Genomic DNA, 258111 nt, shown 5'->3' with positions numbered 1-258111 from the left:
CTTTATATGCATGTGTGCACGTGTATGTTTGTGCTTGAATTCATTATCTTGTGATGCTCTGGCATTTCAAACCGCCACCAAGCCACCAAGCCGAGATTCCGTTGTTCCGGTTTGTCCTGTGCGGCAGGGGCATGTGCACCGGGGCAGATGTTTTATATTAACCGCACGCGTGTTGTCGGCGTTTCAATATGCGATGTGTGCATTGTGTGTGTGCCCTCCATTTGGCGTACTTATAACCTCATGTATGTTTTTATTGTTGGTATTTTGTTTTACTTTTATTATGCATTGCTTTATTTGATTGCACTGAATGTATTGAATATCCTGATCCTGCGACTAAGGTTAAAGACGGCCGAAGTGGTGCTGATTTCAAAGTGGTTGCTGATGAAGGAAAAGAGTTTGCTCTTCCGAGTGGAACTTTGATTCCTAGTTTAACGTATTATAGACGTTTCGTTGAATCCAAATAGATTTCGATCTAAATTTAAATTGACTACAAATTGATGGCCGGTTTTGGGGTACATTTTTCTTTTATTCAAACTTTAATTACGATCTGCTGAGGAAGTGTCCTTTTTCTTCGTTACCAGTTACAATATAAAAAATTTGGAGTTATTTTAGCTACCTCTAGATGAATGAATCGATCCATCTAATTTCTAAAGAGTTAGGGTTATCCAGGTGTCAGCAAGCCTCCAAATAGTTTAAGGAATCCTGCTCAAGTAATACGGATTTGACAGCCCTTGGCTAAATAAATTGCTATATCACTGCACACTTTTTCAAATAAAACGAGAAAATACGTTAACTTCATTGACACCGACGCTATAATACCCTTCGCAAATACAAAAGATTCTATACAAGAACTTGACTTATATCGGTTAGTTTATATTGCAGCAATATGCTATAGTGATACAATGTGAACAATATGTTCGGAGATTGTAGAGATGCCTTGAACAATCTATACCACATTTCGTGAAGATAACTTGACAAATTGAAAAGTTTTAGGGTCACATATGGTAGAAGTAAGATGATCTTATGATCTCCCTTTGCCAATTTAATGAAGTTAGAATGGTTTGTATATGCATTGTATTAAGACTCAGACCTTCCTGATAAATATCCACGCAATTATTGTATGACCCACCAGATACGATGTCTAAGAGAGACTTTAATGTTTAATATATAAAATAAAGATTTTATAAAAAATTTCCGAAATATACTCGATTATTTTATAAGAATATTAAATAATCAAAGAACGTATGTGCAGCTTTCGGTATATGTGTGTATAAGAATATTTACAATCATCACATTATACGGTTCCGCATTTCAATTTGCTTGCAACACCCCCTCATGCTAAACAGCAATATGTTCCTCGATGCATATGCTGCATTTGCTCGAGGATTACTGAGGAAACTGCAGTGTATCACTTACTAAAAGCAACAACAAAACAGCAGATGATGCAAACAATCAAATTGGTAATTGTGCAACAGCACGTGCCTCAGCGCTTTCCTGGCTCAGTTCCGCTATCACTTTCTCATCCGCATAATCGGCCACTTGTATACTTCGTTTAACCTTGCCCAGTGCGCGTAAACGGGATCGTAACAGCTTACAAACATGAAAACATAGCTCTTTGTCAACTCGAGTGCCGAGCTCGAGAACGCATTTATGGCGTTGATAAGGATGAAGCGTCTTAAGCATGCATTCCAAGACAATGCAGCACACAGCACACAACAAACAGGCTATGAGTACCCACACACATACACAACACATGCGAGTGTGCATCCAAGCGAAGCTTAGAGCAAGTGTGCATAAGTGGTTGTGGCTCAGTGCAAGCGATGTGGCAGAGCTCACAGCTGCCGGTTGCATACCACCGCGTTACCGAGTATGTGTATGTATGTGTGGATGTGCGAGGATGGCAGCGTCAACGCCGAAATGCGTTGCTTTAAATGCAATTAAACGCCCGCTTTAATTCAAAGGATTTCGACAGCGGGAGCAAATTGGATCAATATGGGTACATTCTTATTTGCATGCACATCTACACATGTAAGTGTGTGTGTGTATGTGAATGGCTCTGTAACTCTAGTGTGTGCCGGTGTTGCCACTTAGCGCAAGCTGCTACTCTTTACACATGCCGGATGTGTCGGCAACACCGACTGCTACCGCGCTATCTGCACACTGCATCACATCTTCGACGTAATCTCCATCGTCAGTAGCAAGCAAACAGCGCGCTTTGCAATGCGCTCTCTCCGGATGGTATCAGATTGCAGCCTTTGTTTGATCTGGTGCTCGTGTCGCGCATTTCAGCTGCTAATATCAGTGGTTTATTTGCATGTTTGCGATCAAAATATGAATATTTGTTGTGTTCTGTTTGTTTTCTTTGCTACACAGCTCTGGCTTGGGTTCGGGTTTTGTTCTTATTTTTGTGGGTTTCATGATATCTCAGTTTAAGGCTGCTTTAATTGTTTGCATATTAAAATAACCTTAATGGCGCGTGCCACAAGATATGATTACAGCGAGAAATTTGTTCTCGATGAAAATATATACATACATACATATATAAGGTAATTGTTTATTTCGCGTATCTAAAAGACAAAATATTACTAAGCAATAATTTCAAAGTTAACCAAAACTATAAATGTATAGTTTCCTATATTATTGTCTTGTATGTCGCATAGTCTAAATGTAGGCACCGTTTAGTTTTCGAGTTTTGAGTGTCTGTAAAACATTGCCTACATTTGAATGTTTACAATAACACGTGACATTTTTTTGTCACCTTGTAAATTTCATGCATTTACTGATCACCAAACTGAATCTAGTCATCAACTTAACCCAGGATTTTTACATGCATCAATATTACAGCAGAGCACTTGCTTATTGTATCAAATTTTCAGCTGCTCGTGAAGGCATAACGCCCACCACGACACTACCGCTGTGCACGCCTCACCAATTTGGCAATAAAATTGTAAACATCTTGCTATGTCGCGCCTTCAAATCAAGATCGCTTTATTTGCCAATATTGCAGCTTTTCACTAAAGAAAGACATCCAGAAGTAAGTGAGTAGCTAAATTTCACCAGATACGATATGTGCACAAACCCGAACTCGACAGAAACTGCTTACCAGCTGTATTTATCCATCTACTCATATGACTACCCGCCCCACAAATACGAGCTGTGCATATTCTCGACTACTTATGGCGCAATCCTTCGCCGATTGCCACATGAAGACATAGAACAAAATTGAAGAATGTTGGCACGTTCTACGGTAGAAAGAAAAACCAATAAACACATTTGAACGCGTAGAATAATAAGCATACCCGTTCGCTATTTGTTACACTCGTGCCCAACGAGAGGGGAGGGTAGAAAATCCATTTGAAATAAAAACGGAATGATTTGGTAATGCGAGAGATGCATATACATATACGGATGTACATCAGCAGCAGTGATCAAAGTGATAAAATGGTGATGATATGTTCAAAATAAGAAGGTTCCGCAGAGATGGAAATATGCGTGTTGTTGAACTCGCATGTGTGTATATCTGAGTGGGCATGCTTATCGGCTGGCAAAGGTGCATTTTGTGATATCGTCCTGCTGGTAAGCTAGCATCTTCACAATAAGTGGCAATCCACGTAACAGCAGGTGTTTTTGGAAATGTTTTGATTCTTCTTCAAACATATATGTATAAGTCAAAATAAGGAAGGGAACTATATATATATTAAAAGAACGTTTTATAAATTTGATAAAAGAAGATTTATTTTGGTTAGTGAAAATTAGAACCCGCTATTTTTTTTATTTTATTAATAATTTATTTAATCACCCTTATACTAGTATTTTAATGTAGCATATCATTGGTCAACGTATGTACAAATATGTGTGTCTTCTTAAAATAGTGGAACTTAATAACAGTAGTTAGTAATTCTAATATTTCATTTCTAGAAGTAATTTCATAAAATATACCTATAAAATTTTTTTCTGCACCTTTTCAAGTTTATTTTGGAAATTAAAAGACTTCTCAAAGCATTTTGCTCTTTTAAAATATTTTATGTAAATTTATGGGAATCCTAATTACATTTGATACAACCAAAACCCAACCAGAAGGACCCACAGTGCAATAACTCGCACTTAAAGTGTACAATTCTCACACGCTGTCCGCTAAGCATTATTAAATAATAGACTATTATTATATCTGACAGTTTAATTATTTGTTTTGACGCGTGAACTGAACTTTCTTATGGGTATAAATACGATGTGGAGACACATATCTGAATCAAAAGCTTGTTATTATCGAAATTCCTATTTTATCACGGACGAGAAATGACTGTTAAACACATCAGACCTACCGCATCCTTTGCAAAGCTCATGAAGATGGCACGCTTTATTTCCAGTTTAGTCGGCGCCGATGTCTCCACGGAGAATTATCGTGTCAACATCATCACTATTATTGTGATAATCTGCATTATTATTTACTTTATCTTCACCGCAACCACAGTGGCCAGTGTCTTTTCGGAGAACTGGACATATTTGCTAGAGGCATCGTGTATGGTGGGTAGCGTGTTGCAAGGCATCACTAAACTCATTTCGGGAATAATCCGCACCAAAACCGTCTCCGACATGCGCTTGGAATTGGAAGAGCTTTATCGTACATATGAGTCCAAGGGAAAGACATATTGTAAGGTAATGAATAAGTGTTGCGACCGCGTGTGGCAGCTAATAAAATTGGTGGGACATATTTACGCTGCTTCAATTTTTGGAATTCTGCTGCTTACAACCGTTATGGTGCTCGCTACAAATCAGAAAATATATGTTATGCAATTCTTCATACCCGGCGTGGACGTTGAGACGTCTTTTGGTTATCTCTTCACAACCGCTGTGCATACAGTGGTTTTTCTAGCTGGTGCTTTTGGCCTCTTTGCTGGTGATTTATTTTTTCTGATTTATCTGGGACAACCCGAGTTGTTTCGCGACATTTTGATATTAAAAGTCAAGGAGCTTAACGAAGCGGCCGCCGAAAAGGACAATAAAACTGAAAGTTTATTGATTAGTATTATTGAGTGGCAACAATACTACACGGAGTAAGAATGATTTTAGTATCTGCAGAATCTAAAACACTAGTCATATTGTATATGTAAATATTGCAATTACAGTTACAATGAACGTTGTAATGAGATATTCTATTACATAATAACAATGCAAATTCTGACTTCGGGCGTGTCGATTATCTGCACTATGTACATCATACTTATGGGCGATTGGCCGGGGGCGTATTTGTACATTTTGATAGCAATTTGTGGACTTTACCTGTACTGCATTATTGGCACCAACATACAAACATGTGTAAGTAACAATAGAAAATTCAATAACATATAAATTAATAAAAGCAAGAAAACTAATTAAAGATTACTTAATTTTTTTTTCCAATTCAAAGAACACCGCGTTCTTTGAGGAACTTTACAACATAAACTGGTACGAATTGGATTTGAAAGGGCAAAAAATGATGATACTAGTTTTAATGAAATCACAAAATCCAAGCGAGATCAAAATTGGAGGCGTCTTGCCGCTCTCCGTTCAAACTGCACTTCAAGTAACTTTGAACTCGGAATTTCCAAATGGAAATATTTTTTTATATATATTTGATTAATTTCAGATAACAAAAACAATTTATGGCATTTTCACAATGATGTTGGGATTTCTAGAAGAAGAACAATGAAGATCACAATCTCCAAAATCATTCGAATCTCAGAATATATTGACGAGTAGGCTACGCTTTATTTCGATTGATTGTAGTTCTTATCCACATTACGTGCTTCTCAGAGCTTATTTGGATAAATTATTAAAAAATAAAAATCAAAATCTATTTCACCATCGGTTCTGTTCTCAATTAGTTCTTACGACCAGATCAGATACTTTCAAAAGTATTGCCTACATATCGGCGTGCAGTACGTAATTTCAATCAATTTCAATAATATGAATCATACATAAAGTTAGGATATAATTTGAATCTTTCATGTTCGGAAGAATAATCACATTTTCCATTTAATTTCAGCGGATGCTTTCTAAATTGTGCGTCAAATAAAACTTTAAAATCTGCAAGTCGAATTAACCTTATTTAATAATAAAAATTATATTTTATGAAGACATGTTTTTTATTCCGATCGGTCAGTTGTAATAGCAGCTATATGAAACAGTGATACGATCTGAACAATTTGTTTGGAGATTGTAAGATACCTTGTCAGATATAAAAGTTTTCCAAACAAGAACTTGAGTTTGATCGATCAGTTTGTATGGCAGCTATATCCTATAGAGCTCCGATAACGGCGGTTCTAACAAGTAAGTAGCTTATATTATAAAATTGGAAAGAAAAAAACGCGTGCAAAATTTCAGATGGATATCTTAAAAACTGAGGTACTAGTTCAGGTATATACTGACGGAGAGACGTACGACAAACTTTGTGGCAAACTTAATATACCATGCTCAGGGTATAAAAATAAAAAACTGAATATAAAATGTAGATTATTTATTTATATGCAAAGCGTTACAGAGCAATTTTCTAAATATGTCAATACTAATTAAGCGAGTGCTTTGTTTTGAGTCCAGAACGTTTTGACATTTCAAAAATATTAGCGAAGCTACTGAGCAAAGAAAAATGAAAACTTTCCTAATATTTTTACTGATTCTCTTCCAAAAAGCCGAGCATCATTGTAAATATCCCATAAATCGTTTTGGTTATCTGAAAATAAGTAATACAATAATAAATTATCATTCCCATCATTCCCCACCCATTGAAAACAGAGGTACTCGTTATAACCTGAAGTGCAGTTTGTACGGAGAGTGGTAGGAAACCACCGATTTTAATCTCGCTTGGATTTTGTGCCTTCATTAAAATAGGTATAATCATCTTCTGGTTTTTCACCTCCAAATCGTAAAAATTTATATTCCAAAGCTCTTGGCAAAATGAGGTATTCTGTGGAAATATAGTAGATAAATTGATAAATTTGGATAATACTAATAATTTCTCAACAATTTCGGATCAATCGCTTACACAAGTTTGAATTTTTGTACCCATTATGCAATATAGATAGAGACCGCTAAAGGCGACTAGAATATATAGGTATGCTCCAGGCCAGTCACCTAGTAGAATAATGTAGAGCGTGCATATAATTGAGATGCCCGAAGTGACTATTTGCATGCTGTTTATATAATAAAAAATACGATTACAACGCAGATTGTAGCTAGAAAAAGTTAAGAAATTAGATTACGAAAGTTCATTGAATTACACAACACCCACTCCGTATAGTATTGATGCCACTCAATAATTTCGATTAGCAGACGGTCGGCTGTACTGCACTTTTCAGCAGCAGCCTCATTAAGCGACTTCACTTTCAACGCCAACAGATCAAGAAACAACATCGACTGTCCTAAAAAGAGCAAGAAGAATAGATCGCCAGCGAAGAGACCGAAAGCACCAAAAAGAAAACACAGAGTATGCAGGGCCAATGTAATCAGATAGCCCATTTGTGTGTCTACATCAATGCCAGGTATTAAGAAGTGCATTAAAAAAACTTTTTCGGTAGATGCAAAGATCAAAACGATGGTAATCAATATAATTCCTCCTCCAGCTACAAGATACACTTGTCCCACCAATTTTATGACTCGCCACACACGTTCACAAGATTTATTTAGCGCATCAGAATAGTCGTCGCCCTTCACTTCATATTCACTATAAAGATTTTCCAACTCTATGCGAGTGTCACAGATTTCTTTGGCGAAAACAAAAGCCGAAATGAGTTTAGTGATGCCCTGCAACACGCTGCCTACCATACACGACGCTTCCAGCAAGTAAGTCCAGTTTTCCGAGAAAACACTGGCCACTGTGGTCCCGGTGAAGATGAAGTAACTCACAATGCAGATTATCAAAGTAATGGTGATAATGTTGACTCGATAATTCTCATCGGAGACATCAGCACCGACCAAACCGGAAATTAAATGGAAAAACTTTATAATCTTTGCAAACGATTCGGTTGGGCGGACTCTTTTAGTAGCCATTTTGCTGTGCGTAGAAAAAATTTTATAACGCTAGAAAACTAATCGCACATGCAAAGAATTGCGTTACCTGTATTTATACTCGTTTGATTGCAATGGGTACTTGGACATCAAAATAAGCAATTAAATTGTCACAATCACTAATTGGCACAGTAGTTCTGTTTGTAAGTTGAGACTAAAGAACTATCTAGTAATCACTTATGTCAATTTAGTCTATATTTAAAGGAAAGAAATTTGGTTAAAGATTAATAAGGACTTTTGACCGCGTTTCATTTAAACTTCATTTACAACAAAAAAATCCGAAGCTGTTACAGTATAACATAGCTTAACATTCAACAAAACATTCCCTATAAGAACTTGATTTCGATCGGTAGTTTGCTGGCAGCTGTATGCTATCTATATGCGATCCGATCTGAACAATTTCTTCGAAAATAGAATCATTGACTTAAATAATAATCCAAGCCAAATTTTGTGAAAATATTTCGTAAACTGAAGAAGTTTTCCATACACGCACTTGATTCCGATCGTTCAGTTTGTATGGCAACTATATGCTCCGATATCGGCGGTAGATGGACAGCTATTTGGGAAGAAAATAACATGTGCAAAATTTCAGATCGATATTTCAACTGAGAAACAAGTTTGCGTATGCCATATACAGACAGACGGACATGGCTAAATCGACTCAGCTCGTCATGTTGATTATTTATATATTTATATATCTTTGACGTTTCGCTTTTTGTGTTACAAACATCGTGGCAAACTTAATACAGCGTCTGTCAATAGGGATGACGTGATTTTTACAGCTCGTGGCGGCCATGTTTGTTTACGAATTTGAGTCAAACTTTGTCAGTGTCAGTGTGTTCAGTAAGATTTGCTATTTCATCATGTCACGTTTCAGGTTGGTAGAACACTTTGAAATTATTCAAGTTTATTACGCAAATTTTCGAAAAATCATACTTTCAGATAAGGCCCTATTCTCGCTTAATGGCTTCGTCAACAAACAAAATTGTCGCTATATGTCGAGTCAAATCCTCGTGTGGTTCAGAAAACGCAATTGCATCTCCATAAATTTACCGTTTCGTACGGAATGTAGTATGACGGCATCATCGCCCCTTATTTTTTTCGAAATGAGGAAGGAAATGCCGTTACCATCAAAATTGCGAGCATTATAACGTGTTATTGAAATTATCTGCATGACAGACCCTTTTTTGACCAAATTTTAGTGTTGTTGGTAGACCCTTTATACCCTATTCAGTTTCATGGTTTTCAACTGTCTCTCTAAAAGAGCATTTTTTTTGTGTGCAATATTTTTCACTAATTGAATTGAAATTAAATGTTAGTCCATTACGCCAGTGACAGTACTATACATCTAATCAAAATCTTAAAAGTTGTTGTATGTTGTATAATACAATTTTAACTCAGCCTTTAATGAAGCATTCCCATTTCAGAGCGTAATTTTCAGCATATATTCATTTATTCTAATTAGTGCTGATATTAAATATGTGAATATAACTAAAATCATTAATATTAATTGTCCAAATTTTCCACTTAACAATTTGAAAGCAAATGGATATAAGTGGGTTGCGGAAAACTTGAGCGTTTCAAGCGATTTAGCTACGAAAATATTAGATAACCCAATTAACGAATTTAACCCCCATTTTCAACATCCGGGCGCTTGTCAATCAGTCGTCTGAAGATGTTAATGAATTGCATGAATATATTGTATATTTGTAGACATGTGAACTCATAAGTATGCTTACTATTTATTCAAATTCGATTTCTTATGTGATTGTTGTTGCCACAACTAAATGACTTCATTTGAAACCATACTTGAGAACGATTGAGGACCATTGGATAGCAATATTGAAAATTTGACATCTTTGATTTCACCAAGGAAATTGAAATTTGATATTAATAAATCATGCTCGCAAGAACATGAGACACACGAATCATATTGATTGCTATGAATTTTATGTAAATAAGTATGCATATACCATGCGATTATTTCATGTATAGAAAAATACAAAGAAATTAGTACTTGCTTTAAGCAAACCAACCTTTTTATCCGCCATATCGCTGCTTCTAGCGTCTACATAGTCTAGTTTCAGGCGCTATCACAGGCAGGTGTAAATTTGCGTGCTAATTGCTTATACTTTATTCCAAATTCTTGGCATTTGCATAGTGTTTGCTCTGCATCGATTGACCCAATTTGCTCACACCTCATTTCCTGTACTTGGTACTTCCGTTCTAATTTCGTAAATATTTTCTAAATATTTGTATTTGTATATGTGTACAGATTATTGTACTACAATAATTTCTGTTCTTATAACTTGGCGTTTTTGTACAATATTAGAAGTAAGCTCAACATAAAATGAAAATTCTAAAAATTGTAAAACAATCCTTGAATAATTTTAGTGTATATATTATGAATAATGAAATTATAATAATTGTTAAAAAAATATTACACGCGTACAATATTGCACACAAATGACTTCAAAGGTAACAATAATGAACACAATATTCAAATCGATTGTATTCAAATGTGGCTTATATATTAAAAAAAATTTAAATTAGACAAGGCACTTAAATTTTAAATGGAACCAACGGTAGAAAAATTACTCGAACTTAGTTTTCACCAATTAAAAAGTGAAAGTAAGGAAGAATAATTTCTTCCTCCTCAGCAGGCTCCGTATAGTATAGAAGAGTCCTTAAAACAAGTTCAAGAGAAAAAGGTGATCATGTGGTATACCAAAGATTCCAGCTTGAAAGTACTGCAACGTAAGAATCGAAAAACCTAATACACTTCAATCCACTGCAGATAGTTCATTTGACTACTTTCTGAGAGTTTAGTGCCAAGGTAAACTCGAAGATTTTTAAGAAGACTGAGAGCATACACCATTGCTTAAAACACTATAAAACATTAAACATTTTACATAAATTCATGCATCAAATATTCAAGTATAGCTGCGATTTCACTCATAAATGCATTCTATTTCGACCTTCAAAAGATCCGCTCTACATTATTTTATATTTGAAAAGATTTCCGGTTCATAGGAGCAGAATGAAGAGCAAAAGAAAAATACTGATTTTACCTTCAATAAAGAGGACAAAGAATTAATACTTAATATTTCATAGGGGAACCCCTAACGATTAGGGGAACCCAGCGATTATTACAACACATTGTCTCTCCATTGAATATGACTCAAGCCATTGCAGAAAAATATAATGAAAGTCTAAATAAGTTAGCACATTTCTTAGAATCTTGTCCGTATGCTTTAAACCCTATGTAAGTATTTTTTAATATTGTTTGGTCGTTCAACTGACAACTCTGTTCAAAATATGAAGCATAATATATCTGTACTAAATTTGAATGGATCCAACGGCTTTAAACACTAGAGAAAATGTATTCCGCAATTATTCCAATTATCAGCTCATAACAAATCAGTTAGTCAATTTCTAAAAATTGCCTTTAAATCAGTTCTGTGTACATATAATACAAACATACAAGTATATACAATATTATTGTACGTGTGTATGTAGGTGAGTTTTTCAAAATCAAAAATTAAATGTTTATTAAGAGGCTTGCCCGAGCACTCAAATGTGTTGTGTATGAAAGAACACATATAAACATATGTATATTTACTTTATAGCTATATATATGGAGCACTATTGTTTGAATAAATAGACAGTCACAAATAGGAGACCAACAAAAGATGAATGATATTTACATTATTGCATGTATGTTATAATAGATATTCATTTATTTACGAAAAATATTTTCAAACTAAATTACGAATTCAAGTTGCACTCAATTATAACTGTTTTCGAGAAAAATTAAAAATAAAGAATACCCAAATTTCCTAATTTCATGCATTTGGGAAAGTTAATAATCAAGAAAATACGCAAACAGGTAAAATGTAAAAAAAAATCTAAAAAAAAAATTTAAAATTTACAAAAATAGTCCAAAATATTCCTACCTCTGGGCAATTATATTCAATAATTTATTTGGTGACGTCAGTTGATTTTTATTCAAAAAAAATTACAAATACGTAAAAAGGCATTCCGATTTTAAACAAAAAATCACAAATTCATTCAAATTCAACGGAAGCTTTGTCTGAATAAAATTTTAACAAAATACCAAAGAAACAGATGCTAGAACCAAGGAGGGGAATTTTTGCTTCAAACATATAAGTTATGCAAAATTTAGATATTTTTGTGTTCAACTCATACATACGCAAAAAATGAGTACTCGTAAACCTGTACGCATATGGGAATTCGTTAGTTGTTCAAAAAAAAAATATATATATGATTTCAGTATTTGAAAATTAAATTTTCTTTTGATTTTTGAGAGTTAATAGCAATTCTTTAAATAAAATATGATTTCAATATTAAATTTACTAATAAATGACCCAAACTTTTTTATTATCAAAACTTTCTACTGAGAATTCTCTCTCTCTATTTACCCAGAAGCAACTGAAATTTATGTATCTAATCAATTCAAATCAAATTCATTCACAAGAAATTAAAACTCACGTGTGTTGGAATTCATTAACATGAAGAGACGTACATATGTTTATGCATAATACAAATACAATTCAATAAATTTATTTAAATGAAATCAAGTATTTAACACACAATCACTTGAATTTGAATACATTGCACTTGAGTGTGTCTTACTCACAGTGGCAATTTACGATTGAAAAAATATGTTACGCCATTCTAGGGCTTCATACGCAGTCAGTGCTTGCAACGAGTTAGTCTGTGTTAGTTCCAAGAAGTCGTGTCAAAGTTTTTATTCTATTTTATTTAGGCGTCAATTGCCAACACCCAACCCGCATCGCGCAAGCACCGACTAACATTTGTTCAATAAAGCACCAACATGTAAATCTTAAATCAGATTTGCACCGATTTGCAGCGAATTCTACATGCACACAATTGTAGCCTACTTAAGGGCGCTTCAAACAAGAATACCCCTCAGCACTGTGGTATGTGGCCCAGCAGAAAACGAAATTTTCAGGCAATGGTTTACGAAACAATTTCGAATTTGTAAAAGTCATTCTAGCAGCGACCGTCACCCAGCGAGTATAAAAAAAATCGGCATTTCAAATCTTAATTTATTTAATATTCTGTCATCCAAATTTTACAGCTACATTTTAATATTATTTAATATATACTAAAGATAATAAATTGAAATAAAAATTCTATATGTTCTTTAATGTGAATTTTTCTCGTAGGGATGGCTTATAGGGTTCGTGTGCTAAGCTTAAATATTGAACGCTTGTGTTTAAAGCGAAAGCGTGCCAAGCAAACATGGTGTGGCATTTTTCCTTTTCCGTTGTACTTTGTTAACTGCATGCAATTTTTATTTTTCGCAATTCTTTGTTGTTATAGGCGTCACCTTTGACACCTTTTTGAACGCGAAATGTTAAGTTTTACAAGCGGATTCACCTATTTATTTGCGTATAAGCACACATACCGACAAACATTTACTAATTTACTTCATGTAATTAGATCTTCCACTGAAGTGAATACTCATATGAAGTAATTGTAAAATGATTACCACATATACATATATGTAAGTAGTAAGTAATAGCTTCGAGACTTTGGAATTCGATTGCCATAAACCCTAAAAGTACAATGAACTTACAAAAACCAAAAGAAGTATATATAATATAAAGAGAGTGTTCTGCAAGCTGCCTTTTGCAACTTTGACGAAATTTTATGATAAATCTCGGCACAAAGAAGTTCATGGAAGAGGGTCACAAAAGCAGCATTGTTCAAAAAAGTAATGATATGTTTTCGTATGTATGGAAAATATAGAAAACAAGACCCCGCAGTAAACAAAGTGTCAGTAAATTGTGGATTCCAATTTGGGTCTTGGTTACTTTATAAATTCAAGATTCTCTTCGAGCTACGGCAAGAAAAAAAGTTCAACAGTTATACCATAAGTAAGTAGCTAATATGTACGTAGAGGCTAAACACTTTAATAGATTTCTTCAACTCATATTTACACACACAGAAAAAAAATGTGCGGGGTTTTCGCGGATTGTCTGAGTTTCTAGGGAATGACATATATTTATGTACAATAAAAAGCAGTAAGAAGGGCATAAATTCGGAGGAAACTCAAAGTTGTATACTTGCACAATAAAGATATATATCAAAAGCAGGGTTGCAAATATTGCATTAAAAAAATAATATTTGCAAAAGTATACTTACTTCAATCGTATAATGATCCTGATAAAAAAACAAGCATGGCAACGCGTTTAATCCAATTTTCCACACACTTGTTATAAGCCTTGGCTGAAATGGCCCTCCGTGCCTTCGGCGAATTTTAGGTTTTTTCGGTTTAATGTTCATATACCCACGTCTCGTCACCAGTACTGATACATTGGTTGACTCAGCTACTTGTCAAGCAACCCCAATCCGACGTTGTTTGGCAAACATTAACCACAATGTGTTGAGTCATAAGAGATTTTAAGATCCTCTGCTATCTCTCTGATGTCAACACGACGATTTTCAAGAACTGTTTCTTTAACTTTTCCGATTTAACGACAATAAATTAAAGAAGGTGGATGGACGACTCGCGTCGGGCAAGTTTTCTATGACTCCACGACCGTCATTAATGGTTTGTGCCACTGCAACATAACTCGCCCCACAAACTTCGTAAACGAACCAAACACACACTAATTGACATCTGGAGATCAAACTTCACGTGAACATAAAAAAAAGTTTTAAGTTGTTTAAAATATTTCCTAAGTTTTCTTTCAAAAAAAATCCGCAAAAATCACCTTTTTTAGGCGGTTTTAAACCCAAACTATATCGCATAGTTCCAGATGCCTTCCCTTAAGGTTCATTCCGCTCAGTGTACAACATACATGTATATGCTTGTTAAAGAATATTTATGCACATATATTTAAGTTTATTGCCTTATTACATTTCTTGGATTCACAAATCATTTACGTGCACGTTTAACGATGCGCTTACAAAACTTTTAATGCATTTGAAATTTTCAACCACAATAGAGTTCTTAATTAAATGACACTAGCGTGAAGTTATTCTGCTCCTCAACGCCCAGAGGCGCACTCATCAACCTAACCGAACGCCATGGCGAACATAATCGACAGCATATACGGGTATCTAACAGCGCCTGGTGATCTATCCAGTAAGTAGTTACTCATGCGAGAACACATGTCCATATACATTACATAAGAAAAGAGATAATATTTTGAAATTCTCTGCAGCAGGCAACCGCTTCCTGCCCTTCCATGGCGCCTTGCTGCCATATCTGCTAACCACCATTTTCTATATGTTATTCGTATTTAAAATCGGACCGTTCTTTATGAAAAATCGTCAGCCGTATAACCTGACTTCCGTGCTACGATACTACAATATTGGTCAAATCATTTACAATGCCGTGGTTTCATGCATGGTGGGTGAAATTCCACATTTATTCTAAACAATTACATACAATATTTGTGTACTTTGTATTTTAGGCCTTCTACTTGTATGTAATAAAGAGTCCGCTGGCCCTCACTTGCATCACCATATTGCCCAAGGATCATCCACTAAAGAATATTGAAGGACTCGTTAGCGCCTTGTATGTGATCAATAAATTCATCGATTACTTTGACACAATATTCTTTGTGCTCCGCAAGAGCTACAAGCAAATCACATTTCTGCACGTTTATCATCATATCATGATATCATCCCTGGGTTTGCTCTACCTTAGGTATTTGGGTGGAGGTGGGCACGCAGCCACGGTTGGTATTTTGAATTCCTTTGTGCACGTGGTAATGTACGCATATTATCTGGCGAGTGCGACACATCCGGAAATGAAGAACTCACTGTGGTGGAAGATATATGTGACCAAACTGCAGCTCATCCAATTCGTGGTGTTATTCGTTCACCAAATGTGGCCCTTGGTGGTGCAAACGGATTGCGAGTATCCAAAGCTTCTTTTGGTGTGTTCATGTTTACAAGCTCTATTCATGATTTACCTTTTTAGTAGCTTTTATGTTAGAACGTACATCAGAAGCCCGAAAAAGGAAACGGGTGTAGTGGAAGAAGCTAAAAAACGATAAATTTAAGAGATTTTTTAATTAATAGTAAAAATGATATTAGCATGATAGCTGATATTTAGCAAACTACTCCTTAAAGTCTTTAAATTTAGGGAATAAGATGAAAACAAATTGTGTGCTACGTTTATAATACCTTTCGATATAAATTATTATTAAGGGATCTAAAACTCTTCTGGGTGGAATAGAATCAAAATAAAATATTAAAAACTACCTATCTGGCTATAAAAATGGAATAATAAATACTTACATCTTTCTGAGTTTACAACTAGGCCCTGAGACTATGAGTATACTTATTCTATTTGAATGACGGTTTGTCTTAGAGGGTTGTTGGGGTATAAAAAGAGAAGCGAACTATATATTTTTCAGTAAGATAACTGGGCATATATTCTCTTTGTTATTTGACGATTACTTTGTGGAATTTTCAATAAGGACAAATGTAAACGGATGCTCTAAGCAGTTATTTTATTGCTATGAGTAATTGAAACCATATTTCAACTATATTGGTTTTGTGTACGGACAGAAACGCCATCACTTTCTCATCAATATACACACATCGAAGAAGAATTAATTAGTTTAAGAGAATTTTGCAGGCTGGAATTGCGAAGATTCTGCGCCAAAAACGAACAAATGAACTATTTGTCTAATGGCTTTAGTGGTAGCCAAACTTCCAGAAAATCTGAGTATTTTACGAGTTTTACTTTTACTTGTGCAGAATTAATATAATTTTCAAAAAAAAATATTTTACATACATATGAGTAAGTATATACATATGTAAGTATGTTAGTGCGAATATTGTTATCAGTTATAATTTTATTAAAAGCGAATACAAAAAAAAATTCAATTCAAATGTTCATGTGAACAAAATTGTGTAATGAAATACTTTAATGCAATTGCCACCGAAACCAAAAACAAATAGACAAAAATTAAGTATTCCTCTGGCACTTTGAACTTAATTAAAATCAGTGAATTAAAATTATGTACAATTTAGTGCGACACAAATCGCGCACTTCTAATGTCGAAAAGAAACTGAAGCGCAACAGTATGCCAAAGTGAGTGAACGAGCTTCGTAGTCGGCGAAGATCAACATGATGGATTTTCTGGAAAGTGTCTATGTCCTGGTAACAAGTCCTAGCCCCAATAAGGAAGGTGAGAATGTGAATGTGTTGAATAAAATTGTAGACTACCGAGTGGAAGTGCTTGATGATTTCATACTTATTAATTTTTCATAATTTATCAATAGGCTACAAATATCTACCCTACCATGGCGCCCTTCTGCCAGTTATCCTCGTCGAGATCGCATACGTTTCATTTGTTTTCAGAATAGGACCATGGTTTATGAAAAATCGAGAACCCTACAAGTTGACGAGCGTGTTGCGTTACTACAACATAATGCAGATACTTTTCAATGCTTTCATGGCGGTTTGTGTAAGTCTATGAGTAACATTAATTGGACCGAAAAGGTTTGAACTTCAACTGACGACACATCTACGGTTTGACTATTTCAGGGCAGCTACTTGTACTTCTACAAGAAAATCATGCCCTTTGGTTGCATAACCGCGTTATCTTCGGAGCATCCGCTCAAGTCGATAGAAATGCTGGCCAGTTTTGCTTATTTAATCAACAAGTTCCTCGATCTTTTTGATACAATATTCTTTGTGCTGCGAAAAAGCTATAAGCAAGTGACCTTTCTCCATGTCTATCATCACATCTTGATGACCAGCATATCATTTATTTATATACAAATTATGGGCAGTGGTGGACATGCTGCCATCACCGGCATCATGAACTCCATTGTGCATGTGATAATGTACGGTTACTACTTTGTGAGTGCCTCCAGTCCCAATGTGAAAAACTCGCTGTGGTGGAAAAAGTATATTACGCAAATACAAATTGTACAGTTTGTTTTGGCATTAATTCACAATTTGTGGCCACTAATTGTCGATACGAACTGTGCTGTGCCGAAAATATTCTGTGTGTTCTCTGTGATACAAGCCGTAATGATGATTTACCTCTTCGGTAGTTTCTATAAGAAAAGTTATTTGGATGCGAAGAAGAAAGTTCAGAAGAGTAAGTAATCTAGAAGGATACTATTATCTACATATATATGTGTACTCGTTACTTGAGTGCAGTCGATTCCTTGTATTTGTACTTATCATTTCGTAAATTATGTATAAATATATTTATACTCAATTATGAGTGAGCAATTTTGTAAAATACATTTACGATTCAAATATTACAAAGAAAAGATGTGTGAGTTTTTATTTTTCTCGAAAAATGTCCATATATTTACACTGCAATATCACCATTGATTTGATTTCGTTTAAAGTGATTCCCTTAAAAATATCATATGGGAAACGGTAGTTTTGTTTTATGAGGTTTCTTACCCGATTTTGTATGATTTTGCCACGCTAATTCCAAAATTCTAGTCAGTTTTTCTCTAGCAGCTCTAGTTTTCGAAATATGAACATATTACATTTTTAGTTAAAAATACTATAATTTTAGAATTAAAAAAATATATTGCTATTAACATGAAAAAAACTTTCTTTTATGTGCTTTTCTTGCATGAGTAGAAACATCAATCTTGTTTTGAATGCTCTAGCAGTAATCAACCATCATATTTGTGTTCCAACGACCCTGCTATCGTTCTTCCATAGTGTAAATATCCTAATGAAAGCGTTCTCCTTGTTATTCGCTTAAGTCGCCTAAATTTTCTGGGAAGCGATCTAAATCGTCCGTCCTCCCTCCCCCTAATAGGTTTTATGTAAATATATCCTAAACCACTAGAGCTGTAATAACCAAATTCGCTTAGGACAAATCCTTTATGAGCCCTACCTACAGTGCGAAAACGGAATATAACCCCGCTATCTCCCCATATAACGATTTTATTAAAAACTACTGAAACCGCCTACTTACCTCCCATATAACACAATTTTAAATTCCATCTGATTTTTATATTTTCCAGGATACAAATCAAGAACCAATCAATAAATCCCGAGAAAACTTTTCACAAATAGTGCCCTCAGGATATTTCATTTTACGCCCAAAAATTGTCGAAATGGGACCATAACTTTTAAAGAACCCAGACGCCAAATATATGGACCCCAGTGCATATGGCTGCCTTTTTGCCGAACATATCGGTCAACCTGTGAAACATATTACTTAAATTCGGAGAAAATGTAAAAGTAATTGCAGTTGACTTTATACCACATAGGTATATCGGCCAAAGTGTTAGTTATTTTAATGAAATTGAGAAAACGTGGTTTACTAACCACTGTGCCTAAAAGGGATAAAAAAAGGGGCGAAAACAGGATTTTGAAACATTGGCTGACTATATACGCCTATATTTATATACCATGCAAGTTGCATGAGTATAAAATATTCGGTTACACCCGAACTTAGCACTTACATACTTGTTAATTTTAATATTTATCTGGGGGCGGTGCTTTGCCCTTTAAGCCCTGTAACTTATTATTTTAATCGAATGAAATTCAAAACTATTTGATTTACCGGATATTAGAAAGTTGCAGTTGATTATGTCAGAGTTCCACCAAATTGTATAAAGTTTGACAAGTAAAATTTGACAGTTCGCTTTAGCATTAACTGAACGGAAAGGGTTCCAGTGTTGCAAAACCATGATTTCGAATCAAATTCGAATTTTACAGGGTGTCACATTTACATAGGGCCACTTTTATTTTTTAGATGGTAAAAATCGCCATACAAATGTTCGCGTCGTAAACCAGCAGCTGCCAAACACACACTAATTGACATTTAGAGATCCAACTTTACTCAAAGTTCATTAAGCATTGCAGCAATCGAAACAAAAACTTCATCGACTTAGTTTCTGCGCGCAGTCGGTTCAAATTTGACCAAACCCAAAACTCTTCGTTTCGAAAATGTTTCATAATTCCAAAAATTGCGGGCTTTCAGTATTTTTTTAAATAAAGCTGACTTAAGCGTACGTCGAGTACATAAAGTAAAGCTTCTCAGTTATCGATTAAATGTTCTTACGATATTCAGTTTAAATACTTACAAAATCTGACTAAGTACTCACGAATACAACTTCAGCCATCGCCTGCCTCAGAAATAGCACATTTAATTATATGCCCCTCCAACTTTAAATAGACCGACTACAGCCGGTAAGTACAAACATGCATATCGCATATGTTTAAACTAGTTGTTATGTATATAAGTTCAGTCAAGAGCTGAACCCAAGAGGTGTCTGATTTAAATTTTCTTTTTGTGGTTTTCCTTATGCAACTCCCAGCAAATATACCACACATTTGTGGGGTAAAGTCTCATCTGTTACATAAATTACAGAATTATGTAATAAGGCGGTTCATTTTGCTTATAATATTGGGGGTTTCAAAACATTGAGTACTGGGAATTTTAGTATTCGTAGTACATGTACATGGTTGGCGAGGTTCAGGTTTAATGAACGAAACTAGAGCAGAAGGTAAAGATTAAAAAAAAGACATTCCTATGAATTCCTGTATATTTATTGGTAAATTTAGCCTCATGAGAGTTTAATAATTATCTGACAAGGGCTGGATATTATGATTTAAAAATTGTCAATGTTTCACATAATAATGTTTCAGCAGAAAGCTTTCAGTCTCGTTTCCAGGTAAACTACGTTGTAGTCTCTTTTAAACCTCTAAATTAAAAACTTTGTAACGGTTTTATTTTGTCATAGCAGTGGAAGTTCGCTTGTGATTTTAGTAAACATAATAAAATAAAATAAAAAAGTTATATAATTAGACGAGAAATAAATCGATTACCATCGTACATTTATTTAAAACAGTCTTGTTAGCAATTCGAAGTCATTTATTATATGTTGAATTAAACAAAAAATAATAACACAAGAAAACACGTTACCTACGGCTGGACCGAAGCTGTAATACCCTTCACAAGTGCATTTTTTAAAGCATAAAAGGGTATAAAAAGACCTGATCTTGATTTTGATATCAGTTTATATGACAGCAATATGCTATAGTGATCCGATCTGAACAATTTCTTTGAAGATTGCATTAGGCTATAATCCATGTCAAATTTCATGAAGATACCTAGTCAAATTAAAAAGTTTTCTATACATGCACTTGATTCAGATCGTTCAGTTTATGGCAGGCAGCTATACGCTATAGTGATCCAATATCGGCGGTTCCTATAAATGAGCAGCTTCTTCATGAGAAAAGAAATACAAATGTGAGGATTAAAAAAGTTCGAGCTCAAATTGCGATGACAGCGGAACTTTTGCTGATGACAAATGCTCGCAGTTAGCTTAAACTTGAGACTGCGGCACAGTCCCCGAGTTGAATAAACCTTTTCATAAACGAGTATGCATTCGTTACGAATTTACCGACAACAACGTCATGAAGATCGTATCAGAATTGTAAAGGCGCTCGTGAACTGAAGAGTATTTTAGTGAGGTTTTAGAGTACGATCGCATAGGCGTTGGTGTATACTACTTGTATTCCAAATTCTATGCGGGGTGTGTCAATATTACCAAACCTACGTGTAAATACGCTCTTTGACTGGTCATAATTTAAGGAAGTATTAAGAAGGACTCAAGTTAAATTTATGTATACCTAAGGATACTTGTAAAAGGTATAAGATTTTCAGATCTTGAATCTATAGACTTGTATGCATACCGTATACGTAAGCAATCACGCACTCGCTCTAGCCAATGATAATGATATTTTAATTAATGATAATACTTTGTAAAGAAAATGTGAAGCTTGCTTTCGATTCATTTTAAAACAAAGGAAGCAATATGCTAACGGTTTTATTCACAACCAGCGCTCGAGCGGGAACGTTGTGTACAACGCGAATTTGTTTAAAACAAAACGATGTTGGGCACACTTTACGATTTTCTCACAAAGCCCACTGAAGTGAAGGAGGGTTAGTATAACTGTACTATAACTCTAACAAGTTTTAATAAACATATTAAAAAGTCCTGTTTTCCATTTTTTATTTGAAAAAAAAAAAATCGCAGCTTATGACTACCTGCCATTTCATGGTGCCATTTTGCCGATTATAATTGTGAATGTCTTCTTTGTCGTGTTCGCCTTCCGACTTGGACCATGGCTGATGCGAAACCGCGAGCCTTTCAATCTCAAGCGCGTTCTTATAGCATATAATGTATGTCAAATTATATATAACGGAATAATGACGATTCTGGTGAGTATCAAACACAGCCCATATAATCCTCTTTAAATAATTGGATAATCGTCCAAATCTCTCTACGTTTTTTTGGTCAAACAGGGTGTAATCTTACTATCGGAGTATATTGCAGACTTTGGTGGAATATCCTGCATCCGGCATTGGGGTATCGATCACCCGATGAAAAAATTTGAAATATTTTGCGGACTATTATACCTCAGCAACAAGTTTATCGATTATTTGGAAACGTTGTTTTTCATACTGCGGAAAAGCTATAAACAAGTAACGGTCCTGCACGTCTACCACCACATAATGATGACGACCTTCATATACCTCCACACAGTTTCGCAAGGTCTCGGCGGCCATGGAAGCACAATTGCCATACTCAACGCATTCGTCCACGTCGTAATGTATGTTTATTATCTGCTGAGCTCCATCGATCCGGAACGCAAGAAATCGTTGTGGTGGAAAAAGTATATCACACAAATGCAGCTGGCACAATTCGTAGTTGACTTCATCCATCAAAGTTGGCCACTAGTGGTAATGCGTGACTGTCCCGTTTCTAAGATTTGGCAAATCATAGCGGTGACACAGGCAGTGGTTATGATGTGGATGTTTGGCAACTTTTACTATAAGACCTACATTAGAAAGCCGAAGGACAAGAAGGAGACTGGAAAGCAATCATGAATGCGTTGTCCCAACTGGGTCAAACTCAGATGTTGGTTTACCGACACTACAATGCCTTGTAATTATTGGATTTTTTGTGATATTGCAATTAATTATATTTTTAAAAGAAATTATTAAAATTTTATAGAGAAGATTAAGGTGTTCCAAATCCTTGCCACATACTTAAATGTCAGTATCTAGCTCTGTACAAAATCTCTCGAAGTCAGCTGGACGTTGTTCGCTTCTACGTCGGTACTAGGATATTGTCTTCTACGGTCTAGTTCACTTGATTCGCGGAAATAATTTTTATGAAAGAAAAACTTGATTACAACAACTCTATTACTATAAAGTTGTACACATATCGAAATATTATTTTAGTTAACGGTATTTCGTAAAAAGCACAGTTATTGTAATCAGCAATTTTTATCATAAGAAAACCGGTCTGTTTGTATAGAGCAAGAAGCCTGTGCTAAACCATTTAGTTTCGCTATTACATATTTGTTTATATGTATGTGTGTGTGTATATTCATCTACACATTTCAAATAAGTTACGTGTGTATATGCATAAATATATATATATATATTTATCTAAATTAATGCGCGCTAGCAGCGACGTGGCAAACTAAAATTAGCATTTAATATCATTTAAATAAAACAACAACGACACCAAAAGCCGATACTCAACAAATAGAAAAAGATTTGCACACAAAAAGCGCACAGGCGAAACCCCAATATGTAGGTGCTAAAATTTTATAGATTTGCTGAAAATGCAAAACCACGATTCGGACATAAACAATAAACCCACTCGCGTACACACACGCCACAACCAAACGCTAGACGTCAGACAAATGGGAAGAACACTTTTGGAGGTGTTAATGACGTCAGTGAAGAAAATTTCTGCTCAATGAAAATGCTGCAAAGCTGAAGCCATTACACAACATGGATACGCAAATAACTTAAGTGATCACAGACTAAATTTAAGATCATTAATGACGCCATGACCGCTTTACACACACACAACCTTATATACATACATAAGTACATATGAGTGTATCTATTGTATGTTTGTAAATATAAGAAAATGCACTCAACACTTTTGCTGAGCGTGGGAAACGCGCAAAGCTAGACCAGAGTCACGTTCTTCTTCGTTTAATTGCACACCCACATACATACATACATACATAAAAGTAAACTTCATGCGCAATACTGCATAGAAATAAAAGTGATGTTTGAATTTAGTACGCTAGCGAAACCAAAAGTCAAAAGATCAACCACGTCATTTTTCGAAGACATCTTACAATTTCCCTTCCTGCCGGCAAGCGAACACCTGCCCACGTGTGCGTGAATTGATTTTATTGTGTTTATTTTGCGCGTAAATTCATCAACACAAATGTTCTTCCCCAAAACCATGCTGTAGTCCAATAAACCGAAGCTGAAAAATTTTTTCATTTATTTTCCTATTCATTTCTTAATATATATGTATGCGAAATACAATAACCTATTATATTCGTTTTTTTGTACACACATACATACCAATGCATATGACTTTTGATAAGTAGTGTTACTCATACGCCGCGTATGCTTGTGGTTCTATTTATTTTAAATGCCAATAATACATGTATAATCTGTTTGATATTATTTACATTTAACGTATGAACGATGCGGACAAGATATCTAAATAAACACACACATATATCTACATACAAATTTTGTATAGTATTATATTGTATGTACAAATGTATACATAATAATCTAATTTAGCTTACTGGGTGTATGAATCAATTTGTGGATGAATTTTTCGGCACTTAATTAAATATATATTATATTTATTTATATATGCCCATACGTTTGTTTATGTGTGCTTAATTGACCTGCCTTCGTTTTGCTTTATTGCACACGGTTGTGCGTAAATTTAAACTAATACATGTGCACAATTCTGACTTTAGTTATATGCATGTATGCAAATTTGTTTTTGTATTTGAGGCTTTTGAAAAAACGTATACTTAATTTGCTATGGGTGTCTTCCATTACATTTGGATTATTTTGGGCGTTAATTTCGCTTTCATAAAATTTGAAATTGAATTTGGTTGAGTTGATTAATACGAGCATATTTTGGCTCCATAAAAGTATATACTACACCTAATATTTGTAACAAAATAAAAATGAATTAGCACTTGCCTTAAACCAGGTTTCCAAATGGGTAACAAAAGCATATACACTCTTTATAAGACAACTAAACTAATATTTTAGCTTATACTATTTATTCTTTATAATTATTTATAAATGCAACAAATCGTGGATGTAAAAGAGAGAAATCAAAAAAATATTTCAAAATTTAAATTTGTTTATTCCAAACAATTGATACCCGCACTGCATTATCGACACATGAACTCAAAGATTCACAATAAATTTTACTACAGCAATATTTAAAACAAAATATATCTCAATTCGTATAGAAATATTTTCCATGTGTATCAGCTCAATTGGTTTCATATTTCAGACCTTAATTAAAGTTTAATAATTATTAGTAAAATTTGATATCATATTTTTCACACTTTTTCCTCAACACCAGAGAACGTATATTATATGATATACGTATATTATATGATATACGTTCTCTGTCAACACCATTTTATCGTAAGCTAACTAAACACATCCAACAAAAATTGACATTCTCTGTTAAAACTCACTACATTGCAAGAAAAATAGAACACTATTGCTACATTGTTTATTCCGGCAAGCAGGTGTGAATAAAACTAGTTTAAAATCGCCAATCAAGTAGGAATATCATAAAAAAATGGCTACGAAAGTTTCATCAAGCAATAATAAAGTCTTCCAAGCGGTAAGTAGCGCATGCAAGTCACTATTAACTGCAAATACAATAAAAACTAACCTCACCCTGGAGCCGGACACAGTATTGGTCAGATTACTCACGTTTTTATTGAATGTTTTTTTGATTTTACAGGACGATGTTCACATCTCGTTTGAAGACCAACAGAAAATCAATCGTTTTGCTAAGCATAATGCTCGAATGGATGATCTCAAAATGGAATTGGACATGAAAAAGAACGATTTAAAGAGTGTCGAGGAGGCGCTGGATGAAATCGAGCTTTTCGACGAAGACGAAGAAATACCATTCTTGTTTGGTGAAGTTTTTCTTACACACAAATTAACAAAAACACAGGTATAAATAATATAAATATTTGAAAAATTTATAAATTAACTAAAAAATATGTATACCTTATTAGGAATTATTGGCTGAGGTTAAAGAACAAACATTAAAAGAAATTGCGGCAATTGAAGTGAAAGCAAATGAGATCAAAGCCGAAATGAATGAACTAAAATCACATCTATATCAACGTTTTGGCAGCAATATATCGTTGGAGAGCGAGGATTAGCTTGTGTAAAATTGTAACAGTCAATAATTATTAAGGCATTGATATTGATTCACATAATGTCGAACTTATTATTCGCCATAAAATAATACAATATCAAAATTAAATTAAATATTTACAACATAAACCTATTCAGTCTGACTGCCAAAAATGAACATGAGATTGTCGCTAGCATTTTCCAGGCAAGCGGCCTAAAAATATACATGTTTAATATATTATATAAACATATGATATAAAAAATGGGGATACCTCCAAGAAATATGTGTCAAAAGGTGCCTTGTAATGTTTCCAATTTGTTAATGCATTTATGTTGCGATTGCTTCTTTGTGTTTCCAATGTCAAGTTCTGTAAAAAAAATTCCTTTTTTTGCAAAACTAAAATTTCACGATTGTATACACTACTACCTCTCCATCACCATTGCAATTGCAATTTAAATTTTCGTGAGTTTGACATATCGAATAATCTTCTTGCAAACAGAACAAATTCGACAGATCCTCAGCTGAAAACTTCATGCTATCTTCATTATTCTTTGCAATATTTTGTATTACACAATCACCCAGGGATAACTTCGCTGTCTGCCTTTGAAATATTTTCTCTTCAATACAACCAGCTGTTACCAGTCGATAGATGTGTACATCCCTGGTCTGACCATCACGCCATATACGTGATATTGCTTGTGCATCAATAGCGGGATTCCAGTCATTATCGAAAAGTATTAACCTTGATGCGCCTATCAAATTGAGACCAACGCCACCAGCTTTTGCGCTAAGTAAAAACACTAGAGAGTCATCTGAATCGCTGTTGAACTTTTCGACATTATCATTCCTTTCTCCTACACTGGTGGAACCATCAAACCGTAAGCATTTTATATTCAGAAAATCACATAAACCTTGTAGCATGTTTAGCGTTTTGGTATGATTTGAAACTAGCACACACTTTTCTCCATTTTGTATTGCTGAGGCAATAAGGAAATGTTGCACCAGGTCTAATTTCGACGAATCGAAGGGTCCCATTTCCGTACAATCTGGCAAACAGCGCTCTAAAGTGCGAGTCAGTAGATTCGGTGTTTTTGTACGTGCGACCAAGGAAGGATGGTTGCAAATCTTTTTCAAAACGGTAATTATTTGCAATGGGGTTAAATCTTTCAAAATTGTTTCCTTACGTTGTGTATATAGATGAAGAGCTTTTTGCAACAAGAATTGTTGAAGTTCCGATGGTTGAACGAAGCAAATGTACTCATACTTTCTCGGCAAGTATTGCCCATTCACGTTTTGTAATCGTCGAAGCATAAACGTCTCAGAGATCTGTATAAGCTCCCTGGTGCGTTCAGCAGCTAAATTCCTTACATCCGTAGAAGCTTCAGGGCTTTGGCTCTGTTGCAAAGGAATCTCGAAATGCAAATGAAATTCTTCATAATTGCCAAATATGCCTGGATTAACAAATTCTACTAGTGAGTAGAATTCGCGCAAATCGTTTTGCACGGGTGTTCCAGTTATTATTACTCGACGTGGAATATTCAGCTCACGAAGGGCAGCTACTACTTTAGTTGATTCATTTTTCAATCGATGACCTTCATCGCAAACTAGCATGTCGAATTTTAAGGACTGGAATTCAGCAACATTTGCAAGCAGAAATTCATAAGAAGCAATTACAAATGGAACATGTTGTTGCTTAGAATAAGAACACAACTTTTGCTTTCCTCCTACTACATAAGCATACATACGTTCACATTTCAACCATTTATTCACTTCGTTTTCCCAATTACGTGTCAGACTACTGGGAGTGGCAATAAGAACTCGATGTAATTCTCTTTCACCGCCATAAGGTCCTCCTTTTAATAATGTGTGCGCAAGTGTTAGGCATTGCAGAGTTTTTCCCAACCCCATTTCATCGGCAAGAATGCATCCACGATATTTTGGATTGTAAAAACCCATAACGCATTTATAAAGAAATGATACGCCATCTTTTTGATGTGGGCGTAAAAGTTGGGCTAGTCTGTATGAGACTTCCACCGGATGAATGGGTAGATTTGCAGGATTTAAATCACCAATATAATTTTCAGGAGGAGAAGGTAAAATGAAGCCGTTGGTTTTTGTGATCCGCCTGTTTTCACGTTTTGTGAATATATTTGTTTTGTCTTCGTTTAATTTTTGGGGATGATTGTTGGTCGCCACTTCTAATATCTCAATTTCCTTATCTTCTATCAACAATATGGATCCTGGCACCAAATCAGACAAGTTAACGTTTTCCTCTATACCCAACTCCTGCCCTTTTTCATCTTTTAGTACACCTCTCTTGACATGAGAATCAACATCAAATACTCCATCTCCATTCCAGATCTTATTTTTCTTAGTGGTTTTTTCGCGCCAAACGACATTAAATGATAACTTCCTAGTCACAGCTAACTTATTATCTTGAACGTTATTAGTTTGATTGATTTTATCATTTAATATATCATTCTTCAGATTGCATGGGGTTTGGAATAGTGTAGATATCTTCAACATTTTGCTCGCTTCCTTACTTTGCACTTTCTCCTCAGAATTCCAACGATCCTCAGCATATTGTTTTTTTATAGCAAAGTATTGGTCACCATCGGTTATTTGTTCCAGCAATTCAATCTCTTTGCCTCCTACAATCATTTGATATCCTTCTTCCAAATTATCATTTTCAAACTTTGTATTAGTACCCATATACCTCCCGGTGCTATCCTTAAGAACAGCCCGGGGGGGGTTCAGTTGAACTTCTAGTAAACCATCTCCGTCCCATGTTTTATGCTTCTTTTTCGTTATTTCGCGCCAGACCACATTGAAAATAATTTTGGAATTATTCTCTTTGGTTGTTCGCTCTTCGAATTGAGTGCTTCTATTCCTCGATGTGCCCCAACTTTCTTCATTCAGAGAGGTCGAACTTATTTCATCATCTCCGTGCTCATCTTTTTCAAATAGTTTATCAATTTTTCTACGTTTTTCGATTTCCCGCACTTTTAGCATTGAAGGTGCACAAGACCTCCTCATTTTAAAATTTAACAAGAAAGGAAATTGAACTTAAACAATGTAATATTTTGAACCAAAAAATAAAAGTTATGCATCCACCTGGAGAAGAATAGTTTTCAAAAAGTGCATACGAAAGTATATAAACAAAAACACCATAGACCCAAATGGTAAAAAGATCCCTTGCCAGACTTTAGCATTGATCAGTCGAACTCTAAAATCTAAAAATGATATAAGAATGAGAATAAAAATTCTACTTGGTATTAATTATATATACTCAGAAAAAGGTTAATTTTATAACATATGGTTACATATTTTACGAACAAAAACAAATTCAAATACATTTAATACTATTGGTCTTATGGGTTGAATTATGTCGAATAGGAACTCAGTGTTATAATTAACAGTTGTAAAGGGAATTTGGCAACCCTACACGTGTTTTTATCTGTATTTCTTATGCCTTTTTACCCACTTATTTACTATTCTATTGCCCTCAGTGAAGCCAAGTTAAACACCTAGCCGAGAGGTTGCGTTGGATTTTTTAAATTTTCACTAAAATTAAAGCTAATCTACATTAAAATGGTGAGTTTTAAATTCAGGTAGTGTGTGATAGATCTATTACTCAAAAATTATAAATTTCAGACCGAAGAAGTCAGTCCAAAAGCATTCCCACTTGCTGATGCTCAACTCACAGCGAAAATTATGAACTTGTTGCAGCAAGCCCTAAACTATAATCAACTACGCAAGGGAGCCAACGAAGCCACCAAGACCCTTAATCGGGGACTTTCCGATATTATTGTAATGGCTGCTGACACAGAACCAATCGAAATACTTTTGCATTTACCCTTATTGTGTGAAGATAAGAATGTCCCCTACGTGTTTGTACGTTCTAAGCAGGCATTGGGACGTGCGTGTGGCGTATCCAGACCAATTGTAGCGTGCTCGGTTACTACAAATGATGGCTCACAGCTAAAATCGCAGATCCAATCAATTCAACATGAAATTGAAAGACTCCTAGTTTAATGTGATAAACTATGTATTCAAGTTAAGATGTATAAATAAAATATATTTTGTGAATTAAAAATAACTCTCATAAAATGAATTGGGTCGGCTTTACTATACCGTCCCAGGCTTTTGGAGATAAAATGGGTATGGGCGGATAGAGGAGATCCTCCAGATCAAGAATATATATAACTTATAGTTTTCGAGATATTTACGTTTAAAGTTGAAAATTTTAACTATTTAAAGTACGTATATTTTCGATTTAAAATGAATGAAATGAACTTATATTTTTCCCTTTTATATCCCCTAACACTTCACTAATTCGTATATATATATTACTACCAAGAAAATGTTAATAGTATTAGTTAATTAAAATTTGTGAAAAGTAATCATAATCGTTTAGAAATTATTTAGAATAACAACTAACGCTTTATATCGATATATATATTACACACTTTTATCGTCAACGAGTTTGTAATCATAAAAGTTGTCGCTAATCTTAGAGAACATTGGCAGCCCTATTGAATTAAAAAAATTTTCCCGCTAGAGGTCGTTCGATATTGTCATTGTATGTTTCTTTTTACCTATTCTTCGCAAAGAAAAGACGACGTTTAAGCTTTGTCAGCACGTTATTTGTACGTCAATCTATCGTGAAACATTTGAAAATATTCTCCAAACAGCGATAAACTTACTTTCAGAATGGCGCAATTCGATTTAACAAGAATTAATTGTCAATTTTTGGACAGGCATCTTACTTTCCCACTGTTGGAATTCTTGTGCGGAAAGGAGGTTAGAAAAATTTCGTTCGCTTCGTTGTCATTTTCTGTATATGTTTTGAAATATATAATATTTCTTATTTTTATTATAGATATATAATCAACAAGAATTGTTGGAATACATCCTCGATACGGTCAACAAAACTAACATGATCGATTATACAATGGACACACGTAAACGTTTGAACCTAAGTCAAGAAATGCCGGAAGAGTTGGTGCAACGCAAAGCTGAGGTGCTGGCTACACTGAAGCAATTGCAAAATGAAGTAGCACCTATTATGAAAGCTACCGACATTCTTAAGAATGGTGAGAGCATGAAAGACTCCAAAACTTTTGTTAATGCTCTGCAAAAGGACTACAACTTTAAGGTGGAACATTTGGAAAGTGCATACAAGCTGGCTAAATATTTGTATGAGTGCGGTAACTACCAAGAATCGACATCCTACTTATATTTCTGCTTGATTGTGATGTCGCCAAACGATAAGGTATATTGTTATACGAAAATTTATGAATACGGCTGTAAAATATTAAATTTGTATGTGTTTATTTATAGAACTACCTAAATGTATTATGGGGAAAATTGGCAGCCGAAATTTTGACCTTAAATTGGAACACAGCATTGGAAGATTTGACTCGTTTGCGCGACTACATCGACAATGCCAATTTTACTACAATACAAGCACTTCAACAGCGGACTTGGCTGATCCATTGGTCAGTGTTGGTATTCTTCAATCATCCCAAAGGTCGCGACCTTATTATTGACATGTTCCTGTATAAGCCTTTATATTTGAATGCTATACAAACAATGTGCCCACACATTATGCGCTATTTGGCTACTGCTGTCATCATTAATCGTACACGTCGCAACGCACTTAAAGACCTCATCAAGGTGATCCAGCAAGAATCATACACCTACCGTGACCCTATAACAGAGTTTCTTGAATGTCTTTATGTGAACTTTGATTTTGAAGGTGCTCGTTTAAAACTGCACGAATGTCAAACAGTGATTTTAAATGACTTCTTCATTGTTGCCTGTTTGAGTGAATTCGTCGAGGACGCTCGTCTAATGATCTTCGAAACTTTCTGCCGTATTCATCAGTGCATCACGATTAGTATGCTTGCTGACAAGTTGAACATGAAACCTAGCGAAGCTGAATGTTGGATTGTTAACTTAATTCGCAATGCTCGTTTGAATGCAAAAATTGACTCAAAATTAGGACACGTTGTTATGGGCACTCAACCTCTGAGTCCCTACCAGCAACTGGTAGAAAAAATTGACTCATTGTCTATGCGTTCAGAACATTTGGCTGGATTAATCGAGCGTAAAAGTAAGCAAAAGAACCCCGAATCGACCGATTCATGGAAATATTATTGAATATAATCGAATCAAAGTATAACACAAACGAATTACAATTACAAACTAAGAGGTTGGATTTGCTTGCTAGTGTTCAGAAGGAGTAATATTTAATACAGCATAGAAAATGTATAATATAAATTTTTGTATAAACTACGTAAAAACCAAAAAGGCTAGAATAAAACAACATCTATTATTCGGGCTGCAAACTAAGGTGTTCTTTTTTTTTAATTCTCCAAAATGGCTACAAATATCTTGTGTAGGCATTTACATCAAATCTTAAGCTTTTTTCCTTTTTATATAAATACAAGTTTTGCAGTATTTTATTTTAATTAATATTAATATTAAGACAAGACAAACATCAATTTAGATAATTCTATTTACTCTCACAAAGTTTGTGCCATAGATAGCAACAAGTTTTTGAAAGCAAGTCGATTGTATTGTACCACTGGTTAAACAAATGCATACCTTACAACTAAAATTCAATTGCACTGTTCTCACATACATATAAAAGCATTTCATTGGAATTTTTAAACAGAAATTGTATTATTTTAATTCTATACTAAATCAAAACTAAAGAGAATAGCAAATTGTGTCTTAAATCGACGGAGCATGTATATTCCGCACAGTTTCAATATCCACGTCTAACTCTTCTACCGCATCAACCTTAAGGTCATCCAACAGGTAGGTGTGACCCACATCCTCCTTATGTCATACAATGAATTGCTATCTTGACTTTTTGGCACCGCCACCACTCTTTCCCTTTTTAACAACCAACCAGCTTCGTGTGGGCAAACTTTGCAAATAGTTTATCCAACGCCGCACACACAACAACCACACAATACCATATATTATACATATAATCGATTCAATGTAGTAGCCATCGAAGACAATTTTACATTCACCACCAGCGGCCTCGCATTCCTAATTAAACAACATTTATTAATAATGGCACATAAATATACTTCAAATAGACTTACAGATTTTTGAGTCTTTGTCAGACAACTATTTTGTGCTGCCACTTCTGGGTCGACATGGGTACATTCTTGCCATGTTAGTACATCCACCAACCACAAAACTACAGTGTTTGGCCAGTTTCCTCCCAGATTCGACAGTGTGTTGAGGAATGTCATGTATGTACCACCTACTGCAGGATCGGAAATTTTCGCGAAAAATGCCATTACAGCTACAAACATGCAGTAGAGGAACACCTGGTACAAAGCGTAATTAACAATTAAGAGCACATAGTAGTAGATGGGTACATAACCGTTCGAAATCATAAAAGGTGTGCAATAAGTAATGATGGCCGCTAATGTACTAAAGACAATTCGATACGGTATGGCTTTCACATATATATCCATGGGGCGTGGTCCGTGTGTATAACGGCTGACAATTAGTGGCAACACTATTTGCAATGGGATTATGGGCACAACCAACAGTGCCAACTTCTCTTTTGGCACGCCAGCATCGATTAATTTTAATGATGTGACTGCATCACAGGCAGCAAAAGTAACTTTGACGGTTAACAAAATGGCGGCTAAAATTTGTATGGGGCGCATGCGTACCATGTCGTAGAGAATCTTGTAGCTCTCGCGTAGGTTCAACTCGTGTTCATCGGTGTAACGTGCCGCCGTATGTGCATCTTGTACATCATTCTCCTTTTTAAAGATCGCTACCAAAGTTGTCACTACCATGAAACAAATGCCCCAGAACCATAAAAAATCTGGCAATATTACAAGACCTTTATCCAACGGTTCTGTGCGTAGATAGTTGTTGCAAAAGTCTTTTGATTCCAGCGCTATAAAGACCACATAGCCCAGAAAGTAACCAGCGGTTTGGCCAACACTATTACATGTCGACGCATAACCAACGTTGCATCGCTTCAACATAGTAAGCGCCCAACCATCAACAGCAATATCTTGAGTAGCGGCCAAAAAGTTAAGTAAGAAAAACAGCATGGTTAAGAATGGTACATTGGGATCAGCCCCATTACCACCTAACCATCGTTCTATTTGCCATGATAGAAAAAGCATAAAAATACCAATTAGATATTGCGATGGAACCAACCATGATTTTCGTCTGCCAAATCGGCGAACGTAGATGGAATCAACAATTGGCGCCCATAAAAGTTTCATACTAAACGGCCAATAAGCGAAGGAAAATTCGGCTTGCTGTTTATAACTAGCTCCACGATTCTGTAAAAGCATGGGAACGGCAGCAATCAGACCTAATGGTATACCTTGCATTACGTAGAGGAAGAAAAGTATGGCAATATTGCCGCGATCGCCGCGTATATCTGTTTTCTCATGGAATTCATCGTTTACATTCGATGGACAGTCCGACGGAGGCGTCTCGACCAACAATTGCTGCTTGTCATTGTCATCAGACGACATCCCATTCGTTTCCTGTCGGCGACGCACAGTCATATTTCTAAAAGTACGATTATTGTGATTAAAATTGTTAACACTTCTAATAACCTGCAATATTTACATTAATATTTTTTGAAATCGATCACAGCGACACGTCAGTAACTTTCTGCCTCTTTTACATGTATGCCCACTCTACAATGCATAGATTATAGGTTGGTGCATTTGTACTGCGTGTCAGTATTTATTCAATTGAAATTTACATAAAATTATTACAAGTTTTCATTATATGTAACTTAAACACACAAATATCGTCCGTCTATTCTTTGCGAAAATCTTTTCGGGATGTAACTCACAAAAATTTATAAATGTTAATATACCAAATCAATCTAAAACCGGAGTGACAACAAAAAAGACCAAACCACAATTTACCAACAAATAATTTTATTCTTGTTTGTTTCGTACTCAAAATAGGGTCGCCATTATCATAAGATTAGGAATGTTGCAATTCATAACCGATTACTTTGCAAAAACATATGCTTATTTATAACCAAGTGTGGGTACATATTTGGCCGAAATATAGATATTGTAACTTTTGTCCAAAATAATTATTGCATTAGCATAAATATGGAATTTCATATAGCACCTATATATGATACCTCGAAGTCACAATGGGGAATTTCTTACAGAAAAAAAGAGTAAGCTCTCAGTAGATATTTAGGTACGGTAACTCTAGCCGACAGCTGTTGTGCGGTCAGTTCAATCAATTATTTGTTTGCGCATTTGTTGCTAAATTATATTGTTAGCATGATATAAAGGTGTATATTTGTGCAAAATTAATCATTTAATTACCATGGTGTTATCTAAAATCATATCGGAGAGCGCTGCATTATCTGCTGTAAAATAGTAAGAGATACTGTGATGAGTACTTGTCTTCCTAAATACATACAAATATACATACTTACAAACGAAATAAATAGAATTTGAAGGGTTTACTCGAAATACTCGTGATCAATATAACGCCAAAGATGACGTCGTGCTAAACCGGTCGACAAAGGAAACAGGAGTTGCATGCATTATTTACTCTACGCAGGCTAAAAAAATAACAATACTAATTAAGGTCGCTTCATGGCCATTTAATGCACTTTAGATTGAATATGCTGATAGTTAACGTTTGTTGCACGCAAAATGGTTCCGGGTCAACATGAAAAGCGCTTATTACTGCCGCAAAGGAGTCATCACAATCGCGAAATCACTGATATCTATTCCTCTGCTGAATTTGAATCCGCAGAGGTTGGTAATAGTGAAATGGATTGCAGTGATGAAGACCTTGAGTATAAGAGGACATTGCAGCAGTATTATGCGAAGCACGAGTTTTCTTTCATTCAAATAATGATGTCGGGATTGCGTTGGCGAAAACGTGCTGTAATACGTATATTATGTTGTACAATGGTATTGCTTTTAATGTTAATGTCATTTTACATGCCGCTTATTCCGAACATGCAAACACGACATAGTAAGTACTAGAGTATATTACAAATAAACTACAAAATATCACTAAAGTCCATAATATTAATATTTGTAAGATAAAATTATTTTATAATTACTTATTTTTTATATTTATTTCAGCTGCACTACCGGATTGGGACTTCAATACGTCTAGAAATTTAGCTGATTATGTGCTGCCTGACAACAAAACAGTGATTTTAGAACCTCAGCTTGGGTGTCAAAATAAGTTGTTTCTGCTTGTTGTAGTTTGTTCAAGTATGCAGAACTTTGCCATAAGGTTTGATATATGCAAAATATATATATATAAATATACTCACATGCATAAATATATATTAATAAAAAAAATTACAATTCCAGACAAGTCATTCGTGAAACATGGGGCAACACATCACGCTTCAATATTGGCATGTTTACGAAACTACATAAGCGTTTTGAAGGTCAATACTTGCAACCGTCACCAGAACGCCTACATTACTATAGCAAATTCCTAAATCTATCAACAAATGTAAGTTCACTTAGTTTAATGTTAAAAATAATGGAATATTTTGACTATGTCCATTTTTTCGATTATTTGAAAATCACAGAACACATATACTATTCCTGATGTGATACCGATGAAAGTTTATTTTATGTTGGGTCGCAGTGCTGATTTGTCAAATGAAACATCATCACTTGTACGCTCAGAGTCCGAACAATACGGCGATATTATACAAGAGAATTTCATCGATACATATAACAATCTGACCCTCAAATCAGTGTTTGCTCTAAAATGGATGATTCAACGTTGCGCACAACATTCAGCATTTTTTATGAAAGTAGATGATGATACTTTCTTGAATGTGCCAAATCTGTTGCACTATCTACTAGGTGGCACTCTTCCGCTCTACAACGATACTTTGGATTTGTATGACACACACACCTACCATGTATTATCACCACGAAATCGCTTCAAGAGTACAAGAAATTACCTGGGAGGACATTTGTTTTGTTCCTCACGACCAGTTTCGCTGGTTAGCAATAAATGGTATATGCCATATTATATGTTTCCGGGCGATAAATATCCAAAGTACTTGAGTGGCTCCGCGTATGTTATGTCTGCGGACGTGGTACCACGATTATACCAAGCCGCTTTCAATACCACCTTCATACACATCGAAGATGTCTACTTAACAGGCATATGCGCTGAAAAAATTCACCTGCCCCGTCATCACAATGCACTATTTAGTTATACACGTGCCAGGGACTGGTGCAGTTTTCGTGGAAGCATCACACAACATGAAGTGAAAGATGAGAGTATGTTGGATGCATATTTATATGTGACCAATACGAGCTTGTATTGCGCACCTCCTGCTAAATATATGAATAAGCGCTTACATAAGCAAATCGGCTGTGTTTGAGTATATGAAAAATGAGACTGTCATTGCGAATGTTATATTATGTTTTTGGTATATTTCGATTATTGTCATATTTTAATACTCTTTAGTTATCTTTATTTTGTTTTTTGTTTTGTTTTCACATATGCACCACCGTTAAGAATGTGCTTCGCATTAGATTAAGTTGAAGAAAAAGTGCGCAACTATATACACATGTATTTATATATAAGGAGTTATTATATTTAAGTATTTAAAAGCTACATATTATTTTAAAGATATTTTAAATTTGCTCTTAAACGTATTATATGAAATCTGCTACAAAACCATTTCGCACAAGTTAAGAAAGTAAGCAAACAAATAGTACACACAAGAGCAAAATCAGTTTATTATTTTAAGTATTTATACATGTATGTGTGCATGTATCTAAACTAACCTATGCATGTCTCATTACACGATTAGGCTTAATGATAACACCTTGACATTATTTCAAATTCCATGTAACTGATAACATTTATGAAAAAGTTTTCACTAAAGGTTATCAAACTATTCCTATGGATTAAGCGAAAGTCTGTCATTGCTTAACAGTTGGAAACTGAAAGTTCTATTCATAAAATACGAAATTATAAATGCATGGAAACATATCTTGATAAAAAGTGTATTATGTCGACTTGGTATAATTTCGTTGCCGTCGTTTTACATTTATAGTTTGTGAATTCACCGAATTCGATCTGTATATTTGATATTAAACTAATATTATTAACTAAATATGTTAACGAGATTCACTGGCCAGATATGTATGTATATACTTATATATAATTATATACAATTGAAAAACAAAAACAAATTCGGATTGATTGATTTGTAGTCCATTTTAAAATAATAATTGTGATTTTCCAGCCATCTATAGAGTTGAATTAAGCGATACTCTATAAAGTACTTAAAAAACTAAAATTAGAAACACAAGTAGACGACTATATATTTCTAAATATTATAATAAGCGGTTCTCATTAAGCGATTTAATATACCGTAATTAAAAAGTCTCACAATATCGATGATTTAAATTTACCGATTTCTTTATATATTGTTTTTAAATATTATGCGCAAACAAATACTGACGACACTATGTTCCGTGTATCACACCCTATGGGCCTTAAGGCCTGCAAAGGTCTCAAGATGGCTCCATCCATTGCATGTGTTGCACCTAATGGAAATCGGATCGAGTCTTTTGGCGCAAACGCAACAGAAATATTCCTTAATGCTAAGGTTAGACGCCATGCCAGCACGGGTCAGGAGGATGCGAAGCAACCCTGTTGCTAGGAGTTGCGCCACTGACGACAATGAAAAAACGCAAATCAATTACGTAGAACCGGCTGTCTTGGAAATTGCCCTAAATTGTCCAAAAGCTTTTTCATAATAATTGCTCAATAAACGTTTCTCCATACATATCTACAGTTTAAACCGCCATTTTTGAGCACGAACGTCGTTTCGCTAAGCTTCCAGGCCACATGTTGTTATACTAACTCAATTTTTGCGCCGTTATGCTCCTGACATTTAAAACTGTTTATAAACAATTTCATTTCGAAAGACTTTTTTCACATTCTATTGTTAGTAAATATTTTTAAAATATTTAGTGCACATCCATTTAAAAATAATACTAATTTCTCAAAAGCTAGAATATTCTATAACTCACTGTTTGTTTAAGTTGTAAAATTTAATAATTACGTAAGTGAAAGTATTATACACAATTAAGTAACTGTATGTTTCTTTGTAATTTCACAAGTAAATAGTCTAGATATCTACATATTATATTTATTAATATGTACATGGGTAAACGAAATAATTCACATAAATATTGCCATACTTTTCAATGCAACTGTGCCAATCAGCATTGTTTAATATTCTCTTATAATTATATATTTACACTCAATATACTAAACATTTGAAATATGCGTTTTTGTTAAAAATTATTTAAAATAGATTTGTTAAATAAAACACCAGAAGACGCTGGATATTATTTCTTTTAATTAAGATGATATTATGGTAGACTAGCTAAAACGAATGTTAGTGTAATCCTTCTCGTAAATAAAATATTAGTTACCAACAGAGGTGAGGTGTTCAGTCCAATCAAATATAGGCACGGAGCGAACTTGGTTTTTATTTATAAAGCTTATTAAATGATAATTCTAAAAAAATATGTTTATAAGAAAGCTCACATGAAAAAACCCATTTTAATTATTATAGCTTTTAGATTCTTGCTAGAGAGGCAAGAGGAACTAAAGGTGTTTAAGACGTTTTAACCGAAGTGGGTACTTTAGGCAAGCCAAACTCGTCAGTTTCAATTCCACTCTGTAAACATATTTTATATAAAATTCTTCTTCATTGTATAAATCTTTATACATACTTTACTGCCGGGTATAATACTATCGGCACCCGGTTCTTTATCAGGTGCTGATGGTGCTTTCACCATGTCATCCAAGTAGCTGGTATCATCATCGAGTGCTATTTCATCGCCTAGAGCATCCAATTCAGATTGCAGTTCATCATCGTCAACTTCTGGCATGCCATATGTACGTCCTAAAGCTTCTTGTACCTCGTCTGCTTGTTCTAGCATATCGGCCATATCGTCTTGGATATCCTTTAATGTCACATTCAAAAATATTTGTGGTGAAATAATTATGCTCGTGCATACCAAGTCGTACTCACCTCAATTTGGTCGATATTGACTTTCTTGAATTCCTTCTGCATTTGTTTGACACCATCCTTCATTGCAGATACAGTAGCATGTGTGTCTTTTAGCGATTGTGCAGCATAATTTGCCTGCTCCATATTGAATGACTGATTACGTAGTGCTTCAACTTGCTGTTCATAACTAGAATTAAAATCACTGTGAATGCAAATGTTTTTTATAACTTATCAGAGGTTTTACGCCTTTTTTTGTTTCAGCACACGCATAGCTCGCTGCTTTACAGAGTTTTTAGCCGGTCCTTCGCGCATTTTCGACATTTGTTCGCGATATTTACGCAATTCATTATCCAGCTTTGTCACCTTCTCCTCGATGGAACTCGCACGAGAATCAACCTTCAAAGGATAAGTTCCATAATAATAAATACTTGTTTTGAAACAACAAATGCTTTTGTTTTGCACTGTGAAAACTTACCCCGGCGATGCAGTCGTTTAGATTTGGTGCTGGCTCCTTGGGCTTGCCTTTTCCGAACAGTCGATTCATTGTAATATTTGTTTTTAATTTAACTATAATATAGTGTTACTACAACTGTTCGAAATTAATCCAAATAAATTGTTTTTAGTAAATATTTCAGCTGATGACTAATCCTTATATTGAATGGTGACAGTTCAATATGCAATGGTACTCAAAGTGTTGGTGCTTACAAATAAATAATGGCATTGCCATTTCAGTAATAAAGTTTTTATAAATTATAAAGTTTGTTTCTAATATTTTGCAAAAATTATTAGCGTATGTGTTTAAATTAAAAACAGATATATTTTTCAAATAAATATATCAAGTACTTTCACAAGGAGCACTTAAAACATATGAGCATATACCTAAATACTAGTATATGTATGAACATACTGCAATATTTGACAGAACTGGAAACCGCTTTAATATCTACCTATTTGGACACCAGGGAATTAATGCAAAGGGTGTAAAGTTAAAACTAAATTTCCACTACCCAAATAAAGTGGATGTAGCTGTGAATTTATGTAATCCAAGAAGTGATCTATTGTTACGCTTTTAGAGGATGGTGGCTCAAGACACCACTGACCTACCCTAGTATATACATATCGACACAAAGATCGGAATTCTCAATAAATTTCCAGTAGGCAGCTAAAAATACGTACACATGCCCCTTATATTTTGCTTTGCTTTTGTTTCTTTTTTTTTATGTGGAAATGGATCACATAAAATTATAAGTTAAACGATGAGGGCGTCGCTCAAACACTTTGATCTGTCAAGATACTTACATATTGTATGTTCCTGACAAATGGCTTGGTAGCAAATTCCTTTCTAGAGCCATACAAGTATGTTCGCGGTTATGCAGCATTCCAGTATGCAAATAAAAAAATGCATGCCAATTAAAATTTTTCGATAAGATTGCCGCACAAATTTGCGTGCCATATGATTGCATTTGCTTTTTGGAAGTTAATTTACAGTGTGTTTGAGAGATCACATCACTTTGGCTATTTTAAATGGATTTATTTGAATAGTTTGTTAGCTCAATGTAATTAAATTTTTAATTAAAAATAAATATATGCGCGTGATATATGACGAATCGAATTAAGTCTGAGGTTAGAGGCTGATGGGACACCGTAAACAACTCCGAGCGCACTAGTTGTATGTCTCAATCAAAACGGTGATCCCAGTGGGATATTCTATTAATATTATAGTATTTAAATTATATATACTTAAGTACGCAAGCAAAATAACCAAACTTTAAATATCCATTTTGAAGAAGTGATGCACAAGGCATTTGTTGGGATACTGCGAATATTCGTAGGTACTTATTCTGTTTGTGCACATGTATGTTAATTTTTATATGCGCATACATACATATATGCACATTCATATTAAACAGTTCTTCGGTTGCTCGATTAATTTTCAACTTTGAGTAAACTGTGTTTGAAATAATGGATTTGTTGATGACGGAATCGGTTGATGGCTAATGGCATCACATGACACTTAAAAGTTGGCCAAAGGCTGCTTACATTTCCCATTCAATTCAGAAAACAATAGAAATGTTTGTATGTCAGATGCTTTTTTTCAGATTGTGAAGATTTCTGAATGCCCGCCTAAAAAGAAAAGTCTGAAGATATATGGTATACAAGTATGTATGCCTGCAGTGTCTGACACTCGATAAAAGTTATGTTTTTCATTAATACATAATTCACACTTTCATTGATTTCAGTATTTATTTCACCCCCTATGGGCATAGATAAATTGTGCTCTGTTGAGAGATGAATATTTCTTTTCACTCGTGCTGCTGTAATATGATTTTGATTAATTTACGTTGGCATAAACATACTTTTGTTGAGCAAAAGTTCCTCATAAAAGCGTAACCTTAAAATTTATGTATAGGTATAAATATTCCTATTAAGTGAAATTTTTGATTCGGTGAAACTGAAAAATATTAATTTTAAGCATTTTGGATAATTAATGTTTTAATTACAACATTGAGACTGCCCAATAACATAGTTATTTCTAAAATAGTGCAATAATATGAATTCAATTAATATGAATTCAATTCAAAATCATATACATATGTACATACATGTATATACTGTCAGCAATATCTATTAGGCAGCTGATTCAGTAATTTTATCCGAGTGTAATTTCCCTAATAACTCTGACACTACCAACAACTTCTTGAGACTAATATTTTATAGTTAGAACAAATAAACCAACAAAACAATATGGATCAGATGGGTTAAGAGCCCAAAAGTAGGCTTCAAACTTACGACACACCGACTAGCGGCCATTTACCATAAAACTGATAGCATTTACTTTCTGTAACCAGCAAATACATCTATTACATATGTACTTATATACATAATTGTAATGTCTGAATTTTCGGTAGCCGGCAAACTGCTATAGACAACGTCTGGTACTTCCTCATAAATAGTGAACTGCAGTTAATCTTTTAAATAGTTACTGTCAAACTGAAAAGAGTGATCGATCACATTTCCTATGAGCTGAACAAACACATTCATACACAATACATACATATGTACATACGCATAGGCATGGGTGTGGCTGAGTAACGGAAGAACTGTATAGGGCACGATTTGGGAACAAGACGGGGGTTGGACTTAATGCAGATGCTTATGTTGTATGTGTAGGCCATAAAATGAAATTCCAATTTGCCTTTTAAAATCCACTCAATGTGTGCACTTAAACAAATATGCAGTATGCCACATTTATTTCAAGGAGTAAATTGTTGCTTTCCTCATGCATGTGCCCGTCGTTTGTGTGTGTGTGTGCATGTATTTAGGCTTACATTGATGAACAGAAGTTGTAATGAAAAAGTGCTCCCTGCTGTGTACTCGCGTGACTTGTTGAAATACGATGAGCATACTCGTACATATGTACATATTTGTATATTCGGTAGGTGCACGCACGCATATGAGACACGTACGTATGTATGTGTGCAACATCCCTTGACAATGGCAATTCCAATATTTTTATTTTTTACTTTGAAATGGGTGTACAGATGTCGGTGCGTCCAATTCATGCGGTTGGAATGACTTGTCCGATGTGCACACCAGCGCCGTTGCCTCGGTGGTTGAGTATTTGACATGTGGGATTATTTTCCACAAAATTAATGCGACTTTCGAAACGCACTCGATTATGCTGAAAGTGCGTGTGCAACGGTTGGTCCTAACACCCTAACTTGAGTAGCATATTTTTGTTTTTGATCATCACCGTCTGCTGTCCCGTTTGTAAGTTACTCCGAATAAGCAAGACATGCGTGCTTATAATCATCTCGTGCCGCATCTCTCTTTTACGGGCGTCCTTGTCGTGTCGAGCGTGTTGCCAACCCCAAAAGACAATCAATATCCCTACGACACCGTCCACACATCCGCATTGTTTGCACTTTGGGCTGCGTCATTTGGCGCGTGCACGGGGCAAGGGTGTGCGCAAGCGTAGCATTGCATGGTGGCGGGTTTATCAAAATTATATTTTTTTACGATAATTTTCAAGTTAATGAATATTTGTGATGTCAACAACAAGTTAGTCAACAAAAGTCGCATGCTACAAAATATAAAATTTTAATTGTAATTTAAGTTTTTCATACTTGTATGATGTACGCGTTAGACTTACGGCAATCATGTGTCATATTTTTCGTAAAATATGTTCTTTTTTATAAAACCGTCATAAAAGTGTCATTTAAACAGTATATTGGGTGATTTTATTGACACTATAAAAGTTTATACAGACCATAAATAAGTGTCGCGGCATGAAATCGTTAGACCAAAATTGATTTTGCAAGTATTACTGCTTAAATTAATTTTTGTTGTATTGAATTGCTTGAGGCTCTTCAAATTAAAAAATAGAAAAAAATCTCTTAAACTATATATGTATTAAATATGAGCGCGACGGAGCAGTAGAGCGCGTTCTCAAGTGTACAAAGTGTTAAAATATCCTAAGGCCAGCGTCTGTCTTTGAAGTGGCCGTATGCCTAAAATCTAACGGGGATAACAACACTTTTTGTTATTTTTAGATTTCAATGGATGACATCGACTACTACTGGGGTTAATCTGCGGTTTCCCTTTTTTACTTGCATTTTAACCGTGTCGCCCTATTCACTCCAAAGTCATTCATGTCAATCACCATTTTTAATTATTCAGCAATGGCACTGCAGGCTGCCCGAAAGCTCACTGTCAAGCATTTGTCCGCTGTTAGCCGCTGGCAAATTTGGTAGATGTGCAAACAGTCACATATGCACGAATTAATCACATTTGAGTAATTCGACCAGGCAATGGTGTCGGTACTGCGTAGAGGATATTTAGTAGAAGAAGTGAGGTGCAAAAATACAAATGCATTTTGGTGTATTTTTATATTAAAAAAAGAATTGCATGGTCTTATTTTTGCTGTTTTTTCGTGCTTATTTGAGCGTATTTCAAAAGAAATTTCTTTTATTTTTAAAACAAATTCCCTTGCCTAGAACAAAATTGTATAACTAAGTAAACACTTAATTCGGTTTGAAAATAATGTTTTTTTGTAATTTTTTACACGATTTTATTCCATTTAGTACGATTAATAACTTTTTGTGTTTACATTTTATTGTCAGATTTAATTTTTGCGAAATACATTCATATCACAAATTAGAGAGCATTTTTGTGGAAGCAGGTTTACGGGTCAGAGCAATTGTAAATAACACAAATTTAGGGAAATGAACAATGTCTTTTTTACACGTTTTTTCTAAAACCAATCTACCGTTTAAAAACAGATATAGTTCTATAACATATATTTATAAAGACAACACACTGTCTTCTTCTTTTACATCACATACTTATGCTCCGAAGATACTACCCTACAAAGTTATTAATTACATCTAAACAAAGCAACACAATTTTATGTAAGGAAGTGACAGACATGGGTCCAATGCGATTTAAGGCCCGATATCAACATGTCTTTTTAAGCGTTAAAAGATATTGAGCAGACGTAGTGGTGATTTTAAGTTGGGCAACATGCCACACTTACATATTTCATGTTCATTGGCTTCCGTTTGCTGCTGCTTCCATTAATTTCAATACGCTTCCTTTTGTTTACTTTTGACAATTATCTCAGTTTTAACTCCGACTTATAAGTAAAAAAAACAAACCTTTTGCCTTCACATATTCAACATTGCACACTGCATATTTTAAAATTCTGAAAAATAATGCAAACATTTTCGAAACGTGACACATTGACAACTTTAGCAGATTTTATACTGAAAAAGATATCCGACCATATAGATATGCGCATATATTTAATATGAATGCATGTCATTTGACCATGAGTTTAAATTTGTAGCATGTCCTTTAGCACGTCCAGCGTCACGCTTATATTTCTGCATATTGCTGCTACTTGTTCTCTTACTCGTTCTTACAGGTAAGCCCCCTGTAGTGCGTGAGAATATTTCGTGTCCAGCAATTGTCAAGCCTAATTACGTTTGTTATTTGAATGCATTTCACATGCTCCGCGACTATTAAGGGTTTCCATATTTGCTATTGTTTTGGTGCACTCAAAAATACTGTACCACCCAAACGTTTAGGAAATCGCCTCACTTGTTGATAATGTTGGGTTCTTCAGGTCCGATCAAAATGTTAACTCTCTAATGACTGTACGTTGAAGGCGCTTGCGTTTACTATATTACAGGCGAGTTTCGCTGCCTTTAATTATGTTGAAAACGGGTCCTGGAGCTCGATTCAAAGAGTTGTGTTGTAACACCAGAATGGCGCTATGCTTTGGAATCGCTTCATAGAAATATTTTACCTATGGGAAAGTGTCCATTGACACTAGTCAAAGCTAATGAGAGAATGTTTTGACCCTCTAACAAGACGGTTGACTTCTGCTTGAAGATAAAGGATGATTTGTTCGTCCCTATAACTAAGGCACAAGTCTATATATGCAACCAATCTAGGTTTAAACTAATGAAAAATACATATTAGCATAGAACGTCAGGCGTTGGGCGTGCTTATTCTTAAATAAACATTATTCTTCTTCGGGTTTCTCCATGAGACATCATAGTAGAACATATACACCAGTTGATGTATAGATTTTAATTTCTGGCTTAATTAACATAACAATTTAACTTACGTATAGTTAAGTTTTAGGTGAAGAGAAAATAAATTAGAAAATGTGCGTGCTTCTTGCCTTTTAGACTAATTAAAATGGACAATTTATCATAAGGATTTTAAGAGGTGAGTACCTCCGCCATCTATGTTTGGGCAAATATGCACTAAAAAGAACAACAGAGCCAGATTTTTTTATGAACAAATTATTAAAATGAAAATTACTAATCTTTGCTCGCGATATTATCGTTCACATGTTTAAAAATAGTATTCACTCAAGTCGCTTGGCTATGAAATGATGTGACGCATCTTCTTTTTGTTCTAAAATTGTTGACGGGTTTTTCATAAATATATACGTACATACAAATGTAAAAATATTCTCAAAGTTTCGTGTGACCAAATTAGAGGCACTTCTTCTACTTATTTCATCATGAAAGATTTGACTTCCTCAATTCATCAAATAAATATAGATTAACTAATGAGTTACAGAGGTTGTGTGGCAATAAATAAAAACTGACTTTTGTATCGCCGAAAGTGATCAATTAAAACAAATTACTACAGTTTTATTATTGGATATTTGTAGGTATGTTTGCGCCATATAAGGGAGTATTGATAACAAATATCCGAAATCAATTAAGAGGCCAACAAGCTATGTTGCTCAAGAGAAAACTACCACTAACAACAATGGTGTGACAGTTCAATGACTCTGGTGACCGGAACGTAGAAAATAAAGTATACGTATTAGGGCAGTCCTCAATTGTAGGAAACAGTCTTTATTGAAGCGTCCCTAAATGTCAATACCTACTGCACTTAAAATTAAAGGTATGACTTGTAAAGTGTGATTAATATTTGTGAAGACAAAGAAATTAATATTTGTTTAAGTCATCTCAGGATAATCTGAAATTTGACAACAGTGCATTGGTAGAAATTTTTATGTACCATTACTAATTGGTGGGGGGGAAGACTGATAAAAAGTGTGTTGAGGACCACTCTAATAGACACATCTATAAATACAAAATAACTTTAATTGGGTTTTTCTTAAACATCTACCATTAAATCAATAATAAAAAAGACCCTACAGAGCAATAGAAACCCTTCACACCATATACTCTGCATACATAGCCACATTTCTAAATATATTTGTAAGAGCCTGAATACTACAACACCAATGAGGCAATATTGACAGACAACGACACCAAATTCGTCAGCTGACAATCAAATTTAATTTGTTACGCTTAATTGAAATAAACAAACAAATAAGTGACCGAGGGCAATCATTGCACATTGTTGACTAATTGTAAGAATATTTAGAAATATTTCACTTCTTGAATGCAATAGAAAAGAGAGGAGACAGCGAAAACTATTGCGCGTAGGCATTCAAGCAAAATATTAGATTAGATTCAACAAATGATTTTTGAAATACATTATTTTAGTACAAAATAACGTTTTTAACTCTACACTAACTGAACAAAAAACGGTTTAAATTATACCAACGGGAGCAAATTAACTTACTACTTACTTACAGGGTTACACTGCCGAAATAACAACCCTTAGCCGACAGAAATCCGAGTTAATTCCGGTAACGAAGAACCGGCTATTGTGGGAATGTGGCAAGCCCTACAATCCCACTCATCTAACACCCCTCCAATATGATCCGACCTCGCCGAAACAGCACCTTTCCTGGGCCTCCCGTTAGACTATTTCGCTGTCAAATATCTCGCGCTTTGCCAGCGAAACAGGGTCTAGATAACGGCTGCAACAACAACCACAGCGGGAACAAATCAAAATTTTTATCTGCTGTCTCAACAGTCGTGTTTATGGCACGCATTCGAAATGAAGCATAATTTATATCCACTCTGTTATCGGATATTAATAGTTAGTATAATTGGAAGAATTCAGAGCTTACAAAAATTGAAAAGAAAATAACAAAAATATTAAGGGAATAATCAAAGGGACAATATCTTTGACACCTCGACTTAGCGCTCTCGTCACTTTCACTGCTGTGTGGTTTGATAGGTTCTTGGTGAACTTAAGCCAATTCCCTTGGTAAGATTAGAACATGTTTTTTTTTCGCTACGACCACTTATCACTTTTTCTTGCTCAGACTTTCAATTTAAAGAAGCCCACGGCTCCATGCAATAAAAAGAATCTTCAAATACTTATGCGTCGGTGTCTTTGTGTGTGGCCGCGTACGTGTACATGTACCATAAATGTATGTGATTGAGCCTGCGATATTAGCTTAGAAAAGCAGTGGTGTAGTTGCAATCACAAAAAGGGATTTATATAATTTGCTTGCTATGCACAATTTGGTGTGATCATGAGTAAAAAAAATACCTTCTGGGAAAGTATAAACCAAAATAAATTGATTTGTATATGATGTATGTTGAGCAACAGATAGTAAAGAATTTCTGAGTGGTTGGAAATTATTGCAGAGCAATCAAAGTAAATCTCTGAATCTAAAGAATATTTAGACAAGTTACAAATGACTAACGAACCTAAAACCTACTTATTCTTTTGTACTAGAAAATCAATATTCAGAATTTAAAATCTGTAAATACTCTTCTTAAAAATGTGCCTAATTAATTTGTGGTTTTATGCTCAAAGAACACATGAACCCACTGCACGTCACTGTTCCCAACTGTTAAACTTGTATCTATCGTCTCTCATGGACATAAATGTTCTTCCAATTCCAATCGAAGGGAAGAAGTAACGCCGAGAAGACTGGTGGGAGCGCATAAGGCAAACAGATATGCTTCGTTTAAATTGAATAATGTGTTTTTAAGTGACGTTTAGACGCATTCTTCTCTAAATTGAACAATTGTTCATAATTCTTACTCAACGGGCACATAATATCGCCAGTAGTTTCATTTTTTCTTCCACTTCTTCTATACATATGTATGTATGTATGGTATGCATATACTTGGTATGTGCTTCAGCTTCTCAAACTTCAACGGCTTGAATTCAGGGAATGCATTCATTGAATTCGTTTTCGTTCTGTGGCAATTTCCATCAACTCAAGTCTTAAGTCGCGAACAGGCATAGGCGTACACACATACATACAGTCCGGTCGTTTTATCGGTACGGCTCTATGTTTCATTGCAATGCGTTCATGCGTAATTCTCCACTGAAATTGGAAACCTCATTGGGAGGATAGCTTAAATGCACGAAACTGCGCAGCAGATCATCAAGCGCAGATTAGCGCATTCCATGGCTTATTTGTAGACGCACATACACACACAAACCCACACGCATCTATTTACGTTGCATATAGTCTAACAATAGGCGTTGCAAGTTATTTTGTAAATGTTTTGCATTGCAGCATATCTTGAGTGATCTCAGTCTACGGATTTTACGAGTTCAACAATCTCGCAATTGAAGATTTTCTTATTGATAAATAAGAAAATAAAAGAACTCGCACTTTCGCATAAATATAAATAAATGCCGTTTACGGTACGTTGTAGGCAGCAAGAACCCCGCATATATATATTTACTTATACATAAGTATATACAACTGTGTAATGGACAATAGCAGCATGCGATGCGCTCAGATCGTTTCAATTGACTCGGATGTGGGTTGGGTGTAAAACGCTTGCAGTGCAAGTGAAGTGTTGCGCGCTTGTTTATACTTTATCTGTTGACAGTTGATTTCCTGCAGAACCATTGCCACAAATTGGACCTGTTTTTCATAATTAACATATATACATACAAACGTATTTATGACAGGCATTTTTGTGCTGGTGTTAAGATGCCGCCGAGCGGATGATCCTCATCAAGAGTTCAACACTCACTTGAGGTTAGTACAGCTAGGCCACGCATCACAAACAATATACTAAAATACCAACATTCTTATGCACTCATAACGTTTATAAAGACTCAAAAAGTCTACAGTGTGTTTGAAAATTTTCGGTAAATAGAAGCCTGCGCTGCACAAAATCGAATAATATACTTATATGAATACTACAAAAATAACGTTGCAAGAACAACGAATTTCTTTTACAAAATTTGAAGAATATTCATAATTTAGTGGTATAGGTCCAAGTACACAGAAGGTGAGAATTTCTTTAAGCTCTAGTTTGGTAAGCGTACTAAGCTAAATTGTCCCCAGCTTTAATACTTCCTCCAAATATGCCGAAATCCGTATAAGAAATGTTTTTTATTAAAGATGTAAGTTTGTTATTATCAACTTGAAGTGAAGTTGTTTTGAGTAAAGTATTTTAAATGCAGAGGAGACTTTTCCAAGCTCTAAAACTATAAGCTTTGGTAAAATGTTTTCATTTTTTGAGATTTCTATAACTACCAGCATGATATCACGTAAATCAATTTATTAATAAATGAAATAATTTAGAAAAATTGCAAAAATATTATATAGAAACATTAGTAGATATAGTCCAGGTCACCTCAAATAATTTCAAGAATCTGGACAGCTTTTATCGCATATAAATAATGGTTCTTCTTGTTACATAGAGCTGACGGTTATAAGCTCGAAAGTATAGCATATACATACATATTTAAATATATTTATATATATACCATATATGTATATATATTTTAAATTTTAATTAAATATACTTTTTAATATGAGTAACATAAGCAAAACAACAACCCTATCGTTATGTGTGAATATATGTATAGTATAATATATTTCTATATATGTACGTCTCCCTTTGGGTTTGCTTGCAGTTGTGGGGTGTACGGAGTATCGAAAAATATTTTTCTAATACTTAACGAAAAATTTCGCGGTAAACCCGAAGTGTGTTGTAGCCTCATGAACAAAAACAATAAAATCAACGCGGCTATCTAATGAATGCACAATCTCTTATTGTGTCAGATAATGCCGTTACCACACATATATATTCCTAATATGCATACACATATGTATGTGCATAAATACAACATACAGATCTCCTAGGGGAACTTTTGGTTGGTGTCGAGTTTATGCTCTCAACCGCATTTTGTTTCGTTCACTCCAGGGTGTTGGAACGCTGTAAATATACAAATTTACACTTTACAAACTTTTCGCTACGAATTCGCTTTCATTTCGAGCATACATATGTACAATGTGTTGTTCAACACCGACGATGACGTCAGCTTCACGACCTCAAAGGAATTTTAAGGTATAGATTGGAAAAACATACATACATATATAACTGGCACATGTTTTTCTGTACGCGGTCACATAATTGGTTGAGCTTATCTTTCCATTTGTGGGATCCGTCTTGACGTTATCTAACACACGAAAGATCCACCTAATTTCAAGCCATTAATGTATTTTCATGCGACACGTTTTAATGATAGAAATACGCTTGGAAGTTTGTCTTTGTTGTCCAAGGGCCAACTGATAATTGGAAACAGAAATCGGGTAACCCAAGGCAACCGTCAATTCAATGGAAATGCTTACAAACCTTATAATATTATTAACCTAATGAGAATTTCAGTTCCATCGGCTATACAGATTTATTAAGTTCATCACAAATATTATGGGGCAAAATTACTCATCGTACATACTCCTGTTATTAGAACTTTTTTCCCTCATCCCCATTTTCCTCAATCCCCCATTTACAAAAGTAACTATTCAACTCCCCGAAATGTCACACTAATAAGTTACTTCTTCGCATGAATGAACGAGGAAGTGGTGGAATTCTCTTTATGCAAACATTAAAGCTGAATATCTTTCGTCACATCAAATCTATTCGATTTTATAGTTTTTCTGGCCTTTATATGTGCAGACAGGGAAGCAGACAAAAACAAGGAAATTAACCAAAAATTCGTCATAGAATGCAGTAATATATCTAAACATATACATACATGCATACATTCTTAAATACATATGTATATGTAGTTTTGCAAGAATTTGGGAAAACTGTATGATATTTGAATGACTCATTCGCATCTCCATACATTAGTATATATGCGGGCAAACACAGTTTTTCTCCAAATATTAGCACGAAACTTTAATTATTAAATTCTAGTTTAGTTAGTGTAAGTACTGTTACCTTTTTTGTATTTTAAAATAGTTTTTTATTACACATTTTATTATTTAATTTCACATTTAAAGAGTTACTCATGCAAAAAACAATAATTGTTCCGTTATATTCACCAATACTGTACTTGCATTTTGTAAATTAAAATCTCCATTTGTGTCGTCCTGTCTGCTCGTCCAATTATTCGTCTAATGGTTGCAACCTAGTGTCTTGTTTGCGGAAAAAATGAATCTCAGCATACAACTTTATGTTCTTTAATGATCTCTCCTTTGCCAGAATTTTCTTTATCTCAGGGACATTGGGGATAGTTTGCCCTCCACACGGTATATACCATAAATCCGAGTCTGAGATATTTTGATTTAATTATAAGATTTTGATGATTGGAGTTCTGTGTGATTGCTATAGATATAACGACATATATGCATCTCGCCCGTTGAACAACGACGTTGGTGGCGTCAATTGGACTCACTGTATCGTAATTTTTATACACATGAGTATAACTAAAATTCTACCCAAGTTAATTCAATGAGCAGTGGTGGGAAGCTAGATTTAAAGTTGCCGATGTGGAATGCGCGAGGATGCATTCACAAAAGTGTGTCAACGTGGCACTCCCTTCATGAAACAACATTGCCTTGTAACTGAGTAATCCACCCACCAACACTTAAAACCCAACCCTAGCTCAGGACGCAGCGTAGCACATGACAACCATACATCTTTCAACTTACAAAACATGCTACTTTATGGTGAAGTTATGAGGAGTTGGAGCTCTTGTGTGGATTGCGGTCGTGAATTTGAATGAATGGATGGGCGATTGTTTTCGTTGGGTGCTAACCGACACGCAGCACTTGTCGAATTTTCGCGCATGTTCTGCTTGACGGCTGACTGGCTTGGCTAGTTGCACGCATTGCGTACGCCGAGCAGTTTGGTGGCTGGGTGGTAGGGTGCATGGGCATTTTGCTACCCCTTCTTAGATTCGGTCAAATAGTAAGTGCTTTTGAGCGTTGAGTCACCATATTCAGACCGCATTTTACCCATACTGCTCTGCACCACACCCCGGAAAATATTTTGCAATCTGATACGATTGTTTACAATTCTGTTTATGGGGCGATTTTAATTTTTGTAAATACCGCTTCCGTTTATTGGATATGTTTAATGGTTGTATTGGCTTTAGCGCCATTGTGCATGTAGATACACACACATGCATGCATATGTATATAATACATTGTCTGGATTGTTTTGGCGATTGTATACAAGTTTATAGGTCCACAAATTATTGGTTACTGGCTGTAGGCCATCGGCAGTCAGTCCTAGATATACATACATTCATATGTTTGTACAAACATACTCTTACATTCAACCATCATCAGATAAAGCTTCATTTGTAATTGGCGTTTAATTCAGATTTAATTGTTTTATCGAGTAAATGGACTAATATTCAAAATAACAAGGGAATCAAAAATTTTTAAAAGTGAATAACCAATTATTAAAGTGCAACCAATTCAACAACAAATTAAATTAAATTAAACTCCTCTTAAAAACAAAAATCACAAAAAATTTGGACACAACCCTTTAAGTTTATAGAGAACATTTAAATTATTCTAATGCTACATATTATCGACCATACTGAGGGTTCGAAAGCTTCAAATTGCGATAAAGTGTGTTAGTTAAGACAACGTTTTTGTATAAGCTGGATCCAGAAGAGAAAAGAGTAACTTCCTCAATTTAAATGTTTCCGAAAAACACGAATAATCGGATCAAAAACGAAATAATTTCACTAGACAGTTTTTACATAAATTGAGCTAGTGTCGGTCTAGTATGTTTGTTAATGAAATCTGATTAAGAAAATCATCTTGTAAAAATAATGTTTATTTTCTTAAGGGCATATTTATTCCCTTCCGTTTAGATGTTATTACTGATAAGTGATAACATCGAGATTTGAATGCGGTAAACTGCGTACATACATACATACATATGTGAATGATACATGCGAATAAATATAATATGTAAGTTTTAAATGATGAAAGGTAGGATTTATATAATTACTATTGCAATATATTAAGTTTATAGTATATTATGATAGTATGACATATATATAGTATACATATCGCATGTATGAATATATATGAAAGTATATTATATTATCAAACATAAGAAATATATAAAAAGTAGGTCTTATTTGCACATTGAACATAAATATTACTTTGAAAATTACATAATTTAATTAGAATGTTATCATTATCTTGTGTTTATAAAAATTCGAAAATTACATACAATACAAATATTCATATCAATATATATGATTGCATATAATAAACATATAAAGATATAAGCAGAGAGTGTTATTGAATATTATCACTGTTAAAATTTCTCCTTCCGAGCTAGCTGTGGTGAAACACGCTCAGCGATTTTATTTTGTTTTTTGACAATTCACACGCTTGTCCGTAGTTGGACCTTCTCTATGATATACGTTAACTGCAATAAACACAAAACGGAAAAGCGAAAGCAAAACAGAAGCAGAGAAGGTCTAAAAAAAATTCAACGTTCTCTGACAGAAGCACCATTTTGTATGCAAACAAGAAATAGCCGCTCAAGAGAGCAGAAGAATATGAAAAAAACTCCCTAATTGAGAACCACGGTTCTCACGAGTGACATTCCATTCCAATATTTTAATGAGTGGTTTTAGTCAGAGATGCATTTTTTACACCTAAAAAGAAAGGAAAGATACAAAGTGAGTGGATTGGCATCCATTTACAACAATTTTAACAACACATCCTTGCCGTATATTCGTTTTTGTTGCAAAACATTTCTCAAAGGCATTCTCTTCACTTAAATTTCTCTCTCACGTGGGAACTTCGTTTCCACTCACATTTGCGACGCCAGCATGTAGTGATGGTCAGCGCCGCAGTTGCCGCTTGTTCACGGCGCAGTTTTGAGTGAATTGTACTCGTGAGTGGTCATAAAAATAATTTCAAGCGAAAATTTTCGATAAATTATAAAATTAAATAATTCTTTATCAATATCAGGCAGTAAAGATACGAATTGGGCAAAAGTATTTGCCTACGAACGGTATACAATAAAAACGCAGCGAAGATTAGCATTAATTTTGTGTCATTTATGAGGAAGTGCGAATAGCAAAACCGACTTCGATTGAAATCCGTTTGCGTTGAGAAACGAATCGCAAGTTTGCTAGTGTGTTGCTAAATTTTTTTTTATTAAAATTAACACCTAACTACAAGCACAGCAGCAGCTGGTAGTGCACAAACCTTAACTACAATTAAGGTAAAGAATAATATAGTGAGTTCAGAAGTGTAGTGTTTTTGTGAATCAAGTGGAAAACAATGCAAAGTTTACAGCGAAACGTAGATAATTTCAAAGATGAAAACAAATAGGAGTGAATCGTATATAATAATGTTATTTACAAATGCAAAGTTAATGTAAAGTGTAAGCTGATAAATTTAACAAAGTGCGAATGAAGCCAAGTGAAAGTGGAAAATTGTGATTTAGCATTGTTAAAAGTAGTGGTGAAGTTGAAAAGAAGCAACAATTGAAAAGGCTAAACTAAAAGATTTGTAACACAAAAAATACGACGTTGTAAAATTGCGGAAACATTTTCGTTCGTCGTCAAATTTTTTAAGTGATGCAGTTTGTATAACCAAAAACCAAAAAAAAACTAAGATTTTGGCGCAAAAAGTGGACGTTCAAGGTTTTTCATAATAGTAGCAGCAAACAAGGTGAGTTTGAATACAACTGTGAAGCAAAGTAAAGAATATAGTAGCAACGCCTACTCGTTGAAATTTCAGGTAGCTACACCTAAAAAAATCTCAGCGTGCAAGATGACAAGCTGTGTACAAAGTAAATAGATAAAATGATGAAAGAGCCTGAGGAGTCTGCTTTGTATAGCTTACGCGGTTAGCAAAACGTGCTACTTTTGTGCAGCTGCGTTTCGGTCATAGCCAGAGCCAGTTTGTGCTGAGCTGAAAAAGGGCGTTTTTTGCAATACATCCCCATTTTGTTTGTTATTCTACTCTGTTTGTGATTTTTTCTTTTGCAATTTCCACGGTAATTCTCGTTTGACTACAATCCTGTAGTTTTTGCCACTCTTCTTCAATAAACTTCCAATTGAGAATAATCTCATTTCCAGTTGCTCAAATTGTAATTGTTGAGATGCGATTTTGTTTCAGCTCAATATTTTATTCATCAGCATGCTTGGACTATAATTTGTTAAACTGCTTTTTATTTATAGAGCAAAACAGCATATATCATATCATAACCCATTCCAGCAATTTGAGATTTTGATATTCTTCTGACGTTTGGTTATGATGTGAAAAAACAGAGAACAAAAAATTTTAATTTTTAAATTGTTGGGAAATCATGTTTATATATATTTATTTAATACATTCTTGCTTTCTAAAAGTGTTACAAAAGTTTTGCACAAAACTGCACATTAACATCTTTTTACATACCTATGTATGTGTGTAAGTACTTAATATTTAAATAAATAGCGCGCTTCGTTTGCCAGCATTCGATTTTCACATTTTTAATCGCACTAGGCAATGATTTTTCTCCAACACTTTCTCCTCAGCTTGTGATGCCACCAGATTTGCCGTTTTGGTCCGGTTACACCAAAATTGATATTCTCATTTGCAATTGGTAGCTTGATTGGTAGACAAAAAGTTTTGGTATGCAATATTTTATACCAGATGTATTCACAATGAAAGTTAGTCTTAAGATTTGCTAACTTAAAGAAAAATTTATGTTATTGCTTGTTATTCATACTAACTGATAAATAGTCATGAGTGGAAACCATGTGCATGGAGGATCTAGCGATAATTGAAACTGTAAATTCAAGATGGATAGAAAAATTTGATATTTGATCGCATTCATGCATTAAATGAAATAAAAAGATGCTTCATGGTTAAGTAAATATTTTAGTTTTACTTTAAATATGTATTTTTTAATATATACTCCTCAACTGTTTTACGTTTGAGTATAACAACGAAATACCTAGAACTTCCGTAGTAAGCAAAAACTATTAAACGTTTGCAACATGTCAATTAACAAATTTACAATTTTTGTAGTGAATATTCGATTTACTTGTAGAAAAGGAAGGGTGTGCATTAGGTGTAGCTAAATTTGAATGATCTCTAAGGTTTATTTGTATCTAAATATTTTTCCAAACGTGAAATAAAAGCTAATGTTCTGATATTGAAAAAAATTGGTATTTTTGCATTAGATTTGGTATGTGTTTTGATACCCAAAGAATTTCTTATGTGGCAACACTGGCTGCCACACAGAAAATGCCAGCGTTGCGCCAAAGCAAATATAAACAACTGCCACAATTCATTCGAATTAAATGCACAAAAACAATAACAAAACGAATGAAGCGAATATGTGGCAAAAAGAAAGCTACACAAAATAATTAAATGAAACAAAGCGTAAATTGCTTAAATACGCCAATGAAAAACAAACATTTGTTGCAAAAGTTTCGTCGAAATCAATATATTTTTTGTATGGATGACCAACACATAAATACATACTATACACAAGAAAAAATAATAAAAGCTTTTTCTTTTAATTTGTCGATTTTTGTGTTGATCTAACCACCAAGACACAAATAACTTCGTAAAGTACAATCGGTCAGTCTTTCAGTCAATCGGTGAATGAACGAATCGTACATTTCCACAAGTGTTTAAGTATAGTAAGTGTAGTTTTTGTTGTTCTTTTATTAGCTGCGCTTTTGTGACTGCTTATCAGCTTGAACTGATGCCCTTCCACTCATCAACACTTGTGCGAATTTCTTGTTTTATTCAAACTATATTTTATATAAACTCGGCTGAGTCATCTGTATTAAAACACTTATTTTATAATTTTTATGTAGTATATATGTATTGTAAATCAGTATTTATAGATCTTTCATATAAATATATTTATATATGTTTTAAAATAAAAATGTAAAGCAGTCAACGCTTTAAACTTCTTTTGTGAATTTTTCTTTTGATATACACAGAATTTAGAAATAATAATTTAAATAAGTAAAGTAGAGAGTTATAAAGTAGCTGAGATCCAGGGCTGAAACTGTATTTTCGCATGAACAAGCTTATCAAGTACAGTAGCTGTTCAGAGATCGCTTAAAACTTGTAGGGTCTTTTTTTTATATAGAAAAGCGTCAATTCAAGATATATGAAAAGCAAGCAAGAACATCAAATTATATACATATATACACATAGTATATAATTATTTACATATGTACAAACCAGGGCGAATAATATTTTTATACTTTTATTTAAGAATTTGAGTATTTTGATTGGTTTGATACACAGACTATCTTTAAAAATCATTAAATTGTGGCTAAAACAGTGATATTTACATACCTATACCGATATACAATGTATATGCATATGTGTGCAAGTATGTTTATAAATACATACATATGTGCACATAAATTGGTTTCGATTGGACGTAATTTGTTTTTATTTATTTCCACATATAAACATACTTTCATTGGAACACACTGAAGTGTCGCATTGGCTTGCCACAAAGCGTAAGACGCACTGAGGCAATAAATTATTCAGTGAATGTTGATTGCAGCAAACTACTGGGACCGTTGGCCAACACCAAAATTTATATTAATTACTTTGACTAATAAAATCTGAAAATAAGCAAAGCTGGCTAAAATTAAAAATTAAAAATTGCTATTATTGGGATATTAACTTTTATGTTATGCAACAAATTGATAGCATTTAAAAATCTATCAAAAAAGCAAAACAAAACAAAGCTGAAATCATTGTCAAAATAGTAATAGTAATAATGTAAGAATTTGTAAGGCTAGCATTGACAAATACTGGAAATCAAAATTATTAATGAATGATATAAATTTGTATGTGTTTATGTACCTGTGTGTGTTTAGTATGACATATTTTTATGTTGTCGAATGCTTTTATGCATTATTTTGGTTTTCAGTTCATTCGCTTTGCCGCTACCATTGTCCCCTGTTGGAAGAAAAGCTCATCAGTTCCACTTCATCGACGCCAAGTGATCGCTGCAACGGCAAAGCAGCCGCAGACATGCTTACATATGTCCAAACATATATGTAAATATATAGCAGATATATAGCACCAGATTTGGTTGTATGTACAAGCAAAAGCTATTACTGAATGGAAAAATATCTGTGTTCTACAGCGAAAAGTCGTTGAACTCTTTCAAGAACAAGCGAGTAGAGCGTACCGCTAGCTGGCTAAATAGCGACTGCAGCAACAACTCGGCAGCAAGAGACTGCTGTTTGCAGACATGACCGAAGCAATGGCGAAAGAAAACCCGTTCCGCTTCATTCCGTTTCACGTCAGCAAAAGCAATCAAAACAATAGTCGGTGTTACAACAGAAACAACAACATTAGCAACATTAAGTAAATGAATAAAAATATACGAAATTGCTATTGTTGTTGTCGTGGCTACCTTAGCTGATGTTGGCGGCGCAGCAACTTTTCATTTTCATTGCTCTATGAATGATCAAATTAATGGTCGGTCGCTTGGGGCTGACGTTGGCGGGCGGGTGACGCAAACGGTGGATTTCGTTTGTGCGGTCCGCTGTGGGGCCCAATCGCATAGGAAGTTGTTCGTTTGTGGGTATGTGAGTGCTTGTTGTTATTTTTGTTGATACGTAACGCTTGTAAACTACAATTAAGGTGCACGTGTTATGCGGACTTTCCGGTAATTTTTGGCAGTCTCGGAATTCACATTTACCGTTTCTCTTTATAACACCCAATACGAGGAAGTTATAAGCAGGTAATGAGCTCTGTTGAAAACAAGAAACATCAACGCAAGCGTTTGAAATGTTTGAAAATTCCAAATGCTTCTTCCGACTCCATTTATAACAATTATTATTATAGAAATAGTTTGGCAACCATAACTTTGGCAGGCTTAAGCGGTCTCTGGTTTGGCTATTTTAATTGACGGTGTGCGTTTTGAGTTTTCATACAGTAAGCGGAAAGGTTTATGTTGTAAAGAAATCACAAAAAATTTACCATATTACAATGTATTTTTCTTATGAAACTATCGGGAAAGATATAGAGATGTTTAAAAAAAAATGATTTCTCATAACTCTAATAAATACCTAAGGGACTTTCAAAATTTTATTGCTCGCTATTGTTTGAAAACAATTATTAAAATTTGCAGAATTCTTAAACCCTCAAAAATGCTAATGATGCTCTACTCCACAATGCAATGATGCCCAACGTTTTAATTATTTATTTCTTTGTTAATAATTAAAGATGTTGCTTAACCATCATAAACTTAAAATTAATTTTTTCTGAAATTCTTATTTACTTTTAAAGGTCCATTAAAGTTATGGGGGCATAGTTGTTGTTATTTTCTTACAAAAGCTTTTGATAAATTCCTGAAATTTTAACCCGGCGATTTCCGGTTCGAGTACAAACAGTTATTAATAATCGAATTGCGCTTCGAGCTTTACGATTTTTTATTGAACAATATCAGGTAGCTTGACATTTTCCGGTAAATCACAGTTTTTACACCTTAGTGCCGATTTTCTTTTTAATACTAACTAATTTCTCTTTCAATGTACAGACAAATGTCTGCTTTTTGCAAATAAAATTACTTATATGTTTTGATTTGAATATTACATTGTGTACAAGTACATATATGTTGCCATATTTCCATTTCTGTTGACAGTTGGCTGTGCTTCATTGTCAAACGCTACGCCTTCTGCAAGCCCCCCTTTGCACATATCGAATTTATTTTCAGCTCTCAGCTTTTCGTCACTCGTTTCTTCTCTCCCCCACCATTTTAACAGCTTCAATAAGCGTATTTAAATTCAACACGTTTTGCGCGTCTGTCTCACTTATGTATGTTTGTATAATCCTCTTCAGGTGTTGTCCTCACCCAGCCAGCGTTACTTTCACTTTTTCTTCTCCATTTTCGTTTTGTTTTGTTCGCCCAATGCGAATTTCCGGTGCTCAACGGCTTTGCTGAGGTGCGTACGTTTCAACGGATCTCAACCAAACAAGTTATGATGGAAACCCCCAAACACTTGGTTAAAAAATTTGCGAAAAAGGTGATATTTGAAAGATGTTTTATTTTTGTTTTTATTTAAGCCAGCGGTGTACAAACCGATTTGCAAATTTTTAATGATTTTCAGTTAATGTGTTTGTACCTTTGTTTGTATGCTTTTCACTCTCTCTCGTATTTCCTGCTTCAAAACTATAGATTCCGGCAAGTGTCGATTTTATAAACATGAACCCATTAGTTATTAGGATTTAAGTTTTTATTGATATGAACAGGGCGTAAATGATATACTCGAAATAAAAGCCTTTGGGCAGAAAAAATCCGGTTCAATTCCGGTAACGTAGAACCGGCTGTAGAAGAAAATGAAACCCTATGATTATTGTGAACTGGAAGTTATATCTGACGTACGTTTTTAGAGAGTGTATCAGAAGATGTCTTTAGTAATGAATATATTTATAATGGAAATTTATGTTTATATCTGTAAATCCAAATGTTGATGCAATAATGAAGTAAATACAAAATGTCTGATTGATTCCTTCCATTAAAGCATTTAATTTATTTATGAATTAATTTATTAAAACACAATATATGTACCTTCATGCAGGATGATAATCCATTTTGCACGCAGTTATTTTAGATAAGTATGTTCGCGTCAAACTTAAATTAACCTTGAACAGTTAAACATATACTAGGGTATTCACACACCAGCTTTGTTGACTCGTTAGTCGTTATTCGGTAGTTTCTTACGAGATAAAGCAAAAAGTATGTTCACAGTAAAGTGTTTTAACGCAGTATCAACTAACGATTTACCAGATCAACATGTTCGTTCTGAATATCCCTACTATATTTATGCATATTCCAACGTTGTACATACTACACATACCCATGTACAACTTGTTAATTCCAAAAACTATGCTTTATTTCGTTATGAGTGCAATTTCGTTCAGTGGCTGCTGAAAAAACAGTGCGGACAGGTTACTTTTAAGTGATGACATCACGAATACTTAAAGCACAAAAGGCGTAAAGATAATAAAACCCAAGAAGTCAGAAAGAACAATATTTGCACAACGAAATAAAAACAAAACAACAGTGCCAAGAGCAAACAGAAAATTGGCGAACATAATAAATTAAGCTGTGTTACATATACATATAAGTACAAATTAAGGCACGGTAAACAAAATTTGGTGAATAACTGTGCTTGTGGCTTAATTAACACATATTTAAATCATATCTCTAAAATAATTTTGAAACTGCCTTATTTATTATTTTATTTTAATTCTACTACTCAATTTTATTTTCGAAATAGTGTGCATGTTTGCGAGTAGTAGCCAAGAAAGTACAGATTTCGATCTAAACGCTTCCGACAGTTTTATTTAATTTAAATTTTATTTATTTATTTTTTTATTTTGTATCAGCAAACGCCCATGCAAAGTACAAAGAAAACACGTTCATGAGCACTAACAGAAACAACAACTAAAAGCTACGAATACACAAGTAGTTCGTGCGAAATTGTACAAACCCGAAAACAAGACTCGCTCGGTCACTTAACATTCTACAATCGTACGGCTTACAGCTCCTCAAGCGAGCACTTCTCCGGTGCACACGTACCGATGGAGGCAGGAGACGTTGTCGAATACCTTCAAAACGTGTTATGAAATTCTCGCAAAACACGATCGTGCTGCGGTTTTACACATTTGTTTTTTGATTTGTTGTGGTTTTTATTCTTCTTTACTTTTTTCTTTTCCATGCATCGTACATAAATGTTATTTCAAGCGTTTGTTGTGAGACAGGCGTCGGCGGCGGCAAACAGCTGGTTGGTTGGGTAGCTGCTCGATGCCGCGACCCTGTACACTTACTCTGATGTCGTGTAAAAGGTGTATATATGTATATATTTCATACTGCTCTCAAACTTACTTAAAATATAGTTAACTTAAATAAATAGAATAATTGATGTGTTAAAAATTAAGTTGCTAGCCGAAACGGGCACCTTTTCGTATCGTACTCGAGAAATTTAGGAAATGCCCTCTCTGCGATGCAACCAATCGAGTTGTCAACAATCAATTTGAGTTGTTAATTATAGAACTGCAATTATTCTCTCCTAACTGGTAGGAGTACCAACTAATGCAAATAAGAACTCGACAAGTGCTTAGAAAACCTGCGCTAGGCATATAGGCACAAGCGAACTGCTATAAATGGCTTTAAAATTTCCGTTGCTAATTTGTTTAGCTATTTTTTGACTTGACTTTCAAACTCAATGTTACTTTTTTGGCAGTGCAGTTGCAGTTCCCGCACGCTCATAACCTTCCGCTTGTTTTTCGACCCTTAAGTTATTTGTTTGTTTGCTTTGCCGTGGCGTCGAGTCGCTTCGAAGCGTTTACTCAAAAACACAAAAAAAAAGTCATATAAACATACTTATACATATTTATACTAAGTACATATACGTATATACATATATGCATAGCTGACTTTGACACAGGAGACGCACACATAGCTTCTTTGGCTGTATGTGTTCCGCCTTTATTTATTGTTATTAATATTATTCTCCGACATTTGTTTCCTTTTTTGCGCCTCATTTGCTGCTTGTACTGCCACATTCCACACAAAATGCTCGTTTTCGTTTCGCTTTACGGTTTTTAATTTGCATTTATTAATTTTTATCTTTGGTATTTGTAACTCATTTTGTCGCAGTCTGTGCGTTAGTGTTGTTTTGGTTTTTGCTTCTTTTTTTATCTTTTTTTAGTTTTTCAAATTTTTTACAAAAGCAAAGCGGAAGCAGCGTGACGTAATACATACTTCTTCCCCCCATGAGCCCATGTTTATGTGTATGTGTCTGTGTAAAAATGCAACGATTTGAGTTTTGTTTGAAGTTATTAAGCATTTATCATAAGCAACAAGCACAACACAAAGCATCCATTAATGACCCTCTGCATTCCAACCGAAAGTTGTTGGGGCTAGTAAAAGCCAGTATGCGTGAGCATATGTATATGTCTAACAGTCTATTTTATTTAAAACACTGCACAAGTATGTGAAAAAAATAGACGGTTGGCCATGGAGACTCGTACTTGAGACTATTTCTGCAACTTTGAAGGGAAAGTAGGTGAGAAATACCGTCAACATTATTATAACAAGATATCTTTATAAACATATTTGTATGCAAGATTTAAATACCTAATTAGTTAAATGTAAAGCATTGTAATTTGAAATACAACTTTAAACGAGTTTTTCTCAAAACTGCTTTTATGAAGTCGGTAGTCAAAATTTCTCGATAACCGATAACTTATAAACCGATCGACTTGAAATTTTGCATACATCTTTTAAACATGTTTCACTACTGCTTGAACGAAGGTTTTTTTTCATCATTTACAATTCAGTTAAGAGGGTAATACGTTTAGTGCTAAAGTGCATTTGATTTGTGAAAAACCTTTTTTTATTTTTCAAGTTTTTTTTTTTAATTCTTCGTTCAAGCAGAACTAAACTACCTAACAAAAAATTTTTTTTGGTATTTTGATTTCAAATAAAAGTTACCTAAGTTACAGTGACTACCGTGAAAACCCTTTTCTGACGCTGCTGTTAGTTAAGGCGCTGTTAAAGACTGAATTTACTAATTTTTAAATGCAATTTTTTAAAGCTAATTTTTGTATATAATAACATTACATATATATATACGTGTAACAAAAAAAAAATCTTCTAATGTTGTAGCTTAAATAAGAAAAATCTAGAAAAACGATTTTTTTTCTAAGTTACAAGACCCATGCAATCTATTAAAAAAAACGACTTCATCCGTTCTTTTAAAATTTTTACGGTATGTTTATAAATATTTTAAGAATACACAGTAAAAATTTTGTAGAAAAATATTAAAATTTTTTTGAGTTATACGCGATCTTCTGCTGCGCTAAAGAAGTGTCCTCCACTGTTGCAATAATTCTATACTACAAATATTGTGCTTATAATGATACGGTCGAAAAAAAATCAAAATGGTGATGTCTTAAAAATAAGTTAAATTTTACCCAAAATTTAGGTCTTTTTGGACTGTCCAAATTTTTGATCAAATCAGAACAGAAAAAGTAGTAGCTTGTAATATGGGAAACTATGTAGATACAGAGCGTGCAGAAAAAATGTATAGGAATCGGATCATTTGTCTCTGAGTAATCTCTTAAGCACATTTGAGAAATGTAGTTTTGAGTAAAACGCCTGCAAAAGATAAACTGATGGGAGCTGATTGAAGTGAGCGGCTACACATTAAATCCTGTAACTCCAAAAATACTTGAAATTCTCTTTTAAAGGGTACAACCTATCAAAATATGAAAAAAATGTTTTTTTTTCGTTTAGTTTCACAGAAGCTGTAATCAAAACTTGATAGCTAATACTTAAAAGCATTCTTAGCTAAACTTTACTTCGAAAGTACTATTATTTAACGGAACCGAAAAAATTATTCTCAGTGCAGTAAGTGACATAAAATCACTCAGTCTAAACTGACGGCCAGGCAATAAGTGCTTAATGTGCGCGCACACATGATATTAATGTGTTATGCATTAAGCTATGCGAAAACGTTAATGCGTACATATGTATGTATGTATATAGTTAGTTGAGCACACAGTTATAGGCGGCGATGTTAGAGTTCAGCTGCGTGACGGTGGAGAAGCTAGAAGCCGTCGCGTCTGGCGGCAGCTGACAACCGAATTGTGTCGTCGTCCACAGTTTATATTGCGTTGTTGTTGTTGTTGTTGAGGAAACAACTGGAGTTGGAGCGTTGACAATGCAGCTGGCAGACGAACGCTCCCTCACTGCGGCATCTGACCGAATTGTAGGCCAACTGACGGGCTGACTGACTAACTGCTTTGCTTGCTAGCAGTCTAGCATCGTATGCCTACCATATACATATTTGCCTTGAAGGCATTTTGCTTGTGGATTTTCATAATTTTCAATAAAATAAAGAAATTTGTGTCAACCGGAATGTGGCGGAGCCAACTGGCAGCCGCGTTCACACGTACATATGTATGGATTCATTCAATATTTAAGCGTTTCTCGTCTTTGTATGCGCTATTATGAATTCGTTGGTTTGTCGGTGCGCCCAAGAATTTGTCCCATTTCCCACGCCTAGCGGGAAAGCAATGAAAACGTCTGTTGTTTGTCAGCAAAGCGGGAAAGCGTGCAGCTGTGCTGAGAAGGGCGCTGGTTCCTGGGCTGTGACGGTTTCACTTGTAGCCCTTTTTTACACGCCTGCGTTCCTTTCTTCCCACTCAAGCACTTGCGCCCACTTCATTCCCTCATTTCTGGCAACTTTACACAATTTTCCTCTGTTCCATTCCAATCCTGTCGCTGTCTCTGCTGCTGCTCCACTTACTTATGCAAATTATGTTATGCGGTGCTATGTAAAAAGAAGAGGATTAATGAAAATTTTACAAGCTCAACAGAAAATTACGATGCCGCACAAGATGTTGTCGGCTGCTCCAAGATGTTGTCGGTTCAACTGCCAGTTTTTTGTTGCTGCTGTGCGTTAGTGCACGACCCACAAATCAAATTATCATACTTGTAAATTCATACATATACAGGGGCGTGAGTACAAGTGTAACATCAGGTTGCTTATTAGCAGATGGTCGATCTTTGTATGTTATCTTTTGCAAATTTGAAGCGACCTGAATTTAGAATATTTTACTGCTTCTCCTACTTGGCTATTCGCTGGAAGTGTAAAAGTTAAAATATTTATGTGTTTGCAAATAAAGTTTTTATCGCCATTTCTGCTCCAACTCCGCGTTCTTTAGTGTGCCGGTTGCCGAAGGCTTTTGCCGGTTTTTGGCTCCAAATTTGTATAGCCATGTTCTCTTAACATTATAAGTTGCAAGTTGGCAAGTTGCTTAATAAGTAAATTGTTGCCGGTTTTTGTCACCGTGTAGTATTCTAAATTCATTTAAATGATTTTGGAACGTCTAGCTTTTATGGTTGAAACTTTTATGGACAAAGACTGAAATCACACTTTCAATCAAGTAATTGACATTTCAGGCATTTGCCTTAAAAGTGCTGACGAATATTCATTTATTTCAGCGAAAACATTTTATTTTACATGAAGTTAAGAATATAGTTTCTGTGAGAAGGACGCGTGTTTTTTTTTTAATCCCTGAACAGGGTATAATAAGTTTGCCAGAATGTTTGTAAAACCCAAAAGGAAACGTCCGAAACCCTATAAAATATTTATCTAAATGATCAGCATGATTAGTTAAGTCGATTTAGCCAGGTCCGTCTGTCTGTTTGTCTGTGTATACGCGAACAAGTCCCTCATTTTTCAAGTTATCGATCTGGAATTTTGCACACGGCTTTTTCTCCACATGAAGCTGCTCATTTGTCGGAATCGCCGAAATCGGACCACTACAGCATATAGCTGTCATACAAACTGAACGATCGAAATAAAGTGCTTGTATGAAAAGCTCTATCATTCGGCAACATATCCACCAAATTTGGCATGTATTATTGTTAACGACAACGGTACAGCCTACGAACAAATTGTTCAGATCGGATCACTATAGCATATAGCTGCCATACGAACTGAACAAACGCTGTCAAGTCCTTGTATGGCAATATTTTGTATTTGACGAGATATCTTTGCGAAATTTAGTATAGTTTGTTTTCTATAACAAATCTACGAACTGTACGATCCAAATCAAGTTGCTGTATGGAAACATCGTTATTTGCGAAGGGTATTCCCGCTTCGTTGCAACCAAAGTTAACATTTTTTATTTATTTTTATTTTAAACATCAATACGATTAAGTCATTCTGCTCACAGACCATAAGATCTCTTATTTTGGTTATTCGTGAATTACTTCAAGGGACGAACAGTGAAATATACATATGTATGTATATGTAGGATAAAATATGTTTCGCCAAAGAATTTTGACTATAAAATATGTAGATCATTCTGCGGAATGTTCTGGACCAAAGTCAATGGTTTCTATTTCTTTCTATATTATTTTTTGGAAATGCTTGTCAAAGATCGTGAATAATTTCGATACTACTGCCTGAGGGACGCTTAAAACTACAGATAGAGCATAGGCAAACTTTTATTTTCGAAAAATTTCTGCTATTGCTATCGTTTATAATAAGCTCCCAATTGTTTATAGCTGTAATCTACATTTAAATTGTTTTTACACCATTAAACCTTCAGTATGAGGAAAAACAATCCCCAATATTTACATCCCCAGCAAACATTTTTCGTACTAAAACTTTCTTCGAAATTGCTGAATTTATTAACATTTAAACATAATTTCGTTACTGTTAATGTTTTTTTTTATTAACTGTATGCATACTCTTTTCTTCTACTTCCAGGTATTTTGAATTTGAAAGATTGGACGTAATGTTTACTTATTGATGAAAAGGTATGAAGGGGGATATTTTAGTGTACACATTTTCCAAGTTGTGCGCAAGTATTGTAATTGCATGGAATTGTGTCTAGCAGATGTCAGACTGATTGCTATTGCAGCAAGTATGCTCGTTTTGTTTATGTAAATTTGAAAATTGTAGCATTCAAATAGTTAATTTATCGATTGAAGGCAAAGATTTTAATGTGTATTATTTAAGTCGAAAAATTGGCTTTGAATCGCTTTGACGCGCGGCAGATGTGGAAGTGCGCCTGATTTCTGGTTACACACATTATATGGCCAGCTGCTCTCGATTATTTACAAGTATAGTATATATGAATAAATTTAATATTGGTTGTTTTGAAAATATCTGCCACAAATCGATCTAATAATAACAAACTCATAGATTAATCTTGTCCCTCTCAACTGACGCCCAAGAGGCTAAAATGGCAAAGATCAATTATTATATTATGCGAGGCAATTCAGCATCAGCGAATGCGAAAACAGGCATTCGAGTGTACTGCCTTCGGGAACATTTTACGTGAAGAAGCGATTTTGAATTTTGCTCTGAGTTGCTTTTACGATCGTCGCTTTGCTACTTTGCCCACTTGCTATCGCTGCGACCTACTGTTACTCAGTTCCAACTCAACAAATATTAATTTCCAGTTGCTAATTTAGCGCCGATAAACTGGCAGCGATATATATAAATAAATTATTTATATACGTACTTTTATACATATTTATATATTGTATGTGTGTTGGTTCAAATATTCAAAAAGCATGTGAAAAGAAGTGTGTAAAGGTAACAACAATAACAAAAAGTTAAACCAGAAACAAAATCAAATGTTATGCGGAATGCCAAAAAGCGAAATACTTACATAGATGCATAAATACTGAATTTTTTTTGCAAACACGCAGCAATCACCTAAAAAATCAAGACACACACTCGTATATTATTTTGTTGTCGTCACCATTTTTGTTTGAATGTTTGCTATTTTGTATTTAATTTATTTTTAGCAATCTGGTTAACGTTTTTTCGTTATTGCTTTTGCTGTTGTTGTCTTGTGAACTAGTTAACGTTTCCAGCATTCAAAATGAAGCACAATTAAAATGTTGACTTGCTTTTTATTGCTTAAATATTATTTTCAACTGCACTTTTGTTTGTATATCTATTTTTTCCTGCCGTTTTTGTACAGCAAGTTGTTATGCGATTTGGTTTGCCACTTTTGTTTTGGCATTTGTGCCAAACGTCAAACTCGTTTTCATTTTTTACTAACTCTATAATATCATTTAATGTTTTTGAAAAGTTGACGCAACTGCCTGGCTATTCGCACATATACACACAGGCACACACACACATGTACGAGTATGTGCATCTACGCAACTACCGTTTGAGGTAATAGCTCGTGGTTAGCGGTGTTTATGCTGATTGCGAATTGTTGGTTGTGAATTTTTGATACGAAACCACAAAGTGAATGGTTCGAAACATGTTTGCATGCATATTTTATGGCGAAGAGCGAGTCGTTGCCTCTGTCTTGGTTGTTTTATGGCTTCGCTTACTTTTTGCAACCAATAAACATATATATTTATCTGGAGCAGTTTAACACGGAAAAACGTAGGTTGGGATTACGAGAATGTCAAACGTTTCATTTCTGTTTTGCTACGTAAAACTTCAAATTTGGTGTGAACTTGTGATTTTTTTGTAAGGATTTTGGCAGAAAGACAAAAAAAATCGTAAAATTAATTGGGAAATAATATGCCTCTTTAAGGAATTGTTAACTATTTTATATAAGCGAACTTTTGGCAAATCATATAAATATAGAAAGTTAGTTTGGATAAAAATTGGAACAATTTGGAAGGAAAGATTTAATATTCTGGTACCGACCACTTGAAATAAGACAAATTTGCTTAACTTAAACTAAGTAAAATCAATATTCACAATAAAAATCCTTATAATAATAACAATGAATTTTTAATTTAGTACGGAACATTGATGTTAATATTCCCAATTTATGCCTATCATCTTTTGATTCAGTGGCAAATTGGCTTTTAAAGAAATATATTTAAAAAATATCAACGACCGATTTATTTGTTTGCACATTATCATATAGATTCATACATATTTACTCGTACATATGTATGCAACAACCCTCCACTTAGGTGTTTCTTTGTCTTCGCTCGTGATAACAAAATGTACTAGTTATTTTTAAAATACTACCTCATCGTTGAAAACACCAGACATTTAAAAGAGCCAATGACAATTTAATATAACTTGATGAATCCACAATAAGGGCATCGTTGCCAGATGCTTAGGTTCTTAAGCATACATGATTAAACTGCAAGAATACTCACATAAATACATTTAGTCTTTAATTTACTCTCCTCATAAATAAGAATTTATTTTAATGCATCATGACTTTGATGCGTGAAACCCCTTTCGGCACAGTGTTTGTTGCCTTTTCATTTGCACAATCACATATGAGGTGGAACACCATATACTTTTCTATATACCATACAGTGGATTAAATAAAAATAAAATAGAATATACTGAAAGCGAGATTTGTCACGATCTATATGCAATTGAGGGTGAAATAAGTCACTTAAAGAGAAGTGAAAAAGCACATATAAAGACCTGTACGCTATTGCAGATTTGGAAGAAAAGTAAAATGTAACCTTATTGTAGTTAAATATAAATATAATTGTTTTGTGATATCGATATTTATTCTAGTTAATAGTATTAAAACTATTTTTTTACTATCTTTACAATTTTTAAATAATTATTTTAACTTTAAATAACCGTTAATTAATTTTACAAAAATTTCGACAACGCCGTTTTTCGTATTTGTTTTCTCATAATAACATAAATACTTTACTCAGTTTGTGGAAGTGTACTTGAATTTATCCTCTCGACGAACTCACCTGCCAGTTTAATGATCCAATATTTAACAGACACACTAGAAAATCCTTGAAATGCTAATAAAGTTTAGATTTTGTTTATCTTATTTATTTTAAATGCTTTATATATATATATATATATGATCAAATTTGACCCGGACTGACAAAAACAAAATTTTCACATATTTAACAAATCTCTTCGCCAATACAAACATGCCATGGCTTAATCCACTTTTTCATACACTTGTCATAAGCTTGGGGAGAATGGACTTCAGTGCCTTCAGCGAATTTTGGTGTTTTCGAATTTTTGGATCGCCATTCGCCAATTTTTGGACAGTTTCGATGTTATATATATTCACCCACGACTCCTCACCAGTAATTATGCGTTTGAAGATGGTAGAGTCTTCAGTTAGGTTGTCAAGCATACCTTTGCGACCGATACCCAAAACATGATGGTTGCTCGATCCATAAGAGATGCTATTTTTCTAAAGCCAATATGATGGCAATTTTCAGGCACTGTTTCTTCAACTTTTTCGATTTTAAGGATAAACTTTTCGACTCTTAAATAAACACACACTAATTGATTTATGGAGATCAAACTTCACACGAACATCAAAATTGTTATATCAATCTAAGAAAAAAATCCGGGTCAAATTTGATATGTATTTATATATTCGGGAGAACTAATACTATTCCAAAGATAAGTTCACTTATTGCTTTAATCGATCTTGCAATTCCCAAGTCAAAAAGTCAACGCTCTTTAGGAATAACTACAGCCACAGAGAGTCATGAGAAATCCATTATATTTTAATAATTTTATATATTTTCTTTGAATTTTTCGAAAACTCACAAATTCTTTCAGTGTATTAATTCATTTATAATTCTTCGCAAAAGTCTTAGTATAACTATAAAAATTTAAATATTAAAAAAAAACACAGCAATGATTCGCAATCGTAGAAAACCGCAAGGTCGAAAACGCGCAGGCAATCGCCGAAAAGTGTGTAGCAAACGAAGTCGCGAACGCCGAAGAATCGAACGCGAACAGGAGAAATTGCGCAAAATGTCATTAAAATTTGGCAAAACGATTGCTCCGAACTTTGGGCGTGCTTTTGAAAATAGCAAACGTCAACTCACGCGACATCCGTATTTGAATTATTTGCGACACTTCAAAAGCAAGCATCCACGTTACGGGTTCACGCGTATCTTGCGTGAAGGCGCCAAATCGTGGAAACGTCTGGCACCCGAAGAAAAGGCAAGCTACACTCAAAAGGTATCAAAGGGCAATGCAGAGCTGTAAATCTGTTTTACAATTTGTCCGAAAAGTTTTCCCTAGAATTTTTACATGCAGTTATTTTTTCCATCTCTCACGCCTAGGAGGTGCTAAAATCGATACGTGATAAAGAGAAGTTACAGCGCGATTTAAAATTATTACCAACCAGTTCTTTACAGTTCGACTATTGTCCCCAATCGCTTAGTACCAAACGCAATATTGAACGAAAGTTGCGCAATCGTCAAAAGATACCGCGACCTGATCAAGGAAGGGGAGAGCGAAAACCTGTTAGACCAAATATATGGTGGAATTTTTAATGAGCTCAACAAAATGAATTGAGTTGCAACTAATCGTTGTAATTTTCTTTTGAAATATATTAATTACATACATTCTGTGCATATGTTTCGTAAAGATTTTATTGTACTTTAAGATGTGTGTACCTATTGTGCTGAATTGCTATTGCGTATGTATTTGTACGTAAAACGAAGTATACAAATAAATACCGTAAACATTTAGAATCTCTATTTCAAGTTGGTGGTCGAACAAAAAATGATCTCATTTAAAATTAGCTCGATAAAAGCCTCAAAGATAAAAATAAAATTTTCACCGAGTTGTCACCAGAATACAACCAGCAATTCAAGAAAATTTATAATACAAACTATGTTTAACTTTAAGATATATCTTTTAAATACGTTTTTTTTTATCAGTTGCTTTGTTATTCGTTTAAACTGTATCTCTCTTATAGCCGTTCACCAGTACATTTCTTTAATGATGTATATACAATTTCAAAAATTCTGGCGTTGCAATAAACATTCCGATACATTGAATGTGAACAAATAAATAACTTATAATAATAAAATCGCAATTTTTATTTTTATTTCTCGTCGACGTTTTTACGTACATATGTATCTGATTGCTCGCAAGCTCACAGAAATTTGCATTCGATTGACAGTCGTCAATTGACATTTTGTGCGTGTTGGCATTCAACGAACGAAAACGACGTCAACGCATCTATTGCTTCACGATATCGTTTTACTATCGGGTGTCGTAAACGATGTTATTAGTGCCATTTACATACATATATGGTTTGTTATCGAATTCCATTCAAATGCAATGAACTCGCCGACAAAATATTTGCTGAAAACGCAAAGTAGCAGAGCCAAAATCAAGCACTCCAAACCGAAAGCAAAACAATGCCAGGTAAATTTTCTTTTAACAGACAGTTAATCGACTTTAATTTACATTTGCTCATATCTTCCCATATTCAAAGCAGTGCCATTTACGCAATAATGTATTTACGCCGTATACGAGGCGAGATATATACAATTGTATGTATCTGAGTCTAGACGATGTTTTGTAGCGTTTACGTCGCTGAGCTTGCGTTAGAAAATTAGCATACACAATAAAAGTTAGGTTAAAAAAAACATTACTTTAAAATATTTGAAAAAAAGGATCTACAAAGCACAACAGAAATGAATCGAAAAGTTTATGTATATATAATATAATAATGACTGAACTAATAAGATTTGATCCATTAACCATGTTAAAACAAGTCTGACAACAAAAATAGTAAACACAAACGAAGAAATTAATTAGAAATGATGCGATTCATGTCTTGAACATATGTATATACAAGTATATACTTTTCGACAGTAACTTACTACAAGTATACCTATGCATAAATGCTGAATTATTTCTAGAATTATTTTTCTGATGCATATTTGAATCATTGTTGCTAGTGCTAATACATGAAATGTTTTTGGAACGAGCTAAATTATAGACATTTTGAAACTAAATACATACAAATACAAAATTATAGTTGGCAAGCGTTCGAAATTTTATTTAATTTTTCAATTTTAATATTTTGAGACTTATTTACGAAAACAATCGCATGGCTGCAGGCTTATCAGGAGCACGCGCCACTCCGTGTGTTCTGAGGTTTAACCCCGCTTTTATTATTAATTGATTACACAGAAACAACAAACAGTCGTCGGTGTTAGATATTTTAATTTTTTTGAGAACGTGCACTCATCTATAAAAGTATACGCCAATCGTTAGACTCCCCGTTAAGCAAAGCTCCGATTTGCTCAGTACTGTGCAAAGTCCAAGAGTTGATTGTTTCCAGCTAATATTACTGAATTACATATAAGAATTAAACATAGGGCTTGCATTACAATATATATGTGTATGTATGTATGTATGTATGTATGCATGTAAGTATGCATATTATTCTGTCTCACGTTTTGCCTTTTGTGGTTATCGTTATATCATCTTTAATTAAGAAAGTCAGTTTACACTCTTATATGTGTACACATATGTATTAATGCACATATGGTGTTCGTTAATTCCTAATGTGCATATACACATTCGATCACACTTTACATAAGTAGGTAGCTTTAACCATTTTTGCAAACCCAACCACAACTTACAATATGTAAAATGGAAACCACAGCAAGTAGCTCATGTAAGCATTTACAACTGGTTATACAAGTATGTATGTATTTACATATATTTACATACATATGTGTTCAATGGCGCTCATTTCAACCAAAACATTCAATCAAAATTCTTAAAGCGATACACGTAAAAAAATGACAGCTGTCAATTGAAATACTACAAAACATTTAGCAAAGCAGAGTGCAAAACCAATTAAATTAACATCGGTATTTAAATTAGTAAAAATTATAAAATATCGTTTATAAATTCTAACAAAATTAAAACAAGAGAATAAAAGAAATAATAAAAATTTAGTATATTAGATACAAAACAAAATATATTAAGCTTTTAATGTTTTTTTAAATCATAGACATATGTTTATGTGTGGGTGTATGCATTAATTCGTGCGGTTTTTTTACGAAAATTAAGACTTTATTGTGAAAATATTGTTATACATACAGACATGGCTAAATCGGCTCAGCTCGTCATGCTGATCATTTACATATGTATATACCAATGTATATTTTTTATGGGGTCTTCGACGTATCTTTCTGGAGGTACACATTTAGAAGCTAAATAACAACAACATAATATTGCTACAAAAATGTTATATTTTTTATTAAATATTAAGCATATAACTATATTACCATTTTTAATTTCACGCCCAATCTTTAAACCTAGACAATGTTAATAATTGTTTACTAATTATGAATATACTGTTATAGATTCCCTCAATAAAGGAAACAATCCAATTATGCGTATTCTACTGCTCCTATAAATGTTCCGGTAATGCGACGTTATAGCATCAAAAACTTTACTTTTCGTTTAAGTCTAGACTTCCGCAGCATAACATTTGCGTCGCACAGAATTTTTCCGATTTTCATCACACAGTCGCAATGTCATTCATGCAGTTCGCTTTCGAAAACGCTGCGCTACGCTCTGCATCGTCGAGGTCGATGGCGCATTTGCTTTACATATGCGATACATCAGCACAGCTGTCCGCCCTCGCTACCTCCGCTTGTTGTGATAAGCTTTTAGTTATTTTTAATTCAATTTATAGAGTGTAATAATAAATTTTAAAATGTATTCGTGATAGAGCCGTCTGGCCGCATCGCAGCTGACATTCGCATCACCCACACCCCACTGCAGCACTTCACAGCATTTGGGTGTCCATATACATGTGCACCGCTCATTGCTCACGATTTAGATTAAATTATATACATATATGTATATGATGTTTATGTTTATACTGCGCCCGCCTTTCTTCCATCTCGTCATGCAAATGTGATTTCCGGACCAAATCTGTGCTGCATTTCGTATCCACTTATGTATTTAATGCTTTCGGGAGATTGGCTTTCATGCACAGTAGATCTTTTGTTCACTACGTTCTTGTTGGTGTTTTTTTTATTTCTCATCCTCTGATTTTCTATAATAAATTTTATATGCGCTCATATTGTTAAGAATAAACATTCAGATTGGCTTTTTATTTTTGTAATATGCATTTTTATTCATCGCATTCTCTTCCGTTCCGTTGCAATTGCAGCACACTCATGAATATTAAGGCATTAAAAGCGTTACACAGTATTTTTGTATCTCTATGCTTTTGTACTCTGATTTCCGCATAAATCCTCAAATACGTAAAATATGCTGATAAAAATTCCTCTTTCGAAATTTTATGTGTGTGTGTTGCTCTCATATTTGCATGGATGAATAAACGCGCAAAAAATGCTTTATGTTTGTTTGTTGTTGCTCAATGCTTAAACTCATCCATTCCTACGGCCGAACGCTTAGATTTCATTACCTTCATATATAGGTATGTAGTTCCGCATTTGTGAGAATACATTTTTTATGATTACACACTTTTTGTCACTCAAACTTTAGAGTCTTCTTATAGTAGTCCTTGCGGGAAGAGCTGTTAAGGTTAATTGTTTGTTTAGATGAAATACAACTCGAGATCACGAATAAGTTCAGAATAATTCATATTTAATTCATTAAGTTCTCTAGCCTCAAATTTTTTAACGCGCTGAAGAGAGAATCAATCATTCCTTTCGGCAACTGCCATTGTTCTTATAGTAATTGCAAAGTTTTACTTTTCTACAAAAAATTTTAATCTTCGAATTGGTTTTGAGTGATATCAAACGCAGCTGACATTCGCATCACCCACACCCCACTGTCGCGCAAATAACTGATCGAGGTTCGAATTGATCAAGTTGAGTCGATTCTAAATATTAATTAATAGGTATTTGATATAAAAACCTGGATTGCCTGGGTTGTTTTAAGTATACCTTATTGTAAGGTACTACGATCATTTTTTGTTCCTAGTGAACTTTTGTCGGGCTTAGTTTGTTAGTGAGCTTCTTTCAAGACTACCTATAAAATTTATCGATAACCATAAAACGAGTACACTTGTAATGTCTGCGTGTCTGTAAAGTAAAATGTCACATGTTCTAGTATATTTGTCCACTATTTTAACACGACGTAAAATGTCTTGTCGTAAATGTGTCACCGCCAGCAAAGACAGACCTCCAATAAACAACAAAAATACAAATAATAAATAAATGAAGAAATTAAAACGTCTAAACCAAAAGTAAGTGAAACAACATGGCGACAAACGTACCGTTGTCAGTGGTCTTACGTTTGTTCCGATGACTTGTTAGCTCGTTGCCAATTCAATATACATACTATGTCTGTGTGTGTATACATTGCTCTGTTACGTGCTGTTCGTTGCATGCAATTGATATGTCAACATGTTGTTGCAATACGTGAATATCCGTTGCTACGAATGTTGTCTCTGCCATTTTTGCTGTCGTTTTTCGTAGTGATTTATGCATGGTGCTACAAGTGCTGCCTCGAATACCAGCATAACATAGCTTGCAGTAATTTCTAACAACACAAAGTTGTGGAGAAAATTAAAAGTAAAATAAGTAATAAATAATATTATTTTGCGTGATTGTTACATGCAACATAAGCGTGTTGTACGAATTTTGTTTCTAGGTGTTCGTCGCAGTCGGCTGTATTGCCGGCTTTGTCAGTGTTGTTTGTACATATGTACAATATATGGGAGTTGCTTATTTGGTTAGGTGCTTAATGTTTATTAAATATCTTGTTTTGAGATTTTGCTCAGAAATACTCCGCTCCTTTCACTAGTCACCTTTTGATAAGCGACCGATTTCTTTGGTTTAGAGTCTCTAACGGCTCAAATTTTAATAACATTGTTTTTTGACCGAAATGTTTTTCATTTTATGATAATTTCGAAAATATTCTTATACAATTTATAATTACCAGTACATAATCGTTAATTAAAATGTTACTTTTTAATTAACCAAACATTAAAATTTATATTTTTGCTTTTTTTTTCTCATCTTCAAAGTTTGGTTGATTGCCTCTTTGCCGTAAACTTCAAATATTAATTACGTTAAGACACGATCGCTCACTTACAAATATTTCCATGAGTTGATCGAAAAACAAAACATCTATATAATAACAGTTCACTAACTGAATAATGGTACATATTTTTAGCTTTGGTGTGTGTATGTACGATTATATGCATTTTTTCATTATTTCTTTTGCATTTTCATATAATTTTGTAAATAAGTGGCTTTAATTTACTTTTATTTAATGAGCTAAACATTGTTGTGCTTCAATGCGCTTTTTTAATCTAGGCATCTTTATAAGTACTGCTTTTTAACAATTTTTTTTTTAATTGTAGGCATTTATAAAAGCATTTTTATGTTTATTTTCTTATTTCATGTTTTTGAATTTATTATTTGTTTATTTTCTAACAAAACAAAACTTGTTGAATTTCAGCAATACTTTATGTTTCGGCCTTTCTGTAGCTATTTTAACTCTGAAATGAAATTTCGTTAAGTGTTTTTCATTTGCTAATTAATCGAATTTATGCCTCACACCATATCCGTAAGTCGATTTTATTATTTTTTTCAATATTTGCTTTGAATTTTCATGATTTGCCTACGCAATAATTATCCGTTTAATGGCTATTTCGTTTAAATGATTTGAGTGTATCGAATTTTTATAAATAAAAGCGTGAAATGAATGCAACAAAAAAATATTCAATTATGTATGCTTGTCGAAATAGTCTCTATTAAGCGTAATGCACTATATTTATCGATAATTATCGATTTAACTTAGGTGCTGTGCTATAATCGTACAAGCCCATAAAGGAACCTGTTGACAGTTCAGTTTTCAAAAAATGTTAAATTGACATCACCCATCTGTGGAACATATATAACATGTCATAACGGTTTAACAGGTGTTTGGTTAAACATTCTGTTTCCTAGAATATATATTTCTTTAATTCAAACAGTTTAAAAAACGAGATATCGATCTAGTATATTCGTAAAAATAAATATGTATAGTTATAAAATCTGACAAAAATTAAGCGTCATATTATAGGACCCTTAAGAATATACATTCACGTCGAATACAGTCTTATCCAACGCTGCTCAGAAGCTTCCTCTCGAGCGTCATGATAAGGTTGGGACAAACTCCAAAAGCTCAAGCTATAATTATATATTAACGAACTAAATAATAACATAATTTCGGACTCCCTCGCCCTCTGCAGCTTCAACATTTTAAAAATCATGAGACGGTTAACAGAAATTGAATTCAGCGTCATACATATGTACATACATAGGTCAACACTGCCTCCATTGTCTCGTGATAGCGCTTATTGTAGAAACGCTACTATGATAGATGCCCAAGATATCCAATTGCTTGAAGCGAACGAATTCCGACTGCCGCGTTGATTAACTACCTTCACACATACATACCATACATTAATATTTCGTATGCTTCTTCGTCATCAGCTTTGCTCACTCGTGTCAACCGAACCTACATAACCTACACGCATGTTCCGTTTGATCTTAAGGGCCAACCATTTCACTTAATCACAAGCAACTAATACATATAAAAAAAGTTAATGCATACTTATACCCACAAATGCACCTACTGATTAAGTTTAATAATAAACGAATGGAAAGTGAGTAAATTATACAATGTTGTCCATCAACAATGCCGTATACTCCCTCCTTAATGTTACTTGTTGTTGTTCGTCACACTCCTCGGCGCACTCTTTCGTTGATTGTCGTCGCTGCTCTGCAGAGCTTGACTTTTGTTGAAAATTGTTTTGTTGTTGTGTGAAACGTTTGTAAAGAAATATTTTTCATGCTGCAGCTGCTGCATTAAATAATCTCCCTGTGCATTTACTAAACGACTGTCCATCAAATAGTCGCACCGAAACGGAAAATAATGCGTGGTACTTACATACATATATATCACATGTACTTTTAATGGATCGCCACTCTTTGCTGGTATGTTGTACATTCATCCAAAGTTGAATGTCATGTTGAAGTAACCCATTGAGTGTAGTGTGCGTCCGTCCCTCGTGTCTGTCTATCTATCGAAGAGCCATCCATTTGACGCATGGCGATTGGCTGCAGTTTATGGCAACATTTATCACATATATCACACACTCATGCTCATTAATATTATAGATATTTTTCATTGGAAGCGCATGTCTTGAGCTTTACCCTGCTTGCAACATTCACGCTGCTAGACAGACAGTTCAATAGACGCACAATTAAGCAGGGACATTTAACAAACAAGTTGCTTTGTAAATTTTCTCTCTTATTCTTTTTTTTTTTTTTTGTAATTAAAATATTTTCCTTATTTGCTCAGTTTCTTTGAATATGCTCACTTCCATTTGTTTGCGTCATAATGTATGCTCTTACATATCGGTTATATATGAGCGATTTTTCACTCCCACTCGAGTGTAAAGTGTTTTTTTAAATAGACTTGTTGCAGTCTCCCTTCTGTTGATCGTACATTGATCGCTACTGTGTCTTCGGCTTGACGCTGTATCTAAGTATGGTCTTGAGTTTAACACTTTGTGTGGAATTTGGTGGCCTCTTTTTATGGTGTTAGAATATATACATGTGTATATAGCTATTCATTTACATATTTTTGTTGTAAAATAGTCCAAACGCCAAGAAACTTCATTAATTTACCCAAATTCCATGAAATAACCAATATGTTGTTATTGTTTGTAGTTATTCTTATGAAGTCTTAATTATTTTCGCCTCTTTCACGCAAGTAGTCTTAGATATTCTCAAGACTTTTGTAAAATTTACTTTGCGAATTCTCCTGGCTTCAATTACTTTAACATTGGGTCATATTAAGCAAAAACAAATGCATATGTAGGCTTGTAAGGTGGCTTTAAGAGAATTCTTTACAGCTTTAATAGGCGGAAAAGCATTTCAATGGCATTTCTCGGTTAATTACAACTGGAATGCAAAAAAAAGTGTGAATAAATAAATAAATGCATTTTCTTCAATTGAGTCATAAACGAGACTCTTACATCAATAATAAAAAAATAATATTATTAAAATATATTATATTGTATATAGATTTTTTAAGAACTGCACTTTTCCCAATTAGAGGAAACATATGTTTGTAAAATACCCATATTTTATAACAAACTTGCGTTGTTAAATCTTTGGAATCTGCAAAAGCGTAGGTGAGGAGCGTCTTCATTCCTTTCGATGAGTTTATGCTACCAATTATAACCATTTATGCGTAGATGCTGCTTCCGACTTAACGTCTGCTCAATAGTAAGCTTATAGCGGCGTCTTCACTGAAAAAAAAACAATAATCTCTCAGTTAGTTTGAGCTAAAAATAACCGTAACAACTCATACGAACCACAATATGCACACTGACACATACACACTTCCACTTTCTGACGTCATTTGCAAGTGTTTATTTATTTCGAAAATAGTCGGAGCCCACAGAATTGAGCATATTTAGCGTACGGCTAATTAGTTAAATTGCCTGGAATGGCATGCTGGCTACACAAGGGCTTGTTGTTCTTGTGAATACAAAAACAAAATATATGGGCAATGGAAAAAAGAGAAAATAAGTGATTTGCTTAAGCGCCTACATTCACATGCATATATATATGTAGGTATATTTACAATCAGTCATCCGTGCAAGTTCATAAATATTTTTGCAAAATTATACATTTTTGCGCATACAACTGTTTGACTGTCTATGTGTATGTCGTAAATGGCATAACATATGTATGTGTGTAAAAAATTCCAATTATGTATGCATACTAATATTTACATGATAATGCCGAACACAATAGCTGCTATAGTTTGGTTTGTGCAACAAAGACTACTGCTTGTGCTATATATGAGAGCTGCATATCGCCTGCGATCTAGCCCAGGCGTAAATCGAATTGGTCCGCGTTTGACATTTGCAGCTATCATTCTTATAAAAACTGGATTTTAGTTGTTGAAAAGCGGTAAAATCGATGATTTTTTACTTACACTTTTATAATAAATCTGCACCACAAAATTTCGCTTTCGTCTCTAAAATGCTGGTATTTAGTACTAACATGTATTTATACGCTAAATACGGAGTTTGTAATACCCAGAAAGAAATTTCGGAGACCCTATAAAATATATATATATGAATGATCAGTGTGACGACCGGAGTCGATTTGTATACGCACACTAGTCCCTCAGTTTTTAAGACATCGTTTCGCCATCGACATCGCAACCGCTAATATCGGACCACTACAGCATATCATACAAACTGAACGATCAAAATCAAGTCCTTGCATGGAAAATTAATATGACGAAATATCTTCACGAAATTTGACACAGATTATTGTCCAAGACAACGCGACAATCTCTGAACATATTGTGCAGATCGGACCTCTATAGCATATAGCTGCCATACAAACTGACCGATCAAATCCAGTTTCTTGCGTGGAAACATTTTTATTTGTAAAGGTAGTATAGTGCAACTGAAGTTAACGATTTTTTTCGTTTTGTTTTTAAATTTTTATGTATACACATACATATGTATGTACATACATGCTTCATGTTGGTCTTCATACTTTTACTGCTAGGTTTGTGCCCACTTTCCCGAATGGTTTGTGCTTGTTTTCCATGAATATGTGTGCTGTTGCAGTGAAAATTACGAAACTATTTTGAATTGCATGAATTAAAATGCGTTTAAGTGTCAGAAAGGGGCATATTTAATACGATAAAAGTAAAAAAAATCTGCATAAATAGAGATAACAGCGTTATATATTGCAATATTGTTTGTTGGAAGTGTTAAAAATTTTAAGACGTGGTGCATATTGCCGATCATTTGTACAAGATAATTTTATTCATATCTCCTATAACACTATAGCTACACTAACCAAAATCACTTAAGCACCACTACCGACACTGTAAAAATGGATAAAATCGGGTGATAATCCCGCCCACTCCCCATTTAACGGTTCTGTTAAAAACTACAAAAAGCACGATAAATCAAAAAAAAAAATACGTCATGGACATTAAATTTTACAGCTATCATGATACAAGAGGCATTTATAGGAGCCGGGGTCAAAATTGTTCGATGGGGATATTTTCGGGGAAAACCCATATCTCAGGACCTATACGACCAATTCCGACCAAATTTGTTATGTAATATTATCTTGACACTAATTGTTTACAAAAAGTAAAATCTTTAAATTCTATTTAATGGATGTTATTTTCCTCAAGTATTAACGTCATTCCATAATTTAATGATATAATGTACCCACATGAAGTTACATTTATCATGAAATAAAGCAATATTAGCGTTAATAGTATCGTTATAAAATTCTAACCTTAAAATAAAAGTGACAAATTGTAATTGACTCAAATTTCAATAATAATACATAACAAATTGAAATAATATCCAAATGCGAGTAAAGTGCACATTTAATGCAATTATATCTTAGGTTACTGACATATGAACTACTTCAATTTTTTCGTTCCTTACGATAGAGGTGTTCTCCAAAAAACATCATTTAAGCCACCTAAAAATCTAAAACAATGGAAGTCATTCTCCGCAAATTCAAAACTCCAGAATTTCGATTTAATTTATTTTCGTCACATATGTAGTATGTGTACTTGTATGTTAGTATCCACAAAGTTTCGCTTTCCAGATAGAATTATTTTGATAACGGTGAAAAAATGTTCCAAGTTCTTATTATTTGCAATTTTTTAAAGAAATCCAAATGGAATTCTTCCACTTTAATACATATATATGCCTGTGTGTAATACTGTTATTAAATTTTTTGCTCACATTTCTGAGTTGTATGGCTGTCAGCGAGAAAAATGGTGTTGATTGCATGGCATTTTCTACGCTATTATGTTGCCAAGCTATACTTATGCACACACATCCCATACATACGAGCATATGAATTTATGTTCAACAACCATGATTCAAAGGTTTTTCTTTTTAAATAAAAAATGGATAAATAATAAACAAACAATGCTTGCTGGGCTAGCGGGGGAGTGGCAGTGTTGGAGGGCGATGAGAAACGCTACTGGCGGAAACATTACATTACAACTTAATTAAATATAATAAGTGGACGTATATTTGTATGACTAGTTGTGCCACAGCTACAAAGCATGTCGAATATGGTGACAATTTGTTGTTATTGTTTTTTATATATGTATGTACATATGTGCGTTTTTTTTCAATTTTCCGTTCTATTCTTTTCGTTGTTGCAACAAATACTTCCGTTCTGCTTTCCAAATTTGTGAGCTGAAACGTTGGGAAACGTTTAATAAAGTTGACAAAACAAAATTGTATTGTTCAATAATTTGATTGAAACCCATAATTAATAAATAATAATTGCAAGATCGCTGAGGAATTCCAATCGAAATGCTAGATTAAATCGCAAAACTACAAGCGAGTGTAAAAAAAGACTTTTAGTACTCAGCAAGTGCTGCTCATAATATTAATTAGGTTCTTGGCATATTTGATTTCGTTTTTTATTTGCATTATTCTGCAGATTTGTTTGATATACTTAACTGAATTTGCTGTTATATAAATTACTAAATGAATCTTATCGAAAGTGCTACGATAACAAGAGCCGATAAGTGAATACTATTTTGAGTACAAATTCATTTACACATACACATAAGTACATTTGAATATTATACAAGCTGCAGAAAATATCCAAATATCAGTTCAATTAGCCCAAGTGTTGTAGATAAGGAAGTGTACAAACATGCTCTAGCTTCAATCGACAGCTTGTAGACACCCAGTGAGCGGTGATAATTTTATAATACAAGTGGTTTGTAAATATATGATTTTTAAAATTTACATAAAACGCTGTGCAAAGTAGGGAGAACCTCCAACAACCGATCATTGAGTGTGTGTCTCTATGCAAACTAGTAAAACATCTTTTTATTGCTTGTAGTGTACTTTTATCTAATCTCAGCTTGTTCAATTCTCTTTATCTGCTTATCGTAGATCGTGGTCTCTATGACGTCTGTAAATTTTATTCGCTTAGAGTTCCCAGTTCCCACTTGATTGTTTTAACCGTTTGAGGAGCGGGACAGGTGTCGCATACGCTGCTGTTGTGCGGCGCCAATGACTGTCTCAACTCGTAATTATTTTTTACTCCTCTCATAACCTAATACTCGTACACCTTTATTATCCCGTTCCTAATCTAAAATAAACTTTCGAACACGAACTCGTGAGTTGCAGTTATCAACGACAATGTGCATAAGTGTGTGTGTATATGCCCATATAAATTATTTATTTTCTGGTTTGTTTAACATTTCGTTGTTTCAAGTTCATACAACAGTCGTAGGTAATATTACAATAGTTTCACGAAACGAAACTATTACTTTTAAGCGAATCACGATCTCATTGCGATCTATTATTGTGAATTTCTGCATAGAACTATTGCAGGAATACGAAATTGACAGGAATGAACTCAAATTAGGAATGTTATCAAGTTATCACAATGTTAATTATTTCTAAGAAAAGAGTAAGTAAAAACAACAGCAGATCTATTAGCTGTTTTAATCCCTCATAACTAAGTCGTAGGCTTTTTAAAAACCTTAAGGGTTTATATTTATTTTAAATATGTTGGAGTCGAAAAGTAGCTTCAACCACTCGTTGAGGAGTGTCTGACCTCACTATCGATTTATTATCAGACTCGGCTAGGTGCCTGGTTATACTAGAATCGCTAGAAACTGCAAAGCCGATGAGCACGCAAAAGAGGGCACCGTGTCTCGTTTTGCCGATTTTGAGTGTATTTTCGTTCAATACTTAACCTTAAGTTAACCTTGTCCTGAAATTGAACAGTATTGTTGTCAAAGGCCCGTCTTTCATACAGCGCTAGATCCTCATCAATAACTTCAATAAAAAACCTTCTCCACCATATTCCATTCTATATCACAAATCTCACCCTTATACTATGCCGTACGGTGTTGTTCACCACAGTAAGTACACTTGTTTACCAGTGATGCTAACAGTTATTTATACATAACTATCTACTTACATATTTATCTGCAGTAATAATAATAATAATAATAAGCGGAAAACTTTGCGGCAAGTGTTTCGTTTCTCTCTCTCGCCACACTCTTCTTCCTAAGTCAAGTACACTGGCACTTGAACAGCAATGCCGCAGTGCTGTGGAATAAAGAAAATGTGTGAAAAATAATAATTGAATTAATTACAGGCAGCGAATTGCAAAATTTCTTAATGAGCAAAAATAATAGAAAAACAAGAACACTTGAATAAATAGTAGCAAAAAAGGAAAATATCAGAAAAAGTAAAAAAAAAACAAGTAAGGAAGGGCTAAGTTCGGATGTAACCGAACATTTTATACTCTCGCAAAGTCAAATGGTATACTCGTTTGAGATTTCTTTGTGGATTGACTGATATTTTCGGTAGAAGGTCAACTATAGGCACTGGGGTCCACATATTTAGTACTTAGGGGCTTGAACAGTTTTGGTTCAATTTAGAAAATTTTTGGTCACAAGGTGGCATACTTTAAACGTATTATTCACGCAAAGTTTTACGCCGATATAATCATTGTTGCTTGATTTGCATAGTGGAAAGTGAAAGAATCAAGTGGTATTTAAAATGGTGTCATATGGAAAATAGGCGTGGTTGTAATCCGATTTCGCCCATTTTCGCACTATGACATAGAAACATGAAAAGAACGTTATGCACCGAATTTGGTTGAAATCGGTTAAGCAGATCTCAAGATATGGGTTTTCACCTAAAAGTGGGCTGTGCCACGCCCACTGTCTAATTTTGAACGCGGTTCCTATAAAGTCATCTTATACCATCTCAGAGATAAAATTTAATGTCTCTGGCGTGTTTAGTGCTTGATTTATCGCGCTTTTAGTAGTTTTTAACAGTACCGTTATATGGGGAGTGGGGGGAGTTGCCACCCGATTTCAACTATTTTCACACCGTCAATAGAAGTGCTAAAAACATTTGCTTCCAGTGAATTTTGTTATTATAGCATTAGCGGTTTAGGAGATATGCACATTAAACCTATTAGAGGCGGGACCACGCCCACTTTTTAAAAAAAAATTTTAACTGCAGATGCCCCTCCCTAATGTGATCCTGTGTACCAAATAACAGTCTTGTATCTTATTGCGGAGCTTAGTTATGGCAAGTTATTTGTTTTTGATTAATGGCGTTTTGTGGGCGTGGCAGTGGTCCGATTACGCCCATCTGCAATACCAACCGTCTCACGGTACCATGAAACATGTCTACCAAGTTTCATAAAGATATCTCAATTTTTACTCAAGTTAGAGCTTGCACGGACGGACGGACAGACGGACAGACGGACGGACGGACAGACAGTCACCCGGATTTCAACTCGTCTCTTCATCCTGGTCATTTATATATATATAACCCTATATCTAACTCGATTAATTTTAGGTGATACAAACAACCGTTAGGTGAACAAAACTATTATACTCTGTAGCAATAGGTTGCGAGAGTATAAAAAGAGTTGAAGTCAATGTATTTATACAATTGCTCATAGTTTGTAGCGCAGAGCCAACAGAAAAAGTGTTGATAATTTAGTGACTAAGAATATATTAATTGTGAATAAAGCGAGGAGACAAAATTATAAAACTATTACAATCTGCATAGAAAATTCCAATTATTTCACAGCATTCGTGAGTAGAATTGTCGGCAATATTTATCAACGTATGAAGGTATACATGCACTCGCTCACATAATTTGCTAAATAAGATCTTAAGTACCAGCGCAAATTTGATGCCTGACAGTGTGGCTCCAAAGTAGCGTGCAATTTGATATAATTGCGGAAATTACTTGTTATGCTCAAATTGCTAATGAGATGTGATGAGAGTTATGCGACGAGTGTGCGGGAGAGAGGTTATGTGCTGCGAAGCGCTGATGGTGGCACAAAAAATTAGCAACCAAGTTCCTTTAGCGCGTGGAATTCTCGAGGCAGAATGATGAGAAATTGGTGGTACAAGGAGTTATTAATAAAATAGTACTACCATGAAATTTTTTGGTTCAAAATTGCGACTTATAAAACATGCTAAATTGTATTTCTTACTCAAAATTTATTTTAGAATATAAATTTGAGTTTCAATTACATTAATTTATTATTTATGTATATATGTATGTATATACATACCTTACGTACATACATAAGTATAACAATATATTTTCTTATAGATAAAACTCTTATACTGCACATGACTTTCATACTGCCAATTAATCTTTCATCGAAACAGTATTCGGTTTTGTTTTTTTTTTGTTGTTATCCATTTATTATCTACCACTTACCTTTGCATTCCTCGATCGTTGCGATCTTCCAAACTGATCACTGTAATTAGCATTTTTTGTTGATGTTTACTTTGTGCATATTTTTCGTTCTGAATGCAAGAAAAAATGATCGCGACCTAGAGATTTGAAGTTAATCGTTAACAACTGAAATTTCGTTGCCTAGGTCATTGCTTTATATTTCGTTTTTTATACTTCATTTGTTTTCTATTTTGATTTTTGAGCTTTTATTGTTTGTTTCAAGTTAATCGATTTAATGATATATGTGTATATGTTATATATCTATTTTTCGACTTTTGAAATGCTGTTAATTGTATATTTAAATTCTTTTATATGCTATTTTAAAAATGTTATGTATTTTTTAAAATTTCTGATGAGTTTGTTTAGTTATGCGCTAACGGTGTATGTTTTGGGTTTACTTCATATTTCTAAAGCATTTGTCATTGTTGATATCTCTTTTGTTGCAGAGCATAAACACATGCTCCCCTCAATTTTATATGATTGTAAGCCTTTGGAATTTTTTTCTAAATGCAGAAAATGAAGGCACAAGGTAATAGACTAAATAAATTGTTTTTCCCCATACAAATTTGATTTTGTTAAATTTTTTACATATCATCAGTGATTGGAAATTTTAAAATTTTCTGTTTATTTTAATTGTTTTGACTTAACTCCGCAAATAAAAAAATAAGGTTAAAAGTTAAGTAAGCAGAAATGTTGTACTTGTATATAGTTAAAAATAGCTATAAATTTATCTATTCATATGTTATTTTGCTTTCTCTTAGTATCATTTAAGTGCTATCAGTTTATTTGCAGACTTTGTTTATGTTTCTATAATAAATTTGTATGTTGTTGTTTCATCACGCATAAACAAGTTCATTTAATCTGAGTTTACACAAAATTAAGTAAACAAGCAGTTCTAATATTACTCATACGCCCCATGAAACCATAGAAAAGGCCATTAAAGCTACATATGTATGTGTGAATGGAAAACAATTTTTGACCACCCTAGGATCATGTTCAGACAATCAAAAAATACGCATTTAAGAAATTATGGAAAAGCTTTCAACCCATTAAAACATTTTTGTTAAAAACATATTTTTATATTTATAATATTTAAATATAAAAAACCATTCATTATCGTTTCTATCCTCAAAACTGTATCGCATTCGAAAAAACAAAAAATTTCACTTAAACGTTAAGCTGCTTAATAATTTTTTATATGTATATGTATATTTGAGTATGTAATTGCATATGTACATACATATATCTATATATACGTTTGTCTTATCATCGCTGCTCTAGTTTGACTGCATTTCAACTGATGTTTTCCGCGTCTACACTTAGCCCCGGCGAACAATTGATTAACCGCACGCGCTGTTATCGTTGTCGCTGTCATTACTCGTCATTTTCTTTCACCAATCTCGATTTTTCCATAAACATACACTTCACACATACAAGCACGCACATTTGCTGCATTCAAAACAAAATTTTTTATTTCTCCTGTGTCACTTCAGCCAGTAATAGCTCGCCTTCCTCTATGATTTCTAACTGAGACCCATAACATACCAGACATAGTACATATGTATATAATATATATAATATATATTCGTACATGATTATATAGGTGCATTCGAATTAGATTTTCTTTGGCTTGCGGAAAAATCGTACGCGAATCGTCGATCCATACAGCTTACCCACTTTATTGCAGCAAAAGTTTCAAATTCCTCAATGTGTCTGTCAAAGGCGCACATTTGTGGATGTAAGTACACAGCTATGTGTTTGCAATAGTTGAGCTTGCTCAGTAATTTCCACTTTCAGTTAAATCATGTTATCTATCTTTATGCCATGCCATCTCGTCGCTTTCCTGCATACATACCACTCTACTTACTTTTACTCTGTGCATATTTTTCAACTGTTGTTGTTAACGCCTTTTACTCTTCGAAGCTTTATTTATTTATGGTTAACTGGGAAGTTTGCACGCGCCGCTTGCTTGTGCTCCACTACAAGTAGGATTTCTCCATATAAACTCCAGCGAGATAAATTTCACTGTTCATAATAAAGAATCATGTTTTATGCGTCAAATAGATACATATATTAACGTATTTTATGGGCAAACGAGTGCAAGTTTAATTTTATTATTTATCTGCATTCAAAATGACTTTTATTTATTAAAAAATGGGAAAAATTAACAAAATTAAAACTGTCATTATTGCGTGTTCGGGTCAATCTATATCACGTAATGGTGACAAAAATCTATTTTTTCCGGTTAATGAAAATTATGATATTTTAATGTTCTATTTTTATACCCAGAGCAGGGTATATTATTAACACTCACAAGAAAGCATCATGATCAGCCTGACGAACTGCGTCGATTTAGCCTGTCCGTCTGTCTGCGAACAAGTCTCTCAATTTTTGAGATATCGATCTGAAATTTTGTACACGTCCTTTTCTCCCCAAGATACTGCTCATTGTCGGAACGTCCGATATGGGACCACTATAGCATATAGCTGCCATAGAAACTGACCAATCAACATCAAGTCCTTGTAAGGAAGCTTTTGTATTTGTGAAGGGTGTTAAAGTTTCGATACAACCGAAGTTAACGTTTTTTCTTGTTTAATTATCCAAACGAATAGCCTTAGCAATCTGCTTTTTAAATGCGTCATCAAGCGTCATCAAAATTTTAAGATTTATTCATGCATATTTTAAGAATACACACTAAAACTTATTTGGTATATAGAAATGTCCTCCACTCCACTATTGAATTTTTTTGATTTGCTGATTGAACTGTGCGGAACTCACTCAAAAACTATTTGAGATACCGTTTTAAAATTTTTGTATGCTAGTTTTAAAGGTATAACCTAGCGCAAAATAAAAAATAATAAATTTTGTTTGTTTTAATTTCACACTAGGTGTACCCCTTAAATCGGTAATTAATAGAAGCTCTTAGAAATCAAAACTGACGTAAGATAAATTATTAGTTAATAAAACCTAAAAATTATTTTTATTTTTTTATTATTAATATTATTACTCTAGTTATTAATATTCGATTATTATTTTCAAAATAGTTTTCCTTACACATACAGCGTGATTTTTCATCATATCAATCAGCTCCTTTTAAAAACACATGCTTTGAAATCAGTTGACTAAACGCTCTTATATCAATGACAGTTTTGCAAACAGTAACTGCTATCAACGACCGTACAGCTGTCAATCTAGTTTTGACAGTCGGTATATATTTGATATTTAATTAAAAGCACGCATTTTTAACGGTATGTTCAAACTTTCAATTTACGAAAGTACGCTTAGCATTTTTTTTTACAAATATTAATAGTGTTGCTTAATAAAACCGGATTGAAAATAAATAATATATTATATTATACTATAATATTAAGTTGATTAACTTAAAATCATTATACAAAATTAAAGTCTGTATAAAATATTGAAAATAACTGACACATCAATTATTTTCTTAATTAATACATTTTATTTCCTGAAATTTAAATATTATTTATGTATTTTTTAAATTAAAATGTTTGCCAAAAACTGGTTTAATAAGTGTTTGTATGCCTCGACGCTGTTGAAATTAAATTGCATTATCCTTTATGTGAACGAATCCTGACTTTACGCTTATATATGTATATCCTCAAGCATATACATATATAAAAATGTACATGCTGCAGTCAAAATTACGCCGATAATGTCAATTAATTTGTGCCATATCAGCGTATGGAGACGTCATCTGCCGTTGCGCGTGAAACGAATTCAGGATTTAAAACATGCTTTTTTACTGGTTGAGATCTTCATGTTTCGCCAATATTAAATGCAACAACAACTATATATTGCCAATGAATCAAGCGCTTGTCGATCCGCTGCATTTGCACATGAGTTGAGTGTATAATTGACTCTCCATGGTTGGCGGCAGGAAACGTAAACAATTTACTCTCGACTATATACATAAGTACACCGATTATAATTGCCGTGAATTTACAGCCATAATTAATTTATGCCAATGTTGTGAAAAATCAATTCGCATGCACTTACCCAGAACATCGCGTTTGCCATTCATCATTGTTTTCCTGGCGCATTAAACGTTGTCTCTGCAACATAAGTACGCCTGTCATGCTTTTATGTCGTTTTGCGTTTCGCACTTCTCCAATATTTCCGTGAAACTTTCGCGTTCGTTTTGTTCGTACCTCCTCGTTTATAAAACGCTTGGCTTTCCGTATAATATTAAGCAATCACATACGCGTATTATATTGTATCCTTTTACCCATGGATACGTATATGTCCTGTGAGCGGTTCATTTTTCAATTTAACCTCTTAACTGCTTTTATTTTTCTTCGAATACGTATTATGTACAGTTTATCTTGCTTTCGGACTATTTTATGCACACGTTTATGAGTTGTTAGAGAAAAGGCACAGATTCTTGATGGGATTATATCCACTTGCGAGGCAGAAAAAACGGATTTTTTGTGAAGTCTTTTTTGAAGAGGCATTTTATTTAAAAATTAAATAAAAATGTGCGTTTACAGAATTTCGTGTACTTTATTAATCGGCGATTCATTTATAAAAATTTTGGAAATACTTGTTACCGTAGCCGATCTCTAGGGGCACCACATACAGAAAGATGCTTGGCGGTGAGCAAGAGTTTTCTGCTCAAAGTTACCTGAAAGCAAAACACCAAAAAAATGTATTATTATTTTTATAGCTGAATATAGGTAATGATCGTCCTCACCAACTGCAGACAGTATTTCGCGAAAAATGAATTTAAAGTTTTCGGAACCATTTGCACTCTGTTGAAAATTCTTACCATATCAAAAACTACTTGGCTGATCAACTTCAAATTTTCAGAGAAAAATTTTAAAATTCACAAGTGTATATAACCCCTTAAGGTCCAAATGAGTGTTTATAAAATCTTTTTGAGAAAAATTAAATTTAAATTAAATTTATATAATTTGGACTATCACATAATTAAATTTTACCATCATTTTGTGTAGTGTCAATAGGCATCATCTGGACTTATTTATATGTATATTACTTCTTTCATTTCATTTAATTTTTCATTTTGTTTATTTTATATACTAATTTAATGAGCTATCTGATGATTATTTATCATTTCCGTTGTCATGGAAATTTATCTGAGTGTATAACATCTATTTTTTTATACTCTCGCAACTTGTTTTGCATTACTTTTTGCTCTGCTTTCAGTGCTAACGACAATATAATATTCTTAACTTATTTCGCAACTTAATACTCTACGCAGTCTCTGTCACTGTCATCTGCACTCCCCGCCCGCTGAGCTGCTGCTGTGCGCCCTCAATCATAACGCCGTGTTGTTTCTCTTGTTTATTTTGCGGTTAGCGGCTTGCGATACCCCACTCATTTTCTTACCACGCACGAATCATATATTTCACATTCATTATGCAACCACAACCGCATGTAAGCACACACACACACACACACACAAGTTTGTTATTCAAAAAAGTCTTGCGTCGTTAGTCGCTGGCTTTTACAGAGACAATGCGCGATTTAGGTTTGAATTGAAAGCGAAACAAGTAAATATGGGTGCGAAAAAAGAAAGGAAGTAGCACATGGAAAAAAGAAGAAAGCAACAATAATATACTTGAAGAAAATGAATGAATTTGTTGTTAGCAGTTGACTTTCCATTGAAATTTCATGAAAGTGCGTACATTTTAGATGGAAATAGAAATGAATTGCATTGACGCAGGTCGGAAAATGCACTCGAGTGTTAAAGAAAACAACACACAGTGCGGCCGTAGAAACGAAGGAGACGTGCAAGATACCAGAGATAGAGAGAGAGAGAGTCGAGGGCGGTGGCTGCAGACTTTCTGGTTGCATTTTCCAAGTAAAAGCATAAATCAACGTTTGCGCGTTTCGCAATAGAAAATGCATTTGGAAAATTCGACGTAATACACCGTTAGTCTTTGAAGTGTGTTTGTTGTTCCGCAATTGCTTTCGCTACAAGAGACTTGCAAGCGTTGCGGTGGTTTGTAGAAATGCTGTTTCTTAGATACACTATTGAGAAATATTTGGGGCAAAGGGAAATAATGAACATGCTATTCTCCAAAAAGAAACAAGTTGAGTTACCCGCATTTAGGATCATATACTTGATTTCAATTTAAATAGACTGCTTTAAATTGATGGTGAACATCTTTTTTACAATCTGAACAGATTTTTCCACAAAGTTTGTAACATCCAGAACGTTGGGTACTCTATAAATAATATATTCATAAATGATCAGTGTGACCAGTCATGTCCGCCTGTCTGTAAATATGCGAAGTGGTCCCTCAGTTTTTGAGTTATCGATCTGAAATTTTGAACACGTCCTATTCTACCGAAGAAGTTGCTCACTTGTCGAAACTACAGATAACGAACAAGTGTATCATATAGCTGCTATAAAAACTGATCAATCAAAATTAAGTACTTGTATAGTAAACTTTTTTATTTGACAAGATATCTTCATGAAAATTAGCATAGACTTACTATTTTATTTGTAAAGGGTATTAAAGCTTCGGTTCAACCGAAGTTAACCATTTTTTTTTTGTTTTCATTTATCATTTCAATTTATACACATTCAGGCTAAAAAGTGTTAGACTTTATGTGTCAAGTTTTTTCACGTGCTGTTAAGGAATCTCTGATATTAATATGACATTTTACGATGAACTGGCAACACTGTCCATAGAGATACTATATTTTTCAATAATTAGCCAAATTTTGTTGCAAATCCTTAAAAAGTCTATCGGCTCGTCTCTTATATTTATTTACTAAAATCGCTTTGGTTATGGTCCTATTTCTGTTTATTAAACACTTTTGTGCAAAAAAACCATTTGTATGAGAATATAAATTAGTTTATTAAAATATTTCAAAAACTAAATTAAATTTAAGTTTTAATTTAGTAATTAACCTCTCATTTTACGGATTAAATTAACGAATTTCAAATGTTCGCACATTAAGCTCATTTATTCCCTGACTACATTACTGCACATTATCCATTATATTAGAAATTCAATTAAATTGCGCAAACTCAGGCATTTGTTATAATATCCGTTTAAACCTTTTAAATCCGCCGGCTGAAATATGCAAATGCCGTGACAAAGCGAAAAACAACGAAACTAAGAATAATTCTAACACTAAAGTTGTAAAATCCTCCACAGGTCAGCGAACTTTGACTCTGCACTCACCTCAGCTCCAACGTACGGCTCAACTCGATTCAACTCATCTTGGTGCCGCACAGCTGCCACCTCAGCTGGTTGGGCGATCATACCCACGCAATTGAATTTAACACGCTCACATACACCGCTCGTCGTTCGCAGTTCGCCATTCACCGTTCGCTTGCTCATTCGTTAATCTGCCTGTCGACGAAAGGCTGCAAAAGTCATTAGTGACGCGCATTCTCACTGCTGCGTTTGGGGCCAATGTCAACAGTAACGGTATTGGCGGCGCAGCGGGCGGCGTGTGGGCGACAAGCATTGACATAGGTTATGCTAGTGGAAGCAGCAACGGGTGTTGCCCGCCGCGCTCTGCCGCGCTCGCTAGAGGCACTCGCTATAGGCTCGCTGACATTTTCCACTGAGCGCATCGGAGTAGCGCGAAATCCCATTTGAAATTATTTATGAAACTGTTGAGTGTTGCAAATAATTAAAATGAGACAACGACAATGAGCGGACATCGGGAGCGGGGAAGCGTTAGTGGTTGTGCTGTGCGGACAGAGCGTGGCAATGTATGTAAATCGGCGGTCGCAACTTCTGCGAAATTGCGTTCATTTAATTAGTTTTTTTTCTACCATATTTCCAACTTCACACGTTTATTACAATGTAAAATTTCAAAAGTTTGCCTTCTAAATTAAATACCAGCGTTAATTACATTTTAAATACCATTACGGTATTAAAGTCCAAATAAGTTTTATTGGTTATCTTGTAAATTTTTGTAAATGTGATTTTTCTTTTTATCTTTATAAACCAAATTATCTAATTTTATATATTTTGCAAAAGTATTTTATAATAAAATTATATATCTGCATTGTTCTCTTCCAATTTCAGGTTGGCACTTCTATTATTGTTATTATCATTGCTTCAGTGCTTTCCACTTGCTTGATTCTTCAACAACAACAAATGATTACAATAATTTTACAAATTATACATAACTACCCATACAAATTCGTAGTTTGTATGTGTGTTTGTTCGTCAACAATCTTGGTCAGTTGTGCAGGTAAGCCACAATTTGCATGCATCTCCCCAGTCAGTTGACTTATTGCAAGACAAGAGAATATTTGAAAGATAAAATTGCATTCTTTACAAACAACAACAAAAGATTATTTCCCAGCTACTGTCTCGATGCATATTCATGTCTATACAATTTCATTGTATTCTAACATTTGCTCGCCTCGCCCGTCAGTTTCACCGCTTCCCCGCTCACTCGCTAGTATATCCGGGCAAACTGACGGCCCAGCGAGTGCGCGATACTGAAGATTTCACCAAAGGTAGACGAAGACCGACGAACAGCAACAGAAGTCTGTGCGGTGATGTGTGGCCAAAGTGACTTGACGGATAGTTACCACTGGGAGACTGACGGTTGTACTGGCTTAGAGAGCTTATGTGTATATGTAGATGGATGGATGTAGGGGCGACACAATGACAAGCGGAACAAATTGCATTCTTTGACACATTCACTGCTATTATCATCACAATTACTTTTATGAAATTTGTATTTTATCGTGATATGTGGCTGGCAGTCAGTGATTGTTGTGCCAAGATGGTACAGAGTGCTGCCAAGTCGCAACGCACGAAGTAATTGCAAACGTATTTATCATGAAATCAGATATGAGCGTTGGGACTAATTGCGCTGATATAAGTCTTCCGACTTTCATTACTTTCCATAATTGACTATAAATTGTATTTTGTCACTGTAATAATTCTCGTATTTGCCAAGTTGAATTTTTGATTTTATTGATAATATCTTAAAATGGATATAATCTTAAAAATGGGATAATACATGTATACATTATATAATTAGCTTCCTTAATTGAATCTATTAAGTTTTTATCTAAATTTAAATAAATACGAATATGATAGCACTCTTCATTTTTTTATGAAACGTAGTTTTTGTATTATCCAAAATTGATTTCAAATTTTGTTTTATTATTTAGTGGCAACCCTTTTTTGCAGAGTGAAAGATTTCCAAGTCGTACATTCAGAGGCATACTAAAATACTTTATTTTACTACGTTAATTTAGAAAATATATTTTAAATACTTATTATTATAAACACTGGAAGTTGGCAACTCAATTTTAAAATTGATAAATCAAAATTAGCGAATGCTAAACAACAAACCATTATTAAATCCCAAACTAAAAAATAATTAGTTATGGCTGAATTGCTATTCGCAACATTAAACAATTAATTTCTTATTTTAAAGACGATTTTTTTTAATCCTGCTTCAAATCACTCACTTTTGAACAATATGCGATCCATATCTCAGATAAATCTAGATAGTGTAGAATATGACTCATATTATTATAAAATGTTGCTAATAATATTCTTTCAAAACATCTAAAATGTTAAAACTCATGCGCTTTTCAACTTATTTCTATCAATAAATGTGTATGTCAACAGTTTAATGCAATAAAATCTACTCAGTGGCATTTAAAGAAAAAAGTAGAAACTAAATTGTTCAACATTGAAAGCAAACATTGAATTCGTGAAGCCAATAGCGAGCCAACAACTTGTTCAAAGTTTTCAAGTGCAACTGCACTGGCAACATCCACAACAACTGCAACAACAAGCAACAGCTGCAGGCTGTCTGCAGTGCCAGTGCAGCATCCGACCGTTAACGAGCTGTGCCGACTCGCAGCTGTTTGCCATGAAATACGCCACTCTATTGCAATGCTGCCCACACACACACACTTTCTGCACTGCAGCACTGTGAAGTTCAACAACTGCAACAATAAGAGCAACAAAATTAATACGAAAATGTTAAAAGTATTGTATGGTTAAAGCCTAAACTGCATAATGTGCACCGCCATGAACTTTTATTGTGAGCTCGGAATATTCAGTTTTGTTTGCAACTTTTACGCTCTTCAACTAGTTCTGCAACCTCAATGCGCTTGGTACAATGCAAAGTCGTCGATGTTGTGGCAATGAATAAATGACTTTTCAGCAATATATGTGCCTGGAAATTCGTAATTTTAATATTCCATTCATACAATTATTATATAGCATGAATATGAAAATTCTCTGATCAGCACAAAGTTAGCTGCTATTCAACCTTTTTTTTGTTTTTTTTTTTGTTTTGACTTACGTGGTTTGTGAATGGAACTCTTTATCTTACTTTAGAATATAAATTTTTAAATATATTGACTTATTATGTATGGTCTAGGTTATGTTCGAAATATGACTACATTGCAGAAATACCATGAAACAATCTTCGTACTGGAGTGATATGTGAATAGCATTCACTCTTTCTTTCTCCCTATTTTTTATCTAGACTCAAAAGTGGACTTAACGAAAAACTCTTTTATGTAAGGCCTCACGTTCCGTATACGGCATATAATTTCCTATTTGAATTAGTTTTAATCAATGTAATGCGTTCATACTAGAAAATATGTTGTTCTGGTTTTACAATCAGAACCATTGTTCTCGAAAAAGTCCATGTAAGCATCGAAGTTACTAAGTCCAAAGGCATTTTTTTCACAAAGCGAGAAAAGAAATAAGCTCAAAATCACGATGGAGAATAATGAGCAACAAATTTCACTAAGTTTTTGCTATCATATTTCCGCTATATCTTTACCCTTTTATCCTTTTATGCAAAAAATACCGATAACTTTACATTTATTTAGGGTAATTTCCGGTATGCCCGGTTTGCCTCAACCATCCTTGCTCTTTCCGTTGTCATAGGTTAACTTGATTTTGCTCTCAGTCATTTGGTTGAAGCTCATTTTGGCTGCTGACCCTCTTCAATTTTTAAGTACTTATTTCATGAGTTTTTCTTGCTATTTAACCTATTTGTGTTTGGTTGTTGCTTATCAACGTTTTACGTCAGTTCCATGGATTATTATGTTCTTTCGCCTACGCAATACACCGCTATCTATCGATGTATATCGATGTTGCCGCTGTTTCGCTCGGCTTAAAGGATGTTTCGACGGCTTACATACAGACATGCAAAGTGAGCACAAAGGCATGAAATTAATGTTTCGACCCAATAACATTCTTGTGCACACCATAAATATAACAACAACTTGCAGCCTACGCATCGAGTTCATGGACATGAAAGTGATAAGAATGAATTCTTGCACCCACGCCACTCCTTCGCATTTACTGTCACCGTCGAAGACGTTTGCGTGGCTCAAATTCAGCGAGCGAAAGAATTTCGCAAAGCTGTGTTTGCTACACGATTTATCTTTTAATACTTAGAATTGGTATGATGACGGTTATTGCCATATCTGGTTCTGTTTGTCAGGGAATATCAGTAAATTTAGGTATGTTGTCCCAATTAAACCGCCGCTTAAGGTGCGAAAAAATCGTTCTTAATTTTAAGGGAAAGTAAGATATACTTCGCTAATAACTATTTTTGTTCTTAAAAATTATTAGTTCATTATTCCTTAATCGGTCTTGCTCAACTCCGCTCTATACTTCTCTTGCCCCTAAACACTTGACATTGCACTTCCTATTTATTTGTAACTTTTTGAATTACACAGAACGACATTATTGTTATTCCCACTCTTTACGACTTGCTCCATTCCATCCATTCACATTCTCTACATTTCCCTGCTCCGCAATGTATTGTATGAGTACCTACTTATTCCTCTCCTTTTCAAACAAAACGAGCTTAATTTTACACTGATTTGCTACTTTCGTCTTATTAGCAACGAATTTTCAATGACATTCACCAGCATTTGGCGCGAAGAGTGGCGACAAAGTGGCAACAAATTTATTTAAACCAAAATGAATTCGTTCTCAACCAAGCATTATCCGTTACTCGCGCGTGCTTCTACTTGTTCGTGTCGAGCTGTGTAGTTTGACAATTTTGTTAAAAACCGACTTCCATGCTTTTATTTTGAATTTATGTCCCATGATTTTGTATACACTTCTCACTGCTTCCCGCTTCCTTGCCTCATTCCAGCATTACTTGCCACTTATTCTGGTTAGTATCTTATCATTCCGCTTATGTAAGCGTCGACACCGTTAATTTTCTTCAATGCGCTTTACTCGCTCTTCTCTAACTTTTCTAATTTTCACGATTATCATACCGCTTTTTGCCAAGGATGGGCGTTGGCCAGCTGCTATCCAGTGGCTGCGAGTGGAGCTGTGTGTGCTTCTACATATACATATATCTTTCTCGGTGTCGCGTGAGGCAGCAGAGCAAAATTAACATTATCTTTGCTAATTTGACTTTAATATAAAGTGAAAGTTGTTTTGTCAAGTAATTTGGCCAGAAGATACTGTTATTTCCTTCGCCACCGTCGTTTGCAAGAGGCATTGAGTACTTTGCTTACTTTTCTTGTTGTTGCTGCTGTTGATTTAAAATTTATGTTGCAAATGATTCGGGATTATATTGACAACTCGCATTTCATTTTAAATAAACTTAAGTATATGACTGTCCATTTCGAATATTCAAAATGTAGGCAGGAAAGTGCAAACCCTGTTGTGTGGTTTTTGTTGGCTACGTGTATGGTGTCTTTTTTATTTTATGGAAATACTGCTCAAGTTGGTATACTTAAAATACAAAAATGCTCAAACAAAAATTATCTCAATAATACAAGTAGTTTGCTGATTTGAAACATATTTGTGCCTGTAAGATTTATTTGCAAAATCTGCAGAAATTCACAATAAATCCCTTCTTATTACAACTTTATGCGCATTCATATCATGTAATCGTACCTGATCCCAAACAAAAGCATTGATTTGTATCTTTTAAAATTTCTTCTTTTATTTGTGATTATTCATAACTGCTTATGTTCTACCGTTATTGCATGAATGTCATATTTCAAGCGTTTTCCATTCGCCATGAAATACAAACGTTGCAGTTTGATGAAGAAGCGGATACTCCATGAGACAGATGATCGCCTCGGATAATAGGCTAATTCTAAATTGAATATTTCTATTTCTTCAACGCCGTTATTGAATAAAATATTTTGTAGTTCACAAACAGCAATCTGTTGCTGTTGTTATTTGCGCCAATACGAGTTCTCTCCCATTTCACATTTCAATCTATTTTATGTAGCGTTTATCTTGCCTTGTGTGGCACATATTCTATTTCAAAATTCTTTGGGTGGGGCTCGTTGATCTGTTGGCTTGTTTTGCAATTTTTTTACTTCTTTTTATTTTAAAGTAAGCCAAACCTCAGATGTTAGCCTTCTAACATATTATTGCAGTGGTTTCGTACACTTACTTCTAGATTGTGAGAACTTGGTTTAGTTTAACTGCCGCTTTCCGTCCACTGTCTCTACTGGCTCCCAGCTTCTATTGACATTTTCTTATGTACTCGATTTTCCGCTGCATTTCTTATTTTGCTCTTGTAAACCCTACTCGATTCACTGCATTTTTATTTGCCCATAACTGTTGAATGTGTTTGAATACCTGTACAGTCACACAAATATAATATGTACATTTGTATTTCATAAATTCATGCAACTAAGTCTGCTGACCAGTTTTGTTGTCATTAGCGACACATTGTGCATGCAACAATTGGCTTGCCTCACCCAGCGGTAACATCAACTTGCGAAATAACTCAGGCAATTAAAGCTATGCAAGTGCCGGCGAAAAATATATTTAAATTAAGAAAAATTTAATGAATTAATGAAAAAGAGTTTAAATTCAACTCGGCCTGACAGGAAGTTCGCACATTTTCACACTCAACACCGAAGCCTGTGACAGCGTGCGAGAAACCGCGTCACCGAGCCGGATGAGCATAATACTGCTGCCAAGAGTGCTTGCAGTCAGAGCAGTGATAAATAACAGACAAAAGAATGATGTGTTAAAATTTAACAACTCAAATGGCTCGTCGGCTTTTTACTATAATAGCAACATATATGTACATAGGTATGTGTACGAGAATGTGCTGCGGCACGGTGGCAAAGTGACGCGATGACCGGCCACACCATGGCCTTTGTGCTGAGCAGACGCAGCGCAACACGCAGCACACTCGTAGTTACTTGGCGGATTGCCCTTCGGCCGTTCAATGCAGCCTTTGTTGACTGATAGTCACTGCTATTGTTGGTGTTGTTGTCGTACGCTTGTTTTTCTGAGTGCTGCAATACAGCTTGGCCCACAATCGTCCACGGTAGTGGTCATGTTTTAATCTTTTTTTCATTATTTTTCTTAATGTTTCATGCGGCTACTGTAGTTTAAGTATGAGTGGCTATGTGTGTGTGTGTGCGGTTTTGTAGCTCAATTGCCGCTTATGTTGTTGTTTATGTGTGGTTTTATGTCGGCACTTTACCACCTCGTCGCTTGATGCGGCTGCTTGCTACTTTGGCCCACCCCTATTGAGGGTTCACGCTTGCCCGCCTGCAATTTTATTATTGTGAACATTTGGTGAATCTTTTGCTGCCTTTTATTTTGAGTTTTGTGAAATTTATATTTATTTTGTATTTGCACTTTTTCATGTCGACTGCAGCATGCAACCATGCGTACAACAGATTGCTGCAAACTCTTTTGTGCCACGTCACTCACTGCAGCGCCTCATGCAGGTCTCACACTACTGTCTGGACGGGCTGTCGGCCGCATCAACAAATAGCCACACTCCGCTTTACAAAAAAGCTAACCCTCTCTTACCCAAATTTATACACACGCATGTATGCTGGCGTTGTAGCTTTTTTCGAACGAACATGTTTGTAATTGTGTATGTTTTGTTTGTGTTTTTGCTTCTTGTGTGCAAGTGCAATTCACTTTTGGCTTGTTCCCTCACACACTAAAACATTGAAAAATCATCAAACTAAATTGCAAACAACTCCATATATCTACATACATACATACATATATATCCATCCGGTCATCAATCCGTCGCTCTCTGCTCTTGCTGTTCCTTGCAATGATCTCACACGCCGGTTGTGGCTATAAATATTCCAGTGAGTCGCACAGCTCTCTTTGTCCCTAGTTGGCATTGTTTTCAGTATTTCCTCTTTTGATTTCATATTGCGGTTTCTCATTCTTATTTGTAGCTTAGTTCCAACCACAAAAATTGTGTGTTTTCGTAAAGTTTCTATGCTTTTCTTTACAACACGGAATATTCGCACAGAACGTGGCGATGCATAAGAATATTGTAATTTTGACCTTTAAATCTTTTCTATCAAGTTCAAGTTTTCAGCAAAAAGCCGACGTTAAAATCAGGACCGAACATAAAACTCTAGAACAAAGATGTCCGCTCTTTCGAATGACTAGAAATTATTAAAAAAAAAACTAAAAGTTCTCATCAGAAATTATAGGTATTTTATATTATATATGTATACTGAAATTGTGAACACGCAATTTTTGGCAGGTAGATAAAAAATACCAAATCCTTAGTGATTTGAACAATTTTTTGTTATTTTATTGTTTTCCCTTCTCTATGTCGCACCACTTGATTGATTACCAAACATTTGTTGCGGAATGAAAGCAACCACAACAAACCTACATCAAACCAGCGGCTGAGTAAGAATAAAAACAAAATAGTGAACGGTCTAGTGAATGTGTTTGTGTTCGAATGGTGTGCAACCACAACTAACCGACTACATATTTACATACAATGCATTTATATATTTTACAGCTGTGTGCGTGTGTGTGAGTTTCAATCTATGCCTAACAGCCAATTTGTGGTGCGCCCCAAAGTGGCCAATATGCTGATATCTCCATCCAAAGGCGACAGTAACAAACGCCAGCAGCATCCGTTTCCACAGTTCTGCTTCGACGCGCCCACGAACAAGCATGTTTACTCACATACATATGTAAATACATGACAAACCCGCACATGTTGTAAAAGCCAACAGGCAGTCAGACTAATCACACACACACACATGCAACATTATAAATGCACCTACATACACACGACAATATGTTATAGTATTCATTAAAATTCACTTATGCGTAAAAGACCCCCAACTATAGAGTCGCCAACGCCGCTGCCGCCGCCGTCGCCTTCCTGTCAGGTCTGATGAAGTGTTTTTTATGTTTAAGCTTGTGATTTGATTGCTCATGTCATTTCTGCCCATCTGTCGCAGAGTTGATACGATTTTTTTTTTTTTTTGCTGTTTCTACTTTTTCCGATATTTTTTCTTTTTTTTGCTGTTCTATCCCCTCACAACTTTGCCGCTTTACAACTAGTTTTGGTGCTCGACAGCCACACATCTTGTCTAGTGTCATTTCTCATGCGTTGTCTGCTAATTTGAGTTGACTTACTTCCTTCTTTCGTTTCCAAAAATAACGCGTTGGAGATTTGGTTTCGAATTTGATGCGCTTAGTTTTCAGATTAATGACGCGCATTTATCATTTTCCTTTAACCGTCGGCGAGAACCATGTCTATACTAAATATGGTTTTATCGCCTTTAAAGTAGATATTAAGATATGACTATTGTTGTGTTTTAGCTCTCCAACCGTAAAATCTGTCATTGTACTACTAGGGGATATGTGAGAGTAAAGAGTTTCCGCAAATCCAAGTATTTTAGTTTCCCTTTTCCAACGAGACGAGCGAATCTAGGTTTACCGGGTGTATAATCATAACAACAATGCTGTAACTTCCCTGGAACGAAATGCTCAGTTTTATTGCGATTTTTGTTTACGGACATCATTGGCCCATTTTCTTTGAATTTGCGTTGGAAACGCCATTTAGGACAACGCATTTTGGCGCAGTCGGCGAATGTGTTTCGAGATCTATTAATATAGTCTCGACTTCCAAAATGTTGCATGGTTTCCATTTCAAATGATCTTTTGTGAATTTCGTAGACTTTTTAAATTGCTTTTCTAAATCATTCTCTCCTCAGTCAATTTGTTACATCCAATTTCTATTGAAGTTATGATTTCTAGCCTTAACCTTAAAAGGTAATTTTAACTGTTTTGAATAATTCCATTCGTAACTGCTCTTCTACTTCAAAGGAACTTTATTGCTTAAACATTTTAGCAGAAGAAATTGAAAAAACATTGATACATTTGTGATTGGGTTTAGGAAATCCAAAATACTGACGAGTATAAGGCGTAACTTACCGTTATTGGCATGTTGTTACTACATAATCGGATGTCTTCAGTCATTACTTAAGTAAAGTAAAATAAACACTAGAGACGAGAAAAATTAACAGTAGCTGCGAGCACAGTCCTCATATGTCTTCTTAAAGTGTCAGTGCTAACCCTGCAGCCTGTTAAAAGTAAATAAGAAAACAAGACAATAAATGTAAGACAACTTGATTTAAGACCACCAAAACACAAAAACATGAAACCAGCATTTTTCACGGTCACATTGACCGACCAGCGACGAAATTAATTGGATTTCGCCAGCTGTTATGTCTTCATTACTTCCAGCTAATTCAATTAGTAATGACGTTGTGTCGCATTGTTTGCATTCGCGATTACTACCGCCGAATGTGGCTGAGTACGGATGGTGTAACACGATTTGCTTCGCTTTGCTTTCGGACATTTCCGCTGCCGGTGCGCAACAACAATCTGACTCCGGTTGAGGCTACGGAAAAAGTAAGCGCCTTGTGTTGTCACGACAAATACATATCTACATACATGCATGTGTGTGTGGATAAAAATGAAACAAAATTCTTTAATATAAAATACTATAGGTTAAAGTTGTGTTTGCAAAAAAAATCGTGTGCTCGCTGACTTAACGGTTTCAGGCGCCTTACCTTGAAATGAAAAGAAAATTATCAGTTGCTTGGGCCTTTTGTCTTTGCAATTTATTTAATTTTTTGTTCTATTTTTATGTCCTCGTCCCACACGTATTTGTTGTTGTGTTTTTTTCTTCTTCATATGTATATTTCACTATCGCTTGTCAATTAATCCGACTTCCATAGGAGATATTGAAAATTTTTATTAATTTAATATATGTGTAGATAAAGAATGAATGTTTTAATAATTAACACAAAAAAGAAACTTAAATATTAATCTTTAAAACATTTTGCCCGTAAGCATACGAGTATGTATGTATGTATGTAAACTAGGGCGGAGCGAAAAAAATTTTTTTTTGCTTAGACTGAGGGTAAAATCTGTAGATTATAAAAAAGATAATTTTGGACAAAAAAATTTTTTTTAACTTCTAGAGGCGGCTATTTAGTCAGTTTTAAAGTAAATTTCGATATAAAATTTTTTTGGACAAGAAAAAATTATTTATGGTTTAAACTCTTTACATTTATATAAAAATTACAGAATGTGACGGTTTTTGACTCCAAATTTATTTTAACGCTTAAACGTTGTCGTTTAAGACTTTTTTTTTAAACTCTAATAATCTCGAAACAAAAGTTTCAACTCGAAAATTTACTTTTAAACTGAGATGTTAAAAAAAAAATTTTTTTTGTCCAAAAATTTTCTTTTTTTTTTATAATCTACAAATTTTACCCTCAGACTAGGTTAAAAAAAATTTTTTTTTCGCTCCACCCTAATGTAAACACTTATTCGAAAGTGCAAATGCTATCGTTATGAGTCAGTACTTATTTTTATGTCGATGATCTGACTCATATTTCTGCCGATACGTTGATTCGTTAATTTGCCTGCATTTATGAATGAAAAATATGTTGTTTTTTCTTTCTTTTGCATATTTGGTGCATTGTGCTTTACTTCCTCTGATAACGCGACAAAAGTAAACAAGATTAGTAGTGCAATCAGGGTAATTAGAAATGTAATTACTGTAAATTCTACAGTATGTACGGGAAAAGTGAAGAAATGACGGCTTTTAACAAATACGTCGGGAAACTACAATATTATAGGCTTCGGTTTTTTGAAAATTATCCTGATACTACCCATATTACATCATACAAAAGACATGTGTAAAACATTATAGACCTTATGACTAAAGAAAGAATTGTCTGTAAATGCTGAGTAAAAACCTCTCTCCCCGCCAATAGAAGGGTCAGAAAAATATAAATATTTCATAAAACATTTTTTTTTTGTTGTATTTAATCAAATAATGTTCACCTATACTCCTTTCGGCTCTTCAAAAGGAGTCACTCCACATTGTATATGAAAATATGTTCCCACGATATTATGACGTTGGACGCAGATATCCTTATCGGACCCTTAAGCGTATCACTTTCACATGTCATATTTTTCCTGCTTTATCGCATTTCATTAATTTTGTGATATTTTTTTTCCTGCCACTTAAGCAAAATGTCCAAATCTGTAGACGACTGCAGCACTGAAATTTGATGCCTTTCCTTCTACAGACAAACGTATAATATTTCCATATGTTATAATCACATCTAGTTTGATGTAAATATGTAAGCATATGTTGAAGTGTACTCTAAAATGCTGCTTATCTTCTTATTCTTTTCATGCCTAGCCATTAGTTGTACAAAATTATGATTTTTTTGTAATTTTCTCGCTTATCTGTTGTCATGTGAGGCTGATGAAAAAAATATTAAAGAATGTAAAAATAATAATTTAAATATTTTTAACAGTGTCATGAATCGGTTTATCTGGTATAAAGTTAAAATTATTGTTTTATGTGTAAAGTTATTAAACTCGTTTATAAGAAAATTTAAAATGGCTCGAGGTAATTTCGGATAATTAAATATATATATATTTTTTTTTAAATATTTTATAAGATAATAAACTGCAAATTAAAAAATTAAGAAAAAACCATTTTATGAACTAATTTAAAGTAAAAATTATTCTGGCAACTCTATTTTATAAAATAAATTAAACCAAATATATCTTCTTAAACATAGAAATCAAATTTGAGTAAGTCTAAATGCTCAGAACGACAAAATATCAAGGATATATATGAAAGTGTGAGTGATGCAATATATTACTCCTCATTTTATAGAGTATTTGAGTGTTAATCCATTGGCTACGTTATATGAGCAATCCATTCACCTCTGCACATGTTTATACTATTACTATACTCTTACTAATACTATATTCTTACTAATATGCAAAAAATCTTCTGCTATGAAAATCTACTCGCTCAATTTTACAGTGTTATGCTTACGAGTACATATTTCTATTAATTTTCGCAATTATAATTAATAACACTCCTATTTGGTTTTCTCGCGCTTATGTAATCATAAGTAAACATTTGTTTAGAAATTCGACCTAATCAAATCATAAGAATCGTTCGCTGAAACGTGTGTTGTATGGAATTCCAAGTATGCAAACGTAATTTGTGGCATTTAAATTACTCGCTGATAATTGTTTCTGATTGCAGGATTGTGCAATTATTTTTTTTTTTGTGTTTTTGTATGAGAAATATAATATTAAAATAGCAAGTAAGGAAGCGCCAAGCTCGGGTGTAACCAAACATATCATACTCTTGAAAAAAGCAAGGATAGGATAAAAACCGGTGTTATTCCTTAAATTATTAATTTTGTTAAGATATCATATTGACCAATATATACAGTATAAAGTCAATTAGAAGTTTGAAAATCTTATACTTGGTATATGAGGGATATAGATAGTATTGAACCGCTTTTATCGATTATTGACATTACTCAAGTGACAGAATTCGGAATTCAACTCGTCTTGCAATCCTAATCATTTTTATATATATATAACCCTATATCTCGATTAGTTTTAGGTGATACAAACAAACGTTAGGTGAACAAAACTATTACATATACTCTGTAGGAATAATTCTTTAGCGCCTTCATCTGTCAGTTAATATTCGAACGAGTAGGTAACATTAGGATAATAATTACCAAGTTTATTAATATAAACCCAATGTCTAATAGTTCAAAATTGCCAAAGAAACATATTAAAAAAATTGTTCCTCGTTTCATAATACCTCAACATTTTCACAACCCACATAGCGCTATACTTATTATCATTTCCATAAAAATATTGTGTGCTTCAACTAACACAAAGTATTTATTAAACATAAGTAAATCACAACTGCTGCTTCATTACATTCAATGCCGCACTTCCATCTTCACATTCTCCCTTCCCAATTGACGGAAATGACCCTATTTAAGAAAAATCAAGAATTTGCTAACGCTATAAGCGAATTGCTAAGACAAAATTACCGCACGCCGGTGAAATCTATTGCCTCCAACTCATTTGCGGCATGTATAAAATCGCGACGCCTTTGGCGTATTTTCCGCGCTTTTCACTTTCATCAGCGCAGAAAAATTCCGACCTAGCGCACACAATTTTTCACAACACACTCAACAGTAACAACAATCGAGTGTGCCAGAAAGAGAAAATCCAAACAGAAGCAAAAAAATCAATAAAACCACTTTACACTCAAGCGAATGCATGTAATACTGTTAGAGTGGGATATGAACCGCTCGAGTGGTTGGCATAGCGATGGCCCAGTGCTCGCACCATCCCCTTCCGATGGCGACACACCTCGGTGGACGGACATCAACGCCATTTACAGTGCAGCCGAGTGCAATGGTGGGCTTCGAGCAGTCCGCCACCCAGCCAATTTGAGCAGGTTCATTGCACAGCGCTGCCGGTTTGGGGTGCAAGCAAAAGGAGGTCAAGGTTTTTTCGGTATGCGCTCAACTTGGAAAACTTAAATGTGGATTATGCAAATTTTTACTACTGAATTCATAAATTTCACAAGCTTTGTGAGCATGCGATGAACTTTTGCATTTGCGCATGCAAAAAAAGAAAGAATGCTGCAAAATGCCACTTAAATATATCAGCTTTGGTAATCAATGCTCATTATTGCGGGTTCAATGCACGGAAATTTTTCGTTGCGTTTACTTGCAATTTGTAAAAAAGCAACAAAAAATGTTGAAAATTTGCGTGCATAAAGTGCTGCTGCTGCTGTGCGCTTATATGTCACACATACGCCACGGCTTCCTGCCACGCTAACTGCAAAGACACGCACATTTGGCGTTTGTGCGGTGGATATTGTCAAGCGCACGAACATTTCGCGGTCGATTATGTTTTGCGGCGGTGTTCTTATTTATAATTTTATGCGTACACATTTTCTATATTTTTAGCAGGCATATTTACACACAAACATCCATAAATAAGTACTCATTATTTTAAACGAACCGTTTTTATATAACCGTAGCCTATTTATAGCACTCATATGCGAGCAGTTCGAAATAATTATGTCTCAATCGATTTCTTCGCGTTCATTCATCACAATAAATTCATTGTGGCCTGGATTTACGGCCAAATTGATTATATTTTTATTAACCAGTTGTTGCTTTATTATTGCCATTATATTTGGACTCCCACACTGCACTCGAAAAGTCGTAAAAGTGACTTATAGAAATATTGGATTGGAATAAAATTCGAAAAACTGATAAACAAGTTCAGTAATATTGAAAATTTGGACTGTATTTACATAAGTACATATTAGAGTGCTTCAAAAAAAATCAACGACGTTAGTACAATTATATCGTTTAAAAAACTTGTACATGTTCGAAGCAAGTTTCTATTGTCGAAAGTGACCTTTTTTTGTTGTAGTTGTTTCATATTTATATTAAAATAAATTATATGAGATAAGAAAGCCTAAAAGTAAACAAGGTTATCTTCGAATGCCACCTTTGAATTTTCCTTATAATCTCAATAATTTTGCTGCGTTTTACATAACATATTCAACAAGTGGTTGAAAAGAAATTCGCGACGCAGAGACACTTATAAAAATAGTACCACTAGTCCAGAGCCAATTGGAATTAATTACTCACTCAAATCGCAACCAAACGCGAGTAATTAATTTAAACAAATACAAGCGTATCAAGAGACTGAAACGGAAGAGAGTGGAATTAAAAATAATCTTTAAGTGTTTGACTCATTTGAGCGGATATAATTATGATGTTGATTCATCAGTCGCAAGCTGCCGACCAATGTCAAACTAATTGCTTTTTGATCTATGTGTTAGTCCAAATTCTTTGAATTGTTTCTCCTTCTCTTTTCTTATGTGTTTTGACCTATATATGGCTCAACATGCGTGCTTTCTTCACAACGAAACTGTGCTGCGCTCGGGCGGCGGGCGAAATTTTCAATGCTCAAAGTATTGGCGCCAAAACTAACGACGTTAGAGATCAATTGGCACTGGGAAGAGCCAAAATGAAATAAATTTAATAAAATTGCTCAAATGGGCAAAAGAGTAAGAAGTGTTGTTCGCCTCGCCAGCACGTGTTGATATGCGGAAGATGAAGATGATTAATATAGCAGATATTCTTGCAGCATTAATGGAAAGATTCTATAATTGCTAGAACAGCGAGCTTTGCATCAGAAATAGCCCAACCGCAGTGATTGCAAAATGTTTCTTTCCACTTAAAATAGCATTCCACTGGCTTGTGACAACGATTTCGTTTTATTTTATTTGCAAAAAACTTAATTGGAAGCACTCAATGTTTAGCGTATGTTAGGTATGCCAGAGCAAAGCATATGCAGCAGATAACGAGCGAGATTTTTAATAGCATGGAAACAGAAGAAGGAACACAGCAGGAGACAGCTTTTTGACTCGCATATTCTGGCCTTGAATTTGACCGCCGTATGTATATACATACATACATACATTTCTAAGTATATATACAATTTCAAAATTTAAGATATTTAAGCGAAATTATTGCGGTCAGGTAATTGTAAATTTACAGATACACATATGCGTATGGATGTATAAGATTTGTTCCAACCCTGTAGGAAAAAAAGAAAAAAATAAAACATCCAAAAATTTTAAATTAAACAATTCGCAACCCTGACAACCGATCGATATTCCGCTGTCCTCTTGGGCTTTAGCATTGGATCTATGGATCTATGGATCTCCAGTGAGCTTAACAAGCGCTCGTCAACAGCCAAAGCTTGAGCGGCTGCGAGATCCTGCTGGCCCAAAGTGAACCGCAAGAAGTCTGGTGATTCATATCTAGAGGTTTTGGGATTCACAAACGACCAGCGTTTACATTTGTACAATTGGGATCCTACGATACCTTTGCTGCTAGCATCACCCCTACGACGTAACCTAGCCTAACGATATTTATGTACGTCAAACTTTTATTCGAATGACTTAACTTAAAATTTTATATATTTTTTTATTTTTGTAATATGTTCCTACAAGGTATGCAATAGAACAAAGTATGTAACGTAAGCTTTAGTAATTGCTGAATCTTCCATAATTCTACCCAACTCGTTCGGCTTTCTTTCGCAATTTCTTTACTCTGAATTTTTGTTTAGCCGCACGTGTCGATTGAAGCATCTCTGGTATTTTATTACACTCGGGTATGCGAACATCTTGGCAAAGAATGCGAAGAATGCTGTTGCCACACACATGAGTGTATATGTGTGTTTGTGCATACATCTTTTAATTGCAAGGGAAATGTACCTTGTATGTATTTTTGTACATAAAAGTACAAACTTCTTCGCGAATTAACCGCCAGATAAGTGAGCTGCTGGTGCGAATAACTTGCTGTGAAAATAATTAAAAAAAATTCTTCCGTACAAATAATTAATAACAATTTCGTTTCGTGCGGTTGTACTCGTAAATTGCGTTTCACCATTAAAACTATTTATGCTTATATTGACAGGAATTTCATTTTGTGCCTGTCAGCGTCGCGGTCCTTGATGCCAAATGAATTTACTTGCAAACATCTATGAGTAGAAATGTGTGTGCTTGGTGGGTTTATGAATGTATTTGAATATGTATGCGCGTGGTTTACAGTCAACCCCGCTGTGCACGGGTATAAACAAAATACAAACTTACTATTTCTAATTATAAATAATCAATACTGACGTATTGCGTAGTAAATTTGTTTTTTTCATTTCAGTTTTGCATATTTAATGAACAATTTCCAAAGAAAATTTTCGTAATAATTTACTTACTTTTTCAAGGTTAATAACATATACTAGGTTCTCATACCCAGACATCAAAGTCAATAAAGAGAATTAGTCATATTATGTCAAGGTTATATACTCTATATTCCGAATTTTAATCTTCAAAAAGTCAATAATTTTCAAGTAGACAAATATTAAAATAATGTGAAATTCAACGCTTTTGAGGTCAATGCCGCACGCAAATACTTCAGTTCTCTGTTTGTATCCAGGTGTTCTGCATGACATTAAAATTGATAAATTATGTCATCGACAATTGTGTGTTCACATTTTTAAATTTTTGACTGACATGTTACTATGCAGATGCCTTTTTGTTGTAATTAAGTTTTCGGAAAATATTTGTCAAAAAAACAACATGAAAATGCAATATTTATTGATATCATGCATATATGTATAAAAAGTTGTATTTGGAGTATATACAGCGGGTTCATTTTTACGTGATACTTTTTCAATTATACACAACAAAAGCTTTATACGCGTTTTTCCAGTAAACCTTTCTTTGTGCGTCGAAAAGCGAATTAAAGTCGAAAGAAAATTTTATTTTTTGTATTATTTATATCGGAAATTGATTTTTTAAATGAGCTAAGCCGCTATTGCACTCAAGACCGTTTACCTGGCGGCATAATTTTATCTTTTTTGATATAGGATCAGATTTTCAGGTAGCAGTGAGAGTAAATATTGCCTAAAAATGAAGCACCCTAATATACACTCAGGCATATTTCACACTGCTCACTCCACAAGCGTGCAAATATGCAAGTACATACGTACATACTTATACACATATTTGTCAGTTTGTGCAACACGGTTAATTAAAATTAATTGATATCATTGACTTCCATTATGGAGAATAAATTGAACACATGAAGTGATACTAACGATACTGAAAAATATTGCAAAAGCGTGCAGAAAGACATAGGTATGTACATACATATACTAATAAAGAATATATGTATGTATGTAAGCAGCGAGAATAAATGCGAAAACCTTGCTTTAAATTAATAGAGTGTTTTTTTTTTTTTTACTTTATAGTCGGTGCTATTAATGCGTCGCACCCTGTAAATAATAAATTTATTCTTTACAATCTGTTTTTTGTTGATTAACTTATTTAAATATTTTCTGTGTGACATGTTTTTATTATTTCTGTGTTTTTATATAATTATAAAAGTTTTAATTTAAAAATTAAAAAAAAAAAATGCATTCAATAAACAGCATTCTCATATGTACATATGTACAATATTTATGTATTGCGCTCATTAGCCTTGCGCACCGGCACAAGTTCGCATTGTTCACACAAATCTTTGACATCGCACCGTCGACAGCGCACACATTCCTTTTATTGTTTACTCACGCTGCTTATTAGCCTAGCCTTTCATATCTTATTTATGTGACCCCAATTATGGAACAGGGACAATGTACTCGCCTTTACCTTGCGGCCTACAATGACAACAAAAGAAACACCCCCATTTTTCACACACACACACACACACACACCAATTCAAGTTATCGCTTTTCGTCGTATTGCCATATATACACCGACGCACACATCCATATGTACGAGGTTTGTTGAAAGGAAAATGTGAATTTTTGAAATTTTTTTTAAGTACTTATTCTATATTATGATTCATTAATATCTATTTTGTCCCCTTCAAAGTAGTCCCCATCGGACATAATACACTTGTGCCAAGAATTTTCCAATCCTACCAGCACTTCTGAAATGCGCTTTTCGGTATAGCCATCAGCTCTTCGGTTCTGACTTGATCTCATCAATTGTGGTACAACGTTCGCCTTTCATTGGTTTCTTCAGTTTTGGGAATAGGAAAAAGTCGCAGGGAGCCTAATCAATCGTTTGAACAAACCCGGATCGTTGTTGACGTCATTCAACAACTCCTGAGCAATACTAATGCGACATTGCTTTAGCTCAAAATTTAGCAATTCTGGAATAAACTTCGCTGCCACACGTTTCATGCCCAAAACATTCGATTAAATTGAATAGCATGAACCGATTGATATGCCAACATCCTCTGCAACTTCCCTAATAGTGATTCGACGATTTTCAAGAACAATTTTTTTTCGCTGTTTCGATGTTTTCTTCGCCTATTGACGTGGTCACACCTCCAGTATGCTGATCGTCATCGACATCTTCTCGGCCTTTTGTAAAGCGCTTGTATCACTTTTTTGATACAAAGTGGGCTCAGCGAATGCCACAGTCAACATTTAAAGAACCTTGGCGCACTTTATTCCATTTATTTCGCAAAATTTAATATATATTCTTTGATGCATTTCTTTCAAAAGTCAAAAATTGAAGAGCACACGAAAACGTGGCTAACCTTTTCTGTTGTCAAAAACATACTACTAATCGAAATGGGCTCATAATGCAAGCGCATGATAAACATAAGTGTTCGATTATAACAAACACAAAATATCGAAAATCGAATGTACACAGCCCGCGAAAAATCAAAATTTACCTCTTCCTTTGAACACACCTCGTATGTGCTTCTTTGTGAATGAGCAACGGTATGCATCGCAAATTAAGTTTCCGTGCAAAAATACACAATTTTTTTGTTATATTTTCGGTGTTTACTTTCCATTTTACTTTACACTGTTTACATTTCTCATCGCCAGCGACAAACATTTGCGGATTGTTGCACTTAAAAAATCTAAGAAATATGGCAAACTTTAAAAATATAATTTATTCTGTCGCAAAAGTAAATAAAGTCGCACACTCGTGTAAATTATTTGCAGAATTTATTACCCTGCGAAATGAATAAAAGTTTGCCAGATGTCCGACAGCTTCACTTTTTCATACGAATATTGTCAAGACTGCTTTCCAGAAGGTCTGGGGGCGTACTAAAGGAATTGAAATATTACAGCTGCAGGTGGCAGGACAAATGGAAAAAATTAGAAAAAGGAATGCTGTCTGTATCACAGACGGTAAATCTTTTCGGGTTGTGAAATGTGTTTTATATTTTATTGTTTAATCTCGATTTTGTGCGGAATGAGTTTGCAAAGTAAAATCATAGCTGTAAATTTATTTTCAATCTTTACTGAACTTACAAACACAATCAGTCCAGTCAGAGTAAACATAAAAGGTAGTCGTCTTCTAGGCGCAGATTATCAAAAACTCTCACTAAAAAAAGATTATACATTATATGTATATTAAGTAGATATTACATTATATTATAGGAGAATTTTAATTCATAGTTGAGCCGCCAGCAAAATCCTGGTAACTCATAACCACAAAAGCGAGGTAATTGATTTTGATATTGTTAAAATTTAAGTAATCATAAACAATGCCTTGCCTACATTAAGACTCATATTATTAAAGTCACATCCATTATTATAATACAATATAATAAAATATAATTTTCTACATAATTTTATTATTTTTCGTTGAAATCCTGAGTTGAGGTTTTATTTTAGACTCTTCGCGTATAAGGCCGCGCAGAAATGTAGGCAATGTCTAATTGATAGGATGCGATTATAAAAATGACATATAATGAAAATAAATGAAATCGGCACTGACACAAATATGGTTAAAATACATCCCATTAATAATAAATATTAACGACGTACAAATTATCGCGTTTCCACTATGTTAGCTTCTCGCATTTGATTTTATTAAATTATCGATGACTGAATTAGCGTCTCATTAACATTGTCGCCACACCTATCTACATACGATTTTTTCCCAACTTAGTGCCACTTGCTAAATTTGTACTTGGTCACATTTCACAATATTCTTTCTTACTCGCACTCACTCGATTTATCTCTTCGCCGTTCGAAGGGCATTACTAAGGACGCCCCAGTTATGTCTTGTCTTGTTTTTTTTCTAAGCGCCTAATCATCAAGTTAGCGCTTTTATTACACGATAAATTGGCGTCACTGTTGGCTGACGGAATTGTCTGTCTGCGATATGTAGTTACACATATCGTATATGTTAATCGTTGATCGATAAGCCAACAAACTGAATGCCGTCTGTCTATTTCGTGGACTAGCATAGTAAGATTTCGACTTGTCTGCTTCCAGCTTTTGTTCTATATTATTTATTTACTATACATATATACATATGTACTATGTGTGTAGAGATGTCTGATGTTGGTTTGTATGGCTTTTGGCACTTGTCATCGAAATTGCGCGACAATGAGTCAGCAATAGCAGCGTCAGCGGCAATGTCACACCAGAATAACCCTGGCTAAAAAGCCACATACGTATGTAAAAATGTATATATGTACGTCGCGCACCCATCCACACCTATACGTATATACCATATATAAAGTATGTATATTGAGTGCTTTAAGAGACTCGCTGTCTATGCTATGCCCGAATGCTTTCAAAATAATTACGCCTGTGGCATGCCTCGTCGAAGTGAAAAAAAAGTGTTTTTGTATTTCGGAAATAAATATTTGCATTAATATTTCCCTGACAATAACACTCTTTGGCTAACCCTGCCGACCTTTTTAAATTAAAGAAAATAGCAAAACTAAATTATCAATTTGTTATACTTAAATTCTACCAGTTTTCGGGTGAGCTTAGCGAAGAAGCATTGTTTCATCTGGTAATGAGCATGAGATGGTGTATCGTCACTTTTGTAGAAGATAGAGTTAGGTTTGTATATGATTTAACTTGTTTTGATGACGAGATATTTACTTTGTACTTGTATGAATTGAAATTGATGTGGTGATCTTTGGTGTGATATTGTGTTATGCGATCTGTTATTGGTAGATATATCCTAATCAGGGTATATTAAGTTGACCACAAAGTGAAATTTTGCACCTGTCCTTTCCTCACTAAGAAGCTGCTCATTTGTCGGAACGGCCGCTATAACATATAGCTGCCATACAAACTGAACAATCGGAATCAAGTGATTGTATGGGAATATTTTTTCATTTGAAGAGGTACTTTCACGAAATTTGGCATGGATTATTGAAGCAACAAATCTCCGAAGCAATAGTTCAGATCAGATCACAATAGCATATAGCTGCCATAAAACCTGAACGATCGGAATCAAGTTCTTGTAAGGAACCTTTTGTATTTGCGAGGGTATTATAGCTTCGTTGCAACCGAAATTAACGTTTTCTTGTTATATATTTTATATACATATGTATGTATAGTGATACAGTATTTTTATTTTTTCCTGTTGAAAGTTTATATGATATGATTGGTTTTTTGTTTTAATATACAGTTTTATTGTTTTAAGAAGAATTTGGTGTGCAATTTTTTTTCTTTCGTGAGTATTAATCAGTTGATGTGACATGTTGCGAGTCATATCATGTGATGCGATTATTTGATTACAGGATGTGATGTTAAATAGCATTATGCTTTAAATACAGCTGTATTATTTTTTCATGATATAAACGGATGTATGAAAAAGTTTATGATTTAATTTCAAAAGTATATGATTTGATAATTTACACATATAATTGCTATGGCTTGATGCGATTTGATACGTTGTGATGTGCAGTGATTCGAAGGAATGTGAAGTGGTAAATTATTTACCTATGTTATGTTTCATATTTGTGTTGGTACGAATTAATTGAAATTTGTGTAGGTACTTATATAACACCAAACTATACATCGTTAATCCAAGTCGTTATAAGCAGTGTAAGTGCCGCGATGTCTCAAGGTGGTGTGTTGTGGATTTTAGTTTAATTCTTAATTGGATTTTCATATTATATGCTTTTATACTCATAACAACTTGAGCAATAAATATCCTATCATTTTCTTATTTCAGATTGTTATCTAAAACGCCTTCAAGATGCCAAATGAAGTAGCAGTCGTATTGTCCTTCAACAGGCTGATGCCGTTAGCAAACAAGTCGCAATAGTTTGCAATTATATAAAAATGACTTAGAACTACGCCAAATCGTTTAGGGACGACTGAAATTGATTGATATTTATTACACGTACAATGCAGTTGTGATTGAAAGCGAAGAAGCACTGCGCAGCTAATGAAAAATGGTTTAGTAAACTCTTCAAACATCTACGCATAAAGTATCACATATCCCACTCTACTAGATTTCTAACAACAAATATCTTCTGATACTGATATACTAATGTATACTTAATTGATATAGTCTCCTTTAGAAATCAAAAAATACTCATTCTCCGTGAACACATACTCTACGCACAAATCGCCAATATGAATTCCGTAATTTCCGCGTTTAAAGCGAAAAAGAATTCCAGCAATTCAGCCACCGCCAATGACAAGTCCACTAATAACGTCGGCACTCTGAACACCACCAGCTCCGTCAGTGCAAAGAAGAAGGCAATTAATGCACAGGATAACGGTTATCAGTATCTGCGACACATACGGGAAATCGAATCCGCCACCAAGATGTTGTCGCCCGTGGTGGTAGTCGATGACTTCCGACCGCCTTGTGTCGATGTGGTCGACCACGCGCCCGCCACCGTACGTTTGGCTGCAGCCTTGGATTCGACATTACCAGCCGACTACAATATGAACGGCTCCAAGTGTTCGACGTTGAATGGTAGCGCTGTTGCGAGTGGTGATGAAATGATGGTGCGAGTGGGAAATATGAATGCAACTAATTTAGTAGCAAATGTGGAGAATGGCAATTGCAATGAAACACCCGCCAGCAAGACGATGACAAACGGGCAGACTCAGAGTCCACCAACGCCCAGCAGTCCGGTGGCGCAGCTGCTCGACGCTGACGATGATGAGTCAGAGCACTCGACGGCTGCATGCACGAGTAGCTCCAGTGAGCAAAGCAACAGCACAGTGGTGCATAGTCCAACGGGCTTACATGTAGCGGGGACAGCGGGTGCCACAGTCGCATCGACTGCACAACCCAGTCCAGCAAAAAGTCTGCGCAGCAATTCATCAACATCGTCCTCATCATCCACCTCCACCTGCACCTCTACCAATTCTGCCGCCAGCACATCAGCATCTTCATCTATTGCCGCCTTATGCAATTCAGGACCGAGTTCGTGCAGTTCGTCTACCAGCTGTGACGCAACTACGCTAGCCAACTCTTCGCCACACAATTCCACACTAACGTTGTCGTCGACGAGCAGCGGTGCTAACGTCACATCGGCTTCATCTTCGCCAACAGAGCAGCTGAACAGCGCCAATGCAGCAGAGGCGGATTATGTGCCTGCGTTTCTAAAGTCTGCGCCCGTCACATTGCCCATTATCATGCCGAATGGCAACAGTAGCTTGGCGACGATGCCACCCCACTACCACGGGTACGGCATGAATGGTGGAGGCGGTGCGGGTATCGGTGTGTGCGGTGGCACACCCGTTAATTCGGCATCAAGTACTCCGAAGCACGTGCGTTATCCCAAACCGCGTCTGAGTTTAAGTCGCTTCATCAATCATTCGATGCCGTCGGTGCATGGACGACCGAATCTAAGTGTGGCAGGCGGCGCAGCGACAGTCGGTGCCGGCGCGTGCGGTGCGGCGGGAACAAATCCGCCAAAGCGTATTTCGACGCATCAGCGGAATTTGAGTCTGGACTTTAGGTGAGTAAACGACAAAGTTCTCTCTCTACATTCACTTCCAAATCACATTTAATGCAATTTATGGAACGTGCAACGTCTTTGAAATCAGTGAGGCAGAAGTTTCTAAATTAAATTTAGCATTGCTGCAAACCATTGCTCTGTGCGGAATAACGATTTGTCATTGAATTCTAGCGACAACTGCTTAGCGAGGCGCTTAATAGTTTCATGTAATAAAGTAAGTCGAGAAAAGCTATTTGTTGCATTTATTCGCTATATCTTTGCACCAAGAACTACTTCATTCGCTGAAATCAACGCTTTCTGCCTTATGCTCGCAGTATGCTCCACCGTTTTATTGTAAAGGCGCCACTGTCTGCTTTATGACCGCAAATATATTCAATTTTCCGCTCTCTTGAATTTCCACTGAAAACTGATTTGCATCCGAAAGTTATGACTTGTAATTAAAACCACAAAAAATATTTTTATTTAATAATTTCTGGTTAGAATCTGTATTGCGTCAGCTTGTTTAAAGGTGGAAGTGGTGTCTCGAATAACTCGGAGTATAACATTTGAAGTTAAAATTGAAATATTTTGTTTATTGGATTTTGTGGTTTCATGTTAATTGTGAAATTTTTAAGAACTTATTTCTGAAAGAATTACAAATTAAGAAAAATTACAAATCCCATCTTCAAGGAGAATTTGTTCGAAAATTTAGAAGCGTTATTTTCTCTTCGGAGAACTGGAAGCATTCTTTAATTAAACATGTTAGTTCTAATTTTGCATTTTTACGCATAATGGCTGAAGTACCACAGCCACGAATATTCGCCTGCAAATCAGTGACATTCGCCACTTTTGAACCAAAATTTTGTTCAAAATGACAGCGAAAGCGATTAAAATTTATGGGCAATGCAACTGAGGAAGTAAACTGCGTTCATCTATATGATTTTCGGTTATTAAATTTAATTTCCCTCAGCGCGAATGCTTTCATTTATGAAAGCCATAAAACTTTATGAAAGCTCTGCCGTAAAAAGTTGTTATGAAACCGAACTGTGTTATTATTTTTTAATGAAACGCATATACTATGTTTGTATCCTAAAACATATTGATAAACGTTTTTTAGTTGTGTTTTTATTTAAATAAAATCTAAATCATTACACAATTCCCGCTTAAACCTCGAACACTCACATTCATCTAGGTGTGCGTATGTGCAAATATATACAGGAATATCCTTCACTTTTATTAACCACTTGTTTGTGGCTAATTTATGCGCGGCCAACCCCAAATCGAACAAACACAACTAATCAATTAGCTTACAAAGTGGATTCTGCCGACTGCTTCTCACACTTAAAATTCATTTTGAAAAAGTTTATACAAGCGAGCCTTGCCAAAGGGCCACATTCCATACCTTTTATATGTATACGTGAATGTACATCGGTATAGATAGTATAGATATGACAAAAGCACAACCACTTACTAAGGGGGAAGTAGCCCTAGGCATCACTGAATGCAAGGACAAATGTACATCTAACCGAGTCCAAAAGTAAAGTTTTATACATGCGAATATGTGAGTATGTGTGCGCGTTTTTGGGTGTTGGCCTACGCAATTAACGAATTGACCGAAATACTCACTAACAAAGGACAATTCATTAGGCAAATAGAGTAGGTCTTTTATTTCCGTCACAAAAGCGCATAGCACACAATGTCAAAAGAATAAAGAAGCACAATGTCAAAAGAATAAAGAAGCACGAGTAGAAGCGTGGTCTATACATATATATAAATAAATAAAATACCAAATTGAGGGTGATGTACTGGCTTTTAAAGAGACATGCTAGTGGTATGGTAATCAAGGGTCGAGCATATTCTCTGTAGGTATGGACATATGTATGTGGATGGGATAAATAGGTGAATTGCAATTGTAAACAAAACTTAAATGCGCAACAGGCAGAATAGAGCGAAGAAGCTTTTTTAATACACTGCTTTATGGGTTTTATGGAGTAAAGAATTACAGGATTGTGTAGTGCATAGATAGATAAATTATACGTCCTTTACTGTGATTCAATCCATTAGACATACAATTTGCATAAGAAACTATATTTTAAATGACAAATCTTCATGTATGATGATTTCTTTATGGTTTGTGAAAACCCTCTACAATCAAACTGAGCTTAAACGAGCCAAATTGAGTGAAAACATCTCTCGATGCCACCACACTATGACACACTTGCGTATGTAAGAGTAAGAGTATGTAGAAGTCAAAATTCTCGATTTTGATAGCTAAACGTCCTCAACACCTGCCGTCAGTATGTTTACTGTGTGGCAAGTGGCAAGTCCTGTTGGAAACACTATCCGTTATCCGTAGTATCTATGCCTCAAATCGGTGGCAGTGATGCCTAGTAAACCTTTAAAATACACGCAAATGCATTTCCATTCTTAAAGCACCGACCATCCGCATACCACAATTGTGGCCTCAGCACACCGACCTAGCCAATGCATTCGCAATTGCAACAGTACACTTGTAAAACACCAACACAACGAAATGCAATGAAAGCATAAGCAATTCTATGAATGCCAAATAATTTCGTATTCAATGATGTGCCACGTGAAGCACCCAAAGGAATATAATTAAGAACGTGGAAATTGAATGAATACAACCGAAACGCAATGTCGGTATAAAAAGTGCTGAATTGGAGAAGCGATGAGATCGGTGCAGGCGCAAGTGAATGTCCTCGACGTAGTAGATAGCTTTCCGTAAGCAACCGTGTTGTTGGTTTGTTGGTTGTAGCGCCGTGCAAGCACTGGCTTAGTAATGTCGAATCGTAAATTAATACAGTTGTACAAGAATACCTGCACACACACACGCATATATATGTGTGTTTTAGATTGGTTTGTTTGCCTACGCGTCGACAAAGGATACATTTGCGTAATTGCATACGTCACATAGCAGATAGTGAATTGCTGTTGCCGACACCACCGACCCCAACATACCCGCTCCAGCCGTAAGACACACTTATGTGCGTGCATCGGTTTTTAATGGAAATTGAATGCCAACTCCAATGAATTTGCGTCGGTTCTTGATCGTTGTTGGCGCCTAGCAACAGTTTCAAATGCTTGTGACTTACGGACTTTAGCTGATTTCAATTTAGCTTAGTTAGATTCGATAGCTTAACTTTAGGCAGAATTATTGCTGAAATGTTTGAGCACACACTCGTACATGTGAACTGAAATTGAATCTTGTAGGCTTAGATCTCTTCACAATTTTCTATGGAAGCCGTTAGCAGATATCTCAACGAATATTCAGCCTCGCTAGAGCAATACAGCTTTATTTCGCTCTCTTCTCTGAATGAGAGCGTATTTTGATAGCCTTTGGATTATTTCGGATTATTACAAAACAATAAAAGACAATGTTGTCTCAATTTGTAAACTCAAATAACCAAAATACGTGTGTCCTATGCTTATCAGGCCCGAAATGTACAGTAGATGATGACAGACAATAATTCAAATTTCACGAATGCTTCCCACGCTGACATGGTAATAATAATTTAATAAAAAATCGTATTTCTTGTCAAAAAGTAGCTTAATTAAAATCGATTACCTCGCCAATGTCGTTGCAAACATTAACCGTAAGGGCAAATATTTCCACTTACTTCAAAACAGGAACAAAATATATGCTCAAATCAGAAATTTCGCTTTCATTCTGAGTCATGAGTTTTCTAGTTTTTTACTGTTCACCATTATTTCCGTAAAATTTTTCGTGTATTTCTTTAATTTGTCCCCCGTCCCCCTCTGAGTGTAGACACCATTTTTTTCAAGCCTGAGAGAAGAATTGCAGTTCACTCTATTATTTTAGCGCGCCAAGGCGCGTCCAACGTAATTGACAAGCCACACAGACCAGCGGGGGAAATGAAAATAAGCGAAACAAATGAGTAAAGAATTAAAACAAAAACACTTTTCTTTATTACCTTTCGTGTACTTCATTTTGGGCGTAACAATTTGAAACTGGAAAGCACTGCGGGGTACTTCTACAACATATTTGCGGTTACAAACTTTGACAGTCTACAGGTGGGTGAGAGGGAGGACAGGTGTGTTGGTTCGCATACTTTACGATATACATAAATAGTTTGGCGTCCACTTTGGCGCCATTCTTCCAATTGACGAGCTTTAGAAATATGCATGGCGCCTACTGCCTGCCACAAGCAACACGCAATAGACTTACAGTACGTACAGCTAGTTGAACGGTCTGCAGTACACGCCGCACCCCAAAAAGGAAGTTGCCATTTACTTACCTTCAAGTAAATGTCTATGTGCATATAAGGGTGAGGCGGTAAGTGGCGTGTGTCATGCGACTAACACAACGATTGCCACTTCGTGCGCTTCAATCAACTGTGCCATGCATTTCGTGTATGTCTTCATTTGCCATCTTCCAATTAGTGAGTCGAAGCCTTGGCTTTGGTGTTCAATGACAAATGGATGGAATTTTTCAATATAATTTTATTTCTTTTGAGCGACAGTATCTCGTTTCTAATACCATTATTTTTATTTTATTTTTTCCCCCTAATTACTTTAATCTAGCAAGTCGGATATTGTTTAAATTATGCATTGCAAAATATTATATCACACTTTTAGTTAGTGAGAAAACGCAGCCGAAAAGTACAGTCACAGTCTGTAAGGAGAGTTGTAATACTGTCTCACTGTGTTTGTATGCTCGTCTAAGGAATAAATTTCTGTAGGGCATCAAAGAAGGCCTTTAAATTCATAACACATTTTTCTTCTCCCCAATTTCTGGAAAAAAATTTAAAGTTAATTTGTTTAGCTGCATTCTTAATCCTGAAACATCGTACCTTTATTCATCTTTCAGAGCCGATATTTGAATTGAAATGCACGAAGAAAAAAACCCAATTTTTAGAAAAAAAATGTATTAATTTTAAAAGCTGGAAAATCATTTTAAGTCAAGACGACATAATTAATATAATTAAACCATATGAACTACTTGGGACTTTGGGATTCATTTATATGGCGTTACATGAAAGCCACCATTAATTTCCATACTACCTGCATTTCTAGCCGCAACGCTCACCGAGGGTGTGTTCTGGTATGACGCCGTCGGATGCGTGATTTCAAACCAGTTGCATGTTTTAATATTCACACACATATCACTGCTTTGTTTGTACATATGTATTTATTTGCAAACTTATATGTATGTATATGAACTCGCTTATTGTTTATTGCAACACTTTAAGGTTTGTGCTCTGCGCTCGTAATACTTATAGAGATTCTTGTATGTATGTATTAATGCATTTTGCACGCCATAACTAGCGTAAGTGCTTTGCTGTCGCCCGTCACAATTAATATTCTGCCCTCTTTGCAATGAGTTTTCACGTCGAATTTCATTACCACATAAAAGCCCTTTTTGATTAAAACGTGATTTTTATATTCTCACATTTCCCACTGCAAAATTAAAATGTGCTTGTGTTAGTAAGCGTTGGAAAAATTGCAAACATTTTATTTGTGTGTGTGTTTTCCTTTTAATAGCTGCAGCGTTTTAGTGTGCAATATGGCTGTTATAATTCACTTTGCATGCGAGACGCGTTGTTGACACCGAGAAAACCAACTAATCGAATATACCAACAGCAACGCAATCCTTTTGCAACGATTAATTTTAAGTTAAACAATAAATAATGGAGCAAAAAAGGTTTAAAATTCTGTTAAATGAATTATGCTATTACAGAATTTAACAGCGTGGTTAAGAGTTGTATATGATATCTGAAAGCCGTAACATTTTTTTTTTTCAATTTTGATTACAAATTTAAGGTGTTTCTTAATATTGTTCTGCATACAATAATAATATTTGTGCTGACTGAGTCCCTTAAGGGGAAGGACCTAATACTCATCTTTGAAATCAACTGTGTTCATATGCTCTGTCGTTTCTATAAAGAAAGCTAAAATAGCATTTTTACATGATAAAAGAGCAAAAAACACGCAACTTATAGACTTAACTCAATTATACAGTTAGCCTCTTAAGTCCTACTTTATCATCCAAAAATATTCATTTTATTTAAATAAATTATTATTAATATCTTTTTTTAATTCTTCATCTAATCGTACATCTAGGGTAGGGGTATTATCAAGTCGTTTCAGACTAATTAATGAGTAAATAATGTTCTATTGTAGAAAATATAATCAAAAAAATTTTCTTAAAGCTTGTTTGAATTTACCAGCGCATAACATAAATAGGATCGTAAATCAATAAAACTAATTTCGATTACTTTTGACAGGATTGATTAATTACAACTTATTATATACTGTTGTTGCACGTTATTTTATTTAATTTATTTTTACTGAATTTTCCTATCCCAAATTACACTTCATCCTCTACCCATTAATGCTACACTTCACTTTCACTTCATTAAATTTACGAGCATTTTTTATCTGATCTGTCAGTCCTACAATGAAATTAAAAATTCGTCTTATCTCACCACATTCCGATTCGTTGCGTTTTTCTCACAACGAAAACAATCCACAAAAAGCTTGCTGCATTGCCATTGTCCTTCACAAAAAATCTGTCTGTGCTGCTGTTTTACTTTATCTTTTCCCTTTCATCGGAAATTGTTGCATTTGTAATGGCAATAAAGCTTTTCTAACCGCCAAAGTCAAAAAACAAAAATCAAAAAAGTCAAAAATCAAAAACTGTAACAGAAACAACAAAATCGACTGACCCACATGCCTGACACTTTGTTGGGCGTTTACATGGTCATTGGATTGACAGACAGAGCCAAAGCCGACGGCGCCATATGTTGCTACCGCTGCCAACGTTTGATTGCTCACTTTGCACTGCACCCGATAAATCGCTGGGGTAGCGTGCGGAACGCCCATATTTCTTTTAACTTTCAACACAGCAACAACAACAAAAAGTGTAGCAAAGTGTGCCAAATACAATCACTGCAAAATTTATTAACTCCTTTTTTATTGGCAAAGTTGATCGCATTACATTTACAATTCGTTTTCCAAATGCACTTGCGCATTCTTTTGTTTGGTCTCCATTGGTGGATTGATTTTTTGCACACACCGTGAACTCCATTAGAACGTTGTTGTTGCGTAAATTTTGTGATTGTCATTTCATAGTCCATTTATTAGGACAGCAAGCGTAGATATGTATGAGTGTCAGGGTGTTTGAGATACGAATGTACTTAATTCAGCTTTGTAGTTTTCGGGGCTTATTCCTAATGTGCATTTCGTAAATAAATCGCCATTAAAGCTTTGAACACTTTTTTTCGTAAATACTTTTATATTTAAGAATTTTACAGTTCTATGTCGTCTAAATATGAAATTAGAAGGTCAGAGGTGGTGGATTTCTGCATAAATTTTGAAAATTAGTTTTAAATTTACTTTTAATGATTAAAATTTTCTCAAGACGCGATGTTGATTTTTACAACGCAAAAATTTCTTAAGAATGTGCTCAAATTTACAAGAAAATATTTCTTAGGCTTGGAACCACTTAAGCTACTTTAAATATTATGGCAATCGTTTTTTTTTTTTGTATGTACATAAAAATAGACTCGCATCTTTAATTGCTAAAATGTGCTATTATTACATTCCACAAATTCTTTTAGTGTGCCACCCACATACCTACATCCGAGTGCACAATTGACTTACTCTTAGCACACAATTTGTCTCCCAATATTTATTCACTTATCTACTCTTTGACTCGCTTGTTCACTTTGTCGCCCGAAGATTACTTTACTTCGCCGTGTTCTATGTTGTAAGGCCCCAGCATTTTGCGCACTTACTTGTCGTCGGCGGTTGGGATTTCATGAAATGCTCTAGACATATGCATATATATATATATATAAATATATTTAAATAATTGTTTTTTTATAAGTAAGTTTACTGTACATTTACTTGAGGTCTTCACGTTTAGTACTGTCGCCGTTGTTGTCGTTAATTTTTCGAATCACGACATTGAATGTGTCAAAGGCATCGAATTTGTGCGCCTGATTGCTTCCCCAAGGCGCTGTCAGTGCGTCCGTTCGTCCGCCCGTCTGTCTGGCTGTCTATAATAAATGTACATATATATATACATTGATTGCCTTGATGTTTTCAAGTTGCTGATTTGCCACATAAATTGTATATTCACCGCATCGATTTTATGTTTGTATGGTACAGTTGTGAGTGTGTATCTAGGTTTGTATATAAAATAAATTGGTCATAACATACATTCAGCAATTTAGAAAATGTTTATTTATTTAAAAAAAATGTGTCTGTATTTTAAATAATTTACTTTGTAAAAAATGTTTAAAAATTTGTTTCCACTTTTAAAATGAATTTTCTGAAGCCTTTAATTTTCTCTATGTTTCTCAATAGGATCTTTCATTTTCAACATTGTATTTGTAACAAAGTTTCTTACTAAACCAACCAACCATTGCAAATTGCAAAATCTTTAGATTGCTACAAAGTATTGTATAATTGTTGCCAGATACAAAACGAATATGCTTATGACACTTGACATGAATTTATTATTATTTAGAATATTCACATTCCTGGGCTCCTGCTTCCTTAAGCTTTCGGTATTCGTATGGAAATCAAACATAAGTGTGTGTGCGTGTGCGTGTGTGAATACCGGAAAGCTCTCCCACACACTTTTTATTGACTCGACAACTTTATACTTGTCATCGTAAATTTTTGCATTTATTGAAGCAAATAAAAAGTTATGAAATAACTGCACAAGATTACATACATGAGTGTCAGTTGAGAATAAATTTAAATACCTTTTTAATTTTGATGATTTTTTTCCTTGGTAGAAATCTTACAAAAAGTAAATATGTATGCAAGTATCCGTTAAAATGTTCATAAATTTTAAACAAATTTTCTAAACTCGTTACAAGAGTGTATTTAAGTATTGAAAAAAGTGTTTGGAATACGAAAAACTTTTATCAAGTACAATGACGTTTTGTAAATCTATCTAAATGTTAAATTTCCAGCAACAGCGATTTAAGTTTAAAACAGTTATGATTAAAAAAATATTCTATAAGTAGCCGAGATGGAGTTTGCATGTTTGCAAGAAAATTCACTTGCTTTTAAAGACAAATAATTTTATAAAATGTATGTATGTATCTACATACATGAAAGGGCCCCATAAGTAAGTACTATATAATTGTTCTCTTTAAAAAATGTAACTGAAAACACGATCAAAAAAAACTTAAAAAAAAATGTTTGGGACCTACAATATATGGCAGTGTTCGGAATTTTCGAACTTAAATTCTATACTCGATATTTGCGCAATCTAAAAAGCTTTTGACATGCTGTTTGATAAAAATAAAAAATTCGGTTTCAGAGAAAAGCTTTACGCAAGCTCTTTTCTGGCAATGAATTAGTATAAATCTTAACGTTTTTGGGTCAAAATATCCGTATATGCCAACATTGGGCAAGTAAAAAAAATATCATTTCAAAATAAATGTTTCCCTTTTCTCTGTTCGTTGACTTGGAAAAATTGCTTTTCGTTTAGTGGGGGTAAAAACAATTTAACAATAATTGGCATTTTATTGCTGCTGTTATCCGCCAAAGAATTTGCATATTTGCCCACAATGCGTTAAACCGTCAAATAACCAGCCGAAACATGCCGTTATTGTAGTCACGCACCTTTTCTCAAATCATGGGCACATTTTTCTCCCCATTTCATTTCATTCGTTCATCCTTATTGACTCAACGCATCCTTTCTGACTTCATTGCTGTTTGTGTACATAAATTGCCAGGTCTTCCTGCAAAGCTAAATGGTCTTTAACACAAACCTGATATATTATTATTGCCATTGTCGGTGTTCATCGCACTGGTTTTTGTTTTTGGTTTCTGTTTTTATTTACATTTATCTTTTATCCTGTGGAATTGTTGCACAGCTCACCGCTTTTGTGTGCGTTATTTTGATTGTTGTTGCTGCCATAGCAACAAAGCAACAGAGTGCTCGTATTACATTTAGCAGTTGTTCGCCAATGAGCTTGTAATTGCGTTGAGCTTTCGAAAGTCAATAATTTGTTAATAGCCACGCACTTCCTATTCCTTTATGTCCTCTCTCTCTCTCTCTTTCTGCAACTCTTTCTCTTCTTTAAGCTGCTGCCTTTTCGTTTTCATTCATTTAACCTTTGAATTGTCATCGCTCTCACCGAAAGCGCACCGTCTCCCATCTTTTTGTATAAATATATATATATGTGTGTGTGTGTGTGTAAATTTCCCTTATGCACCGCTTTTACTAACACAAAACGGGTGCGTGTGAAATTCCCGGGTAATTGCTTAAATAAATTCCTTTTGCACATACCAGAAATCGCATTGTAGACAGTCAAACCCTCCCGCCTTCACGCCTATGAAGACTTGAAGGCCACACCCAAGGATACATTCTCATATAAATACATGAACAAATAGATGCCCTCTATCTACAGTTGTCAACAAAATAATAGGAGTACCGGTATGAAAAACGTATGCCAACGTTTCTTGATCACATGTAAAATACAAGGTACAATAGCAGTACACATTATGGGATATTCACAATAAAACATAAAACAAAGTTTTAATGTGATGATTGTTATTCTCGTTTAGTTTTGCTAGTTCGAGGAGACCCTTGAAATTGCTTTCCACAAAAAATAGGAGCGTTAGGCATTTCTTTACTAAAAAAATCTTTGACTTAAAAAATATTCGCAAAATTTGAAAAGTAAAAAAGTTTTAAATCATATATATACAGAATACTCGTATTTTTATGTGGAACAAGTTTTTCAGTTTACTTAATATTAACTATGAAATAAATTTTTCTTTACTTTTAATTAAATATACTATGGACATATTACAATAATATAACATCAGTGAAGGTTGATACTTGAAACATGTTTTTTATTACAAGTTTAAAGACTTGTTTTGTTAATGATCTCACTCAATTTTTTCGTGGTGATATATATATTGTAAATCTATAGAATGGTACAGTGACGCCCCTAACGCGGCTTATTGATTAGCTTCTACCTTGGAAATGTGTTGCATTGATATCCGCTAGTACAATAATAATTTCGTTGCGCATTTGCTATTAGCAAGCAGAACCAGATAATTTGCAGTTTTAAGATTTTATTAAAAAAAATTTGAGATTAATTTTACTATTTGCCGCTATTATTCTGGCTGACCTATGTCTAACTTTTATTTTGAAATTCGTATATTTTACATTTTCTTAATCACCTAATCTTAGTTAAGTCTAGAAAACTCTCTATTCGTACGATGAGCTTCAGGTGTAATAAGTTCTAAAAACTTTTTTTTTTTAACTTAATAAAAAGTTTAAAATAAAACAATATGATTACACTAGTTTTAGCTTTCTAGGGTTTACAATGTTCAAAATATATAAATTGCTTGTTTATTTTTCTATCTACTTCTAATTTCTAATATTTTAGTAATAAATTTTTGTACTTAACTTAATTTTCGTTTTGGTCAACATCACAATTTCTGTCATTCTTTTTTAACCACCACTGTACAAATGTTTTACGGGCATAGGTACATATATCTACTATATATCTTATATCTTTAATGTACGTCAAAGTCGTTTCCATAGCCTTTTTGTGGCAGCAGTTGTGCCTGACATGCCGCAGTCATTTTGTCCTGTCTGGCAATGAAAGCTGTATTTAACTCTTGTGGTTCGCCTCAAATGTCACCGTGTATTGTAGTGGGGCAGGCAAGTAAACTGAATTTGTCGAAAATTTCGAACAGGTACATATGTATATATATACCTACATAAGTTTGTCGCGACTCAACTTTCCTCTTCTAGTGTCGTTCGCCTTAACGCCTTTTGGTTTGTTACCAAAAATTGTGACTTATATTTTCTCCTCCCTTCTTCGTGTTGCTCTTTATAAACAGCATTCGTCCTTCACACCTTTGCTTGGCGCGCCCACAGTCGGCTTGCAACCATCCCCGAACTCGATTTGCTCGCTTCGTTGAATTTCATTTTGTTGGCTACACACCCTTTGTTGTGGCTTCTTTTTGATTTTCAGCATTCTGAATTTTTTTAAGATTTCATTATCACATTTATATATTACTTTTTCTGTTGTAATTGTGCTTACCTTCATACAAATGGAACTCTATGATGGTCAGAGCCAAAGAATAAATAAAAATGTGCATATATTTCATAGTTATCGGAGACTATGTTTCTCATTAAATTTTTAATTGTCCATAGGGTTTTTAATGAGCAATATCTGTGTTTTCTTTTTTTTTTTCTCTGAAAATAAACTCCTACTTGCATGGACCAGCGCACCATCTCTCTGAGTAGTGCATATCACCAACTTTATTAAATATTTGGAAAGTACATAAATACTAAAACCGTGTAAACATTAGAGCAAAAGAGCAAGATAGCGATGACTATGAAAGGAACTTTTGTAACACTATGTGCTTAGGCTAAGGATAGCTAAATATTTTTAAAGTATTAATAGTTGATAAAACACTTCGAGGCATAACTATAATTTCCTCAAATACACTTCTGCTATTTAGTTTTGCAACATGTTGGCCTTTGTGTACATACATTACATATGTTATATGTAAATTGAGATATTAAAGTTCTTCTTGGCGTCAGTTTTCTAGCGCTCCGGGGAATGCAATTTTGCAGGTTTTTAGTTTTGCATGCGAGCGTCGTATCATGTGTGCGCGCAAATTACAAATTCAGTGTTTTTTTTTTGGTTTTGTTTTTGCATTTCACTTGGCCAACTGGTTGTCTTAAGTTTTATTACTCACACTGCAAATGCAAAAACTATTTGTTAGCGGTAATTTTCTTACGCTTCCTGTGTAAAGCCATTAGAACTGAGAATTCTGGCAAACTTCGCGTGTAAAATCCGCTCGGCACATACCCTATTTGCAAGAGGCGTATGCCTAGTTGCCTCGTTTCATAACACGCCATTATGCCCCATCGCTGGCGTACTCACATGCCAAATCTTATTATGTAGCAGTGTCGACGGCACTCGCAGGCGCATGGGAGTTCCGTGCACGCGCTGTCGGCGTCATTTTATAACTTCCATTTGCATGCATATAATATGCAAGTATTCACACAATTCAACATTTGCATTTGTACACCTTCCACAACCGACTAAATACATACGTTGTGCTCGTAGTATTGTGACGGCTCTACAATCGCAAGTTCAATGGCATCGCTGCTGACACAGCTGGAGCTATGAATGCGGCAGTCAGTTGTCGGGCGAGCGGCACTGTTGATAAAAAGTAGGTGCGCACACAATCAATGTCATAGACACAGCACAAAAGCCTAGTGGCAATTCGAGTGCGAAATGATTGTACTGCTTCCCTATTACCCGGCTGTACCAAGTACAAGTTTATAGGAGTATTTGGATTTGCCTCTTGAGCTACACAGTTTTCTGTCATCATTATGCTATCAGATTCAATGGGACCATTTACAAAGTTACACTTTGGGTACAGTGCTTAACTGTTAAAAATGTAGAGTTAGTTCGCAGCTTTTCGTGGCGATTATGCCAAGTTTGTCTTGTCAAATGAAAATTACTTCCACTTGCAAGTTGATGAAGCATTTTTTTAAATACAAAAAAAAATATGGTACATTTACAGAATTTAATGTGTTTTAAAAATCAGTGATCAAAATTTTTGGATTCCTTTGATCCCGTAGCCAGTCTCCAGGAGGATCTCCAAAAAAATTTGTCTGGCTGAAGAAGTTTTACCTGCTTAAAATTATCTCAAATCCAAGAGTCGAAAAAATGTATTAGTACAACAGATCAGTACAGGTAATGATTGAAGGACTAGTCAAAATTTTGATATTTGACAAAATAAATCGATTTTTATGAAAAAATCTAGACTTCAGAGTGGCTTAAAATCGAAATTATATTATAATTATTAATAATTCGTTCATTACCTTACAAATATATCTAAGTAGATCGTGCGAAAATTTCAAGTCGATCGGTACAGTCGCTTCAGAGAAAATTTCCAATATATATACATATGTACATTCGCTATGTATGAAAATCGATTTTTTGAAATTGCAAAGTGGCTATAACCGCTTAATTGAAACTCAATTAAAAAAATTGCATACAAATACTTACGTCCGCTACTGTATGCTTGCACTAAGCCCACATAAAGGCGTACTATAAGCATGACACATCGTACAAATCGTACGCACACACACCACACTCTCTCACATTCACTTTGACAAACTCCTCATAAATTTTCAGGCTTTTAAGGGGAGCGTATTTTCCGATTAAACTAAGCACTGGCCCCTCATACGACACAAGTAGCTGCCAGTGCTAGGGCCAATGCCAATGCTCACCGCCACCACGACTGATTCACCAGCAGACGGTGCCAGTCTCGCTCCGGCCACCTACTAGACTTGTTTGTAGCACACGAACATATCATTGAACTGATCTCGTTTTTATTCGCGCTGATTTACTTTACTTAAGCGCTTTTTTATTTGCATTCTCCCCTTTTTCTGTGACTGTAATTTGAAAATCAACTACCGGCGGCCGGTCACGACGGCGTCACAACTGTTGTTAGTGCCACTACAGAAGCGTATGAGAAATGAATACAAAAAAAAACCGGCCGGGGAAATTGAAAAAAACGTAAAACGCAAAATGCAATAAAGCAATAAAGCACTCCTGAACAACACTCGAGAGCGCTTGCGTGCTTCAACTGTGCTTGCAGTCACTGCCACGGCCAAACTTGGGACTTTCCTGTGAAATTTTGCTTTTATTACAGCTTTTATTGTGTACTTTTAGACTTTGGAAAAACATAGTGGTACGCAAATTTGCCTTTTCCCTAACTTGTTTGCCTTTGTTTTGTTCGCTCACAAAGCATAGTGCTCGTACCTTGACTTTCAACCTATCCCACTGAAGTTCTGCGTCGACACTTGCTTCCCTTGTGTGCAGAAGTTTTCGTAATAACTCTACCCTTTTATATATTTTGCATGCCTTTTCAGTTTTCTTCGATTATACTGAACTCTTTTCTTTGCAAGGAATAGTTCTTTGTTGCGTCTTTGTTGTCTAGCTAGTAGCTAGTAGCCGGTACTTAATTGTATCCACCCAAGTATATTGGAAGAGTACATAAGTATGAATATAAGCTTCTGCTTCATTTCTTTTTTTTTTTTTTGTTTTTGTTTTTGTGTTTTACTTTACCTGCGACTTTTTCCACATTTGTAAATCGCTATGTACTTGAATTCATTTCTTGTGTTAGTTGTTGGTGTGTCTGGTACCCATTTGTTTCGGCTGTCTGTTCTAATGTGTTAGAGACTCCAACAAGCTGGACCTCTTTTGTGTCTGCGTTAAAAAGCTTTGGTAGCTGACAAATTTATCACCTTAGATGTCCAACATATCGAAAGCCGAGGTTAACAATCGCTTTATAATTCAAGCTAACGTTTTTTCTTAATATACATGCATATATGTATATGTATGAACATATATCCTTGTTATTGAAAATATATTGCCTTCAAATGTATGTATGATTTTTTAATCCTTTGATCAATGGCTGTCGCAAATAGTTTTTATTTGTCTTCCTTTTATACGTTTATATTATTTTCGTTTGGTGCTTGGCTTCTACGTCTTTTACCAATATCTTTCTTTTGATAGTGTTCGATTCCTTTATTTTATTAGAATATACTGAAAGTTTTTGTTTAGTCTTTTTTCTTCTTGTTTTGACAAATTGTATTAGAAAAGTTTTATTGGTCATAATTCTACGGAAATAGTGGTGAAACGTGTTGTGAAGTTCTACCGCTAAACAACTTGAAGAAATGTAAGGCTACTCAGAATTATGATTTAGTACAGGCTATGCAACAGTAAAATGAATCCGTCAGAACTTTTATAATTTTACAAATTTTTCATTGACTTTATGTCCAATTCAAATTGATATACTTTAATATCGGTTTTTTTTGTTCGTGAAAATAATTTTGGTTTAAGATATATTAGAGTATGTATTACGTTTACCATAATTCCTTAGTTATAGAATATAAATTAGGCTTCACTTTCCTCTGCATAAAAGTATATAGCTCAATCAGGCAATATTCTATCTATTCTTTTTATCTATTACTTAATATTCAATCCGTTTTTTAAATTGTCTATACTTGCATTCAACTTTAATTTAATGTACATTAAACAAAAGCTAATAATTTTTTTCTCTCTTCCTTTACAGGTGAGTTTCATACTAATTACAACTTGTCTGTTTGCCTCTATTGAGAATCGGTATGATTACATCATTAATTACCTATAAAGTAACTGCATTGCTGTTTATAATTTGGAATTTAATTACATCCTCTACAAATCTGCTCTGAAAAACTTTAAAAAAGTTGAAAAAAAAAATTAAACTGTTTACTTCACTGCACAATCTTTATTCAAAATCATCATTTTAATTACATTATTTCATGATGCAGTTTACTGTTGCAAACGCAATGTTTTATCGTCGGCATTTTGATGTATTGCATGCTGCTTTTTACACGTTACCAGTTTGCACTTTCACTAAACGAAGAATGTAGTTAACAAATAGAAAGCGCCGAAAAGAGCGGAAAACATGCAGTGATTTTTTATGGTATGATAAGCTCTAAAAATATGTGAGTGCAACTCACTAGGAAATTATGTGGAATTTGAAATGATGATAACTTTTTCAATATATTTACTTTTGGAAGTAATTTGTTATCATTTAGTTATATTAAATACTGACAGATAAAATATTAATTTATTTGCAAGTAAATACCGAAAATCAGTCAGATGTGATATTTGAATGTGTTAGGTCTAATAAAAAGTGACCACTAAAATTATTCAATGACTCAACGAATAGAACTTTGTTTTTTGTTTCTTGACTAACTTTTTGTAATTTAATGAATTTTCGTTTATAACGGTTACAACCTTACATTTTTTATTTTTTATGTATTATTATGAGCACCTAGTTAATTGCACCAGCTAAAATCTTTAAATTTAATGAAGTCCAAAATTGTGTGTTTCTTCAATTTAAATTAAATAATTATATATATGGTTTTAATATTAAAACTTAATCAAATATAATGCTTTATTAAATGTGTGTAATTACGTTAAAAAGGGGAGGAACCTTATGCTTAGAGCAAAATTTACGAAAGTCAAACACATCTACTTGAGCATCCCTGCCTTCAACCCAACTTTCTTCTCTCAATTTTCGTCTCGCCTTGTTTGACGTTTGACTGCTTTAGAACCCGTTAAAAACTCCGTTAAATTTCATCGTTTTCATTTGCGCCCATTTGGCCTAGAGAGGGAAAAGTTCATTATCTTTATTTTCTTTTAATATTTTTTTTATTTACTTAATATTACCTGCTTCACTTCTCTTCTACTCACCGATGGAATCACATTGGCACATTTATATTTCATTTAATTAGCCTGTAGTGTGTAACTAATTGCAGCAGAATTAAAATTTCAAAAGCCACAAAAGATTTTAATGGAATTTCGGTAGTTGCTGATTAGGGGGCCAATATAATACTTATAGTGCATTTTGTTATTTTCGATTTTTGTACTGGCGGCTATTGCTGACTATGTTTATTGTTATTTGTGTAAGCTTTTGTAATTAAGTTATTTTTTCAACAAACAGTGGCCGCAATTTGCTAGAAATAAAAAGGTGTTTGTTGGACCCAAGCTATTAGTATATATTACACAAGCATAACAGTGTAATTATTATAAATGATTGAATTAACTGTAATTACAACTTCAAGATTTGTTGTTGGTATTCAAATATTATAAAGTGCGCATATATAATATATTTGTATGTGTGGATTTAGAAGGCAATTGCCCAAACTACACTCTACTCACATCATCATAGCTAACCTAACTTAAACTAAAAATATAGTTCAAGTAAAATTGTAGTTGTTGACGCAACCACACCAGTTTCAGTTAGCTTGTCTTAAACTTTCCGGTATCACCTATTATGTTAAGTCAGAAGGCTTGAAATTCGGAACAAATTAGTAGTATTTACTCAGTAATTGGAAAGCAAATGATTTGAAATGAGTAAAACGCTCGATTCACTTTCGATTTCAGCACTTAAAAAGCTCTATCCCAATACGCAAAACATCTTGAATTGCTTCAGAAATATGCCATCGCGCAATTATAAAGAATTTGTGGTTATTGTATAGCCATTATGCAGATTCTTTTTGACTCCAAGCACAATAAATGCGTAATTAGCACAATAGTAGAACCAAACAAGCTTACAAAGCTGATTTCTTAATTGGCTTTACTTGCGCTTCAGCCAAATCAATTAACACTGCCAAAAATAGTTTGGTTTTCAAAAGAAAAAACACCGGAGATTTCGCAAACACTGGCGTAGCGCAGTAAAGCCGAAAAGGCAAAACAGGTGCAGCAAGATCGCAACGCAAAAGGCATTAACCGAAGTTAGGCTGGTCACGGCTTTGTGCCGCAGCGCGGTGGCACTAACGAATGCACATAAAAGTAAAGAATGAAAAAAAGCAACAATACAAATATGATATTGCAAATGGCAAAGCAGCATAAATTCACGCTGCCGAGTAGCGAAACGCTTTTAACTGCCAGCGACTGCTGATTGCTCAAGTTTTTTTCCCGTTAGATGGCCAAACAATGCAGCTGTCACGCCGGCAGCCAAGGTGTTGCAGGCACAAAGCTCGTCAACTACATAAATAAATAGCTTTTTGCAGACAAGCGACAAATAAAAATAACAATAACAACAATGCTAAACAAAAAATGTTCATAATAAAAAAGGAGAGCATTGAAATTCAACTGCGTTATCCACAAATCACTAAGAAAAACTGAAAGTAGTCACTGGACCAGCAAAAATATCACGCTGGTTTGGCGAAATGGAGGAAACGAAGTGACAAGGAACGGCACTGCAAACAAACTGTGAACGAGCCAAAGGTGCAACGGTGCTCGCCAGCAGCTGCATTTTCACAAAATGAATGTACATACCAAATATATACATACGTACATACATATATGTAGTGTTCGGATATATGTATGCGTGCTTGTTGCAACGCCAGGAAAGCAAATACAAATTAAGGTACGCCAGCAACACGCGCAGACTAACAGTAAATAAGTTGAAATAGTTTTTACAATATTTGCCAGTTAGACATTATGAAAATTTTAATATTTCTCTCAAATTACTGTGCGCACACCTTTTAAGCGGCTGTGTACCATAAGTGTGTGCCTGACTTTGTGCAAATATGCACATTGAATAAATTGACTACTTCAAAAGCAATTGCCTAAGTGATAATGGATAATGCAAAGTGTTTGCTAGCACGCGGTGGAAAAACAAATTTTTAGAAAGCCAAAAGCAATTTTTTGTGAAAAAAGAAATTTAAATAATGTGTATGCTTCTTTAAAAATATCCCATTAAAATTTGTTTTCTTAGAAATACATATATCATCCTTCCCAATTGCGTTTTTCAATAATATTATTAAACTTTGTTTCTGCTTCGAAATTTTCTGTTTGCTTCTACAAGTAATCAAAAGGAAATAAAAGTTGCGCGGCATGAAATTACCTTAATTATGGATGGTATGCACATACATATATACTAGATTCTAATCAAACGCAAGTAAAAAGAAAACATTTGCTAATAAGAGAGAGAGAGAGAGAGAGAGAGAGAGAGAGAGAGAGAAAGAGGAGTAATGTGTATCAGTATTGAAAAAATTTAATAAAAAATCAATAGAGCAAATCTAAATTGATGTTACTGATACTGTTTTTGTGCAAAATTCATACATTAAATTCAAATAATTAAAAAGAAAATAACGAACATCGGTATTTATATAATTTTAAAGGTTTATTATAACACATTTATATACAATAGTTGTATATCTTATTAAGATACAACATAAAAGCTATATATAATCTAATTTCCCTATTGATTTTAGGATAGTCACCAAAAATTAAGTAATATATAAGAATTTTTTTTTTTTAAACTAGTAATTTTTTGCAAAAATGGGACTCGCACCCAATTTTAATCTAATCCTAATTAATGTAGATAAAGAGAATCCTAAACATAAAAGTTTTACTCTTTTTTTAAGTTCGACTTCCAAAAGTAAGGTTTATCATATACATACAATATGCTGCTTCTAATCCTCGATGTAATTCGAATAAGCTTCTTAAATCATAGTAGATAGATCAACATCTAGCCGCTTCCATTGAAAACATTGGTGGTTTTGGTTACAACTTCAAAAAAAGACAATAAACGTTTTTAGTATCCGTTTTTTTATTAGTTATTTATGAACATTACAAGAATACAGTAAATAATCAAAAAATTAAAAAAGTCGAATATTTGAAAAAATAGCAGCTGATGAAGTAGGGGATCTCAAAATTTGGGCAAGTGACTATATCACGATATCAACCCTCCTTGCTTTCTGAAAAAAAGATATTAAACTAGAATAATGTAGGAAAGTTGAATTTTTTTTTTTATGAAAGGGCTATAGTACAATTTGTGTACCACTTTTTTTTACTTTCAAATTTTTCTAAAATTGTAAAAATTTAAATTTTTGGATATGGATAGCTCCAGGCATAGATAACTCTATAAAGAATATTAGTTAAACTTTGAAAATATAAAAAAAATCTTTTATGTTTATTACTAGACTAGAATACCGCCTTAACGTCAGTACACAGCTCCTATTCGTACCTGCACAAGCACTTCACTTGTCTGAGCGCCGATCAAATTTTTAGTCCAGGTTTATCATATAGTGATATATCTTTTGGTTGCATTCATACACATCTGTGTGTATACATATGCCTCTGTGCAATTTGTGAAATATTTAAGCTCGGCCAAACGTATTTGATGTCCTACAATTCGATTTTCTGTTATTCTTTCCAAAACTGAACAAAATAATGCTCGCAATAGCTTTCTCATTTTGTTTCAATTAACAAACACAAAACTTTTCAGCATCGTTTCCACCGCTTTGTGTCGTTACGAGTGGCGCATTCTATTCACTTTCGCAAAGCAACACTATCTATTAATTAACTCCCAGTTTGTTTGTTTTTATTGTTGCATAGTTTCTATTTGGAGAGAGTGATTTCGAGTTTTCCATTTCCGTTTTGTAATTTTTTGACATTTTGTTGTGGTTTCAAGTTCCACCTGTTCGTTGAACTCTTACGGGCTCGCCGCAACCCAACCCTAAGTGCGTTGGGCTAAGCCCATTTGCAGTCAGTCTCTAAAAAACATATGCTCCCAACGATACGGAGTGCTTAAGCGCACTTGTGTGAGTATGAGTGTGTGACGTAGCGCACGATGTGTGTTTCGCTAATGTTGCTGTTGAATGTAATTTATTTGTGACTATGTTATGACTGTCAGTTTGTTTTCCTATTTCCAGTTGTTTTTTGTTTACCAATTTGGGTTGTTTTTATTTTTGTTATTGTTGTTCGTTCTTTCCCCTAGCGTGTTGACTAGTAATTTTAATAACTAAATGAAGTTGTTTGTGCCTTGTGTTTTTTTACCCTCAACACTTTTTGTGCGAAATGCTGTTGTTGTTTGTTTGCATTTCACAAGAAAAATAGTTGAAGCACAAAACAAAAACAATTTGGCCACATGTGGCCATTGACTGACTGTTGCGCATAGCTTCGTAGCGCCACAACGAAAGAGCGAGCATCCAAATGAAATGAAGAAAATTGTTTAGCCAGAAAAAAGCGAAAATCAAAAGCGAGCAAAATAAAATCTACGATGTGTGCACCGCAAAAAAATAAACAAAGTAAGAAAAGTATGTAGATATTTCGTGCATTGCAACATTGTGCGGCGAACAACAGCCACGGCCATCGGTCGGTAGCCGCTTCGGCAGTAAAACGAACAAACAAAGTCGCAACATTGCGCACTGCCCTTGGTGACTCCCCCTTTTCCAGCGGCTGCAACGCTCTCTTACTCGGCTGGTTGGCTCAGCTTACATCAATTCAAATATTGAAATTCCAACATGTCCAAATTTGATAAGCGATTGCGGCAGCAGCAGCGACATCACAACGAAAACATTTAGAGGCAACGCAAACACATGGACACATAGTCACATACATACATATGTACATTCCTATATGCGCCAAAGATCGTACATTCCAGTCGAGTGAGTGGCGTGAGTCCAGCTGTTGGTGGGGAGTGCGGTTAAGCAAGCGCAATTTGCGTTATTGTTGACTGCCGAGCGCGACAAATAGGCTGTGAACACATCGTAGGCACAGCAAATTCACATCGCTGTATACCCATCCACCTATTAAATATTTTGAAACTTTTTATATAAAACTAACCAATATTATATTTACTTCAAATAATATCATTTTACTATTTTTTATAAGCACGTATTTTGGTATTTGGCAGAATATATTATATTACAATTATAAAAAAAGTTAGTTCTAACATACTTGTACATACATAGATGCTTTTAATCTACTAGAGCTAGAACACCCTGGAGCTTTAAGTGGAAATGAATAAGATGATATCAAATTTTTTTAATTCAAAATCACTCAAATAACGATCAAATATGATCGAGGCACACACATCAAAAGCTTCTATGCTTTTTTTATAAAAATTAAAAAAAAAACACCTCGAAAAAAAAATAAAGAAAACCATTAAATTTTTGCGTTCGGCGGAGTTCAGCGGCATTTTTAACTGTAATTTTCTATATTTTCTGTTTGGGTGGGCATGTGAAAACCCCTCGCGGACGATATGTGCCAACATTCACACTTTCATTACATATGCTTGACATGTAACTACTTTAAGCGTAACACCAGCTACAAAACTAGCAAAAACATAAACACAAATTCATAACAACAAATCAAAATAATAACACAACCAGTAGAAATAAGCGTAGAAGCAAGCATATTGAATACACCAACGAGCAAATGTGGAAATTCCAAACATTCCTGAACAGAGTTCGACTATACTGCACTACAGTGAAGCGTTTATATCTTCATGGAGGTAGAGGCGCTGGCAGGAGCTTTGATTTTTATGGCGAACCAAAAGCACGGTGTGTCAACAACTCGATTGCCTGCAGTTCACACTGAGGCATCGACAGACGGACTGCGAGCCAAGCTCGCCGGCAGAGGCGAATAGTCACATACAAATGTACATATGTTACAGTTTGCACGCTCGTCTGCCCCAGCCCGCAGTTGCACGCAAAAACCGTGAACTGACTGGATATGTATGTGTATGAACGTGCGTGTGTGTGTGTGATGCGGCGTTGATATTCGGCGAATAAATGCATTCAGACCTTTATTGGCTTTTTGGATTTCATTTCTCCAGTTCTAACAAGCCCCGCGCACCACTCGGCATTATTCCTTATTTATTTTCGCATTTGCGTTGTTTATTTTGCATTTTGTTTGCATCGTTGCAACCTCATTGAAATGCAACAAGCAAACTGTTTCGGTTCGGCACCAAAGAGGGGGCGGCCTGGAGGCATCCGAAAACTGAACACACTCAGTCTCGTTCCATGCTCGTTTTTACAATCGTCGAATCGTCGCAGCGTTGCCTCCGCAAGCGTTAACTTTATGGCCCTCACGTACGTGCATATCGGACTCACATATGTACATACTCGTGCATACATATTTCGAGTGATACGTGTCTATAGATGGAAATTATGTATAAAATCGCTTGAGTGACATGCAATACTTGGTTGCATGTGTGTGCGTGCGAAGGGGCACAAAGTGTTGATTTGCTTTGATACTTTTTGACACATGTCTCCGTCGTTTAGGTGCGTTTCTGCACTCACTTTGTGTTTGTAATTGATTTTTTGTTGTGCCCCCTCCCTTATTGCGTGCGTTGAATTTGAACTGTTTTAAACGAAAGCACTTTGATGTTTTTGATGGCGCAGTGTTGCACTGAAATGCGGAATTATGCATTCTGATGTAAATGGCCGCAGTAAAGTGTGGTAGAAATTTTTGTTCATACGGCTTTTACGTCGCTATAAATTGAACCTCTTACAATTGTGACTTTTTTTTGGTAGTTTCTAGTATCTCTTATAACTAAAAAGGGCAAATATACGCATGCAAAATGCGAATTATGCGCAGTTACTGGAGCTTTATGTAGTTTTGGACCAACGCTGTACCCTTGTGAGTTGAGTGACTGTCCATTCTGTTGATGATTTCAGACCCAGATACATAATTTTTATGCCCTGAACAGTTTGCCGCGAAGTTTGTAACACGCAGAAGGAAACGTCGAAGACCGTATAAAGTACATATATAAATGATCAGCATGATGAGCTAAGTAGATTTAGCCTTGTCCGTCTGTATGTCTATATATACGCGAATCAATCCTTCAATTTTTGAGATATTTCCCAAGAGCCGATATCAGACTACTTCGGGATATAGCTTTTCTATAACAGAATTGTAAATTTAAAAATATTTATTTAAGCATTTATATACGAGTTTGTTTGTCTAAATGTTATGCTTCTTTAATGACATATTTTTTTATCTTCGTTTTTACCCCACACATTTTAACCTATAGCTTCAATCCTTCATTAATTTTACCCAAAAGTCAAACAGTTAATCATTATTTCTCTTTCGCTTTAAAGCCTCTCAATCTTGCCTTGCCACGTGTTCAACCTGTCCCAATTATGGCTCAATGCAGCCGCTTAGTATCTATTAAATTGCTATTAAAGCCAAGCGTTGAAGGTCATGCAAGAGCATCTAAAGAAACGGTTAAGTATGAAAATTGAAAAACAAAAAATGAAAATAAAAGCTATACTGTACAAAGCGCTTGAAGGGAAATTATAAAAGCTTACAGATAAGCTGCAGACACGACAAAGCCAGCAGATATAATGGCGCTTGCAAGACGTGTGCAACGGATCTCATTACCAGGCGGCTTCAGCTTGAAGGGGTTGTGAAGCGAAGAGATTTAATAAACGTGGTTGACAGCGAAGGCAAGACACCTATACTTGCGTAAATCAAAGTACACTTACACATACATATATATGTATGTATATATGCAAGTTGCACCCATTCAGTTTCAGATTTGTTGCAATTATGTTGGCGCTGCAGGTGCTCGATCATATGCTCGCCACCTCCTCTAAAATGGAACTTCACTACGACACGCTGCTAGCTGTTACTGCTGCTGCCGCGCTACTGTTGTTGCTGCAGCGATAAACGTGCTTAGATAAATTATAAGCAATGAGTGTACCCATTTTTTACGGGCATACTGTTGTGTGTATAGTAGAAGTGTGAGTGGATACCACATCCCTGCAGGAAGCAATGAACCTTCGATGGAAGCTGTCAAACGAATTAGTTTTTCACCGAACCGAAACAAACAGCGAATTTTTTAATATTTGAGTGCTGTCATTAAAATACTAAAAACTAAAAAAGGCCATTTGATTGTCAATTTTTTAAAGTTTACTTCATTTTTGTCTTCGTTCCAAAAGCTCGGAAAAATAAAATTGCACCAAATTTCATTCCTGCAGGGTTATGTTTAATGATTTTCAACTTTATCATGCAAACAATTTTATTCGCATTTTTCCGCCATCATTTGTGGTAGCCTCAATATGAGATAGAAAATCTGTAAATTTCTTAAATGCAGCACAAATGTTCCAATGCAAACACTTCCATAGTTTGTGTGTAAATCCGTCGGTTGGCTCGCAGTCTATGTGCCGCTAGCTGCAACTATTGAGCCCGTCCAGCGGCTGTTTGTTTGGCACACAAGCTTACCCGCTTGCCAACACATTTTCAGTATTTTTATTGCACACATTCATACCCCTACACTCACACCACACACATCGGCACATATGGTATATGGATTTTTACTCATATACTATTTAACTAAAAGGCATGCGGTTTTTGCATAAGTTATACAGTTTGCATATCTGTCGGTGTATAATATCACTTTAAAAGCCATCGTGTTGACTGCTTTGGAAAAAATAGCAAAAATCCATTTTTGGTGTAAAAATTTTAAAGTGTCTTTCAGCTGCACTTTCACAAGCCTAGCGGTTAGAACTTGCTAAAAAACTCAAGGAGGTTTTTTATACATACATTTGTACATATGTATATGTATATTTTTTTCTCGTTTTCTTTTACCCCTTTTTATTCGGTTTGCCTTCCCTTGTTTGTATGCTGTTCGCATTTGCTCTACTTTTTCTTTTCACTCTATTCAGCAGCAGCATCCATGAACTCATTTTTTCGAATTTATAAAGAAAATAACAACAAAGCGCGCAATAAGTATTCAGTTTGAATATTTAAGGCGCGAGTGTGTGGAGAATGCATTTACAGCATTTGAGGCCTCGCGTTTTTCTAAGGACGGTTTTTATTCAAATGTAATACATTTTTTTATATTTTTTCTGTTAACAAACTCCCAATGAAAATTTGTTTAAAAGTATTCTGTGCCTTAATAAAAAGATATCAACATATTTAAATCTGCAATTAAAATATATTTTATTTGTGATCTGATCAATTCACATACCTATTAGTTCTGTTACAAATGATGCTACATATAGGTTGCATCTACCACACCAACCTTAGGTACAAATATTTCAAAATCAACATTTTAATTAGTGAACATTCCACGCTCGTTTACTCCACGCCACAGCATTTAGCGGTCGAGTCTTTAAGTTGCTATTGTTGTTAGTGTTGTAGTGCAGTTCATTGGTCCAATGGCCCTGCTGGCCTCGCTGCTGCCAAATAGCGCACTAAGCCAAGAGAACTCAGCGGTTGGTTGAAAGCTGCAGCTGCATGCCACCAGTCGCTTCTAATTGATTTGTTCCAGATTTTCTATTGCACAATGCTTTTGTTGCAATTATTGTTGTATTTTGTTGTTTATCACCGTTTTATTTTTAAATTTATTTGACAAAGCGAAAAATTAGCAAAAAGACTGAATGCCCAAGTGCACTGCAGCGCAAAACATCAACTCCAAATAGCCGTTAGCTGATGTTTAAGGTGCAACAGGCCAATTTGAAATGCAACCCACAATGCTATTTAAAAATAAAATCCAATTTGTTTTGGCATTTATAGCAACAAAATGGTTGTAATTTGATTGTTGCCGCTTCTGAAATATCAAAAATCGCCAAAAGAAAGATGGTCTGAAGTGATCTGGTTTGAAATCAAATTTTTGGTCCTGTAATGCAAAACTATATTTTGCGAGGAGTGTAGATTAATGATGAGCAAGAAAAGACACTTATTTCGGCAGCACACGTCCCAGGTGAGTTTCACTAATTACCAAAATTACAAAAAGAGTTGTACGTGATGGAAAATTTTTAAACGCAAATTCATAATCAGGACACCTCAAATACCCCCACATGCCTCTTACCACATTTATCGCAAATTTGTCCTCCAGATTTGTTGAGTAGTGTAATCTATGCTCAATTTCGTGTAAATACTTTATCAAATAAAAAAGTTTTCCATACAAAAACTTGTGTTAAATCCGTTCCTACAAATGAGCAGCTACTTGAGAAGAAAAGGGGGCGTGCAAAATTCAATCAATCTCAAAATCAATATCTCATAAACTAAGATATTAGTCGCGACAAACAAACGCACATGGCTCAAGAGTTCAACTCAGTTAATCGCTGATCACTTATAAATATACTTTACAGAGTCTTCGACGTTTTCTTTCTGGTGTTACAAACAATAAAAATGCGGATAAAATATCCTCTGAGGTAAAAAAAAAATTGAAAAGCATTTTTATTGTGTTGGAATTTAGAGAAATTTTGGATCGAGAAACCTCTTTCTTGCTTTTGAAGTAGGTTATGGCATAACCAACTCAGCTGAATTAGGGGAAAATAACCGAATTTCTGTTGTTGCTTGAAATGCCACATGTATATGTATGTACAAGTATGTATGTACATACATTGGTGCAACAGGCAGCTTTAATTGCCTGTTTTAATAAATTAGTAGCACAGAAAACATCATTAATTTTTACGAGCTGGGTAATAAAAATATAATTATATACTATAGGCGAATGTGCTTCCACATATGTATATACATACATAATGCATTCCAGACAATTCATTCACTTGTGGCATCCACACGCCATGTGTGCCGCCGAACCGTTTTGAAAATGATGCAGTTGCGATAAAAATATGTGTCAGCATAGCGTTTGTGCAGCGCAAGATAAAATAAAATTACATTTACCACACTACACAACAGATGTGGCACAAAAAATGAGCTTGACTTTATCTTAAAGAAAACGCACGGACACGATGACGCGATGCACAAAGTTAAATCGACTGTGCGGCAATAGAAAATATTCGCAAATGAAACAAAAATCTCGCTATAAAATTGCAAACACAGTGGCATGCTCTTACGCCCACCTCTTGGCACCGCAGCCGCCCGATTGTTTTGAAGCCACCTGTAAACGGCAGTTAGCTTCCGCACCATTGCCGCTGAATGTTGCTGTATGTTGATGGTTGATGATGGCTCAGTGACAAGAGCTAGTGAAGAACAAAAACCACTAAACTACGTAAGTTTGTAAATATGTGCTTGGCCACTTAAATGAAATCACTTTTATTTTCAACACAACCTATTTCGCATCTTTAGTGCACGTTGCTAACAAAAGCCGTTGCATGCCTCACAATCCAGCACGCAACTAGCATACAAATAAGTATGTATGTGTGCACAACAGCAGCTATGTCATTATTTACTACTCACATGTCGCACATTATCCTGGCAGGAGTCACGAGTACCTAGGCATGTGCTTGTAAAGTACGTGCCACATCATTGTTGCAACATTACGCACACTTGACATGTTTTGATGTCACTCATACGCACCGCCCGACGAGTTGAGCACTCTGTGCTGCCATTATAGTTTGTTTGCTGGTTAAACATTTGCTTGTTGTTGTTTTGTTGTATGCTTGCAAGGCGTAGCAGCAACTTTAATTTTAACGTTACACGCAGTAGTTCTGCTCCATGCAAATGTAATTTTATTTTGCTATATCGCGCGAGTTGAACTCTTGTGGGCGCTTGTTTTTTAAGTGTGGAATAAGGAAGTTTAATAGCTGAAAATTTCTTCAGAAAGATTCAGGTGATCTCCTCACAGCTCCAAATGTATAGCAACTGCGACTCATATTCTAGATGCCCCTCTTACTTTAATCTGTATTGTCGAAGTCATATTTAAGTTATGAATTTGTAGGCATAGCTCGGGTGTGTTTAGAGAAAATTTTGGCTGCTGTTGTCACAATATTTCGAGCATATCTCTCAGCTTATTTTATTTGTATTAAAGTGCACTTTTATCACCAACGAAATTGTAGAGGTATGTATCGAAGCTTAGGAGAAAGATAGGAGGCGGCGTCTTTTGTCGGTAGCTCTCCATCAACTTTAGCTTTAAGCTACCAGGGTCACAGCGAAATCGATGTAAACTGCAAAGCCGATGAGATTGCTAGGAATGGCAACCACACCCTAATTTTATCAGATTGGCGTGCCCGCTGTCCTCTCGCGCTCTAGCAATGGATATATGCACCTCCTGTGAGCCTGGCAAGCGCTGGACAAAAAAAAAGGTCCTCTAAACTATTTGCTTTTAGCAAAGTTCATCTCACCGCCATGGTAAGAGTTCTGACTTCCAGTAGTTACATGTCTTGTCGGATGCAAACTGCCAAAGCTATATGAAAGAAGGCGAGGTGAAATAATTTAGATACTTTCTTCTCAACTGTCCAGCTTTTGCCAGACTGAGGTTGATCTCAGAAGAAACACTTTCAGTTCCATCTAGGAGTTTTAGAAATCACAAAAGACCAGCATTCGCAGCTATTTAAGTGGCTTTTGCTTTACCTTTGGTGCATGAATCAATCCTACGCCCTAACCTAACCTATCAATGCAAACCTACGAGAGAAATATTAACACAGGTTTGTCATATTATGGAGTTATTCTTGGATGCTAATCGCAAGGTACTTTTGGCGAAGCGCTTAATTTTACCCGTAAGATCCCCTTAATACCTTGGAAACTTATAAACTTTAACATATTTATGTCTGAAAGATACATGCAAGATACTGCAATCGTTTTTTTTATACTTGCTGAAGAAATTGCTAACCGTTTTCTACAACAACAACAACAATCATTGCAACAGTACTCGCACCAATGAATTGCTGTCTGCTCCACCATTTAATTATAAAGTAATGTTTGATTAAAATTTTCCTTGCTTCAACTTTGTGCGCCATTTTGTTTTTATTGCAAGCACGAGTACGAGTTGTACTACACTATCATTTGCTCGTTGTACATACCCATTCTATTTTATGGCATCGCCATTTCCGCTATACTACTTTTCTTTTACAATCGGCTGCCGCCATTCACCACTTGTTTGCTCTTATTACTATTACTACTATTACTACTACTACTGCTACTACTACATGTTCAACAATCCTGTCTTACAATTGCAAAAGGTAGCAAAAATCAATGTGACTTCAAGCTGGCTAACAAAAAGCTAGTATGACAAACATAACACAGCATTTCTGCTACAAAACCTAACGGTTGTATGCTCAGCCGTCTAGGCATAGTTAGCATACACAAGAATATATACAAACACACGAGCACATATACATACATATATGTATAAGAATATAGTAGCTTCCTACTATTATGTTTGCATAGTACTTCGTACATACACACCCTCTGTAGTACTACAGCATTTGTAGTAAATGAAAGGCTTACCCTGCCACCTAGTCATTGAAAATACTACGAAGGCGTGGCAGCATATTGCTCGTGCTGCGAGTCGTGGAGTATAACAATTTGGCAAGGATGTGTAGTAGCTAACAGTGCATATTAAAATTTTGCTGACCTGAGTGTGCACACACACACTTACAAACATTTTTATTGAGAATGTCTGCCACAAAGTTGGTAAATGACACTTTTCGCTGTTACGAAAATTAAACTTTATTACATGCACACATGTGTGAGAACTTGTGACTTTTTAGTGAAATGTAATTTGTTTGAAATCGTACATAACCTCAAAATGTGTAGTTTTAAGTTTCTCACGTATGGTTCGTATGTAGTACAAGCCAGTGCTTCCCATGCTTCATATGCCTGAACAGCGTGTAATTATTAACGCAAAGAATGCTTAATTAACACCGCAGTGGCTTTCATTATTTCGAATTGCCCACTTAGAGCGCAGCTAGTTGTGCATGTAATTAGCTGAATCTACTCGACGAAACTCTCTTCAGCGTCTTACAGCGTTCTCAAAGCAAGTTTCAGCTTTTAGCTGGCGTTTAATGATTCTCATGTGATGGTGAAATTGTGCGCTTAACGCCCTGTCAAGCAATAAATGCTGCCTTAACGGTACTTCTACGAGCTGCTTCATCTAGCTTTTGACTCCAACAGCTGCATATTTTTTGCACGCTGCCGTTTGTGTAAAAATTCTATAAAGCTTTTCGCCAACATAATATTCATGCACGACTCCTGATATGTTCATGTATGTATTTATGTATATGTATGCGTATGTATGTCGGTGCCAAGAATTTTCTTTTCGCAGCTCGATTAGTGTCATTCAACTCATCGATTTACCGTCATTACATTGATGCCTTTTATACTTCAAGCACTCTTCCATCCACTAAAATATGTGCGTACATTTGCGCTTATTTACTCGTGCATACGTATTTACAAACTTCATTTAGTTGCACATTTATTCAGCATCACTGCCGTAATAACTTTTTCAATGGAAAAATATTTGCATTCCTGACATTTCAAGCAAGGCACCTGCCGGCTAAGGTTTTTTTATTATTTGTATTATGAACTTTATTTTTACTTCATCCGCGCAGTGGTAGAAAATATCCTTTGATAAATAGTTGCTGAGCGTTTCTCTTTTACAAAGTCAACGCTCGTTCCCTACACTTCAAGGCACTATTTAAATGCTTTATTTCCCATTGCTGTTTGCGTTCTACTTTTCCATATTTTTTCTTTTTGTCGCTGCAAAAGGATTTCCTTCCTGTTGCGGGTGGTGTTAACTGAAGTTTGATATTAATCTAGAAGTCTTACAGTGAGTTATGCATACAAAATAATTTGATATTAGAAAAAAAAGACACTCAAAGCACCAAGCAATATTGGAAATGTATGTAGACCGTCGATGGATCTGTTATGGAACTGCATTATTTTAAATATATTGAAGACGATTTTGATAAGTCTTGTAAGCCATTTTCCATGTTGGAACTGAAAAAATAATAAATTTTGTTTCTAATTTCTACAATGAATCTTCTTAAAGCAAATTTTCCACTTTTTATTTCCTTTTTGCTTGCATTTGCTTTTTTGGCTACAAAATGGAACGCTTCCTGTATACCAAGTCTCCTCATCTTTTTCTTTTTTTACTATGCTACAACTGTATTTAACATATTTACTGTGTCACGTTGCACTTTGGTCAGTCCGCTTTTTCCTTTTTCGTTACTATGGTAGCGAAAACATGGTTTTTTGTACTGATTTTTAATTACACTAATCCTTTGAATTTCACAAGAATCCCACGTTATTTTTACAATATTAACTCAACTCCTCTTCGGATCGAAGGTTTGGAAAAATATAGATGCATAATCGATCACGGTTTTTACTTTTGAGGCTATTCGATATATCACTCAATTCAAACCTCAATTTGTAGCACTTTTCTCCTGCCTCACGCTCTGCAGACTTCTATACTTTTTTAATTGCTTACGCAACTTCTCGATTTCACATATAATGTATTATTATTATTTTCAAGCATTGAAACATTAAATCTCGGCATGTATGCAGGACCTGTTTACACTTACCAATAGCACACGCCGCAATCAACTCCAACAGCCGAACTGTCACGCTCATTAGTAACAAAAATAATAAAACAAAATAATCGTTGACATTACGATTTCACTGTTTATAAATTTTATTATCATCAATAACCGACGTCAATGGTTTCGATTGTGTTGCCGGGTAGACGACCATATGAAGCAATAGCCGGTAGCAGCTGTGAGTTGTTGCGTTGCCAATTGTCACAAAGCATTTAATTGTCACAATTAAGCAACGTAAAACATTGATGACGGAGAAAGAGATGATGGCAAGACTGTAGTGTACAGTATGGAGTCCAAGTTATGACAGCTTCCTCCTACTTACGAATATACCACACAGATTTCTACTCTCTTCATGCGCGTTCTCAATTGGCAGCAATCATTGCTGTGCACAGCTGTTGCCTGTTGCACGTTTTCTGTTCTTACGGTGAACTCAGCAAATATTTTTAAATAATTATATATATTGGTGATTTTTAATTGTTATTTACTCAACTCGAATATTGATTTGGACTTTTTTTTCGAGAGCCAAATTCACCTTTTCTTTAATCAACTAACAGCATAGTATTTTGCGTGTGTGCTGCTTCACAAATTGGTTTTTATTACTCCTACCAAATACTTATCCTAATTAATTTCATAATATTACGTACAAAACCAAATAACAAGAGATTTAAGAGTGTAATATATGTGCATGTGTGTTTATAGAAGGAAATTTTAATTCAAACCGTTAACGTTTATTATCTTTTATGGCTTTGAACTCAAAAAACATGAATTAATACGGTTTAGTGGGTAAGAGCCAAACTTTAAGTAAAGCATTATATTACATCCTATTAAAAAATATTAGAAAATAAAATTTAATCATGTTGCTGTACTTTAGTTTTGCTAAATTTAAATGGCAACCACATGAATTCATGGAAATATAAAGCGTCATTACTCAAAACCGCAAATTTAGTAAGTTTCACAATGCTAGACACAACTAATGGTTTACTGAAAGCGAATGTTAAATAATTGCAAATTTTAATTGGTGATTTCTATATGTACATAGATATTTAAATTATATAATAAATGTATATTTGCATAGATAATTATCGCCAAGGTCTCCCTGGTGCATTGTATCTACTTTATTTGCCTCATAAAAACTTATTTGCAACAAATAATTTTGTATTGCTTACCAAGTAAACTAATTCCTCTTTCACTAACAGCATATCAAATTTTCAAAAATGTTCTTTAAAATTAAAGACATAAAGTTAATGAAATGAAAACTTTAAAATATTATCAACTTCGTTGAGCAAATTAAGTATTTTAGCTTGACGTGTGAACGCACTGTTATGAATATCCCACGTGAGCTACTCTCCACACTTATCGAACTGTTATTTTCTGTTGGCGACTTGCTTTGGAATGCTTTGTGTGAAAATCTTTTTGACTTAATAACAAAAATATATTCCTATAAAACGCTTATAAATAAAAATTAACATTTATATGAAAATTGTTCTCACGCAAAAACTCTTTTTGAGTGTGAAAATATACTGACTAAACTTTTAATACTTTTATGCAACATTTATATAAATTTTAAAAGATTAATTAAATAATTGAAATTTCGTTTGATACTCTACTCCGTCAGCGGATTTTTTTTTTTAATTAAATTTAATATTTTCTTATTTTTACATTATTTAATATTATAAAATATCCAACGTTATTTTTCTACAGTGTCAATTCTCATAACATACATTACATGTACCTGCCCTCCTACTCCTGTACTTAATTTCAGCATAATCAATAACTGAAATACTGCGGCTCTTAGCGTTGGCCAACCAAGGGTGCTTAATTGCAAAGCGCGTCTCCACACCCGAATCGTAGTACTCGCTATTCGTTTTTGCTTTGTGTTGACTGCGTGAAACAGTTATTTTCGCGTCTATAAATAGCACCGGTTAATAACAGTCACTATCTATTTTTGTGCATCTATTGTGTTTTTTCTGTTTCATAAAGACTTTTGCCATAAATATGTTATAAGAATTATAAGCGCACTCGTCAATCAGGTTTATTTATATTGTGGAATTTAGTTAGTACTGCCATTGTATGGGCGCCAAGTGGCTACGGCCCAGGTGAGGGTCACCCGCTGTGCATTGATATGCAACAGATTGTTTATGTGTGAGGTTTGGTTGTTATCCATCCTTACAAAGAGGGTAAGGATTGGTAGTTTTCGAAACGCGCAAATTGTGTATGGAAATATTACATACAGAATATTATGAATTCTTTTAAAAGTTTCTTATTTAAAATTCTTTATAAAATAAGTTTTGATTAAAACAACTTCGTCGTTTAACCAGTTTTGTAGAGTATCTCCAAATTATGCATTTACAATATGCTCAGTTGTAAAAATATTATTTAATAGTCAGCTATTGGCGTTCTTATGATAGCCTATAAATTAATTAAGCGCAATTATCTTATAAATTCCTTGAATAGTTATCATTCTTTCTGCCGTTGTTAGCATTTGTTAGTATTATTCGTTTTGTTCTTCTTTTAACAAATATCAGCAGTTATCGTTTTACGTACGCTGATTTTAAACCAGTTTACAATCTCAATCTATTTTGAAAGTTTTCGATTATATAGCTGGTATTTCAAATGCAATAAATGTGTGCAAAATGGCCCCTTTCCTTGCTCTTAATTGATTTAATAAATTTTAAATCATTCGTTGATTCTTTAATGTATGTACGTGCTATTTCTTGTTTTTATACCTTGAACAGGGTATATTAAGTTTGCCACGAAGTTTATAACATCCAGAAAGAACCGTAAAAGATCCTATAAAATATATACATATATATAAATAATCAGTATAATGCGCTGAGTCCATTTAGTCATGTAGGTTTATCTAAAATTTCGCACGCGCCCTTTTCTTCTCATGAAGCTGCTCATTTGTCGGAACCGCCGATATCGGATCAACAAAGCTTACAGCAGCCATACAAACTGAACGATCAAAATCAAGTTTTTGTATGGAAAACTATTTTATTTGACAAGATATCTTAACGGAATTCGTCGGGGAATATTGTTAAAGTAAATGGCACAATCTACGAACAAATTGTTTAGATCGGATTAATATAGCATATAGCCGTTAAACCCTTTTATGCTATAATGCACATGTAAAGGGTATTATTGCTTCGGTGCAGCCGAAGTTAACGTTTTTTCTTATTCTATTTACAATTAAATTAAAAGGATGATATACTTTTATTGTATTATTAAAAACTAAATATTTTTTATGGTTCCACTTTCATGTTGTTTTTCTACATGCATATTTCTATCTTAAACAGGATATGTTAAGTTTACCATGAAGTTTGTAACACCAAGAATGAAATGTTGGAAACCCTATCAAATATAGTATAAATGATCAGCGTGACGAGGTATCCGTCTATCTGCGAACTAGTCTCTCAATTTTTGATATATCGATCTGAAATTTTGCACCCGTCCTTTTCCCCCCAAAAAGCTACTCATTTGACAAAACAACCAATATCGGACAACTATAACATATGGATATATAGTGTTGTAGCTTCAGGGCAGCCGAAATTAAAGTTTTTTTATTTAAATTTATATTATTACAATTGAATTTAAATTGTGATATATTTTTATTTTTATCTCTAAAATATTAGTTTGTTCTTCTGTATACATATATATTTTTTAATATTAAATTATTCAGTTCGCATCAATTATAGTTTACATTTTATTTACTTTCACTTTTATTCGCATTATTTCTTGCTTCGTTCTAATTTATGCAGACATCATCGTTTCCACGCTAAGTGGTTTCATAATTTCTCAACTTTCGTAATTTATCTTCTTTTTCTTATTGCTTCGTATCGTCGCATCAATGGCCTGCCTTCGCTTGTTTTTATTTTATTTGTGTGCGCTGATGCAGCACTGTTTTTTCAGCTTTTATTCTCGTGTCTCTGACTTGAAGCCATCGGTAACATTTTATTTTATGTGCTTTGTTATTGGATCGTCTTGTTTGCGTGTTATCAAACCGGTTTACCTTGCAAAGCCATCTTCGTTATTCTGCGGCTGCAATTGTGCTAATGCTGAACTCTTTTGTGGAACTTGCAGCTTCTGGAATTTTTTGCCTATTGTGAGTGCGAGAGAACAACAAGATTCTTGCTTTTCTAAAATTATTAAATGTTTGTTAATAACTTTCAAACATTTGTGCTATATCTATAAATAGCACAAGATAAAATAGTTTTATTACCTGTTAGTACCGAGAATAAAATATATTTTATATATATATATATATATAGTCCACCTTTTCCACGAATCTCATCAATCGTAAGGTGTATGCCCACTGTACAATTTTTGAAAAATCGGTTTTTATTTTTTTCGCTTAAACTATGCTTTATAGTCATAAAAATAAGCTTAAGTTGATTTGTAATGGGAAATATTTTTTCAAACGACTTTAAACATATATTGTAAGCTCACCTCCGGCTCAGCTATAGTTATATGTGAAACTTTAAACGCGTTTTTCTCAAAAGTACCCTTATCTTAAGAATTGTATTTTGCAAATAAATACGTATGGAAATTTCGATTGATTCAAAACTTTTATATGACCAATTTTTACCAAATTATTGACTAAAAATGATATTTTTAAGTTCTGTTCTGAATCAATATATTAAAATTTCCCTACGTGTTTCTATGGATATTCTCATGTACAAGAACGACGTTTTTTTATTTTGTCCCAGGACGACAATTGTGGATGCTAAATGTCTCGACGTGGCGCGCTTAAAAAAACGATATAAGAGACTTCGCACGATTTGCTTATTATAATCAACAAAATTAATTAAAACGAAAGAAATAACGAGCTGGAGGTTCAAGCTTAATAAGTGTTTCGTTAGTTCTGTGAATAAATGATTATATCTAAAAAAAAAAAAAATGAATCTGCACATGATTTTGTAACCGCTACAGTGGCTATAGCCCTTAATAAATGTTGTACTCTATATTTGTATTGTTAAAAGTGTGAAAAGGCAGTGAGGTAACTTTGCCAGCTTGTACATCTATTCGCATGCTACACTACGTTTGTGTACATATGTATGTATGTATGTATGTGCGTATAGAAAGTTTTTAATTAAAAGTTGCGTATACGCCATGTTGCCAGGCTTTCTATCACTACAACACATATCCTGCAGTCTGTTTGCAAGAAGTGGAAAATTTGTTGCAAATTAAGTGCAAAGTACCGCTGGGTAGGAAATTACATGAACGCAATGCCACGTTATTTTTCTTTATGCTTTCTCTGCAACTTCGACTTGCGGTATTTAATTATTTTTGGCGGTACGAATGTAGGTAAAACGGAAATGCCACCAAAACTTAATAACCATGCTAGCTGTTTTCGTTTGAAGAAGTATTTTGTTGTTGTATTTTTCTTTTTAGTTTGTGCGCTAGAACTAATTTACTGATAGCCGATATTTACATTGGTTTTCAAGTGATTTTCCGCTTTTCAAAACTCAACGAACTTCTATGATACAAGTATTTCTTTACGATTATGAAGTTGCCACTTATTTATAGTGTTTTGTTTTTGTATTCTATTGCCAGTGTACGCGTTACTACGGTTGTTTTTATCTTTTTCTTTGATTCAATTGCCACGAGCGCCAAAGTTTTGTTTTATTTTCTTGCACCCGAGTGATGTTGAGTTCCCACACACATACCTATTGACGTAAAAGTAGCAAAGGCCATGTACAATCTCAATATGTAAAAGGAGAACTTCGTCGCGAACCAAGGGAGAATTTTGTAAGTTCTCAATTTAGTACATATCTGTTGGTGGGAGCCTCTTCTAAGATTCGTGTTCTAAAAGATACATTTGTGCATGTGCATATGCATGTGAATAAATTTTGTGACGCTTGGCAGTTTATTTCAGAAAGCAAGAACATTTTATGATAACAAATTCTATAAAACGAAAATCAAGAAATATAAATTGCACATTTGCATACACGGGTCTTTATATAGTATTATTGGTTTAAAGAGATTCAAAATATGGAATCGAATTAAATTATTGTAAATGATATGCGTTTTCGTTTATTATTATTATTGCAAATTAATCTGCATATATGAATATCTACATTATTTTGTATAAATTGAATTTAATTATGCAATTATCATTCATTAATTCCCTTTTAATTGTATAAAACGGTGTATTTTATTCGCCATGCATCAATGCACACTTCGAAATAACTGGCAACTTTCTTATACAACATTGGAATAGTTAATTTAGCAATATAAAAAACTGATGTTGTGAACACCACAAATGAGATGTGAAATTTAATAATTTTATTCATTTCATTTAAATGTAAATATTAATTTACTTTAGGTGAGCAGTGTTCAAAAACGAATAAATGTGTGAATATTGATCATATTTATTTCTACATTTTCTGCCTTGTTGTTGACTTTCGTGGTATCTGACATATGTATAAACATGCAGAATTTGTGCCGATTGTTGATTTACCACAACAAATTCACAACCACATACTTGTACATACATATCTAAAAGTGTATAAACGCTATATTAACATGCTCTTTTGAGTATTTTGCACATACACACTGTTTTTTTTTTACTTATTAATATTATTTGCACTTATTTATATTGCTTCCATTATTGTTATAATTATTAATTGCGGCTGTATTTTTTCGTTTAAATTTCTCCAACTATTTGCACCTTCATACTCGTATTACTCCTATCGCCCAGCACCCCTCATGCACCTAACCCCCCATCATTTATCTTTTTAGTACACTCGCTCGCTCTCGAGCTCCCATAACACATTTTTTACACTCTCATTCGCATATTCTCGCGCACCCGCTGCTGCTCTCGCCACATGCACTGTGTATACTCGTTACTGGCTGGCTGTGTCCCTGCTTACTCAATCATATGCTTTTTGCCGCCGCCAATTACTCTGGCGCCGTATTTAGTTAGTCAGCAAGCGTGAAACCTCCAAGTTTGTGTTTTGGGGCAAACGGTCAATAGAAACGCGAAAAAAGTATATGAAAGAAAAAATCACATCGAACAAATCGAGCGAAAGTACTTTTAAAGTGAGACATTTTAAATAAAACGTTCGCTATATCTTTGTGACTAAACTATAGAAACAACAATAATAAATACTTTGAGGTTAATAAATATGCATGTGAGACGGTGAACAACTGAGAAGTGCGTTTGTGTGTGTGTTAGTTAATCAGCTGATTTTTCGTTGCTCGCCCACTGGTTAGTAGAGAAAACTGTACATAACAAGCTTGCAAACACAATTTAAACTTTTTTTTGTTGATTTTGACCTATAACCAGCTTCATTCGTCGTTAAAAATTAATTGTACAACGTGTATAAAAATTTTTACTACCTTTGGGCTGGGAATTTATTGGCAAATAGCGCGTGTGTACGTGAGTATGCCAACTTTTTCGCTACATCCACCGTCTGCCATATTGCTCAGACAAAACCCAAAATAATTGTTCGAGTGCAAAATAATAAAGCTATCTTGTGTGGAATTATTAGAAACACCAACAAAAAAAAGAGAAACAAATGTGCCGATTCAAATAAGTACAAATAGGTTGAATTATCAATATGTTGCGCTGATTAATGTCAATAATAAAACAAAGTGCAGGTGTTTGTAGACAATCCCAAATATATACACATATGTATGTATGTATATCCAAGAAGCATTTAAATAATACATTTGTGCCGTGTGGTGTGGTGGGCTTAAAAGCCGTTCAACCAGTTTGGAATATTATTAATATACACTTCATGGAAAACGTTCATACATACAAGCACACATATGGACGTAATGCAATTAGAGCAGTAAATATGCTATACTTTAGTCTACTGTGTTATTGATTTTAAAATGTACAAAACGCTTTTGGCTGCCTTCTTGACTGAAATACTGCTATATATACATACATATGGTATGTATATGTGTGTGTAGTAAATCCATATGTTTTCTATGAAATCAATTTGTATTATAAATGTGATTTTAAAATTTTTATAAGTCTCTTTGTACCGCAGTTACTTTTCACACATTTTTTTTTTAAATGATTTTTTCAAACGCTTCACGCACATACATGCATACATTTGTGATTATAATTCAGAATATGATAAGTACATATGTACACAATCATAAATATAAATTGTGATTAGAGACATTGAGTAGCTTTTTACAACAAATACATATTCATAAGAATAAAACCGCACACTATCCAGTTGCTTTAAGAGAAAACTAAATTTGCATACAAACATACATACATATACATATTATATATTAAACAAAACAAAAAAGTGTTTAGCAACGATTCGCGTAATGTGTACTATAATTTTGTTGCGGAACTTCTAGAAGGTTCTCCAGATTAAGAAAATATATATATGTATGTACTTGTATATATAGTTGCCGAAGACTTATGGTTTTTGAGATATTTGCATTTGAAGTTCAAAAATGTATAATAAATTTTACACTTATATTTTTAACTTTTATATCCACTAACACTTCACTAATTCGTTTTTACACATTTTCTTTATATAATTCAATAGTCTGACTTGCAAACCTGATCTTAAGTCTCGAAATTTGTCACAAAAAAACATTACGGATCGTTCTGAAAACTTCTTCGTTCTACCCAAAATCAAAATGGAGAGTATTTTGTCCTTGATCTAAGCACTCTAAAAATGTAGAATCGGTTATCGAATCCGCCAACCAGTCAGATATGCTAATAATACTCTTTTAGTTTTTTTCTATATACTTGTATACCATATTTAACATACATACATACATCTCTGTCAAGAATAAAAGTATAGTTACATTTTAGCTAACTACATTTCGTTCATCTAACATTTCTTTACTTATAACTTCGAAACTCTTTTTTTCACTTCCAGGTCTATGGGTATTTTACTGCCACCCGTCTCACAGGTGACCAACACACGCATCAATTTGACACAACATCATCGCAATCGCAGCTTGGACAGCGCCTTGCAGCGCATACCGGAGGTGAGTAGATACCAAACAAAGCAAATAAAATTATAAAATAAATATGAACAACATAAAATGTCAAAAATGATTTCATCGACGGTTGAATGAACATGAACCTGCCACACAGGAAACATTCGAAGCCCTGCGTAGGCGTCAGTGACACGCAAGCAATTTGTGCGAGTACACTTCACTTCTAGGGCTATTTCAAATTGCAATGGCAAAATGAGCGAGCTTAGTGACTAAAAAAAAATTACAATAACAATAAAAAAAGCTGACAGGAAGTTAAATCTGTAAAAAGAATTATTTCTTTATTTATTTTAACCTTGTCAAGAAAAGAGCATGCATTAGTGTCATATGCTAAATTAACGCAATGTATTTGAGATTCTGCAAAAACGAAGTTTTGTGCAAAATTTTGTATAATAATAACAGCTTAATAAAATCTGCAGAATGGAATTTTTTGCAATGCAATATACATAGTATGTACGTATGTAGTGGGGGGGTGAGGGGTGGAGCGAAAAAAAAATTTGTTTTTGCTTAGCCTGAGAGTAAAATCAGTAGATTATAAAAAAAAAAAATTTTTGGACAAAAAAAAAAAAATTTTAACATCTACAAGTAGAGGCATTTAAACACATCAAAGTAAATTTCGAGTTAAAATTTTATTTGGACAAGAAAAAATAATTTTTGGTTTAAACTTTTCACATTTACATAAAAATTACCGAATGTGACGGTTTTTGACTGAAAATTTATTTTAACGCTTAAGGAAAGCATGTTGTCGTTTAAGACTTATTTTAAAACTTCAATAATAACCACAAAATTTTTTTTTAAGTCAATAACTTTTAATTGGCCAGAAGGAGAACTCACAGCTTTTATAACAGTTATCAAAAATTTTTAAGAAATAATAATTTTAACTCGAAAATTTACTTTAAAACTAAGTGGGCCGCCTCAAGATGTTAAACAAATTTTTTTTGTCCAAAAATTTTCTTTTATGATAATCTACAAGCTTTACCCTCAGGCTAAGCAATATAAGTGTTTTTCGCTCCACCCTAGTGTGTAGCAGTGTCACTTTTTTAATACTTTTTTTTGCTATATTTTGCATTTTGTTTGCTAGAATAAACTTGTATGGTTTCATGGTGCGCTTTTTCTTCTCGCTTTCGGTTTATTTATGTATTATAGAAATTCGCACAAGCTACAAGTTTGATTATCTTATATTGCATTTCATGTATAAGAATCTATATTGTTGTTTGATTATTTTATATTGCATTTTATGTATAAGAATCTATATTGTTGTCTTTGGCAAAATTTTTTTTTGTTTATTTAACGAAACCGGTGAATAGAAATTACCAAAGTGATTAGAGTTGTTCTAGAGTCTTGTTGTGTTTCGCGGAATCCCCTCACAGATAAAACCCCATATTCACTTATATATTTATGTATATCATTCTATTCGAGTTTATTATTAGTCATTTAATGTGTCACAAAAATTGTTTGCAATTACTTTTATCGGACCATCGTACTAATTACGAAATTCTCTTTTGTATATTTCGGCAGGTTGAAGTCTCATCGCCCAATTCGGAGAGCGAGAATACATTCTGCACCCCATCCATTCTGGGCACTACTATGTGCTCGAAAATCGTCACGACTGCAGCCAATGTAACAGCTGCCCTCACAACCACCACAACACCAGCGCTGACGTCATCATTAACACCTTCGCCGCCATCCTCGTTATCGGCTACGCCTGCTAGAGTATCGACCATAACAGGTGGTTTAATGGACTCAGTGTCTGCTGCCCCAATTGCAGCTATGACCACAGAGCCCACAGCCAGCAATAGCAACAACATAAATATAAGCATTAACAACAGTAGTATTGGTATTGGTGGTGGCGGTGCTATTGCAATTGGTACGTCTAGTTAGCGTTTACACTTTGACCAAGTCTCATTAGCGTGTTTATTTTTCAATTATTTCGTTGTTATTTATTTATTTTTCTGCAGTCGAGTCCTGCCCAACGTTACGCATTCGTCCTAAGTCCAGTGAGGCAACGACACGTTGTGGAGTGGTGCCGCTTGCAGGTGCGGCATCGTGCAGTAATCACAGCAACAACACCAGCAGCAATAATAGTAACGGCAGTAGTAGTAGCAGTAAGAAGCGTGAGGATCTCACCAGTCTCGGATCCGATGATTCAGGTGAGCAGCAACTATGGATGAAGTGTGTTTGTATATACATAGTTGCAAGAAACGGGAAATCCGCTTTCATAAAACGACTTGCTTGTGACCTCTAATCTGTATAGATAGGTTTTCTTTCCTTAAAGTCAATTTTTTGTCGGTTTTGATTTCATTGCCATTAGCAAAATGATTCAGGAAATTCATGTTGCCAGATTGAACATTTTTATTATTGTTATAATAATAATACAATCTAATAACATTCAATTAAACCTCTCCTTCAGAAATAAATAATTTTGAATTCCGTTGCACACGCTTGTACTACACAATACCACATACTCACAATTCTACAAAATGTCTGTCAAACAAAACTGTACAAATATGTTTTAAATTTTCTCATACCAAAAAACAGGCATAATTTGTGGTTCCGATTCGGATCAAATTTCTCTCAATCGCATACGTCACTCACACGAATCACTGGACTCGGGGGAAATGGACGCCGAAGAGGAATGCATAGACATGCTCGAAACAACTTCTATGGATGAGGAATATGGTATGCTACAGTCGGACTTAATATTTTATCCATCCGGCGAAACAGACTGTCGAACGCTACGTCCATCACGCAAACAGAAACAACTTCAACAACAACAAAATCACGACAAACACCTGCGAAGCACAACTACCGATGCGGATGTTCTGGGCGCCGCTGAAGATGACAGTGACGCGGATGACAGTGACGTCAAAGCAGCAGCACAACTATCCGAACGTATGCGCTATCGCGAATTGAACATGTCACAGGCAGCATTGAATTTGGAACGTACGAATAGTGATACACCTACAGCTCTAAATGTCGATGTGGCCACACCCACAGCTGATACGGTGGATGCTGCAACACCAGTATCGACACAGCCGAACCCACTATTAACTTCAACGAGCTCTACGAATGTCGCTACAACACCACAACCCACACAGTCAGCGAAGACACAAAAAATCGCAGATGGCGCAGGAGTTGGCACTGTTGCTGAACCGCAGAAAAAGAGCTTCTTTGGTGCAACTAAGAATGCTTTTTTCCGTACCGCACAAAGCATAAGAGATAATCACGACAAAAAGAATGCAGCAAAGAATAAGAGCGATGAAAACACTGGCAACACGGGTGCCAGCACAGTTCCGGACCAAGTAAAATCGCCAACAGATATATCGAAGAAGAAAGAATTCTTTAGCCTGATCACATCGAATTCGTTAAAGAAAGCTGCCGCCGCGGCAGCTGCAGCTGCGGCCGCTGCTACTTCTGCGCAACCATCCGCTTCCAATACGCCAGCCGCCACTCCGTCGGCCGATTCAACACCAGTTGAGCCGAAATATCCAAAATTTCCATCTTTAGTGTCTTCCGCGATAGAAAGTGTGGAGAAGAAAACCTGTGCTGCTACAGAAGGTACGGAGAGAACACTTAATCTGCCCCTCCCTGGGCTCGGAGCTTCCTCTTTGTCAACTTCTATTGCAAAATCGGCTTCCATCTCTTCTTTAAACAAGTTAAAAGTTCCAGGTGTAGTAAAATGCTTTATCAAGGAGCGTCCGACCAACAACGAGCAATTGCAAAAGACTGAAAAAGGCCCCAGTGGACTGCTAAGATTTTTCGAATCTCCCGTCTTCAACATACACTTTGCTATACACTATCTATTCTATTCGAAAGAACCCGGTGTGCTCAGCTTTATTGGTAATAAGATATTCAGTTTCCCCGACCAAGAGGTAGACCTCTATATGCCACAGTTAATTGTCATGTACATACAAATGGATGAATTGGCCGAAGTGCTCGATCCCTATTTGACAATACGTTGTCGCAAGTCGGTGGACTTTTCATTGAAATGCCTCTGGCTACTTGAATCCTACAACTATCAATTCGACTCACTAGGCAATGGATCACGAAAATCACAACTAGCCCTCATGAAGGAAATCTATTCGAAAAAAGAACGTAAAGTATTGAGTAAATCGGACGCTAAGGAGCTGCCGCCAGCAGTAGGCGGAGCTGTAGCTGCCGCAGCTGTTTCACCGTTGACAAAAAAGACACACCATCGTTCTCAATCTGACGCCACACTACTGTTAAGTGATTCACGACGCCACCCCTCATCCATCGCATTAAGCATATCAAATCGCCACTACCAACAGCCGCCATACACAACGCAAACTCTGCCGCTGATACCGCCCAAGTTGTGTTTAGGTGACTTGACCTCTGGGCGAGCCTTCGACAATGGTTGTACCTGCTTCGATAGCGTACGCGGCCAGGTGAGTGCTATCACATTCAATTTAGTTCCAATGACATTCTTGTCCCATATTGTGGATATTAATTAATAAATATAATTTTTCAACTTACCAGGTTAATGGCTTGCTTGGCCAGAAAACCGTGTGCTCATGCCACGCGCCTAAAACTGCCCCGGAGAAAGAGTTCATGAAAGCTCTGATAAATGTTGGCAAAAATATCACATCGCTGCCGTCCAAGGCGGAGAAAACCTCAGCGCTACGCATGTTTTTGAACCTGATCAACAAGAATCTGCCGGCTCGCGTTTGGCTTCCAATATTTTCCGACATTCCACACCATGTGGTGCGCATAACAGAGGAAAAGACTGCGGTGCTCAACTCAAAAGATAAGACGCCGTACATCATTTACGTTGAGGTGGTTGAGGTATCCGATATTTACTCATCACCTCTCATACCGAAGATGATGCCATCACTGCGACATACGAAGAGTGAGGAGCACTTGGAAGGCGCTTGCAGTCATCACCATCAAATGCATCAGCACAATCACGGCCACAACCATGTGAGTTGTAGCCGCACATCGAGTTGTAGCTCACATGGTGGCGCTGCCATTAGCGGTTCAAACTCCGGCTCGAGTTGTCGTCGTAAAAAGGAGAAACTGGTATCCGAGTCATCGTCCGTGGCATCGGATGCCCAAGCTTCAACAGCTGCCAGCGGCGATGGTGCACATGTATGCAACGCCCATGCAATAGGTCTCTCTCTTGGTGGCCTGCATTTAACCGAAGACGATGTGTGGTCGCAGGAGGACGACGAGATAACGGCTCAATACATGCATATGCGAAAATTAAGTGAACGAGATGCGGTCTCTCAAATGTCACTAGACTCCTGTGACTCAAGAGATCAAGGTATATATACGATAAATATTGACTTATAAAATATCTCTGGAAATAAAAATATCTTACACTAATTGCACACAATCTTCAGGCATTCCTGTTCTTTTCAATATTGGCGATGTGCGCACTCGCCACTGCAATAACTTAACCTGCGAAAACACAAAATCATTCAACAATGATCCCGAAGATCCCTCAGCGGCCGCTTTGAAGGTATGTACTTTATAAAAAAATTACTCATAGTGTAACAAAATAATTTTAACTAAATCGCAGGAGCCCTGGCATGAAAAGGAGCAACAGATACGCGAGTCATCACCTTACGGCCATTTGTCCAATTGGCGCCTGCTCTCGGTAATTGTCAAATGTGGCGACGATTTGCGACAGGAGCTCATGGCTACGCAACTTTTGCAGGTTTGTAAAAAACTTCAGCTTAAACATTCCTAAAAACACTTCCATTTTAAATGTTCAATTTCTCTTCGCTTTAGATGTTCAAAATCATCTGGCAGGAGGAAAATGTCGATCTCTGGGTGCGACCATATAAAATTGTTTGCTTATCCAGCGACAGCGGTCTGATAGAGCCAATACTGAACACGGTGTCACTGCATCAAATCAAAAAGAATTCTAATAAATCGTTACGCGATTATTTCATAGACGAGTATGGCTCACCAGATGGCGAACTGTTTCGTGCGGCACAAAAGAATTTTGTGCAAAGTTGTGCCGCTTACTGTTTGATATCGTATTTACTGCAAGTGAAGGACCGGTGTGTGATTAGTTAATTTAATTTTTAAAGTATCAAATTAATCCTTTTTTTATTTGTATAAAACAGGCACAATGGCAACATTTTACTGCATTCAGACGGTCACATTATCCATATAGACTTTGGATTTATACTGAGCATATCGCCGAAAAATTTGGGTAAGAAGAATATAAAATAAATAGAAAAATAGTTGTGGTTGCTAGTCGTAATGCAGACCACAACCCAACCACACTGCCCTTCAGACATCTTTCGTTATTCATTTCCCAAGTATAACATTCGAAAAACTGTATTATTAAGGTTCTCGTTTTATGTTATTTTAACATTTACGCCGCTTTTACCACTTTCAGGCTTTGAGCAATCTCCATTTAAATTGACACCCGAATTCGTTGACGTCATGGGTGGTACGAGTTCAGAGCTGTGGAAGGAGTTCAATCACTTATTGCTTGTTGGCATGATGTCGGCACGCAAGCACATGGATCGAATCATAAATTTTGTGGAAATAATGCGTAGCAGTAAGTTGTAGTGCACGCTCCCAATTACAAAAGCGCAACCAATTATTTAACATCTTCTATTTTATTTCAGATGCACAATTGCCGTGCTTCAAAAACGGTTGCTCCGGCACCGTACAGAATCTCCGAAAACGATTCCACATGAATTTGACCGAACAGGAAATGGAACGAAAAGTAGAGCAACTCGTACAGGACTCACTCAAGAGCCTCTCCACAAAGTTATACGATGGCTATCAATACTATACGAATGGTATATTGTGAGAAAGGTTTTTCATGAAAATTTAAAGCGAAACTAACATGAAACACCAAACGCTTGCTGCTGCGTAGGCCGAGTTGCAGTTGCAGCAAATGAAAACTTACATACAAACAAATACATAAATGTCAAGTGAGCGAATGAATAGTGCATGGCGCTTGGCAGCGTTGACACCAGCGGCCAAGCCGTCACAGATATGTTGGGTAGCAGTGGCTACCGTACACCATTGTTTTGTATGTATTATATGTATTTTGTGTAGATATTTTTAGAAAGGAAAAAAGAAATCAAAATAAGAATATGTCGTTGTGACTGACAAATTAACTGACTTAATTGACTGACTGTAGTTTTGTTAGATAATGTGAATGCAAACAAGAAGAATACTAGTGCTAGCTATTACATGTGTCACCCCGAAGGGTAAAGCTATGCTTTGCGAGTTTTCAGCACCGAAAGTTTCTTCTTCACTACTGTATACTGTATACCTTCCTTTTTTGTATATACATATATATATATATATATGCAAATATAGTAAATATTTAAAAATCAACATACATACATTAAAATAATATAGTAATTAGTTTTTAGTGTACTATGTTTATATGAATGTATTGTTGTGTGTTGCTTAAAACAATAATAGTGTGAGTAATATGTGTAAATACACTTGAATTGCATATTTTGAATGAAAACAAACAAAAAACAGAGTGTGCAAATTTATATGTATATATTTATATATGTGTTAACCACATTCAATACGGCTGAGTTGGCCGGAAATAAAATATTAAACAAATCATCAATACATTTGAATACATTTCCATGTAAAATATATGAATTTGTACTTTTACTTTAGCTAGATCTGCTTTTTCGTTATCGTCTGTACGAAAGCATAAGTTTAGACATTAATTTCCGTGGTTTCAAATAGAGCTTTAGAAGAGTTGTGTTTTAGCAAAGGAACAGTTTGAAAAGCGCTAATTTTATTTTTATTCTAATCGTAAAGAAAATATATTTTTGAGACATTTCCTTTCATTACAGAAATGTACAGTTATTTATTAGCAAGTCGACGATTGATCGCCTAAAAGTTTACGACTTGTAGCTTTCAGACACACTTTTGCGTTTTAGTAGCTCAACTATAAGCCAAGGTAAATTCTGAGCCAGTGAACCATTTTGAGTTCACTGAATATTTACATATTTTTAATTATAATTTTTAAAGAAGTTTAATGGTTTAAAATCGCGAGCCGGATATTTATTTTCTTATGTATTGTATAGTATTAATTTTTTGTTTTTAATTATTCAAAATTGATATCTGCCAGCATTCACGGTTCACATCGCCACACGTACATATGTATGTATTTTATATTGAAATTTATAATAAAATGTATGTGTATATATATAGTATTAATACCAAAATACGAAAATATTTGTTTTAAAATGGTCGAAAATGTCGTAAAAATGCAAAAATAAATGCGTTTATTACCGCCTTATATACATATGTATGTACATTCAATATAATTTAATATAAGAGATAATGTGAAAAAATATACATATAACTGTACATACTTACGAATAAATTTTCCGACAATGTCCCGCTCGTGTTTACTCTCTAATGGCTACTTTTTTATGAGATAAAACAAACTTTCTGTACATACATATATAAAAACATTTTATAGATTAGAAATATGCGTTTAATGAATAGTAATTAAAAAATAATATAATTTAGTAATAAATAGCTAAAATATTCAATATAATATATAAAGAACGTTTCAAACAGTTTAATAACTGTATGCACACTTTTAAATTTATAGTATACAATTACTTGAAGAAACTGCTAGTAAGCAGGAGAAAAGTTGCGCGCTTAAAGTGCCAGCAGAAATAAAAAAATGCAAAAACAACAAAAAACTCTAAAAGGAATTAAACCGAACTAAAAAGAAATAGCAGTAACGTAAAACGGAAAAAGTTTGTATGTCACGTTTAACGGTGACTAGACTAGACTATTTAATGCATTGAAAACTAAGTACTAAATGTTTGTAATTATTACTTGAGATATTAACTTTTTCCTACATCATAAAAAGCATAAACAATATAATTAATTATTAAATCGTTTGACGCGAACTAGTATAATAAGCAGTCTTATAAATTCGAACTACAATATATTTAAAGCAAAAAATAATATATTTATAAATAAGTGAAATCTTTGTAAAACTTTCCATTCAAAATCATATATCTTCGACATTGAAAACAATCAAAATAGAAATGTTAAGGATATTCGCGTACGCCCAACGTAACATATGACACACACATACACTCGCATACGTTCATATGAAACTCTTGCAATTGTAAAAAGTGCACTATTTTCTCCTACAATCCTTTTTTTAACTTCCCTGAACGTCTAACAATACCGTTATTAATTAAAGGAGATGTGAATATTTTATTTTTAAATATATTTGTAAGACGTAACAATATGAATGTATATAATAATATTTTAATTTGCTAAGCCTTCAATATCCATACATATGTACCTATGTACACAAGTATATTATATACTAAATGTATACAATTTGCCTATTATTATAAAATATGAATGAAACGCCAATAATACATACATACATGCATAGTTATTACATGCATATTTACTTACAACTGTACGAATTGAATTTTTGAGCATAAAAGAAAATCGCCTATAAAATAAAACGCAACGTAATTTTGCAATTCATTCAACAAAAAAAAACGAAATAAATTGAAATTTTTTATAAACACACATATATTTGAGTTTGTTCTCTTCGTTTGTTCTCTTCGTTTGTTTTTGTTTTTACTTTTATAATTATTTCATTTTTTAGGAATGAAGCTAGCTTTGGGTACAACTACCGCTGTACATCCAGGTGAAAACAGTTCTCATAAATAGTTAGCAAATAGTCCTCTTAAATTATATTAGAAAACATAATTTAATTATAATACCAAATTTTTTTTGGGAATTTGCTATTATTATTATTTAGGCTACTGTTTTTTATTTCAACATTTTATATACATATGTACGTAACTATATATATTTGTTTCCAAAATTATATATTTATTAATATTATATATTCTCTGCTTTAACTCCACAATTTTTGCCAATCGGTTTTTGTCTTCCGCAACATTTGTCATTGCAACATGTTGCCAGCAGCATTATCTTCAATAGATGCACAATTCTGTGCTCCTGATAGTTTACGTGCACCTGCTGAGAGCAAACGTGCGTCGTATCACATTATCTATAGCCTACTTTGAGGCGCATTTACATGAAGTAAAATTTATGGGTTTTGTTTTATTTATTAAAAATTCTAATAGAAATACTAAATCGCATATTCTTGGTTGTGTAATTACAAAGTGTTGTTGGCTCTTATTGTTGTTAGGCAGCGAGTTATATACATACAATATAAAATATTATTACATGTGTATATAAATGAATATGGATGCTTGTACATATGTTTGAGAGTGTGTTGACAGCTATAAAGGCGCATGTATGTATGAAAATTAATTGTTAATTCTATGGAGAAATGGAAAATGGGTTTGACCATTACCGTTAAAACGAAGATAAACGTGGAAAAGCATTTAAAAAAGCAAAAACCAAAATAAATGCCGCAATTAAAGTTAAATGAACTATATACATAAATAAGTAAGCGTTATCTACATAAGTGTGCTGGTCCGCTATAAGCTTAAGTACCTTCATGCAAAGAATATAAATAAATAAATACAAGAGCATTTAACACTAGTAGTATTGCGATTTAAAGTAAGTGGGTTTTGATTTTCATTATAAACCTTATACACTTTGTTTTGATTTATTTACTTTTCCTCAGGAGTTTTATTTTATGCGAAAAATAATACGTTTGAGTACAAATGCGGACAATATTTTAATTTAAATGAATTTTAAAGTATTTAACGCTAGAACTAGATTATATTATTTTTGTTCGGCAATGTGTTTATTTTAACTGTATATGTATATAGTATATCCAGCAACAGAAAAATAATATTAAATTTAATTGAATAATTTTTACATGATTTTACAGTAGGAAAAGTACCGTTTGGTCACAAAACACTTCCAACTAGTCAGAAAATACATTTTTCTTTTAAATAAGGGTATATAGGTATATATATACTTTTAAAATTTTAAAAAGAATCCAAAAATTTTCCTCTTTTTAGGCTGTCACACTAGGTGTGTCCCTTGAAATGTCTCTTTGCTATTAATTTTATTTTCCAAATCTATATATATGTATTTATATATACATATGTATATATAAGAATACAGTCAACTTTTTGAGGGAAAAAATTAAATATTTTTCGAGTTACAAGTGATCTCCAAGGGCGCTAAAGAAAACTATTGCTGTCTCTAGCCTTCTCCGTGGTTTAAACATAAAACAAAAATTCTCCACGAGACGGTAATGTCCGTACAATGACCGACGGTCGGAAAAAAATAAAAAATTGACAAAATGGCGGCATAAAAAAGTGGAATTTTACACAAAATGCTGGTCATTTTTAACCGGCCAAAACTCGATTTTTGATCAGAACAAAAACTGGTAGGTCATTGTATTAAGAACTATATACAGAACATGCGGAAAAAATTATAATTATTAATTTACTTTTATATCAAAAATACTTAAATTTTATCACATTGTAAGCCTCAACACAAAAAAGTATTTAGTTCAAAAAAAGTATAATAGGAAACAAGTAAAACAAAATAATAGTTCAGGAAGTCCGTAGCTTTTCTGTTTATTTTTTGTTGTTTTGTTTGTTTTTTAATCCTTACATTTAAGTTAATTTCGCGTTTATTTAAGCTACTATCAAATTATTAACTGTTAAAAACCATACTTGATAAAAAAAACTAATTAACTGAACCACTCTTCCAAGTGCCAAACCTTCATTCTTGTGACCGAAGGAGATATCTTATCAAAATATAAGACCTTTATTCAAATAGCAATAAAACATATACATATGTATATGTACATATGTATATGCAATACCCAAGGGAAACCTCCAATTGCATAATACATTCATTAACCGATAGTAAATCCAGTTAATCCAATCAATAATATTCATATACGCCACATACATACATACATACATGCATTCATACATAAATAATAAGACGTTAATCGTTCGAAAGCTACGCTCTTTTATAAATCTAATCACCTTTGCTTGCCTCCATCGTACTTGTCAAATCTTATCGCTAACCATCACTCGACCATAACTACAACTAACTACAATACAAACATACAAGCTAGCTAAACGCTTACTTAATTTTCATATTTACTACTCATCTTATCATCAAATATATGTCATACCAACAACACAAACTAAGTAAAGGATTCGGAACAAAAATAATAAAAAGAAAACATTTTTGACATTTTATACGATTTATAGCATGTATTAAGAAATGAGGAATTATTTTGTTCATCTTAGGTTAGGAACCAAATATTTTACAAAAACAACAAAAAAAAAATACTCATAAATGCAATGTGGCAAAGAGCTTTAGTTTTTATGCAATAGCAAACAAATGGCCAACTTCTGTGCAATCATGTTAACGATCTCGATGCACAAGTATATATATATTTATATGTATAGGTGTACAGAAGGGTGTCTCATAACATAAGGCTAAGCGCATAGTGGATTGAAGCAAAAAGCTATGATCGTTTTGCATTATGCGAGCGCGGTATAGTTTTATGAAAATTTTTGCCTTTAAGTTAATTTGAAATGTGTGCGAAAACAAAAAATAATATCTAATTTAAGAAATCGATATGAACAATATTTTTTAAGATTTACTTATTATTTTTACATTTATCAAACACGATTTGGTTGATTGTTTCAGTGCACAAATGTTACTTCAATTTACAAAAACAAATGATTGAGTGCTGAGACACCCTAATGTACATACATATTAAACTCTTGTAGGACCTACGGATGACGTAGAAATTTTCAAATTTAAATAAAATCAAATAATTGAAATAAATTGAAGAAAATTGAAGGAGAAGAAAGTGGTAAACGTGAATTGAATGTAGTTGAATGAAGCTCCAAATATAACTGGAATCTGTAAATATGTAATAGCAATATAAGATTTCATTATTAAATAATTACATAAATATATATAGTATATAAAAATTATAAATATTATTAAATAAATTGAAATGATATTAATGGTACAACTAATGCCATGTGAGTTTTTATTTGTAAGCGATTTAGTGAAGTTATGCATGAGCACGTGAGAAACAAATGATAGAAGTAAACTTGGAAGCTTTGTTCACGTGTCGACTTTCGATGTAGTTTTTAGGTTGTGATCAGAAACCGAATTTATAAGAACAATGTGGTGTGAGTGTTCTACTTTGCACGAGGTTCGAGTGCATTTCTAAGATGAAGATATCTCTGCTAAAAATACAGTAGATAAAGTTGACTGAAACGTGTAGGGTCCTTCATGTGTCGGATGAAATGAAGACCGGCGCATGAAATTGAAGGAGAACCGGTCAAGTTCTTAGAATAGAAACAAAACACAAGTTGGCGATTTGCTGATGAATAATTTAAATTTTTATTTGTTTATTATTGGTTATACACATACATATACAGTGACAATTATCAAAAGACCAAACGAAAGCCAACGACTCGGTAGAAATGAGCGGCCATATCAACTTTGACTACAAACATTTAACTGTAATAAACATGCTTCAATTAAATTTAACGATATCAATAAAAAGAAAAATAAACGTTAACTTCGGCTGCACCGTAGCTATAATACCCTTCACAGGTGAGTTTATTATAGCATAAACGGGTATGAAAAGATCTTTATCGTGTTTTTGATCGACAAGTTTGTATGACAGCTAAGAGTATATGCAGCGTTCCGATAACGGCGGTTCCGAGAAATGAGCTTCTTGGAGGGAAAAGGACGTGTGCAAAATTGCAAATCGCCTATATACAGACAGACGGACCGACATGGCTAAATCGACTCAGCTCGTCATGCTGAAACTTAATTTAAGCGGTTCAGGGTATGATAATTTTAAATACAAGCACCCAACAGCACAATACTGAACAATAGAATTTTTCAAAAAATTTTATGAAATCAAATGAGCGATAATCATGCCAATACCTAGGTGTTGGTCGAAATTCCACACATGATCAAACGTCTGCCACGCCTGTCTAAAATAAATACGAGTATAGCATGTACTTACGAATTTGAGCCCGTATTTACAGTTATCATTCGATAATTTAGAATCGAACTGTCACGTAATTCTTATCGAAATACCACAATTATTAATGCAGGATGTCGTAATCTGTCTGAATTAGGCGAACGTACAGAAAATAAATAGAAAATAAATATAAACAAATATTAGAATAACCCGTTATCTAAGCAAAATAATGCGCTTTTCACACATACACCGAGCAAACACTGGCTGCTAAAACTTCTAAGACGCCCCTCACCGCACTCACCCACTAACTTGTAACTTAACAAATGGAAGTTGAAATTTATTGTCGGTAGATCTGTACTTTAAATTCTTCTCGACATACGCGTACCGTTATTATGTATTGAATAATGCGACAGAGAAGTTCTGCGCAAAATCATATGATATTGTAGTCATTTATGACCGAAAGTGAAAGTATGAACTACACGATCCGTGTTCTCCCAGGTTGAACAGATCATGCGTGGTTAAAAAGTTGCAACATTTCAAACTGATGAAAGATGTCCGAGACGGAGAAAATAAATCAAAATAACCTTTAAAATATAGAAATATAATATTAGTCATAGCTCACCCATAACTTGTTTATAGTACTCTGGTCTGCACACTCATCTCAAATGCTTGGCTGATCGTCTCTCCCATTGTTGTGGACACTTTGATGTTACCGAACGTTTGATGGATCTCATAAGAAGTTTTTGCATGAGAACAAATACGTCTTTGGCATTTCTTCTTTGGCGACACATTTAAAAAACGACTTGCATAGTGGCAGTGCACAGTTGGGACCACTAAACCCTTTTAGGCGCTAAACTTTGGGCTACCTAACAGGTACAAAACTTGGAAGATCGCATCGCAGAAAGAGCTCGAGTCTGCAGCAAGAAGAGCTTCGAGGATGTGAATGAGCACTATGAATCATGATGAGTAAATATTTTCTGAGAAAAATAAGTACCAACGCTGAAACGCCCCCTTTTATTGCAAGAAGCTCGAATTACCGTAAGTTTGCGGTAAGCATGAAATTGATAACGAAGCAAGCAATCAAAAATCGGAATCCAACAGCACGGAAATACAACCAGAGGCTATTCTGAGACCAATCTGCCGATGTTACAACATAATTACATATGAACTCACGTGTGATTAAATAAGTAAGTTTGTATTTACAAAAAGTGACGATAACAAAAATACACACACATACATACCTACATGTATATTTATTTATATACACACATACATACATATGCACATGTGGAGATATGAGTATACCGAAGTGCTTGCCTATAACCATCGATATATGAAATCAAAAAGCTTTGATGATAAGTTGAGCGAACACTCGTACACACATCATTATCGCTTCGGAATGCAGAAATATACTGTAATATCTAAGTATACATATTTATTGGCATCGATTGGGGCTAGCGGAACTCCTGTTGAAGAATATGAATAAAAGACTTTACATTCAAATTGGTGCGATATCAGTTAATGTGTGAACCCGATCGCGTCAAGACGTGCAACACTCGAGGAGTTGCCATTCGATTTTGAAAAATACAGTTATTCTTTTTACTGTAACTGTTGGTGTAATCTTAGTAAACATGTCACAGGAGTACAGTGCTGGTGAGGTGGCACAGAACAACGGTCGCGATGGCAAGCCTGTGTGGATTATAATCAAAGAGAGCGTCTACGATGTGACGAAGTTCATAAAAGAAGTATGTCAATATAGCAAGTTGAAACATTTATTAAAAGTGAAGTTATAAAAAACACCGTTAAAATATTGAATCAAAGTTGAATTTAACACAAAGAAAAAATTACATTATATTAAAGATTTATGGAGGAGTCTGATATCTTAAGTAGTGCCTCGGGTGACATTATTTAAAGTTAAATTAAAAGTAATCCTAATAATGCTTCGAAACTTTTCTAAAAACAAATTTTAATTTTTTTATATTTTATTTTCGATTTAAAAATTAAACTACAAGTATATCTAGTAATTAAAGTTAGAATTTTTTTCTCCACAGCCTTGGAAATAATTTAAGAATTCACCGCATAGAGAAAGTCTAGCTCATATGCCAAAATAATATAATATATATGGGTTTCGATTGCATCCACATTATATAGTAGCGATTCTGCGTACTTTAAGAATAAATATCACATTTGCATAATCCCAGATTCTTTGATTTACGATGTGCAATAAATACTTTTGATCTATGTACATAACTCATAATGATTAACTTGAGATTTTTGGACCACCAAACTTAATTAGTTTCGACACGTTTCTCTAATAAAGTTATAAGGCAGACGCTACTCAAAAATGATGTATTTCTTCAATTTTGTAAAGATTCTCCCTCGATAGTGAGTATTTGTAATCATTTTATTTCTAAAAAACTTACTTCAGGGCGTCGCTTCAAAAACCGAAATTTTTGTATCTAAGGTTTATCCCTAGTTATGGCTAGACACAATCTTTTTTGAATTTTTGCAAATCTAAAAAAATGCGATTTAAAAAAGTACATTTTTGACAATGTTTTTCAAGCTAAAAAATAACGTAGAAATCGAAAAAAATTCGTGTATAAACAAAGCGAGATATTTTGGAACCATTAACAATTACAGATTTCGAATGCTTCTATAGTTTCATCAGAAACGTGCCAAAACTTAAAAAGTGACGTGAACAGTCGATATCTCGTACACCAACATGCTATCGATCAAATCATTTATAAGTATTGTTTCTAGTTATGTCTACTAACGTAGATTATGTATTATCAAACCACGAGTGAGGTTAGACGACGTAGTAAAGAGTATGACTTTTCGTATGATATTTTGAGTTTTCCATTCATCTATCACACTTTAAACTTCACAAATTGTTAATCAATCAATCTTAAAAAAATGTACAATACATACATATATATTTCGAAATCAAGTAAATACACACAAATGTGCATATGTATATGTTTTCGAATCACTTGGTTAATCTGGAATTGTATCTTAATTATTTCTAGCATCCGGGTGGTGAAGAGTCCATACTCGAATATGCGGGCAAAGACGCCACAAAAGCCTTCAATGAAGTTGGTCATTCCACCGATGCCATTAAAGAAATGAAGTCGTACAAAATAGGCGTGATTAGAAAAGAGGTAAGACAATTAAAATCGAATTCATGTATTTGCTTATCAGAAGACAATTTATGCACATTGGCTGATTTGCGGAAATTCCCCCAGAGAGGTGAATGTATGCGCAACTCAGACACGGACATAGCGTGATTTGTATTATTATGCACATGTATGTATGTATGTAAGCCGACAGTATTGAACTAACAGTGAGAGTTGTAATATTTGTAGTGGCTACATATAATATAATACTATAATTTATTAATACTGTGTTGAATACTAAGTTATGTGAGGTAAAACTATTATATTTTTAGTTCGAATATGTATTTATTTGAACACAAATAACCTGTTGTCAGTCTTAAGTTTTCGTTGTTGCTGTAACGATCGAAAACATTCTCTCTTAAATCATATGGAAGAAGCGAAGTATACTTTTGAGATATCGAGCTGAAATTTTGCACACGTCCTTTTCACCGCAAAAAGCTGCTCATTTGTTGGAAGCGCCAATATCGAAACACTATAGAATATAGCTGCCATACAAACTAAACGATCAAAATCCAGTCCTTGTATGGAAAACGTTACTCTCGTGATCTCTTCACGCAATTTGGCATGGATTATAGTCCAAGGCAACGCTACAACTTCTGAACAAATTGTAAAGATCTTTCACTAAAGCATATAGCCGACATTTGAACTGACCGTTCGGAAGCAAGATACAAGATCCTTCTATGCCCTTTTATGCTATAATAAATGCACCTGTGAAGGGTATTTTAGCTTCGGTGAAGTCGTGATTAATATTTCTTCTTGTTTTAACTCAAATGAATAGTGGTATAGGTGTGAATGCAGCTACAGATTAGAAATTAATTAGAATAGACAATGATAGTTGCCACAGTTAGGTCTGATATATTTGCTTACAAATTTACATAAAACGATAAGTAATGCATGATAACGAAAATACATTCGAAACTTGTTTCTAATTTCATATCTTTCTTTCGATTTTCAGTCTATGCAAATACTCAACACCCAACCAACAACCGCAACTAGTGGTCTAAATGAGAAACAACCGCAAGAAAATAGCAAATCAGAAAAGAAACGAATTAAATGTTTCTTTTGTTTTTGAATCAAACAAGGCGATTAAGGGAGAAAGTTGCCGGACTGTGATTAAACTAAATTCACTCATACTAAGTCATATTCATATCGAAATATTTATGTCGGATCGCACAATTTCGTGCTTAGCGATGTGCAAATGTGCGCAGTGAAGATGCAAAGGAGTAAATTTAAAAATTTGTTATTTATTAGATTCACTTACATTATATAATGTCGTTTGAATTCGTATTTATATACATAATATAATTAAATATAGTTTACGTTACAAGATATAAATTAATTTATTGTATTTAGTTAATAAGTGTAAAATGCCAATAAATGCACATTATAATACACTTAATTATTATATTTATACTAGTTCTGCTGCTGCCAATTATAGATATTTCTTCTAATGTGTTACTAAAACTGGTTCATAACGCAAAAGCAACATTTTTCTAAATACCGAATTTAGTAAAATTTTATACAATTCCTACAATTGACATTTGAAAATTTTAAACTAAGCTTTCTCGCCAGTCTTCAACACTTTAAAGCTGGCCTTCCTCGTACTCTGGCGATGCATCTAGCAAGATTGTACAGGCATTATCAAAGGGTGTTGTTGAAAAGTTGGAAACATTGATTGCGCTGTGCCTTAGGTAATGATAGAAACGAGTTGAGCGCCGCTCATGCGTGGCGCGTTGCTTCTCGCTGCGGCAAATGGCGCGCAATGCCGGTTCTACATCCAAGGCGCGTGTACGCTGACTACGAGAACTGACTGCAGTGTTATTCATGTAGTCGCATAGGGAGAGCCTAAATGTGAAATAGATATAATTTTAATATTTCATATATGTTTTAAAATTTACAAAATAATATTTAACTTTAATAAAATAACTAAAGAATCTTCAGCAAGAGTCTATAAAGTTTGGAGCTTCAAATACGATACAATATCAGCTGTGTTTTTACTAAATTTTCATACACATACAAACTGTATGTGTATTATTAGACATACCGTTCTCTCGGCGTATCGAAGAGATTGTATGGGCACGGTTTCGCTGCCAAATTCACTTTTATCGCCTGTTCAACAATCTCATGTGCAATATCCTCGGAGAGATGTGGCATTAACCGGTCGACACTCAAATCGGCGCTTCCTCCGTTAATTGAACCTCGGCCAACTCCTCTACTAACATCCGCCATGTCAGCATTGTGTGTGCCCAATAATGCGCCGATAGATATGCTTTCGTAAAAATCACACATGACTTGAAGTGATGATTTAGTTTCATGCTGATGACATACTTCAGCATCGGCTAGCGAACTATTAAGCACAGTTTTTTTTGGTGTGCGTGTTCTGCGTTTAATTACGCCATTTTTGTCACCATCATTACCACTGAGTTTCGAGGCTTTCTCAATTGAATTACCCTCTTGTAATTGCAAACGCTGTGAGCACTGAAATACATCCGTTAAGTTTACACGTAATAAACTGAAATCGACGGGAAACGGTATACGCCATTTTTCATTCTGGTTGACAGTGAAAAATTCAAACATTGAACGATGAATGTATACATCACTCTCTTTACAACAGCCTTGCCTATTCAGTCGATCTTTAGTGAGTTGGTCATCAGATTCCTGTGGCTGCTGCGTGCTGTCTTCAACTGATAGACTTCGTTTGGTTGGTGATGCAAAAAACCCTAAATCACGATTGGCCACCTCATTCTTTTGTGGTGTATGTTGATGTGTCGGATTTTTGACATCAGCAGCAGGCGTTAAAACCATATTCGTTCGATCACCACCACTTTGTATGAAAAACTGCACTTCCAACAGCGTTCTTCTCAGATCTTTTCTATTATACAAATATAGAGAAACTAAGTCATCCAAATTAATAGGACAATTTTCTATCAACGATAGAACAGCCATGAAACGAGATATATTTAGAGCATTCGGCGGCGTAAAATATATTGTGTTCTGATGCATTAGCCGTTGGAGGTGCTGGCAATTGGGGTTCGTTGCCATGACAATAACAGGTCTCTTTGAGCAAGCTGCCAATGTGTAAATGGCATCAGTGAAACCACTGTCTAGTTGTTCAAATACCACGTCCGCATCCTCGATAAGAATAAGACACTTTCGCGAATTTTGATTCATATCTCCAGTGCAGCCAGCATTATTATCAGCATCAATGTGACTCTGAGAAGTTTGTTTCATTAGCTTTTTGTCATTTAGTGACATGCGGAGTAAGTTTTTCTGGGCTTTATTAGAACTTTGTGTGGGCGTTGAGTCTTTACGAATCTGGTGTGATTGTGTAGCTTCCTACAAATAATGGCAAAAGAAACATTGGTTTCAACATTAATTATTTATATACACATATTATAAATATATTACTAACCTGCAGTTCTTGTATCAAGCGTTTTCCAGTTCGCTTCATGCCAGCATTTATTTCGAGCACATTGAAATTCATATCATTTGCAAGCGCGTAAACTGCATTGGTTTTGCCACTTGATACCGGACCCAGCAGTACCACAGCATTGCTGGTTACATTGCTGAGACTGGAATTGGAGTCATTAGACACATCAAATGAATCATCATTTGATTGCGAATTACGAGCACTTCCGCTATTACCATTGGCCCAAGTAGAAAGAAAGTCACGCAATTGTGTTACCGGCACGAGATTTACGAGAACCTGTTCAACGAGCATTGGTTTATACTTTTCAGTAAATAAAAGTTCACCATTGGGAGCAGATGGAGGCGGTTTCACTTCGTCTTGATCAGAAGTAGCACTTATTGGTTCTAAATTTCGTTTTCGTTGCGTTCGACGAGTCACCACAAACGATTCGCTGACTTGTTCCATATCCTGTGCCGAGTCTAGAGCACTAAAAAATCGATATTTTTCGCGCATTTGATTGTAACATTTAAATGTGGGAAATCGATCGAATTGCGACTTCCACAACTTTATTATAGTCCTTTTATTCTCCAGAGTGGGCAACAATGCTTCAAATAGAGGTGATCGTTTTTTGTTAATTATATATTGTTTTGTACTGCATACATTGCTCCGAGATCTACGCTTATATGTATTTGATTTTTTCTTTATTACCGTTTCGACACTTGTGCTCAGCTCCAAATCGTCCACACACAAGTTTAATTTTATCGTAAAATGTATTTTATTTTGTAAAAATAACTTCTCATCGGCATTTAACTGTTGAACATGACAAATACGAGGAAAACAGTCCAGCACCTCTTCATAACTTTGTTCGTACTGCTTTTGCTTTTCCATTTCTATACGCATTTTCTCAGGCACACCTGACATAAGAAAATCGTGCTTCGCCTTTAGTGCAACTGGATCAGGACTAGGTTTTGGTAGTGAACGTACGAAAAGTGGGGCCAATTTCTTTGCCATTTTTTCTGGCGTTGACATATTACTATCGTCTAAATTTATTACTTCTACATGTACAGCTGTTTCACATTTTCTTGAAACCGAAACACATTTCGTGGTTGAAGAAAATTTAGTCGGACTCTTTTCTAAGTCATAATCATAACGAGCTTTTCCCACACAAGAACGTTTTGGTCTATTACTAGGTGTGTTTTCAATTCCCAATTCTCCCTGATTAGGTTGTACAGCCTCGACACTGCTTTCTATCACAGGTGTAGTAGATATGACCATTATTTCGGTACTATTTTTCCTACTCCGCCGGTTACGTGATTTTGGCGTTTCAGTTTTAGAGTTTCCTTTGTCTTTTGCTAAAGGCTCTTTTAAAGTTTTAGCAGCGATTTCTTTCGGCGACTCTTTTCTCGGAAAATATCCCAAAAGGCTGTCCCGTTTTTTGGTCGGAGAATTAAGTTTAGATAAAAACTCTTCTGTTTCCGAGTCCGCCTTTTCAGTTTCTACTTGCTCATTGACTGAGTCAGTCGAATCAGGGCGCAGTATTGTGCGCTTCCTGCGCTTAGGTTTATCTTTATCCGGCTTTATTGCAGCACCCATCGAATCGCTTCTTTTTACTTTCCTTTTATCACTTGCTGTTTGACTTTTGAAGCTATTATTCTTTTTAGGCGATGCACCATTCACAAGCATGTGTTTGAACCTTAATAGATAATAAAATGTAAATATGAATGTATATTTTTATTACAAACTCACCGTTTCGCACGATTCTCCAATTGTTGATCAACAAATGCAGCTCGTGCTTCTTCGTCCAATTTACGCTTTATGCCACCTTTTTTGTCGGCCCATTCCTGAAGAATCAACTTACGTTTGGTATTGACAGCTGATTCTTGACTTGTCGTGGGGGAGGTCTCTTTTCCAGGTGTATTTGAACCGATTGCTTTATTTCTGGCATTCATCATAACCTCAAAGGCATTCATTGCTTTTTCCTGAGTTAAGCCAGTTGATGTTTCACTAGCAACCACTTTCGATTCCGATTTGCTTCCTAAATCATCTGTAGTCTGTTGGCTTTTCTTTGGAGTTCGTTGAAAGTGACGCAGTATATCTCCATTTATTGAAGCATTATTTAATGGACTTTTATTATCTAGAGACTTTTTCCTTTGAGCACAATCGGGAGATTCTCCCTGTTTGTTTTCCTGAACGGTCTTCTCTTGTAATGGTTTTGTTTTTGAGCGTTTGAAGCCCTGTTCTTTGTCAGGTTTAGAAATATTTTTACCTTTTGATTTATTGACAAACTTTTGTTCCTCATCTTCAGCCACTTTGTTTAATTCTGCGGTTGCCACAGCTACAGCTGCTGCTTCCATTTGTGCAAGTTTTTTCTGCTCCCTTTTTCGTTTGTGTTTTTGTCGATGTTTCTTTTTTACGGAATTTAACACTTCTTCCATATTTTGTAGAATGAGTTTCGAGTCCGGACGTGGGGCTTTCAAAATAAATTTAGAAACGCTTTCAGAGGTGCCATCACTAAGAACAGAACGTTCACCATTTTGGATATCAACGGAAACTAATATAGATCCATTACCGCTTTCAGTAGCACTAATAAAATCATTTAACTCATTTGGATTTAAAGCAGTCATTTTTTACACTTTTTGTATCAAAAACTAAGCAAAGCATATAAATTAGAAGCTGTTTACTTAGGCAATAATTAATAAAGCAGCAAGCAAGATTGTGTGAATACAATTGCACATCAAAATGAGAATTTATGCAAATAAAAAAAAAAAAATATTCTATAAAACTTTGCTATCGCATTGACAATGCTACTAACCAGAAAGAGGTCAGCCACACACCTTCATCAAAGCTTTTGCCCTAGCTTCTCGATATACAATTATTAGTTGAATTACATCTACAAATTTCGTTTCATTAATATTTAGCACGAGCTTAATTAATCCAAAATAATTTAGAAAATCACATCACTTTATGCATCCGTTGGCAGTTTATGACAAATGATGGAAATTGGCGCGTAAAATAATAAACATGGGCTGAACAGACCCTATCCGAAAGGTGTTGCCCTATTTACATTATGAATAAAGGCGTTTTGTGGCAATTTGGTATGAAAACGGTGTATATTATTTTGTACAGTACCGTATTCAAAGTTTTAACGATATCTCTTGAGAATTTATTTTTTAATCCACAAAGTTGAAAAGTATACTTAATAAGATCCTTTATAGAAAAAAGTTTAAAAATAATAAACCGTAAATTTATTTGATTTTATATGTAGTATATTGTTGATTTGCACGTGAAACATATACAAATTGCATTGGACACAGTTTTATTATATTTTTATTTTATTAGTTTTATTTATTTATTTTAGTCACCAGGGCCGAGAAACAGGACTTAGATACAAGGTACCTTATATTAACTATTAATTATTAGTTATTAACTATTGTATATTAGTAGACAATTTTTAAGTATTTAAATTACATTTTGAATCAATAAATAATGTTTAAATAATATACTTTGGTAAGTCTTTAAAACTTTAATTTTAATTTTTATAATTGCACTGCCCATATCTACGATTCTTTTGGTCTTCTTTTTTTTACAATTTCTTACAACCAGGTTACTGCTACCTTCTCAACTTCAACGCTCAGGATTTCCTCTTTTGATAATACAGTTCTTTGAGTTTCTGTACATTCTTGTCTCCAATGATCTATTGAATCTTTGCCTGCATCACACAACCAACATGTTTTTTCTCTGTCGTCAGCCCATTTTTTATTTGCGCCTTCTCACGTTTCACGTGCCACATCTTGCTTTTGCAAAGTGTAATTTTCGCTAACTTTTAAGTATTGTGGGACTTCCCCTGAGTATATACTTGCGTATACATCCAATTCTCGCGGTTTTACTTCATCTCCAACCATTGTATAAGTATATTGTAGATTTATACAATGGTTCTATAGTTCAGGTTCAGCTTACATCCTCACAGTTTTATTAATATCGCATGATAAAAATTATATTATTTCACACCGAGAATAGATGACTGAAATATTTCTTTTTTTGACGGCGCTACATTTATTTAAACCGTCAACTGACGCTTTCATTTCACAATTCTAGGTAAAACGTCAAAAAGTTAAAAGGAAAAAATATAAGCAAACAAGTCCATTTGGTGAAAACATTGAAAAAGTACATATTGTGTAAATTTACTTAAGAGTCTCCGAATTTCTTTTCATTATTTGAAAACAGTAATATATAATCTGTAAAATTCATATAAAAATTGCAAGTGTGTTTAAGTAAACCAAAATGGATAAGGATTGTGTAGAAGAGGTGGAAACACAGAAGGAAAACGAAAAAATTATTACAGTCGATGAAAAGTGCGAACATGATATTGATGGCGTTGACAAAGAGCAAAAAGATGCAGCAATTAACACGATCCCGCAGGAAAAGTTAGACAATGAATTTTTAAATAAATGCCAAGAGGAGGCATCCATAATGCCACAGATGGAATGCGATAATATACCGTTACCTTGCGATTCTGAGGAAACGAATACAGTCAGTTCAAGCAATAAAGTTGTAAAAAAACAAGGTTTATCTAAGAAAATAGCCACTCTTCAGGAAAAAACAAAAAATCTCCATGATAAATTAGGGATCCACCGTAGTAAGTTGCAACAGCATGCTATGGCTGTGTCAAGTATTTCGGAAGTTTCTCAAGTTAATGACTCGTTAGCAGAACAAGCAATGAAATCATTACAAGTAAACATTACTAATTCACTAAATAACAGTATAACAACAATTTCTGCAAAAGAAAATAATCGAAAATTAAAAACTGCCCAAGTTCAGTACTCATCACGCAGGCAATTACAAGAGAAAGTTGGGGATCTACAAGAGCAAGTTGAAGGCCTGCATGAGTTACTAAATCAATTAACTATTAAAAATCCACAACTTAAGGCACGTGTTCTAACACTTGCGCATCATAATCCGAAGCTTCGTCAAATAAAGCTCTTTACAGCAAGTGAAATTTCTGCGTCTACTAGTAGAAATGCTCAACCATTGCTGACTGCCAAACAGAGGAAGGAATCGGAGGCCTCTAATGCCAGTACAACAGCATCACAAAAAGATACAACTTCTGTAAATGACAATGCTAGCGTACAAAAAGTTAGTCGAAAACGAAGTCAACGCAAGCGCAAGAATAACGTAACCAAAGACTCGAAAAATCAGAAAAGCGAGGTAGAATCTTTAAGCAAATATTTGAATAATATTGTGACCGAATATTTCGGCCCAGAACAAATGAAAAAGGCGGAAGAGTTGGAATTCAAAGGAACTTTTGATGATTTAGAATCGTATGCGCAAAAGTTAGTGCAAGCTGGAATAGGACGTATAGTTGAGGACGAAATACGAATTAATCGTAAGAATAATCGTCAATCATTTATTACAATGTCTACGGACCGAGAAGGTACTGAACGTGACGGCATAATTTTGTTGCCAGTAGCGAGGCGCTATGCCTTTGAAGGCGACATAGTGCGCGCTTTCGTGATGAATATGGGTGTAGGAGTTACGCCAACCTCTTCACCAGCCGACATAGTACCTAAGGACGAAAAAAAAACGGTTGAAAAAGCGTCAATAACTGGCGGCAAAGACACTTCATTTTCTTTAGGTATTTGTATATATATATATTATTTCCAATTTCCTACATTTATATACTCTAAATATATGGTGATATGATAAGTGATTTCATAAGTTATGGTGATTTTGAATTTTTGATTCCTTTTGTAGCTGATGACGAGGATCCGTTCGAAGATACGGAATCGCCTGATTCAGACAACGATGCTGATGTCAATGAATTGGATGCTTCCGCCATTGCTGCCTCAGATAATTGCCCGAAATCGTTTGTGATTTCTATAGTAAAACAAACGCCATTACGTGAAATTGTTGGAACTATTTCTTTCAAAAATTCCATGAAATTGAATGATGAGATTAGTTATTACAAACTAAAACCACACGATATGCGTGTACCAATGGTTTACATTCCAGTAAGCGCATGCTCTTCGCACATAACAACAGAAAATCAAGCTGATATCTGTGGTTTGCTTTATTTGGTGCGAGTTATTGAGACGGATATTAATGGGCATTGTATTGGTGAATTGTTGCAGCCTGTTGGTAAAGTAGGCAATGTAGAAGCTGAATTAAAAGCCATCCTACTGCATAATGGACTTAAGAATATAAAACCATTTGAGCAGTGTTTCAATGACCTGTATGGGCAGCCTGATCCACCTATAACCACAGCTGACTTACGTTTTCGTGAAGATTGGCGAGAAAAGTGTGTTTTCACAATTGATCCGCTTACAGCTCGTGATCTGGACGATGCTGTCTCCGTGGAGATTGTGGGCGACGACATATATGAAATTGGTGTTCATATCTCCGATGTAGCTCATTACCTACAAGAAGACAGTGAGTTGGATAATATCGTTAAGGAACGTGCTACATCAATATATTTGGTAAACGAAGTTATTCACATGCTGCCCAAAACATTGTGTTTTAAGTGCTCACTACTGCCAGGCGAAGACAAATTTGCGTTTTCCGTTTTTTGGCGTATAAATAAACACGGCGAAATCATTGGTCAACCGCGTTTTACACGCACTGTTATCAATTCATGTGTCCAGCTAGCCTATGAACACGCACAAAAAGTGATCGACAATCCGAATGAAGATTTTGGCATGGACGATTTTCCTACAATTTGCAACGGCTTCACCGTTCATGACATATGCTCACGTGTCAAAGTTTTAAATACAATTGCTGAGAGATTACGCCAGAAACGATTTGATGGTGGTGCATTATCAATCAATAATCCGAAAATACGCTTCAATTTAGATCCTAAAACCGGAGAAGCTTTAAGTTATGAATTGGATAGTCGACAAGAGGCGAATTTTCTCATTGAAGAATTCATGTTGTTGGCGAATCAATCAGTTGCGCAGTTTATATATGATCGATTCCCAGATATATCCATATTACGTAATCACGGTCCACCACTTTCGAAATCGATGAAGAACTTACGTGAAAAATTAGTCAGCTTAGGTATGGAGTTCGATTGTTCTAGCTCAAAGGCTGTGTACACCAGTATGCAGAAACTGTGTCGCGAGGCAAAAGATCCCGAAGCAATGGACGCTTGTCTGAGTGCATTGCTCACGAAACCAATGGCACGCGCTAAGTAAGTGTACATTTTACTCCAGATTTTTTATTTATTGGTTTTTTTCAAATTTATTGTAATTTTTTTAAGTAATTATTAAAATCTTTTTTCAAATCTTAAATTTTTTTTCTATTTTTTAATTTATAAATTTTTTTATTTTCAAATTTATTAATTTTTTTTATTTCAAATTTATTATTATTTTTTTTGTTTCAAATTTATTATTATTTTTTTTTTTCAAATTTATTATTTTTTTTTTCAAATATATTATTTTTTTTTTTTTTTCAAATTTATTATTTTTTTTTTTCAAATTTACTTTTTTTTCCAAATTAATTTTTTTTTGTCAAATTTATTTATTTTTTTTTTTAATTCATTTTTTTTTTTTTTTCAAATTCATTAAGTTTATTAATTCGTTTTTTGTTTTTAATTATTAGGTACTTCTGTAGTGAAGGTAAATCAGAAGAGGCTGATCTATGGCATTATGCTCTTTCCATACCTATTTATACGCATTTCACAAGTCCTATACGACGTTACCCGGATATTCTAGTTCACAGGTATGGTATTGAAAAGCGATTATCTACATGAAATCTATTATGTACATATTATTATTTATTTTATTGCATTTTTCTTTGATTTTTATTTCAGGGTTCTAGCTGCTGCCTTAAACTACTGTCCACCACCCAAACGTACCCCTGACGACTTGCATATGCTTGCCAAAATTTGTAATGACCAAAAGTACAATGCTAAAAATGCCGGAGACGAATCCATAAATCTTTTCTTTAGACGCTATATTAAAGAGAAACAATCAATTACCATGCGTGCTGTTGTAACAGAAATTTTCCAACATCTGTTGAATGTGGTCACTATTGAAACTGGACACTCGATCAGTATTAATTTTAAAATACAAAAAGTGTTGGTGGACACCTCAAACGCCCCTGCTTACGTGCTTATTGCCGAGCGCAATTCAAAGAATCCACCAGTAAAGTTGCAATTGTTCTCTACCATTGATGTGAAGTTAGTAATTTGGGATGATAAAGTTTGTGGCTTTTTCGTGTCTCCGGATCCTAAGCAACGCCAAATCAACAGTATAGAATTGTCAAAGAAAAAACAACAAGCAACTAGTAGTGCAAATAATTCTACGAGTGAAAATAGTGGTGTGCGTAAACAGCGACATACATCGGAGCGCTCAGTGCAAGAATTGGATGAAAACCAGTCGCAACAACAGCAAACATCGGCAAACGCAAAATCGAAGCCAAAGCAAAATAGTAACAACAAGAAGAATAATGACAAACGTGTTTAAACAAGCCCATTTTTAAAAAGACGATTTTAGATAACTCACATACATGCATACATAATAGTTTGTTTCCAAAACATTTCTGTTATCTTAATGGAATTTATTTAATTAAATTTAACTATTGTTTGTAATTGTACGTCAAACGGATTTATGATTAATTTACTTAAAATATACCTCATTAGCATTCATTTTATAGTGACAATTATTGTGTTCTAACTCTTTAACTCACTTTAAAAGTGCAAATTTCATTTAAAGACAAACTCATGTAAATATATGAACCTAAAAGAAATCGAACTTATTTAGACGAACTTCAAGTGGAATTTAGTAGAGCCACGAGTTTTAGACAAATGCGAAGCATACGCACGAACATATTTTTTGTAAATATACTGATACTGAGCAAAAATCATATATTGTTTAAGTGAAAACAATTAGTTGATATGTGATTTTGATATAATAGAAAAATATGAAAGCATTATTGTATGTATTTATATTTTAAGCTATTTTATATAGTTTAACGGCTATTTACGAAAAAAAACCAACTTGAGAAGCTGAAATAAAAGAACCAAACAAATTATATTTTATATCATTCATTGCTTTATATCGATTAATCGCACAGTCTGTGTTTATTCAAAAAGCAGGTGGAAAAATCATCGTTTTAAGACAAATATTCATGGATAATATGTCTAACACATTCCTTTGATATCTTTAGAGTGTCCACTGTTACTATCAACATCATTTTACAGTCGGGAAAAATGATTTTGTGGATTTTCTTAACGTCTTCGCCCGCAGCAAGCTCTTTTGGTCCAGTAGCTTAATCGATTTCGGTGCTCATATGGCCCAATAACACTAATCATGATAATTGTTTGGATCACCAGAAAAATAAACAAACCACAGCATGTATTAAATCGTTGTGCTGCCCTTTTTAAGAAACGCTACGAACTTTCTAGACCATAAGAAATGGAGCAGCAAATTAATAGTTCCTATTTGTTGCTTAATGAGTTTTTAATTTGTGTTTAATGAGATTTGGTGTTATAGCTTGTTTTGCGATTTTTTATAACTGTTAATATGCTTACTAAAATAACTGCCTTATTCATAAATTTTACGTATAAACGGAAATTACCATGGTATTTGTAAAGAGCGAATTCTCTCAATAAGAATACGTATTACACTAACTCATTGTTATTGGAAATTTGAATTTTTGTATTTAAATATTGATTATTATTCATTATGCTAGGTGCTAGGTGCGATCTTGTATATTTGATACCATCCCCACGCTAGTCGGGGCTAAGTACCCGGATTTTTTTCCGGTCAAGGTTTGTCAACTCTGCGCCATTCTTCGAAATTACTACAGGCACGTTTTCTACCGCTGCCACAACAACATTTGTGTAAAAAAAGTACTCATGCAAGCCACCTATCAGTTCAAACACCGGTTAATTACCAATGTACCAATGTATTTCAGTTTCTGTAATCTAAATATAGATATACATTTCGAGATAATAAATTATTAAAATCAAAGAACTTTCAGAGTTGGATAGGATCTGTTTGAGCCATTTTCCTTCCTCTCAGGGAGTAAGGTGATGCATTTAAATTAAATGTGATCGAGTAGTGTGACAATATGGTGAGAATTAATGACAAGCCGAAATATCTCCTGGTATCAAAGCAGCACTTAAAAATGCGCTAAATGCATATGTTACATGTTTTTACACTCATCGAGTTGTTCCATTTCAACTAAACATTTCGCAGTGTATCGGTTTGTATATTGTTAAACTGCAAACATTCTGCAAAAGCAGAAAGCAGCGATACGACATTAATTTTTCTGTTATGTACATGAATATACTTGTACATACATACAAACATATGTACATATATGTACATTAACCAGAAAATTTCCGGAAATTGTAAATAACACGAAACATATTTAATCTTCATCAATATTTATTTTGTCGCCTTCAAAATATGCTCCATCTGAAGCGATACACATATGCCACCTATTTTTCAAATCATCGAAACATGCCGTGGTAGGCGCTGTCCGGGATCGCCTTCAGTTCCCTCTGCGAATTTTCTTTTACGGTCTCAATCGAGTCGAAACGGGTTCCACGGAGTGTTTTGGTAACAAAAAAATATTGAACGAGCTTTTGGTCTTAAAATCGTTCATTATACTCTGTACCAACATGTTTTAAGACCAGAAAGTTTCTGGCCTTGATGCAGAGGAAAGCATTAATTGGATACCCCCAAAAGTAGAATTAAAAGTTAACAAAAACTGAAACGAATTCGAATGAAAAAAAAAAAACGGTAACTTCGGTTGCACCGACGCTATAATAGACTTCACAAATAAAAAAATATCCACTTAGAATTTTATTTTGAGTTGTTGTAGCGGCAGAATTCTGCCGGGTTAACAGTCCTTGACCGGATAAAGCCCGGGTCCGTTCCGGTTACATAGACCCGACTGTCGTGGGAACGGTACTTAGGTAGATAGATAGATAGATCTGTCTAACGGTACTTACCTCTAATGTAACATTTTTCTGTTATTTTATGATTTAACGAAGGTCTTATTATTAGATTTTAGTTTGTTACCATTACCGAGAGATAATTGCGTTGGTTTGCGAGAATTCCATACAATATGAATTCCGAGTCTCTCTTTTTAGGGTGTGCAAAATAAATGAAATGCACATTCTCTTCTACAACATACTCAAAAAGATCTAAATCAAATATAGTTATAATATATGTCTAAGTCTAAGAACTAGATCGTGTAACCCTTCTACAAGTATCATTAACCCCAACCATACTTGCGAATATGCCTTCCACTAAACGTGCCTTCAAATTGTATTGTGTAAATACGTATGTATGTATGTATACGTGGAATTTTGTAAGTACCCCGCAGTGAAATAAACGAGTTACAGACTACCATGTTACTAGTGTGTATTGCAAACCCAATGAGTCAACCGAGTATCTTGTTCCATATAAGCAATTAATGTTAGTCACGTGTATAATATTTTGTCAGAAAGATACCGGTTTTATGTTAGCTTAAAATAGCCACAAATATCTGGTTCTAAACCGAGCAAAAACACTGCATTTGCTCTACAGTAAGATATATTTATAATAAAAAAAGTTTTAAAATAAACTCTACTTAGTTATAAAATTTCAGGTTTTTCAGTGAACAGTCTAGTGCTTAAAATTAATTACTAAGTAAAATAGAATAAATCATTAATAAACAATTTTAAAACTGGACCACAGTTACTGGCTAGATAATAATAGCAAAGTTTGTGCAGACTTATGAGCCGTTTCGATTGCTTATCGATCTTTTAAAGCTCTAAGTATAAAATTTGTATAAGAGAGAAGTCGAAAGAAGAGGAGTAGGCTTGAGAGCAGCAGGGCAAACCAAGTATTCAATAATCTCCCATAATATAGCATCTATATTAATACGTAAATACGAATGTGGACACATGTAGTTTGAATACAATTTTTTTTTGTTTGTCTGTATGTTTGAGCTGAGTAATGGGGTTTTACTTGATCTTCGCAATGACGGTGCGTATAAAACCGGCAGTGAAAATATAATTTACGATGAGTTAATCGCAGAAGGTTGTCGCGGATTATCGCATGCTGCCAAATAATAAACGCATACACAGATTTATTTGCATACGAAATAGGGAAATTAGACACAGATAAACATGAATTCTAAATTAATCATATTGTGTATTTGTGGTAAGTATTTTTGTTAATTGTATTATTAACTTAATGTTAAATATATAAAATTTGTTTTTTGTTTATGTTTAGTTCAAATATGCGCGTTGGCGAGTGGGCGTCCCCAACAGTGGCAGGGTCCAATTTTTTCGAATCCATTTTTGCCGGACCGTCCTGGTAAGCACATATTTAATCATTATTATTAACAAACAACAATTACCTAAAATTGAATTCTCCTTTGTATCACTTCGCTTAGGTGCCGGTACTACGACTACCACTCCTGCACCGCCCGCCTCTGCGACAACAGTGCCTTCACCAGGCTATCTAGCTTGTTTGAGGGATTGTCCCACCACCATGGAATACAATCCTGTTTGTGGTAGCGACAGTCAGAATTATCACAACCAAGCTCGTCTGGACTGTGCCGCACGTTGCGGTCAAGGTTGGTATTAAACGCTCGACGCAACGCTGATTTACTTGTATTTTCCCTTGATTTTGTTGCTAAAATACATACTCAATTTTCTTTTATTCCTTTCAGATGTTGTTTTGGTACGCATAGGAACCTGTTTTCCCTTGGCTTAAATGGCTGAGAGTGCGTTTTTAACGAACATAAATTTCATCCGAAACGTTAAATAAAATTTATATTCAACTAAATCGAAAATAATGTTAAATTCAAATAGGCTTTCCTATTGGCCTATTGGCCTATTGGCCTCCTCTGGTAGATTAAGTTTGAGACTGTTTCGCTTATAAATATTCACTCACACATAGACATTATTGAGTTGATGTTTATTATTCTTTACTTTTGGGAGTCTAATTAATTTTATGGAATTTATAATTAATATTCACTGAAATTTAAACAAATAATATAATTATTTATACAAACATACATATACACACATGTGCTAATATATCGGCGATTGTGGGGAGATGTCCATTATCAGAGGTTATCAGTTGCTGTTTGACTCAAATTAAGTTTGAACAAAAGCGCTCGTGTTTTTCGTCAATTAAAGCCAGAGAACTTCCTAGCAGAGAGAATTGCTCAAAACTTGTGTAACGGAAACACAATTATAATACTTAAAGATATGTATGTTAATTTGTATGTAATATCGTGTGCTCACTGTTTAATATTTCGATATTAAATCTTTTCTTTTAATCTATAATTAGATTTAACTTTATAAACATGGTTGCTATCAAAAGATCTCTAAGATATTGTAAGTTAGTGCCATTCTCTCACTTCTTTCTTAATTTCTAAAGTTAAGTTAAAATAATTCTTCTTAAATTCAAAAATAAATACAGTCAAAACTGGTTAAGAGAGAGTTCAAGGGACCATGATTTTTTCTCGCTTATATAGGTTTCTCACTAAAACGACAACACGTTGATTTTTCGTTTAGACATTATAAGTTGTTGTAAGAGCTGTACTCTTCGTTGCAAATAATATGAATGAACTGCAATGAGCATGACAAAAAAGTAATACAACATAGTTCCTGATTCCTGAAAAAAAGAATAAGTCATACATAGGAAAATTGTCGCTTATAGAGGTAAATAAAAAAGAGACTCTCAGTTATAGAGGTCAGAGTGGGAAAAACGACTTTCACTCATGGAGGTTTTTGTTTCTCATTCATAGAGGTTTTTGAGAGGTCAAAGTTCGGGAGCTGAGAATTATTCTCACTTATAGAGTTTTATCGCTTACCCAGTTCTAACTTGTATTTAGTAAAATGGATCAAAAGGAAATAATTCTTAATTTTACCTCTCTGAACGTTATTATTTTTCATAGTTTTGTAGAATAAACATTGATAGGTCTGGGATAGATGAGCATCATTATCCTGAATAAATAGTTACTTCTAAGAAAGTTGACGTGTGAGAATTGAAAAGACGTTTCATGAAATTTTATCAGTTGTTTGGCCTAACTGTATAACGGTGTAAACATAACACACACATACAAGTATGTAGGTATGTATATAAATAACTTAAGGTTTACCACAAGCCCAGCTGACGTGAGCGTAGTGAGTGTTTGGCTGCCGCATGGCTATTCCGTCCTAGTTTTATCACTTTTTACCTTATCTCCCATACGTTTAAGCATACAGAGGAACTGTTTTACTTTTGAAATTAGTCGTCGATCGATTTGTGGTGGGTTTCGTTGATTTACGAAGCTTTTATTCGTTCTCAGTAATTTTCATTCAGTTTTAATGACCCATACTAATAAACTATTTATGCAGATAGATAATTGTTACATATTGTATGATCAGCTCAAATGACTAATTTTTTTGGAATTGAATAATTGTTGTTTTGAGCGCTCTTGACATAAGCAATCAAAATGGTTAACTCAGAGCTCATAACATCACATCTTAATGAGTGTAAATAAGATCAGTAAGCCAGCATATAAATCTACAAATAAATATACAGACATATGTACATAATTAGGCAAATGTAACTACACATGTACATACATATGTATATAAATTTATATTTCCAAGCGAGTATCTACAAAAGAATTATAATTTTATGCAACTCAGTGGATTCGAAAGATCAGTAAAGAATCGACATTTGAAGAGCAAAGACGCTATTAATACGAAAGCAACAAATTTTCTGGGGGAATTGAAAACATGAAAACCTTAAGGAATACTTTCGCGCTTGGTATGTTTTGCTATAAAGTTGAGCACAAATAAAGTTGAGCTACAATAAATCCAGTAAATGATAAAAGTGCCGATGTTTTAATTCTAATTATTTTAATTATTCCTTTTTATATATTTTTCAAATGAAATCAGCCATAATAATAGTTAGCTGTGCGACACTTGTTCCTGCTTTGCCCCGACCCGCTAACGATCCCAACGCCGATTTTGAATTGATAAGCGGTGGCACCCAGGTTGGTCCTAAGCCCACTTTTGTGCCAGTCACACGAAAACCACTGATAATAAACACCTCACCGCCGACTCCAGCAAACTCGAAGAATTTCGCCTTTGACCCGATTAGCAAAACATGGACTTTCGTGAAAAAGGACGCTCCCATATCCTCGGAAGGCACACTTTTATGGAACCAAAGTAACGACAAATGGCTGACCGAAACAGCTAGGCGCGTCTAATTAGACCAACACCATTTATAGATAATTAAAAATAATTGTCCAAACAAATACAATTTTTTTTTATTTATAAGGATTAACGAAAAAAAGTCACCAAAATTATGGCACATAATATTTTTAATATATTGCATGCAACCCTGTTTAGGCGGCAAACAGCTGATCCTATTGTTTACATTTTTGCTATAATGTTGTGGATAAATAAGAATATGATATTGAATCAGTTTTAGAAAAAGAGTCATGCCAATCACAGAACGGGAAAAATTAGGTATCGTGGACTTTTTAGTAAGCGAGGAGCAGAATGTACCTGTATTGCTGCAAGTTGCGAGATCAGTGACAAAAAATATATGCGAGGTTACAACAGCGCAAGGTATATATAGTATATAAACAAAATCGCCATTATTTAGTTAAACCCTAATCTCTTTTTTTCTTCTACAGAAGCACTTGACTATGTATATATACAAATTGGCGATACTCTAACTTTGCTTAACAAACGAGCCATAACTCGAGAAATGCTTTTTAAATATCTACATCACAGAAAAATTCAAGTTAATGCAGACTTCACCAAGAGCGCATTAATTAGTAAAATCATAGAATATTGGAATACCTTACAAACCAAGAGTGAACACATAACTCATAATACTGATAGTGTTGACAATCAAATAACTTTGCCATATGAAAGCGAAAAAACTTTTTTCAACCAGGTCGATTCCACTGTTACGACGCACTCTAACGATTGGAATGACAAAGAGGCTCCGTACCCCATTCACTTGCTGGCTCGCAAATTTACAGAGTGGTTTTTTAGCAATCTCAATATGCAAGCATTAAATGTCGAAGATTTTTGGTCAGATGCAACGCTCCAACTGCGTATAGCTGCTACGGATCAAATTAATGATTACGAATGCGATAGTGCTAGCGAAGTTATAACAAATCTTTTCAAGTCAAAAGAACAGTTTGGTTTTTACTTCAATCCGAATCTCACACATGCTGGTGTTCAAGGACGTATGAATGTGCATGGCTTAGTGCTGGTACTGGCATGTGGTACACTGCACACTGAGCAGAATTGCGTAGGGGTATTTGAGTGTACATTTGGACTGTTACGCGATCCATTCGCTGAGAACAATTGGAAAGTGAAAACAATGCAATGTATTTTACGCAGTCAGACAGCCCCGTCAATGCCTAGCTTATGCGAAAGTGAAACTCTCAAAGAAGCACTTTGCCTGCCGATACCGAAAGGTGAAATTACGTAGCATATAACTATATATACATATATCATCACTATTATAATTATTTATTTGGATTTAGTAGGGATATTTATTAAAATAGTCTGATTGTCTCATTTGTATTTATTTGTTTATAAATAAAGCTGTTGTTAAAAAATATTTCGAAAGTTGTACTGTCGGCGGCAAGAAAAGCGAAAATTAATGCAAAAGTCGATTGATAAAAATGAAATAAGTGTATTACTGGAATTATGTCTAGAAAATAAAAATCAAAAAAAATTTTTCTCTAGTAGTTAAAAAATTAAAATTACAAGGCAGCATGTGAGTTTAGCTTTCGCTAATTTTGTGATATAACGCGCCAAGTTTTTGCTCATGTAGCTGTTGTAGAGGCAGAACACATCCCTGAAGTAATTTGGTGGAATGCTACCGAGTTGACAGTCTTTGGCCGGATAAAAATCCGGGTCCGTTCCGGTTACATAGACCCGACTGTTATGGGAACGCTGAAGGTAATTTTGGATGCACAACTTATTTATAAACTTTTCGACATTAACAATAATAAAATATTTTCATCGCTTTTCTTGCCCAACAAATTACCTTAGCTTTTGTAATTTACTCTTGCAGTTTTTATTCACTCCAATTCCATGGTTCCTCCAAACGTACGAGTTCAGCAGTTAGATTTTTTGAAAAATGTAATGTATCCTGCCCTTTCCTTAAAAATTTAAATAATTTCTTAAAACAATTAAATATCGTTTGACCTTACAAAATGATGAACTTACTGCCGATGAAATAAATTTAATTTTTACACAGACTTTAGTTAAAGCATTTAACATCGCTGTATAACAGCCGTCTGAAAATTAAGAGAAAAACAAAATTTGCTTTAGATAAAAATGTAGCGTACATTTTTTAAAGTTCATAATTTCGTTTACATCTCCATTGCAATCACATGGCGTCGAAAATGATTTGGGCTGTGATCCGTGCAAGCAAATCGATTCTCACGCTGCTCCGAAATGGAGATTTTTACGAAATTTAAATTTAGTTTCATCTTGTCTAAATATATATAGCTTCAATCCCAAATTATTATTACCAGAGCAATAAACATAAAACATGCTGTACTCTCGCTCGTCGCAAAATGTGGTGGTAGGCATCAGCACGCCTGCGCTTTTTATGCGTTGCACAGCGACATTCTGAAATTAAATTAAATACTATAGCATTGTTTGGATAAAAATAAATTATAGTATTGGTATTAATACATGCGGGAGAATCTCAATCTATACATGTTTTTATGTATGATTTTGTTATTTATGCGAACACTTTGATCCTTTTTTTTTTTTTTTTTTTTGAGTTTTAATTAAGCATTGTTTTCGAAAGGAAAACAAATTTTTAATTATATATAATAATTATTTGATTTATATATATGTATGTATATAGACATCAAATAGTAAGTTAAACTAGTTTTTAAAAATTCCGCTTACTAACATGTTTCAGCCAAAACTGGAACAGAACCATTTTACTTTCTCATACATTGTGCAATTTTATTGCACATATGTATGTCGATTATGTCGATTTTTCTTAATTCCATGGAAAGTTACCATATCTAAAAACACACATTTCTTATTACAACTTTTAAGAAATTAATGTTAATTTTTATGTTTTATATGCGAGATATTTAAACGAAATGAAAAAATTTAAATAGTGTTGCAGGATTAAAAAAAAAAAAACAAAAAAGTGAATTAAATTAAATTATTATCGAATATTATATATATGTATATGTAGGTATAAATTGACTGTAAAAAAAATTAAAACATCTTGCAATATTTTAAATATTAACTAAGTCCGTTTAATATGATATTAAAACTCCTGAATTTTTATATTATCATGATGTTTAAACACATTAATAAAATTAAATTATTGATTTCAATTCGATTTACATTCCAATTTATATAACAGTGCAGGTTATATTATGTAGGCCAAACTTAGTACTCTATTAGTTGACATGAGCTGACAGAATCTATTGGTTTTGTACTTTGGCAAAAATAATTCTTAATAACTTCTCAAACTAGCCGAGATTTCTAAATGAAACTTAATTAATCCTAAACCGCAACTCAAAGTGTGTTCAGTTCTGTCATCCTTCTCTGATGCCTGCTTGTACACTTCTGTACATAAAACATTTTTAAAAGATGTAGCATATAAATCGTGTATAAATAATTGTATAATACTTAATTTATAAACACTAAAACTGCCAGCATGTATCATAAAATACATTACTAGCAGCATATGAGGAAAGAATTACATTGTGTGTATGCCTGGTGTAATGGCGTCCGTTATTATTTTTCATATCGGTTCAAATAGCATCGAAACCATTACGTTTTAAAACGTCGCCTACATCTTTTCTTGTATAAAAGGATGCGTGAGTGCTTGATTCAAGGAAATGCGTTTCGATGGATCAAGTGCAAACATATTATCCAATAGATCTTTTAGTTGCGTCACTTTACGTTGTTGATCATCCGGTAAATTCTGGTCAGCGATTAGTTCTTGCTGCAAATTTCGAGTAGCTTTTATTACAGGCATAACAACGATTTTTTCCTGAAAGCAAAACAAACAAATTTATATTTTTATTTAAGTAAATACAACACTGCATTTACGATAATACTAATAAAATAATTACCCGTTCTGTGATTTTGTCAATTTCATGATAAAGAAAGTTGCAGCTCTGATCAAAATGTTGGTCTTTGAATTGACCCTTGCGAATAATTCGATTTGGTATTTTTCCTGCAATGAATAATTAAGAAAATATTTACAATTGTTTTGACAATTTTTAATGGAAACTAGGGTTGCGAATTTTATAATTAAAAAAATTTGTCATTAAAAATTAGATTTTCAATTTGGAAGTGTTGCTGGATTTATAAAATTGAATTTTAAATTTTTATTTCCGTTGTTGGGAAATGAGAATTTATTTTTTAATCCTAACATAAAATTTTCGTTTTTTCGTTCCGTTAGTAGTTTGGGATTAAAATTCAAAATTTTATTATAAAAATTATAATATAATAATTATAGTTGAAATATAAAATTTGAATCTTAAACTTTTTTTCATTTGGTATTAAGAGATTAAAAATTATTTTTAAGTTGTTCGGGTCTATAAAATATAAAAAGATTTTAATTTAACTAATTTTTAATGCATTATTTGCAACCCTGACGGAAACAAATATTTTAATGTATATATATTTTACCTTTTAGGTCCATGAAAAATTTCAGCATTTGGTTGTTACTCTTTCCGCTAAAGAGTATTTTACCGGTATATAACTCATATATTGTACAACCCGCGGACCACATGTCAATGCCATAGTCATATGTAATGCCCAATATTATTTCGGGTGCTCGATAGAAGCGCGATATCAAATATGGTGTAATTTCGTTGTCGTTAATAGTTGATGCAGAACCAAAATCACAAAGCTTCAAACACAAATTATTCTCATTCACTAGAATGTTATCGGGTTTAATATCCGCATGAAGTATGCCCGTCTTTTTGAGTAGCTTAAGAGCCAAAAACAATTGCTGGGTATAGCTTCGTACAGCTTTGATGTGTAAACCCACATTTTTACCGTATTTTTTAAGCACTTCTCGCAGGTTCATAGATAATGGTTCAAACACCATACATAGATGCTAAATTGAAGTATACAAATAAATTTTTGTTTTTTCATTGAACGTGATTTATTCCCACCTGTTTGTGGAAAAAATGACGGAAAAGCCGTAAGCAATGGAATCTATCTTCGGGATCAGCATCATTTAACTTCTTCAGAATCTCCAATTCACGTAGACCAGTTTTGTGCCTAAAATTATTGGGGTCATAAAACGAATTTACAACAATATCTTTTCTTACATTATTTCGTTATTACGTATAATTTTTACAGCCACGTTGGCATTTCCACGCGCTTGATCACGAGCTCTTACTACGTTACTGAATACACCTTGCCCGGTATAGCCACTAACAACATAACGGTTGTCGAGAATTTCTCCAATGCGCACACGATAGTACCCTTCGGCATCGTCCCAATTGTCAGTCAGTGCAGGGTTTTCAATTTGCGTTTTATTCAATACTATTGTACTAGGAGACTGAATATAAATAATTTTTTAATTAGTAACCCCAAAAGATTTAAGCTGAAATGAAGACAGTTACAAGCAACCGACTCACATCGAAATTAGAGTCTACATCTTGATCAGCAAACATATCCCACTCGGGCCGTTTCTCTTTTGTAGGATTTTTAATTTTTTTATCTTCATCCATATCTTTATCCTCGGCATAACTGGTCTCTTCATCCGATATCTTTGTTGGAGGGTTTTGCATCAACGGCGCAGGGTCTTCTAAATCATATTTGATAGGTGGACTGCGGGCCCTTTGAGAATGTGTGGAATTTTTTGGTGGTGATGTTTCTTCTTTACCACCAAGTTTCTAGAAAAATATATATATAGATATTTTAATTTTTTTCACACTATAGACGCATTATATTACCTTTAACAACTCCTCGCGCTGCTTTCTTCGCATCTCTATAATTTTCTCCTCTTCGTCTTCATCCTCGTTAATGTCAATATCTAAGTTGTCGCCATCGTCACTACTTGCGTCTTTGACTTCAGCTTTCTGACCTTCACTGAGCGATCCACGATAGCGATCCTTGTCACGATCTCGACCACGATCCTCACCTCTCCAACTGTCACGTTCGGATTTTCCATCGCGTTGACGCTCCCGTTCCACCCGTCTCCGATCCGATTCTACTTTACTACGGCTATGGGAACGCATTCTACGGTCACGATCACGTTCACGCTCTCGGCCCCGAGAGTTACCGTAAGAGTCTGCACCACTACGATCTTGTTGTCTAATTCGATCATCTCGTCCACGTCGATCACGATCACGACTATTTTCACGTTCCCGTTGTTTATCGCGATTTATTTCAAGACGAAGATCTTCCTTGTTTCTGTTTTGATCATGTATATCACGCCGATGTCGGCCACGGCTGTGGCTGTCGTCCCGACGTCGATGAATATTCGTCTCCGAATCTCTACGCTGTGATCGACTGCGACTCCGTTTGCCAGTATGTGGATGTCGATCTCGTGAACTATGTGAACGTGTTTCTTGTAACTCTTGGTGAGCATGTCGATGTTGTTGGAAATGGTCACCTAACGACTTCCTGCGAGGTGATGGCATACGCTCATCCTTACTGGAACCATAAGGACGGGATGATTTGCGTCTAGATTCAGGAGTACGTTGTCCTCCGCTAGAATCATCCAATAATATAACATCAGGTTCATTTGAAATATGTTTTTTACTGTGTTTACTAATAACATTTTTACTGATTGACGATGAAGCTGACAATGACCGCATTTTGACGGGTGCCTTGCTGTCAGTACTAATTTTTTCAACGCATGCAGTCCCCTCCGATGTATCTTTGTAAACACTGCGATTTATGATTGGTACTTCATTGGGGAGACTATCTTCACCATCGGACTCTGATAAATATGCACCTAAACGAGCTTGAAGTAAAGCTTTCTGTTTCATTAATTCTTCGAGGTTGAGTTCGTCTTCTATGATAGCAACATCTGGACTCGCCACATCATTTTGACTGTATTCAGCGAAATAAGTCAATAACATATAAATCATTTCATTAAAAACACATAACTTACATTTCACTTTCACTCCCGGATGACGCTACTTCCATAGTGGGATATATATTATTTTGAATTGTTTTAGTAATCTCCTCTACCAGACTTCCAGGATCAGTTTGAAGATTTGTCTTCGTTATACTGAACCTACCTCCATTTGCTTGCTGATCATTTCGTGGATTGACATCTTTGGTGACTTTATGCATTATTTCTGTGAACTTTTCATTAAGGGCGCCACTACGGTGTTTGTCACCGGTGTCTTCAGAAACTGACGACTCGCTGTGTTTGTGGTGTCTTTTCTTTGACTTCTTGTGCTTTCTATGAGACTTTTCGCTTTTACTGGTTTTCTTATGTTTCTTTTCCTTCTTAGATTTTTTGTGTGAACCCGAGGCATATTTAAAACGTTTTTCCGTGGTTGAATCACTAGAGTCATAACTATGAACCGAAAATTTTTCATTATAAATACACACTTTTGTTATATTAAACATAGAGGGGTCATAACCTCAAATGTATTTTCCATAGCTATTTACCTTTGATCTTCGCTAGACATGGTGTATATAATTTTTATGCAATCCCCCAAAAATTTAGCTAGCCAATTAGCTTTTGTCAATATAAATAATATCTTTACACACTTTGTAAATAAATCTTACAATTTCCTGTAGAATGTAGTTTTTCCAAACCAATATTCGCTAATAAAATATTGCAATGCGTTAAGCGATCTTAGCTGCGATTAATACCTGAAATACAGGGTACCATTTTAACAACGACAAAACTTCTCCTAGCAAGCAATAATTAAAAACCATAATTTAATATCAGAATATTGAGGAGTTTGTATAAAAACAAAAACAATATATAAAAATTTTTTTTATAATTTACATATATGTATGAATGTAAAATATTAGTTTTTTATGTGCAGAGTAATTTTATAGTACAGTTCCCGTAAATACGACCGTGTACAATTCTTATCAGATCCTTATGTCATAAATTTATGAATAACCGGAAAAAGATAAACAACGATAACAGTGATAAATAGCAAATAAATAAAAAATACCTTTTTGATAGGAAACTTATTTAGACATATGTTTACGCAGATTATACAAATTCTCTCATACTGAGATATCTGTTGTCAAAAGTTTTCGAATAAAAGTGATATCAATCTGCAATTATTGACGTATATATCAAAGTTCAAGGGTAAAACTACCAAAAACCACACTACACGAAAATAAAAAAGTCGCCTTTGTTGTCAACAGAAAAGTAAATTTGAATAATATGTCTCTTGGAAAACTAGTAGGATCCATTGATGAAGGGACAACATCAGCTCGTTTCATGATTTTTCGAGCCGGTACCAACAATGTCGTTTGCTATCATCAAATTCCCGTACAATCTATTTATCCGCAGGTTTGGAATAAAATATTTATGAATTTATTTATTAATTACCATCAATTGTTGTAGGAAGGCTGGGTGGAACAAGACCCTATTGTTATATATAATGTGGTAATTGAGTGCATTGAGGAAGCCCTAAAGAAACTTCAGAAACTAGGAGGTTCGGTAGAGGTAAATTGTGGCATTTATAATATATATACATATTTGAATACTATATACATATATAAACTGGAGTTTCTTAACACGTTTTAAGTAATCCTTTTAAAATTTAAGGAAAATATGTTTTTATTTTAATTATTTAGTTATATATACATATATAAATACTCTTGAATAACAATTTTAACGTACAAAACATTTCATAACTCATCCCTATTTTGCAAAAGCCTACTTCTTTACTCTATCCAGCAATACACATTTATTGTCCTTTCATGAAGCTGCGGTACTTTTGAGCCTCTTTAACGCGATCCTCTAGAGAGCGGTTTGGTTGGTCCAAACATCGATCGTCCATTCGAGTATAAATGTGATCGTTTTCCTCAAAGTCCCGTGGTCGTCGAGGCAGAATGTGGAAATGTACATGCGGTACTGTTTGACCGGCGTCGGGACCATCCTGAACGGTGACTGTCGCAGAAGTTGTTTTATAAAAATTCTCAAGCATTCTTTGCACCTTACAAACTGTTGAGAAGAGATCGCAAATTTCGTGACACAACAAACTATCCAGACGCTGAGTCACTCGCTTTGTTGAAACCAATACATGTCCTTCCACTACGCAGCGTAGATTAGTAAATGCAAAACAATGCTCGGTTTCGTAAAATATAGTTTCCTTTTTAATAATATTACTAGCGAAATTATGATCCTCCGTAATATCCACTATCCCCATTCCAAAGGAAGTTAGTGCGTAAACATCATTACGTTTATGTTGCATTACTGGCATGCTTTTTTGAACAGAACAATTTTTGTTTAAATCGATTTCTGCTGTTGCAATCGTCAAATCATTTTCCTCGCAATTCGCCAGCACCTTCCCCCAAGGGTCAACGATGAGAGCATGACCCCAACTGGTACGCTTACTGTTGTGTGCACCAATTTGAGCTGCAGCAATGACATAACACTGATTTTCAATGGCACGTGCTCGTAATAATACCTCCCAATGGGCTTTACCCGTCGAGTAAGCGAAAGCCGATGGATATGTGATTATCTGGGCACCGAGTTTGCGTAAAATTGAACTAGCTTCACCAAATCGTAGGTCATAACATATTTGCATGCCCAATAATCCTATAGGGGTGTTGACTGGGGATACCAAATGGGGACCAGGCGTCACTACATCGGATTCACGAAAACGCATTTCCTCAGTTTCAACATCGAAGAGATGTAACTTTCGATAGACGCTTACCACTTCACCGAAATCATTAACCAGTACATGCGTATTATATATTTTATCGGTTTTATCATTGTGTGTATTGAGTATAGACTCATGTATACCACCCAGTGATACCCACATTTTATGCTTTTTAGCCAATTCCTTATACTGAGCCATAGTTGCACCTTCCAAAGGTTCTGACAACTCCAATGTTTGTTTTCGATGTTCCCCAACGAAATCACAGCATTCTGGCAGGAATAAAAATGTAGCATTTTGCGTTTTTGCTTTACGAAATAACTCTTCAACTTGCTTCATATTGTTAGCTTTATTGTTTGTGGCACACATCTGCGCGATTGCAATAACCTTGGATGCTTGGTTGGAGGACATTCTTAAGCAAAGATTAACGAAACCAATATAGTTTTTAGGAACAGTTCCACCTACAAATCGCTTTAGTCTTTGGAAGAAAAGCATTGATAAGGCCACTTTTCAAAACTTGCTCACTGTATATACTGTGTTTTCTCCTTTTATTGTCCTATTTCGTTTATTTTCTATTTAAGCAAAAAATGTCAAATTGGATGAGTGATAAGTTATTCACCACCTATAATGTTATTTCACCATTGGACCAGGGTTGTTATTTGTTATTTCCACTGTCAAAAATATATACATATATTCTGAAAAGAATCAGTTTATTACAGTTTTCGTATTTATTAATTGTATTTTAATTCAACTATGGTGTATGCATTAATTCGTGCGGTTTTCTAAGAGAGGGCTCTACTAGTATTATTTCGCGTCGTGTTCATCTGTGGCTATATTCATTTCAAAGGTACTGTCATTTCACGTCATTTTCAGTAGATGTCATTTGTTTTAGCGTGAACAACAATTTGTTTCATTCATTTGAAAATGTCGAGATTTGTACCAGATGAAGTGTTTTTGCGGGGAGTTTTTTTTCATTACTTTACCATGAAGAAAAGTGCTACCGAAAGCCATCGTATTTTACTGGACGTTTATGGTGACCATGAAAATTTCAAGACGAATAATTGGAGACATTGCTCGACGCAGATTCATGCCAGATGCAAGAAGAACTTGTAAAAGTATTAGGAGTTGATCAAGCAACCGTTTCCAGACGATTAAAATCATTAGGATTCATCCAGAAGCTTGGAAATTGGGAGCCTTATGAATTAAAGCCAAGAGACGTCGAAAGTCTATTCTGCATGTCGGAAATGTTGCATCAACGCCACCAAAAGAAGTAATTTTTGCATCGGATCGTCACTGGAGATGAAAAATGGATTCATTATGATAACCCGAATATCCATGGTGCCAAGTTTATGCTATGTATTTGGTGGGACCACAAGGGTGTGCTGTATTATGAGCTATTAAAATCGGGTCAGACGATCAATGAAGACCTCTACCGTAAACAATTGATTCGTTTGAAAAAGGCCATCACGGAAAAACGACCAGAATATGCGACCAGACACGAATCAATAATTTTTCATCATGACAACGCTCGGCCAGTTAAAAACTAATTGGAAAACTGTGTGTGGGAAGTTCTACCTCACCCGCCTTATAGCCCAGACATAGCACTTTCCGATTAACACTTGTTCAGATCAATGCAGAATGCCCTCACCGGAGTACGCTTCACTTCAGAACAGAGTATCAGAAATTGGCTCGATTCTTTCTTGACCCCCAAGCCGGAGAAATTCTTTTGGGATGGGATCCACAAACTGCCAGAAAAATGGGCAAACATCGTAGCTTCCGATGGGCAATACTTTGAACCTTAAATTTATAAAAAAACTTTTGACAATAAAGTCTTAATTTTCGAAAAAACCACACGAATTAATGCATACACCAATAAATATTTAAAAGGCAATGATATCTGTACATATATATACCTTTGAAAAGCTAATTGTAATGTTTTAAAATTTATAATAATATTTTTAAATGTTACCGATGATGATTAGAATGATTTAACATTATATAAATATGTACCTAGATAAGTAAGTCTGCAAATCCCTTTATTATTAATTTATTTGTTTCGAGGTTATAATTTTAATATGTCAATTAAATGCATTAATTTCATATACTTATGTATATACTTTCATGCTATATATTTCAAGGACATCGTTGCTATAGGTATAACTAACCAAAGGGAATCAACTATTGTTTGGGATCGGGAGACGGGTAGACCACTACATAACGCCATTATTTGGTTGGATAATCGTACATCTAGTACTGTTGATGAACTAGTTGAGACAATACCAAACAAATCGCGTAATATCAATTATTTAAAACCGCTATGTGGTCTCCCTCTTTCCCCGTATTTCTCTGCGTTGAAAATGCGTTGGATGCGCGACCATGTTGGAGAAGTTCAAAGGGCCATGGAAGCAAATACCTGCCAGGTTGGAACAATCGATACTTGGTTGATTTATAAATTGACTGGAGGACCTAATGGAGGAGTTCACCTGACTGATGTGACAAATGCTTCTCGTACCATGCTAATGAACATAGAGACGTTAAGATGGGACCCACATCTGTTGCGCTTTTTTGGTTTGCCAATTTCTATGTTACCACAGATACGTTCAAGTGCAGAGCATTATGGTGATGTAACGGTTGGAATTTTAAAAGGTGTCCCCATTACGTCTTGTTTAGGAGATCAACAGGCAGCACTTGTAGGCCAACAATGTTTGAGCCATGGGCTTGCCAAGTCCACATATGGAACTGGATGTTTTCTCCTCTATAATACGGGAACATCAATGGTTCAATCCAAGCATGGTTTACTAACTACAGTTGGGTATCAGTTAGGACCACGAGCACCACTAATGTACGCTTTGGAAGGTAGTGTTGCGATTGCTGGCGCAGCCATAAATTGGATGAAAGACAATTTGGAGTTATTCGATTCTGTTAGTGAAGTTGAGGAGATGGCCAGCAAAGTCGATAACTCATTAGATGTTTACTTTGTTCCGGCATTCAGTGGTCTCTATGCGCCATATTGGAATCAAGAGGCTCGCGGGTAAGCCCTTTACATACATACTTCGATATATCAGAAATGCAGTGGATACACACTATTTCAGTGCCATTTGTGGTCTGAGTGAAGAAACAACCAGTGAACATATTGTCCGTGCGACTCTTGAGGCTATCTGCTTCCAAGTTCGAGACATTTTAGAATCAATGCGTAAAGACTGTGGCATACCAATGACGAAATTAATGGTTGATGGTGGTATGACCGCGAATAATTTATTTTTACAGTTGCAAGCCGATCTGGTAGGCATTAGTGTGGTTCGCGCTAAAATGCAAGAAACAACTGCTTTGGTTTGTATATGAAAAAATGTGTTTAATATAGCTCTTCAAATGTTTATACTATATTTAGGGTGCGGCTTTGGCTGCTTATATGGTTGTAGAACCTAACTTTGACATCACTGCCCCGCTTGTAGGCAGCTCCGGTCAAATGACCACTTTTAAACCAACTATTGGCAATCACGAAAGGAATATGCGTTACAAAAAGTGGAAAATGGCTGTGGAACGTTGTATGAATTGGGATACTTCTACATTGACCGAATCCTCGAAACTCGACTTCTAAGCTACGGATAGTGAATTATTTTTTGTTTTAAATTTACATGCTTATGAAATGATGAGTACTAAATTCATCCAAATAAAAAATAAATGAATTTTTAGTAAATAGAAAACGTATATTAATATCATAATTGCATTTGGTTATTCATATGAAGAATCAGTGAGTAAATACATACGTCTATAGATATATCATAAATGTGTTCTCACAAATGCTAAGTTTTGTGTATTAGGACATGTGGATTCAGATTGACTCTTCAATAGCTCCACCAGAGGCCTGTTCAAGTTCGTTAAGCATTATTACCCCACCTGCCGCTTCGTCAACGGCTACTGCGACAGGTGCACCGATGCCTCCACCGCCAGCCACTTCAACTTCAGGAACGAAAGGTACACGTGCCTCTGCATTAATATTCACTTCTGGAGGTCTTATTGGATTGCCACCTAATTCATATAAGAATCATGTTTTCATTTAAATGGATACATTTTAATAATAAAATTGTCTTTATTACTTGCGTCGAGTTCCAAAGGAGGATCCGCATTAGCTTCGGCCAAATTTGTTACTGATTTCGATTTAACACATTGAAAGTCAACGTGACGACTTTTTGCTTCCTCCTTCTCCCAAGACATGTGTATAAAAGGACGTTGTACGTAGCTATAAATTACTTCTGCTCTACCACCTGGCCTTCGACGAATTTTTTCTTTGTGCGTAGGATATCCTTCGATTCCGCAACGTATTTTCTTTAATCCACGATCTTTCATTACTTGCTTGGCTACGTCCCGATTCTCAATGTATTTAAAAAATCGATGCATAGCGGTGCTGTGTACAGCTAGAATTATACACATACTAAGCTGGTAATGGAAATATTAATTATTTTTTTAAATACGTACTTTGGCAGTATTCTTCACCCATTTGAGGAGGAAATTCTTCATCCCAGTCCACAACGTCGTCATCCAACAAAACTACAACATGACACTCACGGTCACCACGTTGAGCTGATGCAACCATTAAGGGCAGTATTAGATCTTCAAGGAAAACTTCGAATTGTTGGCGTGCACCTTCGTTGCTGAGTTCATGTAGTAAACCTCCTTTTAGACGACAATACATGCGTGCGAACATATAAACGTATATGGGGGAAGGGGAAATAAGTACGTATTAAAAAGTCGAAACAACAACGAGAGAGAAAGAGGGGAGAGAGAAGAATGCTACTAAATAACACAAATTTTGTTACAGATTTTTTATAAGTAATGTTGTTCTAAATCCTATAATAATATATTATCGATTCTAAAATGTTTAACAGTTATAATTTAAGGATAGGTTATAAAAAAAACTCACGTAAATTCTGGCATCGAACTGTGGTCGCATCAAATGGTATCAGTAAATAATCACATGCCTCTTTTAGTTCTGGTACAGATACAGTTGGAGGACATCGAATTATTCCAGTTTTATAGTACTCCAAAATCGCACGAAAAACTGTGTGTGAAATCCCTTCAGCTACTTCGTATTCGCCACGTTCATTAGGATGGACAAATTGAAAGCCTGAACTGAACATTGTTCCTAACATGGTGTTTGGATGTGCAGTTACCAAACCTTGTTCAATGACGAAACGCACATTGTCCACTAACAGTGCAATACGATCACTGGGACGCATTATAGCACCACCTCCAGGATTATTAGATAAACCAGCGCCTGTTGTACCCGTCTTGTCATGTTTCGGAATAGCACCACTTGCCGCACTCATATTGATCCTCTGTTGTGTCAGCTGATGATGGGGCTGTGATTTACCGCAAATGTTACGTTGTAAATACCCACTGCTCCTACAGGAACCGATGAATAATTAACGAAATTTGTAGAAAAAACGTAATATTTTTTTCTATATCTTACCTATTTCTATTTTTCAAAATTCTACGACGTCGTTCCTCAGCTTCAAGATTTTCTTCAATACTACTGCTGTCACTGTATGAGTCGCCGACGTCAACTTGACTTTGTTTTGTCGTTTTTGTAGAGTTGTTGTTGCTACTACTACTATTTCCAGAATTTGGAGAAGTTGTTGACATCGTTTCCGTTGGACTGACGAAGCTACAATTGCTTCTTAAACTCCAACCCTCTTTTTAATTGTCGATGGTCGCCCGACGTTTGTTGTTTCCACCACTTTCCTCGCGTCTATCTTCGCTGATTTGTCCAATGTTCCAAGAACACTTTCTTATAATTCCTTTGTTTTTCAGAAATTGGAAAATTACATGAGCCATTCAAACCCACACCCCTTTTGCGTTTAATGATATTGGTGCCTTGTTTCGCTTGCTTTCTTATCTTATTGTTTTTATAGTGACTAACAAACTTTTAATTTTGCTAAGTTTTTCTCCAAAATGGTTATTGTTAGAAAGTACTTGACAATTTGGCAGATTATTTTAAGGCTGTAAAAATTTGAGCAGTTTTACCAAAGCGTAATCGAATATAGTATAAATGTCTAGCAAGCGCTAAAAATTTTAGAAATTTTCACATTACTATTCACCATGATTTTCATTTTGATCTATTTAACTGAAATGTCAATATCACAACACACCACACAATATACCAAGAGATGCAATTGGCACTGAACATTTCAAAATTATTATTTGCTTACTTAGCTAATACGTTTTCACATTATGATTATAAAAAATTTGTATGAAATGAAAATAAATAATTTACTTTAAATGTATTTAAAGAAAAAATTATTATATATAGAATATACGGAGTATGCAATAAATACGTTTGAACAAATTAATTACTTCTTGATATCAGAATTTCAAAAAATTTGTTTTTAACAAATTTGGTATTGTGAAGAATATTTTATTTCAAATGAGATTTTTTGTGTCATATTATAAACATATTTCTTAAAATTCTTCTAAAATCTGCAATTCAAACTGAAGCGGATTTGTTATATATGTAACCAGAGAATGTTAATGAATAGAGAAAGTGCAAATGTCAAATAAAATTATTTTAAGTACTAATTTGTAGTTTTCACAAGAGGGAACATCGAAAAATATAACTTCGAAAAATAGAAATACACCACGCAATGTGTGAATTCATTACCTTTCTCTGATATATGGTTATTAATCTGATAAGAAATTGTTTTCTTGTACATTTGTACTTTCCTTTACGAGAGATGATTGCGAAGATAACAATCCCATCACTGATTGATTTCATTCACAATAATGCAATCAGTTTAAGAATGTCGGATTAGCCATCTGGCGGTTTATGGAAGGAACGACAAGTGCAGCGAAGAAGTGGCTAAGGCGAAGTAAAAATGGAGTGTCGAAAAATTAATAATGGCGACGACGTCTTGTAAATATAAAAGAAATTGAAGAAAAGCAATTTCTACGGTGTGAATCAATCGAATTTCTCATAAAGAATATAAACTAAAACAAAGGTGCGCTTTGCGCATTAAAAAATGGTAAAAGTTGTGTGTGTAGTGAATGAAAATGTGTACGACGAGAAATTGCGGCGGCAAAAGTTAATTTTCTTAGCTTTCGATTGTAGCTATTCGCAAAAAAGGGAACAAGTAGGAAACAGCACCAGCGTAGAAAAAGTATTGTGTTCTTCGCAATATATATTCGCAAATAGATATTTAAGAGAGAATGATTTAATATAAAAATGGTGTTTCTAATTGGTGGACTAATTTAGTGGTGAATGTAAGATTTTGTATAAAATAATTTTCATGTGGATATATTGCATGTACTCTATACGAGCAAAAATTTACCATTTAATTTTACTAAAAGACCTCACCGCATATGTGACTGTCCCGTTCACTCACACGTATATATGAAGGGGTTCGTGGGCGACGACTAGTGCGCTTAATGTGGTTTTGCAGTGTATTTAGTTTTGCAATTGCGCGGAATTCGCCGTATATTATTGGTGTCATCTGTTGGTGAAATAATGCAATTTTTAGAATTTCCCGGCGAATTTTAGGAAGGCACAGGCCAACGAATATGTGGAGAAAAAACAAAAACAGTGTAAACTATTAATTTATTCGCATGTAATTAGTTGAATGATATTATGTAAAAAACTATGAATGATGAAAAGGAGGATACATTTGGTGGGCTTTCTGCTCCACCTTATTGTGATTCTCCTTTGAGGTGTTAGTTTTATTCCTTATGTGCAGCGCTTCCAAAGCATAGTATATAAAGTGGAAATCGAACGGTGCACTAAGTAATTTGTGCATGTATGTAAGAGTGAGAGAGTGAATAGGTGAGAGTGAGCAAGAAGTAGATATCAATCGAAAAGACGAATAGTGAAGAGCATAAACTCAGTGCAAGGCATTAAAGTAAAACGCAGAGATTTGTTAAAAATTTATTTTTATTTTATATTTAACTTTTTCAAAATTAGGTATGTAATGTAAATTCGAAAGGCCAAAAAAACACTAACAATTTTGAATTATACCATTTGATGGATACAACGTGTTTGAGACTTTTGAAAAATGTAAACCCATTAGATATTTTCCAAAGTGCAAGGAGATCTTAAAAAACAAAAGAAAATATACACAAAATACACACTGCGAAAAATGATGCACAATAAAGACGGAAACTCATTCTAAAGGAAGGCGATAAATCGGTAAAAAGGACAATTTAGCCAATAACAATAATATATACTTTAACCGATTAGCTGCAATACCCAGTTTAACTGACATCAATTTATTTTAAAGGGTTTATCTGTAACTTACCGAAAACCTAAACGTGATCGTTAATAATATACGCGCAAATAATAATCAGCAAAGACTATATCATACCCAACATACATCGTACAATTTCTATGGTCATTAGTCAGCGGCATTATTGCCTTGCTACCAATTGGTAAACACTAACGCTCTTCTTGAATAGTTCAAGTGGGCGGGACGTGTTAAAAACTAAAAACTGTAGCTTTGTTGGAGCAGTTTTCAAAATTCATCAAAGTGGCGCGTTACGGGCACGGACAAGAAGCAGCGTCTCGCTCCATGTTTTCCCGACGCTTGCGACGACGTGTACGAGACTTAACGCCCTGCCACTATCGTACGTGCATACGTAAAGTGGCTAAAATTCCGAATCCCAACGCAAAAATATTAACACATACATTTTCAATACAAGTGGGGACCAGTGTACAACCTGTACCACATGCTCATTTCCAGCAAAAACTGAAACAGCAACAAAGACAGCATTTGGTTAGCCACTTAAGGATTTAAGCATGTAGTAAGTCTAATTGCTGATATTAAAAATGAATATGTATAAAACTATAATAATAAATCTAATTTCAGGTCTAATACTAAAAATTATATAAAAGTGCAAAAGAGAACACTTTCAAAGTTATAGTAGTGTTTATCCAATCACAATAAAAATCCAGCAACTACACGTTAGTGCATAAAGCAATCAAAAATTAAAAAATAATAATAATAAAAACTGCACCATTTACTAAAAGTCACCAAACCAAATAGAACATCACAACATTATTATTTAATGTTGTGCCTCAACACATCAATTAAAGCGGTGTAAAAAGTGACAATTTAATTACTAGATTTATTCTCCTAATATACGTAAACCGTTGAGTAATTTGTTTTTTCTTGAGTTCACTTGAGCGAATAGAAATCAACTGTTACCAATGAAAGATGTCACAAAGAGGTAAACGCGGTAATCATCAACATCATCAAAGGCTCGACGTCGAGCCACAACCTCCGCCAACAAAGCGACGCAAAGGTCGGCCGCCCAATGGAGGTGGGGGAAGCAATGGTAGTGGAAGTGCCGGAAGTGGTGGAGGTGGAGTAGGAAGTGGGCTCAATGGCAGCATTGGTGGCGGAAATGGTGGCAGCCATAGTGGTAGCGTAGTAGGTAGTGCACCTCTATGTTTACCATATACCGCTTCTTCTTCAATAAGCAATAGTAATGCTGAAAATGAGCAAAACAGCGTAGTCGCTTTAATACCAGAAGAAATGGCGGCATTAGCGTCCACAAGTGCTAAAGTAGCAGCCAGCCAGGGCTCTTCATCCTCGGCGGCAGCGTGGCAACCGCGTTCAGTGGCAGATATTAAAATTTCAAGTATTTACAATCGAAGCTCAACGGAGGCACCAGCCGAGCTCTATCGGTATGTATTAAGTATATTATATTTCCCAAAATCGCATGTTATATGATTTCCAATTTGTAAATAAATTATATGAAATCATGTTTAGGTTATTTATATAAAATCACTTCATAAAATTTACTTACAGCAAGGATCTCATTAGTGCAATGAAATTGCCGGATTCAGAGCCCTTGGCTAATTACGAGTATCTCGTAGTAAACGATCAGTGGAAGCAAGAGTGGGAAAAGGGTGTGCAGGTGCCTGTAAATCCCGATTCTTTGCCAGAGCCCACCGTTTACGTGCTGCCAGAACCAATAGTGCCGCCTGCGCATGACTTTAAACTGTAAGTATTCTCAAATTACTAAACATGGACACACGACCAAATATTGTAATTATAATTTATTTACATCTGCTTTTTAGTCCCAAAAATCGCTTCCTGCGCATTACGAAAGATGATACTTACTCCAGTGAGTTACATTGTCTTACAAATGTGGTCGCGCAAGCAGAGAATACATGTGCCTACGACATTGATCCGGTCGATGAAGCTTGGCTGCTATTACTCAACTCCGATCGAGCGCAGTACGGTGCTTATTCCATAACGGAAACACAATTTGAACGCGTTATCGAAGAATTAGAGGTGTGTATTAAATAGTTCAGTTGATTTCCTAAAATTGTATTTAGTCATATGAGGTTAGAAAGAACAAATTGTAAATTTATATTTTTTTTGTTCGTGCTTGCAGATACGATGTTGGGAGCAAATACAAGTAATCCTAAAAAATGAGGAAGGTCTTGGCATCGAATATGATGAAAACGTTATATGTGACGTATGCAGATCTCCCGACTCTGAGGAAGCGAATGAAATGGTATTCTGTGATAATTGCAATATTTGCGTACATCAGGCATGTTACGGTATTACAGCGATTCCATCAGGTTCGTAAACCACCAAAACTACAAAATTAAATAATATCACCATATAACCGTTAAAGCAACACATATTCTAATTACATTTTACATATTTTTGATTAGGACAATGGCTTTGTCGGACGTGTTCGATGGGTATTAAACCGGATTGTGTACTGTGTCCGAACAAAGGAGGCGCAATGAAATCTACAAAATCTGGCAAACATTGGGCGCATGTTTCCTGTGCCCTATGGATACCTGAAGTAAGCATTGGTTGTGTAGATCGCATGGAACCAATCACGAAGATCTCGAGCATTCCCTCGAGTCGTTGGGCACTTGTTTGCATTTTGTGTCGGGCACGTGTTGGTGCTTGCATACAATGTTCGGTAAAAACCTGTAAAACCGCTTATCACGTGACATGCGCTTTTCAACATGGCCTTGAGATGCGAGCAATTATTGAAGAGGGTAACGCGGAGGATGGTGTTAAACTGCGTTCATATTGCCAAAAGCATAGTGTTAGTAAAGGAAAAAAGGATGGTAGTGGTACACATAGTAGTAGCACAAATAAACATAATAGTACACATGGTGCAGCTAATGAAGAGGACGATTGCCGGCGACGCAAAAGTCGAAAATCTGATATGACATCAGAAGAACGCAATCAAGCGCGGGCTCAACGCTTACAGGTGAGTGCAGAACATACGATTTGAAATTAAATGGTTTTTATTAACCAATAATATAAGGCAGATGAGATCCATATTTCTGTAGCAGCTTCTTCTAGAAAGATCTTTTTAATAGAAAACTAAATTTCAATGTCCCAAAATACCAAGAATGTATTTACTTAATTACTTATAGCAAATTAAGCTATCATAAGCAGCATTTTTTTTAAGTACATACTGTTATTTTTGAAACTATAAATGTTATTCTATAATTTTCTTTATAATGCTCTCTTAACAGGAAGTCGAGGCTGAGTTCGATAAACATGTCAACATTAAGGACATCAGTTGCCATTTGTTCGATGTGGATGACGATGCCATTGAATCGATTTATAATTATTGGAAGTTGAAACGAAAATCGCGGCATAATCGTGCTCTGATTCCACCCAAATCGGAGGACGTAGAAATGATAGCGCGCAAACAGGAACAACAGGATCTCGAGAATCACAAGTTGGTCGTACATTTACGTCAGGATTTGGAGCGTGTAAGAAATCTTTGTTATATGGTTAGTAGGCGGGAAAAGCTCTCACGATCGCTTTTCAAGCTGCGCGAACAGGTATTTTACAAGCAAATTTCAGTGCTTAGCGATGATAATTTGCGGGAAGTTGGTAGTGGTGTTTCCAATGTGCCCAATGCGGCGATTGATGCTAACTTAGATGATAGCTTCAAAAATGCCGTTATTTACGCGAATGACGGCCCAACGCTGTATGATAGGTTTTATTCATCGAATAGCGGTGAAAGTATTCCAGCACAATATCAAAATATTAACTTCATTTTAGAGAAGCTTTTAGGTAATGTGAAAGGAAATAAGGGAACTGGTAGAGGTGCCGGTGCGCGTACATCAACATCACCCACAAAACGAAAAAATACGCATACTTCAACGGCAACGGCAACGGCAACGGCAAATACTAATGCAAACACGAGTGCAAACTCGGGCAGTTCGAGTGCGAATGCTCCTAGCACCGGCAACAATAATAGCAATAGTAATAAAATATCGCCAAATAAGAAAGTAAACAATGGTGCAATAGCAATAGCACAAGCGAGCGGTGCGTTGGTTGCGCCGTCGTCTACGTCATTGGCAGCGGGCACAGGAACGGGTAGTGAAAAACAGATCAATTCTAGTCGCCGCAGTTCAATGGGTGCAGCTGGTGGTTGTGCCGCAAACTCAACAGTTCCGGAGAAAAATCGAATTTCCACTTCGAAAAATAACACAGTTAATAGTATTGTTTCGAATAATCGTACGACGGCAACGGAATCGCGTTCACGTGGTACGAAAAGCGGAAATAGCGGTGAGAAGAAATCCACAATTAAAGGCTCGACAAAACGCACGCATGACAGCAGCCAGTCGTCTAATAACAATTCGTCAGGGAGTTCAACCTCCGGTGATGATGACTCGTCATCGGAGGAAGAAGGAACGTCAACCGATTCGGGCAGTTCTGGTTCCGATGATGAATCAGACTCAGGCTCATGCACAACTGCATCGACATCAAGTGCCGGCAGTGGTGCGCAATCTGCTAGAGCAACCGCAAGAAAACTATCACCTGCAAAAGCAGGTAGCACAACACATGCCATTGCGACGGCTTCAAATCAAAATCAAAAGAAGCAAAGTTATGTGCGATCCGCGGAATTGCGACAGAAGCAAAGAAGAAAAAGTGCTAGCAATAACATCGCCGCCACAGGAACGGGACGAGGCGATACTTCTGCGCCAACAGTGCTGTCCAGCTCTAGTGATGACGAACCAGATAACCGATCAGTACCTGCCAAACATCAACACCAACAACAGCAACAACAATCTAAGTCAACAAAACAAAACCATATTAGTCCGAAGAAATCTACTAGCCTCAGCACAACAACAACAACGTCGTCATCGACTGTGCCCACAACAGGAGCACCGCCAGCCACAGCGAATCGTGGACGAGACTTCCTATCACAGATGGCCAAACAGTTGCAACAAGAAAAGGGCTCTGAGAATACATCCAGCGACGAAAGTGAGGAGTTGTTGCCACTAAAAGGAGCTGATAGAAATACAAACGGCACGAGTGGATCGATATCCACAAATGTTGCTCCAATATCGTCCCTAATGGGTCGTACAGCGTCCATCGTTCAACAAATATACTCAGATTCAGAGAGCCTCTCTGGCGGCGAAGTCGATAAGGACGAACGGGCCATGGAGAGTAATGTAAGTGATTCGCAAAACCAACAAACCATACGTACCAAGGCAGCACTTAAGGAGTTCACGTTGCAACAACAACAACAGTCATCCACAGCCTTAAGCAATCGTGGTAAGAAAGAGTCCGTCTCAAAGACTATAAACACACAAAGGACACTTGAGCGGAAGTCGGATCAAAAACAATCGTCAGGCGGCTTAAATAAAACATCAGTTGATGCTCAAAGTCGAGGTAAGAAGACTAGTGCGGCGGCGATCGAACGACAAAATAAGATAACGGCGGACTTACTGGTTGTACCGCAGCGACAGGCAGCGAAAAAGGCGTCGGAAAATATGCGCTCGACAGGTATTTACACGACTTCTACTGGGGCAGCGGTTGGAACGATGAATACCTTAACAATGTCAGATCGTGAAACGACCGAAAAGGCTAAAGAACAGCGCTCAGACAAAGAAAGTGAGAGAGTGAAGACAAAGGAATCTGGCATGAAAAACGAGGCTGATAAGGCTGACAAAACGCGTGCCAAAGATAAAACTCTTAGCAGTAGTGTGGGTAAGATTGCTGAAATCGACTCCAAAGAAAGAGAAAAGGAGAAGGATAGAAATAAAGATAGAGAAAGGGAACGAGTAACAGGAAAGCGCGGACGGCCACCGAAGGTAAACCGCGATACTGAATCCGTTACTGTTCCAACATCAGCGCAGAAAGACAGCGAACAAGCCTCCAAAAACGAGTACAACTCGCCGAATCGAGGCCGAAAGGATGAAAAGACTGCCAGTAAAACGGCCGATGTGCACAATACAAAATCGACTCATTTAGCTACAGAGAGGAGTACACGCCATTCTGTCGATCAAACGACGGTTGATGCTGGTAAATCAAGTGCTCCAACGACTCCTAAAACAAATGATCTGAAGGCGAATAACATTCTCGTAGCTTATGTGCCGCAGAGACAAGCTGCTAAAAAGGCTGCTGAGCAACTTAAAAGCAGTGGTAAACTTCCTGCCGTAAATGAAGCTATACCTGAAGAGAAGGAGCGATTAGAACGCAATGAGAAAGAAAGCAAATTGAGAACACCCGACGGTCGAAGTACCCGCATGCCGCCCATGCGACGAATGTCTATGCGAGAGAACACATCTCTCACTGCCAAAGAAGCCGTAACAACAGCAGTCAAGACACCCACAAGTAGTAGACGTCGCTCTAAGGATGCCTCTGTGGAAATATCGTCACAACAACAGCAACAGCAAACTCCTACCAAGAAGTCAACTGCGACCGCAGCGCTGTCAGAGTCCTCAAGTTCTGGTTCAGATGGTAGCAGTAGTTCATCCTCATCGGATGGCAGCAGTGACAGCGGAAGTAGCAGTGACTCCAGTGATGCCGAAAGTGAAGTGGCTGAAGAAGAAGAACGGCTTACGCGCGCAACTGCCGCCAACAAAAGATCACCACGTAAATCCATTGACAAGCCGCCTGCCGCGGCACGACAAAATTCATCTACGAATAATAACACTACCGGTGCGACAACTACGACCAAGTCGCCCAAAAGTTCTCCACAAAAGCAACTGCGACGCAATATCAGTAACACGAGTAATAGCAGTGGTAATGCCGTCACTGTTGAAGAGTCGGCAGCAGAAAATAAGCAGCCGAAATCGACCAAACGTAAATTATCCTTGGATGATAAGACAAAGAAGTCGGCGGTTAAACAAGTTTCAACAGATTTGGCTATTATTTTGGACGATGAAGAGGATGGTACTGCTTCGGCTCAACTGAATTCAATGTGTACTCGTGCAATGCGTCGATCAAAGTCCGGACCGTCGTCACCTCCTCATACGTTGCAATCAACTACTGATACAGATAAAAAGATAGAACAAAAGCTGCAATCAAAGTCACCGAAGTCAATACCGTTAACGCATTCAGTCTCCTCAACTTCCGATCGCATATCCGAGAGTGATAGTGAAAAGAGTAAAACTGTTCTAACGTTAACCGAGGAAATAACGCAGCGAAAGGCTTCAAATAGCAATTCGAACAGCTCAAACGCTACAAGTCAACAGGGTAATACTAAAAATCAGAATAAAAATCAGGGTTCGTTGGACAAACTGTTAAATAAATTAGAACAAGAAGCAAGCAGAAGTTCCATGATTGGTGCATTGGATACTGGAGCAACGCTACCAGTCTCACTGTTACCAACAAATATTGTGGACGAAAAATCAGATGCCAAAGAAAGAATGTCAACGACGACACCAACGTCAATACAAACATCAATCATTGATGCAACACCCACAGTTCCACCTGAGCCTCCGAAGATTATAATTGATACGAAAAATGAAAGCGGTGAGGTACCAATGGATATTGATGAGGAGTTAACTACGGCACCGACACATACGACGCTACCATCGAGCAAGATTTGTGATTTGGAGGATATTGATGAACGGCCACCAGCAGCACCCATGCCTGCGTCGCCCCCATCTCCAGCAACATCGGTGTCGGATGACGAACTCTCCAATGCATCGGATGAACGGAGCTCCGTTACTGGTGGTAGAAGACGACGACGACTACATAGAAGACATCGACGTACACGACCTGGAAGTCCGCCATTATCACCCGAAGAGGAACATACACATCATACGCAACACTTACTCAATGAGATGGAGCTGTTGCGGGAGCTTGAAGAGGAACGTAAAATGGCTGCTAATGCTAGCAAATACTCAGCGTCATCCTCATCGCCGGCAGTGGCCGTTATACCACCCGAACCGCCAGAAATTATTGAGTTGGATTCGAATTCAAATTCAACGGGTAGTGATCGACTGAAACAACAACAGCATCAACCATCACAAAATCTTCACCGACAAAAACAACAGACGCAGCAACAGGAGGAGCAGCAAAAACAAGAAATAGCGGGACAAATTGCACAAGCAACATCGGTACCACAAACACCTGCCTCGCCTTCGTCCTCGCCTGCTTTGGTAGTTGACATATCTGGCGGAACACCGAACCAAAAATCTAATATCGAAGGCAACATTAGCATACCGCCAACACCTCTTAACATTTCATTACAAGAATCTCAGAACAATTTGGATGAAAATTCCCAAGGCACTACGAGCATAGCTGAGATGAATAGCGGTAATAGTCGACACCAACCCATTGTAGACACGATACTCGATATGGAAGACAATGTACATCAAAAGCAGCGGCAACAACAACAAAACGCATTTGCAAATGCTTTAATGAGTGCTGCTTCTTCATTTACGGCAAATGCGAACGCTGATTCAGTGCTGGATGAGCCGACTGATAGTCTTAGCCTTTTGGGCACATCAACTAAAGAACTAACGGAAGAAGATAGTTTTCTGGCTACTCGTAATTTGGTTGAAAAGCTGCGTAAGAAACGCATACGCACCGATGAGCCTAAGGAAGCCGACCTACTTAAGCCGCCTCCCACACCAGCCATACCCTCAGTATTTCCATTCCATAATGCTGCCGACCCCGAAGACATTATACATGTGCAAAAGGAGAATGCAGCAGCAGCAGCAGCAGCTGCAGCAGCTGAAGTCGCAGCAGTAGCAGCGGCGGCCGCTGATGTAAGTAGTTGTCTATTCGCTGCTCATGGCAGTAAAGCCAACAGTGGATCGTTGTTGCCGCGCGACCAGTCAAATATTAATGAAGTGAAAGATACTAATGTTTTGGCTGCACCAACTGTCACATTGACACCCACTTCTAATGCATACAACCGAACGCCACACTCTGTGGCCACGACACCAAATGCAACACCGAATTCGAATGCTTCAATGGGCGCCATAAATAGTGTTGCAAGCGCCAATTTACCGAATACTAATAACAGCAATAATAACCTCGGTGCATTGACATTCTCCGAGCCGGTAGTGGGTTTCATGGACAAAAATGTCGCGTCTGATATATGCAATGTGCCAATTTCACCGTTACAACAACAGCAAACGCAACAGCAGCAGCAACAGCATGCGGGCAACTACGGACAGACACAACAAACACAGCCACAACCCCCGGATGTGGCGGAGATAACGTCGTTCCTCGAAAAGGAACTCGCGAACAAAGCAAACATCAAGGCTGGAGCTGTAAGTTGCTTCAACAAAATGCCAAACACCGCGGGAGGAAATGTTAATACGGTGCCTGGAGCGCCAGATTTTGTGGATTTGCATGCTGCTGCGACTGCCAAGGATAATATTGACTTCACCGGTTCTAACAGAAGTGTAGGTAACAACAACAAGTTAGTGGTTGATTGTGATTATGATGAGAATACTCGAATGCAATCGCCTTACGCGTTGCGCGCTACGCGGCTTTGGAATGAGAATGAAATGATCGCGGCACGACGCTCCTCATCGCCAAGTTCAGTTTCGGAATCTAATGACCAAACAAGCGCAATGGAAATGCAACAGCAACAACAACAGCAACATCAACAGCTGCAGCATCAGCAACAGCAAAAGCAAAACTTGCAACATTTGCAACAGGTGGGCCACTCCATGCAGCAACAACAACCACCGCCACCACCACATTTACAGTCTAAAGATTTGGTGGGTAACAATGCGCTTAATACTCAGGCAGCGGTAGCGCAAAATTGTAATAAGGGTTACTTCAATCGGGTTGACAGTTACGATATACCGTTTACACATACCCAACAGCAATCAGCGCAACAGCAGTCGCCTTTGGTCAATGGCATCGATTCGATAATGCGTTACAATCAAGGCTATAACCAACAGCAAACAACACCCACACACACGCCGCAACAGCAACAACGCCAGACCACACCGAATCAAGGTAATAATCAGTATAACGGCGGATCTGTCAACCTTTTTCACAATACTCCTGCGGCTATGCCAGTCATGAATCAAATGCCTTTTGTGCCCAATTCTTCCGTCGGAGCTATGTATCCAGCATCGACAAGTATGAGCGGCAATGTTGCGATGACAACAACTACTGCTCAGCAGCAGCAGCAGCAGCAACAACAGCAACCATCTAACGACGTTGGTATGTACGGTATGCGAAGTAATGATCCTACCACCGCAGTTCCAAACACCGCTATGGCTGGTACCGCGTCGCAAACTCAATACGGTGGCGCTGCATTTACATCATCAACGCACAACTTGGCGCTAACAGCGGCCATAGTTGGTACACCAGGTGGCCCATCACTGTTGGATCATCATTCACCGCACCATCATCAGCATGCCATGCATGCCCAACAATCGGCGGTTTCGCAACAGCAACCACAAACTGCACAGTATGGTATGAGTGTGCCGTCAGATAACGCTGCCGCACCTGGCTTGTACAATCAAATGATGAGCACTTGCGCTGAAGCCATAATGCCCGTGTCGTCTTCGAATCAACACCAACAACAACAGCAACAGGCGCAGACAGCGCAAAACACATCACCCACAAAGGAGTCGCCGTCGAAGCGTTCGTCTTCACGATACAATCAGCAACAACAACAACAAACTCCACGTAATTCACACAAGTCTCCGCAAATTCAGCACAAATCACCTGGCAAATCGCCACGCCAAATGGAACTACTCAGCAAGCAGTTACAAATGCAGCAACAACAGCAGACACAACAACAGCAACAGGCGCTGACTGAATACACAAACATTCCACAGAAGCCGCCACCGCCGCCACCTAAATATGATCCATTGACACATACGTTGGCGGGTAAACCACGGCAACGTGCACCACGTGGTACCGGCGCTGGTTCGCGCGGCCGTGGGCGTGGTCGTGGTCGAGGACGTGGCAGTAGCGCCGCCAACGCGGTTATACCGCTACCACCGCAAATACAGCACGATGGTAATACTCATTATGTGAACAATTTGGTCGGTACGCCATTCGAATTCAATTATGATGAGGATCTGACAGCACCGGGCGTCGAGAACTTGCAATCGCTGCGCGATCGTCGACGTTCATTTGATGCTCGTTGCAATCAACAGGCGACATTATCCCATCCACACCAACAGACTACGCCCGATGCGCAAAAGTACACCAGTCCATCGGCGTATGGCAGTTGCAAAGTTCGCGGTGCTGGCGCCGGCGTAACAAACTCTGCTACCGCTAGTGGCTTGGTAAACTGCAACAACAGTAGTAGTGGCAGTCGTAGCACTTCGCATTTAGCAGACGCGCTTAAAGCGAACAATGCGAGCAGTTGTAATCACTCCAGTACACAGCAATCACTTTTACATTCCATTGTACAGCCTGTGCTGCCGGGTCCAGTGGACATGCGTACTTACAATGTTTACGAGGCATCCGCATCACAAGAAACATATAACAATAATTTGTTGAGCGACTTTGATTCTGGTGCTGCAGAGCAAACACTTCCTGAGTTCGATGAGGAGGATGAAAAGGAATTCCAGTCAGCGTTGCGTGCAACTGGTTCAACCATCTCCACAAAGCAATTAACACCAGCCTCAAGCGGCAATAATACAACAGCAGGCAACATTAGCGGCACCGTTGGGGCGACAGCGTCAAGTCTAATAGGAAACACGAACACTGTGTCGGCGTTGAATAATGTAAACGCTACTGGTAGTGGTCTCTCTAACACCTGTGCATCCTCCGTTATTTCGGATCTTATAATGCCAGCTGACTTGCAAACTTCAATGGAGACCACCTCCGAAGAGGTGTCTATCGATTCGGATACAACGCTCACAACAAAAGCTTCACTCTCCGATTCGCGTAATCAGCTTAAATTGAAAATCAAAGGACCGCTTGCATGTCCTGACGGCAGTTACAGTTACAATTCGTCGAGTACGTCGATAAGTGTACATACGACCAATATGACACAGGCAGCTGCCGGCATTGTGCAAACATCCGTCTCAATTCATAGCCAAATTTCGGCAGGCGTGGTTAGTGGTGCGTCTGCAAGTGGCGGTGGTAATAGTAGCAGCGGTGGCATGAACTCTCGACGCATGCGCAAAAAGGAGTTGCTCAGCCTGTATGTGGTGCAAAAGGACACCAATATGGATGATTCATCTGGAGGATTGCCACCTACTGACGTAGGACTGACAAATACCGTCGATAGTTTACGCAAGGGTGATGGCTTAGGTGGTACGCTTGATGAATACGGTAGTGAGTTGGGTCTGCAAGGAAGTTCGAAACGTTCTAAGAAAAATTCAGGACGCGAACTACGTTCAATGGATACAGGTAATGATTTGAATGATAGCAGCACAGTTTTGGGTAACGATGGACGTCGGCGTAGCGCTTGTTCATCCGGCAGCACTGATGAGCGTGTTGGAAAAACTGGCGCAGCATCAAGTGCTGGCAAGCGACGTGGACGCAGCAAAACGCTTGAGGGTTCTGAAGATGAGCGCCCACCGACACTGAAGATCACGATTCGTGGCTTAGCCGATGGTAGTGCGAGTGCAACGGCAATCAGTGGTAATTCGACCTACGATAATACTTATCAATATGATATGTCGCGCCGAATGGTTAGCTGTCCGCCTAAGAAACGTTTGACTACAAATTACACCCCGCCCACGTTAGAAGATTACCGTCGAGAGTCGATGAACTATCGAAAAATGGTCATGCAAGACTTCGGCGAAGACGATGAAGAACGCACACGACGTGGTGCTAGTAGTAGCTTATTAGATACCTCTGTATTGCCACCTGCTAAAAAACCAAAGTCTTCCAAACCGAAGAAAGAGAAAAAAGAGAAGCGACGTAAGGAGAAGCAAAATTCGCCAGCGTCTGGAATGAGTGATATGGGTATGGCAGCGACTGTTGTTGAGAATATGGCAAGTGCCTCACCAGGTGAACCACCAAAGTTGATTATACGCATAGGTAAACGAAAAGCAGAAGTGCCCGAAAATCCAGAACGATCCACCTCCGCTGAGGCTGCAGCCACACCACCAATGAACGCTGCGCCAATACGCTTGAAATTGGCGAGAGCCTCTGATGGTGGTGGTTATGTTATTGGTAACAAAAAGAAAAAGGAAAAGCGTATACCAACAACAACTTCCACTCCAACAATCACACCCGCTTCAACACCAGGTGGCAACACCAACACCAACCCATTGCCACCAACGACATTATCTTCAGCACACACCACGCCAACTACGAAAACCATAAGCGATTTCACTGGTGACGACTCAGCAAACTACAACTGCAATATTAGCCGCGATCGCGCAACACCGAATGCCGTCGATGTGCTAAATAATTTTGACACTGTCAACGTCGCAGGTGGCATTAGTAATCGCGAAGAAACCGATCCGCTTTCGTCAACGCCAAAAGAAGCGAGCACACCGTCTCCGCGTCTGGTCATCGACACGTGCAAAGGTGTTGATGTGCACGATTCCAACACGGCGAGCTCCCTGGCCGAAGCCATGTCCATAAGCACAGGTATTGGGGGTGAAATTGGTTTGCGTAGCGCTTTTGCGCCCATAGCACCACTTACCGTTAACTGTAACGAGCACAGTAGTGGCAACAGCAACAGCAACAGTCATAGCCATAGTGCCAGTAGTAGCAGTAGCGGTGCCAGTGCCAGTGGTAGTAGTATAAGCGGCGGTAGTCTAAACAGCAGCCACAATACAGCTAATAATGCTAACAACAACAACAACAATAGCAGCAGTAATAGTCACAATAATAATAATAATAATAATAATAACAACAACAACAACAATAATAATAACAACAGTAATAGTGGTTTACTTCCATTAAACAAAGACTGCGAAGTCAGATGATAATCACGAAATTGGTCCCCGCTCAAACATCAGCGATTTTAGTGGGCGCCATTAGTTATATATATATGTAGTTAGTTAGTAAACGAACAGAAAGTGGGCGCATGTGCAAAGTAATAAATATGGCTAAGCATTGAGAGCAGAAAAAACGCTCCGCGCGTAGCGAAACGTACAGGTTGAGTGTTGGAGCTTAATTCTTTTAATATTATTCAAAAATTTTTTTTAGTATGTTTTTAGGAAAAAAAGTGCTGTATAATACGTCAGAATTTTATCAAACGAACAATAAGAATCACAACTAAACATCATTTTATTTTTATAAATTTTATTTAAAAAAATAAAATAAAAACGCATTTTAACGTGTATAACTTTTTAACTACTTGATTGGGACACACACACACACCACTCCCCGAGCCATGTTGTTTTTCATTAAATGTGCACAGCAAGTCAAATGCGCTTGGTTACACAACGTATGCATATAAATGCTTTAAAAGAAATTTGTCGTAAAAAATAGATACTGTATAAACACTATGTATATTTTTAGGTTGAATTATTTTATTAGAAAAATTATTTTTTATATTTATTGAAACAATTATTACATAAAAAAAGCGCGTGTCAGCTCGATTATGTGATGAGCGAAATTTTTTTTCTTTGTATTAAAATGTTCCGTAACATGTTATTCCGCAAGAAAAACATTGTACATTAAAACTTGTATATTATGCTCATATTTTGTTATAAATAATTCTATTTAAAGTCCAACATTTAGTTATATGCTGATTTTACACTCCGATAACTAAGTGGTTTAACCCAAAAAAAAAAAACTCAATTTAATAAAAATTTCTTGTTTTTTACATACTTGAACATTTCTATGAACAAAAATTGCCTTTTCTCGAGTTGTACATTTCATTGCTTAAATTTAATAAAAAAATGTTTTTTAGTAAACTGATTTCGAGAAATGTTTGTAAGTTATGTTCATAAGTCGCATTGCAAACTTAGATTAGACTGAAAGATTTACTTGTTTGACTGAGGCGGCATAAAATAATGATCCTAATGTGCCCAATGCAGGTTCTACATAGTTTTAGTTTATTCTAATTTCCTTTGTGATAAGCAGCATACTGAGCGCTGAATGTCAGCGGTTTGGTTTTTTGCATGTTTAGTGTGTTGGCACAATCAATTACCACGTTTCACCGACGATTTTTTAGAATAAAAAATTTTAAATACCATTTGTATATTTTGGGTCCTAACGAAAGCTCCAATTTTAAACTAAATGACATTTAAATGCGCAGTTGTAATATACATACATACACATACATAACATACATACAACACAAATAAAATATTTGTAAAATATTATAAATATAATTAGAAAAAAAGCATTGTTAAACAAAAGTCGCCGTCGTATTAGTTTAGAACAAAGGAAGGATCCCTTAGCAGTTAGTAAATAAAAAAAAAAATAAAAATAAAAAATAAATTAAACGAAAAAACAACTTAGTCCTTACAGTGCGTGCGTATGTTTGTATGATGTGTACACACCACCCAATTTGTAGATATGTAAGGCATGAGTTTAGCGTGGCAACATTAGTATGTTTTTATTTGTATTTTCAATTACTACATTTTTAATTTGTTTTAGATGTTTAAGTGAAAATAAAAACAATTATTATATAAAGAGTATCAATAAAATACTTATAACTGGCAGAATAAAAAATAAAAATCGTAAATACACACATACATTACATGAAAAGTTAGTATAATTAAAAAAAAAAAAACAACAAAATCAAATAAGTGGAAAGTTAATGTTAATACAGTTGAGAATTAAATAATAAAATGCCAAAAAACCCGCAGTAAACTGAAATAAATATATGATATACATATAAATACAATTAATATATATACATATAGATATATATTAATACAGTGGTAATGTATGCAAATGGCATCGCAGAAATTAGTTTTAAACAAAAATAGAAACTTGATAATGCTGATGATTATTATTATTATATTAAATTTATTATTGTATTAAATTTAATTAATTGATTAACTGAAACTAATTAATTTTTAAGTAAAACAAGCAATTAAAATATTAAGAATAAACATATTCCAAAATTAATAAACACTTTCAATTGAACGTACTTATGTATATCCTATATACTACAATACGTTTGTGGGTAACGGGAAAGGTGTCTTGGTTAATTTTTTACGCATACATACATATAGATGTATTATATGTTGGTCTATATGCTGAATAATTAGATTGTTGCAATATTACTAAATCGGTTTAAAAGTCATTTTGTAATACAATTTAGGAGGACACAGAGTAGGTGTATTTTCCGAGTATCAACTTCTTCGTACGTTCTTTCTAAAATTGGGTAAGTCAACTTGGGAATTTTTATACATCGACCGAAATCTATTTTAAGATTTTTTTTTGATAAAAATCACAAAGTACTCATTTAATTTGTGCTAGCATTTTCTTGGAGTTACTTCTCTATTCATATAGTTTCAACCAACTTCGACTTCTCTTTGCCGAATTCGATTCGTCGCTATTCGCTTGCTTTGTTCTTTTGAGCTTTTTGTGAAAAAAAAGTTATTAAAATTAATACAAGATTGTATTTGGATGTCTTTTAAAGGTCTTATCATCTCCTTCTACACTTTCCGTATTTAATTATGACAGTTGCTTGTTCGATACACCACTCTCCAAATTTTGGCAAATCAAAGACAGGCAAGCAGACAGACAGCAAATTTGAGTTAAATATTAAGCACATTTTTGACACAAATCCAATTAGTGGCGAACGAAGTAAATGAAAGAGAAGGAAATTGCAGTTGTATTCATAAATGCAGCGTTATTTGTGTGTAAATATTAGTTGATGCCTGTAAATTCGTACAATCGTCAATTATCTTTATAGCGTTAACAATAGTAAGGGAATAGAGGAATTAATATTGTAGTAATTAGGCAAAGTAAGACTGACGACGGTGTTATCTGCTTGTCGTTCTGAAGCTCCTTAATACTCACAAATGTATGTATATTTGTACAAAACAGTGTAGTGGTTGTAAAATATATATTTAAAAAAAAATATTGTACTATGCATGCGTACGTACATAACATACTATATAATGGCATAGTTGCACCCTTGAGATAACAGTTATAGTAGATAATATTAGAGAGAGACTACAAATAATGTATAAGTACATTAATGGATTTTTTATATAAAAAAATGCAACAACAATACCGTTTGAAAATAATAGTATGCAGTTGGTTATCACTTAAGGGAAACGTTAGTGAAGGATGTCGAAATACTATAATTTTAACTTAATTTAAAAGTGAAATTTTAATGTACTGTAATTTACATTAAATGCAGTTCAAATAATTTCAAACGAATTAATGTTAATATGTATTAAAATATTATTACGTAATTTAACAATAAATAAGTCCAAAATATTTTGGTGGTACTCATATTTTCTAAATATTTTTTTTACATTGGCAGCTCTACTTAAAAAAAATTTTTTATGAGGATCAAATATGGTAGACGTTGATCTTACAAAAAATAAATATTTTTATTTATTTATACATATGTATATATATGTATAGTTTTGGCCCAAATTAATTTTGTAAATACATTAACGAGAGAACAGTAATATATTATAAAATAATTTTAATAAAAAAACTAAATAATTAAATTGTTATAAAAAGGGTCCTTAAGAGGGAAAAAACTCATTGCGCGAATTATATATGTACAACAATAACTAATTTCCCGAAATACTTAAGATAATTATTAACAAAAAATCACTTGCATTAACAACTCGTTAAAGAAAAAATATTAAGCTGATCGAAAAACCTCTAAAATATGCCTATAAATCTAATCAAGCAATTTGTATATTAAAACAGTATAATTTTTTTTTATATTTATTAGGTAAAAAGTTAAAAAATTAAATATAAAAAAAACTTCAACAATCAAATGGAAATTTTTATTACTTTAATATAAATATATGCATATGTAAATATATATACATATGAACTTATGGAAATGCTCGAGAGTCTTATATGACATTAACTGTGTACATAAGTGTTACGTAAATAAAAAGCAAAATGGAAATAAAAGTTAATTATTGAATATTACAATTAATAAATTTTTACATGCTATTTGTATAAAACTTTCAGCAAAACAAATGGAATTATAAAATATAAAAAATAAAAATGAAAAATAAAATTACCTATTAAATAAAAATTAAAATTAATGAAAACTATAAAATAAAATACGGCAAGAAATGGGCTAAAAATAAATATAACCTTACCATATCTATTTAATTAATTCAATGTACATATACACTCAGTATATGGATTTATATACATATATGTATATATGGATTGGTGCAAAATGGTTATACATAAAATGCTGTTAGCAATATTTAACATTTATTTTAGTGCGAAAATTGTATATATGTAGTTTTAGTAAAACTATGCTAAATAACATAGGTTAAACATAAAATTCTTCTAAAAATATAGATCAATATGTTATTGACATTGATATTAACATAGTTATAAGCCTGAAACATCCAAATTATAAATGGAAAAATAGTATAAAAACGATGGAAATCGGACGAAAAGCGTGTACAGAAATTTAGTTTGTAATATAAATAGAAAATAGAATCATTTACGCATAAATATTAAAGCAAAAGTGGTTTAATTTGAAACGTGAGTTTATAGCATATCATGTTAAGTATATCTTGATTGAGAGATATTACATACTTGTAATAGTTCGGTGGGTAGTGTCTAATAACCTTAATGCTTGGATCTCTCTAATAGGCAGGAGAGATTTTAGTCGAGCTTATAGTAGCATACTAAACCCTTATTCCCTCTCTACCAAACCAAATCGATGAAATGTGTTTTCTAGATTAGTACAACGTTTTTTTCTACTACACGAAAGGTTTGTCTGACGATTTTTACCATGAAAAAAAAAAATTGGAGAACTAGTTTGCTTGATATTTTGTGTTTATAATGGTATAACAGCTACGGGACCGATGAAAAAACAAGGCTTGAAACACGTCGTGTTGGCATCAGCTAGATAGCAGAGGCTCTCAACTTCTCTCATGTTTCAAGTTTTTGGTATGAAGTGTGTTATTTAAAGTTTTTTTTTGTTAGATATGCAAATACTAGAAAATAGTAGAGACTATTTTGTTTATAATGTGAATACTGTCATAAATATATCAGTTGAGTATTATACATGGATATTACTCGATAGATCGATACATATGTATGTTGATTAAAATACTATTAATTACTTATAATTATCAAAAAGAAGGTAACACCTGATATTCTGTAGCCAAATTAGCAAATAAAAAAAGCCAGGATAATTCCTTACCTTAATTGTTTCAGTATTGTGAGCCTATTCCCAATCCCGGACACTGTGGACTTTGGACTATAAAAAATGCATCACCAAATTCATAATTGTATGTGTACGTATGTATATACATTTATTTATATATTAATCTCATTTTTCATTTTCTTTATTTTTTACAATATATATTATTTGTATATTGTACATATATATTTTTTAGTTGTTTATGTAATAATAATACTTATGCATGTAACTGGTTTTTATTTATCGAAACTTTGAGTGTAACATACACGTAAGTATTGTATGTATGTTAGTAAATATATATGTGTATATGTATGTTTATGTGTGTGCTTTTGTTTTGTTCTTTATTGTTTTTCACAGAAGAAATTTTCGTTCATTGACTTAATTAAAAATATGTATTTATGTAAGTATGTATGCATGTAATTGTATATACTTTTTATAATTTAGTTGATTTAAATTAAATCGCTTTTCCTTTCTACAAATATCAACAAATTAGACTTACAATCTTCAAATCTTTCGAAAGCTATTCTTTATTTGTTTTTACGTCACCAACAATTCTGGTGAACTTTAGATACATATGTATGTATGCTTTTTGTGTGTACGTGTTTGTGCATTTGATAGCAAGGAAATCAATACAAAATAAATAAACTAAATTAAATTTTAATAGTTTAAAGAATAAAAAGTAATTCTTTGGAGATTGTTTCATGTACGAATAGATAGGAAGAAACAATTAAAAATTAACATAAATGGTGTGCAATGAATGAAGAAGAACTCATGAAAGTGTCCTATCTTAAAAAAAGTTTTTGAAAATTCTTAAAAAATCCAAAAAAAATATTTATATAACATAATTGCTGCATTCCATATTCCTTATTTGTGTAATGGAAAAAATATTTTGAATATTTTTAAGTTCATTTTATTTCTTATTTTTTTTTAATCTGCTATAGCTGTAATTATTTCATATGCATATATAAATATAATTTTTTGTTGTTTTTCAATTTTCTCTTTTCTTATGTATTAACATGTATGCTTTTTTGGGGTTTTAACAGTACTCGCTCTTCGAAAACTTTTGATTGCTATTGTTTAGTGTTAATTGAGTCTTTGAAAATGCGTGTAGTATATTTAAGAATAATGTGCTTTTCGAAAAAAATCGACAATTAATTATGTATCTTGAGTTTGCTTAAAAAAATAGATTTTCAACATGCTTTTCTCACAAGGTCGCTCCACTGTTCCTTTCTTAAACATTAAATACATTGAAATTGTTTTTCAATACCTTTCACTTTTCATTCATTTTTAAAGCGCGCATCCCGACATATTTCTCCAACTTTTATCTCTCACAATTTCTAAACTATTTACACTTTTTTGAGTTAACCAAAACTATAAACATTTTTAAAAACGTTCATTTTGACTAAATAAATGAGCATAATTCTTAAACCCTTACATTTTTTTTTTGAAAAAACAAAAAAATGTTTTTAAAAAAGTATATTTGTTGTAAAAAACGATTTTGATTTTCATATAATATATATGTATTTATATTGCAAAAATATTTATTAACCGATTTTCAACTAACATCTTAAGTAGAAATTGGAAGCTTAAAACTAATCATAGTCAGTAAGAACTTATAAACATATATTAACACACATATTTTTATTTATTTGCTTATTTATTATAAATTAGTTTAAAGTTGAATAAATGTACAACTTATTGAATATTTATATAGTAATTAAGGAAATGAGCTAATAAATTTTTAACATAACCACGGACGGTAATGATTGCGAGGGGAAAAATTAGAACTTAATTTAAGTATAATTATAATGAATGTTTTTTGTTTTTTTTTTATATTCCAGAAAAATGTAATTTCTGGCTTTCTCTTCACTGTTTACGCTGATAGCCCTGTGCAGAAACCTAATAAAAATTTAATGAAATTCATTGAAAACGTAAGAAAAAATAACAAGAATAAAAGGAAAAATAATTTACGTGCGATCTGAGGTCGGGAAAATTTAACATACAAGTAGTAATGTATATATATTTTTCTTTCATCAGAAAATAGAGTTTAAAAATAAAATCAAAAAAATTGACATGAGAACTTTTAATTGAAAATTAGGGGGTTTTTCGATTTTAAGTCGAAATAAGGTTTTCTCCTTAATATTTTAAATAAAAAAATGCAGCGTGTTTGGGACATGAGAATGTACGTTTACACCAAATTTCGTGAAAAAAAAAAAATTTTTGCTCGAAAGCTTGCGTTTTTGAATTTTTCACATAAATTTTGAGGTTATGTGAAAAGGGGGAGGGGGAATTTTTTTCATTTCCACATAATTCTTTTTCTATAAAACTCGTAGTTTTGCCTGAAATCGAGTTAAACCGTTTTTAACACTTAGAAATTCAACCACGCCCCTCCTTTTCCTATGCCCGACCTCCGATCGCCCGTGAATTGTTTTTACTCTAATTTTTGTTATATTATCTTTTGTTTCGAATTCTATGTCTATTATAAATTGATGGAATTTTTTGTTGAGTATCATACTCGTATACATATTTGGCAAATTCAGTCGAAGAAAATTTCGCGCTTGATACTCCAGCGTAGAGAGAAAAAATTTGAAAAGTAATGAATTATTTGAAGTAGAAGTTTAACTGCAGGCCATTCGTTTTTATGGAATACAAATTAATTTTGAATTTAAAACTGCACATAATGGTAATAAATATTCATATAAAAATTATATGTTCTTAATTATTATTATCTATATAATTCTTATAAAATTAATTTAAAAAAGAATTGCCGTGATGTAATTATTTTGCATATACATATGCTTGATTATATTTTTGCAAATTTCCGGAAATCATCAATGCTTTAACTTTTTTCACATAACCCTACTTCTTCAACTGCAAATCTAAAAAGCTATTTGGATGATTACAATGGGCGAAGTGTTTTCACAAATACTTCTGACTTTAACAACTAAACGACTATTGCTAATTATTCTCCTAAGTAATTGTGGTTGCTCAATTAATTTGGAATAATTTTAAACTCTATATATTTGTTTATGTTTTACTTGCACTTTCTTTCTTCTTTAAATAAACACAAACTTGAGTGTACATATCACTCGTTAAGAGTATTCATCTCATACTTGTTGAATACAACATTTTTCATTTAAATTGTGTTAACGTGTTTTTGGGGAAAATAAGCGTAAACCACAAACCAGCAATAGCAATATCCATGCAGTAGCACAGCGCATCCATTTTATGAACCAGTCAATACTAGTCAATACGAGCAACTTGAAGCTTACTCAATGTATATATCTTCAATCGGATATGCTGTTTCTATGAATTTCTGATAGAAACGTTGAAATGCACGGCTGCAAAAGTAATCAAGAAGAAATAAATAAAAACGATTTTTTAATCAACTGAAAAATAAATGAAAATAACTTACCCCACGGCTTCGGCTACGGGTCGTGTAGACTCAGATCCCTTGAAAACATGGCATGCGAAACGTTGCACCGTTGGATGCTTCGTTATGAAGCCAATAAAGCGATGATCACGTGGATGAAATGCACAGAATGAGACATTCTTTAGTGAGTAAAAGTAATCGATGCAGGGTTTCTTGTCCTTCTTCTGTAAGTAAACAACAAATTCACCACAGTTACGTACGTACGTTTTTAAATTTTCTACACTTGCTACATCCAACAACTCACATTTGGTCCCGAACGGTCTACCATGCGTAAGCCCTGATCGGACACCTCCAGTATGCACACTTGACCAGCTGGTGAATTTCCATATTCACCAACAATCTTACGCACTGCTTGGCACACAACACCGGTTCCCTTGTGAGCTAATGTCTCTACCGAACCCAAGTAACCGAGTAAATAACGCTCTTTCTTCACCTGTTGCACCGTCGGATCGAATTCATTGTAATCCAAATCAACCGCATAGGCTGAGGGGAAAATACCTTGCCGACCAGTACGCAGATTTACACCCTCACACCAAAGATCGTCAGCCTCCTTTTGTACGTAAATAGCATCGCCGATTTCAATTTCGATTTCATCATGATGACGTGGTATAAATTTGTGTAAGCCACGATGTGTAGCTTCAAGTATTTCGAGTTGGGAGAAGGGCACACCACCGAATGGCTGAGGAAATGGTGATTGCGAAACGGGGGAAGTGATTTGTGGTGACATACTTTTGAAATCAGTTGGGGAATGTGCAGTGCTGTGACCACTATCCACATCGCCCAAACTCTGTAAACGTTCGGAATCTGGACTAGAGTCCTCATCAAGTAGATAACCACATTTGAGTGTCAAAAATGAGCGTTGATTATTTCTTACTGTGGTGCCACCATTTAAACCATTCATATTGCCGTTAATTGTATTGCCAGTGATGGCGTTGTTGTTGTCATTCAATTGATTACGCCCATTGTTCATTTCGTCAGCCAATGTAGTTTGCCCATATCCACCACCTAAAAGATGTAGAATGGAAGCTGCAACGAATGCGTTCGAGGAGCACATTAAAAACTCACTACAAATAACAAACGTCTCCAATTGGTGCAAATGATAGTCGATGCAAATTTTGTTGTAATGAAATGAAAAATGTTTACGCAACAAATGGCTATAATGTGTGGTGGGTATTAATACATTACGCAGAGGTAAAATCTTTGGTCTCAAGTCGTTTCCTAATGATCATACTTTGATAAATTTTTTAGTGAAATTGTTGAGACTTGAATCTTGTGTCGGTCTTATACATTTTCATCTCGAGTATGGATCATGTGCTTGGCACAAGATTATAAAATACCAGGTTAGAGTGGTTTTTACCATCCATCTTTTCACCATGTGGTAGTTTCACCATGTGGTAGTGGTAAGCATCGACAGTCCTTCATGGATCTTATATGCTCCCTTTATTTTAATTACAAAACGTTGAGTCATAAAACTGGCTAAGAAAATTTTTCGTATAAAATGAAACGTGAATAAGATAATGATATGAATGAGTGACCATCCATCGGTACAGTTCATCAAATGGTGACCCTCCAGTGCGTAGGTAGCGAATAAATGAGTAGAAGTTTCCAAAGTTTAAAAAGTAACACTTTACAATTATGACTTTGGATTTCTGAAATCGCACACAGAAAAATCTCTAAACGGAAGGTTAAAATTATGGAAAGCGGCCGTCTCTTGGCTAGATGATTTTCGTAGAAATCTATACTTTGATTTTGTAAAATGCTCAACAATATTCCAGAATTTAAAGCAGAAGTAAATATCTAGAAAAAAGTATTTTTATTGAATAAGCCACGCCATAAACATTCCGTCTAATAGTCGGCTTCTACACTAGGCATTGCAGACTCAAAAAGCACCTGTCCAAAATGGGCATAGCCTCTTTTGTTGCCAGTTTTGCGACATGGAGTCGCACAGCAATCTGTAGACGCGGGGCCCATATATCCGCAGATGCATCACATCACCTCAATAATTCCCAGCAAGTTTCTGGAATTCATCAGAAGGCTGGACCTTTAGGAGTACGTGTGGTAGGGAGAGGGAAAAATGGATCTTGGTCCACACACAGTGCCAACCTCAACTTAATTCTATTCTATTTTAGTGTTAGTATTTTTATGTTGGAGTATTTACATGTCAACTACTAATTTAAACTACAAATTCAAAGTACACAAACAGGCAACAAGCAATATAACAGTAAAAAACGAATGATCATTATATACATTTGTATGTATGTATGTATACGCTACTACTCACAACTTACATTTCTTATTCTTTGGTATTTCCGGTAATTTTCGTCGACGTCGTTGTTGCTGCTGGGTTGCACCAATTGCAGCAGCTGTATTGGGAGAAAGTAATAATTGCGAACCAATTACGCAATCGGTGCCGGTTGTATTACCCGTGCCAGCACCTGTACCAATGCCAACCAGACCACCAATTGCATCCTGATGATTCAACGGATGATGTCGGTGTGAGTTGAAGGAGTCATTTGTGTCCAACGATCCATCCGAAGAGAGTGATACCACCTTGAGACTGTCACCGATTTCATCATCCTCTACTTGACGCTGCAATTTTATTGTTTCACAGCAAAGATCTCCACCGCCGGCATCTTCTTGATCAGAGGCATCACTTTTCGAAGATGGTGAGTCCTCGAGGTCGTCGTTGGGTATTAAGCTATAGAAGTGAAGACATATAAGTGTAGTCGTATACTTTTAAAGGAAAATCGCTAAAGTAATTCATGCAGTTTACAGTTATGTAGGCATGTAATCAATGCGAATGCCGGTAAGTTGGGTATGATTTTTAGAGTTGCTTCTTAGAAATTATTTAGTACAATTGATTTTTCACACACGGAAGACACGCACTGAGACAAGCACATATGCAAATGAACACACATACACACATAAGACGTGAACGATGCAAAAATATGTCAAAACACTGCACACATATGCACACGCACACCTCAAACGCGGATGAGTCGTGCTATTTAAGCTGCACTTGTGGGGAGCTATCAAGTGCCACGCTATGGGATGATCCACACATCCGCTAGGACTTATAATCATAAACTTTTGTTTGCTGGATAGAACTACTTACGAATAGAATGTATGGGCGTTATTTTTCTTTTGGCCCGGGCTCATATAGGTTTGTATTTGATGTGGCTCAAAGATGGGCCTGTGGAACTCCTCGAATTCGCTGTCTGCCATGATGCTACGACGTTGCTCCTCTACGCTGTCTGTCTCTATTAATATTATGTACTTCTCCTTGCTAGTGTGGGTCTGTGTGTGTGTGTGCGGGCCTGAGTCTTTTGCTGAATACCAGATGCCGTAATTCAATAAATTTTTTACACTTTAAACACTCACAAATACAGCACACCAGCTATATTAGCACACATTTGTATCGTTGTATTTTCGATAGTTTAAATTCTGCACAACGTTTTTGTAGAATAATTGAAGTAATTAAATGAATTTTTGCGAAAAAACGATTTGTGTGCCCTCTTTGCCAAAGCAAATCAGGCGTCGAATGACTTTTTCACTCTTCGATCGATAATTTCCTTTTCGCTTTTGTTGGCTTGTCGCTCGGCTGATTTGGCTTCCACTTCGTTTGGGTCGCAGCAAATGTCCATGGCAGAGACGGTGAGCGCCTTGGAAGTGACTTTGATGACTAAATTCTAGCGGGGGGTGTCGCAACAACAGCGGCGGATGGCCGTACGCACTGCTGTACTCAGAGCAGTAAAGGGAAATTTAACTGTCAAACCGTTAAATTGGGTCTGAATAAAGAGCAAGAGATTTGGGCGGTGAGGCGGGTGGTGCAATTCTACTCATGCGTCCTGTTGTGTGTTCAGGTTTTTGCGTTGCTGTTTTTTGTTTACAACAGCAGTGGCACCACATCCCCCGCTCTTGATATGACATGTGCTCCGCTGTTTGAGGGTTGTTTGGGGATGATTTGGGAAATTTAAGTGTCACTTTTGCAGAAGCTTGAGAGTGCGATAAGCAAGTAACTGAGTCGGTTCATGCCACATTTGGGCTCTGTTTACAACAATGAAGAGACTAACTTACGAAATAATTGAGCAAAAAATGTCAAATTGTGCTGGCAAGCGGGCATGCGCAATGTAGAGTATAGTACAGCCCTTCGTGTATTAAAATGACAGTTGCATTGAATGAATGTCATTCTAATTATAACAGTTAATAACATTATTTGGCGTATTCGTAGCAATTAGGGCTCTTTTATTTGTGACTTAATTGAGTCAAAATTTAAGTTATCTGAAAGTGTTACTTTTTTTATTTATTACAGCAAATGTTATAACCTTGATTTTCATAGAAAAATATTTTATTATTTATAAATTGTACATTTTTATAACCTGAATGTATAAAAAGTTTGCCACGAATACCCAAAACGAAACGTTTTTGAGATATCTCTCTGAAATTTTGTAGTCTTTTCTTCTCCAAGAAGCTGTTCTTTGTCGGAACCGCCGATGTCGGATCATTAAGTATAGAGCTACCATACAAACTGAACGATCAAATTTAAATTTTTATATAGAAAAGTTTTTTATTTGACAAGATAACGAAATTTGACATCGATTATTGCACAAGATAACGATAAAATCTCCGAACAAATTGTTTAGATCGCCCAAGTATAGCAAATGTTTTTTGTTGTTTTATTACTTATGTATTTATAAGAATCAAATGTGAGTATTGATATGTGTTAAATTTTACAAATATTTATCGAAATAATATTGAAAATTTAATTGAGTAATCATTTATTCATTGATTCTAGTCAAGCATTTTTATAGAATACTCTTAAAGATATTATATAATATATATCCCTTCTCAAGACACCTTTCTCAGTCCTCCGAACACATTCGTGCTAAAATTTACTTCACTTTCCACACATTTTCACCTTCGGTAACTTTTAAAGAAATTTTTAACCTTGTCGAATGCTCAAATGGATTTTGGGATCTGTAGTCACCTTTTTAGATTTTAGATTTTGAGAAACCACTATCCTCTTTGAGCAGAAGTTATAGAAAATATTATTATTAACAAAACATAAACCAAGGCAATCTCTCAGCTCTCTTATACGATAGGCTTGGTCCTCTGCGTTCCCAAGATACCCATTCCCAAGGCTCAAATATCAGCTCCAAAGTATGTGACTGGAGTACTTTGAGGCTTTAAGAAGGCATTTATGCCTGAGGTTTCTAACATTCAATCATTTGATTTATTATTAAAGATTTATAAAAATTTTGGAAGATTTTTGTAATCAAGATAGTATAAAAATAAGCGAATTTGCAGAGAGCATAATTTTTTAAGTCCAGTTTAAGGTTGATCAGGTGATTTGATGAGCCTAAAACTAAAAGAGAAACTTTCCATTTACGATATAACGATTAACTATGTATATCAATTTATGAAAGCTAATAAATATGTAATATCATCCAAGTAATTGTCTGTGACTTGTTGATTCAAGCTCACAGAAACTTTTAATTTGATTGAATCGAAGACTGAGCTCTTGCCGTGTTTTCATACGTATTTGAAGCAATAAATATTATATACAAGGTATATGTACATATGTATGTGTGAATGCAAATAAATCAATTACTATACAATTCGAGTGTTCCATTCATATTTGGCTATGCTGGTGAAATCCTTCCAACTTACTCACTTACAAGCACTCATGCTACATACATACTTACATATGCGGGTTATATAAATACTTGTATTGCAGCACGAGGGTGCTTGGCTGAGGATAAGATAATGTTACATCAAATTGTGTATTTCATATTCATGTTGTCTACGCATCCATTACTCATTTCATATATACATAGAACGAAATTAGATGAAATTATGTAAGTGATGGTGGCGGAGAATCCGGCGAAACACTGTAACTTAGAATTATGCAAAAATTGCTTAAGATATAACACAGTTAGTATAAACATATCTGCATATGCATGTGTATGTATACTTTTACAAACAGATATATATGTGTGTATGTGTTCTCATATGCGCTTTTAACAAAATCGAATAATATAAATCCCCTTGAGTGCGCCTATAAATGGTTTGCTCGACAAATAAACGTTTTATTCACTGACACACAATTACTAGCAATCACTGAATGACGATTTAAAAGGCAAAAAATATAAATAAAGAATAATAAAAATAAATTATGTACAACAAAAGAATTAAACTGTTTAAAAAGCACATAATGCTGCGCGGCTTCAACTCCTCGGAGGAAACTTACTGTTGAATGCAACAGAAAAGGAAGACCAACCCAAGCAGACCGAAAGGATGTCTTGCGAACAAGGTTAAGTGTAAGCCTTTGTATTCCGCTATGCTTTACATACATACCCACGTACACACACATATAGTTACCACCGTTGCGTGGAGAAAAATGTCAGTTTATCATTTAGTCGGTCATTTATTAAGTCCGTCTCTCTGTCAATAGTCGATGGCAGGCAGCGCAAACGATTTTCACACACCTACATACATATATACATCAATTGTATGTTGTCCAATGCTTTCGTATGCGCATATTTTAATAGTAAGCTAGTTTTATTTTTACATTTCCAAACACTTTCTCACAATTGATTTCCCACCTACATCTGCATCGCCTACCGCAGGACCTGGAAGAGCGTGATGTCGCCACTAACCGAAGGATAGACCATCTTCACGCATTCGCTTTCACTTTACTTTGATGGTGAACTTGAAAGCAGCGCATCTCACGTCACGCGGGGGGAAGGTAAACATCTTGAGTCGTTTAACAAATAAAAGCACTCTGACTATTATCAACGATTTATTGCGGTTTATTTAGTGAGAGCGAGCAAATGGAAGCGCAATGTTAAGTGTGGCTACTTGAGGATACATTTGATGATTTGTTAATGATAGTTGGCAAGGAAGACGGAGATTTTTTTGATTAAAGTAGTTATTTTCGTTCTCTTATAGTATGTACGGTTCAAAAACATTTTAAAATCTTCTAACAGATCGCATTTTTTACTTTAAGAATATACTGAAATATAATAATCTTGAGAAATAAATAGCTTTATCAGGGGCGTTTTGAGACACTCCTTTATTACGTACTGAAGCTTAGTAGCCACAGCGTTGATTATATAAAAATGGATCTTTTGCATTAAACTTCGATCTTAAAAATTGTGGAAGATATGATAATTGAAAGTGGTTGGCGCCAAGCAAGCTGACCTTTTACCGCCAACTTTAAACGGTGTTTTTTCGAAACAATGTTTTTCAAATTGGTTTAAGCGATTACGGAAAAAGTAGTAAACCGATTTTCTTTATCCAGCTTTTAGTTTTAAGGGCATAAAATACTACTCTACTAATAAATGTTAGACAATTTTTAACGGGAAAATTTTATTGACAAATTTTGCTAAAACAGCCAAATTTTGTTTTGAAGCCCCATTTTCATAGTTAATTAAATATAAAGTCTTAAGAAAGTCTCACAAAAATGAAAAGAAGCTTCAACTAACCATATAGAGGGCTTTATGTTAACAAACCAATTAGAAATTATTAAAAATTAAAAATTTAAAAAAAAAAACTATTATACTCTGTAGCAACATGTTGCGAGAGTATAAAAATTACGAATCCATCATCTCAAAAAGAGTAATACAAAGACTAGCGCTAAATATTATACCTAATAAGGCTTGTGTATTACCTTTATCTCTATATATGTATTGTGGCACGATGAATCAATAATCAAATCACGTGACTACATTTGTTGTTCCATTCAAACAACTATACTTTGGTTACTAAAAATAGTATAAGTATCTGAAGTGCAAAAGATTACAATTTATGTTGATAATAGAGAATATAAATACCTCAGTCTTTGGTTAGTGTGTACCAATAGTAAGTTATATACTATATACTATGTATTATATTCAATGCACCGGTACTAAGAAATATATAATAATATTTTATATAATAAAAAATTGCATAATATTTGATTCGATCTTGCTCTGCCTCTCTCTCTATAGAATTCTTACATAATTAAGACTTTACAAAGATTAATAATATTATATAACTGTGAAGGCATAAGCAACAGGTCAAATATTCTTATAATCCCGTTCTTCCGAGTGTATTCTTTTCATTAAAAAAGAAGATTTATTGGACTTGCAGAGCATTTGTCTGATAAGAATAAGCACATATCTTCAATGGGAAAAGTCTAAGTCTCTTAAGGCAAACATCCAGCATAGTTGCAATTTTTTATTAAAATGAAATGAAAAAAGTGTATAATGATGTGGTCCACTCAAAATTGGTATAAATGACATAAAGAACAATTAGGCAAATCATATTTTACTAGGATAAATAGTTCTGACATATTAAATTGTCGGTGTATCCCATAATCTAAATACATTTTGGCAGCTAACGACTTCCTTTGATTTGCTCACATTATGAGGAAACCTCTGCACCATCTCTTTCTTTTGTTTATTGTTAATATGTTTTGAAACTGAAAAACAGGTAATATCGAATAATTTTTTAAATTTCTAGCATTTAAAGAGACTGCAACACTAATTATCATTATTATTTCACAGTTGAAAATCAGCACAAAATTACAATCGTTTCAAAAACGAATGCGGTGAAATGTATTTGATGAATGTGGGCTTAACTCTTCAATATGTATGTACCTATGTATGTAAATGAACCAACATACTTGATATAAGGAATTAAAGATTGCAAAGGGATAAAAACGAAACAACAAAACAGTTGAGCAACGACAAAGTTTCCTTTTCATTGAAATTAAATGAGTCGAGACTGTTTTTTGTTATTTTGGTTTTTGCTAACTCACGCAACTTCGCAAAGGCCAACAATTTTACGTCATCCACCAATAGATAGTGTCAGCTGGAACAAGCTTCTAGGCTTCCTCTTGTCAGTGTTTCTTGTGGCAAGTCGAGTATGCCCTCCTGACTGTGTCATGATTTGGCCAATCAAATCTAGCAAACGACAAACGTATGAACACGCATTGTGCAAACACCGTTATGCGCCAGTGCGATAGAGGGAGAGTTAGGAGGAGCATGTTCATACATACAGCAGGCAGTACAAAAACTTAAGCACGCCAACTTGCCACTTGTAGAGCATTTGCCACTGTAGACACTCACTTGTTGCTGCCACCATTGAAGCCGAGAAGCGGTGGGTGGACGAAGAACTGAATGTGTAAATATCAGTTGCAATCTTTATATCCTAGTAAATGTATCTTCACGCATACGCATGTTTGTATGTTAGTACGCACGACTATCGCGCCTCAGTGTGTGTGTGAGACAAGTTGAATATTTTGACGATACTGCTGGTAGGAAGGCAGCAGGGGCAAATGCTAATACTAGCAGAACAGTTTGTAGTTGAAGGTAAAGTGAAAGTTCGGGGATATAGTCAATCATTATTCTGCTGCCCATATGTAGGCTATAAAAGCGCTTTGCACAGCTTGTGGATCTTGCAGTATCCTTTCGGAAATCGGTCCGCCGAGTTGTGTGGAAAGCGCGTATTCGCTTAGAGCAACAAGCGATTTTAATTTAATTTCTACTTTCTTCAAATTCATTGTGAAGTTTTAAAATAATTGTGTATACAAAAATTTATATAAACTTTAGTAAAATGAGCGCTTCTGGTAAAAGTTTGCTGGGTCTTTGGCTCTATCGTAGTGGCGAGCAGGAGTGGGCTGTGAAACAAGGTAGTCCGCTACACACGCTACGCAAAGAACAGCGCAGTCTAGTAAGCGTTTTCCATTTCTAAATTTAAAGCTTCAAAGGCTGTTAACAAAATTTCATTAAAAAAAAAACGTTTTAGGATACCTCTAATTCCGGGAGCGGCAGTGAAAAGGGTAGTATTGATTTGAGCGATTCGAACCGCCAAAGCTCACCGGGCGATCGAGTCTCCATAATTTTCACCTTAAAGAATCAAGTTGGAAATTTAGCTAGAGCATTGCAAGTTTTTCAAGAACTGGGCATTAATGTTCTACATTTGGAATTATCTCCGTTGGAGAAGGCCACCGATCAGGTGAGTTTGGCGATTGAAACTGCAAAGTGTGTAACCAAGAAGATAAATTAAATTAATTAAAAAATAAAAATTAAAAATGAAAAATGTAAAAAAAAAATTAAAATGAAAGTACGAAATTCTGTTAACTCCAAAATTCGTTAAAACAAGTTATTAATCGTTTTATAATATATAAATATTTTATTTTTTTATTTTTGAGTTTTTAAAAAAATTAAATTTTTTTTGTTTTTAATGGAACTTACATTGTAAAAAAAATATGCAAAAACAAAAAACTCAGAAAATTATTTGAATAATTTTTTCAGTTAATTGCAAAAAAATCAAGTCAAATTTTAAACAAATGTACAATGAATATAAAATTGATACTCTCTGAAAAATGAGAAATCAAATTATTAGAAATTTTTCTAATCTTTAATTGTTGCCTTAATCAATATGAAATATGAATGTAAAAGCTCTTTAAAACACGAGTATATTAGACCAGTGCGGAAGCATTTGAAAATGGTAAAAAGTGAAAGAGCTTCATAGTAGAAATTCATTGTAGAAAATTTGGGTTATTTAAAAAGGCCTCCTGCTTGATATTTTAAATAAATAAAAAATATCGTGTTTTGGGACATAAGAATTTAAGTTTACACTAAGTTTCGTGAAAGAACATTTTTTTGTACAAGAAAAAAACAACCCAAAAACTTGAATATTTGAATTAATTTAGAGGTTATGTGAAAAAGGTGTGTACACAAAAGACTTAGACATTATTACTTACAACTAAGCTGTATAAATTTTTTTTATAAGACTCGTAGTTTTGCCGAAAATCGGAATAAACGGTTTTTAGCCCTTAAAAATTCAACCACGCCCTTCCTCTTCCTCTTCCTGACTTCATATAGCCCTAAATTATTCTTCCTTTCATTTTTGTTATAAAATCTTTCGTTTCTGATTAATCCTATTATAATTTTTTTGCTTTCAAAAATTATCTGCCCTGGTCTATTCGAAATCTTCTTTATAATTTTAGACCTCGAAAACTATTGAGGTTTGAAATTTTTCCTGTTAGAAAAAAAAAATCGGATGATGTAAATTTGTTTCATATTTCGAGATTTTTTTAATGCCATTAAACTGAATAAAAATAAATAAAAAATATATTATATATTGATAAAACAACACATAAGAAATTTATAAAAAATATAAAATCTTAAAATTTAAATATATTTGAAAAATCATGTATATGAAAATTAAATGGTAATGTGCGTGTAAATCGCATGCTTTTTCTTATGAAAATATTTATTGATTTGCGATTTTCTGCATATTTTTGTGATTAATATTTATAATGTTCGTTTAGAAATAGAATACATTTTTATTAAAGAAATCTCTTAAATCTTATAGTATTGATTTACATATTTTAAGGAAAATATTTTTAATATTACAATATTTTAAGGAAAAAACTATGTTTGCCTTTACAAGTTCTCAAATACAAAATGGAATTAAACATTGAGTGCTTAAAATTCGATTATATACTCGTAATATTTTGTTACATAAAGGCTGATGTTCTGGTCGATGTAGAATGCGATGCCCGACGTTTGGATAAAGTACTGCAAATGTTAAACCGCGAGGTGCAGTCTGTAAATTACACCACTATACATCCGATGTCACGAGCGCCATCATTATCAGCCTGTTCCAGTTTTGGTAGGATACAAAGCTTCTATTTAAATACTTAAAATATAGTTTACTCTCCACACTTTGCTAGACTTTGGAGAAATGGTCTGGTTTCCACGCAAAATTTCCGATTTGGATAAAGCACAAAATGTGCTCATGTATGGCTCCGAACTGGATGCTGACCACCCAGGCTTCAAAGATCCTGTCTATCGCAAACGTCGTGAGACATTTTCCGGTATTGCTAACAACTACAAAAAGTAAGTTCGTAAAAACATTGACTTTAACTTTACTTTAAACCTTATTTTCGCTTGATGATTCAAACAATATCAATAGTGGCCATACCATACCACGTGTGACCTACACACCGGAGGAGATAAAAACTTGGTAAGTGTTTGTTGTTGTGCTAACTTCACCAACCACAAAGTGTACATAGTACGAGTTTAAGTTTATGCGTGATGTAATAGTAGATAAATGTGGATATGTAAAACTATTATTCAACTTTATTGGCGCTCAATTATCTCAATTCAGGGGCACCGTTTTCCGTGAACTTCATCGTCTCTATATTAAGCACGCAGTGCCGGAGTACATGGAAAATTGGCCCGAATTGGTGAAGTACTGCGGTTATCGTGAGGACAATGTTCCTCAATTGGAGGATGTTAGTAACTATTTGAAACGTAAGACGGGCTTTCAGCTGCGTCCAGTTGCTGGTTACTTGTCACCACGCGATTTTTTGTCCGGCTTGGCTTTTCGTGTTTTTCATTGTACGCAGTATATTAGACACTCGTCGGATCCATTTTATACGCCCGAGCCGTAAGTTCTTTAGTGTTCGTTAATTAGCGCGATGTTTGAGGTATTTTCTTTGAATTGTTTTCATATAAAGCGACTGCTGTCATGAGCTCCTGGGTCACATGCCATTACTAGCTAATCCAAGTTTTGCTCAGTTTTCTCAGGAAATTGGCTTGGCTTCGTTGGGTGCCGCGGATGCAGATATCGAAAAATTGGCAACGGTTGGTTAATATTTGAATTTCTCAAAATATTTTATTATTATTCAGATTTTTACGAAATGGGTGAGTGCTTTGTAATACTTGGTTTTTTATATATCCATATATAGTTTTTATTGAATAGGAATAAAGCAAGGAATAAAGAATCTTTTTTTTTTATAAATTGAGGGAATATTATGCCAAATATTAATTGTATGATATCAATAATTTTGACCAGCATAATAAATTATGGAAAATTCTCGCGCAGCTATACTTCTTTACGGTGGAATTTGGTCTCTGCAAGCAACCGGATAGCACTTTCAAGGTATACGGCGCTGGCCTACTGAGCTCTATAGCTGAACTACAACATGCTATAACCGCTAAAGATAAAATCAAAAAATTCGATCCGGATGTGACGTGTCAAGAGGAATGCATCATAACCTCATATCAAAATGCCTACTATTACACCGATTCATTTGAGGAAGCTAAAGAGCAAATGCGGTATGCACACACTTGCAATTTTATTTATTTATAAATTTATGCAAACAACTATTTGTGTTTATCAGAAATTTCGCTGACAGCATACAACGCCCCTTCGGTGTGCGCTACAATCCTTATACCCAAGAGGTCGAGGTACTCTCGAACGCGCAGAAGATAACCGCTTTTGTGAGCGAGCTAAAGGGCGATTTGAGTTTGGTTTGTCAAGCAATGCGCAAGATTTCCGCAAACGATGAACAATTGGATGTAGACAGCATTGCAAATATGTTGCAGACAACACTGAATGTGCGTGGCGATCGAACGCCGGGTAGCTCGGTAAGTCCAGATAATTCAGATAACTCGCAGCACTCGGTGGGTGAATAGAGGCGTGAAGAAATATGAGAAATTGTTTTTAATGACAAAATGCCGAAATTGCTAGAACTTGGAACAACTCTCAAAAATAAATATCGATATTAAATTTCAAATAAAAAATTTCTTTTGAACACAAAAACTAAAAAAAAAAACACTCAAGAAATGGATGTATGTATGTATAGCAAAATTTATTTAAAAATTTCCGTCTGTATGTGAATATTTTGCAATAATATAATTAAAGTACACAAAATAATATAAACGTGCTTAATATTATATTATTCGTACGTTTATACATATGTAAGTATGTATTGTGAAGTAGTGGCATTGTAGAGAAATTCTTATTAAATATGAGAAACAAATTTGTATTCACTCAAATACGTTTAGCTAATGCTTCGTTCTTAATACTAAATTAGAGCTACAGTTATTTGTTTAACTATCTAAATGCCTGCATTGTGTTTCTGCAAGTCTTCGAGCTTCAAACTATTTAATTGTACAAAAATAGTGTTTGAAATCTTTTTTCTAGGCAATCTAACTTAGTCTATTTTATACTCTAATTTTAAGTAGCAACTACATGTCTTATACTCGATTTATCTGTTGTAAATCATATCACAATCGCTTCCGATGAATTGTTTGCTGATAAAATTCGTCGAGCACTCCACCAAGTAGTTGGGTATGGTCCAGATGTTGAAGATGCTTAACAATGGCGATACGCGCCGCTTAATACCACTCACTATATAACAGTAGGAGCCGCGAAACCAATTCCTCGACGCTTTCTCCACACCTTTGTATACTTTCTTCGGCTGCAGCATCTCTTTGACCTCAACACGTGGCGTGATTTGCATTTTATCAACAGATTCGCAAACTTTTTCATTGCTCATTAAAATACCCGCCACAATATACATCAATTTGAAATATCTGCAACGATGTGTGGAAGAGAGAGAGAGAGAGAGGAGAAAGACGAAATTATTATAAAATATCAATTGAAAATATTAATGGCAATTATGCTTTTAAGCGCTAAACTTATTGTAGCTAGGCGCTATAAAAATGTATGTGTGCATAAAAAATATTAAGAAAACAAAAACAGGCTGATAAGGCTCAAGTGTACATTTGTAAAAAATACGTGCAAATAACGTTTTAGTATTTCTTCGTGTATTTAATATTTAAGAGTGTGCGGCGATATCTTGGTATTCTATTCAACGTTTTTCTACCTTAAATACTTATGCATATTCATATCTAAGTTCTGAACTTTGTACCGTATGTGCTTACAAAGGTAAGTATGTTAACAAGCTGCTCTGCCTGTTCAAACAATGCGCCTTGAGCGGTGATACAACATAATTACACAGCTGTAAAACCAATTAAATTTACACAATTAAAAAAATTGTTTGTGAAAATAAATAAAAAATACCCTGAAGAAAATTTTAATAAAAGAAACTTTGTTGATTCACTGTTACTTAGTCAGCAGCGCTAGTAATCAATTATACCACAGGCAATGTTTGTACTACTCTATCACTCTTAAAGTTATTGTGTGAATATGTTATTCGTACAACATTATTTGAAGCTATTGGAAGTAGAGATTCATTAAAAAGTTTTATTGAGTATACAAAACCTATAAAACGAAATATGCTTTCAAGTAGTTAAAAATGAGATTTGAATTTTTCTATCTGACAATAAGAAAAAATAGAAAACTATCTTACTATCTAGAGACTATCTTAGAGGTGTCTAAAAACTTATTTTTCAGAGTGCAAAACGACAAAATATATTCGATTTTTTTGACGCAGCCTAACCTAAATATATGTATAGTTAAATATCACATCGAGGAGAATTTCACGAAAATAGTCGATAAAATTAGTGAATGCGAGTTACTTCATCTCTGGTTTTTTATACTGGGATCGTAAGTGTAAGTTGTAAGTAAATAGAAAAAGGCTACGCTACGTCATTTTTCAGCGAAAACAAAGACACGCAATAATAATAATCAAATGTTATCTACGTATATACATATATTGTAGTAAAGTCCAAATGAGTAACGTTTTAAGAATGTAAAGATTAGAATTTATAAATGATTTCAACAACCAAGCAAATCGATAACACTTGAGTTTGGCATTTTTTTATCGTAGTTGAACTACAAGTGAATGTTCAAGTGTATAATTTCTTAAGAGGAGTCTTAATCGTACACTTTAGCAATTATTATTTTCAGAAAAATAAAAGAGATGGTTTCACAGGATATCGTAGCGTTATTCATACTCGTCGCCATTTTCCAAACGTACCTGAAGGTTCTGGACATCATTTTGTTGGATCCGTTCTCAATTATCGCTAACTCACTAACTACAACTTCCAAATCCTTCAGAGTCATGAATTTTTCAAGTTACACGTTCACACATCCGATTTTGATCAAATGCCTTTTATTCTGAATTTCAATGTAGCGCTGAGTTTATTCTTAGTGCAATAATACTTAATTTCTATATGATTTCTTCCAACTAATGGCAAGTGTTTTTTTTGTTTTTTTTTTAATATTATTTTCTAAAACACATCTAATAAAAAATATTTTTTAATTGATAAGAATTTTATGTTCACTTTATTAATTATTTTGTTTAAATTTTTTTTCTTTGCGATTAGGTGTCGCGTCGCTTATATTGCATTGCCCTTGATTTATCCGTCCGATTCGAAATTAAAATTATTCAAGAAATTATTATTTTGTGCACGCTTACGCCGAACTTCATGCCTTAACTGAGCGTTTTACTCTGCGCCAACAGCATAGTATACTAAAAATGCGTTAGATGAGATTTTCAGGCTTTGAACTCTCTTCACAGCCCAGATCGTTGCTGCGAAACTGTCTACCTGATAGCAAGAAGATTATGTCGACAGATAAGCGATGTTAGCGTTGTTGGATTGAGAACTCAACAATCACAATTGGGGAAGAAGAAAATCATGCACTTTTACTAGAAAGAGCGTGAACATACATGTATGTATGTAAATACACACAAGTGTTTGTAGTATACTTGTATTTGTATTTAGTGGGAGAAAATGTATGTATTCGTTGCACGTGCACTGACTTTTTCAAACTGCCACCAGTTTGTGAATTTAGCCTGCAGTGAAATCAACTAGTTATAAATTACTTGGCAACTAGTATGAACCATAGGGTTTATGCCCGAGGAGATGTCAATCGTCAGATTTGGGTTATAATTTATACAACAGTCTTATACTAGTTCATTATAGAACGTAAGTAATTCTTCTAGTGTAAAAATCATAAATAAAATAATATAAAATAAAAACTTATTTATAAAATTTTTTATTTGGCATCTTAAAAATTTTCACTTGTAGTCCGCTGTTTAAATAAGTACATAAAACGTTAAATAAAACCTTTCATTAAAACACCGTTCTAAAATTTGTGTTTTTCGTAGTAGTTTGACTTTAATTCCACAATATGTGTTGACTGGTCTGTTATACCACAAAAGAATACATACAAACTAACTTACATATTATCATGGCTCATTGTGGTAACATATGCATATGTATATGACCTGTGAAAATTTCATCTATTTCATAGAAGGGTTTCGTGCATTCTGTATTTAAGCCTCATTTTTGTTCTCTGACCAATGACGCACTCAGGAAATAGATTGTTACGATTACTTCATGCATTTCAATAAAAAAGTGGACCAAATTAGACAAATTATAAATTTGTGTAGTTCCTTATGTATACTTAAGTATTTTCGAAACAAATATATGGCAATCTTAGCAGGTTTCGGTTGTGTTTTTGTGACGCACAAATTCAGCCTATATGAGGGTTAGACCCATCTAAATCAATTTTTTTTTTAAAAAGTGACAGACATATACGATATGTTAATTCTCAGAATTTTTTTTGGTTTCAGATTTATCATAAAAGTTTTTTAAGTAAATGCATATGCTTTGTCTACTCTGGCTATATATGCAATAGTTTTTGTGTCAATGCTCTTCGCCGTCACTGTGGTCACTTTTTATGCCACTTTTCCTTGTAACAAACCATTTGGGTTGACGACTTCGCTAATCATGGCCAGAGCCAGAGAATGTTAATGAATTTATTAACATTCTCTGTCGAAAATGCGCAAATTCGAAAGTTCAATTACACCACATCAAAAAGGTACCTTCCCCTCATGATAATCGAACTCAACAAACTACACCACTCTAAGCAGGAACCAAGTAAATTTTTGCCACCTTACAAAGGAACGGCTAATGTATATATGTACAATCTTGTATTCTCTATAAATAGTTCTATTGGTATCAAAACTGCTTACATGAAGTTAGTCAGAAAATATTAAATAAATTAATAAATTAACATAAATAAATTTATTAACATTCTCTGGTTTAGTCCCAGGTTACTGGTCGCGATGCCGGTCTGAGTTTTTTGATAAAATATATCTGGTATTATATACTTACTAGAGGCTTCGATCGGAAAAAGATGCACTGCTTATAATTTCGCTTATTACCATGTTTGACCTCGCGTAACCACTAGTTTGGTCATTACAGGTGAGGTCACTCACACTTAGCGAGGACAATAATCCTTAACGATATCACCGATAGCAAATAGAGCCACTGTGGACGGAGATTGACCACTGCATGACCAGGGGCCCAGTTGTTTTAATACGTACGTAGTAGAAAATTTAAAATTGTGTGTTTTATTTGTAACATCTTGCACTTGACATATATTTCTGAGTCATAAATAACATGTTTAATATTATATACTCATGATAAATAAATTTTTTATTAATCAGTAATATGTTATTAAATAAAAGTTTTATTAGATGCGATTGCTTTACTTACTTTAACTATGGTAATCTAATCTTATATCATACTTATTCAGTTTATGTGAGGACTTTAGTACAATAATTTAGATTATTGTTCACTAACTACGAGTCAATAACATACAATATATATTTTACATATATTTTAATCATATTAAGTTTTATTATGG

At 34.9% G+C, this 258111-nt stretch overlaps 26 protein-coding genes and 3 long non-coding RNA genes across 44 annotated transcripts; 18 read left to right on the top strand and 11 right to left on the bottom strand.

Annotated features, from left to right (window-relative positions):
• The first annotated feature begins 4237 nt into the window (after positions 1-4237).
• On the top strand, positions 4238-5956 carry LOC106618541 (odorant receptor 67d). Its single transcript, XM_070111371.1, has 4 exons — positions 4238-5054; positions 5127-5316; positions 5408-5563; positions 5627-5956. The coding sequence occupies exons 1-4, from the start codon at positions 4297-4299 to the stop codon at positions 5687-5689; spliced, it is 1167 nt and encodes a 388-aa protein (XP_069967472.1). The 5' UTR covers positions 4238-4296; the 3' UTR covers positions 5690-5956.
• Positions 5957-6523: 567 nt separating this feature from the next.
• LOC106618531 (odorant receptor 67d) lies at positions 6524-8040 on the bottom strand. Its single transcript, XM_014236317.3, has 4 exons — positions 7268-8040; positions 7022-7211; positions 6788-6943; positions 6524-6709 (listed from the first exon to the last, which is right to left on the bottom strand). Exons 1-4 carry the CDS (start codon positions 8023-8025, stop codon positions 6647-6649), a joined length of 1167 nt encoding a protein of 388 aa, XP_014091792.1. The 5' UTR covers positions 8026-8040; the 3' UTR covers positions 6524-6646.
• Positions 8041-15019: 6979 nt separating this feature from the next.
• On the top strand, positions 15020-16310 carry LOC106618537 (very long chain fatty acid elongase F). 2 transcript variants are annotated; one of them, XM_014236326.3, is made up of 3 exons: positions 15020-15184; positions 15264-15451; positions 15516-16310. In XM_014236326.3, exons 1-3 carry the CDS (start codon positions 15127-15129, stop codon positions 16101-16103), a joined length of 834 nt encoding a protein of 277 aa, XP_014091801.3. In that variant the 5' UTR covers positions 15020-15126; the 3' UTR covers positions 16104-16310. The 2 variants fall into 2 exon arrangements, with proteins under 2 accessions (XP_014091801.3, XP_069967003.1); XM_070110902.1 differs by having other exon boundaries at positions 15041-15184; positions 15267-15451.
• Positions 16311-17090: 780 nt separating this feature from the next.
• LOC106618535 (very long chain fatty acid elongase F) lies at positions 17091-18345 on the top strand. The gene is made up of 3 exons (XM_014236324.3): positions 17091-17246; positions 17341-17525; positions 17606-18345. The coding sequence occupies exons 1-3, from the start codon at positions 17186-17188 to the stop codon at positions 18173-18175; spliced, it is 816 nt and encodes a 271-aa protein (XP_014091799.1). The 5' UTR covers positions 17091-17185; the 3' UTR covers positions 18176-18345.
• Positions 18346-21865: 3520 nt separating this feature from the next.
• On the top strand, positions 21866-23074 carry LOC106618532 (very long chain fatty acid elongase F). The gene is made up of 3 exons (XM_014236318.3): positions 21866-21995; positions 22090-22274; positions 22359-23074. Exons 1-3 carry the CDS (start codon positions 21944-21946, stop codon positions 22941-22943), a joined length of 822 nt encoding a protein of 273 aa, XP_014091793.2. The 5' UTR covers positions 21866-21943; the 3' UTR covers positions 22944-23074.
• Positions 23075-25597: 2523 nt separating this feature from the next.
• Pfdn4 (prefoldin subunit 4) lies at positions 25598-26444 on the top strand. The gene is made up of 3 exons (XM_014236352.3): positions 25598-25764; positions 25888-26106; positions 26171-26444. The coding sequence occupies exons 1-3, from the start codon at positions 25720-25722 to the stop codon at positions 26318-26320; spliced, it is 414 nt and encodes a 137-aa protein (XP_014091827.1). The 5' UTR covers positions 25598-25719; the 3' UTR covers positions 26321-26444.
• On the bottom strand, positions 26365-29526 carry LOC106618555 (DNA repair and recombination protein RAD54-like). The gene is made up of 3 exons (XM_014236351.3): positions 26722-29526; positions 26567-26662; positions 26365-26508 (listed from the first exon to the last, which is right to left on the bottom strand). The coding sequence occupies exons 1-3, from the start codon at positions 29329-29331 to the stop codon at positions 26446-26448; spliced, it is 2769 nt and encodes a 922-aa protein (XP_014091826.3). The 5' UTR covers positions 29332-29526; the 3' UTR covers positions 26365-26445.
• Positions 29527-29733: 207 nt separating this feature from the next.
• Positions 29734-30394, top strand: hoip (NHP2-like protein 1 hoip). Its single transcript, XM_014236353.3, has 2 exons — positions 29734-29889; positions 29950-30394. Exons 1-2 carry the CDS (start codon positions 29887-29889, stop codon positions 30328-30330), a joined length of 384 nt encoding a protein of 127 aa, XP_014091828.1. The 5' UTR covers positions 29734-29886; the 3' UTR covers positions 30331-30394.
• Positions 30395-30885: 491 nt separating this feature from the next.
• Positions 30886-32648, top strand: eIF3e (eukaryotic translation initiation factor 3 subunit e). Its single transcript, XM_014236341.3, has 3 exons — positions 30886-31098; positions 31178-31570; positions 31639-32648. The coding sequence occupies exons 1-3, from the start codon at positions 31009-31011 to the stop codon at positions 32458-32460; spliced, it is 1305 nt and encodes a 434-aa protein (XP_014091816.1). The 5' UTR covers positions 30886-31008; the 3' UTR covers positions 32461-32648.
• On the bottom strand, positions 32633-35256 carry LOC106618547 (acetyl-coenzyme A transporter 1). Its single transcript, XM_014236339.3, has 3 exons — positions 34930-35256; positions 33420-34869; positions 32633-33363 (listed from the first exon to the last, which is right to left on the bottom strand). Exons 2-3 carry the CDS (start codon positions 34863-34865, stop codon positions 33166-33168), a joined length of 1644 nt encoding a protein of 547 aa, XP_014091814.2. The 5' UTR covers positions 34866-34869; positions 34930-35256; the 3' UTR covers positions 32633-33165.
• Positions 35257-35537: 281 nt separating this feature from the next.
• On the top strand, positions 35538-38505 carry LOC106618549 (beta-1,3-galactosyltransferase 1). 2 transcript variants are annotated; one of them, XM_014236340.3, is made up of 5 exons: positions 35538-35711; positions 35786-36321; positions 36435-36591; positions 36672-36819; positions 36899-38505. In XM_014236340.3, exons 2-5 carry the CDS (start codon positions 35994-35996, stop codon positions 37709-37711), a joined length of 1446 nt encoding a protein of 481 aa, XP_014091815.2. In that variant the 5' UTR covers positions 35538-35711; positions 35786-35993; the 3' UTR covers positions 37712-38505. The 2 variants fall into 2 exon arrangements, with proteins under 2 accessions (XP_014091815.2, XP_069968040.1); XM_070111939.1 differs by having other exon boundaries at positions 35538-36321.
• A 1289-nt stretch (positions 38506-39794) lies between these two features.
• Vps60 (vacuolar protein sorting 60) lies at positions 39795-41040 on the bottom strand. The gene is made up of 5 exons (XM_014236342.3): positions 40845-41040; positions 40614-40765; positions 40391-40556; positions 40089-40322; positions 39795-40033 (listed from the first exon to the last, which is right to left on the bottom strand). The coding sequence occupies exons 1-5, from the start codon at positions 40911-40913 to the stop codon at positions 39971-39973; spliced, it is 684 nt and encodes a 227-aa protein (XP_014091817.2). The 5' UTR covers positions 40914-41040; the 3' UTR covers positions 39795-39970.
• Positions 41041-51881: 10841 nt separating this feature from the next.
• On the bottom strand, positions 51882-52524 carry LOC118681154 (uncharacterized). The gene is made up of 2 exons (XR_004976843.2): positions 52027-52524; positions 51882-51960 (listed from the first exon to the last, which is right to left on the bottom strand). It is a non-coding gene; the product is annotated as an uncharacterized lncRNA (long non-coding RNA).
• A 3354-nt stretch (positions 52525-55878) lies between these two features.
• On the top strand, positions 55879-173061 carry fwd (phosphatidylinositol 4-kinase beta fwd). Its single transcript, XM_036364196.2, has 13 exons — positions 55879-56690; positions 120234-121983; positions 163405-163516; positions 165044-165392; positions 165484-165675; positions 166064-167931; positions 168023-168806; positions 168886-169004; positions 169065-169202; positions 169277-169551; positions 169618-169706; positions 169896-170060; positions 170131-173061. The coding sequence occupies exons 2-13, from the start codon at positions 120641-120643 to the stop codon at positions 170316-170318; spliced, it is 5622 nt and encodes a 1873-aa protein (XP_036220089.2). The 5' UTR covers positions 55879-56690; positions 120234-120640; the 3' UTR covers positions 170319-173061.
• LOC138857720 (uncharacterized) lies at positions 59178-61092 on the top strand. Of its 3 annotated transcripts, XR_011396903.1 has the most exons (4): positions 59178-59865; positions 59920-60582; positions 60642-60741; positions 60846-61092. It is a non-coding gene; the product is annotated as an uncharacterized lncRNA (long non-coding RNA). The 3 variants fall into 3 exon arrangements; XR_011396904.1 differs by having other exon boundaries at positions 59178-59854; positions 60642-61092; XR_011396902.1 differs by having other exon boundaries at positions 60642-61092.
• LOC138857850 (uncharacterized) lies at positions 62761-69524 on the top strand. Its single transcript, XR_011397057.1, has 2 exons — positions 62761-63147; positions 69296-69524. It is a non-coding gene; the product is annotated as an uncharacterized lncRNA (long non-coding RNA).
• On the top strand, positions 73037-74010 carry LOC106626246 (uncharacterized). The gene is made up of 2 exons (XM_014246056.3): positions 73037-73492; positions 73597-74010. Exons 1-2 carry the CDS (start codon positions 73163-73165, stop codon positions 73807-73809), a joined length of 543 nt encoding a protein of 180 aa, XP_014101531.2. The 5' UTR covers positions 73037-73162; the 3' UTR covers positions 73810-74010.
• Positions 173062-178952: 5891 nt separating the features above from the next.
• On the top strand, positions 178953-182018 carry LOC106625465 (cytochrome b5). The gene is made up of 3 exons (XM_014245287.3): positions 178953-179191; positions 180473-180604; positions 181575-182018. The coding sequence occupies exons 1-3, from the start codon at positions 179078-179080 to the stop codon at positions 181689-181691; spliced, it is 363 nt and encodes a 120-aa protein (XP_014100762.2). The 5' UTR covers positions 178953-179077; the 3' UTR covers positions 181692-182018.
• On the bottom strand, positions 181844-187024 carry elg1 (enhanced level of genomic instability 1). Of its 4 annotated transcripts, none has more exons than XM_036364262.2 (5): positions 186841-187024; positions 185775-186676; positions 184032-185721; positions 182664-183955; positions 181844-182464 (listed from the first exon to the last, which is right to left on the bottom strand). In XM_036364262.2, exons 2-5 carry the CDS (start codon positions 186650-186652, stop codon positions 182203-182205), a joined length of 4122 nt encoding a protein of 1373 aa, XP_036220155.2. In that variant the 5' UTR covers positions 186653-186676; positions 186841-187024; the 3' UTR covers positions 181844-182202. The 4 variants fall into 4 exon arrangements, with proteins under 4 accessions (XP_036220155.2, XP_036220157.2, XP_036220158.2 ...); XM_036364264.2 differs by having other exon boundaries at positions 185775-186611; XM_036364265.2 differs by having other exon boundaries at positions 185775-186611; positions 186863-187024.
• Positions 187025-187885: 861 nt separating this feature from the next.
• On the top strand, positions 187886-200482 carry Dis3l2 (Dis3 like 3'-5' exoribonuclease 2). Its single transcript, XM_014245288.3, has 6 exons — positions 187886-189660; positions 189780-191211; positions 191622-191741; positions 191833-192484; positions 199452-199602; positions 199671-200482. Exons 1-6 carry the CDS (start codon positions 188310-188312, stop codon positions 200480-200482), a joined length of 4518 nt encoding a protein of 1505 aa, XP_014100763.3. The 5' UTR covers positions 187886-188309.
• On the top strand, positions 195984-197045 carry Kaz1-ORFB. Its single transcript, XM_036364640.2, has 4 exons — positions 195984-196183; positions 196256-196339; positions 196419-196601; positions 196698-197045. Exons 1-4 carry the CDS (start codon positions 196150-196152, stop codon positions 196739-196741), a joined length of 345 nt encoding a protein of 114 aa, XP_036220533.1. The 5' UTR covers positions 195984-196149; the 3' UTR covers positions 196742-197045.
• Positions 200483-202266: 1784 nt separating the features above from the next.
• On the bottom strand, positions 202267-206826 carry Prp4k (Pre-mRNA processing factor 4 kinase). Its single transcript, XM_014241968.3, has 9 exons — positions 206635-206826; positions 206126-206539; positions 204960-206064; positions 204642-204899; positions 204330-204562; positions 204171-204279; positions 203680-204112; positions 203118-203221; positions 202267-203035 (listed from the first exon to the last, which is right to left on the bottom strand). Exons 1-9 carry the CDS (start codon positions 206652-206654, stop codon positions 202832-202834), a joined length of 2880 nt encoding a protein of 959 aa, XP_014097443.2. The 5' UTR covers positions 206655-206826; the 3' UTR covers positions 202267-202831.
• A 274-nt stretch (positions 206827-207100) lies between these two features.
• On the top strand, positions 207101-212525 carry Gk1 (Glycerol kinase 1). Of its 2 annotated transcripts, none has more exons than XM_036364450.2 (6): positions 207101-207275; positions 207355-207502; positions 207557-207658; positions 210956-211848; positions 211910-212147; positions 212206-212525. In XM_036364450.2, exons 2-6 carry the CDS (start codon positions 207374-207376, stop codon positions 212413-212415), a joined length of 1572 nt encoding a protein of 523 aa, XP_036220343.1. In that variant the 5' UTR covers positions 207101-207275; positions 207355-207373; the 3' UTR covers positions 212416-212525. The 2 variants fall into 2 exon arrangements, with proteins under 2 accessions (XP_036220343.1, XP_036220342.1); XM_036364449.2 differs by having other exon boundaries at positions 207101-207295.
• NitFhit (NFT-1 protein) lies at positions 207755-209471 on the bottom strand. The gene has a single exon (XM_014241970.3). It carries the CDS (start codon positions 209310-209312, stop codon positions 207903-207905), a length of 1410 nt encoding a protein of 469 aa, XP_014097445.3. The 5' UTR covers positions 209313-209471; the 3' UTR covers positions 207755-207902.
• Positions 212504-214933, bottom strand: mri (BTB/POZ domain-containing protein mrityu). Of its 3 annotated transcripts, none has more exons than XM_070112157.1 (5): positions 214288-214933; positions 213739-214220; positions 213294-213488; positions 212915-213232; positions 212504-212846 (listed from the first exon to the last, which is right to left on the bottom strand). In XM_070112157.1, the coding sequence occupies exons 1-5, from the start codon at positions 214458-214460 to the stop codon at positions 212650-212652; spliced, it is 1365 nt and encodes a 454-aa protein (XP_069968258.1). In that variant the 5' UTR covers positions 214461-214933; the 3' UTR covers positions 212504-212649. The 3 variants fall into 3 exon arrangements, with proteins under 3 accessions (XP_069968258.1, XP_014097447.3, XP_014097446.3); XM_014241972.3 differs by having other exon boundaries at positions 213294-213491; positions 213739-214214; positions 214288-214932; XM_014241971.3 differs by having other exon boundaries at positions 213294-213491; positions 214288-214930.
• Positions 214934-215631: 698 nt separating this feature from the next.
• On the top strand, positions 215632-233122 carry rno (PHD finger protein rhinoceros). Of its 5 annotated transcripts, XM_036364173.2 has the most exons (9): positions 215632-215836; positions 216769-216993; positions 217085-217604; positions 217670-218490; positions 218615-218809; positions 218887-219103; positions 219207-219396; positions 219493-220049; positions 220321-233122. In XM_036364173.2, exons 4-9 carry the CDS (start codon positions 218018-218020, stop codon positions 230917-230919), a joined length of 12231 nt encoding a protein of 4076 aa, XP_036220066.2. In that variant the 5' UTR covers positions 215632-215836; positions 216769-216993; positions 217085-217604; positions 217670-218017; the 3' UTR covers positions 230920-233122. The 5 variants fall into 5 exon arrangements, with proteins under 5 accessions (XP_036220066.2, XP_069968131.1, XP_036220069.2 ...); XM_070112030.1 differs by having other exon boundaries at positions 215632-215812; positions 216769-217604; XM_036364176.2 differs by lacking the exon at positions 216769-216993.
• A 3231-nt stretch (positions 233123-236353) lies between these two features.
• Aplip1 (JNK-interacting protein Aplip1) lies at positions 236354-243358 on the bottom strand. 2 transcript variants are annotated; one of them, XM_014241979.3, is made up of 5 exons: positions 242816-243358; positions 241989-242398; positions 239945-240726; positions 239683-239864; positions 236354-239608 (listed from the first exon to the last, which is right to left on the bottom strand). In XM_014241979.3, exons 1-5 carry the CDS (start codon positions 242923-242925, stop codon positions 239536-239538), a joined length of 1557 nt encoding a protein of 518 aa, XP_014097454.2. In that variant the 5' UTR covers positions 242926-243358; the 3' UTR covers positions 236354-239535. The 2 variants fall into 2 exon arrangements, with proteins under 2 accessions (XP_014097454.2, XP_036220359.2); XM_036364466.2 differs by having other exon boundaries at positions 239945-240705.
• A 5802-nt stretch (positions 243359-249160) lies between these two features.
• Positions 249161-254032, top strand: Trhn (tryptophan hydroxylase). The gene is made up of 9 exons (XM_036364446.2): positions 249161-249417; positions 249493-249702; positions 251223-251367; positions 251429-251594; positions 251671-251721; positions 251866-252147; positions 252218-252344; positions 252586-252818; positions 252884-254032. Exons 1-9 carry the CDS (start codon positions 249301-249303, stop codon positions 253176-253178), a joined length of 1626 nt encoding a protein of 541 aa, XP_036220339.1. The 5' UTR covers positions 249161-249300; the 3' UTR covers positions 253179-254032.
• On the bottom strand, positions 253330-255940 carry LOC106622705 (uncharacterized). Its single transcript, XM_014241967.3, has 2 exons — positions 255431-255940; positions 253330-254081 (listed from the first exon to the last, which is right to left on the bottom strand). Exons 1-2 carry the CDS (start codon positions 255514-255516, stop codon positions 253754-253756), a joined length of 414 nt encoding a protein of 137 aa, XP_014097442.1. The 5' UTR covers positions 255517-255940; the 3' UTR covers positions 253330-253753.
• Positions 255941-258111: the final 2171 nt, after the last annotated feature.

Source organism: Bactrocera oleae, chromosome 6 (assembly GCF_042242935.1).
Source record: "Bactrocera oleae isolate idBacOlea1 chromosome 6, idBacOlea1, whole genome shotgun sequence".
NCBI lineage: Eukaryota > Metazoa > Arthropoda > Insecta > Diptera > Tephritidae > Bactrocera > Bactrocera oleae.
This window is presented reverse-complemented; position numbering and strand designations above follow the sequence as displayed.

Excerpts from the sequence above, each read along its gene's own strand:
- LOC106618541 (XM_070111371.1), top strand. The coding sequence starts at position 4,297 with ATGACTGTTAAACACATCAGACCTACCGCATCCTTTGCAAAGCTCATG. Across the intron at positions 5,055-5,126 it reads TGGCAACAATACTACACGGA|TTACAATGAACGTTGTAATG; the intron begins GTAAGAATGATT and ends TTGCAATTACAG. Across the intron at positions 5,317-5,407 it reads GCACCAACATACAAACATGT|AACACCGCGTTCTTTGAGGA; the intron begins GTAAGTAACAAT and ends TCCAATTCAAAG.
- LOC106618531 (XM_014236317.3), bottom strand. The coding sequence starts at position 8,025 with ATGGCTACTAAAAGAGTCCGCCCAACCGAATCGTTTGCAAAGATTATA. Across the intron at positions 6,944-7,021 it reads GTACAAAAATTCAAACTTGT|AATACCTCATTTTGCCAAGA; the intron begins GTAAGCGATTGA and ends ATATTTCCACAG. Across the intron at positions 6,710-6,787 it reads CCGTACAAACTGCACTTCAG|ATAACCAAAACGATTTATGG; the intron begins GTTATAACGAGT and ends ACTTATTTTCAG.
- LOC106618537 (XM_014236326.3), top strand. The coding sequence starts at position 15,127 with ATGGCGAACATAATCGACAGCATATACGGGTATCTAACAGCGCCTGGT. Across the intron at positions 15,185-15,263 it reads AGCGCCTGGTGATCTATCCA|CAGGCAACCGCTTCCTGCCC; the intron begins GTAAGTAGTTAC and ends AATTCTCTGCAG. Across the intron at positions 15,452-15,515 it reads ATGCCGTGGTTTCATGCATG|GCCTTCTACTTGTATGTAAT; the intron begins GTGGGTGAAATT and ends TTTGTATTTTAG.
- LOC106618535 (XM_014236324.3), top strand. The coding sequence starts at position 17,186 with ATGATGGATTTTCTGGAAAGTGTCTATGTCCTGGTAACAAGTCCTAGC. Across the intron at positions 17,247-17,340 it reads TCCTAGCCCCAATAAGGAAG|GCTACAAATATCTACCCTAC; the intron begins GTGAGAATGTGA and ends ATTTATCAATAG. Across the intron at positions 17,526-17,605 it reads ATGCTTTCATGGCGGTTTGT|GGCAGCTACTTGTACTTCTA; the intron begins GTAAGTCTATGA and ends TGACTATTTCAG.
- LOC106618532 (XM_014236318.3), top strand. The coding sequence starts at position 21,944 with ATGTTGGGCACACTTTACGATTTTCTCACAAAGCCCACTGAAGTGAAG. Across the intron at positions 21,996-22,089 it reads GCCCACTGAAGTGAAGGAGG|CTTATGACTACCTGCCATTT; the intron begins GTTAGTATAACT and ends AAAAAATCGCAG. Across the intron at positions 22,275-22,358 it reads ACGGAATAATGACGATTCTG|GGTGTAATCTTACTATCGGA; the intron begins GTGAGTATCAAA and ends TTGGTCAAACAG.
- Pfdn4 (XM_014236352.3), top strand. The coding sequence starts at position 25,720 with ATGGCTACGAAAGTTTCATCAAGCAATAATAAAGTCTTCCAAGCG. Across the intron at positions 25,765-25,887 it reads ATAATAAAGTCTTCCAAGCG|GACGATGTTCACATCTCGTT; the intron begins GTAAGTAGCGCA and ends TTGATTTTACAG. Across the intron at positions 26,107-26,170 it reads ACAAATTAACAAAAACACAG|GAATTATTGGCTGAGGTTAA; the intron begins GTATAAATAATA and ends ATACCTTATTAG.
- LOC106618555 (XM_014236351.3), bottom strand. The coding sequence starts at position 29,331 with ATGAGGAGGTCTTGTGCACCTTCAATGCTAAAAGTGCGGGAAATCGAA. Across the intron at positions 26,663-26,721 it reads ATTGCAATGGTGATGGAGAG|AACTTGACATTGGAAACACA; the intron begins GTAGTAGTGTAT and ends TTTTTTTTACAG. Across the intron at positions 26,509-26,566 it reads TTGACACATATTTCTTGGAG|GCCGCTTGCCTGGAAAATGC; the intron begins GTATCCCCATTT and ends GTATATTTTTAG.
- eIF3e (XM_014236341.3), top strand. The coding sequence starts at position 31,009 with ATGGCGCAATTCGATTTAACAAGAATTAATTGTCAATTTTTGGACAGG. Across the intron at positions 31,099-31,177 it reads AATTCTTGTGCGGAAAGGAG|ATATATAATCAACAAGAATT; the intron begins GTTAGAAAAATT and ends TTTTTATTATAG. Across the intron at positions 31,571-31,638 it reads TGATGTCGCCAAACGATAAG|AACTACCTAAATGTATTATG; the intron begins GTATATTGTTAT and ends GTTTATTTATAG.
- LOC106618547 (XM_014236339.3), bottom strand. The coding sequence starts at position 34,865 with ATGACTGTGCGTCGCCGACAGGAAACGAATGGGATGTCGTCTGATGAC. Across the intron at positions 33,364-33,419 it reads TGACAAAGACTCAAAAATCT|GAATGCGAGGCCGCTGGTGG; the intron begins GTAAGTCTATTT and ends TTGTTTAATTAG.
- LOC106618549 (XM_014236340.3), top strand. The coding sequence starts at position 35,994 with ATGGTTCCGGGTCAACATGAAAAGCGCTTATTACTGCCGCAAAGGAGT. Across the intron at positions 36,592-36,671 it reads ATGCAGAACTTTGCCATAAG|ACAAGTCATTCGTGAAACAT; the intron begins GTTTGATATATG and ends TTACAATTCCAG. Across the intron at positions 36,820-36,898 it reads TCCTAAATCTATCAACAAAT|AACACATATACTATTCCTGA; the intron begins GTAAGTTCACTT and ends TGAAAATCACAG.
- Vps60 (XM_014236342.3), bottom strand. The coding sequence starts at position 40,913 with ATGAATCGACTGTTCGGAAAAGGCAAGCCCAAGGAGCCAGCACCAAAT. Across the intron at positions 40,766-40,844 it reads TAAACGACTGCATCGCCGGG|GTTGATTCTCGTGCGAGTTC; the intron begins GTAAGTTTTCAC and ends TATCCTTTGAAG. Across the intron at positions 40,557-40,613 it reads GTGCTGAAACAAAAAAAGGC|TTATGAACAGCAAGTTGAAG; the intron begins GTAAAACCTCTG and ends TTTTAATTCTAG.
- LOC106626246 (XM_014246056.3), top strand. The coding sequence starts at position 73,163 with ATGATTCGCAATCGTAGAAAACCGCAAGGTCGAAAACGCGCAGGCAAT. Across the intron at positions 73,493-73,596 it reads AGGCAAGCTACACTCAAAAG|GAGGTGCTAAAATCGATACG; the intron begins GTATCAAAGGGC and ends TCTCACGCCTAG.
- fwd (XM_036364196.2), top strand. The coding sequence starts at position 120,641 with ATGAATTCCGTAATTTCCGCGTTTAAAGCGAAAAAGAATTCCAGCAAT. Across the intron at positions 165,393-165,483 it reads TGGCGGTGCTATTGCAATTG|TCGAGTCCTGCCCAACGTTA; the intron begins GTACGTCTAGTT and ends ATTTTTCTGCAG. Across the intron at positions 170,061-170,130 it reads TGTGGAAATAATGCGTAGCA|ATGCACAATTGCCGTGCTTC; the intron begins GTAAGTTGTAGT and ends ATTTTATTTCAG.
- LOC106625465 (XM_014245287.3), top strand. The coding sequence starts at position 179,078 with ATGTCACAGGAGTACAGTGCTGGTGAGGTGGCACAGAACAACGGTCGC. Across the intron at positions 179,192-180,472 it reads TGACGAAGTTCATAAAAGAA|CATCCGGGTGGTGAAGAGTC; the intron begins GTATGTCAATAT and ends AATTATTTCTAG. Across the intron at positions 180,605-181,574 it reads TAGGCGTGATTAGAAAAGAG|TCTATGCAAATACTCAACAC; the intron begins GTAAGACAATTA and ends TTCGATTTTCAG.
- elg1 (XM_070111027.1), bottom strand. The coding sequence starts at position 186,652 with ATGACTGCTTTAAATCCAAATGAGTTAAATGATTTTATTAGTGCTACT. Across the intron at positions 185,722-185,774 it reads TTGGAGAATCGTGCGAAACG|GTTCAAACACATGCTTGTGA; the intron begins GTGAGTTTGTAA and ends TTATCTATTAAG. Across the intron at positions 183,956-184,031 it reads GCTTGATACAAGAACTGCAG|GAAGCTACACAATCACACCA; the intron begins GTTAGTAATATA and ends CATTATTTGTAG.
- Dis3l2 (XM_014245288.3), top strand. The coding sequence starts at position 188,310 with ATGGATAAGGATTGTGTAGAAGAGGTGGAAACACAGAAGGAAAACGAA. Across the intron at positions 191,212-191,621 it reads AAACCAATGGCACGCGCTAA|GTACTTCTGTAGTGAAGGTA; the intron begins GTAAGTGTACAT and ends TTTAATTATTAG. Across the intron at positions 191,742-191,832 it reads CCGGATATTCTAGTTCACAG|GGTTCTAGCTGCTGCCTTAA; the intron begins GTATGGTATTGA and ends TTTTTATTTCAG.
- Kaz1-ORFB (XM_036364640.2), top strand. The coding sequence starts at position 196,150 with ATGAATTCTAAATTAATCATATTGTGTATTTGTG. Across the intron at positions 196,184-196,255 it reads AATCATATTGTGTATTTGTG|TTCAAATATGCGCGTTGGCG; the intron begins GTAAGTATTTTT and ends GTTTATGTTTAG. Across the intron at positions 196,340-196,418 it reads ATTTTTGCCGGACCGTCCTG|GTGCCGGTACTACGACTACC; the intron begins GTAAGCACATAT and ends CACTTCGCTTAG.
- Prp4k (XM_014241968.3), bottom strand. The coding sequence starts at position 206,654 with ATGTCTAGCGAAGATCAAAG. Across the intron at positions 206,065-206,125 it reads TCCGGGAGTGAAAGTGAAAT|TCAAAATGATGTGGCGAGTC; the intron begins GTAAGTTATGTG and ends CGCTGAATACAG. Across the intron at positions 203,036-203,117 it reads TTGACAAAATCACAGAACGG|GAAAAAATCGTTGTTATGCC; the intron begins GTAATTATTTTA and ends TTTTGCTTTCAG.
- Gk1 (XM_036364450.2), top strand. The coding sequence starts at position 207,374 with ATGTCTCTTGGAAAACTAGTAGGATCCATTGATGAAGGGACAACATCA. Across the intron at positions 207,659-210,955 it reads AACTAGGAGGTTCGGTAGAG|GACATCGTTGCTATAGGTAT; the intron begins GTAAATTGTGGC and ends ATATATTTCAAG. Across the intron at positions 211,849-211,909 it reads TGGAATCAAGAGGCTCGCGG|TGCCATTTGTGGTCTGAGTG; the intron begins GTAAGCCCTTTA and ends ACACTATTTCAG.
- NitFhit (XM_014241970.3), bottom strand. The coding sequence starts at position 209,312 with ATGCTTTTCTTCCAAAGACTAAAGCGATTTGTAGGTGGAACTGTTCCT.
- mri (XM_014241971.3), bottom strand. The coding sequence starts at position 214,460 with ATGTCAACAACTTCTCCAAATTCTGGAAATAGTAGTAGTAGCAACAAC. Across the intron at positions 214,221-214,287 it reads ATTTTGAAAAATAGAAATAG|GAGCAGTGGGTATTTACAAC; the intron begins GTAAGATATAGA and ends CGGTTCCTGTAG. Across the intron at positions 213,492-213,738 it reads AGTTCGATGCCAGAATTTAC|GAGGTTTACTACATGAACTC; the intron begins GTGAGTTTTTTT and ends GTCGTCTAAAAG.
- rno (XM_070112030.1), top strand. The coding sequence starts at position 218,018 with ATGTCACAAAGAGGTAAACGCGGTAATCATCAACATCATCAAAGGCTC. Across the intron at positions 219,397-219,492 it reads TATTACAGCGATTCCATCAG|GACAATGGCTTTGTCGGACG; the intron begins GTTCGTAAACCA and ends ATTTTTGATTAG. Across the intron at positions 220,050-220,320 it reads CGCGGGCTCAACGCTTACAG|GAAGTCGAGGCTGAGTTCGA; the intron begins GTGAGTGCAGAA and ends CTCTCTTAACAG.
- Aplip1 (XM_014241979.3), bottom strand. The coding sequence starts at position 242,925 with ATGGCAGACAGCGAATTCGAGGAGTTCCACAGGCCCATCTTTGAGCCA. Across the intron at positions 242,399-242,815 it reads AACGCCCATACATTCTATTC|CTTAATACCCAACGACGACC; the intron begins GTAAGTAGTTCT and ends TCACTTCTATAG. Across the intron at positions 240,727-241,988 it reads AATACCAAAGAATAAGAAAT|CTTCCATTCTACATCTTTTA; the intron begins GTAAGTTGTGAG and ends CATTCGTTGCAG.
- Trhn (XM_036364446.2), top strand. The coding sequence starts at position 249,301 with ATGAGCGCTTCTGGTAAAAGTTTGCTGGGTCTTTGGCTCTATCGTAGT. Across the intron at positions 249,418-249,492 it reads GCAAAGAACAGCGCAGTCTA|GATACCTCTAATTCCGGGAG; the intron begins GTAAGCGTTTTC and ends AAAACGTTTTAG. Across the intron at positions 252,148-252,217 it reads CCATTTTATACGCCCGAGCC|CGACTGCTGTCATGAGCTCC; the intron begins GTAAGTTCTTTA and ends TTTCATATAAAG.
- LOC106622705 (XM_014241967.3), bottom strand. The coding sequence starts at position 255,516 with ATGACTCTGAAGGATTTGGAAGTTGTAGTTAGTGAGTTAGCGATAATT. Across the intron at positions 254,082-255,430 it reads ATGATGTCCAGAACCTTCAG|ATATTTCAAATTGATGTATA; the intron begins GTACGTTTGGAA and ends ACATCGTTGCAG.